General features: G+C 43.1%; 6 protein-coding genes, 8 non-coding genes and 1 pseudogene across 16 annotated transcripts; 2 read left to right on the forward strand and 13 right to left on the reverse strand.

The window, feature by feature from the left end:
• Positions 1 to 19,051: 19,051 nt before the first annotated feature.
• Positions 19,052 to 21,347, reverse strand: polr2h (RNA polymerase II, I and III subunit H). Its single transcript, XM_039000459.1, has 6 exons — positions 21,171 to 21,347; positions 20,254 to 20,346; positions 20,050 to 20,133; positions 19,833 to 19,926; positions 19,645 to 19,728; positions 19,052 to 19,421 (listed from the first exon to the last, which is right to left on the reverse strand). Exons 2-6 carry the CDS (start codon positions 20,324 to 20,326, stop codon positions 19,304 to 19,306), a joined length of 453 nt encoding a protein of 150 aa, XP_038856387.1. The 5' UTR covers positions 20,327 to 20,346; positions 21,171 to 21,347; the 3' UTR covers positions 19,052 to 19,303.
• A 1,635-nt stretch (positions 21,348 to 22,982) lies between these two features.
• Positions 22,983 to 131,824, forward strand: LOC120053598 (lisH domain-containing protein ARMC9). 3 transcript variants are annotated; one of them, XM_039000738.1, is made up of 25 exons: positions 22,983 to 23,138; positions 23,547 to 23,640; positions 27,984 to 28,109; positions 28,549 to 28,719; positions 36,668 to 36,823; positions 37,008 to 37,100; positions 43,362 to 43,386; positions 44,192 to 44,349; positions 45,668 to 45,766; positions 51,747 to 51,781; positions 55,997 to 56,108; positions 57,194 to 57,283; positions 65,073 to 65,163; positions 69,784 to 69,907; positions 73,248 to 73,387; positions 76,527 to 76,603; positions 80,448 to 80,522; positions 80,867 to 80,957; positions 83,030 to 83,088; positions 84,649 to 84,747; positions 84,984 to 85,102; positions 99,789 to 99,949; positions 114,197 to 114,290; positions 121,435 to 121,637; positions 131,643 to 131,824. In XM_039000738.1, the coding sequence occupies exons 2-25, from the start codon at positions 23,566 to 23,568 to the stop codon at positions 131,702 to 131,704; spliced, it is 2,535 nt and encodes an 844-aa protein (XP_038856666.1). In that variant the 5' UTR covers positions 22,983 to 23,138; positions 23,547 to 23,565; the 3' UTR covers positions 131,705 to 131,824. The 3 variants fall into 3 exon arrangements, with proteins under 3 accessions (XP_038856666.1, XP_038856665.1, XP_038856664.1); XM_039000737.1 differs by lacking the exon at positions 22,983 to 23,138 and having other exon boundaries at positions 23,533 to 23,640; positions 121,435 to 121,641; XM_039000736.1 differs by lacking the exon at positions 22,983 to 23,138 and having other exon boundaries at positions 23,534 to 23,640.
• Positions 131,825 to 156,437: 24,613 nt separating this feature from the next.
• b3gnt7 (UDP-GlcNAc:betaGal beta-1,3-N-acetylglucosaminyltransferase 7) lies at positions 156,438 to 165,404 on the forward strand. The gene is made up of 2 exons (XM_039000461.1): positions 156,438 to 156,647; positions 163,216 to 165,404. Coding segments are annotated over exons 1-2 (1,254 nt in total). The 5' UTR covers positions 156,438 to 156,645; the 3' UTR covers positions 164,468 to 165,404.
• A 24,268-nt stretch (positions 165,405 to 189,672) lies between these two features.
• On the reverse strand, positions 189,673 to 190,156 carry LOC120053628 (annotated as a pseudogene).
• Positions 190,157 to 210,723: 20,567 nt separating this feature from the next.
• LOC120054227 lies at positions 210,724 to 210,860 on the reverse strand. Its single transcript, XR_005477597.1, has one exon. It is a non-coding gene; the product is annotated as a small nucleolar RNA SNORA57 (small nucleolar RNA).
• A 1,156-nt stretch (positions 210,861 to 212,016) lies between these two features.
• LOC120054223 lies at positions 212,017 to 212,089 on the reverse strand. The gene has a single exon (XR_005477593.1). It is a non-coding gene; the product is annotated as a small nucleolar RNA SNORD82 (small nucleolar RNA).
• Positions 212,090 to 212,746: 657 nt separating this feature from the next.
• On the reverse strand, positions 212,747 to 212,883 carry LOC120054226. The gene has a single exon (XR_005477596.1). It is a non-coding gene; the product is annotated as a small nucleolar RNA SNORA57 (small nucleolar RNA).
• A 964-nt stretch (positions 212,884 to 213,847) lies between these two features.
• On the reverse strand, positions 213,848 to 221,355 carry ncl (nucleolin). Its single transcript, XM_039000740.1, has 16 exons — positions 221,217 to 221,355; positions 220,053 to 220,148; positions 219,848 to 219,962; positions 219,535 to 219,642; positions 219,054 to 219,152; positions 218,612 to 218,755; positions 218,054 to 218,137; positions 217,741 to 217,867; positions 217,285 to 217,421; positions 216,665 to 216,791; positions 216,424 to 216,560; positions 216,105 to 216,237; positions 215,715 to 215,860; positions 215,403 to 215,532; positions 214,784 to 215,073; positions 213,848 to 214,579 (listed from the first exon to the last, which is right to left on the reverse strand). Exons 1-16 carry the CDS (start codon positions 221,232 to 221,234, stop codon positions 214,518 to 214,520), a joined length of 1,953 nt encoding a protein of 650 aa, XP_038856668.1. The 5' UTR covers positions 221,235 to 221,355; the 3' UTR covers positions 213,848 to 214,517.
• Positions 215,228 to 215,361, reverse strand: LOC120054222. The gene has a single exon (XR_005477592.1). It is a non-coding gene; the product is annotated as a small nucleolar RNA SNORA75 (small nucleolar RNA).
• Positions 215,923 to 216,053, reverse strand: LOC120054220. The gene has a single exon (XR_005477591.1). It is a non-coding gene; the product is annotated as a small nucleolar RNA SNORA75 (small nucleolar RNA).
• Positions 217,494 to 217,630, reverse strand: LOC120054228. The gene has a single exon (XR_005477598.1). It is a non-coding gene; the product is annotated as a small nucleolar RNA SNORA57 (small nucleolar RNA).
• LOC120054225 lies at positions 218,834 to 218,906 on the reverse strand. The gene has a single exon (XR_005477595.1). It is a non-coding gene; the product is annotated as a small nucleolar RNA SNORD82 (small nucleolar RNA).
• On the reverse strand, positions 219,251 to 219,387 carry LOC120054229. Its single transcript, XR_005477599.1, has one exon. It is a non-coding gene; the product is annotated as a small nucleolar RNA SNORA57 (small nucleolar RNA).
• Positions 221,356 to 252,411: 31,056 nt separating the features above from the next.
• LOC120053338 (C-type natriuretic peptide 4-like) lies at positions 252,412 to 254,369 on the reverse strand. The gene is made up of 2 exons (XM_039000462.1): positions 254,191 to 254,369; positions 252,412 to 252,698 (listed from the first exon to the last, which is right to left on the reverse strand). Exons 1-2 carry the CDS (start codon positions 254,281 to 254,283, stop codon positions 252,429 to 252,431), a joined length of 363 nt encoding a protein of 120 aa, XP_038856390.1. The 5' UTR covers positions 254,284 to 254,369; the 3' UTR covers positions 252,412 to 252,428.
• Positions 254,370 to 274,845: 20,476 nt separating this feature from the next.
• On the reverse strand, positions 274,846 to 276,803 carry LOC120053339 (C-type natriuretic peptide 4-like). The gene is made up of 2 exons (XM_039000463.1): positions 276,625 to 276,803; positions 274,846 to 275,132 (listed from the first exon to the last, which is right to left on the reverse strand). The coding sequence occupies exons 1-2, from the start codon at positions 276,715 to 276,717 to the stop codon at positions 274,863 to 274,865; spliced, it is 363 nt and encodes a 120-aa protein (XP_038856391.1). The 5' UTR covers positions 276,718 to 276,803; the 3' UTR covers positions 274,846 to 274,862.
• Between the last annotated feature and the right edge of the window lie 11,555 nt (positions 276,804 to 288,358).

Consider the following 288,358-nt stretch of genomic DNA (forward strand, 5'->3'; position numbering starts at 1 on the left):
TTTGTAAAAGTGATAATAGCACGTCTGATAATATAGACCATGCATAGGCTACAGTATGTTGAAATAATTTTTACCAATAAAATTGCTTTAGTAGGCTTTTGTATTTTTAACAAAAAGGCCAATAACGCTTACTAATGCAGTTCCCATGATTGCATTAAGAATTGTTTTGCATTGACTGCTTGTCAGAATATAAGTTTCCCCTTATATGCCTCTCGCAAATTGAATGCACCTGGCGAGGAATATTATTGGATTGAACACAGCAGCCGACTAGGTAACATTATTTTACTACGGTTTGTCTGGTTTAGTTTAATAACACTACATGAGAAATAGTAGCACTGGAAAGTGCAATTCTGAGTGATAAAGTAGAGGCTTTTGAGTGAGACGTCACCAGCAGATACAGTAGACTTCATACAGCCGTCTGAGTTAAGTGCTGCGCATTTGGCTATTTACGCTGAACAAAAGTAAAAAATAAAAAATAAAAAGAAGAGTACTGAATTACAGTTTATAAGGAAATATCAATTGAAATCAAATGAATCCCCAATCTATGGATTTCACATGACTGGAATACCGATATGCATCTGTTGGTCAGAGACACCTTAAAGTAGATGCATGTGAAGCTCCTGGGGTGGCATGGATACAAATGGTCTGTGGTTGTGAGGCCATACGGGCGTACTGCCAAATTGTCGATGGCTTATGGTAGAGAAATTAACATTTATTTATCTGGCGGACATTCCTGCAGTCAGCATGCCAATTGCACGAGCCCTCAACTTGAGATCCATGGGCAGTGGTGTGATAAACTGCACATTTTAAAAGTGGCCTTTTGTCCACAGCACACCTGTTTAATCAGCTTGTGGCTTTAAAAGAAAACATGAATCAACGTACAATGACACCTTAGTTTGTAAACCCTGGATTTATTTTTGTATTTTACACCTTTTTCCTCACCAATGTCGATCTTGTCTCATTGCTGCAACTCCCAACAGGATCGGGAGGCAAAGATGTTCCCACATCTATTGAAAAGCCTTCCCAGAAGAGTGGAGGCTGTTAATGCAGCAAAAGGTTGGGGGGGCAACTATATTAATGCCAAAGACTTCGGAATGAGATGTTCAACAAGCAGAGTGGCCAGACGGCAGAGTGGCCAGACGGCAGAGTGGCCAGACGGCAGAGTGGCCAGACGGCAGAGTGGCCAGACGGCAGAGTGGCCAGACGGCAGAGTGGCCAGACGGCAGAGTGGCCAGACGGCAGAGTGGCCAGACGGCAGAGTGGCCAGACGGCAGAGTGGCCAGACGGCAGAGTGGCCAGACGGAAGCCACTCTTCCATAAAACGTCCATGACAGCCCGCTTGCAGTTTGCAAAAAGGCACCTAAAGTAGTCTGACCATGAGACACAAGGATTCTCTGGTCTGGTGAAACCAAGATTGAACTCATTGGCCTAAACGCCAAGCATCATGTCTGGAGGAAACCTGGCACCATCCTCACAGTGAAGCATGGTGGTGACATCATCCTGTAGGGATGTTGTTCAGCAGCAGGGACTGGAAGACTAGTCAGGATTGAGGGAAAGGTGTACGGAGCAAAGTACACAGAGATCCTTGACTGCTCCGGGAGCAGTCAAAACTGCTCCGGGAGCGCGCAAGACCTCAGACTGGGGTGAAGGTTCACCTTCCAACAGGACAACAACCCTCAGCACACAAAGACAACGCAGGAGTGGCTTTGGGACAACTCTGAATGTCCTTGAGTGGCCCAGCCAGAGTACGGACTTGAACCTCGAACGAACATCTCTGAAGAGACATGAAAAATAGATGTGCAGCAACGCTGCCCATTCAACCCGACAGAGCTGGAGTGGATCTGCAGAGAATGGGAGAAACTCCCAAAATATAGGTGTGCCAAGTCTTTAAATCACTGCCAAATGTGCTTTAAGAAAAGTACTGAGTGAAGAGTCTGAATACTTATGTAAATGTAATTTTTACGTACATTTTTTTTTATAAAGTCACAAATTTCTAAAAGCCTGTTTTTGCTTTGTAATGGGGTAGTGTGTAGATTGAGAAGAGAAAAAACTATTTAATCCATTTTAGAATAAGTCTAACGTAACCTGTGGAGAAAGTCGAAGGGTCTGAACACATTTCGAATGCACTAGTAGAACATACTAGAGGTCGACCAATTATGATTTTTCAACGCCGATCCAGATTGGAGGACTAAAAAAAAAGCCGATACCGATTTCAAAAATGTAAAATATAAAAAAATTAAACGGCAGATTTTGATTTATATATAATCATGACAATTACAATACTGAATAAACACTTAACTTAATAAAATACATCAATAAAATCTATTTAGTCTCAAAGAAATAATGAAACATGTTCAATTTGGTTTAAATAATGCAAAAACAAAGTTTGAGAAGTAAAGTAAAAGTGCAATATGTGCCATGTATAAAAGCTCAAGTTTAAGTTCCTTGCTCAGAACATATGAAAGCTGGTGGTTCCTTTTAACATGAGTCTTCAATGTTACCAGGTAAGTTTTAGGTTGTAGTTATGGGACTATCTCTCTATACCATTTGCAGTTCATATACCTTTGACTATTGGATGTTCTAATAGGTACTTTAGTATTGTCAGCCTAATCTCGGGAGTTGACAGGCTTGAAGTCAAACAGCGCAATGCACGAAAGTGCTGTTTGAATGAATGCTTACGAGCCTGCTGCTGCCTACCACCACTCAGTCAACCTGCTCTATCAAATCATAGACTTAATTAGAATATAATAACACAAGGCTTAGGTCATTAATATGGTCAAAGCCTGAAACTATCATTTCGAAAACAAGACCTTTATTTTTTCAGTGAAATACAGAACCGTTCCGTATCTAACCTAACGGGTGGCATCCATAAGTCTAAATATTGCTGTTACATTGCACAACCTTCAATGTTAAGTCATAATTATGTAAAATTCTGGCAAATTAAGTTCACAACACAATTCACAACAAGCCAGGCGGCTCAAAATGCTGCATTTACCCTGACTCTGCTTGCACAGAACGCAAGAGAAGTGAAAATTTCCCTAGTTAAGAAATTCATGTTAGCAGGCAATATTAACTAAAAATATATACTTGTGTATTGATTTTAATAAAGGCATTCATGTTTATGGTTAGGTACATTGGTGCAACGACAGTGCTTTTTTCACGAATGCGCTTGTTAAAATCACCCGTATGGCGAAGTAGGCTGTGATTCAATGAGAAATTAACAGGCACCGCATCGATTATATGCAACGCAGGACAAGCTAGATAAACTAGTTAACTACACACGGTTGATATTACTAGTGATTATGATAAGATTGATTTTTTTTTTTTTAAAGATAAGTTTAATGCTAGCTCGCACCTTGGCGCCTTTATGCACTCGCATAACAGGTAGTCAGCCTGCCACGCAGTCTCCTCGTGGAGTGCAATGTAAATCGGCCATAGTCGGTGTCCAAAAACTCCGATTACCGATTGTTATGAAAACTTGAAATCGGCCCTAAAATAATATTATATATATATATATATATATATATATATATATATATATATATATATATATATATAATTATTAATTTTATTTCAAAATCGGCCATTCCGATGAAATCGGTCGACCTCTCGAACATACATCTATGTCTCTAAACCAAGTTATAGTTACTCATTGTATATTTATTCCTCGTTAGGTTTCTATTTCTCTACATTGTTGGGAAGGACCTGTAAGCATTTCACTGTTAGTCTACACCTGTTTATCATATATATATATATATACATATATATACACACACACACATACACACACACACACAGCTCAAAAAAATTAAGGGAACACTTAAACACCACAATGTAACTCCAAGTCAAATCACACTTCTGTGAAATCAAACTGTCCACTTAGGAAGCAACACTGATTGACAATACATTTCACATGCTGTTGTGCAAATGGAATAGACAAAAGGTGGAAATTATAGGCAATTAGCAAGACACCCCCAATAAAGGACTGGTTCTGCAGGTGGTGACCACAGACCACTTCTCAGTTCCTATGCTTCCTGGCTGATGTTTTGGTCACTTTTGAATGCTGGCGGTGCTTTCACTCTAGTGGTAGCATGAGACGGAGTCTACAACCCACACAAGTGGCTCAGGTAGTGCAGCTCATCCAGGATGGCACATCAATGCAAGCTGTGGCAAGAAGGTTTGCTGTGTCTGTCAGCGTTGTGTCCAGAGCATGGAGGCGCTACCAGGAGACAGGCCAGTACATCAGGAGACGTGGAGGAGGCCGTAGGAGGGCAACAACCCAGCAGCAGGACCGCTACCTCCGCCTTTGTGCAAGGAGGAGCACTGCCAGAGCCCTGCAAAATGACCTCCAGCAGGCCACAAATGTGCATGTGTCTGACCAAACGGTCAGAAACAGACTCCATGAGGGTGGTATGAGGGCCCGACGTCCACAGGTGGGGGTTGTGCTTACAGCCCAACACCGTGCAGGACGTTTGGCATTTGCCAGAGAACACCAAGATTGGCAAATTCGCCACTGGCGCCCTGTGCTCTTCACAGATGAAAGCAGGTTCACACTGAGCACGTGACAGACGTGACAGAGTCTGGAGACGCCGTGGAGAACGTTCTGCTGCCTGCAACATCCTCCAGCATGACCGGTTTGGCGGTGGGTCAGTCATGGTGTGGGGTGGCATTTCTTTGTGGGGCTGCACAGCCCTCCATGTGCTCGCCAGAGGTAGCCTGACTGCCATTAGGTACTGAGATGAGATCCTCAGACCCCTTGTGAGACCATATGCTGGTGCGGTTGGCCCTGTGTTCCTCCTAATGCAAGACAATGCTAGACCTCATGTGGCTGGAGTGTGTCAGCAGTTCCTGCAAGAGGAAGGCATTGATGCTATGGACTGGCCCGCCCGTTCCCCAGACCTGAATCCAATTGAGCACATCATGTCTCGCTCCATCCACCAAAGCCACGTTGCACCACAGACTGTCCAGGAGTTGGCGGATGCTTTAGTCCAGGTCTGGGAGGAGATCCCTCAGGAGACCATCCGCCACCTCATCAGGAGCATGCCCAGGCGTTGTAGGGAGGTCATACAGGCACGTGGAGGCCACACACACTACTGATCCTCATTTTGACTTGTTTTAAGGACATTACATCAAAGTTGGATCAGCCTGTAGTGTGGTTTTCCACTTTAATTTTGAGTGTGACTCCAAATCCAGACCTCCATGGGTTGATAAATTTGATTTCCATTGATAATTTGTGTGATTTTGTTGTCAGCACATTCAACTACGTAAAGAAAAAAGTATTCAATAATAATATTTCATTCATTCAGTTCTAGGATTTGTTATTTTAGTGTTCCCTTTACTTTGAGCAGTATATATATATATGGGTTATTCTCAATGAAATCAAACCTATTTTACAAGAGACAGTGAACTCACAGCGAACAGGACCAGTAGAGCCATCATCAACCCCAGCATGATGTACATGTGCCCCGTCAAACCACCCCCCCATAGGGGGCCCAAGATAGTGGCCAGACCCCCCACAGAGCGACGTACCCCCTGGCTCAACCCTGGAGAGAGAGGGAGGGACAGGCAGACAGTTACCAAAAAGAGACATACCTGGGGTCATGTTCAGAAATAAATAAATACATACACAGTTGAAGTCAGAATTTAACATACACCTTAGCCAAATACATTTAAACTCAGTTTCACAATTCCTGACATTTAATCCTAGTAAAAATGCCATCTTAGGTCAGTTAGGATCACCACTTTATTTTAAGAATGTGAAATGTCAGAATAATAGTAGAGATAATTATTTCAGCTTTAATTTCTTTCATCACATTCCCAGTGGGTCAGAAGTTTACATACTCAATTAGTATTTGGTAGCATTGCCTTTAAATTGTTTAACTTGGATCAAACATTTCAGGTAGCCTTCCACAAGCTTCACACAATAAGTTGGGTGAATTTTGGCCAATTCCTCCTGACAGAGCTGGTGTAACTGAGTCAGGTTTGTAGGCCTCCTTGCTCGCACACGCTTTTTCTGCCCACAAATTTTCTATAGGATTGAGGTCAGGGCTTTGTGATGGCCACTCCAATACCTTGACTTCGTTGTCCTTACGCCATTTTGCCACAACTTTGGAAGTATGCTTGGGGTCATTGTCCATTTGGAAGACCCATTTGCAACCAAGCTTTAACTTCCTGACTGATGTCTTGAGATGTTGCTTTTAAACAGCTTAGAACATCATTCTTCATAATGCCATCTATTTTGTGAAGCGCACCAGTCCCTCCTGCAGCAAAGCACCTCCACAACATGATGCTGCCACCCCCTTTTGTCATTATGGCTAAACAGTTCAATTTTTGTTCCATCAGACCAGAGGATATTTCCCCAAAAAGTACAATCTTTGTCCCCATGTGCAGTTGCAAACCGTAGTCTGGCTTTTTTGTGGCGGTTTTGGAGCAGCGGCTTCTTCCTTACTGAGCGGCCTTTCAGGTTATGTCGATATAGGACTCGTTTTAATGTGGATATAGATACTTTTGTACCTGTTTCCTCCAGCATCTTCACAAGGTCCTTTGCTGTTGTTCTGGGATTGATTTGCACTTTTCGCACCAAAGTACGTTCATCTCTAGGAGACAGAACGCGTCTCCTTCCTGAGCGGTATGACGGCTGCGTGGTGCCATGGTGTTTATACTTGCGTACTATTGTTTGTACAGATGAACGTGGTACCTTCAGGCATTTGGAAATTGCTCCCAAGGATGAACCAGACTTGTGGAGGTCTACAATTATTTTTCTGAAGTCTTGACTGATTTCTTTTGATTTTCCCATGATGTCAAGCAAAGAGGCACTGAGTTTGAAGGTAGGCCTTCAAATACAGGTACACCTCCAATTGACTCAAATGATGTCAATTAGCCTATCAGAAGCTTCTAAAGCCATGACATCAATTTCTGGAATTGTCCAAGCTGTTCAAAGGCACAGTCAACTTAGTGCATGTAAACTCCTGACCCACTGGAATTGTGATAGTGAATTATAAGTGAAATAATCTGTCTGTAAACAATTGTTGGAAAAATTACTTGTCATACAGAGTAGATGTCCTAAACGACTTGCCAAAACTATAGTTGGTTAACAAGAAATTTGTGGAGTGGTTGAAAAACAAGTTCTAATGACTCCAACCTAAGTGTATGTAAACTTCTGACTTCAACTGTGTATATATATATATATATTTTTTTTTTTTAATTGTCACAATGGATAGGTGCAGTGAAATTAGTTATTTCACAAGGTCAACCATTGTAGTACAGTGGCCCCAAAAGTAAATTAAGGTTTCCTCGAGGGCAGACATATTTCACCTTGGTCAGCACAGCTTTTCAAAAACAGGGACCTTTTGGTCCATAGCAAAAGATTTTAAAAAATGCTTTGAAACAGAAAAAAAATAAAATAATGAGCATCCACGTGACTAATGAACAAAAGACTGGTTTAGAGCACTTAGTTAAACTACAGACGTCTATGTCCGACATGTGTCCTCTAGAGGGCGCCATTGCTCACCTTGAGACTCTACTGAAGTGATTTTGGAGAAGAGACACACCTGGGCCACAGCTACAAAGGGGAGCCCTGAAATCTGCAGGAACACCCCAATGATGAACTCTGCTAACTGCCAGGAGAAATTACCTGAGGAGAGGAGAGAGAGGAGACAAAGGACTAATCCATTGGATTTTTTTAAGCAATGGAAGTATGTCACAACAGTTCTAAAGTTATACTCAATGTTACATCGCATTAGTCACAGTCAGTATCCTGAATCTGAATTCCTGCAATTAAAATTTATTTGGCCATTTTTAAACCTTTCTTGGGGGAAAATAACCTTGTTCAAGGTTTCTCATTTGCTGTATGGTACATGGCGTGTCTGAGTAGGCAACATTGTTCGACCTAGCTAAAAAATAAATAAAAAAATGGCCAGCTGAGTAGAGTGTGTTGGGCAACCTCACCCTGTGGGTTGGCCAGGAAGATGAGGCACCATACGCAGGAGATGTGGCAGAGGATAAGGCCCACGGCCAGCAACACCCTCTCGGTCGTGTGGCGGCACAGCCAGTGGACAAACAGGAAGCCTGTGATCACCTCCACACTACAGATGCAGTAAATGATGCTGTTCTCCAACTCCCCGAAGTTAAAGTACTGCTGGGTCAACGGGGTCACGACGGTCTAAGGTGGTAGGAAATTAAAAAGGAGGTCACGTTACTGACACATTTTTCATAAACACTTTATGAATAAATAACAAGTGTTTTTAGCACTCACACTAACATAGCATTTACAATGGCATATTCAAGAACATTACTATAAAGTTTAACAAGTACTTCGTAGTCATCCAGCATGTACTTTAACCAACGCCTCCACAACATAACGATGGCATGAGGACACTGAAAGTTGGTTTAAGGACAGTGATTTGGTTAGCTGCTACCCCCCCCCCCCAGTCACTTTTATGCAATGTAGTAGGTGAAAGGCTCTTCAGTGAGAGAGGAAGAGAGCACATGCACAGTTGGGCGAGCTCACCTCCAGTGCTGTCTGGTTAAAGAGTATGACGAAGTGAGCTGTGAACAGCACAACCACCTCTTCCCTTAGGAACTCTAAACAGGTGAGGCACAGATAGAGGGAGACACAGAAACAGGGTCAGAGAGAGATGGTGTGGAGGAAAGATAGACAGGAAGGGGAACACAGCGAGAGAGAAGGAACAGAGATTTTCAAGTTGGACAGGTACCCCACAAGATCAATACACATTTTAAAGTATGTATTTTACCAACTTGAGAAACGCATCCGTCACCACCCACCTCGGCTCATGCTGAAACTCGAAGATCTAGAGTGACCCACCTCTTCGAGTGGGGGCAAGGGGGTGGGAGAGACGCGAGGCAGGTTGGAGATGGCCGGGTTAGCAGTTGACCTAGGAGGATCAGGGGTCACCACCGAGCCGTAGGACCCCAGGATGTCTGGGCGTGGCCCGAGCAAGGGCTTCCCCTCCGCCACCTCCCCGGCTCCATCCCAGGCGGCTCCCCCCTCGGCTCCATCCCAGGCGGCTCCCCCCTCGGCACCCTCCCCCACCCCCTCGGCTCCCCCCAAGGCACCCTCCCCCACCCCCTCGGCTCCCTCCCCCACGGCTCCCTCCCCCACCGGCTCCTCCTGGGGAGGGATTTCCCAGAACATGAAGACCACGACCAGCTGGAGGAGGGTCCACATCAAGCACATAAAAAGCTGTGAAAAGGGATAGTCTTGCGATTAGAGCAGCCAACTGGTATTTACAGGTTTCAAATCACCGTATGGGGCATTCTGTTTTAACAAAAACACCCACATGAACAAACCAGACATTTTAGCCAGTTTGTTCATATAGTTCTACCTCGTTTGTGACCTAAGTCCCAATTCAAACTAAGTTTATTTACAAATTATATACACATTTATAACGTCTCATGTAATCATTCAATTTCTCTCAATAAAATATGACAGAACAAAGCCTATAGATAAGATACTGTATGTTGTCTTACTACACGTGATGTTACCATATAACTATTTTACTGTGAAGAGAGGAGAAATTATTCAGTTGTTAATGTCTTACACCAGGTGCAGTGTACTTGTTCACCACGAACGGCCCCAACTTGAAGTCACAAAGCCTCAGGAAGAGATTCAATACGGGACCTGTGTGTGATGAGGGACATCATGAGACAGACCCTTACACTAACAGAGACATAGGTGGGTGCGTTCCAGGTAGTCTTTTTCACAGTCCTGCTGCACATGTCAGAATACTGCAAAATCTTATTCCTGAGACATTAAAAACAATTCAAGGCATTGTGAGAGCAGAGGCCAAAATACATGGTAGGAGTGTTGATCTAGGATCAGTTGAGCATTTTAGATCATAATAAATATGATTATTATGGACAAGGTGGATCTGATCCTAGATACTACTCTGAGGAGCTTTATGAATACAGGCCCTGGTTAGCAGCAGGACTGCAAAAAAACAAGACAACCTTGAACATCTCCATAAACCGAGTAAATGCCAACATGCTATGAAGCAGAATCGCATTACTGGAAACAACGCTGTTCTGGAGGGCTGCCCTGGTTGTGGCTAGATATATTTTGAGTTGTCAGGAACAAGTTTAGCATTTCCGCAAAGCCTAAATTCTCCTAACCTGCTATATTAATTATCCTAACCTGCTACAAAAAGTAATTATGTACTCCATCTGGTCAAAACCAGGCCTGCACGCAGAACAGCGTGCGTTTCCAAAAACACGATACACCCTACTATGAATGGCACAAAGGAAGCAGACGGACAACAGCACTGACCAATCATTAGGCCAATCTGTCGGCACGCCATGACCGATGCGAACACGGCGGAGCGGTCCTTGTGGGCTGTGCATCGGCCCATGAAGCCAAAGATGGACGAACCCGCACCTGTACCAACACCTTTGGGAGCAGACCACGTACACGTTAGCAACATGGAGGTTAGCATTAAAACAGATGCAATAATTCTGAATGTCATAACTTTTTTTTCTAAAAGTCCATTTTAGAGTGGCCACAAGCATGTCATTTTTACTCTAAGGCAGACAAAAAGATGAATCACCCTGCAAAAATGTTGATTAGGCTATAATCTAAATAATCTGGTAAATAAAAAGTCCTTTACCGCTCAAAACTGCATTGCTCTAGTAGTATATGGGTAGTCTCACCTGCCACTAGTCTGCTAAAGATCAAAAGCCACTTGGAGTAGCCCATGAAATACATGAAGTTACCTAGAGGACAACATGAAAAACATGACGTTACCTAGAGGACAACATGAAATACATGACGTTACCTAGAGGACAACATGCCATTACCTAAAGGACAACATGACGTTACCTAGAGGACAACATGCCATTACCTAAAGGACAACATGACGTTACCTAGAGGACAACATGCCATTACCTAAAGGACAACATGACGTTACCTAGAGGACATGAAATACATGACGTTACCTAGAGGACAACATGCCATTACCTAAAGGACAACATGACGTTACCTAGAGGACATGAAATACATGACGTTACCTAGAGGACATGAAATACATGACGTTACCTAGAGGACAACATGCCATTACCTAAAGGACAACATGACGTTACCTAGAGGACATGAAATACATGACGTTACCTAGAGGACATGAAATACATGACAACGTGAAAACACATGAAGTTGCCTGGAGGACAAAGACAAATGTCAGGGTAGAACGACCGGGGACCATGAGTATCAAGCATCAGAGGAGTGCTGAGGCCCTCAGTTTCCGGTAGTCCACAATCAGCTCCTTTGTCTTGCAGTCTTTGAGGGAGAAGTTGAATGCAATAGAGATACAGATCCACAGATGACGCTATGCAAATTGGAGTGGGTCTGGGATGATGGCGTTGATGTGAGCCATGACCAGCCTTTCAAAGCATTTCATGGCTACAGATGTGAGTGCTATGGGGCGGTAGTCATCTGGACAGGTTACTTCGGCGTTCTAGGGCACAAGGACTCCAGTGGTTTACTTGAAACATTTAGGTATTACAGACTGGGTCAGGTAGAAGTTGAAAATGTCAGTGAAGACACTTACCAGTTGGTCAGCGCATACTCAAAGTACACGTCCTGGTAATCCTTCTGGCCCTGCGGCCTTGTGAATGTTGACCTGTTTAAAGGTCTTACTCACATCGGCTGCGGAGAGCATGGTCACAGTCGTCCAGAACAGCAGGTACACTCATGTATAGTTTAGTGTTGCTAGCATCGAAGTGAGAATAGAAGGTATTTAGCTCTCGGGTATGCTCAAGTCGCTGGACAGCTCACAGCTGGGTTTCCCCCTTCCCCTCGATCTTAGTCCTGTATTGATGCTTTGCCTGTTTGAAGGTTCGGATGGCATAGCGGGATTTCTTATACGTGTCCGGATTAGTGTCCCGCTCCTCGAAAGCAGCAGCTCTAGCATTACGCGCGGTGCCGATGTTGCCTGTTACCCATGGCTTCTAGTTGGAATAAGTACGTACGGGCATTGTAGGGACGATGTCGTCGATGCACTTATTAATGAATCCGGTGGACTGATGTGGTGAACTCAATGCCATCAGATGAATCCCAGAACATATACCAGTCTGTGCTAGCCAAACAGCCCTGTAGTTTAGCATCCGCTTCATCGGACCACTTTCATATTGAGTGAGTCACTGGTACTTCGATTGACTTTTTGCTTGTAAACAGGAATCTGGAGGAAATAATTATGGTCAGATTTGCCAAATGTAAGGCGCGGGAGAGCTTTGTCTCTGTGTTGAGTAAATGTACCGGATGTGAAATGGCCAGCTAGTTAGCGGTGGTGCGCGCTAATAGCGTTTCAATCGGTTACGTCACTCGCTTTGAGACCTTGAAGTAGTGGTTCCCCTTGCTCTGCAAGGGCCGCGGCTTTTGTGGAGTGATGGGTAACGATGCTTCGTGGGCGACCGTTGTTGATGTGTGCAGAGGGTCCCTGGTTCGCACCCGGGTCGGGGCGAGGGGACGCCGTAAAGTTATACTGTTACATAAAGGTGATCTAGAGTAACATGCTGGTAGAAATTAGGTAAAACAGATTTCAGTTTCCCTGCATTAAAGTCCCCGGCCACTAGGAGTGCCACCTCAGTGAGCATTTTCTTGTTGGCATATGGCACTATACAGCTCGTTGACAGCAGTCTTAGTGCCAGCATCGGTTTGTGGTGGCATATAGACCGCAACAATAAAATTTATGAAAACCACTTAGTAAATAGTATTGTCTACAGCTTATAATGAGGTATTCTAACTCACGAGCTGAACCTAGAGACTTCCTTCATATTACAGATAGCACACCCGCTGCTAACAAAGACACATACCCACCTCCCCTGAGCTTCCCCGACGCTGCAGTTCTGTCGATGTAAAGAATAAAGACAGATTGATTTACATTTACCATGTCCTTGTTCAGCCATGACTGAGAAACATTGGATATTAGAGTTCAGAGCACATTAATAGGACAATCTCGAACAGAGCTCATCCAATTTATTCTCCAGCGATTGCACGTTCACCAATAGAACAGTGAGTAGAGGTGATTTATCCTTTCTCCGATGTAGTCTCGTCCCGCATGTCGGCCTCAAAAGCGCCGTCTCCTTCGAGTGTCGAGATTTGGTCCGGATCCGGGATCATAATCGTATGTCTTTCACCTCCGACTTATTGAAAGAGAAGTCCTCATCCAAATCAAGGTTAGTGAAACTATTTCTGATGTCCAGACACTATTTTCGGTCATAAGAAACGATTGTGGAAACATTATGTACAAAAAACAAAAAGATTAGCACAAAAATGTTAATTGCACAATTGGTCAGGAGCCTGTAAAACAGACACCATTCCCTCCAGCACCATTCTTAGCTATATTACCCTCTGGAAGGACAGGTTGAATTGTCTCCATATTGCTTACACCTGCTGAATCCTAAGATCTACAAAAGTGCCTAAGGGGTAGGAGTTAAGGGTTGATTTTGGATTCTGGGTAAGCTTTCAGAGAATAACTTACCGACAATTTCAAAGAGGTTTGCAAACAGGATTATCTTCTTGGTGGCGTGTGTCTTGTCAGACCAGTGGCCAAACCAGGGGCCCGAGAGGAGACCAGACAGACTGAATGCCGATAGGCCCAGACCCAGGAAGTAAGGCGCTGCCCCCAGAGTCTGCAGGTACCTCCATATCGTGGGCAAGATAACAGCTGGAGAGAGGGGGGCATGGAATAAAATATTTGCTCCTTTAGTTCCTCCATTTACACTGAACAGAGTTTAATCCAACACATTTTAAACAGATAATTGAAATGGACAGAAACAAAGCACTTTTTCTGAAACTCGTCATTCTATACTTGTTCTGAGAAATTAAGGCTATTCCATGCGAGAAATTGCCAAGAAACTGAAGATCTCGTACAACGCTGTGTACTACTCCCTTCACAGAACAACGCAAACTGTCACTAACCAGAATAGAAAGAGGAGTGGGAGGCCCCGGTGCATAACTGAGCAAGAGGACAAGTACATTAGTGTCTAGTTTGAGAAACAGACGCCTCAAGTCCTCAACTGGCAGCTTCATTAAATAGACTGGTGTTTTGCCGGTACTATTTAATGAAGCTGCCAGTTGAGGACTTGTGAGGCATCTGTTTCTCAAACTAGACACTAATGTACTTGTCCTCTTGCTCAGTTGTGCACTCCCAATCCTATTCTGGTTAGCGCCAGTTTACGCTGTTATGTGAAGGAAGTAGTACACAGCGTTGTACGAGATCTTCAGTTTCTTAATTTCTCGCATGGAATAGCCTTCATTTCTCAGAAGAATAGACTGACGAGTTTCAGAAGAAAGTGCTATGTTTCTGGCCATTTTGAGCCTGTAATCGAACCCACAAATGCTGATGCTTAAGATACTCAACTAGTCTAAAAGAGGCCAGTTTTTTTGCTTCTTTAACCAGAACAGTTGTCAGCTGTGCTAACATGATTGCAAAAGGTTTTTCTAATGATCAATACGCCTTTTAAAATTATAAACTTGGATTAGCTAACACAACGTGCCATCGGAACACAGGAGTGATGGTTGCTGATAATGGGCCTCTGTACGGCTATGTAGATATTGCATAAAAAAATATGCCGTTTCCAGCTACAATAGTCATTTAAAACTTTAAATGTCTACACTGTATTTCGAATGAATTTGATGTTATTTTAAATGGACAAAAAAAAAAAAAAACTCAAAAACAAGGACATTTCTAAGTGACCCCAAAATCTTTAACCGTAGTGCATGTCTGGGAGTAAGGCTAACTACAGTCACTTTCACAAAATGGAAGTCAATGACAGAAACGCTTGCATGTGGCCTGACTGACTTGCACGTGTGTGTGTGTGTGTGTGTGTGTGTGTGTGTGTGTGTGTGTGTGTGTGTGTGTGTGTGGGGGGGGGGGGGGGGGACTTCCGAAATCATGCACAATGAAGCTAAAGCTTGGCTGAATCTGGAGTGCAAACCACAAGTGACCAGGGGAAACAACATCAACGGTTTCCATAGCTGTTATATTATCTGACGTCGAGACCGATCCTCTCCTCTGGATTCCAAGGTTTAAATTGTTTGCTTGCGGAAACCTGTCACCCTCTTTACATGACTTACATGGCTCCCAATGGAACTAAGGATTGTGTCGCGACATCGATTTCCTCATCCAGTCACAAACAGTAGTTTATTAAATCTGCCCAAAGAGCATCCTACTCGCGAACTCATGTTTACATTTTACCTGGCTAATAATAACAATCCTCCAACATAAATAGGCCTATCAATGAGGTACCAAAAAAATGTATGATAAGAATAGAAACGCTTAATGAAACTCTGTAGGGAGGTTATTTGCCGATCAGTGCAGCAACACTTGAAAGACAATTGTTCAGGTCTAAAAAAAACACTTAATTCCCATTTGAACATTAGGCAATACAATGCATGTGGAATGTGCTGTAAAAATCTGATGAACTGACATGAAGCCAAGAGCAGAAATGAGTTAATGAGCAGGCTTAAAGTAGTGGACGCAAGGGAGTCATTAGGAAATCAATTGGCCTTTACAAACCCCATGTTTCCGGGCATAAAAAAAAGAATTACTCATAACCGCGACACCTGGTCAACAAAAAGTAACAGCAGTAAACTGCAACATAAGAAAATAAGTGACATTCTCTGACCGGGTACACAGTCTTATCAGTGTAGCACTCAAATGTTAGCTTCAGTTGAATGTGCATTTTTAATCTACATTGTAAAATGTTCACATAGGCTACAGTAACCACAACACACAAGTCCCCCCCCCCCCCCGCCCCCCCCCCCCCCCAAAATATAAAAATCATACTTACCATATTCCATTCCACTTAGAAGAAAGATCAGTCCAATTGTGAAGTAAGTCATCTTTTTTTTCCGTTTATTCTCCATCGTGCCTGTTATTTCATGTGTCAATTAATATTTTATTTTGTTGTAGTGCTATCGTTATTCATCAATGTTATTGTTGTTCGCAATTGGAAGCAGTTTGCTGAGTAAATTAATCCAGAGGACAGTGCGTCCAATTAAATTCCATCGCAAGGTTCTTGAGGTTGTTCTTACATTTAGCAAATTCTTTAAATTATACGTATTTTTTTTTACCATTAAATATTATTCAGCATCTCATCAGGTTACCACCGACTGGAACCCAGTGTAAACCATGTGATTTCGAGATGCACTGTCCAATGCATTATACAATCTGCGAGACTGCAATGGACTTCATCGTCAGAATACGTAGTTCTTGAACTCACCCTTCAACTAATTACTTAAATTTGCCGCTCCCAAATTGTTGGTTTTATGTGCAGTGTAAACTATGCAGCGACCACAGCTGAAGGGTATTTTAAGTAAACCAGAAACTACTTTCAGTAGAACGTCTGCCAAAGCATGGGAACGCAAATTAGTGACAGCACGACACAATCCCAACGTTTATATCTTCGAGCTCACTTCCGGTTGTCAGGATGAGTGTAGAATAAAAATATATATTTTTCAACATATATGTTAGATTTCTGTGGGGAAATAATATTAATAATATGCCTGAATACACTTTAACTGAATGGCTACAATAACTATTAATAATATCCTAATACAGTGTTTCCCAAACTCGATCGTTTTGGTTTTTGCCGTAGCATTACACAGCTGATTCAAATAATTAAGTAATCATCAAGCTTAATTTGAATCAGCGGTTCAGTGCTACGGCTAAAAACCAAAACGTGCACCCCTTGGGGTCCCCAGGACCGAGTTTGGGAAACCCTGGCGAAATAATAATAAAATCAATGGCTTTATATAATATTATCCTAAAATAGGATTCAGACTTTTCCCAATTTGGGAAACAGTGATTTTATCACGTTTTCTTAGGAACTTATTGGGACCAAAATACACTATGAATGGAAGTCACACCTGGATGACAAAATAACTGAAAAACATGTTTATAGACTGTTTTCTTTTTTTTAATCTTAAGTGCTTGCCAAATCTCCATTCACATTTCCTCATTGCTATTGCAAGCATTTCAGCCAACAAACCTCTATCAAAACATAAGTTACATTTGAGCATGTGATGTGTCTAAACTCTAATAAAAAAGCATGAGCTGGCAAATTATTTAGTGTAGAGGTGCTGACTAACAGTAAATAAACTGGAAGCTATAGAAACAAAGAGAATTGAACACTCCATATGTATAACCTCCCAGGAATTTATTGTGTAATAAAACACCAACGTTTCGGCATCACTTTGTATTCTTCTGGGTGAAATTAACATGAGTAGGCCTAGTTAGTCTTTGACAAGAGACAACACTTTTTCCCCCAATCTGTGGAGCTGGGAGAGAAAAGGCTAGACATTATCCAGTAATGGAATAAAAACACTGATTCTGTCCGTCCTCCCAAACCAGGTGGTCACATCGTTGACGTTGACCCAGTCCTGTGACTTCCATTACGACTGAAACTGAGAGGGCTGTGTTTGCACACATTGCCGCTTTCAGGCGCACATTTAATTCAATTTCAATCTGCAGAGTCTCCACATTTATTTGCTGCCATGCAAGCGAATATCAAACCATGCCCCCCAGGCATGTTGCCGACATGACAGATATTGAGAAAAATCCATTTATGACAATTCCAAGGGTGGCAATGTGTACTGGTTTCCATCTTTCATTTTATCAGTGACAGTTAAACTGACAAAATTCATTACTTTACAAGAATGTGCATGCATAATACACACTGAGTGACCAGGGGAATCCAGGTGAAAGCTATGATCCCTTATTGAAGTCGCTTGTTAAATCAACTTCAAACAGTATAGATGAAGGGGAGAAGACATGTTAAAGAAGGAGTTTTCAGCCTTGAGACAATTGAGACATGGATTGTGTATCAAATCCAATTTGGATTTGTCACATGCACCGAATACAACAGCTTACATTGAAATGCTTACTTACAAGCCCTTAACCAACAATGCAGTTTTAAGAAAATACCCCAAAAAAGCAGCAGTACCCTGCTGGGTACCCCCAGCAGTAAATAACAATAGCGGGGCTATATACAGGGGGTACCGGTACAGAGTCAATGTGCGGGGGCACCGGTGTCGAGGTAATTGAGGTAGTTATGTACATGCAGGTAGGGTTATTAAAGTGGCTATGCATAGATAACAGCAGTGTAAAAGGGGGGGGGGGGGGGGGACAAATAGTCTGGGTAGACTTTTCATTAGCTGTTCAGGAGTCTTGTGTGCCATTCAGAAGGTGAATGGGCAAGACAAAAGATAAGTGCCTTTGAACGGTGTATGGTAGTAGGTGCCAGGCGCAGCAGTTTGAGTGTGTCAAGAACAGCAATGCTGCTGGGTTTTTCACACTAAGTTTCTCGTGTATGAAGAATGGTTCACCACAGAAAAACCATCCAGCCAACTTGACAGTGAAAAGCATTGTAGTAAACAATGGGCCATGCATCCCTGTGGAATGCTCGACACCTTGTAGAGTCCATGCCCAGAATAATTGAGGCTGTTCTGAGGGCAGAAGTGTGTGCTACTCAATATTAGGAAGGTGTTCCTAATATTTTGTACACTGTGTATATGACCTTACACAAATGTAAGAAACATTTGAAATTAAGTTTTAGTCAAATATATAAGTTCAGGCTTCTTGCGGTCAATTTGCAGCCGACAAATTATTTGCAATTATGTTCCAGCCCCCTGACCATGCGCTCCAAAAATAATATATTTGTTATTTATGACTGAAAAAAAATGTTTTTTTATTTTTTGGTAATAATTTATATATTATTCTTTTTAAAATCGGCCCAAAGCTAAATCTAGTTGATGATCCCTGCGTCACAGCTTTCTCAATCATCTTTCCTTGTGCCTCATCCACTAAATGCATTGGAGGACATGGTCAAAAGGAAGAGACCTTGGAACTTCTCCAATGCGTTGAGAAAGAGGTAATGAAAGAACCACGAGGAAGAACAATTGAGAAAGCGATTGTTACATATCAGAGGCATGTTCTACACAACATTATTTTATCTGAACATTCCCCAACATTGTATAATAGAATATAAAGTAACATTGAAACTAGCTCTCTATATAGAGTAAGTGCACACCACATACAGATTATCAAAAAACATTTTTATTTACACGACTTTGCTTTACGGTCTCTCTAGCCTCTCTCTTTTGAAGAATCTAACATCACGAAAAAAAATAAAAAAATAAAATAAAATAAAACATTCTACTGCTTCAAAGTGTCTTTAAAGATGGACATCCTCTCCACATTTTCCATACAGAATCAGAATGTACAGTAGCAGCCTCCAGTTCAGGGGGTACTGTAGACAGAGGAGCCGCTGTGGCCACACTGGGGGCAGTCTAGAAGGCCAGTTTCTTCATAAGCAGGTAGACTCGGGAGTCCACTTCAAAGCCGTGCAGATTGTTGGCATCACCTTGTAGCCTCATCAGTAGGCCTCCGTAAGACACATAGGCAGAGCTGGATGGAGGAAGGACAGCGTGCAAACACACACCATTAATAATTGTGCTGTGGTCTAAATGAAGGAGCATACATTGGACAAAAACAGACAAGAGCTGAATGCGCAAGAAAACTTTTTTGAAAGAAAATAATAATTTCCTGAATTAATGAGTTGATTATTTTCCTTTCCCATTCCTACTAAAACTTGTGTTTGATTGAACATCACTGCTGGATTGTCACTCACAGACGTGTAGCTGCTTCCGTAGAGGTCTCGTCACCCTCAATCTTGTATACCTTGCCATACATCACATAGTCAAACTGATCCGCCCTGACAGAGAGAAACACGGTTCAGACAAACCAATTCCCAGGAAATCAACGTAGCCCAATATCAATGTATTCTACATCCAACACAGCAGTTTCACAATAATATACCTGGATGGCCGATCATCCTGTGGATTATATTCCCCATCGTCAGGAGTTCCATCTTCATATAGCGTGCTGGCTATTACCAATCTGAACTTGTCACCTAGAGGGATAGTTGGAAATGCATAAAATATCCAAAACAGGCTGCTACAACAGCAATCAAGTTCACATTTTACTTAAACGATTTTATTAGAAATTAGACAAGACACATTCACACGTCACTTACCAAGGTCAACAGGATAGATCTGAATGTTTACATCCAAGATGAGATCCATCTTGAAGGACTCACTTTCACAGTGCAGACGAGAAACTGAAGCAAAGACAAACCACAATAAATGATCGTAGCTACTACATAATGCAGCCAATTGTATTTATACATTTGAGACATGAAGTGCTGTAAAGCTAGCCTAAGCTTATTCCAAACTCTCACCTCTGTCAAATTTCATCCCATCTGGATCGATGTCTTTCACATCAAAGATGTCCTCAAACAATATCCCAGCCATGTCTGTTCTGGTCTAGTGCCCTGGTCAATGAAACACAGAAAACCCTTCCAGTTTACACTTTACTTTGTGCTGGTAGCTAGCCAAATCATAGAAGCTAACGCGTCTATTGATGAACGCATCTTCTTCTATTGATAAACAGCAATATGTCCATGTTACAGCGCTTGTTTAAAGAAGACAAGCGGTAAACCGCCAGTGATAACTATGCCGCGTTCAAAACAGGGAACAAGGAAAAATACGAGGTCAATTAATGACGTCAGTGATGTTCAGGTCGGAGGTCTAGAAAAAGGACCGAGTTGGGTGACGGTTCAAATTAATTTTTCCAGAGTTTGAACGCGGCATTAACTATCTAGCGTGTCCTGAACACCTGTGATTCGTCAACTGGAGGCACACAGCGTATGGATCGGTGCAAATGTGCTTATGTTAAAGTATAACTTACGTGTATATATATATTTTTTTTATTATAAAGATTTTCTTTCTGATGTTTCAAAATCAGTTTCGCTAGCGATGTTTGACGGTTAACAGTGTCTGAATTGTAGTTCACATAGCCAGCCATGGCAAAGTAAACCTAGAGGCTAACACTTACTGTTAGCTAAATTTAGTCGCAATGGTTCTGTGCACATGACCACCATTTCTATTACCTTTTACTTTTTACTAGCTAGTTACATTAGCTAAGTATAGGGAGCATTGTCCACCCATGACGCCAATTTCATATTTTTTTTATTATACCTAGTTAAGTTTACAAAATACCTACATGGCTCATGCGACTCAAAGCATCACTGGTTAGCGAGCTAAATCGGCATATTTAGCAAGTTAGCTTGGCGACAGCAACAACTTAATCACTTACCTCGATTAAGTGAATATTCCTTTTTTAACGTTTTTTTCGCTAGCTATAGTTGTTCCAATAAGGACAATTGTGATTAATATGTGCTGAATAACCTAAATCAAACATTAATTACTGTGCCGCGCTGAGAAAACGTGTTCGACATTCGAACTCTAGCTATTTACTTCCGACAATATTCGGAAGTGAGTCTGTGCTATGTGGCATCCTTGGGACGCCCCACTTCTTCTTCTTTAAAGTTTTATGGCAGACTACACCCATTGGTGTATTGCCGCCACCTACTGTTCGGGGCATTGAAACAAAACAAAGATAATATAGAAATTCGGGTGCATGTTCACCACCACAATTGCAGCATTTCGGCACAACTGGCATATAAGAATTCTCCCGTCTACATACACTTGACACCACGGGAGGTTGGTGGCACCTTAATTGGGGAGGATGGACTCACAGTAATGGCTGGCGCGGAATGGGTGGAATGGTATCAAATACATATGGTTTCCGTGTGTTTGATGCCATTCCATTTGCTCTGTTTATTTAGCCCAACACATAGCAACCTCGTCAAGGGGTTCGGACCTCTTGTCGTAATGGTTAAGGTGTTGGCTTGATAGTCACTATATCCGGGTTTTAGTCCCAGTCGGAGCTACAATATCTTTGAACTAATAGTCATTGTTGGGGAATTATTACACCAAATCAACTTCACCCTGAAAGTGAACTTTGACTCAAAAGCTATTAGAACTAAAACAAAAAGATAATTTTTTGTGCTAAAACTATTTACTGAGCCAAGTAATTTAAACTTCTTCTCAACCTAAAGATGCAACCTCAAAATGTAAAAACAAATAATGTCATAGTTCACTGATCAACTGGCCAAGACCCACACCAGTGTCTGTGCAGAGACGACAGCTGCAGCTGTCCCAGCCTCCTAAACAGTTGTCCAGTGGATTAAACATTAAATAAAGGATTGTGATTTCCAGTGGAGGCTGCTGAGGGGTGGATGGCTCATAATAATGGCCCGAACAGAGCATATGGAATGGCATCAAACACATGGAAACCATGTATTTGTTACCGTTCCACTGATTCCACTCCAGCTTTTCCCACAAGCCCGTTCCTCCCAAATTAAGGTGCCACCAACCTCCTGTGGTGATTTCACATACTACTATCTGAATTGAGTGTTCATGGCCCACCACAGATCACATACGTCAAAACATATAACTTCCTTTGGTTATCATTGTTATTATTTATATAGGGAGCAAAAGCAATCGCGTATTTTTGAAGGCACAAACTCTGCCATTGCTTGTTGGTCAAAGCCTTTGGGGAAATTAATGTTTTTTGTAGTTTTTTGGGGGGATAATTGCAAAAAAATAAGGTCTGTGGTAAACACAGCTTTAGGAGATTTTATACGTTTTGTTCTAGATAATCTTCATCAGCTAACTTCACTTTTTGTTAACTTTTAAGCACTTAAAGGATTCATAATTCATAAAGGTCATATTAACTGACTGATATTATCTTATCGAACAAAACATATACAATCTCCTAAACCTGTAACTTCAGACATTATTTTCTGTGTTTATCCCAAAACCATATTCTTTCCCTATTAATTTTCTGGTCAGTGCTATCCGGGATCCTTGGGACATCCCTACCCCTAACGTCTACCCTTACCCTAACCCTAACCATAACCCTTACCATTTTAAATCTTCAAAATTGGGTAGGGACGTCCCAAGGATTCAAAATAGCATATACCCTGCTGCTTAGGACATTTACGTCATCTGTCTCCACTTTCCAGCCATAGTTTCACAACAGTTCGGTTGCTAGGGATTCTAGGCGTCTTCCTAGTCTGGTTGCTAGCTAATGTGCTAGCTAGCTGTCTGTCTTGTTTTTATGCATAACCTTGCACTTAGTCAACATATAAATAAAGATACATCTATTTAAAGGTTTAATATTAATTCATATTTCGAAGTAGACTGCGATGTGAAAAAGGTAAGGTTGTGCGTGCTATATAACTTTACCACATGTTTGGATGATTAGCTATCGTTAGCTAGCTAGGTCAGGTAAATGCCGATAAACAACTAACGTTCCAACTAGCTATGGATGGGAAGGGCAAGTTATGTTTTGTGTAGCTAGCTAGTAGCTAGCTTTTACTTGTGTAGTTAGTACCAGTAACTAGCTAACTATATAGTCACCAGTTCTGAGCTGCTTTATGTAACTTAGCTACCTAGCTCCTTGGCTAATAAGCTAAGTGTGCCTGCCTGCTGTGTCAATTATGTCAGTGTTGAAAACCATCCATACATAGCCTCGATTCCAGACATGGCAGTATTGTTGGGATTTCACACTTACATTGTGAAGTCATGAGCAGAGAATCCAGTGCATGCTTTCCGTGTCTTTTAGCCAGTGTTTACAACTTCACATGAGTTCCAGGGAGATAAAGGAGATGGGAGACATCTTGGCCAATGAAGCTGATCTTCTCGGGATGATCAAGGAGGTATGTGAAAGGAACGGTATATTAACTTTTACACTCGCGGGAATTGGCCTATATGGATAGGGCTATGAACTTTATTTATTATAATGGAGAAAATTGAGAAAATCGGACATCTCTGAAATGAAAATAGATGGCCCTCCCTTAACCAAAATATATTTTACCTTGAAAATAAACAAGTGACCCCCCCCCCCCCCACCCACCTTCTATCGTTTAACCTCACTTCTTGGACAGACCAGAGCCTTAGATGTACAGTTTTAGAAACTGTTCTTCGTCCTGTAAGCATTACATGGCAACGCAGGAATTTTGATAGCATAGAGGGCTATGGGCCAGAAGGTTGTGGGTTCACAGACCACCTCACACAAGAGTAGGTAGGGGTGGACAGATCTCCTTCATAGTAAAAGCATTGCATGAATCTATCATTGTATTTGCAGGTAAGAGGAAAACATTTAATTTGATTAAAATGTCAAGCAATTCTACATATTAGCATAATCCTTTTTAATACCACACAAATTACCAAATTTCCAGGAAAAGAATAGACAGAAAGAAAGGCCTGTGTTTTCTTATCATAATTCTCCAATGGCAAATCAGTGTGTCTTGTTTGCAACAAAAGTGTTTGCAAATAATTACATCTGAGATGTCATTAGGAATCTGAACATGGTACGTTGAAAAGTTAGGCCTACCTTTCTACCCCAGACAGAGTAGGTCTACCTTTCTACCCCAGACAGAGTAGGCCTACCTTTCTACCCCAGACAGAGTAGGCCTACCTTTCTACCCCAGACAGAGTAGGCCTACCTTTCTACCCCAGACAGAGTAGGCCTACCGACGCTGAACAAAGCTTTAACTGCTGGCTACTCGTCTTCCGTGGCTTAACCCAATGAGAAAAGGTGACAAGTGTTTCCCTGAAAGCTGTCTGGAATTAAACATCTTCTATTTTGCAGAAAGTGAATACCTTAATCAATCAATTGATAATGACAGAAATAGATTACTTCCCAGGCAAAGCACTTTTTTTTGTCTCCTCAGCTATAGAAGGTTGAAGCTCAGCCTCTGAATGTCAAAGAAACTAAACAATGATATCGTCATATGCGTCAGATTAACGTCTTTCCCAGGTATTTTACAATTTGTTTGTAGCATAAAGCATTGCCAAGCGCTGTTATAAGTCACTTTTTATATAAATCAGATCTGTTTTATTTTCTTCAAAATCTTAAGCTAACAAAGGGTAGACATGTGCTTTTTGCCATTTTCTTTAAGAAAAGGTAGGCCTATGGCATACCCTCTCATACCCCTTCAATTCGAGTATTGGTTTTATTTGAACAGTCCTTCACTGACACGGAGGTAGACTACTTAAAGAGTGCATGGTGGTTGGAGGAACTGGCTGACAAATCTATGGATATAGCAGCCTATAGCTTAATATCTGTCAAACAGGTAGGCCTACCTCTTATTTATTAAATAAGAAGAAATAGGCTCCAACATAAATCCCTCTTGTTGTTAGTAAACTGTAATTAAAATGAAGTCCGTTGCAATGAATTATGCTTTCTAGAGTTCACCTACTTTCAGCACCGTGAGGTGTCAATTTTTCCGATTGATTGTGCCGCGACTGTTGCTTCCAAGTTTCAGCACCAGAGTGTAAGTTACTTGAATCTTGCTTATTGTAGGGTCAATAACATGGGCAAGAAACATTGTTTTTATGAAAATCAATCAATTATATAGTAGTAGCAAGCTATCAAAGTTGACCTCCGGTCCTCCTTCTCATCTTCGCACTCTTCAAATCAAACTGAACAGAACATAGGTTATAGGCTAGTCGGCACGCAAGATATAAATAAGAAATTCGTTAGAAGCCTTTGACTCTCCTCCTGAACTTCCACTGTAGGCCTACACAGCACAGCTTTGGTTAGGTAGCACACTGAAAAGGTGTTTGATCAGCAAAAGCAGAGCAGGCCAGGGCTCATATCCATTGCAGTGTGTAATGCAGCCTAGTTTTATTTACAAACGTTCCAGCTGTTATCTTAGAAATATAACTTTGCTCTGAGCTTCTCAGAGCATTGACTATAGGTGCATTTGATATTGCGCGCCCAGCAGAGAATCAGAGATGAGGGGCGGCATCGGGTACACATCAATATATAGCCTAGTAAGCAACTCATTCTAAAAATTCAAAAACACTGAGAAATACTGAAATTTCATCAATTATAAATTACATGATCCTCCCCTGGATTAGATTTGTAAATAAAAAATATTAAACCCTCCTCTTGACAGACATTGAAAAAGCACGACCTTCCCCCATTTTCCTCCAGGTACCCATTCTGTAAATTTTGATTCTAAATTGAAATGTTTCTTACAGAAAAAATATGAAAAGAGTATGCATAACCATGGTAGCAATTGAAAGGGAACAGTTAGGAGATCCTGTGAAAATGATTAGACCAAAGGTGAGGATAAAACAGTTCACCTGACACAGGACTTAATCCAAACATTACACTGTTGATTTTATATGCGTTTTACATTTACTGTACTTTTTTCTGGATTTGTTGATAATGAAATAGGAAAATATCCTGGACACATTCAGTAACATGATAAGAATATTCCTGGAAAATGTGGGGTAGGCGCAACATAAGAGAAAATAATTCCAAGAGTTCTAGTGAGAGGCCTAATTGGTGTCTCCAAGTGGACACACATCTCTCCAAAGTGTGCACAGTTCCTAAGTAATTTCAATGCACTTTTATCACTCAAAGAAGAGTCTTCTAGTGATGTCGTTGAGGAGCTAGAGAAAGCACACTTGTAGTTGTTTTGTATGGAACACAACGCTGCATCCCCGCCATCACACAATTACTGTTGTTGTTTAGTCAATCCAAAAATGGCCTTTATAAATCACAATCTGGGTCAGGTGGGAATCATTTGACAGCTTGTGCAATTGCCAACATGACTAGCTAAGTTATAAAATACGATATTACAGCGTTCGGCTTTCAAAATTCATTTCAGGGAAACAGTCATTTTGGTGTGCATAGAATGGAGTCCTGAGTACATTCAGGTGCGTTGTGCCGCGGCAAAAAGAAATCACAATAGACAAACACAGGCTCATTCTGTTCAGAACAACCCAGGGTATGTCAATCAAATTCAATCATCAATCAATTGTATTTATAAAGCCCTTTTTACATCAAAATGCTGTACAGAAACCCAGCCTAAAACTCCAAACAGCAAGCAATGCAGATGTAGAAGCACGGTGGCTCGGAAAAACTCTCTAGAAAGGCCAAAACCTAGGAAGAAACCTAGGAAGAAACCTAGAGATGAACCAGGCTCTGAGGGGTGGCCAGTCCTCTTCTGGCTGTGCCGGGTGGAGATTATAACAGTACATGGCCAAGATGTTCAAACGCTCATAGATGACCAGCAGGGTCAAATAACAATAATCACAGTGGTTGTAGAGGGTGCATCAGGTCAGCACCTCAGGAGTAAATGTCAGTTGGCTTTTCATAGCTGATCATTCAGAGTTCGACAGCAGGTGCGGTAGAGAGAGAGAGTCATAAACAGCAGGTCCGGGACAAGGTAGCACATCCGGTGAACAGGTCAGGGTTCCATAGCTGTCGTCTTATAACTGTACATCAAACATAGAGATCATAAACGTTGACTCTGTATATGACATATGACAGGTTTACGATTTGGAAATGTGAAGTGCACATTTGGACTCACATGTATTTGGCTGGCGTGTATGACATCAAAGCAGTATTTATTATAATCTTCAACGTCTCTTCTTTCAAAATACAAAGAGTCCTCTTAATTTACAGCATTTCCCCCTCACTCAGACAACACAAAAATGTTTCAATAGTTGCCCAATCAGCAGGAGGGATGGGAGCAACTTCTCGTTGTGCGGTGCTCAAGTTCAGAACGGCTGTCAGTCAAAACACTGAAGCACAGTGCCAGAGCTCTGATGTCATGTATAGCATGTTACTGTAAAGCAACTGGGTTGCAATTTTAGGCGTTTATCAGTGCCCAAATCTACCATTTTACAACCCGTATACGGGTACGATTGTAAAGGGCCCATGGCATCTCATTGGAAAGAGTATATTATGAAGGGTATGGGAAATCAAGGGTTTATTAACACATCTCATTGGTATGTGAAATCAAGGGTTTAAGACATCTCATTGGGAACACAGATGTGTCGAGTCAAATGTGCTTAATGTTGCTAACCATGCAACGATGATGCACCAGTGTCTTTCTATGTAGCCCGTCTGGGATCAGGCTAATTCTAATCGTCTCAGTCACTACATGCAATTGTGTAGTATTTGGATAAAAGTAGGTAGTGTTTGTTGTTTTAATCTGAATTGAAAGCTATAACTTCTCTCTTTTTTTTTCTTGACCAGTATTTGAAGTATGGTGAATTTGAAGAGACAGTTCATCACTTTGAGAAGGAGTGTAAAAACAAAGGGAAAGTTGTTCCAAAGCCCAGAGGCAACAGTCTTCGGGACTCGAAAACGCTGATTATCCAGGTAAATGGTTTATTTTTTATTATTTTTCTTTAAGCTGCATTCAATGGTCATTGCTGGAAATGACAGACATTCATCATAGATACCCCAAATAGTATACTAACCACAGACGCTGAAGTTCTAATGGAGTCATTCCAAAATTCCGTGATGGAAGATGGTTCTATTTGAATGGTACTGTTGTAACCGATGTGAAATGGCTAGCTAGTTAGCGGTGGTGCGCGCTAATAGCCTTTTAGTTGGTGACGTCACTTGCTCTGAGACCTTGAAGTAATGGTTCCCCTTGCTCTGCAAGGGCCGTGGCCTTTGTGGAGCGATGGGTAACGATGCTTCGTGGGTGACTGTTGTTGATGTGTGCAGAAGGTCCCTGGTTCGCGCCCGGGTCGGGGCGAGGGGACGGACTAAAGTTATACTGTTACACTAGCCCACTCCTGTATCCCCACAGAAGGACCTGTTGAGCTCATTTGAGGACGGCGACTTCAAGGTGTTCTTCGAGCTGTGGACAGAGTTTGTCCCTCTGGAGGTCAGGGATTGTGATCCTCACGCCCAGAAACTGGAGTTTTACCTTCATGTCCACTTCACCATCTTCCCCCTGAAAATACACTTGGGCAGACATGTACGTATAATATGCCTCTCCTTATTCTGAAGTAGTACCGCTAACTGGGATGTGCAATTTTGTAAAAAACACATGTTAGAAGTTACCCAAGCTCTAATTGTGTTTTAGTATGAGTTCCAGACCCAGGTTTCAAATAGTGTTTGTTATCTTTCAAATACTTTGAGTTTGAAATTAAACCTGATTATGGAATGCAAGATGAGCTGTTTTGACGATGAGCTGTTTTGAGCACACCTTGAAATAACTATTTGAACCCAGGTCTGGTGTATTCCGTTTTCTGTCTCAACGTTGTATCTCTTATATCAGACTTATAGGCTAAGTGTTGCTCTTTTTTTTTTTTAGCACAAGCCTGGCTTTGTGTACTTTTGCATATCAGCTCCCTCGACTCTGGTGAGAAAAATAGCATGTAAAAAAAAAAAAATCAAATCACCATCAGCCAACAGATGGCCTCGTTGCACCATGCAGCCTGTCCTTAGCAACAAGCCATTCACACTGGTTAGTTAGGTGAAGTTCTCTTCACCGCTCCTTGGTTCCCAGCAAATCAAAATGGTGGTCCTATCCAGTGCAGTTGTATAACCTATAACCGATAGCGTTTGTGAAAGTTGTGCACCATAGATAATCTAATCTTATTTTTGTGTTATCCCTTCAGAGTAAATTCAATTGGTCACGTGTTTAAAAACGTAACTTGTTAATACAATACAGTACATAAACATATCAATGAGCCTATACAGTGCATTTGGAAAGTATTCAGACCCCTTCCCCTTTTCCACATTTTGTTACGTTACAGTCTTATTCTCAAATGGATTAAATATTTTTTTCCCTCATCAATCTACACACAATACCCCATAATGATAAAGCGAAAGCAGGTTTTTAGACATTTATGCAAATGTATTAAAAATAAAAAAACATATCTTATTTACGTAAGTATTCAGACCCTTTGCTATGAGACTCAAAATTGAGCTCAAGTGCATCCTGTTTCCATTGATCATCCTTGAGATGATTCTACAACTTGATTGGAATTCACTTATGGTAAATTCAATAGATTGGACATGATTTGGAAAGGCACACATCTGTCTATATAAGGTCTCAAAGTTGACAGTGCATGTCAGAGCAAAAACCAAGCCATGAGGTAAATTAATTGTCCATAGAGCCCCGAGACAGGATTGTGTCGAGGCACATATCTGAGGAAGGGTACCAAAACATTTCTGCAGCATTGAAGGTCCCCAAGAACACAGTTGTGTTATGCAGATGAATGAGGACCCAAAAGCGACTTAACAAAAACAGAGTCTTTATTCCAAACTTAAACAAAACGGTACTCCTGGATATATCTTAGATGACACCTGCTCACACGCAGCATCTGATGAAGGCAAAAACACGACAGGGCGGAACCAGGACGCCTGCTCACACGCAGCATCTGATGAAGGCAAAAACACGACAGGGCGGAACCAGGACACGGAACAGCAAACATCAAACAAAGATCCGACAAGGACAGAAGCGGAAAACAGAGGGAGAAATAGGAACTCTAATCAGAGGGCAAAATAGGGGACAGGTGTGAAAGATTAAATGAGGTAGTTAGGAGAATGAGGAACAGCTGGGAGCAGGAACGGAACGATAGAGAGAGAGCGAGAGAGGAAGAGAGGGAGGGGAAGAGAGAGAGAAAGAACCTACTAAGACCAGCAGAGGGAGACAAATGGAAGGGAAGCACAGGGACAAGACATGATAATCAAAAGACAAAACATGACAGTACCCCCCCACTCACCGAGCGCCTCCTGGCGCACTCGAGGAGGAACCCTGGCGGCAACGGAGGAAATCATTAATCAACGAACGGTCCAGCACGTCCCGAGATGGAACCCAACTCCTCTCCTCAGGACCGTAACCCTCCCAATCCACTAAGTACTGGTGACCACGTCCCCGAGAACGCATGTCCATGATCTTCCGTACCTTGTAAATAGGTGCGCCCTCGACAAGGACGGGAGGGGGGGAGGGAAGACGAACGGGAACGCGAAGAAAAGGCTTGACACAAGAGACATGGAAGACAGGGTGGACGCGACGAAGATGTCGCGGAAGAAGCAGTCGCACAGCGACAGGATTGACGACCTGAGAGACACGGAACGGACCAATGAACCGCGGAGTCAACTTGCGAGAAGCTGTCGTAAGGGGAAGGTTACGAGTGGAAAGCCACACTCTCTGACCGCGACAATACCTAGGACTCTTAATCCTACGTTTATTGGCGGCTCTCACAGTCTGCGCCCTGTAACGGCAAAGTGCAGACCTGACCCTCCTCCAAGTGCGCTCACAACGTTGGACAAAAGCCTGAGCGGAGGGAACGCTGGACTCGGCGAGCTGGGACGAGAACAGAGGAGGCTGGTAACCAAGACTACTCTGAAACGGAGATAGCCCTGTAGCAGACGAAGGAAGCGAGTTGTGAGCGTACTCAGCCCAGGGGAGCTGTTCTGCCCAAGACGCAGGGTTTCGAAACGAAAGGCTGCGTAAAATGCGACCAATCGACTGATTGGCCCTTTCTGCTTGACCGTTAGACTGGGGATGAAACCCGGAAGAGAGACTGACGGAAGCACCGATCAAACGACAGAACTCCCTCCAAAACTGTGACGTGAATTGCGGACCTCTGTCTGAAACGGCGTCTAACGGGAGGCCATGAATTCTGAACACATTCTCAATGATGATTTGTGCCGTCTCCTTAGCGGAAGGAAGCTTAGCGAGGGGAATGAAATGTGCCGCCTTAGAGAACCTATCGATAACCGTAAGAATCACAGTCTTCCCCGCAGACGAAGGCAGACCGGTAATAAAGTCTAAGGCGATGTGAGACCATGGTCGAGAAGGAATGGGAAGCGGTCTGAGACGACCGGCAGGAGGAGAGTTACCTGACTTAGTCTGCGCGCAGTCCGAACAAGCAGCCACGAAACGGCGCGTGTCCCGCTCCTGAGTAGGCCACCAAAACCGCTGGCGAATAGAAGCAAGCGTACCCCGAACACCGGGGTGGCCAGCTAACTTGGCAGAATGAGCCCACTGAAGAACAGCCAGACGAGTAGGGACAGGAACAAACAGAAGGTTACTAGGACAAGCGCGCGGCGACGCAGTGTGAGTGAGCGCTTGCTTTACCTGTCTCTCAATTCCCCAGACAGTCAACCCGACAACACGCCCTTCAGGGAGAATCCCCTCGGGGTCGGTAGAAACCACAGAAGAACTAAAGAGACGGGATAAGGCATCAGGCTTGGTGTTCTTATTCCCCGGGCGATAGGAAATCACGAACTCGAAACGAGCGAAAAACAACGCCCAACGAGCTTGACGTGCATTAAGTCGTTTGGCAGAACGGATGTACTCAAGGTTCTTATGGTCAGTCCAAACGACAAAAGGAACGGTCGCCCCCTCCAACCACTGTCGCCATTCGCCTATGGCTAAGCGGATAGCGAGCAGTTCGCGGTTACCCACATCATAGTTGCGTTCCGATGGCGACAGGCGATGAGAAAAGTAAGCGCAAGGATGAACCTTATCGTCAGACTGGAAGCGCTGGGACAGAATGGCTCCCACGCCCACCTCTGAAGCGTCAACCTCGACAATAAATTGTTTAGTGACGTCAGGAGTAACAAGGATAGGAGCGGATGTAAAACGCTTCTTGAGGAGATCAAAAGCTCCCTGGGCGGAACCGGACCACTTAAAGCAAGTCTTGACAGAAGTCAGAGCTGTGAGAGGGGCAGCCACTTGACCGAAATTACGAATGAAACGCCGATAGAAATTAGCGAAACCGAGAAAGCGCTGCAACTCGACACGTGACTTAGGGACGGGCCAATCGCTGACAGCCTGGACCTTAGCGGGATCCATCTGAATGCCTTCAGCGGAAATAACAGAACCAAGAAAAGTGACAGAGGAGACATGAAAGGCGCACTTCTCAGCCTTCACGTAGAGACAATTCTCTAAAAGGCGCTGGAGTACACGTCGAACGTGCTGAACATGAATCTCGAGTGACGGTGAAAAAATCAGGATATCGTCAAGGTAAACGAAAACAAAGATGTTCAGCATGTCTCTCAGTACATCATTGACTAATGCCTGAAAGACCGCTGGAGCATTAGAGAGACCGAACGGCAGAACCCGGTATTCAAAATGCCCTAACGGAGTGTTAAACGCCGTTTTCCACTCGTCCCCCTCTCTGATGCGTACGAGATGGTAAGCGTTACGAAGGTCCAACTTAGTAAAGAACCTGGCTCCCTGCAGCATCTCGAAGGCTGACGACATAAGGGGAAGCGGATAACGATTCTTAACCGTTATGTCATTCAGCCCTCGATAATCCACACAGGGGCGCAGAGTACCGTCCTTCTTCTTAACAAAGAAAAACCCCGCTCCGGCGGGAGAGGAAGAAGGCACCACGGTACCGGCGTTGAGAGAAACAGACAGATAATCCTCGAGAGCCTTACGTTCGGGAGCCGACAGAGAGTAAAGTCTACCCCGAGGGGGAGTGGTCCCCGGAAGGAGATCAATACAACAATCATACGACCGGTGAGGAGGAAGGGAGCTGGCTCTGGACCGACTGAAGACCGTGCGCAGATCATGATATTCCTCCGGCACTCCTGTCAAGTCACCAGGTTCCTCCTGAGTAGAGGGGACAGAAGACACAGGAGGGATAGCAGACATTAAACACTTCACATGACAAGAAACGTTCCAGGATAGGATAGAATTACTAGACCAATTAATAGAAGGATTATGACATACTAGCCAGGGATGACCCAAAACAACAGGTGTAAAAGGTGAACGAAAAATCAAAAAGGAAATGGTCTCACTGTGGTTACCAGATACTGTGAGGGTTAAAGGTAGTGTCTCACATCTGATACTGGGGAGAAGACTACCATCTAAGGCGAACATGGGCGTGGGCTTCCCTAACTGTCTGAGAGGAATGTCATGTTTCCGAGCCCATGCTTCGTCCATAAAACAACCCTCAGCCCCAGAGTCTATCAAGGCACTGCAGGAAGCAGCCGAACCGGTCCAGCGTAGATGGACCGACAAGGTAGTACAGGATCTTGATGGAGAGACCTGAGTAGTAGCGCTCACCAGTAGCCCTCCGCTTACTGATGAGCTCTGGCCTTTTACTGGACATGACATGACAAAATGTCCAGCAGAACCGCAATAGAGACAAAGGCGGTTGGTGATTCTCCGTTCCCTCTCCTTAGTCGAGATGCGAATACCTCCCAGCTGCATGGGCTCAGTCTCTGAGCTGATGGGAGAAGATGGTTGAGATGCGGAGAGGGGAAACACCGTTAACGCGAGCTCTCTTCCACGAGCTCGGTGACGAAGATCTACCCGTCGTTCTATGCGGATGGCGAGTGCAATCAAAGAGTCCACGCTGGAAGGAACCTCCCGGGAGAGAATCTCATCCTTAACCTCAGCGTGAAGTCCCTCCAGAAAACGAGCGAGCAACGCCGGCTCGTTCCAGTCACTGGATGCAGCAAGAGTGCGAAACTCTATAGAGTAATCCGTTATGGATCGATCACCTTGACATAGGGAAGCCAGGACCCTGGAAGCCTCCTTCCCAAAAACTGAACGATCAAAAACCCGTATCATCTCCTCTTTAAAGCTCTGATAATCGTTAGTACACTCAGCCCTTGCCTCCCAGATAGCTGTGCCCCACTCCCGAGCCCGACCAGTAAGGAGTGATATGACGTAGGCGATCCGAGCTCTCTCTCGTGAGTATGTGTTGGGCTGGAGAGAAAACACAATATCACACTGGGTCAGAAAGGAGCGGCACTCAGTGGGTTGCCCAGAGTAACATGGTGGGTTATTAACCCTAGGTTCCGAAGACTCGGAAGACCAGGAAGTAACAGGTGGCACGAGACGAAGACTCTGAAACTGTCCTGAGAGGTTGGAAACCTGAGCGGCCAGGGTCTCAACGGCATGACGAGCAGCAGACAATTCCTGCTCGTGTCTGCCGAGCATTGCTCCCTGGATCTCGATGGCAGTGTTGCGAGAATCCGTAGTCGCTGGGTCCATACTGGTCGGATCTTTCTGTTATGCAGATGAATGAGGACCCAAAAGCGACTTAACAAAAACAGAGTCTTTATTCCAAACTTAAACAAAACGGTACTCCTGGATATATCTTAGATGACACCTGCTCACACGCAGCATCTGATGAAGGCAAAAACACGACAGGGCGGAACCAGGACGCCTGCTCACACGCAGCATCTGATGAAGGCAAAAACACGACAGGGCGGAACCAGGACACGGAACAGCAAACATCAAACAAAGATCCGACAAGGACAGAAGCGGAAAACAGAGGGAGAAATAGGAACTCTAATCAGAGGGCAAAATAGGGGACAGGTGTGAAAGATTAAATGAGGTAGTTAGGAGAATGAGGAACAGCTGGGAGCAGGAACGGAACGATAGAGAGAGAGCGAGAGAGGAAGAGAGGGAGGGGAAGAGAGAGAGAAAGAACCTACTAAGACCAGCAGAGGGAGACAAATGGAAGGGAAGCACAGGGACAAGACATGATAATCAAAAGACAAAACATGACAAGTTGCCTCCATCATTCTTAAATGGTAGAACTTTGGAACCACCAAGACTCTTCCTAGAGCTGGCCGCCCGGCCAAACTGAGCAATCAGGGAAGAAAAGCCTTGGTCAGGGAGGTGACCAAGAACCGGATGGTCACTATGACAGAGCTCCAGAGTTCCTCAGTGGAGATGGGAAAAACTTCCAGAAGAAAAACCATCTCTGCAGAACTCCACCAATCAAGCCTTTATGGTAGAGTGGCCAGACGGAAGCCACTCCTCAGTAAAAGGCACATGACAGCCCGCTTGGAGTTTGAGAGGTCTGAGAGGCACCTAAATGACTCTCAGACCATGAGAAACAAGATTTGCTGGTCTGACGAAACCAAGATTGAACTCTTTGGCCTGAATGCCAAGCGTCACGTCTGGAGGAAACGTGGCACCATCCCTATGGTGAAGCATGGTGGTGGCAGCATCCCTACGGTGAAGCATGGTGGTGGCAGCATCATGCTGTGGGGATGTTTTTCAGCGGCAAGGACTGGGAGACTAGTCAGAATCGAGGGAAAGATGAACGGAGCAAAGTACAGAGAGCTCCTTGATGAAAACCTGCTCCAGGGCACTCAGGACCTCAGACTGTGGCGAAGGTTCACCTTCCAACAGGACAACGACCCTAAGCACACAGCCAAGATAACGCAGGAGTGGCTTCGGGGACAAGTCTCTGAATGTCGTTGAGTGGCCCAGCCATAGCTCGGACTTGAACCCGAGCTAACATCTCTGGAGAGACCTGAAAATAACCTGACAGAGCTTGAGAGGATCTGCAGAGAAGAATGGGAGAAACTCCCCAAATACAGGTGTGCCAAGCTTGCAGTATCATACCCAAGAAGACTCGAGGCTGTAATCACTGCCAAAGGCGCTTCAACAAAGTACTGAGTAAAGGTTCTGAATAATTATGTAAATGTGATATTTCAGTTTTTTATTTTTAATACATTTGCAAACATTTTGAAAAAAAACGTTTTTTGCTTTGTCATTATGAGGTGTTGTGTGTAGATTTGATGAGGGAACGGGTCTGAATACTTTCCGAATGCACTGTATACAACAAGAGTACTGCCCTCCCATATCAATACATACAGAGCCTGTATACAACAAGAGTTCTGCCCTCCCATATCAATACATACAGAGCCTGTATACAACAAGAGTTCTGCCCTCCCATATCAATACATACAGAGCCTGTATACAACAAGAGTTCTGCCCTCCCATATCAATACATACAGAGCCTGTATACAACAAGAGTTCTGCCCTCCCATATCAATACATACAGAGCCTGTATACAACAAGAGTTCTGCCCTCCCATATCAATAGTCCAATACTCTTAGCAATGTTGTCTCCAGCTGGAGCAGCCCACTACTTTTAATTACCAAATAAATGCAATCAATAATTTAGTTTGAATGTGTTTCTCCCACAGGACCGAGCAGACTTTGAGGTGAGGATCACCCACTTCAAGAACTACCTGGAGACGCGAGGGGCAGCACTCAGTCAGACCACTGAGTTCCTACCCTACTACGCCCTCCCCTTCGTGCCCAACCCTATGGTGCACCCCTCCTTCAGAGATCTCTTCCAGGTGACACCATTGTCCCTGAACGTACTCACTATACATGTCATATCAACATTAGCAGTATGTAACAACCAAAAAAGCAATGCAGGGCGGGACACTGATTGGGCACATGAATGAATGAAGGAATGAATGAATGAATGTGCTGTACTTCACTAACTGCCCATGTTATGCTATGGTATGTTGTTATCAGGATTCCTGGATTCCAGAGATGAAGCAAGAGCTGGAGAAGTTCCTGACTGTGACACTGAAAGTGTCCAACACTCCAAGGCTTCTGTCGTTATATGTATCCTTTTTGACAAGAATCATTAAATGTGACCCATATTCAGTTAAGCTGAGGTCACACCAGGAAGGGCAATTGACGTTCACAGCATAAAATCATATAATAAAACCTATATACACTAGTGGGGCAGCAGGTACCCTAGTGAACAGAGTGTTGGGCCAGTAGGTGGATCGAATCCCCCGAGCTGACAAGGTAAAAATCTGTCGTTCTGCCCCTGAACAAGACAGTTAACCCACTGTTCTCCGGTAGGCCATCATTGTAAATAAGAATTTGTTCTTAACTGACTTGCCTAGTTAAATAGGTTATTTAAAAATACATAAATAAAATAGTGGCACCTTGCGGGCGGGAAATCATTGGAAATGAATAATTTGATTGAATGCAATTCATTTCCCCCCCTCTATTCACAACGGTATTCAGTTGGTAAGAGACAGACATTCAGTAAATACTAGGAATAGATTGTCCACCATCTATGCGTTGTCCAGACAGAAAAGAGAAATAGGCAAAATAACATTTCGATTTAGAGCAATAAAGAAATGGAATAAATTAACTGAGCGAACCAGAAACCTTTCAATATATAAATTTAAACATTATTTTAAAACGATTTAAATATAACACATAGAAATATTGTGGGACTATAGTAGATGAAGAATCAATATTTTTTTAGATTGAGTATTTATTGGGTCATTATGTTAGTATATTATGTATGTTTGTAATAGTGTGTTATATGTGAAAATGTGTTCGTATTATAAATTGTATTTTAATGTTTAAGGACTCTTGGGAGATTAGTCCAAATGGGGACTAAAAGAGACCCAAATAAAATCAAAAATGACTGGGACATTGCAACTCAATAGATTCTAGTCAGCATACAAAGTAAACACTTCCAAGGTAGCTAAGATAAATATGACTAATCTAGAAAAGGTACATTTCATGAAGATGTGTGGGCTTGCTTCAGCTGAATACAAATATTTGTAGCCTGCCATTGCCACTTGATCTTTGAAATATTGAATGAGCAAATTATGTAAAAAGGCATAAAACTTATTTTTTTGAAATGTTTTACATCAAGGGTGGTCAACCATCCGCCCAGGAGAGCTAATGGGTACAGGCATTTATTCCAGCCCCCCTCTAACAAACCACATTTAAGCTCTGTCAAGTTGATTGTTGATCATTGCTACACAGCCATTTTCACGTCTTGCCATAGATTTTCAAGCCTATTTAAGTCAAAACTGTAACAAGTCTGCTCAGGAACATTCAATGTCATCTTGGTAAGCAACTCCAGTGTATATTTGTCCTTGTGTTTTAGGTTATTATCCTGCTGAAAGGTGAATTTGTCACCCAGTGTCTGTTGGAAAGCAGACTGAACCAGGTTTTCCTCTACGATTTTGCCTGTGCTTCTAGCTGTATTCAATTTGGCCTCATTGTGAAATCTCTGAGGTTTCCTTCCTCTCCGGCAACTGAGTTAGGAAGGATGCCTGTATCTTTGTAGTACTGTCTACCAGTCAGTTCCCTTCTTTGCGAGGCATTGAAAAACATTTCAGCTTTTAATGTTTTATTAATTTCAACAAACAAAATTCCAGTTTGACATTATGGGCTATTGTGTATAGATCAGTCACACAAAATCTCAATTTAATGATATTTAGAGGGTTAGACATGAGTTGACAAGCCACTGACAACAAATACTTAGCCTCAGAACTAAAAAGGTCAATAGAAACATTTGTAACAGATAACAAAAACATAACCATTTCATCAGATCAATCCCCAACAAAAACATAACCATTTCATCACATCTTTCAGCACTCTGATGGAGTTAGACAAAAATCTGACCGAGTGGATGTTTTACGGAGTTGACAAAAATACATTTGACATTTGTCATTCAAGTGGTCTATAAAGTAGCAATTTTGTTTTGCCAGTTGCTTTTTGGCTTTAAAACCTAATTAAAATAAACATATTGGAACCAAAATGTATATCCTATTTTAATCTATAAGGGAGATGGAGTTGACAGTTTATGGTTGTGACCATGGAATCCCATTTCTTTCCAGACTATGAGGGGTTTTGCTGCACTACATGTAATGAGGACATGAATAAGGGGTCCTTGTGGTGTAGCTGGCCCTGATCATTCCTGATTCATTTAGGATTTTTTGACAAATCTGACGGAGTTCACCAAATTTCCATACACATTTTTTTTTTTTTTAGGAATCTTCAGTTTTCAGTGAAATATTCTTTAAAGTCAGAGAGGGCTATTGCAAGATACTACATAAGATCATTTTTCAGTTAATATTCATTAGTTTTTTAAATTTTAAACAATTTTGAAAACACTTTTGAGTTTGAAGTAGGAATTCTTTGCTCCGGACAAGGGCTTTTCCGGGCATAGAGCCGACATGGAAATGAATAATATTTAAAATCTTAAAGCATATCTTTCCCCTTATAAAATTCCCCTAAATGTACATTTTAAGCTCAAATAATGCAACAAAACACATTTTTATCAACTATTTTTTTTTAAATGTTGCCCTACCGGACAAGGATTGTCCCGACATTCAAGAATCCCGGACATATGTTGAGCATGTTTGCAATCCACATTGTTCTAAGTAGGCTAATTGCATGGCTTCAGTATTAAAAAATATATTTTTTTGAACGTAGGATTAACACTGATATAGGCCTACTGTAAAATGATTTATGTCTGAGCTAAGCCAAACATGGTCAATAAGCATTCAACAATAAGCATGGTTGTCAATTCACTATTGATTAGACCTAAATCGAATTAAAATAAAACGAAACAACAACAACAATAGGCTGTGTCTAAATACAGTTACAGGCAACATAATTGCTCCCCTGTGGCCGTGGGCATATAACATTAGACCTAAGACAACGTAGAGTATGGAGAATTTTACGCACAGCCACAGCTTTCACAAGAGCTGGAAAAATATCCAATAAAAAGTGAAAGGGGGTATGTGAAAGGTAAACAGGCAAATGTACAGTACTTTTGGAAAGTATTCAGACCCCTTGACTTTTTTCACATTTTGTTACTTTACAGCCTTATTCTAAAATGTATTAAATCTACATACAATACCCCATAATGACAAAGCAAAAAACGTTTTTTAGAATGTATTAAATACAATACTTTGTTGAGGTACCTTTGGCAGCGATTACAGATTATAGTCTTCTTGGGTATGACGCTACAAGCTTGGCACACCTGTATTTGGTGAGTTTCTCCCATTCTTCTCTGCAGATCCTCTCAAGATCTGTCAGGTTGGATGGGGAGCGTCGCTGCACAGCTATTTTCATGTCTCCCCAGAGATGTTCAATTGGGTTCAAGTCCGAGCTCTGGCTGGGCCACTCAATAACATTCAGAGACTTGTACAGAAGCCACTCCTGCGTTGTCTTGGCTGTGTGCTTCGGGTCGTTGTCCTGTTGGAAGGTTGAACCTTCACCTCAGTCGGAAGTTCTGAGCGCTCTGGAGCAGGTTTTCATCAAGGATCTCTCTGTCCTTTGCTCCGTTCATCTTTCCCTCGATCCTGATCCTGATCCTAGTCTCCCAGTCCTTGCCGCTGGGGCGGAAGCATAGCCTAGTGGTTAGAGCGTCGAACTAGTAACCGAAAGGTCCCGAGCTGACAAGGTACAAATCTGTCGTTCTGCCCCTGAACAAGGCAGTTAACCCACTGTTCCTAGACTGTCATTGAAAATAAGAATTTGTTCTTAACTGACTGGCCTAGTGAAATAAAGGTAAAATAAAAACATCTCCACAATATGATACTGCCACCACCATGCTTCACCGTAGGGATGCTGCCACCACCATGCTTCACCGTAGGGATGGTGCCAGGTTTCCTCCAGACGTGACGCTTGGCATTCAGGCCAAAGAGTTCAATCTTGGTTTCATCAGACCAGAGAATCTTGTTTCTCATAGTCTGAGAGTCCTTTAGGTGCCTTTTGGCAAACTCCAAGTGGGCTGTCGTGTCTTTTACTGAGGAGTGCCTTCCATCGGGTTCTTGGTCACCTCCCTGACCAACTTCTCCCTCGATTGCTCAGTTTGGCCGGGCGGCCAGCTCTAGGAAGAGTCTTGGTGGTTACGATCTTCTTCCATTTAAGAATGATGGAGACAACTGTGTCCTTGAGGACCTTCAATGCTGCAGAAATGTTTGGGTGCCGTTCCCCAGATCTGTGCCTCGACACAATCCTGTCTCGGAGCTCTACAGACAATTCCTTCGAACTCATGGCTTGGTTTTTGCTCTAACATGCACTGTCAACTATGGGACCTTATATAGACAGATGTGTGCCTTTCCAAATCATGTCCAATCAATTGAATTTACCACAGGTGGACTCCAATCAAGTTGTAGAAACATCTCAAGGATGATCAATGGAAACAGGATGCACCTGAGCTCAATTTTTAGTCTCCTAGCAAAGGGTCTGAATAAGGTATTTCTGTTTTGGTGTTTTTTGATGAGGAAAACATTTATTTAATCCAGTTTAGAATCAGGCTGTAATGTAACAATGTGGAAAAAGTCAGGCGTCTGAATATTTCCTGAATGCACTGTAGCTACAAGTGGATTCAGCACCACAGACAGAGATGGGAATTCCTGAGACTTGACAGTTGTGTCCAACAGAGGAAAGTGGAAGATGCATTTTTGACAAAATTATACATTTTGAAAAACAATATGCAGTTTTTTTTAAATAACTTGATGTTCCTGAACAGGCTTCCTACTGTCAATGACACCTTTCATGCAATGGGCATTACACAGAATGAGTCCAAACATTTCACAGAAGCTGGACAAAAATAATGTCCAATATAAATAAAAAAAGGGAATGTCTGACTGTTTTGCTGCTCGTGATATTTTAGTAAAACATTGGTGATGTACCGATAAGGCTACTACTGTATACACCTCCCCTGGCAAAACCAATGACAAACACCAATGACAAACTCCCATGACAAAACCATTCCCCGTTACCGCTAAGACCAGCTGTCTTAAATATCTCTAGTTGCGCTTGTTGAAATTGGCATATTGGTGCACGTTTTTAAGGACATACCTACAATATTTCCAACCCTCCCACCTCAGCTCAAGCGAGCTGATGTTAGACAGCCAAATTACCAACCTTGGCGTAAGAGGTGGGAAAATGCCTGTGTGTTAGTTTTTTAAATGACAAAATTGACAACTAACTTTCGTTCGATACTTTCGACTCCTCATAGTCTGAGAATAGAGTCTTTACAGTCAGTGCACAACAACAATTTATTTCAGTCTCAAACGACCATTATCGGGGGCATTGTACTTAGTTTCCTATACAGAGGGACTGAGGTGTTTAACCAACAGTTGTTCAAGTAGTAACGCTCTATTCTCACCCTGCCAAAGTTTCCTAAGGTTCTCTGTATTCAAAGAACGCTTTTACCATCCTTAGTTACAGAGATGGCTTAGAAACTTTTGAGGCATCAGTGAATGCTAAGTGAAAGTCCTGTAGCATATTCTAGAGAGAGAAAAGGACTCCAAAAAAAAACAGAAATCAGTGAGTGGGGAACAAAATCTGAGAATGACTCTCTGATTCAAGCCACTCCAAATACAGCTAGCTCTTGCTCTCATCTGTGACGCGTATTCAAGACTCCAATAAAAAGCATTTCTGTCAGCCACTAAAGTGATGGTTAAGGTTCAGGCAATCACTCAACCTTCCCAAGCATTAGGCAGGGGAATAAAAGCGATTTTTGATATTGTGAAAGCCGGGCTATGTTCGGGTGCAACAACAGCCATCTGATCCCGCCTCTGGCGTAAAGGCAACTCGTGGGAGAATTGGATAAGGCCGATGACATCAGAACAATTGTAGCTTTCATATGAAAACACAATGGGTAGATTTTTCCTTTCTCGTCCGTTCACGTCATTTAACCTTATCCGCCCCGCCGTGAAAATCCTTCAGGATTATAATATTATCAAAATATTTATGGAGCTCAGCCTTTACCCAACAGTCAAGACGACATGGCTTGTTTACTGTCTGCGTGGGAGTTCCTCCACTCCACTGTTCCGGCCTGATGTACACCAGTAATGGTAGTGTTTACCAACCAATGTTGACTTAAAACAACTTTCTACCCTTTTTCTGCTTGTCTTGCATACCTTAAACAAACATTGAAAGGCGGGCCGTCATTTCAATTGGAAAGACAAACACCTGTCAGATATAATGATGCAGGATATCCTTTGCAAATGTTGAAAATGTCTCAGTAATCTGTTATTTCTGCTGCCGCACGGCAAGCGATACCGAATATGATTGTGTTTCTTTAACGTGGGCGCCACGCAGAAGGACGGCGGAAGGAATACCAAAGGTGATTGTCCCCATATAAATATAATATATGTTTTCCATTCTCTTGTCATTCTATTTACATCATTGTCCTTCTCCAGTCTTTTTCTAAAGAGCATATTTTTATTTTTTTTTATTATTTTTTTTACATCAGATGGACTTTCATACCTGTCACTGTCTAAACAAGTCTGTGGAATTCTTTCACTTGACAAAATACCCTACTGTAGACTGTGCTGAATGAGCATCATGACTCATCATACATACTATGATTCCTTGTGTTGTGAGTTATCCTTCAGTAAACGTGGTATACACACACACACATGGTTAGAGCCAATGACGGACACATACTGATACTGCAAATGTATTAGTTAATACTGTAACCTAAATGCATGTCAGGCAGTACAGTTGGATTGTTATCAGCTGATGCTGAATTGCCATGGTAATATGGAATCTGCATTCACATTCTTGTAATGTCAGCTAAATTGACTGTTGATAAAACCGCAAAATTGAACACTGGGCCGATTTGCACTAGCTATGTGAAAGTTCAAACTAAACCTAGTTATAACTTAAGTGTGTGCTTACTAAATTTAGATGTACACTTTACTATATTCAACCCAAGTTGAATATATTGACTTGGCCTCATTGACTTGAATGGTGATTCCCATTCTAGTCATTCTACTGCTATGGGACTTACATAATTTACTAGATGTTTGTGTGCTTATGTGTGTGTGTGTGTGTCTGTTTGATTCGATTTATGTGTGTGTGTGTGTGTGTGTGTGTGTGTGTGTGTACTGTATGTGTGCGTGTGTGTGTACTGTATGTGTTTACAGACACCATACAGCAGCTGCAGCTGCAGCTGGCCGAAGCAGAGAAGAGGACCAGCAGCTACATGAGGAGGTTCAATAAGATGCAGGCCGATCACCACAACCTGATAGGAGTCACTGCCGAGCTGGTGGACTCTCTGGAGGCTACAGTCAGTGGGAAAATGGTAGGGCCTAACATGACCAGTTACATTAGCCTGGTCCCAGATCTGTCAACAATGTTTACATACTGTTTTAACCACTTTATACTGTATTCTAATCATGGCTCATCCTATATAACTATTGCTGTACACACCTTTTCTATTCATATACTGTCCATACACACCATGTATACACTGTACAAAACGTTAAGAACACCTTCCTAATATTGAGTTGCTTTAAAATCCTTCTTTAACCTGTCTCCTCCCCTTCGTCTACACTGATTTGAAGTGGATTTAACAAGTGACGTCAATTAAGGGATCATAGCTTTCACCCGGATTCACCTGGTCAGTCTGTGTCATGGAAAGAGCAGGTGTTCTTAATGTTTTGTATACTCAGTGTATATATATTTATATTACGGACGCTGACTTTGCTCGTTCTGATATTTCTTAATTTCTTGTCTCGTACTTTTTGGGATTATGTGTGTATTATTGTATTGCTAGATATTACTGCACTCACTGTTGGAGCTAGAAACACAAGCATTTAGCTACACCTGTGATAACATCTGAAAATCTGTGTATGCAAAAAAATGCGAATCCCAGTTTGTTTGCCTATTTAGCATGACAAGGAGTGGCATGATTGCACCAACAGACTGTTACCCAGACTACAGATACAACAAACCCTTTGAAACAGTGAACACGCACACATATAATTCCTTAGTGATTTAGTCCACATTGAGGGAGGAGTTGTTGTCCTGGCACCACACTGCCACGTCTCACTGACCTCCTTCCTGAAGGTGGTCTCATCGTCGTTAGTAGTCCGGACAACCATCGTTATGTCATCAGCAAACTTAATGATGGTGTTGGAGTCGTGGGTGAACAGGGAGTACAGGAGGGGGACTAAGCACGCACCCCTGATGGGACACGTGTTGAGGGACTGGCGAAATGTCCCCACTTGTTCGAATTTTCCTTGTTTTACAATCCTTGTTGGGACCAAACAATTGATTCCCATTCAAAATTATATTTTCCATAACCCCTAACCACAAACCCTAACTCCTAAACCTAACCCTAAAATAGCCTTTTTCCTTGTGGGGACCGGCGAAATCTCCCCATTTTGTCTGAATTCTCCTTGTTTTACTATCCTTGTTAGGTCTTTGGTCCCCACAAGGATAGTAAAACCAACCAAACACACACACACAAACAAACAGTAAAGTAGCACCATCTTACATCGTGATGACTGATTTAGGCTACACTCACAACATACACAAAAATAGCAAGCCCTTCCTCCCTCCCCACACACTCCTCCCAGAGCTCAGTTGGGATGTTCTGATGCTGTTGTGTTTTGCAGATCTCTCCGGAATACCTCCAGAGTGTGTGCGTGCGTCTCTTCAGTAGCCAGCTGAGGCAGAGTGCGGCGCAGAGCATCGACTTCACCAGGCCTGGCACTGTGAGTGACACACCACCCTTCACTGATGAGGAAACACTCCATTTTCCCATGAGCACTGTAGAGCCGTTTTAGTAGAAGAAAGAAACGATTATGGGAAAGGTAGTGTACTTTCTACAGTATAGCCTCTCCACGTTCTCCCGAGTGAATGACTTCCAATGCATTTCTCTACACCTGCAATAACATCTGCTAAACACGTGTATGTGACCAATAAAATTAGATTCGTTTTTTTTAATTCTTTTTTTTACACGTGACACAGCATTATGTAGCAATACATTATATTTCTTTAGCCTCACGTTGATAGGACTAAAGGTTAACCAAGTAGGAAAGTTAGAACCCAATTATATAATACTGTATTTCCAGTGCATAAACCTGACTTTGTTGTTACATTTCCTAACAGCTCTAAGCTGTCCAGTTTGCTGTTAATATAGCGGCACTCCTCAGTCTGAGACCTATTCCAAAGTTTCTCAAGGACGTCACCCCCAAAAACAACACACACAAGCACACCCCACAGCTTGAGTCTAAAATCTGAGCGAGATGGTAACATCCTTTACGCAATATACTATAACTTTATGTAGTATGCCGTACTGATACAGAAGGTTGACACGATATACTATAACTGTATGTAGTATGCTGTACTGATACAGAAGGTTGACACGATATACTATAACTGTATGTAGTATGCTGTACTGATACAGAAGGTTGACACGATATACTATAACTGTATGTAGTATGCTGTACTGATACAGAAGGTTGACACGATATACTATAACTGTATGTAGTATGCCGTACTGATACAGAAGGTTGACACGATATACTATAACTGTATGTAGTATGCCGTACTGATACAGAAGGTTGACACGATATACTATAACTGTATGTAGTATGCCGTACTGATACAGAAGGTTGACACGATATACTATAACTTTATGTAGTATGCCGTACTGATACAGAAGGTTGACACGATATACTATAACTGTATGTAGTATGCCGTACTGATACAGAAGGTTGACACGATATACTATAACTGTATGTAGTATGCCGTACTGATACAGAAGGTTGACACGATATACTATAACTGTATGTAGTATGCCGTACTGATACAGAAGGTTGACACGATATACTATAACTTTATGTAGTATGCCGTACTGATACAGAAGGTTGACACGATATACTATAACTGTATGTAGTATGCCGTACTGATACAGAAGGTTGACACGATATACTATAACTTTATGTAGTATGCCGTACTGATACAGAAGGTTGACACGATATACTATAACTGTATGTAGTATGCCGTACTGATACAGAAGGTTGACACGATATACTATAACTGTATGTAGTATGCCGTACTGATACAGAAGGTTGACACGATATACTATAACTGTATGTAGTATGCCGTACTGATACAGAAGGTTGATGATACCATGTCATTGAGAGGTTTTAATAGAAAAGGGAAAAGTAGTGGGAAAGGTAGTGTACTTTCTACAGTATATTCTCTCCACGTTCTCCTGAGTGAATGACTTCCAATGCATTTCTCTACACCCGCACATCCGTTGACTCAACCCCCAACATGCACTGTACCCACTCTGTCACTCCACTTGTCAACGTGGGGCCTGCGTGGTAGTGTACTGGATGTATCTGCACCACATACACAGGGTACATCACATGTGTATGTGTTCGCTAAGGTCCACTAGACAATTGTTGTGTTTCCGATGGAAGAAAAAAAAAAAACAGTTTGTCCTATGTTTGGTGGTCTGGCTGATGTGCTCTGATGATACCCTCTGTTCTCATATCATTGACATGGACCTATACAGTACATCCAGACCAATAGATCAGTTTCCTCATGTTCAATGTTGTCCTGACCACATTACCTGATGTGCTTCTTCACTTTGGTTTGAACTTGCTTAGTGTATCTGTCAGCTTGTGTGTTTTTGACTTCTTCAATTCAACTGCTTATTTTTGTGTGTGTGTGTTTCTGTGTGATTGTCTGTCCACGAAGGGATATTACTCTATGAGTCCTTATGATGACGGATATGTAAGTTTTACTGAAGTTTTCATCCATTTTTTTCTGTCGTCCCCCCCCCCCCCCCCCCCTTTCCCCTGTCTTGCTCGCGCCTTGCCTTGTCGGTCTATCCCTCCCTCTCTCCACCTCTCCCCTGTACCTTTACATGGCTCCTTGTATTGACCCCCGTACTCCAGTGTTTTCTCTACTTCTCATTAGATTCGTTTAATGGGATGTTTGTCCTTGTTTCGCGTAAGAATGGTTCCCTTTTTGTCTGGTGAGGATGCAGCTTGTTTGGTGATATCCTTCAGGGGTTATAGCCAGCGACTTCATTAAACATCCACTTGTCCCCCGTCCATAGATTGCCATCATCTCATCCCGCTGTTGGCTATACCGTTAGGAAGGTAAATTGCCACTTGCACGTATGACAACATCGATCTCAGCCCTCTCTGTTTTTTTTTTATACAAGCCCCAACCAATGTTCCCTCAAAAAAAAAATTGGCACTGAGCAAATGTCAGGTCTGCTGTAAATTCCAGTGCGTGTTTACTGTGAACACTGAGGCTGTACCCGCTTTAAGTTACAGTTTTACTGTGAACACTGAGGCTGTACCCACTTTAAGTTACAGTTTTACTGTGAACACTGAGGCTGTACCCACTTTAAGTTACAGTTTTACTGTGAACACTGAGGCTGTACCCGCTTTAAGTTACAGTTTTACTGTGAACACTGAGGCTGTACCCACTTTAAGTTACAGTTTTACTGTGAACACTGAGGCTGTACCCACTTAAGTTACAGTTTTACTGTGAACACTGAGGCTGTACCCGCTTTAAGTTACAGTTTTACTGTGAACACTGAGGCTGTACCCACTTTAAGTTACAGTTTTACTGTGAACACTGAGGCTGTACCCGCTTTAAGTTCCAGTTTTACTGTGAACACTGAGGCTGTACCCACTTTAAGTTCCAGTTTTACTGTGAACACTGAGGCTGTACCCACTTTAAGTTACAGTTTTACTGTGAACACTGAGGCTGTACCCACTTTAAGTTACAGTTTTACTGTGAACACTGAGGCTGTACCCACTTTAAGTTACAGTTTTACTGTGAACACTGAGGCTGTACCCGCTTTAAGTTACAGTTTTACTGTGAACACTGAGGCTGTACCCACTTTAAGTTCCAGTTTTACTGTGAACACTGAGGCTGTACCCACTTAAGTTACAGTTTTAACTGTGGCCAGGTAGGCTACTGTGGCTATTTGATCATAATGTAGGTCTACCAGAGTGGTCTCCCATAGGATTTTAACATGGAAATAACTGTTCTATCATTCTGCCTACAGTAGCAGCCAATGTGTGGTGTTCAATGTAGGCCTACATTCCATGAGACTTTAAAAACAAACGCGTGTAGGGCTTGACATTAACCTTTTTATCCACTTGTCTTTCATACAAGGGGGTGACTGAATGTTGTTGTGTCGTTTGATGCAAGAAACCACTTTACAAAATAAAATGCATTATTATCCCCATACCATTATTACAGAGAAAGACACATTATGCTACCCTCTGCCTATTGGCTACTTAGTTTATTCAAGCCTGTTTCAAAATACAATACTGCCCATTTAAGACAACAACAAAAAAATCTTTACCTGACTCGCTTTTCAAAGATGTCTAGAAACGTGTACGTTATGTGCTCTTGTAGGAAGCAATCACTCCCCTATTGCTGACTACAAATTATCTATAACTGGGCTAATAACTCACTAACTAGCAAAGGATATCAACAAATGATCTATATAACTGGGCTAATAACTCACTAACTAGCAAAGGACATTAACAAAATGTGCACATACATGCAGCTCTCGCTTCGATCTCAAAACAAGCGCATCTACTCACGACCACTCATGCTGTAAACACAGTCCAGTTCAAAGTGAATGGTACAGATCCATATATGGCAATGGCCTATTTGCATATAGGCCTACTGCAGCTCTGATTTGGTTATGCCACACCGGTCTGTGTAGAGTATAGAGTACGGGCTGAGTCGTGTGTGTCAATACCGTAGAATCCTACTCTGAAGCGTTCTGCCTTCTACAAAATCTTTTGCATAGTTCGTTTTGTCTTGGTGTGTTGCATTGAAAGTGGCTAATATTGTATTGGTTCGATCACAATTGCCACTGTAAAGAGAAACATTGATAGTGTTAACTAATGGGGAAAACTCCAGAAAGTTGAGTGAAGTTTAATTTCGTGCTTCTCTCCATGGGCTGATATGTCTACTGCGCGCAGCTTAGAGAGAACATTGGTCCCAACTGACCTATGAGAATTAAAGAAGAATGATGATACCAGTGCACTTCTTATTTTAAGCACTTGTCCCATGCCAGAGTGCAAAACAAGATAGGGGAAAGTAGCTGAAAAACATCTAAACTATTTAAAAAGAAAAGGAAATTTTAAAAAAGCAGAGAATTGCATAATAGCCTACAGCCGGATCTTACGTTTTTAAGCTATTGTTGATTTCCAGTTAGGGTCAACCTCTTCCACAGCCACACAGAGAATTACTTTGTTCTCCATTGGAATACAACACCATAATTGCGGTATAATTATCGTAGTCTTCTCCCATTTATTACAGATGGCTCTCAAAGATTTCACTGTGTCTACCTGCCTATGGGGAGAAACTAAAACTCAGACAGTCCACCCAAATACCTGAATTATATTAGGATACAAATATTAAACCTACTTATCAAATAGTAAGTGCAACAATGGCCTATTATGGGTCTTCCCCATTAGGCATAACAAAGGTGGTACGACATTAAAGATGATACATTTACTGTTTCTGCAATCTGTGTGTGGGAATTTAATTCCACTCTCTGCAATATTATTTTAGATATACCATTAAAAGTTAATTTTATTTTTTTATGCTAAAAACAATAACTTTTCGTTAGTCAATGACCTTCATTTTATAAGACTGTACGAGGCCAAAAATAACTCAAATTGGAAATATCGACGAAAATGGATAGTCTTCTTGCCTTTTTGAAAATACTCCTTTCCCATTCTAACTAACCATATTACATGTTCTGGCCTAAAGTCCCTGTCGTCCATTTTCAGTTCGGTTTGGGGCAATTAAACTAACAGAGGCGAATTCATGGGAAAAAGCTAATCTCCTTAACATTCCTATATCTCAATGTCCTCTCTGGTGGAAGTTGCTGCAGGAGACTGGTCACAGTAAATCCTCTGTCAAATGTCACAGGCTGAACATGACATGAACACCTGCCACCACCCCCCTTCGTGCTTTATGGGAACAGACAATTTTTAGAAAGTAGGATCCAAGACAAGTCTTTCTCCCAATCACGTTCTAGCTACACCGATCACCTTCTCTGACCTTTTCCTCAAGTTAATCATCCAGTTTTGAGGTTGGATTTCAGTTGGAAACACGCTAATTACTACTTTGAGACGTCATCTGAAACCTTAGTTTGTAGGTCTGTTCCGTCCACAGCTCTCTTATAGTACCAGGCCTATAGGAGAGGTGCAGCAATTCTTGAAACACGAAAAGGAATTGGTTGCTGCTCACTTAACACCTCGCCCCCTTTTGTTGTCCTCCTTGCTCATTGGATTGGGCAGTGTCCCCGTCACTCATTGCATGGGCACTGTTGCCATAGGTTACGCCCAGGGATTGTGCATGTGACCAAACCGTAACCTGCACGCATGAACCCCTGCCCGTCCGTTAGCACATTAGTTAACCTAACTTAACCACTGTTGATTTAGGGTGACGGGGGGAAACTTGGGTAAGTATGAGACAGCTGAGCAAGAACATATCTCTTCTGTTGGATACGAACAACACGATGTTTTGGCATCTTTTCTATGTCAAAAGATGATCGATAAAAACACAAAAAGTGACTCTAAATATGTCAGTAATCTCAGTGTGTGCGGTCACTGGGATGGTGTTGTGGTTGAAATTTAAAATACTACAATTTGCTCTAATACTACAATTTGTCTTTCTCTCTCCCAGGCTTCCTCATTGCTACGAGCGTCTATTGCACCTCAGTAAGTCCCCTCATTGAGTTGTTCTGTGGAACCTGCCGGGGAAAATGGCATATTGAAAAAAGCACTTAATAAATGTTAAAAATGGCACACAGTGTGCAGGAGTCCCAATACATTACCTTAGATTACATTACTTTACATTACCTTAGATTACATTACCTTAGATTACATTACTTTACATTACCTTAGATTACATTACCTTAGATTACATTACTTTACATTACCTTAGATTACCTTACCTTAGATTACATTACCTTAGATTACATTACTTTACATTACCTTAGATTACATTACCTTAGATTACATTACTTTACATTACCTTAGATTACATTACCTTACCTTAGATTACATTACCTTAGATTACATTACCTTACCTTAGATTACATTACCTTAGATTACATTACCTTACCTTAGATTACATTACCTTACCTTAGATTACATTACCTTACCTTAGATTACATTGGGGCGGCAGGGTAGCCTAGTGGTTAGAGCGTTGGACTAGTAACCGGAAGGTTGCAAGATAGAATCCCCGAGCTGACAAGGTAAAAATCTGTCGTTCTGCCCCTGAACAAGGCAGTTAACCCACTGTTCCTAGACTGTCATTGAAAATAAGAATTTGTTCTTAACTGACTTGCCAAGTTAAATAAAGGTAAAATAAAAATATATAACATTACCTTACATTACCTTACCTTACATTACATTACCTTACCTTAGATTACATTACCTTAGGTATACTTCTTAGTTTAATATGGGCTCACTAGTATATTTCATTCCATAAGACATGAACTGATTTACCATCACAGTGAACTGTCCTTAGTTTACTATGACCTGAGATTTACCATCACAGTGAACTGGCAGGTCCTACAGGCCCTAGATTTGTCTCACCTGGACTACTGTGGACTAGGTTCCACAAAGAGGGGCTAAGGAAAATTACTATTGTTCCTGAACGAGGCAGCACGGCTGGCCCTTAGATGTACACGGAGAGCTAACATCAATAACATGCATGTAAATCTCTCATGGCTCAAAGTAAAGGAGAGATTGACTTCATCACTACTTGTCTTTATGAGAGGTGTTGACATGTTGAAAGCACCGAGGTGTCTGTTTAAACTACTAGCACACAGCTCAGACACCCATGCATACCCCACAAGACATGCCACCAGAGGTCTCTTCATAGTCCCCAAGTCCAGAACCGACTATGGGAGGCACACATTACTACATAGAGCCATGACTACGTGGATCTGTTCCACATCAAGTAACTGATGCAAGAAGTAGAGTCAGATTTAAAAACATATTAAAAATACGCCTTATGGAACGGCGGGGATTGTGAAGAGACACACACACAGGCACAGACACACGCGTACACACACAGGCACAGACACACGTGTACACACACAGGCACACGTGTACACACACAGACACACGTGTACACACAGACACACACAGGTACAGACACACGCGTACAGACACAGGTACAGACACACGCGTACACACACATGCACAGACACACGCGTACACACACAGGCACACGTGTACACACACAGGCACAGACACACAGGCACAGACACACGCGTACACACACATGCACAGACACACGCGTACACACACAGGCACACGTGTACACACACATGCACAGACACACGCGTACACACACAGGCACACGTGTACACACACATGCACAGACACACGCGTACACACACAGGCACACGTGTACACACACAGACACACGTGTACACACACAGGCACAGACACACAGGTACAGACACACGCGTACAGACACAGGCACAGACACACGCGTACACACACAGACACACGCGTACACACACAGACACACGTGTACACACACAGACACACGTGTACACACAGACACACGCGTACACACACAGGCACAGACACACGTGTACACACACATGCACAGACACACGCGTACACACACAGGTACAGACACACGCGTACACACACAGGCACAGACACACACGTACACACACACACAGACACACACACGATAACATACTGTATACACTGTACACACGTGGATGTTGTGTTGTAGATACACTATATATACAAAAGTATGTGGACACCCCTTCGAATTAGTGGATTCGGGCTATTTCAGCCACACCCGTTGCTGACAGGTGTATAAAATTGAGCACACCGCCATGCAATCTCCATAGACAAACATTAGCAGGAGGATGGCCTTACTGAAGAGCTCAATGATTTTCAACGTGGCGCCGTCATAGGATGACACCTTTCCAACAAGTCAGTTCGTCAAATTTCTGCCCTGCTAGAGCTTCCCCGGTCAACTGTAAGTGCTATTATTGTGAAGTGGAAAAGTCTAGGAGCAACAACGGCTCAGCCGCGAAGTGGTAAGCCACACACGCTCACAGAACGGACCGCCAAGTGCTGAAGCGGGTAAAAAATAGTCTGTCCTCGGTTGCAACACTCACTAGCGAATTCCAAACTGCCTCTGGAAGTAACATCAGCACAATAATTGTTCATCGGGAGCTTAATGAAATAAGTTTCCATGGCCAAGCAGCCACACACAAGCCTAAGATCACCATGCGCAATGCCAAGCGTCGGCTGGAATGGTGTAAAGCTCGCCGCCATTGGACTCAAGAACAGTGGAAATTAGTTCTCTGGAGTGATGAATGACGCTTTACCATCTTGCAGTCCGACAGACAAATCTGGGTTTGGTGAATGTGAGGAGAATGCTACCTGCCCGCATAAATAGTGACAACTGTAAAGTTTGGTGGAGGAGGAATAATGGTCTGGGGCTGTTTTTCATGGCCCCTTTGTTCCAGTGAAGGGAAATCTTAACACTACAGCATACAATGCCATTCTAGATTATTCTGTGCTTCCAACTTTGTGACAAAAGTTTGGGAAGGCCCTTTCCTGTTTCAGCATGACAATGCCCGCATGCACAAATCGAGGCTCACACAGAAATGGTTTGTCGAGGTCGGTGTCGAAGAACTTGACTGGCCTGCACAAAGCCCTGATCTCAACCCCATCGAACACCTTTGTGATGAATTGGAACGCAGACTGCTAGCCAGGCCTAATCGCCCAACATCAGTGTCCGACCTCACTAATGCTCTTGTGGCTGAATGGAAGCAAGTCCCCCACAGCAATGTTCCAACATCTAGTGGAAAGCCTTCCCAGAAGAGTGGAGGCTGTTATAGCACCAAAGTGGGGACCAACTCCATATTAATGCCCATGACTTTGTAGTGAGATGTTTGATGAGCAGGTGTCCACATACTTTTGGTCATGTAGTGGCCTGAGGGAATGTACTGAATGGGTTGTGAATCTGTTGGGTAATGTAATGCAATGTTTTTAATTGTATACAACTGCCTTAATGTTGCTTAACCCCAGGAAGAGTAGCTGCTGCCTTGGCAGGAACTAATGGGGATCCATAATAAACCCCCAGGAAGAGTAGCTGCTGCTTTGGCAGAAACTAATGGGGATCCATAATAAACCCCCAGGAAGAGTAGCTGCTGCCTTGGCAGAACTAATGGGGATCCATAATAAACCCCAGGAAGAGTAGCTGCTGCCTTGGCAGGAACTAATGGGGATCCATAATAAACCCCAGGAAGAGTAGCTGCTGCCTTGGCAGGAACTAATGGAGATCCATAATAAACCCCAGGAAGAGTAGCTGCTGCCTTGGCAGGGACTAATGGGGATCCTTAATAAACCCCAGAAAGAGTAGCTGCTGCCTTGGCAGGAACTAATGGGGATCCATAATAAACACCAGGAAGAGTAGCTGCTGCCTTGGCAGGAACTAACGGGGATCCATAATAAACCCCAGGAAGAGTAGCTGCTGCCTTGACAGGAACTAATGGGGATCCATAATAAACCCCAGGAAGAGTAGCTGCTGCCTTGGCAGGAACTAACGGGGATCCATAATAAACCCCATGAAGAGTAGCTGCTGCCTTGACAGGAACTAATGGGGATCCATAATAAACCCCAGGAAGAGTAGCTGCTGCCTTGGCAGGAACTAATGGAGATCCATAATAAACCCCAGGAAGAGTAGCTGCTGCCTTGGCAGGAACTAATGGGGATCCATAATAAACCCCAGGAAGAGTAGCTGCTGCCTTGGCAGGAACTAATGGGGATCCATAATAAACCCCAGGAAGAGTAGCTGCTGCCTTGGCAAGAACTAATGGGGATCCATAATAAATACAAACTAGAGCAGATAGTTTGTGAAAAACACCCACCATCTCCCCTATACAGGAGGCCTAAGGAGGTGCCGCTGCTGCCCTCTCTGGACTATGACAAGCTGAAGAGAGACTTGCTTTTGGGATCAGACAGACTCAAGGCCCTGCTGCTCCAGGCCCTGTGCTGGGTCAGTCAGACAGCCTAGACATGCCCAGGCCTACTGCTACTGCTCTGTCTCTATGTCTCTATGTCTCTGTCTCTTTGTCTCTGTCTCTATGTGTCTCTTTGTCTCTGTCTCTTTGTCTCTATGTCTCTGTCTCTATGTGTCTCTGTCACTTTGTGTCTCTGTTTCTATGTCTCTGTCTCTTTGTCTCTGTCTCTATGTGTCTCTGTCTCTATGTCTCTGTCACTTTGTGTCTCTGTCACTTTGTGTCTCTGTCTGTCTCTGTCTCTCTGTCTCTGTCTCTATGTGTCTCTGTCTCTATGTCTCTGTCTCTATGTGTCTCTGTTTCTATGTCTCTGTCTCTTTGTGTCTCTCTGTCTCTGTCTCTCTGTTTCTGTCTCTATGTGTTTCTGTCTCTATGTCTCTGTCACTTTGTGTCTCTGTTTCTATGTCTCTGTCTCTTTGTCTCTGTCTCTGTGTCTCTGTCTCTGTGTCTCTGTCTCTTTGTCTCTGTCTCTGTGTGTCTCTATGTCTCTGTCTCTTTGTCTCTGTCTCTGTGTGTCTCTATGTCTCTGTCTCTATGTCTCTGTCACTTTGTGTCTATGTTTCTATGTCTCTGTTTCTATGTCTCTGTCACTTTGTGTCTCTGTCTCTCTGTTTCTGTCTCTATGTGTCTCTGTTTCTATGTCTCTGTCTCTATGTGTCTCTGTCTCTATGTGTCTCTGTCTCTATGACTCTGTCTCTGTGTCTCTATGTGTCTCTGTCTCTATGTGTCTCTGTCTCTATGTCTCTGTCTCTATGTATATCTGTCTCTTTGTCTCTGTCTCTATGTGTCTCTGTCTCTATGTGTCTGTGTCTCTGTCTCTCGGTCTTTGTGTCTCTCCGCCTCTCTTTCTCTGTGTCTCCCTTTCACTCTGTGTCTCTCTCTCTCTCTGTGCCTGTCTGTCTCTGTGCCTTGATGTCTCTCTGTCTCTGTGTCTCTCTGCCTCTGTGTCTCTAGGTCTCTGTGCCTGTCTGCCAGTCTGTCTGCCTACCTGCCTGTCTTTCTGTCTGTTTGCCAGTCTGTCTGCCTGTCTATGTCATCACCTTGTGTGTTCTCCTATCCTCAGAGACTGACCCGTTCTCTCCAAGGTGAGCAGAGGGACACGGTACTGCAGGCCTACGTCAGCAACGACCTCCTGGATCACAGCACCAGACAGGTGGGTTAACATTAGAAGCCTTCTCCCTAAGTTTGTGTTATTCACTGCTTTAGCACACTCCGCCAACCCGGATGTCCTAGCCGTGTCTGAATCCTGGCTTAGGAAGGCCACCAAAAATCCTGAAATTTCCATCCCTAACTATAACATTTTCCAACAAGATAGAACTGCCAAAGGGGGCGGAGTTAGCCTGCAGTGTTATGTCATACTATCCAGGTCTGTGCCCAAACAATTCGAGCTTCTACTTTTAAAAATCCACCTTTCCAGAAACAAGTCTCTCGCTATTGCCGCTTGTTATAGACCCCCCTCGGCCCCCAGTTATGCCCTGGACACCATATGTGAATTGATCGCACCCCACCTATCTTCAGAGTTCGTACTGTTAGGTGACCTAAACTGGGACATGCTTAACATCCCGGCCGTTCTACAATCTAAGCTAGATGCCCTCAATCTCACACAAATCATCAAGGAACCTACCAGGTACAACCCAAAATCCGTAACCATGGGCACCCTCTTAGATATCATCCTGACCAACCTGCCCTCTAAATACTCCTCTGCTGTCTTCAACCAGGATCTCAGCGATCACTGCCTTATTGCCTGCGTGCGTACTGGGTCCGCGGTCAAACGACCACCCCTCATCACTGTCAAACGCTCCCTAAAACACCTCAGCAAGCAGGCCTTTCTAATCGACCTGGCTCGGGTATCCTGGAAGGATATTGACCTCATCCCGTCAGTAGAGGATGCCTGGTTGCTCTTCAAAAGCTCTTTCCTCTCCATCTTAAATAAGCATGCCCCATTCAAAAACTTTAGCACTAAGAATAGATATAGCCCTTGGTTCACCCCAAACTTGACTGGTCTTGACCAGCACAAAAACATCCTGTGGCGTTCTGCATTAGCATCGAATAGCCCCTGCGATATGCAACTTTTTAGGGAAGTCAGGAACCAATATACTCAATTAGGAAAGCTAAGGCTAGCTTTTTCACACAGAAATTTGCTTCCTGTAGCACTAATTCCAAAAAGTTTTGGGACACTGGAAAGTCCATGGAGAATAAGAGCACCTCCTCTCAGCTACCCACTGCACTGAGGATAGGAAACACTGTCACCACCGATAAATCTACGATATTCGATCATTTAAATAAGCATTTTTCCACGGCTGGCCATGCTTTCCACCTGGCTACCCCTACCCTGGCCAACATCTCAGCACCCCCCACAGCAACTTGCACAACCCCCCCCCCCCCCCCCCCACACACACACTTCTCCTTCATCCAAATCCAGATAGCTGATGTTCTGAAAGAACTGCAAAATCTGGATCCCTACAAATCAGCCGGGCTAGACAATCTAGACCCTCTCTTTCCAAAATGATCTGCCGAAATTGTTGCAACTCCTATTACTAGCCTGTTCAACCTCTCTTTCATATCGTCTGAGATCCCCAAAGATTTGAAAGCTGCCGCGGTCATCCCCTTCTTCAAAGGGGGAGACATTCTAGACCCAAACTGTTATAGACCTATATCCATCCTGCCCTGCCTTTCTAAAATCTTCGAAAGCCAAGTTAATAAACAGATCACCAACCATTTCAAATCCCACCGTACCTTCTCCGCTGTGCAATCCGGTTTCCGAGCTGGTCATGGGTGCACCTCAGCTACGCTCAAGGTCCTAAACGATATGATAACCGCCATCAATTAAAGTACTGTGCAGCCGTCTTCATCGACCTGGCCAAGGCTTTCGACTCTTGTCAATCACCCCATTCTTATCGGCAGACTCAGATAGAGTTCAGTGTGTCAAATCAGAGAGCCTGTTGTTCGGACCTCTGGCAGTCTCTATGGGGGTGCCACAGGGTTCAATTCTTGGGCCGACTCTCTTCTCTGTATACATCAATGATGTCGCTCTTGCTGCTGGTGATTCTCTGATCCACCTCTACGCAGACGACACCATTCTGTTTACATCTGGCCCTTCTTTGGACACTGTGTTAACAAACCTCCAAACGAGCTTCAACACCATACAACACTCCTTCTGTGGCCTCCAACTGCTTTTAAATGCTAGTAAAACTAAGTGCATGCTCTTCAACCGATTGCTGCCCACACCCGCCCGCCCGACTAGCATCACTACTCTGGACGGTTCTGACCTAGAATATGTGGACAACTACAAATACCTAGGTGTCTGGTTAGACTGTAAACTCTCCTTCCAGATTCACATTAAGCATCTCCAATCCAAAATTAAATCTAGAATCAGCTTCCTATTTCGCAACAAAGCCTCCTTCACTCATGCCGCCAAACATACCCTCGTAAAACTGACTATCCTACCGATCCTTGACTTGGCAATGTCATTTACAAAATAGCCCCCAACACTCTACTCAGCAAACTGGATGTAGTCTATCACATTGCCATCCGTTTTATCACCAAAGCCCCATATACTACCCACCACTGCAACCTGTATGCTCTCGTTGGCTGGCCCTCGCTTCATATTCGTTGTCAAACCCACTGGCTCCAGGTCATCTATAAGTCTTTGGCTAGGTAAAGCCCCGCCTTATCTCAGCTCACTGGTCACCATAGCAACACCCACCCGTAGCACACGCTCCAGCAGGTATATTGCACTGGTCATCCTCAAAGCCAACACTTACTTTGGCCTCCTTTCCTTCCAGTTCTCTGCTGCCAATGACTGGAACGAATTGTAAAAATCTCTGGAGCTGGAGTCTTATATCTCCCTCTCTAACTTTAAGCATCAGCTGTCAGAGCAGCTTACCGATCACTGTACTGTACCTGTACCAATGACTGGAACGAATTGTAAAAATCTCTGGAGCTGGAGTCTTATATCTCCCTCTCTAACTTTAAGCATCAGCTGTCAGAGCAGCTTACCGATCACTGTACCTGTACATAGCCCATCTGTAAATAGCACACCCGACTACCTCATCCCCATATTATTACTTACCCTCTTGCTCTTTTACACCCCAGTATCTTTACTTGCACATCATCATCTGCACATCTATCACTCCAGTATTAATGCTAAATTGTAATTATTTTCACCTCTAGGGCCTATTTATTGCCTACCTCCCTACTCTTCTACATTTGCACACACTGTACATAGATTTTTCTATTTTTCTTTTCTATTGTGTTATTGACTGTACGTTTGTTTATGTGTAACTCTGTGTTGTTGTTTTTGGTCGCACTGCTTTGCTTCATCTTGGCCAGGTCGCAGTTGTAAATGAGAACTTGTTCTCAACTGGCCTACCTGGATAAATAAAGATGAAATAAATAATACAATTAAAACAGGCAGGGTGGTGTAGGGTGAAGTTGTCCCTTGACACTGATCTTGGGGCAGTTTAGCATTTTTCCCAATAATGGTTCATGTTAGGATTGGCAGATGGAGAAGCTGATCCTAGATCTGTACCTATGGGAAACTTCAGCTCAGGCACTTACAGGGTGGCATTATGTTCTGGTACAACCATGAGGTAACCATTAGACATATTATCTGATGAAACCATAGGGGCTTTGTCACGATTCTCTCCTCCCCAAAGTGGGCACTCGTTCACTTCCCCTTAAGGATGTGAAGCGTTGCTAAGGGCACTCTTCAGAGAGAAGAGAGAAGAATCTGAATTAGGCCTTTTTGTTTCATTTAATGGGGATCTCTTGAATGGCTAAAGAGTCAACTCACAGGCTTTCACAGGTTCTAAATGTTGGGATGGTTTCATATTGGAAATGGTGGTAGGTCATGACCTCTTTTGGTAAGGCCAAAGTTCATCAGGCTCTCTCAAGTAGGCTAGATACCACATTTAATTTGACAGTAGTAATGTGCCGGTTTAAAATGCCTCTAACACACACACACGCAGGCGCTCTCTCTCTCTCTCTCTCTCTCTCTCTCTCTACCTCTCTCTATCTCTCTCTCTCTCTCTCTGTCTCTCTCTCTACCTCTCTCTCTCTACCTCTCTCTCTCTACCTCTCTCTCTCTACCTCTCTCTCTCTACCTCTCTCTCTCTCTCTACCTCTCTCTCTCTCTCTCTCTCTCTACCTCTCTCTCTCTACCTCTCTCTCTCTACCTCTCTCTCTCTCTCTCTCTCTCTACCTCTCTCTCTCTACCTCTCTCTCTCTCTCCTGGTAAGAAAGACAATCAATTGAACATGTGAACATCTCACTGTCTTCAGTAAACATGCTATCTTAATCTCATTATTTTAACCTTTTACGAAACATCCTCTACCTCCAATTCAGTGCTAGTAGTACAGTTTTTCTCCTGGCTTCTTAGGGAAGGAGGGCCCCTGTATCATTGGTCCTACGATTCACTGGTTCACTAGAAGATTGTTTGCCCCGAGAGTAAGGAGAAGCGTCTTTGTAACGATGTTTGTTTTTGTTTTTTGCAACAACAAAAAAAGAGAACTCCCCTTTTTTCCACTGTAACTGCCAACTACAGGAGGATTCATGAGCCCACTCTCAATGAGTGTAGACAGCCTGCTGCTGTCGCTCTGCTAATCGTCAGATGGGGGGAGGAGAGGAGGTAGGGTGCCCACGTGGGTAACTGGGGGGCCCTGCCTTGATTGAGTTATTAAAACAATAATATTTTTTAAACGGCGTAATAAATACATTTGACTGGTCAATTGTGTGAGTCAGGGCCTGGGCACAAGAGGCAAAAACACTACAAAAAATACAATTACGTTCATTTTTTATTATTTTTTATTATCCAACCACAGGAGCCCGCTCTCAATGTTCATAATACACCGGAGAGAATAATTTTTGCCACAGACGGACAATAGTTATTTTTTTAAATAACTGTGGATTAAATTTGATCACAAGTTCATACAGGTAACTGCCCAAATAAAGGAAACACCAACATAAAGTGTCTTAATAGGGTGTTGGGCCGCCACCAGCAGCCATAACAACTTCAATACACCTTAGATTCTACAAGTGGACCTAAACCATACCAGGAAAATGAACCCCACACACCATAACATAAACTTTGTATCCCTCATTTACTCAAATGTTTTCTTTGTTTTGGCAGTTACCGGTATGCCTACAGTCGACAAGGCCGCAATTTGGGCAGCATGCATGCCTAATATAGAACAGCTTGTTGTGTTGTGGCCATAGACATATAATACATAGAAGGTATTTGGAACCTCTTACCCTGGCAATTTGACTGTAAACTCATGGGTACACTAGCAATGGCTGCCAGTCCGGACTTGAACAGGATCTGCCATCTATGGATTATATGTCTATGGTTGGTAGCGGCTGTCTGTTTGCCTTTTGCAGATTTCTAAATACATTTGCAGGAAAAAAGTACCGTTTGGAAAAGAGAAGACTAATCTGTCTGTAGAAACAATAGAAACAACTCCCAATGTTGAGCGAACAGCAGCACTGCTTTTCAACTTGAGATATTAGATAGTATGTTGTATATACTGTATACTGTATGTATATATATATATGTAGCTCGTCTTGAGACAGGCTATTGCCAAGAGGAGCGCATCGGCCAACAGCATGAGTAGTAGCCTATGGCTTCATCTTCATCATTGAGTGAGTCAGTGTGCCACTGGAAATGTTACTTAGTAGCCTACTGTAGCATATAATACATATATACAATACCAGTCAAAAGTTTGGACACACCTACTCATTCAAGGTTTTTTTTTTTTTTTTTTTACTATTTTCTACATTTGTAGAATAATAGTGAAGACATGAAAACTATGAAATAACACATATGGAATCATGTACTTAACCAAAAAAATATATATTTTAGATTCTTCAAAGTAGCTACATTTTGCATTGATGACAGCTTTGCACACTCTTGGCATTCTCTCAACCAGCTTCACCTGGAATGCTTTTCCAACAGTCTTGAAGGAGTTCCCACATATTCTGAACACTTGTTGGCTTCTTTTCCTTCACTCTGAGGTCCAACTCATCCCAAACCATCTCAATTGGGTTGAGGTCGGGTGATTGTGGGGGGCCAGGTCATCTGATGCAGTGCTCCATCACTCTCCTTCTTGGTCAAATAGCCCTTACACAGCCTGGAGGTGTGTTTTCAGTCATTGTCCTGTTGAAAAACAAATGTTTGTCCCACTAAGCGCAAACCAGATGGGGTGGCGGATAGCTGCAGAATGCTGTGGTAGCCATGCCGGTTAAGTGTGCCTTGAATTCTAAATAAATCACTGACAGTGTCACCAGCAAAGCACCCCCAGACCATCACACCTCCTTCTCCATTCTTCATGTTGGGAACCACACATGCAGAGATCATCCGTTCACCTACTCTGCGCCTCACAAAGACACGGCGGTTGGCCTGATTCACGTAGTCTCTTCTGAACAGTTGATGTTGAGATGTGTCTGTTACTTGAACTCTGTGAAGCATTTATTTGGGTTGCAATCTGAGGTGCAGTTAACTGTAATGAATTTAGGTAACTCCGGGTCTTCCTTTCCTGTGGCGTTCCTCATGAGAGCCAGTTTCATCATAGCGCTTGATGGTTTTTGCGACTGCACTTGAAGAAACTTTCAAAGTTCTTGAAATTTTCCCTATTGACTGACCTTCAATGTCTTAAAAGTAATGATGGACTGTCGTTTTCTTTGCTTATTTGAGCTGTTCTTGCCATAATATGGACTTGTTTTTTTACCAAATAGGGCTATCTTCTGTATACCACCCATACCTTGTCGCAACACAACTGATTGGTTCAAATTCATTAAGAAGGAAAGAAATTCCAGAAATAAACTTTTAACAAGGCACACCTGTTAATTGAAATGCATTCCAGGTGACTTCCTCATGAAGCTGGTTGAGAGAATGCCAAGAATGTGCAAAGCTGTCATCAATGCAAAGGGTGACTACTTTGAAGAATCTCAAATATATTTTGATTTGTTTAACACATTTACCATTACTAAATTATTCCATATGTGTTATTTCCTAGTTTTGATGTCTTCTATTATTCTACAATGTAGAAAATAGTGAAAATAAAGAAACACCCTTGAATGAGTAGGTGTGTCCAAACTTTTGACTGGTACTGTATGTACCATATGTTTATATGAACAATATTAGGAGGCAATATACAATCTGTCACTTCATTAGCCTGAGCTATTGTTTGTTTTGAATTCAGATTGATCTCAGTTTGTCAGTGTCAGTTGTAGCCTCTCGTTTATTGGTACCGTTATTGCCTTAGAATTATTATTATAATCTTTTTTTTTTTTATTTACCACAAAGATTGCAATTTTTCCAATCGCTATAATGGGTGATCCTGTTTTCTGTCAACAATGCCTGCAGTACTGCGGTTGACCTTTAACTTCCATTGCTTCAATGAGAAGGGGGAGGTGGTTCTCCCCTGACCTGCTCCAATGTCATGTGATGAGGGGTGTTTTGTGCGGTGGCTGGCTTGAAACTTTGGCTCGTATCTTTTGAGAGATTATTTGACTTTGATAGTTTTAAATTGTCTTCATTGATTACAATGAGCATGGCCAAATGTTGGCCTACCAAGCACTTTCATTGTTCATATAGATCAAATGAATTCATTTTTCCATTGTGACTAGTGAAGATTGAATTTTGTATATAAAAATATATACAACTGAAATCCTGGATAGTTACCAGACCAAAAATCTATGTTTTCACACCACATACAACTGAATTTGCGGGTTTTATGCACCAGCCAAGCTTCTGGGAGAGCGCGATGGTTCTCTTTTGCCAACCAGATACAACCCCACAGTGTTTTCTTGAATTGACTAAGGGAAATTGATTCAACAATAGATGTTAGACTATGTACAGTAACGTGCATTTGAAACAGTTCATTGTCCGTTATACTGGACAGTGGCTTTCCCATAAAACATCTGCGTTGGAATATGTTTTGCAGAAATCTGTGCTCCTCTTGATGAGGTCGAAGAACGAGATGGTCAGGCAGTACATGGCTCGTCTCATCAATGCTTTCGCTTCCCTCGCAGAGGGTAAGTCATATGTTATTTAATGTGTTGTAGTATACGGTGCCCTCAGAAAGTATTCACACCCCTTGACCTTTTCAAAATTGTGTTGTTACAGCCTGAATTTAAAATTGATTTAATTCAGATTGTGTGTCACTGATCTAAAGACAATGCCCCATAATGTCAAAGTGGAATTTTGTTTGTACATTTTTTTTTGTAATTAACTCCAAATGAAAAGCTGAAATGTCTTGTGTCAATAAGTATTCAACCTCTTTATTATGGCAAGATTATGGCAAGGTTTTTCAACATCTCGTAAAGAAGGGCACCAATTAGATGGATGGTGTTAAGGGCAAGATGGGAGGGGTTGAATGGAGCTGAAGGGTGGGACTAATAACCACAATATAACCAATGTAAAACATATAGGTGTCTGTAAAATGTATATAGGTTCAGAAATGTTGTGAAATAGCACAGTTACAAATAGAAATCAAACTGGATGGACATCAGAAATAGAAGGCCAGCACTAAAAACAAAGAAAATATAACTATTGTAAAATAGATTGTGTCTGTAAAATGTGTATAGTATGTATAAACTGAAGGTAGAAGCCTAAGTGTTATTGTTTATTAGTTTACTCCAATTAGGGGAGGGGTGGTAGGGTTTGCAGGGAATAATAAAGGTATATTCTTAAAAGAAAGTGTGTATATGTGTGTGTATGTATATGTATGTATATATATATATATATATATATGTGTATATGTATGTATATATATATATATATATATATATATATATATGTGTATATATATATATATGTATATATATATATGTATATATACACTGCTCAAAAAAATAAAGGGAACACTAAAATAACACATCCTAGATCTGAATGAATGAAATATTCTTATTAAATACTTTTTTCTTTACATAGTTGAATGTGCTGACAACAAAATCACACAAAAATTATCAATGGAAATCAAATTTATCAACCCATGGAGGTCTGGATTTGGAGTCACACTCAAAATTAAAGTGGAAAACCACACTACAGGCTGATCCAACTTTGATGTAATGTCCTTAAAACAAGTCAAAATGAGGCTCAGTAGTGTGTGTGGCCTCCACGTGCCTGTATGACCTCCCTACAACGCCTGGGCATGCTCCTGATGAGGTGGCGGATGGTCTCCTGAGGAATCTCCTCCCAGACCTGGACTAAAGCATCCGCCAACTCCTGGACAGTCTGTGGTGCAACGTGGCGTTGGTGGATGGAGCGAGACATGATGTCCCAGATGTGCTCAATTGGATTCAGATCTGGGGAACGGGCGGGCCAGTCCATAGCATCAATGCCTTCCTCTTGCAGGAACTGCTGACACACTCCAGCCACATGAGGTCTAGCATTGTCTTGCATTAGGAGGAACCCAGGGCCAACCGCACCAGCATATGGTCTCACAAGGGGTCTGAGGATCTCATCTCGGTACCTAATGGCAGTCAGGCTACCTCTGGCGAGCACATGGAGGGCTGTGCGGCCCCACAAAGAAATGCCACCCCACACCATGACTGACCCACCGCCAAACCAGTCATGCTGGAGGATGTTGCAGGCAGCAGAACGTTCTCCACGGCGTCTCCAGACTCTGTCACGTCTGTCACATGTGCTCAGTGTGAACCTGCTTTCATCTGTGAAGAGCACAGGGCGCCAGTGGCAAATTTGCCAATCTTGGTGTTCTCTGGCAAATGCCAAACGTCCTGCACGGTGTTGGGCTGTAAGCACAACCCCCACTTGTGGACGTCGGGCCCTCATACCACCCTCATGGAGTCTGTTTCTGACCGTTTGGTCAGACACATGCACATTTGTGGCCTGCTGGAGGTCATTTTGCAGGGCTCTGGCAGTGCTCCTCCTTGCACAAAGGCGGAGGTAGCGGTCCTGCTGCTGGGTTGTTGATCTCCTACGGCCTCCTCCACGTCTCCTGATGTACTGGCCTGTCTCCTGGTAGCGCCTCCATGCTCTGGACCCTACGCTGACAGACACAGCAAACCTTCTTGCCACAGCTCGCATTGATGTGCCATCCTGGATGAGCTGCACTACCTGAGCCACTTGTGTGGGTTGTAGACTCCGTCTCATGCTACCACTAGAGTGAAAGCACCGCCAGCATTCAAAAGTGACCAAAACATTAACCAGGAAGCATAGGAACTGAGAAGTGGTCTGTGGTCACCACCTGCAGAACCACTCCTTTATTGGGGGTGTCTTGCTATTTGCCTATAATTTCCACCTGTTGTCTATTCCATTTGCACAACAGCATGTGAAATTTATTGTCAATCAGTGTTGCTTCGTAAGTGGACAGTTTGATTTCACAGAAGTGTGATTGACTTGGAGTTACATTGTGTTGTTTAAGTGTTCCCTTTATTTTTTTGAGCAGTGTATATATTATATATGTGTATATATATTATATATGTATGTATGCATATATGTATATGTGTATATATGTATGTGTATATATGTTTGTGTGTGTATCTGATATATATATATATATATATATATATATATATATATATATATATATATATATATATATATATATATATATATATATATATATATATATATATACAGTGGGGAGAACAAGTATTTGATACACTGCCGATTTTGTAGGTTTTCCTACTTACAAAGCATGTAGAGTTCTGTAATTTTTATCATAGGTACACTTCAACTGTGAGAGACGGAATCTAAAACAAAAATCCAGAAAATCACATTGTATGATTTTTAAGTAATTAATTTGCATTTTATTGCATGACACGTATTTGATCACCTACCAACCAGTAAGAATTCTGGCTCTCACAGACCTGTTCGTTTTTCTTTAAGAAGCCCTCCTGTTCTCCACTCATTACCTGTATTAACTGCACTTGTTTGAACTCGTTACCTGTATAAAAGACACCTGTCCACACACTCAATCAAACAGACTCCAACCTCTCCACAATGGCCAAGACCAGAGAGCTGTGTAAGGACATCAGGGTTAAATTGTAGACCTGCACAAGGCTGGGGTGGGCTACAGGACAATAGGCAAGCAGCTTGGTGAGAAGGCAACAACTGTTGGCTCAATTATTAGAAAATGGAAGAAGTTCAAGATGACGGTCAATCACCCTTGGTCTGGGGCTCCATGCAAGATCTCACCTCGTGGGGCATCAATGATCATGAGGAAGGTGAGGGATCAGCTCAGAACTACATGGCAGGACCTGGTCAATGACCTGAAGAGAGCTGGGACCACAGTTTCAAAGAAAACCATTAGTAACACACTACGCCGTCATGGATTAAAATCCTGCAGCGCACACAAGGTCCCCCTGCTCAAGCCAGCGCATGTCCAGGCCGTCTGAAGTTTGCCAATGACCATCTGGATGATCTAGAGGAGGAATGGGAGAAGGTCATGTGGTCTGATGAGACAAAAATAGAGCTTTTTGGTCTAAACTCCACTCGCCGTGTTTGGAGGAAGAAAAAGGATGAGTACAACCCCAAGAACACCATCCCAACCGTGAAGCATGGAGGTGGAAACATCATTCTTTGGGGATGCTTTTCTGCAAAGGGGACAGGACGACTGCACCGTATTGAGGGGAGGATGGATGGGGCCATGTATCGCGAGATCTTGGCCAACAACCTCCTTCCCTCAGTAAGAGCATTGAAGATGGGTTGTGGCTGGGTCTTCCAGCATGACAACGACCCGAAACACACAGCCAGGGCAACTAAGGAGTGGCTCCGTAAGAAGCATCTCAGGGTCCTGGACCTATTGGGTTCAGTCTCCAGACCTGAACCCAATAGAAAATCTTTGGAGGGAGCTGAAAGTCCGTATTGCCCAGCGACAGCCCCGAAACCTGAAGGATCTGGAGAAGGTCTGTATGGAGGAGTGGGCCAAAATCCCTGCTGCAGTGTGTGCAAACCTGGTCAAGAACTACAGGGAACGTATGATCTCTGTATTTGCAAACAAAGGTTTCTGTACCAAATATTAAGTTCTGCTTTTCTGATGTATCAAATACTTATGTCATGCAATAAAATGCAAATTAATTACTTAAAAATCATACAATGTGATTTTCTGAATTTTTGTTTTAGATTCCGTCTGTCACAGTTGAAGTGTACCTATGATAAAAATTACAGACCTTTACATGCTTTGTAAGTAGGAAAATCGGCAGTTTATCAAATACTTCTTCTCCCCACTGTATGTATGTGTGTGTGTATATAGATATATATATTTACCCCAAAAATATATGGGGGATTGGAAATGATGCAGACAATTACATTGATGGAAGCAACAATCTATCCGCAATATTAAAGCTGATCCACCCCCTGGAATTGTTTGTTTTTTTAAATAAAAAAATTAAGGGCACTGATTGATAGATGTGTACACCCAGTCACTACAAACATCAAATTAAGTAAAATGTTATTTGTCACACACGCCGAATACAACAGTTGGGAGACATACAGGTGTCCTTCCTAACTCAGTTGCCGGAGAGGAAGGAAACTGCTCAGGGATTTCAACATGAAGCAAATGGTGATTTTGAAGCATGGATTCCAGGCTATAATCCTCGGTCGATGGTGGTGACCCCTGGTTGTGTTGTGTGTGTGTGTGTGTGTGTGTGTGTGTGTGTGTGTGTGTGTGTGTGTGTGTTGTGTTCCAGGTCGTGTGTACCTGTCCCAGGTCCCGTCTTTGTTGAGGCTGCTCATTGAGTCTCTAAGGACAGAGGAGAAAGACTCTGTGAGCAGAGAGAATGTCCTGGGAGCCCTGCAGAAACTCAGCCTCAGGTACACTCACTTCCTGAAACACACTCCCACTCACTTCCTGAAACACACTCCCACTCACTTCCTGAAAAACACTCCCACTCACTTCCTGAAAAACACTCCCACTCACTTCCTCAAACACACTCAAATCAAAGTTTATTTGTCACGTGCGCCGAATACAACAGATGTAGGTAGACCTTACAGTGAAATGTTTACTTGCAGGCTCTAACCAATAGTGCAAAAAAGGTATTAGGTGAACAATAGGTAAGTAAAGAAATAAAACAACAGTAAAAAGACAGGCTATATACAGTAGTGAGGCTATAAAGGTAGCGAGGCTATATACAGATACCGGTTAGTCGGGCTGATTGAGGTAGTATGTACATGTAGATATGGTTAAAGTGACTATGCATATATGATGAACAGAGAGTAGCAGTAGTGTAAAAGAGGGGGTGGTGGGTGGCGGGACAAAATGCAGATAGCCCGGTTAGCCAATGTGCGGGAGCACTGGTTGGTCGGCCCAATTGAGGTAGTATGTACATGAATGTATAGTTAAAGTGACTATGCATATATGATAAACAGAGAGTAGCAGCAGCGTAAAAGAGGGGTTGGGGGGGGGGGGGGGGGGGGCACACAATGCAAATTGTCCAGGTATCCATTTGATTACCTGTTTAGGAGTCTTATGGCTTGGGGGTAAAAACTGTTGAGAAGCCATTTTGTCCTAGACTCCCACTCACTCACTTCCTCAAACACACTCTCATTCACTCACTTTCTCAAACACACTCTCATTCACCCACTTCCTCAAACACACTCCCACTCACTTCCTCACACGTGTGCATGCACACACACACACACACACACACACCATTTGGACCACTAACCTGTATGTTATTGTGCTGTATTATTTAGCATCCTGGTGTGGTGTTGAATTATGCTAACCTATATTATGATATGACAATCTTTTACCAGTCATACTACCTACCGCTCTGCATCCACAGTCACACTTCCGCTCTGTATCCACAGTCACACTTCCGCTCTGTATCCACAGTCACACTACCACTCTGCATCCACAGTCACACTACCGCTCTGTATCCACAGTCACACTTCCGCTCTGTATCCACAGTCACACTACCACTCTGCATCCACAGTCACACTACCGCTCTGTATCCACAGTCACCCTACCGCTCTGTATCCACAGTCACACTTCCGCTCTGTATCCACAGTCACACTTCCGCTCTGTATCCACAGTCACACTACCGCTCTGTATCCACAGTCACACTTCCGCTCTGTATCCACAGTCACACTACCGCTCTGCATCCAAAGTCACACTACCTCTCTGCATCCACAGTCACACTACCGCTCTGCATCCACAGTCACACTTCCGCTCTGTATCCACAGTCACACTACCGCTCTGTATCCACAGTCACACTACCGCTCTGTATCCACAGTCACACTACCGCTCTGTATCCACAGTCCAACTACCGCTCTGCATCCACAGTCACACTTCCGCTCTGTATCCACAGTCACACTACCGCTCTGTATCCACAGTCACACTACCTCTCTGCATCCACAGTCACACTACCGCTCTGCATCCACAGTCACACTTCCGCTCTGTATCCACAGTCACACTACCGCTCTGTATCCACAGTCACACTACCGCTCTGTATCCACAGTCACACTACCGCTCTGCATCCACAGTCACACTACCGCTCTGCATCCACAGTCACACTACCGCTCTGCATCCACAGTCACACTACCGCTTTGCATCCACAGTCACACTACCGCTCTGCATCCACAGTCACACTACCGCTCTGCATCCACAGTCACACTACCGCTCTGCATCCACAGTCACTCTACCGCTCTGTATCCACAGTCACACTACCTCTCTGTATCCACAGTCACACTACCGCTCTGTATCCACAGTCACACTACCGCTCTGCATCCACAGTCACACTACCGCTCTGCATCCACAGTCACACTACCGCTCTGTTTCCACAGTCACACTACCCCTCTGTATCCACAGTCACACTACCTCTCTGCATCCACAGTCACACTACCGCTCTGCATCCACAGTCACACTACCGCTCTGCATCCACAGTCACACTACCGCTCTGTATCCACAGTCACACTACCGCTCTGCATCCACAGTCACACTACCGCTCTGCATCCACAGTCACACTACCGCTCTGCATCCACAGTCACACTACCTCTCTGCATCCACAGTCCAACTACCGCTCTGCATCCACAGTCACACTACCGCTCTGTATCCACAGTCACACTACCGCTCTGTATCCACAGTCACACTACCGCTCTGCATCCACAGTCACACTACCGCTCTGCATCCACAGTCACACTACCGCTCTGTATCCACAGTCACACTACCGCTCTGCATCCACAGTCACACTACCGCTCTGCATCCACAGTCACACTACCGCTCTGCATCCACAGTCACACTACCGCTCTGTATCCACAGTCACACTACCGCTCTGTATCCACAGTCACACTACCGCTCTGCATCCACAGTCACACTACCGCTCTGCATCCACAGTCACACTACCGCTCTGTATCCACAGTCACACTACCGCTCTGTATCCACAGTCACACTACCGCTCTGTATCCACAGTCACACTACCGCTCTGTATCCACAGTCACACTACCGCTCTGTATCCACAGTCACACTACCGCTCTGTATCCACAGTCACACTACCGCTCTGCATCCACAGTCACACTACCGCTCTGCATCCACAGTCACTCTACCGCTCTGCATCCACAGTCACACTACCGCTCTGTATCCACAGTCACACTACCGCTCTGTATCCACAGTCACACTACCACTCTGGTTAACTATCCACAATCAGCCCTAGTAGACTAGAGAATGTGGTATGCCAGTGTCTCCACTTTTTGTGTTTGTTAATCAGAAAACTATTTGTTTGAAACACAAGCTTATAAAGGCACATTTTTGCAACAGCTAGTTGTTTCCCTGTAGGCTGTGTTTCTTTCTGTTTGCTCGTTGTGCAACAGCTAGTTGTTTCCCGGCTTACCTTGTAGGCTGTGTTTCTTTCTGTTTGCTCGTTGTGCAACACCTGGTGGTGTCCGGGCCTAACCCTGTAGTCTTTGTTCCTCTCTGTTTGCTTGTTCCTGTGCGTTTGTATATGTGCGTCTGTGTGTGTGTTAACATGTGAGTTTTGTGTACACATCCATGTGTGTGTGTGCAAGCGCGGTGTGTTTTTATATGCATTCGCGTGAGGGTGTCTTGTCTTGTTTGTGTTTCAGTGTGTATGCGTTAACGTGTGTGTGTGTGTGTGTGTGTGTGTGTGTGTGTGTGTGTGTGTGTGTGTGTGTGTGTGTGTGTGTGTGTGTGCTCTAGGAGGAGCCAGCAGTCAGCCATGATAGAGGACGGTCTCATTGACTGGCTGGTGGATGAGCTGCAGGACTCTGACTGTCTGTCTGACTACACTCTGGAGTACGCTGTGGCCCTGCTCATGAACCTATGTCTACGCACCAGAGGTAGCCTATCATCACCTGGTACACTCCTCACCTGGTACCACCCATACCTGGTCACTCATCACCTGGTACCACCCATACCTGGTACACTCATCACCTGGTACCACCCATACCTGGTCACTCATCACCTGGTACCACCCATACCTGGTACACTCATCACCTGGTACACTCCTCACCTGGTACGACCCATACCTGGTACACTCATCACCTGGTACCATCCATACCTGGTACACTCATCACCTGGTACCGCCCATACCTGGTACACTCATCACCTGGTACCACCGATACCTGGTACACCCATCACCTGGTACCACACATACCTGGTACACCCATCACCTGGTACCACCCATGCCTGGTACATTCCCTACCCAGTATGACATCCACCTGATGGCACAGTCCATTAGCCTGGTCCCAGATCTATTTGTGCCAAAACAGATCTGGGATCAGGCTACATTTCCCTCAGTCCAGTGTTTCCCTCAGATTATTTTCCATCCGAGGCGCAAAAGCACCCAAAACAATAAACAGTCCCTTAGTTGAAACCAATAGAAGCAAAAGTATTTTGGACGTGGGCTCCCACACCACCTATACAGGGAACACTAACACAGTCCACATCAGTTGTCTGAAGTCAACTGGAAAATCAGCATCTTTTATAGGAGTTTTATCAACTTCCACTGTCCTCCAAGAGTTGCTGATTTTCCTCTTCACTTCAGTTTGCTCCTTAAAGACATTCTCCAGAACTTTGGCGACTACTAAGTATTTTTTCAAAGTTCCCGCTTTGTGCTGGATATGTACATATGTAGTCCAAACATGTATAATCTATTAGCAGAATTACTGTTTTACTTCAACTAAGCCACGAAATCCCTAGTTTGAAAGAGACGTTTTTTCTGGAAGCTGTGACATCTTCCTTACATTTTCCCCCATTTGGGCCAGCCAATGAGTTCCTAGCTATTCGAAGACTAGCCAATGAGCTTCAGTCTCTCACCATTTCGGTGACATCTAGCAAGCTGCACCTCATAGTGGTACGCAATTTTCGGGGACCACTTTTGGCTCAGAACTACTGGGTAAAATGTAAACAAAAATACTGGTGCATCTCTTTCATTCATGCACCTTGGCTAAAGAGTTAGGTAGGGACAGTGATTCCTTTCCCTCTATCTCCCACAGAATTAGAATGAGTTAGCTAGTTAGATCTCAAATTACCTATTACAATATACATCATATTATCTACCATTCAGCAGATGCTTTTATCCAAAGCCATTTACAGTTATGCATCCATTTATTTTTCCGTATGGGACCCATACTATGTTTGGCCCCAGCAGAAATCAAACCCACTGCACCTTTGCGTTGCAAGAGCCCGTGCTCTACCAATTGAGCCACACAGGACTATTTGCTTCTACTCACGACTCATCAAAGGAGTGTCTTTGCATACCAACCTGCATCTCACTGCTGGCTTGCTTTTGAAGCTAAGCAGGGTTGGTTCTGGTTGGTCCCTGGATGGGGGACCAGATGCTGTTGGAAGTGGTGTTGGAGGGCCAGTAGGAGGCACTCTTTCCTCTGGTCAAAAAAAATATCCCAATGCCCCCAGGGCAGTAATTGGGGACACTGCCCTGTGTAGGGTGCTGTCTTTCAGATGGGATGTTAAACGGGTTTCCTGACTCTGTGGTCACTAAAGATCCCATGACACTTATTGTAAGAGTAGGGGTGTTAATCCTGGTGTCCTGGCTAAATTCTCAATCTGGCCCTCATACCATCACGGCCACCTAATCATCTACAGTTTACAATTGGCTTGTTCATCCCCCATCCTCTCCCCTGTAACTATTCCCCAGGTTGTTGTTGTAAATGAGAATGTGTTCTCAGTCAACTTACCTGGTAAAATAAGGGTTACATAAAATAAATAGTCTCTAGCCCTTGTATAGACTTCTGGCCCTGGGTCTAATGTTAAATGCCCATTGAAGGGATTGATTCAAATCAAATTGAGTTAGATGGAGAGAGCAGAATGAAAGCTTATTGTTCTTTCAGACCCGTATCCAACCCTCTGTCATGATTACTTATCTTCTTGTTCTGTCAGACCCGTATCTAACCCTAACCCGTATCTCTGTCATGATTACTTATCTTCTTGTTCTGTCAGACCCGTATCCAACCCTAACCCGTATCTCTGTCATGATTACTTATCTTCTTGTTCTGTCAGACCCGTATCCAACCCTAACCCGTATCTCTGTCATGATTACTTATCTTCTTGTTCTGTCAGACCCGTATCCAACCCTAACCCGTATCTCTGTCATGATTACTTATCTTCTTGTTCTGTCAGACCCGTATCCAACCCTAACCCGTATCTCTGTCATGATTACTTATCTTCTTGTTATTTCAGACCCGTATCTAACCCTAACCCATATCTCTGTCATGATTACTTATCTTATTGTTCTGTCAGACCCGTATCCAACCCTAACCCGTATCTCTGTCATGATTACTTATCTTCTTGTTCTGTCAGACCCGTATCCAACCCTAACCCGTATCTCTGTCATGATTACTTATCTTCTTGTTCTGTCAGACCCGTATCCAACCCTAACCCGTATCTCTGTCATGATTACTTATCTTCTTGTTCTGTCAGACCCGTATCTAACCCTAACCCGTATCTCTGTCATGATTACTTATCTTATTGTTCTGTCAGACCCGTATCTAACCCTAACCCGTATCTCTGTCATGATTACTTATCTTCTTGTTCTGTCAGACCCGTATCCAACCCTAACCCGTATCTCTGTCATGATTACTGATCTTCTTGTTCTTTCAGACCCGTATCCAACCCTAACCCGTATCTCTGTCATGATTACTTATCTTCTTGTTCTGTCAGACCCATATCCAACCCTAACCCGTATCTCTGTCGTGATTACTTATCTTCTTGTTCTGTCAGACCCGTATCTAACCCTAACCCGTATCTCTTTCATGATAACTTATCTTCTTGTTCTGTCAGACCCGTATCCAACCCTAACCCGTATCGCTGTCATGATTACTTATCTTCTTGTTCTTTCAGACCCGTATCTAACCCTAACCCGTGTCTCTGTCGTGATTACTTATCTTCGTGTTCTTTCAGACCCGTATCTAACCCTAACCCGTATCTCTGTCGTGATGACTTGTCTTTTTGTTCCAGGAAAGAAGAAGTGTGCTGAGAACCCTAAACATGTGCTGAAGGTTCTGACTGACCTCCTGGGACACGAGAACCACGAGGTAACACACACACACACTTTCATGGACACATCTCACACACCCACACACACAGACAGACACCCGCAGTTGTGAATGTACACAAACTACTCAAATATAAAACACACACACAGAGAGAGGTTAATCTGTAAATCTGTTAATCTGCAACAGTCCCAGTTAATCACTAATCTGCTTGATTGGCGCGATGGTGGCGTACTATATGGTAGGGTTGAGCTGTATCCAGATGTTCATATCGTCATACATTCCTTCTCTCATCCCGGGATTTACTGTATTACTGGTTTAGTACACAAGGGGGTGCCAAAAACAACTTATTAATTCAGTAATTTACTTAGATAACTAGCAAGTTAAATTTAGGGGCCGTGTTAATGCAGAATTCATAATTTTTCACGTCTGTTACCAGTATGCTAACTAAATTAGCACAAGTAAAAAGGAATTTCCATGGAGGCTGCTAGCGAAATATGCTAACAAATTGCAAAGACAGGCAGTCCAGCTCATAACGTTATACGTGTATAGGTAGGAGCTACCGAATGTCATTTTTGGTGAGTTTGGACATTTACAAGTGAATGTGAACGAGAGACATTGTGCAAATTAACAATGTTTTAACGCATGCTTGTCTAAAGTAAGATCAGTACTGTCTCTGAAGCAGCATGGTTACACACACTGTGTCTTTGTGGAATCTGGAGTCACTAGGGAAACGCGCCTGCCTGCTCTGCTTGGAGAAGAGGGGGGAGGAGCAGACGGCTGAGAACAGAGTGGCAAAGAAAAACTCAAGAAAATCAAAAGATACTAGTGGCAGCTGTACAGATAACTCATCCAATGGGCTTTGGCTTCTCAAACACGGCAGAAAACGTACACAATATGATGCCCTGTCACCTTATTAATTCAGTAATTTACTTAGATAACTAGCAAGTTAAACTTAGGGGTTGCGTTAACGCAGAATTATTCATTTTTCACGCACAGAAAAAAATTATTTAAAAAAGCTTTAGAAATCTTTTAATGCGTTTTGTAAACACCGATGTAAAATTCTTGTTATTGTAATTTCTTCTCGACATCAGACTAATATTGTGTTTCAGTTGCACTTTTCCACTCGGATGATAATTCACAAAAGAGAATTCTATCAGTAGACAGCGCTCTGACTGATGTGTAGCTACTTTTCTCTGGTACTTTTGTAGGTGTAGCCAGCCTGCTTTTCTCTGGTAAATTGCAAGATTAACTTTATGCCAAACATTAGGAAATGTAGCTGGCTACATTATTTCTATGATAAACATTAGAAATATGATGGCCATGCATCGTTTTTGCAAAAAATACCTTGCTTTTTCATTGTAAGCTCATTTACTTGTGTGGCTGCCAGCCAAATATGTTAAGCGGAGCGACACAGGGGAACCAAAGAGCAGACTCAGATGAGGAAACAGGGATGAATGAATCAAAATATTTGTTACACAGAGAGATATGGAGTGCAGATCCGGGAAAGCTCAGATGAGTTGCAGAAAAACCTAGATGTGGTAACTGAGGTTGGAGTTAGCTGAGTAGAACAGGGTAAACAGGTCCTGATGGGAATCCAAGGTAGTGGTGGTGAGTAAAATCCAGAGCAAGGTAGTTGGGTGGTGAGATGTGGAACAGGAGACAGGAGCCAGAGACAGACCGGTAACTGCAATGAGAGGATAAACGGTGTCAGGCAGGGAAACAGGCACAGCAGAGTAACAGGATCTTGAATAATCATAAATAGCTAGAATCATGAACTGACTGAGCAGAGATTACGATCCGGCAGAGTGGAAATGGCAGGACTGAGTATTTGTAGAGGTCTTGATTATGGAACGAGTTGCAGCTGGTAGGGATCTGCTCTGACTCCAGCACACTTGTCTCCAACCACACAGAGAGTGAGAGGGAGAGAGAGAGTGTACAGGGGAGTAACTGCAGGTCAAGAAGACACCGGATGAACAACAGAGGGCGTAGCAGGAGCAGATGTGACAAAATAACATTGCACTTCTGTTGTCATCTGATGAAAATTAAGCTATTTCCTGTCTGAATGTGTTGCACTAATGTTTTTTCTGTGAAGGAAAACTATAGTTGCACGTCCCTAATCACTCTCTATTGAAGCAAAAAAAAATACTGTTGACTTTCAATATAAAACACAACCCCTTACAATACACACCTTTCTCCCATTGTGCTATTTACAAATAAAACACATGACTGGCTCAAATGTTCTGGGGAACTGCGGTAAGCTTCATAACGTAAAATAATGTGACAGATGAAATTAGAAGGCGATCTGCTTTATCTTCTAACACATTGCACAAGTTAACTGCAGGTATTTACTTAAAAAAATTGTTACAAATATAAAAATATATTGGGAAAAACTTCAAATAAATTGAATGGTATTGGAAAAACCATCCCGTGGCTATTTCCAAATACCTTGTTATACGGTATAGCGCCCAAGCCTACTCTATTGCTGCCGTCTTGTGAGCTCTGCTCCAACTTTGCTATTTTGTGATTCTTTTGGCGTTTATGTATCCGCTATGATTACTATGATCGATAAGAACTTTTGAACATCAGATCGGCAGTTTACTAACCTCAATTGTGGCTTAAACTTCGACTCATCTGCCCTGGGCTCTTTGTGTAATTCTGATCAAATTCTCGGGCTATCCAAGAGGAAACGCCGCCGATAAAGAGGCAGGAAGTCCTGGCGAGATTAAGGCGAAGGGAAAACCAACCACCTCTTCCCTCCATTCTATTTGCCAATGTACAGTCTCTTGGTAATAACATGAATGACCTCCGATCGCAGATTTGTTATCAAAGGGATTCTCGTAACTGCAATATTCTCTGCTTTTCTGAAACATGGCTATCCCCCCCCCCCCCCCCCCCCATGGCTACATGTTTGCTATCCAACTTGATGGAGTCTTCATTCACCGAGCAGACAGGACTTTGGATTGAGGGAAATCGAGAGGGGGAGGCGTATGCCTCTCATCATCAACAGCAAATGGTGTGCTGACTGTTGCGCAGTGGAAGTCTCGACCTATTGTTCACCCGTCTTGGAATACCTGAGGGTCAAATGCCCGACCTGTTATCGTGACTGCTGTATATGTTCCACCTCAGGACAATAAAAACAACAAGCTGGTACTTAATGTACGAGACTATAAACAAGCCGGAAACCTGCTTTCCTGGTTGCCTGTGATTTTAATTCCCGTCATTAAGACATGTGATGCCCATCAACACTTCTCCTTCACCACTAGGGGGCAATCGAGTCCTAGACCACTTATACTCTACCCACAAGCAAGCATACAAGGCCCTCCCTCGTCCCCCCCCTTCAGAAAATCAGATCATGACTCTATAGTCCTGCTTCCTGTTTACAAGCAGAAGCGCAATCAGGAAGTACCCGTGCTGTGCTCAGTTGAGAAATGGTCCTCCGTCTCGGAGGCTATGCTACAAGACTGCTTTGCTAGCGTTGATAGCATTGATGAGCTAACCACCGCCGTCACCGACTTCATAAGAAAATGCATCGCTGACGTTGTCCCCACAGTCAAGGTTCATTGCTTTCCCAATCAAAAGCCCTGGATTAACACAGAGGTTGGTGCTAAGCTAAAAGGACAGGGCTACCTGTCAGCTACGGCTGAAGACAGGAACAAGTACAACAAGTCCTGCTACGACCTCCACAGAGCCATCAAACAAGCAAAAGTTGTAAAGATGGGGAAAGGTCTGTCTGTAATAAAGAGATGCTCTGCTTTTTTTGACACCACACTCCAGAAAGCAAGTCCTGCCGTACGTGAACGTGTACTTTACAGGCTTGTGTGTGTTTTTACAGATTCGTCCGTACGTGAACGTGTACTTTATAGGCTTGTGTGTGTTTTTACAGATTCGTCCGTACGTGAACGGAACCCTGTATAGCATCCTGTGTATTCATGCAATGCGAGAGGAAGCCAAGGAGATGGTTAGTGTGTGTGTGTGTGTGTGTGTGTGTGTGTGTGTGTGTGTGTGTGTGTGTGTGTGTGTGTGTGTGTGTGTGTGTGTGTGTGTGTGTGTGTCAAGGGCTTAAGAGAATAACATTGTTGGTGATTGATTTCCGTGTGTGTGTGGCTCAGTTGCTAAAGCATAGCGCTTGCAACGCAAGGGTTGTGGGTTCGATTCCCATGTGTCCAGAATGAAAAAGTATGAAAAATGCATGCACTCACTACTGTAAGCCACTCTGGATAAAAGCGTCTGCTAAATGGCAAAAATTGTGTGTCTGTCTGTCTGTGTGTCTGTCTGTCTGTGTGTGTGTGTGTGTGTGTCTAGAGTATGGAGGAGATCCTTCGCTGCTACAGTAAAGAGGAGAACCCGGAGCTCAACAGGCAGATTGAGTTCATTATCAAACAGCTCAACTCAGGTCAGTCACAAACAGAGGTATAAACACATAGAAGAAGTCCATTTCATCCTGTGTGCACACAGCCCTGCTCAACTCAGGTCAGTCACAAACAGAGGTATAAACACATAGAAGTAGTCCATTTCATCCTGTGTGCACACAGCCCTGCTCAACTCAGGTCAGTCACAAACAGAGGTATAAACACATAGAAGAAGTCCATTTCATCCTGTGTGCACACAGCCCTGCTCAACTCAGGTCAGTCACAAACAGAGGTATAAACACATAGAAGAAGTCCATTTCATCCTGTGTGCACACAGCCCTGCTCAACTCAGGTCAGTCACAAACAGAGGTATAAACACATAGAAGTAGTCCATTTCATCCTGTGTGCACACAGCCCTGCTCAACTCAGGTCAGTCACAAACAGAGGTATAAACACATAGAAGAAGTCCATTTCATCCTGTGTGCACACAGCCCTGCTCAACTCAGGTCAGTCACAAACAGAGGTATAAACACATAGAAGAAGTCCATTTCATCCTGTGCGCACACAGCCCTGCTCAACTCAGGTCAGTCACAAACAGAGGTATAAACACATAGAAGAAGTCCATTTCATCCTGTGCGCACACAGCCCTGCTCAACTCAGGTCAGTCACAAACAGAGGTATAAACACATAGAAGAAGTCCATTTCATCCTGTGCGCACACAGCCCTGCTCAACTCAGGTCAGTCACAAACAGAGGTATAAACACATAGAAGAAGTCCATTTCATCCTGTGTGCACACAGCCCTGCTCAACTCAGGTCAGTCACAAACAGAGGTATAAACACATAGAAGAAGTCCATTTCATCCTGTGCGCACACAGCCCTGCTCAACTCAGGTCAGTCACAAACAGAGGTATAAACACATAGAAGAAGTCCATTTCATCCTGTGCGCACACAGCCCTGCTCAACTCAGGTCAGTCACAAACAGAGGTATAAACACATAGAAGAAGTCCATTTCATCCTGTGTGCACACAGCCCTGCTCAACTCAGGTCAGTCACAAACAGAGGTATAAACACATAGAAGAAGTCCATTTCATCCTGTGTGCACACAGCCCTGCTCAACTCAGGTCAGTCACAAACAGAGGTATAAACACATAGAAGAAGTCCATTTCATCCTGTGTGCACACAGCCCTGCTCAACTCAGGTCAGTCACAAACAGAGGTATAAACACATAGAAGAAGTCCATTTCATCCTGTGCGCACACAGCCCTGCTCAACTCAGGTCAGTCACAAACAGAGGTATAAACACATAGAAGAAGTCCATTTCATCCTGTGTGCACACAGCCCTGCTCAACTCAGGTCAGTCACAAACAGAGGTATAAACACATAGAAGTAGTCCATTTCATCCTGTGTGCACACAGCCCTGCTCAACTCAGGTCAGTCACAAACAGAGGTATAAACACATAGAAGAAGTCCATTTCATCCTGTGTGCACACAGCCCTGCTCAACTCAGGTCAGTCACAAACAGAGGTATAAACACATAGAAGTAGTCCATTTCATCCTGTGTGCACACAGCCCTGCTCAACTCAGGTCAGTCACAAACAGAGGTATAAACACATAGAAGTAGTCCATTTCATCCTGTGTGCACACAGCCCTGCTCAACTCAGGTCAGTCACAAACAGAGGTATAAACACATAGAAGTAGTCCATTTCATCCTGTGCGCACACAGCCCTGCAGTGGCACATATTGACACGCACCAGCACAATATACTGTGCATTTAGATTTTTTTTGGACCCATTCATATTTCCCACATTTTTGTTGCATTACAGCCTTATTCTAAAATGGAGATTATTAATATTTTTTTCCCCCTCATCAATACCCCATAATGACATATCAAAAACAGGTTTTTAGAAGTTTTTGCAAATGTATAAAAAATATTATTGTGGAAATTCAGTACTGAGAGAGACACCCCTTCGTGCCTTATTGCTTAAGTATAGTACACAAACCCACCAACATACACTGTTCTGTTGGAGGCCACTGTATGTACAAGCTGTGGTTTCTTCATGTTCTGTTTGACCTCTCACCTTTGTGAGCTGACCTGACGTGTCTCTTTTCTAACCAGGGGAGGTGACTGAAGAGGGACCAGAGTCTGATGACGAAGAGGAGGATGACGATGATGAGGTAAGCTCGTCATCTCACCCTCGTTGCCATGTCGATCATGATCTGGAGACACACGCAAATGTCCAAAGACGCATCGCCTCTGTCCCCTAGACACTCCTCCACAGATGGGACATACATACTTCTACCTACCGACCCTGCCGGCTGCCACACACACACCCTCCTACTAACCCTGACACACTCACACACTCGCCATTTGTCAAACCATCCCAGAGTCCTTTGAACCACACACACACACACACACACACACACACACATTCCTACCTCAAGAACACCTCCCCCAAAAAATTTGTTATGAAAAGAGAGGGAGGGGATCAATTATAAAACATACTTTATTTGACATCTTCCCCAGCGTAACACAGATATTGGGTGTCTCTCACCTGTGTGCTGTCTGATGGGGCTGCCAGGTTGGATTCTCTGGGATATAAGGGCCACAGCAGTGCCTTGGGACCCGAGGTCACCCAGGTGTATGCTGGGTTTGAGAATATGTGTGTGTGTGTTGGTGGGTATGTGCCCCCATTCGCTGACCCTCTACGAGCAAATGTGTGAAACGCTGTACTTCCATTGACAAGTGAGATCAGTACAAAGTGAAACCACCCCTATCGTGCCAAATGTGATGCCGTTCTCGAAAATCTCCCTAATAACCTAGAATAATAGTGTTACCATTTTGCTTATAATATAATGGTGTCGTTGTTGGTGTTATCGACATGATCACATCTTTCCCCCGTAAAGGGAGAAACATCGCCACTGTTCACCCACCCAGCGCCTTGGTTATTGTTTTTGAAAGGAGTGTCCGGCAGCGTAGTAAAATAAATTATAATATCGCTGTTCTATCGCATGTGCATTGATGTCCAATGGGGGGGGTGGGGAATCAGTGTTCGTTGTTGGAATCTCCCAAACGGACGTGGCCGTTTCACCAAGAACGGACTTCAGTTTAAAAGTCTTTACAAACAGCAATACTGCTTCTCTCTCCATGGTCTCACAGCTATCTCACGGACTTCACTTCTCTCTCCATGGGGTCTCACAGCTATCTCACGGACTTCACTTCTCTCTCCATGGTCTCACAGCTATCTCACGGACTTCACTTCTCTCTCTCCATGGTCTCACCGCTATCTCACGGACTTCACTTCTCTCTCCACGGTCTCACAGCTATCTCATGGACTTCACTTCTCTCTCCACGGTCTCACAGCTATCTCATGGACTTCACTTCTCTCTCCACGGTCTCACAGCTATCTCACGGACTTCACTTCTCTCTCCATGGGGTCTCACAGCTATCTCACGGACTTCACTTCTCTCCTAGTACAATCTTATGTTATGCTATTCTCAGATGGGTCGTGTTCATTAAGGCATGCAACAGAAAACGTTTTGCAACGGAAAATGACTGTTTCTTATTGGACTAGTCCATGTAGTCCGCCCCTGTTTCAGTCTGTTTTCTTACGTTTGGTGCCAAATGAACACACCCTGGTGTGGATCTATCAGGGTTGGGATCAATTCCTGTTCTCTTCAGTAAAATGAGGAAAAGGATGTGGTTCTATGATGACCGTGTCCTGTGTTTGTTAACAGGAAGACGCGATAGAGACGGACCTGGACAAAGAGGAAGTGCTTCAGCTGCAGCCCAGAGAGTTGTCCGGAGAGACACTACTGACCACAGAGTACCTGGGGGTGAGAGACACACATACACACACACACACACACACACACACACACACACACACACACACACACACATACACATACACATACACATACACATACACACACACACACACACACACACACAATGCTACACTGACCAGATCTGGGACCAGTTATTATGGCACCTTGTCCTGTGGGAACATGATGTGTGTTTGGCACATTGCCGTTGGCGTGTGATTTTAATTGTGTGTGTGTGTGTCCAGATCATGACCAACATGGCGACGAGGGTGAAGAGGAGATCGGCAGCTCCTCTTGGACGGAGTGTCGATGAACCCCTGCAGCGACCCGTAACCCCAAGCTCCCACCGAAACACACACATCATGCAAGTAGTACACACATGCACACATATACTGTATACGCACAACATGAAGCAATGCATTCTGGACTAGAGGCTCTTAGTATCGGATGCTGCCGACCCCGTGGTCAATACAGTATTTGCCAGTACCCAGTGAATAGGGAGGGCTAATGTTACAGCATGATGTATTGGTGTCCCTCAGAACGTCAGAGTGGTGTCAGACGATACCACAGTGGAGAACTAATGTATTGGTGTCCCTCAGAACGTCAGAGTGGTGTCAGACAATACCGCAGTGGATAACTAATGTATTGGTGTCCCTCAGAACGTCAGAGTGGTGTCAGACAATACCGCAGTGGATAACTAATGTATTGGTGTCCCTCAGAACGTCAGAGTGGTGTCAGACAATACCGCAGTGGATAACTAATGTATTGGTGTCCCTCAGAACGTCAGAGTGGTGTCAGACAATACCGCAGTGGATAACTAATGTATTGGTGTCCCTCAGAACGTCAGAGTGGTGTCAGACAATACCGCAGTGGATAACTAATGTATTGGTGTCCCTCAGAACGTCAGAGTGGTGTCAGACAATACCGCAGTGGATAACTAATGTATTGGTGTCCCTCAGAACGTCAGAGTGGTGTCAGACAATACCCGGAGGTGATAACTCATATTTGGGTCTTTTGTTAAGTATTCCATGAGGCCATCCTAAGAACAAATGAATGACCCAATAGCAGTGACAGACAGTCAACAAATATAGCAACAAAGTGCCAATACACTGCTCCAGCCAAGTGAATTCTCTGCTTTAGGAACAGTGAATTAGCCTAGTGTTTAAAATGGAACTGACATTTATCTGTCAGTAAAAGTTCTAAGAAAGCACCAACTTAGAAAGTACTTTGAAGGGGCCATGAAAATACAAAGAGGACCAATAGAATACTGGGCAACAACCAGGGAGGGAGGGACATGCTAAAAGTCATTCAAAGTGTTTATGACACATTCATAAGTGCTATAAAAAAAAACAATTGGCCCCCCTTTTCAGATTTTTTTTCTTTCTACTTTTGCATATTTTTTGATACTGAATAATTATCAGATCTTAAACCAAAATCTAATATTAGATAAAGCAACCTACTTATTTCAAAGTTGTACAGCACCCAGTGCCCCTGTGTGAAAAAGTAATTGCCCCTTTTTACACCCAATAACTGGTTGTGTCACCTCCAGCCGTTTGTTTTGCTGTATTTAAAAGTGTGTATTGTAGCCGTATCGCAAGGTTAACCAGGATCGGATCCAATCATATCTCCGTCTCAGATGTGTGATTTATACCGTGTAGGTTTATGTGTTCAGTTGTAGGTGATGACTCCTGAGATTTCTGATAACATTTATTGTGTGTGGAATGGGAGTTTATTGCAATATGATTGTATTTATTTATTTAACCTTTATTTAACTAGGCAAGTCAGTTAAGAACCAGTTCTTATTTACAATGACACCCTTGTATGAATAATACCGGTTTTTAAGCATCACTTTATGAATGAACAAACATTGTGTAACTGAGTTCACTTGAACTCATTTAACAAACTGGACTCTTTTTAGGCCCGAGGTACGTGACTTCAAGTCAAAAAGTGCTCGGTCTGAAACACAGGAGGTGTAACCAGTGACTCTCTTATTGGCATGGACCCGTGTTGAAGTTCTGTTCTAGCCCTCCCTCTGACACCCAACCTTCCTCCTTCTTCTGGTTTCTCTCCAGAGGTTGTAGTCTTACAACTTCAAGGTGACATACTTGATATTCGTCGGACTCAACAACATCTCCAAACTCTAATCCACTCTAAGTTCAGACGTCTGAGTGAAGAGCAACAACAGAGCGCCATGGAATTCGGAGACTCGCTGAGCACTCTCACCCACAAGCTAACAGAGCTCAGTGAGCACTCTCACCCACAAGCTAACAGAGCTCAGTGAGCACTCTCACCCACAAGCTAACAGAGCTCAGTGAGCACTCTCACCCACAAGCTAACAGAGCTCAGTGAGCACTCTCACCCACAAGCTAACAGAGCTCAGTGAGCACTCTCACCCACAAGCTAACAGAGCTCAGTGAGCACTCTCACCCACAAGCTAACAGAGCTCAGTGAGCAGTCTCACCCACAAGCTAACAGAGCTCAGTGAGCACTCTCACCCACAAGCTAACAGAGCTCAGTGAGCACTCTCACCCACAAGCTAACAGAGCTCAGTGAGCACTCTCACCCACAAGCTAACAGAGCTCAGTGAGCACTCTCACCCACAAGCTAACAGAACTCAGTGAGCACTCTCACCCACAAGCTACCAGAGCTCAGTGAGCACTCTCACCCACAAGCTAACAGAGCTCAGTGAGTACTCTCACCCACAAGCTAACAGAGCTCAGTGAGCACTCTCACCCACAAGCTAACAGAGCTCAGTGAGCACTCTCACCCACAAGCTAACAGAGCTCAGTGAGCACTCTCACCCACAAGCTAACAGAGCTCAGTGAGCACTCTCACCCACAAGCTAACAGAGCTCAGTGAGCACTCTCACCCACAAGCTAACAGAGCTCAGTGAGCACTCTCACCCACACGCTGACAGAGCTCAGTGAGCACTCTCACCCACACGCTGACAGAGCTCAGTAAGCACTCACCCACAAGCTAACAGAGCTCAGTGAGCACTCTCACCCACAAGCTAACAGAGCTCAGTGAGCACTCTCACCCACAAGCTAACAGAGCTCAGTGAGTACTCTCACCCACAAGCTAAAAGAGCTCAGTGAGCACTCTCACCCACAAGCTAACAGAGCTCAGTGAGCATAGAAGGCGAAGTTACTGCTGCCATGGACAGGCAGTTTGAATACCAAAGAACCCAACTCTCCACCACCCTCTAGTGGCGCCTGAAACATCACCACACTGAGGTCCTCAAGGACGTAAATTCAGTATTTTCTCCTCTGGTTAACACTGTAGACCACTTGCAGACAGAGCTCTCCACTAGGCACCTTTGTTTGTACAGAGCTTCTCTGGTGTCCACTTCTGGGGTCAGCCCACTGAGAGCCAGGCTGGCACCTCAGAACAGCCAAGACAAAGCCATGCTGCAGCCACCCCCTACAGTTACCCAAGCCAGACCATCAACCACAGCCAGAGTCTCCAGCCAAGACCCCTTCGGTGTTCTGTTGGAGATGTAGCAAAGAAGGACATTCTCCGACTACATGTCCAAATCAGTATCAAGTAAACCCCTCCGGAAACCACAAACCGTACACTGTCACAACAGGCCAACACTCCCATCACAAGAACGACTATACTACTCTGGCTGCTCTGTCTAGAGCTGAAACCCCAAGAGTCACGGCCTGCACCCACCCATAGACATCCTCTTCCTTTCAGCCAATACCGCACCAGCTGGTGTTACCCCCGTCTATAGACCCTTGGACAGGAAGAGCCATCCTGGACACCGGGTCATCCTACACATTGCTCAATGAGAAGCTATGTAGGGTCATCCTACACATCGCTCAATGAGAAGCTATGTAGGGTCATCCTACACATCGCTCAATGAGAAGCTATGTAGGGTCATCCTACACATCGCTCAATGAGAAGCTATGTAGGATCATCCTACACATTGCTCAATGAGAAGCTATGTAGGGTCATCCTACACATCGCTCAATGAGAAGCTATGTAGGGTCATCCTACACATCGCTCAATGAGAAGCTATGTAGGGCCATCCTACACATTGCTCAATGAGAAGCTATGTAGGGCCATCCTACACATCGCTCAATGAGAAGCTATGTAGGGTCATCCTACACACTGCTCAATGAGAAGCTATGTAGGGTCATCCTACACATTGCTCAATGAGAAGCTATGTAGGGCCATCCTACACATTGCTTAATGAGAAGCTATGTAGGGCCATCCTACACATCGCTCAATGAGAAGCTATGTAGGGCCATCCTACACATCGCTCAATGAGAAGCTATGTAGGGTCATCCTACACACTGCTCAATGAGAAGCTATGTAGGGTCATCCTACACATTGCTCAATGAGAAGCTATGTAGGGCCATCCTACACATTGCTCAATGAGAAGCTATGTAGGGCCATCCTACACATCGCTCAATGAGAAGCTATGTAGGATCATCCTACACATTGCTCAATGAGAAGCTATGTAGGATCATCCTACACATCGCTCAATGAGAAGCTATGTAGGGTCATCCTACACATCGCTCAATGAGAAGCTATGGAAGGAGGTGAAAGGTCCACAATACAACATGAAGCCGTGGACAGAAGGTCCAATATATCTGGCTAACGGTGAGGCTAAATGACCACTTGGATAGAGTGAAGTAGAGTTCCGCCTGTGTAACCGCTCCCATATGATTCCTTCTGTTATTCTGCCTTCCAAGACCCTTGCTTTTTCTTTCATGTTGGTCATTGATTTCATGTACTTCTGTGGAGTCCAGATTGACATTGCAGAGAGAGAAGCATTTCTTCCAAGTCAAAACCACGAAGTTGCATGATTGGGCTCCAAGTGTGGCGGTCTTCTCTGCCGTTGCTCCGGTACAGTTAACCCCTGGTAATCCAGTTGATGATCTTTTTTTACAGGCTGCTAGAAGCGCTCCGCTGGAACAGCCAGAGGAGTTACGACTTGCAAAATATCTCAGATGTATGTACCTCGAAGCTGGGATGCATTGGGATCCTGAAGCACAAAATATTCCTCACACAGGAAATTCCTATAAAGCAGAAGCCATGTTGTCTGTCCCCAGCAAAGCTCGTCATCCAAAAGGCACTCATTAATGATATGTTGACACGAGATATAATTGAACGTTCCTCCTTTCCTTGGGCTCCTCCTGTTGTCCTCATCCCAAAAAAAAGACGGGTGGTCTTAGATTTTGTGTGGATTATAAGAAGACGAACAACGTCTCCCAGTCTGATGCCTATCCTCTTCCCACCATCCAAGAGATCCTGGAGTCATTGTCTGGCAATGTTACATTTACATTTAAGTCATTTAGCAGACGCTCTTATCCAGAGCGACTTACAAATTGGTGCATTCACCTTATGATATCCAGTGGAACAGCCACTTTACAATAGTGCATCTAAATCTTTTAAGGGGGGGGGGGGTGGGGGGGGGGTTAGAAGGATTACTTTATCCTATCCTAGGTATTCCTTAAAGAGGTGGGGTTTCAGGTGTCTCCGGAAGGTGGTGATTGACTCCGCTGTCCTGGCGTCGTGAGGAAGTTTGTTCCACCATTGGGGTGCCAGAGCAGCGAACAGTTTTGACTGGGCTGAGCGGGAACTGTACTTCCTCAGAGGTAGGGAGGCGAGCAGGCCAGAGGTGGATGAACGCAGTGCCCTTGTTTGGGTGTAGGGCCTGATCAGAGCCTGAAGGTACGGAGGTGCCGTTCCCCTCACAGCTCCGTAGGCAAGCACCATGGTCTTGTAGCGGATGCGAGCTTCAACTGGAAGCCAGTGGAGAGAGCGGAGGAGCGGGGTGACGTGAGAGAACTTGGGAAGGTTGAACACCAGACGGGCTGCGGCGTTCTGGATGAGTTGTAGGGGTTTAATGGCACAGGCAGGGAGCCCAGCCAACAGCGAGTTGCAGTAATCCAGACGGGAGATGACAAGTGCCTGGATTAGGACCTGCGCCGCTTCCTGTGTGAGGCAGGGTCGTACTCTGCGGATGTTGTAGAGCATGAACCTACAGGAACGGGCCACCGCCTTGATGTTAGTTGAGAACGACAGGGTGTTGTCCAGGATCACGCCAAGGTTCTTAGCGCTCTGGGAGGAGGACACAATGGAGTTGTCAACCGTGATGGCGAGATCATGGAACGGGCAGTCCTTCCCCGGGAGGAAGAGCAGCTCCGTCTTGCCGAGGTTCAGCTTGAGGTGGTGATCCGTCATCCACACTGATATGTCTGCCAGACATGCAGAGATGCGATTCGCCACCTGGTTATCAGAAGGGGGAAAGGAGAAGATTAATTGTGTGTCGTCTGCATAGCAATGATAGGAGAGACCATGTGAGGTTATGACAGAGCCAAGTGACTTGGTGTATAGCGAGAATAGGAGAGGGCCTAGAACAGAGCCCTGGGGGACACCAGTGGTGAGAGCACGTGGTGAGGAGACAGATTCTCGCCACGCCACCTGGTAGGAGCGACCTGTCAGGTAGGACGCAATCCAAGCGTGGGCCGCGCCGGAGATGCCCAACTCGGAGAGGGTGGAGAGGAGGATCTGATGGTTCACAGTATCAAAGGCAGCCGATAGGTCTAGAAGGATGAGAGCAGAGGAGAGAGAGTTAGCTTTAGCAGTGCGGAGCGCCTCCGTGACACAGAGAAGAGCAGTCTCAGTTGAATGACTAGTCTTGAAACCTGACTGATTTGGATCAAGAAGGTCATTCTGAGAGAGATAGCAGGAGAGCTGGCCAAGGACGGCACGTTCAAGAGTTTTGGAGAGAAAAGAAAGAAGGGATACTGGTCTGTAGTTGTTGACATCGGAGGGATCGAGTGTAGGTTTTTTCAGAATGGGTGCAACTCTCGCTCTCTTGAAGACGGAAGGGACGTAGCCAGCGGTCAAGGATGAGTTGATGAGCGAGGTGAGGTAAGGGAGAAGGTCTCCGGAAATGGTCTGGAGAAGAGAGGAGGGGATAGGGTCAAGCGGGCAGGTTGTTGGGCGGCCGGCCGTCACAAGACGCGAGATTTCATCTGGGGAGAGAGGGGAGAAAGAGGTCAAAGCACAGGGTAGGGCAGTGTGAGCAGAACCAGCGGTGTCGTTTGACTTAGCAAACGAGGATCGGATGTCGTCAACCTTCTTTTCAAAATGGTTGACGAAGTCATCCGCAGAGAGGGAGGAGGGGGGGGGGGGGGGGGGAGGAGGATTCAGGAGGGAGGAGAAGGTGGCAAAGAGCTTCCTAGGGTTAGAGGCAGATGCTTGGAATTTAGAGTGGTAGAAAGTGGCTTTAGCAGCAGAGACAGAAGAGGAAAATGTAGAGAGGAGGGAGTGAAAGGATGCCAGGTCCGCAGGGAGGCGAGTTCTCCTCCATTTCCGCTCGGCTGCCCGGAGCCCTGTTCTGTGAGCTCGCAATGAGTCGTCGAGCCACGGAGCAGGAGGGGAGGACCGAGCCGGCCTGGAGGATAGGGGACATAGAGAGTCAAAGGATGCAGAAAGGGAGGAGAGGAGGGTTGAGGAGGCAGAATCAGGAGATAGGTTGGAGAAGGTTTGAGCGAGGGAAGAGATGATAGGATGGAAGAGGAGAGAGTAGCGGGGGAGAGAGAGCGAAGGTTTGGACGGCGCGATACCATCCGAGTAGGGGCAGAGTGGGAAGTGTTGGATGAGAGCGAGAGGGAAAAGGATACAAGGTAGTGGTCGGAGACTTGGAGGGGAGTTGCAATGAGATTAGTGGAAGAACAGCATCTAGTAAAGATGAGGTCAAGCGTATTGCCTGCCTTGTGAGTAGGGGGGGAAGGTGAGAGGGTGAGGTCAAAAGAGGAGAGGAGTGGAAAGAGGGAGGCAGAGAGGAATGAGTCAAAGGTAGACGTGGGGAGGTTAAAGTCACCCAGAACTGTGAGAGGTGAGCCATCCTCAGGGAAGGAACTTATCAAGGCGTCAAGCTCATTGATGAACTCTCCAAGGGAACCTGGAGGGCGATAAATGATAAGGATGTTAAGCTTGAAAGGGCTGGTAACTGTGACAGCATGGAATTCAAAGGAGGCGATAGACAGATGGGTCAGGGGAGAAAGAGAGAATGTCCACTTGGGAGAGATGAGGATCCCAGTGCCACCACCCCGCTGACCAGAAGCTCTCGGGGTGTGCGAGAACACGTGGGCAGACGAGGAGAGAGCAGTAGGAGTAGCAGTGTTATCTGTGGTAATCCATGTTTCCGTCAGTGCCAAGAAGTCGAGGGACTGGAGGGAAGCATAGGCTGAGATGAACTCTGCCTTGTTGGCCGCAGATCGGCAGTTCCAGAGGCTGCCGGAGACCTGGAACTCCACGTGGGTCGTGCGCGCTGGGACCACCAGGTTAGGGTGGCAGCGGCCACGCGGTGTGAAGCGTTTGTATGGTCTGTGCAGAGAGGAGAGAACAGGGATAGACAGACACATAGTTGACAGGCTACAGAAGAGGCTACGCTAATGCAAAGGAGATTGGAATGACAAGTGGACTACACGTCTCGAATGTTCAGAAAGTTAAGCTTACGTAGCAAAAATCTTATTGACTAAAATGATTAAAATGATGCAGTACTGCTGACTGGTGAAGTAGGCTAGCTAGCAGTGGCTGCGTTGTTGACTTTGTTTGAAAGTGTTGCTGGCTAGGTAACCTCGATAACTGGCTGGGTAACCTCGATAACTGGCTAGATAATTACTCTAAACTACACAATTATCTTAGATACAAGGACAGCAAAGACAACTATGTAGCTAGCTAACACTACACTAATCAAATCGTTCCGTTGTACTGTTTCGGTAGAAGTTGGCTAGCTGGCTAGCTAGCAGTGTTGACAACGTTAGGACGGCGAGAATAGCTGGCTAGCTGACTTTGTTTGAAAGTGGAGCTGGCTAGGTAACCTCGATAACTGGCTAGATAATTACTCTAAACTACACAATTATGTGTGTTGTGTTCACCATGTTGTGTTCACCAACCTCCTTTCTCTGCCAGAGATCTGTTGAGGATTGGATTGACTGACTGCTAGGCTGACTACACTTTTTCCAACTGGTTTTTATTTTAGTGTGATTTACACCGTGTTGGTTTAAGTGTTCAGTTGTAGGTTGAAGACTTCTGAGATTTCTGAACATCTTTATTGTGTGTGGAACTGGAGTTTATTGCAATCTGTTTGTATGAATGAGACTGGTTTTATGAATGGACAAACATTGCGTGACTGAGGTGACTTGAGTTAACTTGAAATAATTTACCGGGCTGGACTCTTTTTAGGCCAGAGGTATGTGACTTTTCTTGACGAACCAAGTGAAAGTTTTTTAAGGGTTTATGAAAAAAGTGTATTTGTATACTGACTTTTACATGAGTCCTTTGTATTGGTGTAGACTTGACGGACCAGACTGACTTTTACATGAGTCCTTTGTATTGGTGTAGACTTGACGGACCAGACTGACGTTTACATGAGTCCTTTGTATTGGTGTAGACTTGATTGACCAGACGGGACTCATTCCCTCACAAACAAAAAGGAAAAATCTATATTTTCTCTGGTAGCCACGACCTACCTGGCACCCCTAACAAACAGTAACCTTAAGTCAAAACCGTTACAAAACGCTTCCTGTAGTTGTTGATCAGTCTCTCACGTCGCTGTGGAGGAATTTTGGCCCACTCTTCCATGCAGAAGTGCTTTAACTCAACGGCGAGATGGGTCCCATTATGTTTGGCAAAAACCAAACACTCCATTCCACAGTAAGAACCTCATACCAATGGTCCAGCATGGTGGTGGTAGTGTGATGGTTTGGGGTCAGCATGGTGGTGTGATGGTTTGGGATCAGCATGGTGGTGGTAGTGTGATGGTTTGGGGTCAGCATGGTGGTGGTAGTGTGATGGTTTGGGGTCAGCATGGTGGTGGTAGTGTGATGGTTTGGGGTCAGCATGGTGGTGGTAGTGTGATGGTTTGGGGATGTTTCGCTGCTTCAGGACCTGGACGACTTGCCTTAATAGAAGGAACCATGAATTCTGCTCTGTATCAGATAATTCTACAGGAGAATGTCAAGCCATCCGTCTGTGAGCTGAAGCTGAAGCGCAGCTGGGTCATGTAGAAAGACAATGATTCAAAACACACAATCAAGTCTACATGAAACTGGTTAAAAAGCAACAAATTTGAAGTTTTGGAATGGCCTAGTCAAAGTCCAAATATAATCTCAATTGAGATGTTGTGGCAGGAATTGAAACGTACAGTTCATGCTTGAAAATCCACAAATGTCGCTGAGTTAAAGCAGTTCTGCTTGCAAAAGAGGGCCCAAATTCTTCCACAGCGACATGAGAGACTGAGGGCTGTTGCTGGGCAACACGGACTTTCAACTCCCTCCAAAGATTTTCTATGGGGTTGAGATCTGGAGACTGGCTAGGCCACTCCAGGACCTTGAAATGCTTCTTACGAAGCCACTCCTTCGTTGCCCGGGCGGTGTGTTTGGGATCATTGTCATGCTGAAAGACCCAGCCATGTTTCATCTTCAATGCCCTTGCTGATGGAAGGAGGTTTTCACTCAAAATCTCACGATACATGGCCCCATTCATTCTGTCCTTTACACGGATCAGTCGTCCTGGTCCCTTTGCAGAAAAACAGCCCCAAAGCATGATGTTTCCACCCCCATGCTTCACAGTAGGTATGGTGTTCTTTGGATGCAACTCAGCATTCTTTGTCCTCCAAACACGACGAGTTGAGTTTTTACCAAAAAGTTATATTTTGGTTTCATCTGACCATATGACATTCTCCCAATCTTCTTCCGGATCATCCAAATGGTCTCTAGCAAACTTCAGACGGGCCTGGACATGTACTGGCTTAAGCAGGGGGACACGTCTGGCACTGCAGGATTTTAGTCCCTGGCGGCGTAGTGTGTTACTGATGGTAGGCTTTGTTACTTTGGTCCCAGCTGTCTGCAGGTCATTCACTAGGTTCTGGGATTTTTGCTCACCGTTCTTGTGATCATTTTGACCCCATGGGGTGAGATCTTGCGTGGAGCCCCAGATCGAGGGAGATTATCAGTGGTCTTGTATGTCTTCCATTTCCTAATAATTGCTCCCACAGTTGATTTCTTCAAACCAAGCTGCTTACCTATTGCAGATTCAGTCTTCCCAGCCTGGTGCAGGTCTACAATTTTGTTTCTGGTGTCCTTTGACAGCTCTTTGGTCTTGGCCATAGTGGAGTTTGGAGTGTGACTGTTTGAGGTTGTGGACAGGTGTCTTTTATACTGATAACAAGTTCAAACAGGTGCCATTAATACAGGTAACGAGTGGAGGACAAAGGAGCCTCTTAAAGAAGAAGTTACAGGTCTGTGAGAGACAGAAATCTTGCTTGTTTGTAGGTGACCAAATACTTATTTTCCACCATAATTTGCAAATAAATTCATTAAAAATCCTACAATGCAATGTCATTTTGTCTGTCATAGTTGAAGTGTACCTATGATGAAAATTACAGGCCTCTCTCATCTTTTTAAGTGGGAGAACTTGCACAATTGGTGACTAAATACTTTTTTGCACCACTGTATGTTTACTTATATGTTACTGAATGTGTTACTGTATGTGTTACTGAATGTTTACTTATATGTTACTGAATGTGTTACTGTATGTGTTACTGAATGTTTACTTATGTGTTACTGAATGTTTACTTATATGTTACTGAATGTGTTACTGTATGTGTTACTGAATGGGTTACTGTATGTGTTACTGAATGTGTTACTGTATGTGTTACTGAATGGGTTACTGAATGTGTTACTGTATCTGTTACTGAATGGATTACTGTATCTGTTACTGAATGGGTTACTGTATGTGTTACTGAATGGGTTACTGTATGTGTTACTGAATGGGTTACTGAATGTGTTACTGAATGGGTTACTGTATGTATTACTGAATGGGTTACTGAATGTGTTACTGAATGGATTACTGTATCTGTTACTGAATGGGTTACTGTATGTGTTACTGAATGGGTTACTGAATGTGTTACTGTATCTGTTACTGAATGGGTTACTGAATGTATTACTGAATGTTTACTAATGTGTTACTGAATGGGTTACTGTATGTGTTACTGAATGTTTACTAATGTGTTACTGAATGGGTTACTGTATCTGTTACTGAATGTTTACTAATGTGTTACTGTATGTGTTACTGAATGTTTACTTATATGTTACTGTATGTGTTACTGTATGTGTTACTGAATGGGTTAATGTCTGTGTTACTGAATGGGTTACTCCACTCCAGTGTTTACTTGGTATATTGTAATTACTTCGCCACCATGGCCTATTTATTGCCTTACCTCCCTTATCTTACCTCATTTGCACATGCTGTAAATATATTTGTTCTACTGTGTTATTGACTGTATGTTTGTTTATTCCATGTGTAACTCTGTGTTGTTGTATGTGTCGCACTGCTTTGCTTTATCATGGCCAGGTCGCAGTTGTAAATGAGAACTCGTTCTCAACTAGCCTACCTGGTTAAATAAAGGTGAAATAAAAAAATAAAAATAGGTTACTGAATGGGTTAGTGAATGTGTTACTGAATGTTTACTTATGTGTTACTGAATGTGTTACTGAATGTGTTACTGAATGTTTACTTATGTGTTACGGTGTGTGTTACTGAATGGGTTACTATATATGCTACTGAATGTTTACTTATATGTTACTGAATGTGTTACTGAATGTGTTACTGAATGTTTACTTATGTGTTACTGAATGTGTTACTGAATGTTTACTTATGTGTTACGGTGTGTGTTACTGTATATGTTACTGAATGGGTTACTGTATGTGTTACGAAATGTTTACATGTGTTACTGAATGTGTTACTGAATGTGTTACTGAATGTTTACATGTGTTACTGAATGGGTTACTGAATGGGTTACTGAATGGGTTACTGAATGTGTTACTGAATGTTTACATGTGTTACTGAATGGGTTACTGAATGTTTACATGTGTTACTGAATGGGTTACTGAAGGTGATACTGAATGTTTACTTATTTGTTACTGTTTGTGTTACTGAATGGATTACTGTATCTGTTACTGAATGGGTTACTGAATGTGTTACTGAATGGGTTACTGAATGTGTTACTGAATGGGTTACTGAATGGGTTACTGAATGGGTTACTGAATGGGTTACTGAATGGGTTACTGAATGGGTTACTGAATGTGTTACGTAGCCTGAAATCCCGAACCTGTTTTGCTAAAATTCCACTTGTGTTATTGTTTTGCATGACAACGACTGGTAAGGAGTGGAATGATAGCAAAAACAGACTGGTACCCAGGCTATGTGTTACTGTATGAGTGTGTCACGGATCAAATCAAATCAAATTTATTTATATAGCCCTTCATACATCAGCTGATATCTCAAAGTGCTGTACAGAAACCCAGCCTAAAACCCCAAACAGCAATGCAGGTGTAGAAGCACGGTGGCTAGGAAAAACTCCCTAGAAAGGCCAAAACCTAGGAAGAAACCTAGAGAGGAACCAGGCTATGAGGGGTGGCCAGTCCTCTTCTGGCTGTGCCGGGTGGAGATTATAACAGAACATGGCCAAGATGTGCCACGGATCCCTCCGGAACTGTGTCATTGCGCACACCTGTTCCCCATTCCCACTGATTGTATTTGTATAAATGTGCCCTTTGTTCACCATTGTCCTGTTGATTATTGTTCCAATATCTGTTGGTCGTGTGAGTACCTGTGCTGTGTTGTTTTAGCTTTCGTGCCACGTATATTGTGTAGATGATTATGGGTCTCGTGCCGTGTGATAATCATTGTGCTCTAGTGTTATGTATTCGAGGTACTCCTCGGTCTTTTGTTTGGGTTTCAACACTGTGTTTTGTATACGTGTTTGTTTGGTCTTTACACGGCACGCTGTATTTTGGGAAAAAATTTAAAAACTATTACGCATTCCTGCGCCTGTCTCCCGATCCCGTCATACCAGCGTGACAGAATAATCTACCATTAAGGGAGACAGCGGGAATGGCCCGTCCGACGACGATGCGACTGGTCCGTCCGGCACCGCCGCAATTTCAGCAGCTGCAACTGGGCCGTCCGACGTCGCCACAACTGGTCCGTCCGACGACGCAACTTCAGCAGCTGCAACTGGCCCGTCCGACACTGCCACAACCGGTCCGTCCGACGCCGGTGCAACTGGTCCGTCCAACGCCGGCGTGACTACGGCAGTGGCAACTGGCCCGTCCGACAACGACGCAACTTCGGCAGCTGCATCGGGTCCTGTAATTCGGGAAATAAAAACCCCTATTACGCATTCCTGCGCCTGTCCCAATCCTTCATACCGACGTGACAGTGTGGCTGTTGTTATGATAGTTGGGGTAATCCAGTCAGTCAACAGTGCCAAAAGGAGGTCAGCCAGCCTGAATCAAACGGCTAGCAGGATGTCTACCTCCCTCCCTGGATGTCTAGGTCCTCAGGGCTCAGGTTCTGCGCCGCCATTGTTCCCCCGTTGGACTCGCCGAATAACCCGCTCAATAACGCACTGGATAACCAGCTGAATCACTGGCTGAATCAGCCGAGCGACAACAACTGCCTCTGCTAGAGTTTAGGAGGTTTAGGATTCTGTCAGTCCATTGTTTCCAGGCCTAAGTGCCAGTGCTTCCCAGGACTAGCGATGACAAATCAGAGGAGAAAGTATGGTCAAGTGGTGCACTGTTATTGTCAGGGCATTATCAGGGCAGAGGCCAGAAGTTGTAAGCTAAAGCACTTGAGAGACCCACTGTATGTTACTCTTGGGATTCTCTAAATTGAGTGTTGTAACAATAGCCTGGTCCCAGAACTGTTTGTGCTATCCAACTCCTAGTAGGCAAGACGGCACCAGCGGATCTGGGATCAGGCTATTACAATGAATGACACCTTACCTGCGGTCTGGAGGGACAGAGACCTGGGGATAAGAATAGTGTTAAATCAGCTGCAACATATTCTGTCTAAAAGATCTGCAGATAATAACAACATGAGGTATTTCAACCAATGAAGAAGTCTAAATGTGACTAAGACAGTATCCTGTTCTGTGAAATGGTCTAATACTAAGACAATCATTTGAGTCCAGTGTCCTTACCCCGATGTTGTTATTGATTGTGTGTGGTTTGTAGGGACTTCCGAGGAGGCAGCGAGGGCGACAGGGGTGAGGTAGGGTACCCTTTGAGCAGACAGAGGAGCGTGGACAGCCTGCCCCCGTCCCGCTACAGCTCCCGCCCCCCCACCCGCTCCGGCAGCCGGCCCAGCACCAGCGAATCCCTGCACCACTCCATGGGTACGTGAAACTGTATCTTTTTCTTTGTCAGCATGGACGTGTGTGTGTGTGCGTGCAGACAGCGGATATAACATCTTTTTATTTATTTAGGGGGTGGATCAGCTTTAATATTGCGGATAGATTGTTGCTTCCATCAATGTAATTGTCTGCATCCTGTCCAATCACCCATATATTTTTTTGCAAATATACAGTACAAGTCAAACGTTTGGAAACACATACTTGTTCAGGGGTTTTTCTTTATTTGTACTATTTTCTACATACATGTAGAATAATAGTGAAGACATCAAAACTATGAAATGAGACATATGGAATCATGTACAGTTGAAGTCGGAAGTTTACATACACTTAGGTTGGAGTCATTAAAACTCGTTTTTCAACCACTCCACAAATTTCTTATTAACAAACTACAGTTTTGGCAAGTCGGTTAGGACATCTACTATGTGCATGACACAAGCAATTTTTCCAACAATTGTTTACAGGCAGATTATTTCACTTATAATTCACTGTATCACAATTCCAGTGGGTCAGAAGTTTACATACACTAAGTTGATTGTGCCTTTTATACAGCTTGGAAAATTCCAGAAAATTATGTCATAGCTTTAGAAGCTTCTGATAGGCTAATTGACATCATTTGAGTCAATTGGAGGTGTACCTGTGGATGTATTTCAAGGCCTAACTTCAAACTCAGTGCTTCTTTGCTAGACAGCATGGGAAAATCAAAATAAATCAGCCAAGACCTCAGAAAACAAAAGTAGACTTCCACAAGTCTGGTTCATCCTTCGGAGCAATTTCAAAATGCCTGAAGGTACCATGTTCATCTGTACAGATAATAGTACGCAAGTATAAACACCATTGGACCACGCAGCCATCATACCGCTCAGGAAGGAGACGCGTTCTGTCTCCTTGAGATGAACGTACTTTGGTGCGAAAAGTGCAAATCAATCCCAGAACAACAGCAAAGGACCTTGTGAAGATGCTGGAGGAAACAGATACAAAAGTATCTATATCCACAGTAAAACGAGTCCTATGTCAACATAACCTGAAAAGCCGCTCAGCAAGGAAGAAGCCACTGCTCCAAAACAGCCATAAAAAAAGACTGTTGAGATTGGAGATTGCAGTTTGCAACTGCACATGGGGATGAAGATCGTACTTTTTGGAGAAATGTCCTCTGGTCTGATGAAACAAAAATAGAACTGTTTTGCTATAATGACCATCGTTATGTTTGGAGGAAAAAGGGGGAGGCTTGCAAGCCGAAGAACACCATCCCAACCGTGAAGCACGGGGGTGGCAGCATCATGTTGTGAGGGTGCTTTGCTGCAAGAGGGGCTGGTGAACTTCACAATATAGATGGCATCATGAGGAGGAAAATTATGTGGATATATTGAAGCAACATCTCAAGACATCAGTCAGGAAGTTAAAGCTTGGTCACAAATGGGTCTTCTAAATGGACAATGACCCCAAGCATACTTCCAAAGTTGTGGCAAAATGGCTTAAGGACAACAAATTCAAGGTATTGGAGTGGCCATCACAAAGCCCTGTCCTCAATCCTATAGAAAATTTGTGGGCTGAACTTAAAACGCATGTGCGAGCAAGGAGGCCTACAATCCTGACTCAGTTACACCAGCTCTGCCAGGAGGAATGGGTCAAAATTCACCCAACTTATTGTGGAAGGCTACCCGAAGCATTTGACCCAAGTTAAACAATTTAAAGGCAATGCTACCAAATACTAATTGAGTGTATGTAAAGTTCTGACCCTCTGGGAATGTGATGAAAGAAATAAAAGCTGAAAGAAATAATTATCTCTACTATTATTCTGACATTTCACATTCTTAAAATAAAGTGGTGATCCTAACTGACCTAAGACAGGGAATTTTTACTAGGATTAAATGTCAGGAATTGTGAAAAAACTGAGTTTAAATGTATTTGGCTAAAGTGTATGTAAACTTCTGACTTAAAGTGTACGTACCAAAAATGTATTCAACAAATCAAAATATTTTTTAGATTTTAGATTCTTCAAAGTAGTCACCTTTTGCCTTGATGGTAGCTTTGCACACTATTGGCATTATCTTAACCAGCTTCATGAGTTAATCACCTGGAATGCATTTCAATTAACAGGTGTGCTCTTTCCTTAATGCGTTTGAGCCAATCAGTTGTGTTGTGACAAGGTAGGGTTGGTATACAGAAGATAGCCCTATTTAGTGAAAGACCAAGTCCATATTATGGCAAGAACAGCTCAAATATGCAAAGAGAAACAACTGTCCATCATTACTTCAGGACATGAATGTCAGTCAATGCAGAAAATTTCAAAAACGTTGAAAGTTTCTTCAAGTGCAGTCTCAAAAACCATCAAGCGCTGTGATGAAACTGGCTCTCATGCGGACCACCACAGGACAGAAAGACCCAGAGTTACCTCTGCTGCAGAGGATAAGTTCATTCGAGTTACCAGCCTCAGAAATTGCAGCCCAAATAAATGCTTCACAGAGTTCAAGTAACAGACACATCTCAACATCAACTGTTCAGAGGAGACTGCTTGAATCAGGCCTTCATGGTCGAATTGCTTTAAAGAAACCACTACTAAAGGACACCAATCAGAAGAAGAGACTTGCTTGGGCCAAGAAACACGAGGTAATGAACATTAGACTGGTGGAAATATGTCCGTTGGTCTGATGAGTCCAAATTTGAGATTTTTGGTTCCAACCGCCATGTCTTTGTAAAACGCGGAGTAGTTGAACAGATGATCTCCGCATGTGTGGTTCCCACCATGAAGCATGGAGGAGGAGGAGTGATGCTGTGGGTGTGCTTTGTTGGTGACACTGTCAGTGATTTATTTAGAATTCAAGGCACACTTAACCAACATGGCTACCACAGCATTCTGCAGCAATACACCATCCCATCTGGTTTGCGCATAGTGGGACTTTTTCAACAGGACGAAGACCCAACACACCTCCAGGCTGTGTGAGGGCTATTTGACCAAGCAGGAGAGTGTTTGAGTTTGCATCAAATGACCTGGCCTCCACAATCACCCGACCTCAACCCAATTCAGATGGTTTGGGATGAGTTGGACCGCAGAGTGAAGGAAAAGCAGCCAACAAGTGCTCAGCATATGTTGGAGCTCCTTCAAGACTGTTGGAAAAGCATTCCAGGTGAAGATGGTTGAGAGAATGCCAGAGTGTGCAAAGCTGTCATCAAGGCAAAGGGTGCCTACTTTGAAGAATCTAAAATCTAAAATATATTTGTTTAACACTTTTTTGGTAACTACATGATTTCATTGTTTTTGTGTCTTCAGTATTATTCTACAATGTAGAAAATATATTTAAAAAATAGAAAAACCCTTGAACGAGTTGGTGTGTTTAAACGTTTGACTGGTACCAATACTACCGTTCAAAAGTTTTAGAACACCTACTCATTCAAGGGTTTTTCTTTATTTTTACCAGTTTCTACATTGTAGAATAATAGTGAAGACATCAAAACTACGAAATAAAACATATGGAATCATGTATTTTTTTGTGATCCAGTACGTAATATCATAATAATACGTAATATCATAATTTGGTTGTAATCCAGAGAGGTACGAAAAAGTTTCTAGATCCTCTATGAGGCTGCAGAGGGATCCAAATTGTGGATATAAAAGAAAACATGAATCATCAGCGTACAATGACACCTTTGTTTTTAAACCCTGGATTTTTAACCCCTTGATATTATTGTTGGATCTGATTTTTAATAGCTAACATTTCGATGACATTAATAAAGAGACATACTGATAGTGGGCAACCTTGTTTTACTCCTCTTGACAGTTTAAAACTTTCTGAGAAGTAGCCATTGTTTACTATATTACAGTTAGGGTTACTATACATGACTTTAACCCATATTATAAGAGATTCTCCAAAATTGAAATGTTCCAGGAATTTAAATATAAACTCCAGTCGTACTTTATCAAAAGCCTTTTTAAAGTCAGCTATGAATAGCCTATTCCATAGGCAAGGAGCGTAACAGGAAAAGGCAGCCATACCCAACTCTGTGGAAATCACATGGGCCTCAAGTGTAATCCGTGCTTGAGACCTGGTTTTAGGAATTATAACTCTAATATTGATGAGTGATGATAAATAAGAAGGTAGTTTATTCAGAAGTGCTTTATAGACAAACACGAGAGCATGTTGTTCTCGTCTCACGGACAGCGAAGTCCAACAATAAGGGGATCTGCTGTACCTATGTTACGTCTGAAAAAGTCAGTTATAAATGTTTCTGTCCTGGTTAAAGACAAGTTGTCATCCAATAGGCTTTGATTAAATTTCCAATATCCTCGCCCACGTGGAAATTCAGTAACAGTAATGTATATGCCAATTATCTGATGGTCTGACCGCATTCTGTCCCTTATCAACATTTTTTTTAAACTTTTGGTGCCAACAAGAATGACATAAGAAAGTTGTCAAGACGACTAGCTTGGTTGAGCCTCCCCCATGTATATCTCACTAGGTCGGGATATTTAATCCTCCATGTATCCACTAATTCTAATATATCCATGATATTTCTGATTTCCTTTAGAGAATGAGGGTGATAGTTTGCAGTGTGATTTCCTTTACGGTCCATTGAGGTATTTAAAACAGTATTATAATCTCCCACCATAATAATAGTAGTCTATTGCTTGTAGGTTTGATTATTTATTATATATATTTTCAAACGTGGATCGTCATTATTTGGTCCGTAAAGGTTAATGAGCTATATCTGTTAATGGTCTAATAACATATTTAAAAATGATCCATCTACAGCGGATATAACTTTACAATAGCTTTATTGTCCATAGTCACAGCAAACAACTTTGGAAAGTAGTAGACTTCACAAACATTAAAAAGCAAACATTCATGTAGACAGTTTTTGTTACAGCATTACGTTTGTTAGCAAAGAGATTAATGGTGGCTAGATATCCAGGTAAAGTTGTTTACTTTATTTAGCAATCGCTCCTACACTCTTTTGTCCAAGAATGACAAACATGTCTCCAGTTTTGTTTACATTTAGCAATTGTGAAACACCTTTAATGTGTATTCCCTTTTCAGTGTGTATTAGAAATCACCTCGATCAATAAAGGTTTCCTATTGAACTTCAAAACAGAAGTGTTCTTTTGATCAGAGATGAATGAAACAGGCTTTGTTTTGAAGCGAGTGAGAGTTAGCCATTGACTTTACTGATAAATGATATTCTAGAAATAACAAGATGCTTCTCTTTCACGTAAATGTTGCATTGCAGTAGCCTAGATTACCAATGGGCTACATTAGCTTTACAGTCTTTGCACCTTAACTGTAATCTTGTCTTGCTATAAAAAGATGACCTGGTACCTTGCAGTACACTCTTAGGGGAAAAAATGGTGCTTTCTAGTACCTAAAGTGCTTCTTTGGCAGTCCCTATAGGAGAACCTTTTGAAAAACAATTTTTAGTTCCATGTAGAACCCTTTCCACAGTGGGTTCTACATGGAACCAAAAAGGGGTCTGCTATGGGGACAGGCGAAGAACCACTTTTGGAACCCTTTTTTCTAAGAGTGTATATTTCCAAAAAGTGTTCCTTGTCGTTGTAGGGTGATGTCATTTCCTGCTGCTGCTACTTCACCATCTCGTGTTTTATTTTTTTTATTTTCTTTTGATGTGATGTCTACAGGCCGCCAGGGCAATTCCTTAGAAGTCGGCAGTTCAAAATGACTAGTCGGGGTTGGTGCCACCCACAGACACATTTACATTGTAATCATTTAGTAGACGCTCTTATCCAGAGCGACTTACAGGAACAATCAGGGTTCAGTGCTGGGAAATAATGTTGGCTTTCTATCCGGCCCCCACCCACTGACTTTCTATCCGGCCCCCACCCACTGGCTTTCTATCCGGCCCCCACCCACTGGCTTTCTGTCCGGCCCCCACCCACTGGCTTTCTGTCCGGCCCCCACCCACTGGCTTTCTGTCCGGCCCCCACCCACTGGCTTTCTGTCCGGCCCCCACCCACTGGCTTTCTGTCCGGCCCCCACCCACTGGCTTTCTATCCGGCCCCCACCCACTGGCTTTCTATCCGGCCCCCACCCACTGGCTTTCTGTCCGGCCCCCACCCACTGGCTTTCTGTCCGGCCCCCACCCACTGGCTTTCTGTCCGGCCCCCACCCACTGGCTTTCTGTCCGGCCCCCACCCACTGGCTTTCTGTCCGGCCCCCACCCAATGGCTTTCTGTCCAGGCCCCCACCCACTGGCTTTCTGTCCGGCCCCCACCCACTGGCTTTCTATCCGGCCCCCACCCACTGGCTTTCTGTCCGGCCCCCACCCACTGGCTTTCTGTCCGGCCCCCACCCACTGGCTTTCTGTCCGGCCCCCACCCACATGTCTTTCTATCCGGCCCCCACCCACTGACTTTCTGTCCGGCCCCCACCCACTGGCTTTCTGTCCGGCCCCCACCCACTGGCTTTCTGTCCGGCCCCCACCCACTGGCTTTCTATCCGGCCCCCACCCACTGGCTTTCTGTCCGGCCCCCACCCACTGGCTTTCTATCCGGCCCCCACCCACTGGCTTTCTGTCCGGCCCCCACCCACTGGCTTTCTATCCGGCCCCCACCCACTGGCTTTCTGTCCGGCCCCCACCCACTGGCTTTCTGTCCGGCCCCCACCCACTGGCTTTCTGTCCGGCCCCCACCCACTGGCTTTCTGTCCGGCCCCCACCCACTGGCTTTCTGTCCGGCCCCCACCCACTGGCTTTCTATCCGGCCCCCACCCACTGGCTTTCTGTCTGGCCCACACCCACTGGCTTCTGTCCGCACATACTGGTTTTAGGCGTATGTGACGCAACTCACTTGCTAGCCATGGTCCCAGTAATTTTCCACCCTATAGGCAATATCAAAACGCATTAAAAAAAATGAAGAAATACTGTAGGTAAAATTACCAGAGTTTTTCACATGGCCCATTAAGCTATCAGTATTGCTGTACGTTATTACAGACGTAGTTTGAAATAGAGCAATGTTGTTGAGACTTGCAATTATTCTTGCGGAACGGTTTAAAGCCTACATTTTAGGACCGGGACGATTTTCAGACCGAGACAAATATGGGTGATCAATATTTATTGATAGATAATATAGTGAACTATAGCCTAATCATATTTAGGAAGTACATTTCCTTGGAAAGATAACTGCCCCTGATCTCACACGTATGGCTACTGAACTGGAAGCAGCAAGAATGATGACAGCGGACTCTTACACTTTCTCTTGAGCTAGGTTTCGCGACTAGGATACAGCCTACCTTTTAGCAGCGGGACGATTTGCAGGCAGAGACAAATAAATGGGGTAAATCAATATTCAAAGAAAATGAAAAAGCGCATCGCTCCCTCACCATGGTAGCCTTTTCCTTTTTGAATTATGTCTCTTTTTTTTGATTCCACCTCGACTCAAGTTGGTTGGGCTCCCTTCACTTCTTTCCATGATCAATACTTATGTACAAACACTGTAGTGAACTGTAGTCTAATCATATTTCAGTTAATTTCCTTGGAAAGATAACTGCCACGTGATTCTCTGCCCATGCATAGACACTAGGCAGCCTACTGTGTTTCATGAGACCACACAAACAGAGCATTCGGAAAGTATTCAGACCCCTTGACTTTTTCCACATTTTCTTACATTAAAGCCTTTTTCTAAAATTGATTATATTGTTTTTTTCCATTCATCAATCTACACACAATACCCCATAATGACAAAGCAAAAACACGTTTTTAGAAATGTTTGCTAATTTATAAAAATAAATATGGAAATATCACATTTACGTAAGTATTCAGACCCTTTACTCAGTACTTTGTTGAAGCACATTTGGTAGCGATTACAGTCTCGAGTCTTCTTGGGTATTACACTACAAGCTTGGCACACCTGCATTTAGGGAGTTTCTCCCATTCTTTTCTGCAGATTCGCTTAAGCTCTGTCGGGTTGGATGGGGAGCGTCGCTGCACAGTTATTTTCAGGTCTCTCCAGAGATGTTTGATCGGGTTCAAGTTCGGGCTCTGGCTGGGCCACTCAAGGACATTCAGAGACTTGTCCCGAAGCCACTCCTGCGTTGTTTTCACTGTGTGCTTAGTCGTTGTCCTGTTGAAAGGTGAACCTTCGCCCCAGTCCGAGGTCCTGAGTGCTCTGGAGCAGGTTTTCATCAAGGATCTCTCTGTACTCCGTTCATTTTTCCCTCGATCCGGCTAGTCTCCCAGTCCCTGCCGCTGAAAAACATCCCCACAGCATGATGCTATCCCCACCATGCTTCACCGTAGGGATGGTGACCGGTTTCCTCCAGACGTGACGATTGGCATTCAGGCCAAAGAGTTCAATCTTGGTTTCATCAGACCAGAGGATATTGTTTTTCATGGTCTGAGAATCCTTTAGGTGCCTTTGGTAAACTCCAAGCGGGCTGTTATGTGCCTTTTACTGAGGAGTGGCTTCTGTCTAACCACTCTATCATAAAGGCCTGATTGGTGGAGTGCTGCAGAGATGGTTGTCATTCTAGAAGGTTCTCTCATCTCCTCAGAGGAACTCTGGAGCTCTGTCAGTGACCATCGAGTTCTCGGTCACCTCCCTGACCAAGTCCCGTCTTCCCTGATTGCGCTATTTGGCCGGGCGGCCAAATCTAGGAAGAGTCTTGGTGTTTCCAAACTTCTTCCATTTAAGAATGAGTCCACTGTGTTCTTGGGGATCTTCAATGCTGCAGAAATGTTTTGATTCCCTTCCCCAGATCTGTGCCTCGACACAATCCTGTCTCTGAGCTCTACGGACAATTCCTTTGACCTCATGGCTTGATTTTTGCTCTGACAACTGTGGGACCTTATATGGACAGGTGTGTGCCTTTCCAAATCATGTCTAATTAATTTAATTTACCAGAGGTGGACTCCAATCAAATTGTAGAAACATCTCAAGGATGATCAACGGAAACAGGATGCAGCTGAGCTCAATTTCAAGTCTCATAGCAAAGTGTCTTAATACTTATGTAAATAAGATATTTCCGTATTAAAAAATGTATAAATATTCTACAATCCAGTTTTTTCTTTTGTCATTATGGGGTATTGTGTGTAGGTTGATGAGGGGAAAAACTATTAAATCAATTTTATAATAAGGCTGTAACGTAACAAAATGTGGAAAAAGTCAAGGGGTCTGAATACTTTCCGAATGCACTGAAGGTGCAAGGGGGGGCCCCAGGACTGGCTTTGGGAAACCCCTGTTCTAGAGTAACATAAGAGAAGCTGCACGTATCTAATTATAGACAAGTTGACCGTATATACTACCAAAATGTCGGAAATTACAAGCAGAAACATATCAAAATCAGGCAGAAGACATGGTGCAAAAAAACTAATTCAGCCTTGGGACAGAGGAGCTATAGGAGGATGGGCTCATTGTAATGGCTGGAATGGAATCAGTGGAATGGAGTCAAACACGTTGTTGTTTCCATGTGTCTGATGTGTTTGGTACCATTCCATCGATTCTATTCCAGCCGTTACCTTGACCCCGTCATCCTATAGCTCCTCCCACCAACCTCCTCTACCTGCAGCTCATTGTTTTTATATTAGGGTGTTAGGGTCATAGAAGTTCCAAAATAATAAAGACATTACAAATGTCATATTATGTATATATATATAGTGTTGTAACGATGTGCAAATGGTTAAAGTACAAAAGGGAAAATAAATAAACATAAATATGGGTTGTATTTACAATAATGTTTGTTCTTCACTGGTTTCCCTTTTCTTGTGGCAACAGGTTACAATTCTTGCTGCTGTAATGGCACACTGTGGTATTTCACCCAGTAGATATGGGAGTTTATCAAAATCGGGTGTGTTTTCAAATTCTTTGTGGATCTGTGTAATCTGAGGGAAATATGTGTCTCTGATATGGTCATACATTTGGCAGGAGGTTAGGAAGTGCAGCTCAGTTTCCACCTCATTTTGTGGGCATTGTGCACATAGCCTGTCTTCTCTTGAGAGCCAGGTCTCCAGGTTCATCTCTCTGTAGGTGATGGCTTTGTTGTGGATGGCTCTTTTCTGGATTTTGATCATTAGCGTGTCGTGTCTTTGGCATCATTAAAGTGAAGACTGTTATTTTATCAAATCAATTCTCTGTAATTATTATTACGTGATTAAACTAATAATGTAAATGTAATTAACTAGGAAGTCGGGCCACCAAGGAAAATCTTCAGATTACAACGTTATAATTTTCCTAATATAACTCTTCAGATATTTTAATATCTGATCAATTTGTCTTCTAATTAATGAATTATTCTTTACCTCACGTTAGTCTCATTCCAAACATCGTAAATTGTTGGTTATCTGCACGAACCCAGCCATTATTATGAATCACCCATACACCAAGTGTCTTAATCATTCATTTACTAACTAACTAAATAATCACAGAAATGCATAAACAAACAAACAGTAGATATGGTTACAAGGAAATGATAGGGGAGGTTCAACTTGTAAGTCGCTCTGGATAAGAGCGTCTGCTAAATGACTTAAATGTAATGTAAATGTTCCCTAGTGGGCTAAGCCGATATGGCGGCTTGGTGGACAAAGGGAAGTGGGTGTGGACTGAGAAGGCCAGGAAAGACAAAAGAGTCACTACACAGTTGATAATTATATTAATTGAAATGCTAATCCTTTGCACATGAACGCTCACTCATTCGGGAATAATTGCAATGAATACATATTTACGCTCAGTGTATCTCTGTGTGATCTCTGTTCGTCCGTCTGAATCGTCCGTCTTTCTGTTCAAAAGTTCATTTGCGCATCTCTCTGCTTCCCTGAAGTCTTTTGTGGTTAGAATGGATACTTCAGAGTACCATTCAGAAATGTTCTTATGGAATAGATGTTTCGGCGGTTGTCGGTCCTCGCATCTCAGGTTGACATAATTTCTAGCTGCAGACTAGTAATTAGTATCTAAGATTTGCTCTTATTCTGTTGGGATCGATAGTCTCAGAGTTTAACCATTTCCCGCCGTGTAGCCAATGGTCCACGTGGTATGGTTAGGAATTCAACAACCATTGCAACCTTGGCTTAGACTGAGGTTTTTGCGGTTTCTACTCAAACCTTTTCCCCCTCAGCTATCTGAGGTAAGCATGGTCTGAAGAGGATTTCTTCAGGTGGGGGTTTTATTTGTAACAGTAGAAAATGGCTATCCCATAAGCCAGATCATGTCTGTGCTCATGGAGGCGGGCCAATGACTTAGTTAAACTTTAAAGGGAACACAATTCTCTAACATTAATATCATTACATCATTTCACAAATAGTTTCATCTTTACTCATTCATTTTATACAATAATTAGACGCAAATCTCATAATGGAGGCACCTGTATAAGCAGAGTTATGGTAATGTGGCCATATTGTCTTTCATGAGGTCACAAACATGAAACAAAACGGACCAGGTCGTAGCTGGCTTCTCCACCGACCGTTTACACATTCTCCAAAACATGGATATTGTTCAGTTCTCAAGTTCTGTGATGTAGAAGAAGTTCCTTTGTTCTACTGTGAAACTCTCTCTATATATATACTGCATGGCCAGGAGGAGAGAGTCTCCTCCAGGGATTTACGACCTGAGATAACAGGACCTGGGTGTAGGAGGGAGAGAGAGGGATGCCACGCTCTATACCCAGAAAGGGCCACGTCATGACAAGCGGCTATCGTCCTATTTCTGCTCTGCATGCATTATTTGGTGTTTTACGTTGTACACAGAGGATATTTTTGCAGAATTCAGCATGCAGAGTCTCAATTTGGTGTTTGTCCCGTTTTGTGAATTCATGGTTGGTGAGCGGACCCCAGACCTCACAACCATAAAGGGTGATGGCTTCTATAACTGATTCAAGTATTTTTAGCCAGATCCTAATTGGTATGTCGAATTTTATGTTCCTTTTGATGGCATAGAATGCCCTTCTTGCCTTGTCTCTCAGATCATTCACAGCTTTGTGGAAGTTACCTGTGGTGCTGATGTTTAGGCATAGATATGTATCGTTTTTTGTGTGCTCTAGGGCAACAGTGTCTAGATGGAATTTGTATTTGTGGTCCTGGCGACTGGACATTTTTTGGAACACCATTATTTTGGTCTTACTGAGATTTACTGTCAGGGCCCAGTCCTGGCAGAATCTGTGCAGAAGATCTAGGTGCTGCTGTAGGCCCTCCTTAGTTGGTGACAGAAGCACCAGTTCATCAGCAAACAGTAGACATTTGACTTCAGATTCTAGTAGGGTGAGGCCGGGTGCTGCAGACTGTTCCCATGCCCTCGCCAATTCGTTGATATTTATTTTGAAGAGGGTGGTGCTTAAGCTGCATCCCTGTCTCACCCCACAGCCCTGTGGGAAGAAATATGTGTGTTTTTTGCCAATTTTAACCCCACACTTATTGTTTGTGTTCATGGATTTTATAATGTCGTATGTTTTTCCCCTAACACCACTTTCCATCCATTGGTATAGCAGACCCTCATGCCAAATTGAGTCAAAGGCTTTTTTGAAATCAACAAAGTGTGAGAAGACTTTGCCTTTGTTTTGGTTTGTTTGTTTGGCAGTTAGGTTTTGCAGGGTGAATACGTGGTCTGTTGTACGATAATTTGGTTAAAAGCCAATTTGACATTTGCTCAGTACATTGCTTTCACTGAGGAAATGTATGAGTCTGCTGTTAATGATAATGCAGAGGATTTTCCCAATTTCATTGAGGATACCATCAACACCACAGGCTTTTTGGGTTGGAGGGGTTGTATTTTCTCCTGTAGTTCATTCAAGGTAATTGGAGAATACAGTTGGTTCTGGTAGTCTTTAATAGTTGATTCTAGGATTTGTATTTGATCATGTATATGTTTTTGCTGTTTGTTCTTTGTTATAGAGCCAAACAGATTGGAGAAGTGGTTTACCAATACATCTTCATTTTGGATAGATAATTATTTGTGTTGTTGTTTAAGTGTTTTCCAATTTTTCCAGAAGTGGGTTAGTCTATGGATTCTTGAGCTGATTTCTGACATGCTGTTCTTTCTTTTTCCGTAGTGTATTTCTGTATTGTTTTAGTGATTCACCATAGTGAAGGCATAGACTTCTCAATTTCATTCTTAGGTTTTTGCATTCTTCATCAAACCATTTGTCATTGTTGTTCATTTTCTTCAGTTTTCTGTTTGACATTTTTTAATTTTATAGGAAAGCTGAGAGGTCAAATATACTGTCAATATTTTCTACAGTGGAATGTTTTGTCCAGGAAGTTGTCCAAACGGGATTGAATTTATTGTTGCCTAAATGTTTTTGGGTCGGTTTTCACACTACATTCCTTCCATCTGTAGCATTTTGTTATATTACTCAGTTCCTTTGGCTTTGATGCCTCATGATTGAGTATTGCTTTGTTCAAGTAGACTGTAATTTTGCTGTGATCTGATATGGGTGTCAGTGGGCTGACTGTGAACGCTCTGAGTCCACAGTCTAAAGTAGTCTACAGTACTACTGCCGAGAGATGAGCTATATGTTTACCTACCATAGGAGTCCCCTCGAAGCCTACCATTAACTATGTACATACCCAGCATGCGACAGAGCTGCAGGAGTTGTGACCTGTTTTTGTTGGTTATGTTGTCATAGTTGTGCCTAGGGGTGGGGGTGAGGGAATGCTGTCACCTCCAGGTAGGTGTTTGTCCTCCTGTGTGCTGAGGGTGTCAGGTTCTTGTCCGGTTCTGGCATTTAGGTTGCCACGGACTAGTACATGTCCCTGGGCCTGGAAATGATTGATTTCCCCCTCCAGGATGCAGAAGCTGTCTTCATTAAAGTATGGGGATTCTAGTGGGGGATATAGGTAGCACACAGGAGGACATTTTTCTCTGTGAAGATAATTTCCTTTTGAATTTCTAGCCAAATGTTTCTGTTTTGATTAATTTAATCGAGTGAGTTAGGTCTTCTCTATACCAAATTAGCATACCCCCTGAGTCTCTTCCCTGTTTCACGCCTGGTAGTTTGGTGGATAGGACTACCAGCTCTCTGTAACCTGGAGGGCAACCAGTGGTGGGTCTTGCTCTCTGTCTCCTCTATACCATGTTTCTTACAGGATGACAATCTCTCTCTCTCTCTCTCTCTCTCTCTCTCTCTCTTTCTCGCTCTCTCTGTTTCTGTCTCTTTCTTTCTCTCTCTCTTTATCTCTTTCTCGCTCTCTCTCTGTCTCAATCTCTTTCTCTCTCTCTCTCTCTCTCTCTTTCTCTCTCTTGCTCTCTATCTCTCGCTCTCTCTTTCTCTCTGTCTCTATCTCTCTGCTTACACACAGACTCAGAGTGTGGCCGTTCATCCCAGGAGTCTGGTGGGTCGTATGAAGGACGAAGAGCCCAGGAGGGGGAGGAGCGCAACGGACACTCTGCCAGGTGAACACACACACACACACACACACACACTAATGTATCGACTTACAATAACATTACTTACATGCACTCATTTACACATAAACAACACTTATATTTACATACGGTACATCCCACACACTCATGTGTATACACTTTCTCTCTCTCTCTCTCACACACTAGTGGTGCCCTGGTCCCCTTTAGCTGTGTCAGACTGTAGGAGAGGGAGGGTCACATGACAGAGTGGGACATTCTTCGCTGAGAGTGACATGTCAGTACTGGAATGTCTGGAGAGACTTTCCCTCTGTCACTCCTTCTTTCTCCCACTCAGTCTCTCTCCCTCTCTTTCTTTTACAGTCTCTCCTTCTCTTTCTCGCTCCCTCTCTTTCTTCTATAGAGAGAGAGAGAGAGGGACAGTAGAAGAGAGAAGGATAGAGGGCTTGAGTCAGAGAAGGCAGGGAGGAAAAGGTGGAGGGGGAAGGACTACACTAATGTTACAGGCTTTGGTTTTTCCATTTATATTTCGAGGTTAGACCTTAGCACATTAGCAGTTGGAGCGCACCGGTTGATGTCACCTTGTTAGTCCGTATGTGTTACACCTGTGCTGGCCCAGGTGATATTTAAGAGTGGCTGGCCCAGTGCTCCAGTTGTCTTGAGAGATGTGGAGGGTTAACTCCTTTAGTTGTTTCTCCCTATTTGATTTCTAGACAAATAATCCTTTATCTGACCGTCCCTGTTTTCATTTTGCTCCACTGTTTGGTTTGCTTCCTGTCTTTAAGTTTGGTGTGGGGGGTTTTCTTTTGTTTGCTTCTTCTTGGGCAAATTTAGTGGGTCTCATAGTGGGTGTCTTTTAGGTCCTAGTTGTTGTTGCTAGTCAACTTTCAGTGGACAGTCCCATGAATGTCTTTCAGAACCCCTCCTAAAACCCAACCTGTTTCGTTTTGGTTGTTGTCAGTGATTCTTTGTTAGTTCCCCTTTTTGTTTTTGTTGCCGGGGAACATAATACTAATCTGTGACTTAGCACTAGCCAGGCGGTGTGTGACATGCGTTTAAACGAGCAGTCAACAAAGGGGCTTATTCAGTCGGCCCTTTTTTTAGTCCAAATCCCACAGGAGCTTGACTTCTGCATCTCCCCCACGTGTAATGAGCCTAGGAAACACCACTTAAATTAAGCACTCTGCTCCCCAGGAATGCCAAAGGCTAATGTAAAAATGTCTTCACTTCAACCCTCTGCCTGCATAGAGGGCAGTTTCCTCTCTTAGAGAGGAAGTGGTATCGATTGTAACTGTGACTTTATTGCGGCTCAAATGGGGGGGGGGGGGGGGCATTGCTGCTCTATAGGACTTTATTTTGGCTCCATTGTGGTGCAGAGGTTGCTATTTTTGTGGACTCCATTTTGGTTCGACTGGGGTATCAAAGCCACAGTTTCTTGCTGAGACATGGGGTCCATTAGGCTCTACTAGCCACTCATAGGGGCCACATGATGACCTACCAGTTTATAATTCCTATGATAGATTATGTTGTGAGGATGATTTATAACAATGATGAATCAGGAATTATCTTCGGCCACTCCTCTCAGGATGTTTGTCTCACATTCTCTGTGGAATAACAAGTAACAACTATCTATCTAGATGTAGATACAACATAACTATCTATCTAGATGTAGATACAACAGAACTATCTATCTCGATGTAGATACAACAGAACTATCTATCTAGATGTAGATACAACAGAACTATCTATCTAGATGTAGATACAACAGAACTATCCATCTAGATGTAGATACAACAGAACTATCTATCTAGATGTAGATACAACAGAACTATCCATCTAGATGTAGATACAACAGAACTATCCATCTAGATGTAGATACAACAGAACTATCCATCTAGATGTAGATACAACAGAACTATCCATCTAGATGTAGATACAACATAACTATCCATCTAGATGTAGATACAACAGAACTATCTATCTAGATGTAGATACAACAGATATATATGTTCAGCAAAATGATACACTCTCATTATCCTCCTATTTCAAAATCAACTTATTCTTTCCCACCATTAACAAATAATCCCCATAAAGGGATACAGTGTTACAGTAATACAGTGTTACAGTTTTATAGTAATACATTGTTACAGTAATACAGTGTTACAGTAATACAGTGTTACAGTAATACAGTGTTACAGTAATACAGGGTTACAGTAATACAGTGTTAGTGTTACAGTAATACAGTGTTACAGTGTTACAGTAATACAGTGTTACAGTGTTACAGTAATACAGTGTTACATTAGTACAGTGTTACAGTTCTATAGTAATAGTGTTACAGTGTTACAGTAATACAGTGTTACATTAGTACAGTGTTACAGTTCTATAGTAATACAGTGTTACAGTGTTACAGTTATATAGTAATACAGTGTTACAGTAATACAGTGTTACAGTTCTATAGTAATACAGTGTTACAGTAATACAGTGTTACAGTTCTATAGTAATACAGTGTTACAGTAATACAGTGTTACAGTAATACAGTGTTACAGTAATACAGTGTTACAGTTCTATAGTAATACAGTGTTACAGTAATACAGTGTTACAGTTCTATAGTAATACAGTGTTACAGTAATACAGTGTTACAGTAATACAGTGTTACAGTAATACAGTGTTACAGTTCTATAGTAATACAGTGTTACAGTAATACAGTGTTACAGTTCTATAGTACATTACATTTACATTTAAGTCATTTAGCAGACGCTCTTATCCAGAGCGACTTACAAATTGGTGCATTCACCTTATGATATCCAGTGGAACAACCACTTTACAATAGTGCATCTAAATCTTTTAAGGGGGGGGGGGGTTAGAAGGATTACTTTATCCTATCCTAGGTATTCCTTAAAGATAATATAGTAATACAGTGTTACAGTAATACAGTGTTACAGATATTTAGTAATACAGTGTTACATTAGTACAGTGTTACCGTGTTACAGTAATACAGTGTTACAGTAATACAGTGTTACAGATATTTAGTAATACAGTGTTACAGTTCTATAGTAATACAGTGTTACATTAATACAGTGTTACAGTGTTACAGTAATACAGTGTTCCAGTAATACAGTGTTACAGAAATTTAGTAATACAGTGTTACATTAATACAGTGTTACAGTGTTACAGTAATACAGTGTTAAGTTATACAGTGTTACAGTTCTATAGTATTACAGTGTTAGAGTGGTATAGTAATACAGTGTTACACATATATATAGTAATACAGTGTTACAGTAATACAGTGTTACAATATCAATCAATCAATCAATCAAATGTTTTTATTAAGCCCTCTTACATCAGCTGATATCACAAAGTGCTGTACAGAAACTCAGCCTAAAACCCCAAATAGCAAGCAATGTAGATGTAGAAGCGCAGTGGCTAGGAAATACTCCCTCTTGAAAGGCCAGAACCTAGGAAGAAACCTAGAGAGGAACCAGGCTATGAGGGGTGGCCAGTCCTCTTCAGGCTGTGTCGGGTAGAGATTATTATGGCCAAGATGTTCAAATATTCATAGATGACCAGCAGGGTCAAATAATAATAATCACAGTGGTTGTAGAGGGTGCAACAGGTCAGCAACTCAGGAGTAAATATCAGTTGGCTTTTCATATCCGATCAATCAGAGTATCTCTACCGCTCCTGCTGTCTCTAGAGAGTTGAAAACAGCAGGTCTGGGACAGGTAGCACGTCCGGTGAACAGGTCAGGGTTCCATAGCCACAGGCAGAACAGTTGAAACTGGAGCAGCAGCACGACCAGGTGGACTGGGGACAGCAAGGAGTCATCAGGCCAGGTAGTCCTGAGGCATGGTCCTAGGGCTCAGGTCCTCAGAGAGAGAGCGAGTGAGAGATAATTAGAGAGAGCATACTTAAATTCACACAGGACTCCAGATAAGACAGGAGAAATACTCCAGATATAACAGACTGACCCTAGCCCCCCGACACAAACTATTGCAGCATAAATACTGAAGGCTGAGATAGGAGGGGTCGGGAGATACTGTGGCCCTGTCCGACAATACCCCCGGGCAGGGCCAAACAGGCAGGATATAACCCCATCCACTTTGCCAAAGCACAGCCCCCACACCACTAGAATGATATCTTCAACCACCAACTTACCATCCTTAGACAAGGCAGAGTATAGCCCACGAAGATCTCCCCCACGGCACAACCCAAGGGGGGGCTCCAACCCGGACAGGAAGATCACGTCAGTGACTCAACCCACTCAAGTGACGCACCCCTCCTAGGGACGGCATGGAAGAGTACCAGTAAGCCCCTGTAATAGGGTTTGAGGAAGAGAATCCCAGTGGAGAGAGGGGAACCAGCCAGGCAGAGACAGCAAGGGTGGTTCGTTGCTCCAGAGCCTTTCCTTTCACCTTCACACTCCTGGGCCAGACTACACTCAATCATAGGACCTACTGAAGAGATGAGTCTTCAATAAAGACTTAAAGGTTGAGACTGAGTCTATGTCTCTCACATGGATAGGCAGATCATTCCATAAAAATGGAGCTCTATAGGAGAAAGCCCTGCCTCCAGCTGTTTGCTTAGAAATTCTAGGGAGAGTAAGGAGGCCTGCGTCTTGTGTCTGTGGCATACGTGTAGGTATGTACGGCTGGACCAAATCGGAAAGATAGGTAGGAGCAAGCCCATGTAATGCTTTGTAGGTTAGCGGTAAAACCTTGAAATCAGCCATTGCCTTAACAGGAAGCCAGTGTAGAGAGGCTAGCACTAGAGTAATATGATAAAAATTGTTGGTTCTAGTCAAGATTCTAGCAGCCGTGTTTAGCACTAACTGAAGTTTATTTTGTGCTTTATCCAGGTCGCCGGAAAGTAGAGCATTGCAGTAGTCTAACCTAGACGTGACAAAAGCATGAATCAATTTTTCTGCATAATTTTTGAACAGAAAGTTTCTGATTTTTGCAATGTTACGTAGATGAAAAAAAGCTGTCCTTGAAACAGTCTTTATATGTTCGTCAAAAGGGAGATCAGGGTCCAGAGTAACGCCGAGGTCCTTCACAGTTTTATTTGAGACGACTGTACAACCATCAAGATGAATAGTCAGATTCAACAGAAGATCTCTTTGCTTCTTGGGACCTAGAACAAGCATCTCTGTTTTGTCCGAGTTTAAAAGAAGAAGATTTGCCGCCATCCACTTCCTTATGTCTGAAACACAGGCTTCCAGGGAGGGCAATTTTGGGGCTTCACCATGTTTCATCAAAATGTACAGCTGTGTGTCTTCGCATAGCAGTGAAAGTTAACATTATGTTTTCGAATGACATTACCAAGAGGTAAAATATATAGTGAAAACAATAGTGGTCCTACAACGGAGCCTTGAGGAACACCGAAATGTACAGTTGATTTGTCAGAGGACAAACCATTCACAGAGACAATGTTAGGGGTGCGTAACTGGTGGCAGGGAAGTCAGACGCAGGAGAGCAGAACTTGGTAATAGCCGGAGCAGTTTAATAGCAAAACCAACGGCATAAAAATAACAAGATATTGGGTACCAAAACCCGTCGCGCACCAATAAACACGTGCACAAGCACTTACAATAAACAATCCCACACAAAGACATGGGGGGAACAGAGGGTTAAATACACAACAAGTGATTGAGGGAATTTGAACCAGGTGTGAGGAAAAACAAGACAAAACACATGGAAAATGAAAAGTGGATCGATGATGGCTAGAAGACCGGCGACGCCGAGCGCCGCCCGAACAAGGAGAGGACCCGACTTCGGCGGAAGTCGTGACAGACAAACTGATATCTTTCCGACAGATAAGATCTAAACCAGGCCAGAACTTGTCCGTGGAGACCAATTTGGGTTTCCAATCTCTCCAAAAGAATGTGGTGATCGATGGTATCAAAGGCAGCACTAAGGTCTAGTAGCACGAGGACAGATGCAGAACCCTAGTCTGACGCCATTAAAAGGTCATTTACCACCTTCACAAGTGCAGTCTCAGTGCTAAGATGGGGTCTAGAACCAGACTGAAGCGTTTCATATACATTGTTTCATATACATTGTTTGTCTTCAGGGAGGCAGTGAGTTGCTGCGCAACAGCTTTTTCAGAAATATTGAGAGGAATGGGAGATTCGATTTAGGCCAATAGTTTTTTATATTTTCTGGGTCAAGGTTTGGCTTTTTCAAGAGAGGCTTTATTACTGCCACTTTTAGTGAGTTTGGTACACATCCGGTGGATAGAGAGCCGTTTAATATGTTCAACATAGGAGGGCCGAGCACAGGAAGCAGCTCTTTCAGTAGTTCAGTTACTGTAATACTCTATTACAGTAATAGTGTTACAGTAATACAGTGTTACAATACAGTAATACAGTGTTACAATACAGTGTTACAGTGTTACAATACAGTAATACAGTGTTACAATACAGTAATACAGTGTTACAATACAGTGTTACAGTGTTACAATACAGTAATACAGTGTTACAGTGTTACAATAATACAGTGTTACAATACAGTGTTACAGTAATACAGTGTTACAGTAATACAGTGTTAGTGTTACAGTAATACAGTGTTACAGTGTTACAATACAGTGTTACAGTAATACAGTGTTATAGTTATATAGTAATACAGTGTTACAGTGTTACAGTAATACAGTGTTAGTGTTAGTGTTACAATACAGTGTTACAGTAATACAGTGTTACAGTAATACAGTGTTACAGATATATAGTAATACAGTGTTACAGTAATACAGTGTTACAGTTCTATAGTAATACAGTGTTACAGTTCTATAGTAATACAGTGTTACAGTAATACAGTGTTACAGTAATACAGTGTTACAGTAATACAGTGTTACAGATATATAGTAATACAGTGTTACAGTAATACAGTGTTACAGTAATACAGTGTTACAGATATATAGTAATACAGTGTTACAGTAATACAGTGTTACTAATACAGTGTTACAGATATATAGTAATACAGTGTTACAGATATACAGTAATACAGATATACAGTAATACAGTGTTACAGTAATACAGTGTTACAGTAATACAGTGTTACAGTGTTAAAGAAATACAGTGTTACAGTAATACAGTGTTACCCCCTGTCCTCAACAGTGATAATGACTTGACTGCATAGCTCACCTTCTAACCTTAACCTTTCCCCCCTGGCCCTGTCCTCAGCATTGAGAATGTCCCCGGGTTTACCAGCCGGCCCAAGATTCCCCGCACGCCGGAGAGTGACGCACCAGGCGTGGATCCTCGGAGGGGTCGCGTTGTCCCGCCACTGGCCCCCCAGTTCTCCCAGTCTGAGCCCCAGCAGAGCAGCAGCCGACCTGGATCAGGGGCCTCCGTCACCGTGGGAGGGCCAGGGGGCGGCAGACAGAGTGAGTGAGTGTGAACTGTGAAGTCTTAAACATCACAGCTCTCTTTCTAACACACACACACACACACACACACACACACACACACACACACACACACACTCTCTCTCTCTCTCTCTCTCTGTCACATTCCCCCTCTCTATCTCCCTCCCTCTCTCTCTCTCTCTCTCTCTCTCTCTCTCTCTCTCTCTCTCTCTCTCTCTCTCTCTCTCTCTCTCTCTCTCTCTCTCTCTCTCTCTCTCTCTCTCTCTCTCTCTCTCTCTCTCTCTCTCTCTCTCTCTCTCTCTCTCTCTCTCTCTCTCTCTCTCTCTCTCTCTCTCTCTCTCTCTTTCTCTCTCTCTCTCTGAGCCGTGGGCAAGCCAAACATTGTCAATAAAAAATACTAAATTCACAATTAATAAGGCCTAAAAAAGACATAGAATAATTAGAATCAAATATGAAAATTAAACAACTTGTTTTGAATAAACTGTGATTAATGCCACAAACACAACAAAATAGTTAAGGACTTCAGTTTAACAGCATTTTACCCTCTCATAAAATGTAGGCTATCTTTTCACAGACAGGTTGCAGATGTGTACATGAAATGATCATACCTAGGCAGATTTGGATGCAGTGTGGCCAACCATGTCTAAATACGTGGGCGTATAATATTAAGGAAATGTAGACTATGAAGGGTTTTACGCACATCCAAACTTTTTACAGGAGCTGGACAAAGATCCAATGTAAAGAAAAAGGGGGATATAGTGCTCCCAGATGTAATGGTTTATAAAAATCATGGGAACCGTCTTACAGATCGCATTTGCACTTCTACAGAAATAGCAGACGGCTCATGAATTGCATTGCATGCGAGCCATGGACGTTTTCACCATAAATCCGTGGATGGTGAATCCTTCTAATAAGTTTGGTTTGTAATCAAATGAAACAAAAAGCAAGATGTTTTTTAAACAAAAATATTTCTAAATAGGATGGAGTCAGAATCATGATATCATAAATGAATAAATAACGCTCTGAGTTTCTGAACACCCAGAACACACTCTGGCACTCCAGAGAACATTTCCGTACACACCCAAAATCGATAGTAGAAGTTGATCAGAAACCCAGCCTAAAACCCCAAACAGCAAGCAATGCAGGTGTAGAAGCATGGTGGCTAGGAAAAACTCCCTAGAAAGGCCAGAACCTAGTGTTGTGGACAGAATGGCTCAAAGGGAAGGCAGACAGGCAGGCCTATGTGTGCTTGTGGTGTGTATCGTATTATTACACAAGCCATTGTGGCATGCCTCATCTGTCAAAAGCAAAGCCATTTCAAAACTAACAAAACATGACAGCAATATTGGCTCACGCCTTCAAACCACACACTGCTCTTATTGCTAGCACAATGGCTAATGTTGGGAGACAGACTTTAAAAATAAGCCGTATTGACATAATGGCTACCAAGTAGATGGTCTTTGAGCATCAGCTCACGCTCAACAGCTCACGCTGTCTTCTCAAAGATCGACGATTGGGCAACGTTTTAGACACTGTGTTAGCTTTATTGCGTGCTTCCTGATAAAGCTATGGCACGTCTTAATTAAACATAGAGATAAGATGGATGGATGGACAGTCTGTTGTTTGCAGTGTGATTTCTTAGTCCATCGATAACCGTGCTTCTACACCTGCATTGCTTGCTGTTGGGGTTTTAGGCTGGGTTTCTGTACAGCACTTTGAGATATCAGCTGATGTACGAAGGGCTATATAAATAAATTTGATTTTTGATTTGATTTGATAACATATTGGGTCTTTAATCTCTCTCTGGGTCTTATTTTATTTTATTTTTATTTCACCTTTATTTAACCAGGTAGGCAAGTTGAGAACAAGTTCTCATTTACAACTGCGACCTGGCCAAGATAAAGCAAAGCAGTTCGACACATACAACAACACAGAGTTACACATGGAATAAACAAACATACAATCAATAATACAGTAGAAAAATAAGTCTATATACAATGTGAGCAAATGAGGTAAGATAAGGGAGGTAAAGGCAAAAAAAAGGCCATGGTGGCGAAGTAAATACAATATAGCAAGTAAAAACACTGGAATGGTAGATTTGCAGTGGAAGAATGTGAAAATTAGAGATAGAAATAATGGGGTGCAAAGGAGAAAAATAAATAAATAAAGTAGGGGGAGAGGTAGTTGTTTGTGCTTAAAGCTAGTGGGGGAGATTAGTGTTTCCAGTTTCAGAGATATTTGTAGTTCGTTCCAGTCATTGGCAGCAGAGAACTAGAAGGATCCCTGCTCATTATACCTTATCCAACCTTTCATTTCCACCACTCACACATGCAATGACATCACCTGGTTTCAATGATGTTTCTAGAGACAAGATCTATCTCATCATTACTCAATACCTAGGTTTAACTCCACTGTATTCACATCCTACCATACCTTTGTCTGTACATTATACCTTGAAGCTATTTTATCGCCCCCAGAAACCTCCTTTTACTCTCTGTTCTAGACGACCAATTCTCATAGCTTTTAGCCGTACCCTTATCCTACTCCTCCTCTGTTCCTCTGGTGATATAGAGGTGAATCCAGGCCCTGCAGTGCCTAGCTCCACTCCTATTCCCCAGGCGCTCTCTTTTGATGACTTCTGTAACTGTAATAGCCTTGGTTTCATGCATTAGAAGCCTCCTCCCTAAGTTTGTTTTATTCACTGCTTTAGCCAACCCGGATGTTCTAGCCGTGTCTGAATCCTGGCTTAGGAAGACCACACATTTTTTTTAAATCTCCATCCCTAACTACAACATTTTCAGACAAGATAGAACGGCCAAAGGGGGCGGTGTTGCAATCTACTGCAGAGATAGCCTGCATAGTTCTGTCCTAATATCCAGGTCTGTACCAAAACAATTTGAACTTCTACTTTTAAAAATCCACCTCTCTAAAAACCAGTCTCTCACCGTTGCCGCCTGCTATAGACCACCCTCTGCCCCCAGCTGTGCTCTGGACACCATATGTGAACTAATTGCCCCCCATCTATCTTCAGAGCTCGTGCTGCTAGGTGACCTAAACTGGAACATGCTTAACACCCCAGCCATCCTACAATCTAAGCTTGATGCCCTCAATCTCACACAAATTATCAATGAACCTACCAGGTACCACCCCAAAGCCGTAAACACGGGCACCCTCATAGATATCATCCTAACCAACTTGCCCTCTAAATACACCTTTGCTGTTTTCAACCAAGATCTCAGCGATCACTGCCTCATTGCCTGCATCCGTAATGGGTCAGCGGTCAAACGACCTCCACTCATCACTGTCAAACACTCCCTGAAACACTTCAGCGAGCAGGCCTTTCTAATCGACCTGGCCGGGGTATCCTGGAAGGATATTGACCTCATCCCGTCAGTAGAGGATGCCTGGTTATTTTTTTTAAATGCCTTCCTCACCATCTTAAATAAGCATGCCCCATTCAAGAAATTTAGAACCAGGAACAGATATAGCCCTTGGTTCTCTCCAGACCTGACTGCCCTTAAAACTTCTTATGGCTGCAGTCCCGTTAACGGGATTGATATGACAACAGCCAGTCGAAGTGCAGGGCGCCAAATTCAAAAAACAGAAATCTCATAATTAAAATTCCTCAGACATTCATGTGTCTTATATCATTTTAAAGGTAATCTTGTTGTTAATCCCACCAAAGTGTCCGATTTCAAATAGGCTTTTCAGCGAAAGCACTACAAACGATTATGTTAGGTCAACACAAAACCACAATAATCACAGCCATTTTTTCCAGCTACAGATAGCTTTCACAAAAACCAGTATAGAGATAAAATTAATCACTAACCTTCGATTATTTTCATCAGATGACACTCATAGGACTTCATGTTACACAATACATGCATGTTTTGTTTGATTAAATTCATATTTATATAAAAAAATCTGAGTTTACATTGAGGCGACTAGATTCACTAGTTGCAAAAACATCAAGACTTTGCATAGCCACATCGTTTCAACAGAAATACTCATCATAAATATAGATGATAATACAAGTTATACACATGTAATTATAGATATACCTCTCCTTAATGCAACCGCTGTGTCAGATTTCAAAAAAACTTTACGGAAAAAGAAACCCACGCTATAATCTGAGACGGCGCTCAAAAGTAAAACACCACAGCCGCAAAGAGGGCGTCAACATAAACAAGAAAATATATGATAAATATTCCCTTACCTTTGATGATCTACATCAGAGAGCACACCAGGAATCCCAGGTCCACAATAAATGTTTGTTTTGTTCGAAAAAATCCGTTATTTATGTCCAAATACCTTCTTTTGTTAGCGCGTCTGGTTTACATATCCAAACGCTAATTCTGGTCAACGTTATATCGGACAAAAACTTCAAAACGTGATATTACCGGTCGAAGAAACATTTCAAACTAAGTACACAATCAATCATTAGGATGTTTTTAACATATAGCTTCAATAAAGTTCCAACTGGAGTATTCCTTCTTGTCTTCGTGAGCAATGGAACGTAAGTGACTTCCACGAGGAAAAAGCATGATCAGAAAATGGCTGCTTGATGGACACCTGACTGATTCTGCTATCATTTTCTCCCACAACATCATAGAAGTCTCAATATAATTTCTATTGATGGTTGACATCTAGTGGAACCCCTAGGCAGTGCAACATCATTAGTAGCTCAAGGGGATTTCTTTAGGGACTCTGGTGAATACATACAAGCTCAGATTTCTGACTTCCTGTTTTGATTTCAACTCAGGATTTTGCCTGCCAATGTGAGTTCTGTTAATCTCACAGACATAATTCAAACAGTTTTAGAAACTTTAGAGTGTTTTCTATCCAATACTAATAATAATATGCAAATATTAGCAACTATGACTGAGGAGCAGGCCGTTTGATATGGGCACCTTTCATCCAAGCTACTCAATACTGCCCCTTCAGCCATAAGAAGTTGACATGACTCTATAGAGTGATGGACCTTCTACACTGTAGTTTAACATGACTCTATAGGGTGATGGACCTTCTACACTGTAGTTTAACATGACTCTATAGGATGGTGGACCGTCTACACTGTAGCTTAACATGACTCTATAGGGTGATGGACCTTCTACACTAGTTTAACATGACTCTATAGGGTGATGGACCTTCTACACTGTAGTTTAACATGACTCTATAGGATGGTGGACCTTCTACACTAGTTTAACATGACTCTATAGGGTGATGGACCTTCTACACTGTAGTTTAACATGACTCTATAGGGTGATGGACCTTCTACACTAGTTTAACATGACTCTATAGGGTGATGGACCTTCTACACTGTAGTTTAACATGACTCTATAGGATGGTGGACCTTCTACACTGTAGTTTAACATGACTCTATAGGGTGATGGACCTTCTACACTGTAGTTTAACATGACTCTATAGGGTGATGGACCTTCTACACTAGTTTAACATGACTCTATAGGGTGATGGACCTTCTACACTGTAGTTTAACATGACTCTATAGGATGGTGGACCTTCTACACTGTAGTTTAACATGACTCTATAGGGTGATGGACCTTCTACACTGTAGTTTAACATGACTCTATAGGGTGATGGACCTTCTACACTGTAGTTTAACATGACTCTATAGAGTGATGGAACATGACTCTATAGGATGGTGGACCTTCTACACTGTAGTTTAACATGACTCTATAGGGTGATGGACCTTCTACACTAGTTTAACATGACTCTATAGGATGGTGGACCTTCTACACTGTAGTTTAACATGACTCTATAGAGTGATGGACCTTCTACACTGTAGTTTAACATGACTCTATAGAGTGATGGACCTTCTACACTGTAGTTTAACATGACTCTATAGAGTGATGGACCTTCTACACTAGTTTAACATGACTCTATAGGGTGATGGACCTTCTACACTAGTTTAACATGACTCTATAGGGTGATGGACCTTCTACACTGTAGTTTAATATGACTCTATAGGATGGTGGACCTTCTACACTGTAGTTTAACATGACTCTATAGGGGGATGGACCTTCTACACTGTAGTTTAACATGACTCTATAGGGTGATGGACCTTCTACACTGTAGTTTAACATGACTCTATAGGATGGTGGACCTTCTACACTGTAGTTTAACATGACTCTATAGGGTGATGGACCTTCTACACTAGTTTAACATGACTCTATAGGGTGATGGACCTTCTACACTGTAGTTTAACATGACTCTATAGGATGGTGGACCTTCTACACTGTAGTTTAACATGACTCTATAGGGTGATGGACCTTCTACACTGTAGTTTAACATGACTCTATAGAGTGATGGACCTTCTACACTGTAGTTTAACATGACTCTATAGAGTGATGGACCTTCTACACTAGTTTAACATGACTCTATAGGGTGATGGACCTTCTACACTGTAGTTTAACATGACTCTATAGAGTGATGGACCTTCTACACTGTAGTTTAACATGACTCTATAGGGTGATGGACCTTCTACACTGTAGTTTAACATGACTCTATAGGATGGTGGACCTTCTACACTGTAGTTTAACATGACTCTATAGGGTGATGGACCTTCTACACTAGTTTAACATGACTCTATAGAGTGATGGACCTTCTACACTGTAGTTTAACATGACTCTATAGGGTGATGGACCTTCTACACTGTAGTTTAACATGACTCTATAGGATGGTGGACCTTCTACACTGTAGTTTAACATGACTCTATAGGGTGATGGACCTTCTACACTAGTTTAACATGACTCTATAGGGTGATGGACCTTCTACACTGTAGTTTAACATGACTCTATAGGATGGTGGACCTTCTACACTGTAGTTTAACATGACTCTATAGAGTGATGGACATTCTACACTAGTTTAACATGCCTCTATAGGGTGATGGATTGTATGAACTATAGTTTAACTTGGAGCCATCAGTGGAAGCTAATAATGACCCTATACATTAACATGATGGTTCATTATAAAGCCTGTCTCAGTCAGCCCAGAGATGGGGATCTCACTCATTGTTTTAACCAGAACAGGTATGAGTATGCTCATTTGAAGTAAGCTTCAAAGTGTCATGGACGTGATTGTTCCTTATTAGTCAGGAAATCAGGAATTCCAGCATTTCGGACATACTCCTTTTATAATTCATTGAATTGACCTTCCCTAAACCAAACTAGGACTAAGTTCTAAGTTCTATATTAGTTAGAGCCAACCCGGTAATGAAGTAACGGCTCAAATGTTTTTGTTGTAGACAGGTTCGAGAGAGTGGTCGTCAAGGACCAGGTTTATAAGGAAACACTGCGGTGACTGACAGAGCTGCTTCAGAAGGTCACTAAGAGGTGTTAGCTAGCCACCCTTGACTGGTCCACCCAGTGAGCTGAGCTACAACAGTAAGGGCTGCCACGTTAGTGAGCGGACAGATACCTGGGTCGTATTCATTAGTGCAAACCCGCAGCAAAACATTTTGCAACAGAACTAAAACCAGCATTTCTTATTGAAGGTAATTCAAATAGTCCCTCCGTTTCAGTACCATTTTCTTCCGTTTGGTGCCTAATCAACACGACCTAGGACTGAAAAACGTGTTATATTGTCGACCTGCAGAGCACCCCCTGAAGGCAATGACAGATCCCCTGTTGTGTTGCTATGTCGACCAGAGCAGGTGGAAGAATGTGACGATGTGCTTGCATCACACACACACACACACACACACACACACACACACACACACACACACACACACACACACACACACTGACCCACTTGCTCATTGATAATTGATGTGATGATGAAATATTACTTCATTTTGCAGAGGGCCTCCATTCTTTTGATAGTCACTAGTGGCATAGAACGGACAGCCAAGCTGATATTCATACTAAAGTTAAAAGCGATAAAGACCTAAACCTGTGAGAGGGATGTTTTTGAGAAGAAAAATAAGTTATGTGTTCTTTGCGTCTTACATAATGATTTTTACTTCCTGATACCGATATTGCATTAAAAAAAATAACATCTTGCGTATATATCACTCAGTGTTGCATTCGCATCAGCTGTTGCCTTGTAATGCTTTTTGTAAATACTGTTAAGGAGTCGTTCCACCAATTCAGTGCCTTTTCTGAGAAGTGTAACTTGGTCAAAACAAAATGTTTGATTTCACCCCATTTTAGAATTATGTCCAGAAGTGCACATAAAACGCATTTAATAAAAAATAATATTTCCAATCTCAAGAGGTAAAAAAATTACTATAGTAAATGCCATTTAAGTGCCAAATAAAGTAACAGAGTTGGCGATTTCATCTTTAATCAGACATAAATCCCCCCTTGTTACAGGTGGAATGGAAGCTCTTTGTGTGCAACAGGGAGTGACAATTCAATGAAAACTTCACAAATGGTCTTTTTTGTTGGGGATTAAAAAAAATCTAGCCTGTGTATCTATGGGTAACCTAACATAGCAGGCGTAAAAGATTAAGCCTGAGCGGAGTTCCAACCTGGTCTCATAGATGTAACGTATTAAATGTAAATGCGGGACTCTCAAATTAGTATGATATGTCACGTTTGGTATGGTTACATAAGATAGAAGTTTACTTAAGGCAATAGTGAAAATAGGATGGATGGGTCGGCCGAACGTGTGTAAATCAAATCACATTTTATTTGTCACATGCGCCAAATACTTGAAATACTTACTTTACAAGCCCTTAACCAACAATGCAGTTTTAAGAAAAATAAGTGTTAAGTAAAACATAGATTAAGTGAAATTGTTTAATAAAAATAACAAATAGTTAAAGAGCAGCAGTAAAGTAACAGTAGCAAGGCTATATACAGGGGATAACGGTACGGGGTAACGGTACAGGGTACCGGTTCAAAGGTTGCGTGTTCAAATCTCATCACGGACAATTTTAGCTACTTAGCAACTTTGCAATTACTTAACATGTTAGCGAACTCTTCCCCTAACCTTAATCCTTAAATCTAACTCCTAACCTTAACACTAACCGCTAACACCTAGCCAAGCTAATGTTAGTGTTAGCCACCTGGCTAACATATCATACATTTAGCCATTTTTTTATATACTGTACGAATTGCAATTCGTAATATACTGTACAAATTGCAATTCGTAACATATCATACGAATTGCAATTTGTAATACAGTATATCATACAAAATGGATGATGGACATCCACAAATTAATACATAATTGGAGTGTCCCGGTTTTACATTTATTATGTTACCTAAACCCCGAGTCAAGGTTGGGAGTTGCCAAATCCGGTTTCAGAGGAAAAAGGAAGTTAGGTTGAATTAGTTATATCCTGAAAACCGGATACGTCCCGGTTGTTGGCAACTCCGCTCAGGGTGATGTATGGGTAACAGGGTTGACGTGTTATGCTCAACCATAAAGAGTACAACCAGCTCACCTACTTTTACACTATGATTTGACTATTAGTTGTTCAATTTTTGTTTGAAAAAATATATATATATTTTTTAAAAAGGAACATTTTCACCATATTAAAACAACAGTTCATGTCACAGTGTTGACCAATGAGGGATAGATGTAAATGAATCACTAATCACGTTAAATAAATAATATTAATAAAAGACTGTCAAAGCAACACAATAACTAGGGCTTTACAATGATGGTGAAATGCTGGGTTTAAGTGGGTTAAAATCTTCTTAGATGCCACAGAGGGATATATAAAAATGCTGAATTTTGGCCATTTAGCAAGTCTTTATTCATATAACAAAAATCAGATTTATTGAATTCTCCATCTGGTCTTTATTAAAAAGTACTTCATTTAATATAACAGGCTTTTAAAATTCAATATTGATTCACAATATCTACTTAAAATTTGTAAGGACGTAAAATGCACTCTTTTTGAGAAATGGCCTTCGTGTGCTGATGAATATGGGAAGTCTTAACCCAATCACACATAACGTTGGCTATGATAATGCTCCCAGTATAACCACCTAACCCCTCACTCCTTCCCTCTTGCCACGCCCCCCCCCTCCCCTCTCTGCTTTCCAGGCAGCCAGTCGTACACAGGAAGTGAAAAGGACCTTTCACCACGGGGCCGCCATATCTCCTGAGGAGCATCCAGCTTCCTGTAACTCCATCCGCAGGTTGTAATCATCCAGCTTCCTGTAACTCCATCCGCAGGTTGTGATCAGGGTCAGGGCATTAGAGAGGCTAGAGGTCGGTGGAGAGGTGGAGGGAGAGAGGGGGCAGAAGGAGGGAGAGGTGGAGGAAGGGGGTAGAGAAGGAGGAGGGGTGAGAAGGAGGGAGAGGGGTGGAGAAGGAGGGAGAGAGAAGGAGGTGGAGGAAGAGGGGGAGGGAGAGAGAAGGAGATGGAGGGAGAGAGGGGGCACAGGAAACAATGTGCAGGATTGTATAGAACACTTTAGTAACACAACACGGCTCTCGAATAAGCACAACAACAAATAAGCTTGCAAGCCGCCTGATACGCCCTACCTACCTAACCAGCTGGCCAAGGCTTTCTTCTCTTTACCTATCTCTCTCTTTTAACTCTCTCTCCTGGAGATTAAATACCAAAGTACTTGCTCTCCAACATCATCTGAAACACATTGGATGTTACATAACCAGCTACTGGACAAAATTAATGAATTCCAATTCTATGGTACCGTGTACATTACCAGCTATAATGTAGTAGCACTATTGCTAACCAAAGGCTGTGTCTCATCAAAGATGGGTGAAAGGGTTGGTAGAGGGTTCCTTCCACCATGTCACTTTTACAGTTGACTGTTAGGAATGTTAAATGAGTGACCTATTGAGGAAGGAGGAAATTAAAGTATTTATGACTAACACTATGGTGATGGAGTAGGGCTCCTTAACAAAAATCTATTTATGACTAACACTGTGGTGATTACAGTAGGCTGTATCAATAAAGAAATATGTAATCAGTGTCTTATAGACCCCTCCATTTCCGGTGATGAGGTGGTCGTAGTATAGGGTATATAACATGCTCAGGTGAAATTAAGCTGGACTTTGCCACCTTTCTTATTCCGTTAAAAGGGTTTTGATTTTGCTTTGTTTTGACTCGGTCTTCCTAGTCCATTTGCAATTTGCGCACACACACACACCACTGGATAGTGGTGTGTGTGTGTGTGTGCAAATTGCAGCAATTTGACTGATTCTGCCCTCCTGCTTTCCATCTGAACTTTAATGCTCTCAAGTTAACACCTACCTGTTAAGCCTGTAAATGCTCTCAAGTTAACGCTTACCTTTAAGCCTGAACTTAAATGCTTAACTAATACTTTCATAAGAACTACATAAACAGCTGTAGAGGGTATTTTACAACCAACCATACACGTCACATTATGGACAAATCTCTCTTTTGTCCAGGAATTAATTTTTCCTTCGTTCTATACGGATGCTTATAAAGAAACCGGGATTGAATTACTTATTTACTAAGGTTTTTTGTGTGTGTGTGTGTTAATCGAAATCAAGTTGTTACGCTGGTCTGGATCGTCTCTTGACTTGTAAAATAGTTTGTTGGTTGCTCAGCTCTTTGAAGGGAAATGTCAACTAAGTGAATATCAGCTTTACTTTGATTTGTTATCGTAATTCACTTTGAATAGCTGCTCTCATTGAACTTTTCATTATGTTAAATTATAGTGTTTACAGGAAAGACACAAAGATGAAGTACTTCTGTCTGGCTATTGTACATTAGACTGTAGATAATCATCTGTCAGACTAGTGTACATTAGACTGTAGATAATCAGACTAGTGTACATTAGACTGTAGATAATCAGACTAGTGTACATTAGACTGTAGATAATCATCTGTCAGACTAGTGTACATTAGACTTATGAGGTTTTATTCACATATAAAATCAATCACATAACGTAGGCTACTTGAATCCGGATGACATTTGAACTAGACTTAATCTAGTCTTGAATTTGCCTTTTAACATTTCCACAGTCTCACCGATGCTTTACTGTACAATATTTCTGTCATATGTAGCTGAATTTGTGTGATAATGTATTTTGACACAGTAGCAATGAATTTGTCATATCTTTGTATACATGAATTAAATAAACGTTTAAGTGTTATTTATGCTATTTTACACTTGTAACACTAAAGGGCTGGTTTCCCAGACACAGATTAAACCAAGTCCTCCTAAACTAAAGCGTATGTTCAATGGAGATTCTCTATTGAACATGCTTTTTAGTCCAGGACTAAACTTAATCTGTGTCTGGGAAATTGGTCTAAACCATAACAAATGATTGCAAACTTATTTTCTTAAGTGTACCTTTTCAAGAAATGTTGAAAGGGACACATTGTCTTGCCCCTCATGACAAACAATGCATTACCATTAGAGTTATAGACTCCGTGGCCAGTTTATTAGGTATACCACCCCGTTTACGAAAATGGTTCGCACCTACAGACAGTCACATGGCCGTGGCTTCCTATATAAAGCAGGCAGACAGGCATCAAGACATTCAGTTACTGTTCTATTTAAACGTTAGAATGGGCAAAGCGAGTGACCTAAGTAACTTTGAGCGTGGTATGATTGTCGGTGCCAGGCGCGCCGGTTTCCAGTATCTCAGAAACAACCTGCTTCCTTTTTACGCACCACAGTGTCTAGTGCAGCGGTTCCCAAACTAGGGGTCGCGACCAATATGGGGTTCCTTGATATGAAAATGGGGTCGTGGGAGAATTTCCAAACTCAAAAACTCCCCAGCTGATGCTCTCCAAATGGACGTTAGCTGTGAGGACTGAGATGCCCATGCATTGACTTTTGTTCGCTATACATGTCAGGGGATGCTATTCACGATGACATATTGTTCTCTCTCGTGATTCCTCAGCATGACACAGCACAGGGGATGTTTAGTGTGCTGTGTGGCTATATTAACAAAAAACTGATTCCATGGGATCGAATGGTGAGCTTATGCACAGATGAGACTCCATCTATGGTGGGCAGGCCTCTGCACTCTAGTTATGAATGAGTCTCCTTCTGCCAGATGGATGCATTGTATGATACACCGAGAGCACCTGGCTGCAAAAGAGCTGAGCACAGAACTCGTGAGATATACTGCAGCAGGTAACTTCCATTGTATACGACATCAATGCGCATCCACTGCACGCCTGTTAGCAAAACTACGTGAAGATATGGGATCAGAGCATGACATTAGTCTATTTCACACCGAGGCTTGGTGGTTGTCAAGGAGGAGTGGTGGAAAGATGTTTTGCATTGAGAGAGGAACTGTTGTCATTCACAATGGATAGAAAGTCAACCAAGTCTTTTTGTGTGTTTTTGTTTTACATCCATTGTGAATGACAACAGTTCGATAACCACCAAGCCTCGGTGAGAAATAGACTAATGTCATGTTCGGTTTCCCAAATATGTGTGTTACATAGGCAAGGAGGCACATTTTCTTTTCGTTACACAGAAAGACAAAGAAGTCCGTTTTTTTTAACGTGTAATGAAAGGAAAATGTGTCTCCTTGCCTATGTAACAGACATATTTGGGCAACTGAATGCAAGCATACAGGGAAAATACAAAAACATTCTACAGATGAGTGACAGAATCAGTGGATTCAGAGGAAATCGTTCTTATTGGAGAGTCTTTCAAAAGCGAACCACGCCCCCTTCCTTCTGCTGTGCATGTATCTAACAGAAAACACTTGTGATAACTGCACATCTCCAACGCTTGGAAGAGCACTTTGGGACATACTTCCCAATCCGTTTGGCTGTGATCCTGGCTCAGCGGACATGCTGGTAAGTGAAATCGAACAGCTGTGTCATGTGACCGAATGCAGATAACGTATTCATGGGTCACTGCGGAGGAGTTTTGGTTCCTGACTCAAAAGTAATACCCTGCCGTCTCCCACTGAGCATTACAACTCATGGTACCCTTCGCCAGATCATATCTGTGTGAAGCTGTATTTAGGGCTCTTGTCTACATTAAAACCAAATATAGATCCAGGTTGGATGTGATCGCAGGGAAATAATGTTAGGATGTTTATCAATTGACTGACATAGCCCCAAATAAAAAAGTAAACATTGGCTGGTCTAGGGTTTACCGGCTATGGTGCGACAAACAAAAAACATCTAACAGCGGCAGTCCTGTGGGCAAAAACAGCTTGTTTATAAGAGAGGTCGAAGGAGAATGGCAAGAACGGTTCAAGCTTACAGGCAAGGCCACAAACAGGCAAATAACAGTGCAGTACAACAGTGTTGAGCAGAACATCCTCTTGGAATATACAACTCGTCAACCTTTGTCTCGGATTGGCTATTGCAGCAGATAACCTCCCTGGGTTCCACTCCTAACAGTTAAAAACAAGAAGAAGCTGCTTCGGTGGATACGCCATCACCAACACTGGGACAATTGAGGAGTGGAAGAACATCCCCTGGTCTGATGAATCCCGGGTTCCTGTTGCGTCATGCTGATGGCAGAGTCAGGATTTGGCGTAAGCAGCATGAGCACATGGCCCCATCCCGCCAGGTTTCAACGATACAGGCTGTGGTGTAATGGTGTGGGGAATATTTTCCTTGGCACACGTTAGGTCCCTTGATACCAATTGAGCAACGTTTGAATGCCACACCTTATAGAATTGATGCCCCGAAGAATTCAGACTGCTCTGGAGGCAAAGGTGGGTCCAACCTGGTACGAAATGGGTGTACCTAATAAACTGAGTAAATAATACCACATTTTTATATATCAAAATGTATTGGTCGCGTACACATTGTGCAGATATATTGCGGGTGTAGCTAAATGCTTATGTTCCTACCTCCAACAGTGCAGTAATACCTAACAATACACGCAAATCAAATGAAGAAATATTAGAACGAGCAATGTCAGAGTCCGCAATATAAATATACAGTGAGGTCCAACAGTATTGGGACAGTGACACATTCCAATATTCAACTACTTGTATTTTTATTTAAACGTCTAAATTCTGCATTCCTCCTCAGTTTTGGTGGATGAGAGAGTGTGGCGCTATGCCACACAGCCCTCATAGACGGGCCTCTCAGTGGCACACGCACATGTCAAGAAAGCCAGCTATGTTGTGTCGGTGTGACACCCTATGGATGGAGTCCCTAATAAACATGCAGCATTGTTTTGCCAATTGGGGGGAAGGTCTCCAGAAGAAAGTCTGTAGGCCAGGAGTTGCTTTGTAAATAGTACCGGTTGACGCAGGTCTAGTTTTTGGCATTCTAAGCGGGTCTAGTATTTGGCATTCTAAGCGGGTCTTGGCATTCTAAGCGGGTCTAGTTTTTGGCATTCTAAGCGGGTCTTGGCATTCTAAGCGGGTCTAATATTTGGCATTTTAAGCAGGTCTAGTTTTTGGCATTCTAAGCGGGTCTAGTATTTGGCATTCTAAGCGGGTCTAGTTTTTGTCATTCTAAGCGGGTCTAGTTTTTTGTCATTCTAAGCGGGTCTAGTTTTTGTCATTCTAAGCGGGTCTAGTTTTTGGCATTCTAAGCGGGTCTAGTTTTTGTCATTCTAAGCGGGTCTAGTTCTTGGCATTCTAAGCGGGTCTTATTCCAGCTCTGAATTTGGCTTTCCTGGAAATGTTATTTTCAGTGCCCCGTTTTAATGTTGCGCACACGGCCAGTGAGCAACGGCACAATGTGAGGAAACGTACCGCTCGTGGCGGTGTGACCCACTCTCCAAGTGGCCGCTTGAACCCAGAGCACGAGCCACGGCGGCATCGCTTAGCAGTCACTGCGACAGAGTAAGTCGGACGCTCCTTATCAAAACAAAAGTGTAGATACAGAGAGAGAGGTAATATGGAGAAAACATGGAACAGTCTTTATCATCAAAACAGGCTAACCATGTCAAACTATCAACAGTGTATCACCGATTTTACGTTACCACTCATTTTCTTCAGCATGAGGAACCTGACTGAACAGGCCTATAATAATTCCTTCAGCATGAGGAACCTGACTGGACAGGCCTATATTAATTCCTTCAGCATGAGGAACCTGACTGGACAGGCCTATATTAATTCCTTCAGCATGAGGAACCTGACTGAACAGGCCTATAATAATTCCTTCAGCATGAGGAACCTGACTGGACAGGCCTATATTAATTCCTTCAGCATGAGCAACCTGACTGGAGAGGCCTATATTAATTCCTGATAACTTGGAACACATTTCAACTCGAATAATTAAACCATTAAATCAATCAGTTTATCCAGCCTTGACACTTCCTTGTAAAAAATGTTTATATTACAAATTCATTAGCCTGGCTACATATATGTTTGTGCTGTTTTACCAACCTGGAGTGACAATGAGCATAAGAGTTAGAATGACACAGCAAACAGATCTGGGACCAGGCTACACATTCATAGGGCTACAGAGGACATCTCTTGACATACAGGCCTACAAGAGTTTGTTATCCTTGTAAGTTTTAACATGAGGGGTCTTTCTGAGTTCTCCCTGCTGTTGCAACAGTTGTTTGTGAGCTTCAGGTGTTCGCTGAAGAAAGACCCACAGAGATCTCCTGCAGGGTCGCCATCTGAGGGCCCTCCATGAGTACGAGGCTCACTAACACTCACTGACACTCGCTGACTCCGTCAGCTGTGTTTATCTCTAGACAGCCAAAGTGTTGCACTGATACAAGAGGACGCCAGGCGAGAGCCAGCTTTTCTGTCTCTCCAACTGTTTTACTATCCTAGCCCCCCCCCCCCCTTTCCTGGACCCACAGCAGAGTAGTTCGGTTCCAAGACTCCATCCACCCATCCCCAACGTTGCTCAACTGACTTCACCAACATTTGAAATTGAGTGGCTGGTTTCTTTAAAGACGCATTTTCAGTGATTTGATTGTCACGTTTACCAACTTAAGATGTGAATAGCGATGCCATGGAATGAATGCACGGTTTTTGTTTTTGTCATTATGTGTTATGTAACTTATTTTACGTGTCATAGGATTTGAAGTGTCTATCAGTCAAATTCACCACCAAAACTGTAAATCCACACTAACACCTTCGACACTTTCAACATTTCCCTTATCTAATGTACCATTTAAGGTTGTCGCCAATTCAGGACAAAGATGTGAGTTCACAGATTATATGATGTTTAATTTTACGTGTGTGACCTTTACAGAAATGTCCTCAGAAAGTCCCTCTAAACCTCAGAAAACCTGAACAAAACTATCCTTATATTGTTGAAGGCCATTTTATACTGTGGTTTTAGCCTGGTCTCATATTTGATTTATTTCATCTTTATTTAACGAGGCAAGTCAGTTAAGAACAAATTCTTATTTACAATGAGGGCCTAGGAACAGTGGGTTAACTGCTTTGTTCAGAGGCAGAACGACAGATTTTTACCTTGTCAGCTCGGGGATTCGATCTAGCAACCTTTCGGTTACTGGCCACTAGTCTACCTGCTGCCCCTCAAAGACTATACGTAACATAGTAAATGTTAATCTGGGACAATCACATTAGTATGATATGTTATGTATGGTATGGTTACATAAAATAGAAGTTTACTTACGGACTCATCACGGACAACTTTAGTATTTAAGCTAATTAGCGACGCATGTTAGCTAACCCTTTCCATAACCTTAAACCTTTAAATTAACTTGTAACCCTAACCCCTAGCTTAGCTAACGTTAACTACCTAGCTAACGTTAGTCACAAGAAATTAGAATTCACAACTTATCATACATATTTGGTTTTTCTTCACAAAGATAATTGCACAATCATTGTGGAGATACCGCACAGTTTTGTCAACATTTTTGTGACAAAACAACATCTCTGTTGTCATACAAAAATCTGAGTTATATCACTGTGTTGGTCATATCATAGTGTTGATCTGAGACTGATGGTTTTCAAACGGTACAGGACCATAGTGTTGGTCTGAGACTGATGGTCTGAGACTGTTGGTTCTCAAACAGTACGGGACCATAGTGTTGGTCTGAGACTGATGGTCTGAGACTGTTGGTTCTCAAACAGTACGGGACCATAGTGTTGGTCTGAGACTGATGGTCTGAGACTGTTGGTTCTCAAACAGTACGGGACCATAGTGTTGGTCTGAGACTGATGGTCTGAGACTGTTGGTTCTCAAACAGTACGGGACCATAGTGTTGGTCTGAGACTGATGGTCTGAGACTGTTGGTTCTCAAACAGTACGGGACCATAATGTTGGTCTGAGACTGATGGTCTGAGACTGTTGGTTCTCAAACAGTACGGGACCATAGTGTTGGTCTGAGACTGATGGTCTGAGACTGTTGGTTCTCAAACAGTACGGGACCATAGTGTTGGTCTGAGACTGATGGTCTGAGACTGTTGGTTCTCAAACAGTACGGGACCATAGTGTTGGTCTGAGACTGATGGTCTGAGACTGTTGGTTCTCAAACAGTACGGGACCATAGTGTTGGTCTGAGGTGGATGGTTCTCAAACGGTACAGGAGCATAGTGTTGGTCTGAGACTGATGGTTCTCAACCAGGAAGCAGCAGGAGATAAAAAAGGTTAAGTCTTTGCCATTTCTCATATAGCAAGGCTTCGGTAAATCTTGATGAAGATCACCAACATACATGGAGGCCATGGACTGCTGTCGGGAGACACCGACTCGACCCCAAACAATTCAGAACTCAAGAACTCGGAAACCTGTGTCCACACCTGCTACCAACTAGCCAGCTAACTAGCTAGGTTGCAATGGAGCCCACTTCGCCTGGAGCTAACGAATGTTTCCAGCGTCTCTTGTCCGGGACAATATTGACAATCCGGAGTTCCAATGCAGCAATTGTTTGCTAGCGGAGGACTACAGGATTGAGGTAGCTATGCTTAGATTAACAAATCTAAATTCTGCACAAACTTATGGGGAAAGCGGAAATTGGAACTTTCTCTTTCTCAACTCCTATGGCAGGATGCCGCTCGGGCCTAAAGGATGTTTTCCGCCTTGTCATCCGAATGTCCTGTGCTGTATTGACAATGTTGATACTTTCTGGAAACAAAGCTCATATTATAAGGAGGATGGGATCCACCCAAATCATTTGGGTTCCTGGATCCTTTCACAGCATTATAAGGCTGCGTTGAGATAGTGACTTATAAATGACCCAAGTCCAGCTCATTTAATCCCTACCATTGTGTTACTGAGATGTCATAATACTTCAGCAAATGTACATTATCCCAGGGGGCGCTGGAAGACAAATTGTATAACTGCCTTAATTCTGCCGGTCCCCAGGAAGAGTAGCTGCTGCCAATGGGGATCCATAATAAATACAAATAAGTAGCCTAATTTAAGTCCCTCTTACTGCCCTGAATGCCTCAACTGATCCTTCAGCTATTGTATGCAGTAATCATATGCCTATGAACCAGAGTTATACTGTTAGCACTGAGGCGGTGTGCTGTAGCAGAAAGTCCACTGTGTGCAGCTCACCCTGCACTAACATAAATAACCTGAGCATGTCTACTTCTGCTAAGCTTCCCAGTAAAGCAATGAAAACAATCAAGCATCCCAGAAAAGTGCTAAAAATAGCCCACGTTAACATATGTAGCTTAAGAAACAAGGTTAATGAAATCAATAATTTGCTAGTAGCAGATGACATTAATATTCGGACAATCTCTGAAACGCACTTAGACAATGCTTCTGATGATACAGAAGAAATACATGGTTACAAGATGTACAGAAAAGACTGAAATGCCAAAGGTTGAGGTCTGGCCGTTTATATTCAGAACCACATTCCTGTAAAGATTAGAGAGGATCTCATGTTAAATACTGTTGAAGTAATATGGCTGCAGGTTCATCTGCCTCACCTAAAGCCCATTCTGGTGGGAAGCTGCTATAGACCACCAAGTGCTAACAGTCTGTATATGGATAACATGTGAAAGGCTTGATCATGTATGTGATGTCTACAGAGAGGTCTATTTTCTGGGTGTTTTTAAATATTGACTAGTTGTCATCAGGCTGCCCCACTCAAGAGAAAGCTTCAAACTGTAACTAGTGCCTGCAACCTGGTTCAGGTTATCAATCAACCTACAAGGGTAGTTACAAACAGCACAGGAATTAAATCCCCAACGTGTATCGATCACATCTTTACTAACGCTGCAGAACGTTGCTTGAAAGCAGATGCAGTAGTTGACACATTTATGAAATTGCTTATCCCAGATACTTATTAGCATGCACCCATTAAGAAAATTACGTTAAAAACAGTTAAATCCCCGTCGATTGATGAGTAATTGATCAATTCTGTGTTTGAGAGGGAGGCAAAATAAATGGCAAATAAGTCTGGCTGCACAACCGATTGGCAAACATACTGCAAATTGAGAAATCATGTGACTAAACTTAATAAAAAGAAGAAGAAACTACACAATGAAACAAAGATAAATGATATAAAGAATAATAGTAAAAAGCTTTGGAGCACCTTAAATGAAATTTTTGGGGAAAAAGCCAACTCGGCTCCTTCATTCATTGGCTCATTCATCACAAAGCCCACTGATATTGCAAACTAATTTAATTACTTTTTTATTGGCAAGATTAACAGACTTAGGCATGACATGCCATCTAACGCTGACACTACACATCCAAATATATCTGACCAAATTATGAAAGACAAGCATTGTCATTTTGAATTCCGTAAAGTGAGTGTGGAAGAGGTGATTATTGTTGTCTATCAACAATGACAAGCCACCAGGGTCTGACAACTTGGATGGAAAATAACTCAGGATAATAGCAGACGATATTGCCACTCCTATTTGCCATATCTTCAATTTAAGCCTACTACAAAATGTGTGCCCTCAGGCCTGGAGGGAAGCTAAAGTCATTCTGTTACCTAAGAATAGTGAAGCCCCCTTTACCGGCTCAAATAGCCGACCAATCAGCCATCCAATCAACACTTAGTTGGTAAGAGTAACAATGCTATTTTACAGTAAACAAATTGACAACAGACTTTCAGCACGCTTATAGGGAAGGACATCCAACAAGCACAGCACTTACACAAATGACATGATGGCTGAGAGAAATTGATAATAAAAATATTGTGGGGCCTGTTTTGTTAGACTTCAGTGCGGCTTTTGACATTATTGATCATAGTCTACTGCTGGGAAAACGTATGTGTTATGGCTTTACACCCCCTGCTATATTGTGGATAAAGAGTCCAACAGAACACAGAGGGTGTTCTTTAATGGAAGCCTCTCCAACATAATCCAGGTAGAAGCAGGAATTCCCCAGGGTAGCTGTCTAGGCCCATTACTTTTTTCAATCTTTACTAATGACATGCCACTGGCACTGAGTAAAGCCAGTGTATATATATATATATATATATATATATATATATATATATATATATATATATATATATATATATATACGTATATACGGATGACTCAACATTATACATGTCAGCTACTACAGCGACTGAAATGACTGCAACACTTAACAAAGAGTTGCAGTTAGTTTCAGAATAATTGTCAAGGAATAAGTTAGTCCTAAATATTTCAAGAAATAAAAGCATTCTATTTGGGACAAATCATTCACTAAACCCTAAACCTCAACTAAATATTGTAATGAATAATGTGGACATTGAGCAAGTTGAGGTGACTAAACTTGTCACGGATGATTAGGAGTGGAAGGTAGGAGTCAGGTGCAGAGAGCAGAGGGTTCAAGAAAAATAGGCACTTTTATTCCGGCACAAACGGTCATGCCCAAACACAGGGCGAAAAACACTGACCAGCCCAAAACACAGGGCGAAAAACGCTGACCAACCCAAAACACAGGGCGGAAAACACTGACCAACCCAAAACACAGGGCGGAAAACACTGACCAACCCAAAACACAGGGCAGGAAAACACTGACCAACCCAAAACACAGGGCAGGAAAACACTGACCAACCCAAAACACAGGGCGAAAAACACTGACCAACCCAAAACACAGGGCAGAAAAACGCTGACCAACCCAAAACACAGGGCAGAAAAACGCTGACCAACCCAAAACACAGGGCAGAAAACACTGACCAACCCAAAACACAGGGCAGAAAAACACCGACCAACCCAAAACACAGGGCGGAAAACGCTGACCAACCCAAAACACAGGGCAGGAAAACACTGACCAACCCAAAACACAGGGCAGAAAAACGCTGACCAACCCAAAACACAGGGCGGAAAACACTGACCAACCAAAACACAGGGCAGGAAAACACTGACCAACCCAAAACACAGGGCAGGAAAACACTGACCAACCCAAAACACAGGGCAGAAAAACACCGACCAACCCAAAACACAGGGCGGAAAACGCTGACCAACCCAAAACACAGGGCGGAAAACACTGACCAACCCAAAACACAGGGCGGAAAACACTGACCAACCCAAAACACAGGGCAGAAAAACACCGACCAACCCAAAACACAGGGCGGAAAACGCTGACCAACCCAAAACACAGGGCAGGAAACCGCTGACCAACCCAAAACACAGGGCAGGAAAACACTGACCAACCCAAAACACAGGGCGGAAAACACCGACCAACCCAAAACACAGGGCGGAAAACGCTGACCAACCCAAAACACAGGGCAGGAAAACACTGACCAACCCAAAACACAGGGCAGGAAAACACTGACCAACCCAAAACACAGGGCAGAAAAACGCTGACCAACCCAAAACACAGGGCGGAAAACACTGACCAACCCAAAACACAGGGCGGAAAACACTGACCAACCCAAAACACAGGGCAGAAAAACACCGACCAACCCAAAACACAGGGCGGAAAACGCTGACCAACCCAAAACACAGGGCAGGAAAACACTGACCAACCCAAAACACAGGGCAGAAAAACGCTGACCAACCCAAAACACAGGGCGGAAAACACTGACCAACCCAAAACACAGGGTAAAACGGTCCGGAGCACAAAACCACAGCCAACACTAAACGTGAACACCGAATAATCCCGCACAAACTAGAGCGGGCCTAACAAGCTTAAATAGGCTAGAAAATCAAGAAAACACAAATAGGAACAGGTGCAACTAATAAGACTAAACTAACAGAAAAGGAAAAAGGGATCGGTGGCGGCTAGTAGGCCGGTGACGACGACCGCCGAGCACCGCCCGAACAGGCAGGGGAGCCACCTTCGGTGGGAGTCGTGACAAAACTGCTTGGAGTAACCAAGGATTGTAAACTGTCATGGTCAAAACATATTGATACAACAGTAGCTGATGGGGAGAAGTATGTCCATAATAAAGCACTGCTCTGCCTTCTTAACAGCACTATCAACAAGGCAGGTCCTACAGGCCCTAGTTTTGTTGCACCTTGACTACTGTTCAGTTGTGTGGTCAGGTGCCACAAAAAAGTACTTAGGAAAATTGTCTCAGAACAATTGTCTCAGAACAGGGCAACACGGCTGGACCTTAGATGTAAACGGAGATCTAACATTAATGATATGCATGTCAATCTCTCCTGGCTCAAAGTAGAGGAGAGATTGACTTCATCACTACTTGTCTTTGTGAGAGTTATTGACATGTTGAATGCACCAAGCTGTCTGTTTGAACTCCTGGAACACAGCTCAGACACCCATTCATACCCCACAAGACATGCCACCAGAGGTCTTGTCACAGTCCCCAAGTCCAGAACAGACTATGGGAGGCGCACAGTACTACATAGAGCCATGACTACATGGAACTCTATTCCACATCAAGTAACTGATGCAAACAGTAAAATAAAAAACAGATAAAAATACACCTTATGGAACAGCAGAGACTGTGAAGCAACACGAACATAGTCACATGCATACCAACACACGATAACGTACTCACTATACACACACGTACACATGGATTTTGTGTTGTAGATATGTGGTAGTGGAGTAGGGGCCTGAGGGCACACACTTAATGTGTTGTGAATTCTGTTGTGAATGTATTGTAATGTTTTTTTTTAATTGTGTAACTGCCTTAATTTTGCTGGACCCCAGGCAGCAGCTAATTGGGATCCATAATATATACAAATAGAAATCGGTCTGCATCGTTTGAAAAGTGAGCAACGCTGTGTGACTGCCTCCGGTCCTTCCTGTTCAGCCTCTGGGTGAAGTCAGCACGCACGAACGCACACACACACACACACACATGTAAAGACACACACAGTTACAGGGAGATATCTGTGATCTCTGTGGCAATATCGTCTGCTATTATCTCTGTCAACAATGCATATCGCATGGTTCTTCTGGCACCTGAGGAACATATCTGTAAATAATTGACACCTTAATCTATTATAAAGCTGATGAGGAAGTGACACGCTGAGTTAGAGTAACAGCCAAACACAAAACTACTTACCCGAAACGACATCTGCAGCTCCCAGTATATTCCAGTCTCAGATTGCTTTTTAAAAACCCTGAGGTCTACGCTTGTGTGTTGATTTACGGTAACCTTAGAGTGATGTTTACTAAACGATGGGCTTTTGAATGGGTATGGGAGGGAGCTGTTTACCTTGAGCCACAGCTGACAGAGGTTTCATAGCACACTTTTGTTCCATCTGTATTTCATAGAGGAACATCCTCAGTTGACATGTGGAAAAGAGAGAGAGAGAGAGAGGCAAAGTTGACCTCGGCCCACCTCCTTTCCCAGCAGTGAATTATTTCATGGTGAGAGTGATGTGTGTTTGACTAACAGGGCCACTCACTTCTCCTGGGAGAGACAAAGGCCTTGTTCCATTCTAACAAGAGAGAGAGAGAGAGAGAGAGAGAGAGAGAGAGAGAGAGAGAGAGAGAGAGAGCAGAATGATAGACTGACAGAATGGGACAGACAGACCCCTACTCTTCCCTTTCGGTAAATCGTGTGCAGCAAATCCAACATAGGATTGTGGCTTCATACCATTTTACGTGTGGAACAAGCTCTCACGTTTCCTGGTCTGTAGAGTTGAAATCAGAATGAGCCCTTTTCAACGTGGGGGACAAGCTCTCACGTTTCCTGGTCTGTAGAGTTGAAATCAGAATGAGCCCTTTTCAACGTGGGGGACAAGCTCTCACGTTTCCTGGTCTGTAGAGTTGACATCAGAATGAGCCCTTTTCAACGTGGGGGACAAGCTCTCACGTTTCCTGGTCTGTAGAGTTGAAATCAGAATGAGCCCTTTTCAACGTGGGGGACAAGTCCTCCCGTTATTTGGAACTGAGTTTACTTTTCGTCACGGAGGCTTTTATTAACATATAATATAATTTCATGAAATCACAAGTCCAATACAGCAAATGAAAGATAAACATCTTGTGAATCCAGCCATCATTTCCGATTTTTTAAATGTTTTACAGCGAAAACACAATATGTATTTATATTAGCTAACCACAATAGCCAAACACACAACGGCATATTTTCACCATGTTTCCACCGCATAGGTAGCTATCACAAAACCCACAAATAGAGATAAAATTAATCACTAACCTAGAACAACTTCATCAGATGACAGTCTTATAACATCATGTTATACAATACATTTATGTTTTGTTCGAAAATGTGCATATTTATAGCTACAAATCCTGGTTTTACATTGTAGCCACCATCACAAATAGCACCAAAGCAGCCAGAATAATTACAGAGAGCAACGTGAAATACATAAATACTCATCATAAAACATTTATGAAAAATACATGGTGTACAGCAAATGAAAGATAAACATCTTGTGAATCCAGCCAATATTTCCGATTTTTTAAAGTGTTTTACAGCGAAAACACAATATATATTTCTATTTGCTCACTACAGTAGCCAAACACACAACGCAATTTACTCCCCGCCATAATAGCTTGCACAAAACCGACAGAATAGAGATAAAATTAATCACTAACCTTGAACAACTTCATCAGATGACAGTCTTATAACATCATGTTATTCAATACATTTATGTTTTGTTCGAAAATGTGCATATTTAGAGCTGCAAATCGTGGTTATACATTGTGAATACGTAGCAACAATTCGCCAGAATGTCCGGAGATATTTTGGACACTCACCTAATCTGACCAAATAACTCATCATAAACTTTACATAAAAATACTTGTTGTATGGCAAATGAAAGATACACTGGTTCTTAATGCAACCGCTGTGTTAGATTTTTAAAAATAACTTTACCACAACATACAGCTTGGGTTATTGTGAGACAGCGCTCACCAACACGGCGGAGAATAGGAGTCAAAATATTACACAGAAATACGAAATAACATCATAAATGTTGTCTTACTTTTGCTGAGCTTCCATCAGAATGTTGTGCAAGGAGTCCTATTTCCAGAATAAATCGTTGTTTGGTTTTAGAATGTCCATTTCTTCTGTCGAATTAGCAACCTTGGCTAGCATTGTGGCGCGAACATTCCCATCCTCTCTTGGCGCAAAGAACGGAAAATTCCAAAAGTCCCAATAAACGTTGAATAAACTGATAAAACTTGGTTGAAAAATCCTACTTTATGATGTTTTTCTCATATGTATCAAATAAAATCAGAGCCGGAGATATTCGCCGTGTATACCGAACGCTTTTCAGAAGACAATGTCGAGGTCCCCCGCGCGTCGTCGAAAACAAACAAAATACCGGACCTGTCACTCCAAAAGCTCTTATTCGGCCTCAGATCAAGCTAGACACCCCATTCAACCTTCCACTGCCTGTTGACATCTAGTGGAAGGCGTATGAAGTGCATACATATCGATAAATAAAAGCCAGTTGAATAGGCAGGCCCTGAAACAGAGCCTCGTTTTCAGATTTTTCACTTCCTGTATGGAAGTTTGCTGCCAAATGAGTTCTGTTTTACTCACAGATATAATTCAAACAGTTTTAGAAACTTCACAGTGTTTTCTATCCAATAGTAATAATAATATGCATATTGTATGATCTAGAACAGAGTACGAGGCCGTTTAATTTGGGCACGATTTTTTCCAAAGTGAAAACAGCGCCCCCCTATTGACAAGAATTAAAGAGTGGAAAAGGAGTTGGTTCATCATTTCCAACCAATGTCTATTCGCTTGGGCGTGGCTACTGACTTAGTTAAACTTTACATGGGAGGTCAATTCTCTCATTTTAAAGGTTAACATTACATAATTTCGCAAATAGTTTCATCTTTACTCATTCATTTTATACAATAATTAGATGCAAGCCTCGTAACTGAGGAACCTGTATAAACAGAGTTGGGGTAATGTGGCTGTATTGTCTTTCGTGAGGTCACAAACATGAAATAAAACATGAAGCAAATCCAAAACAGGATTATGGTTTCCATAGCAAAACAGATGTAGACAATGGCTGCTAGGTTTCCATTTCTTATTAACAGCCTGTTTCATAGCCCCCCCGAGCACTCCTTTACTTCCTCATTCCTGAGAGATGACAGATTTAATGTGAAGGGAAGGGGGGGGGGGGGGTAGAGGTACAAAGGTACAAGTAGTCTCGGAGCAGCAGATTTATGGTAATCAATAAACATAGACAGTGAAATATGGGGGAGGGGCAATATAATTTGACCTTAGCACTTAACTTCACACACTGTCTCTCTCATATCCACCGAGTGTACAAAACATTAAGAACGCCTGCTCTTGAGACATGGATTGTGTTTGTGTGCCATTCAGAGGTAGTAGGTACCAGGCGCACCAGTTTGTGTCAAGAACTGCAACGCAGATGGATTTTTCACGCTCAAACAGTTTCCCGTGTGTATCAAGAAGGGTCCCACAAACCACAAAGGACATCCAGCCAACTTGACACAACTGTGGGAAGCATTGGAGTCAACGCGTTCGACAACTTGTAGAGTCCACAAGCCCCGACGAATTGATGCTGTTCTAAGGACACAAGGGGGAGGGGGGGGGGTACAACTCCATAATAGGTTCATAATTATTGGCACCCTTGATAACGATGAACAAAAAAGACTATAAAATAAATAATACAAATACTGAGATATATTGCATGCTCAAATGTTTATTTAATATATTTTATACTAATACAATTGTTCAGAGAAATATATATTTTTTCTTCTTTTTTTTTATCGCAAAAAGATAGGGGTTGTAATTATTGGGACCCGTTTTCAATACTCCAGCACGTTACTTGTGAGGATAACGACTGTGAGTCTTTTCTAAAAGGCTTTATGTGATCGGAGAAAACATTGAGGAGGGATCTTAGACCATTCCTCCATACAGAATCTACCCAGGCCTTTGATATCTTTCATCTACGCTTATAGACTGACCTCTTCAATTCCAATCACAGGTTTTCAATGACTATTTGCAACATTTGGATTTTGTGGTAAATTATTTTCTTTGTGGATTTTGATGTATGCTTGAAGGTTATTGTCCTAACTCTGGGATAAAGTTTTACAAATGTTAATGCCAAAGACACACCCGAATGGCTTTCCAAGAGGTGTTGAGTGTTCCTGAATGGTCTAGTCTCAGTCCTGACTTAAATTTGTTTTTAAAAATCAGAGACAAGGTTTGAATATTTGCTCTCCATCAATGATTCCTGACCAAAATTAATGAGCTTGAGCAATTTTGACTAAAACAATTGATATATGCTGTCTCGAAAGTTTTGGAAAGTCGTAAAAATCTTATTCAACATGATTCAAAGATGTAATGGCAGCCAAAAGATGCTTCCACCAAGTATTAACTCTGGGGTGTGAAGATACTGTATATGAAAACAAGATATCTTCGGTTATTTTTTTTATTTATTATTCCTTTGGAAAGTTTTCTATAATTTCCTTTCACTTTTAAAATGTGAAGTAGGTTGTCGTGGGGAGGAAAAAATGTATCCTACAAGGTGTGTAAGACTTTGACTAGACACTGTATATATCATGCATGCACACACACACACATTGTCATCATAATCGGTTTGTTTGAAAGGTGGGCCAATTTCTGGTAAGGAAATAAATATCCTAATCAACGCATATCAGGTTTCCTCATTTTGTTGTCGTTAATGTTTTCTACAGTACACCAAACCTGTTGAGAGTCGACAAGCCTTTTAAACAGCCATCAAGAAGAAAGGCAATCCAGTTTGGGGGAGAGAGAAAACGGAAAAAATAAAACCAGGCAAAACGACAGGATGCACATGGCCCATGGAGAAGGACGGTTGGTTGAATCCAGGAAATGGAACCGAGAAGGAGAGGAAGAGGGGATTTTGGAAAACAGCTGGCTTCAGATTAAAAAATTCCTGTTTTGTAGCAGGTCTTTTTTCTGTTCTTTCTCTATAGGCCGTTCAGGGACGGTGAAGCCTCGGCTTACTGTGGGTTAGGCGCGGTTGCAGTGTCATCTGTACTGTTCTGTCAGCATATAAACAATCGTAATAGAGAGCGACAGGACATCAAAAAACAATCATCAATTATCAATGTACTGCTCTACACGGACGCATTTTGATTGCAGCCTTCTTCAGTGTACAGTATACATTGATGCAGCCTTCTTCAGTGTACAGTATACATTGATGCAGCCTTCTTCAGTGTACAGTATACATTGATGCAGCCTTCTTCAGTGTACAGTATACATTGATGCAGCCTTCTTCAGTGTACATTACACATTGATGCCGCCTTCTTCAGTGTACAGTATACATTGATGCAGCCTTCTTCAGTGTACATTACACATTGATGCAGCCTTCTTCAGTGTACAGTATACATTGATGCAGCCTTCTTCAGTGTACAGTATACATTGATGCAGCCTTCTTCAGTGTACAGTATACATTGATGCAGCCTTCTTCAGTGTACAGTATACATTGATGCAGCCTTCTTCAGTGTACATTACACATTGATGCAGCCTTCTTCAGTGTACAGTATACATTGATGCAGCCTTCTTCAGTGTACAGTATACATTGATGCAGCCTTCTTCAGTGTACAGTATACATTGATGCAGCCTTCTTCAGTGTACAGTATACATTGATGCAGCCTTCTTTAGTGTACATTATACATTGATGCAGCCTTCTTCAGTGTACATTGACTGCAGCCTTCTTCAGTGTACAGTATACATTGATGCAGCCTTCTTCAGTGTACAGTATACATTGATGCAGCCTTCTTTAGTGTACATTATACATTGATGCAGCCTTCTTCAGTGTACAGTATACATTGATGCAGCCTTCTTCAGTGTACAGTATACATTGATGCAGCCTTCTTCAGTGTACATTACACATTGATGCAGCCTTCTTCAGTGTACAGTATACATTGATGCAGCCTTCTTCAGTGTACATTACACATTGATGCAGCCTTCTTCAGTGTACAGTATACATTGATGCAGCCTTCTTCAGTGTACATTGACTGCAGCCTTCTTCAGTGTACATTACACATTGATGCAGCCTTCTTCAGTGTACAGTATACATTGATGCAGCCTTCTTCAGTGTACAGTATACATTGATGCAGCCTTCTTCAGTGTACAGTATACATTGATGCAGCCTTCTTTAGTGTACAGTATACATTGATGCAGCCTTCTTCAGTGTACATTACACATTGATGCAGCCTTCTTCAGTGTACAGTATACATTGATGCAGCCTTCTTTAGTGTACATTATACATTGATGCAGCCTTCTTCAGTGTACATTGACTGCAGCCTTCTTCAGTGTACTGTATACATTGATGCAGCCTTCTTCAGTGTACATTATACATTGATGCAGCCTTCTTCAGTGTACAGTATACATTGATGCAGCCTTCTTCAGTGTACAGTATACATTGATGCAGCCTTCTTCAGTGTACATTACACATTGATGCAGCCTTCTTCAGTGTACAGTATACATTGATGCAGCCTTCTTCAGTGTACAGTATACATTGATGCAGCCTTCTTCAGTGTACAGTATACATTGATGCAGCCTTCTTCAGTGTACAGTATACATTGATGCAGCCTTCTTTAGTGTACATTATACATTGATGCAGCCTTCTTCAGTGTACATTGACTGCAGCCTTCTTCAGTGTACAGTATACATTGATGCAGCCTTCTTCAGTGTACAGTATACATTGATGCAGCCTTCTTTAGTGTACATTATACATTGATGCAGCCTTCTTCAGTGTACATTGACTGCAGCCTTCTTCAGTGTACTGTATACATTGATGCAGCCTTCTTCAGTGTACATTACACATTGATGCAGCCTTCTTCAGTGTACAGTATACATTGATGCAGCCTTCTTCAGTGTACATTACACATTGATGCAGCCTTCTTCAGTGTACAGTATACATTGATGCAGCCTTCTTCAGTGTACAGTATACATTGATGCAGCCTTCTTCAGTGTACAGTATACATTGATGCAGCCTTCTTCAGTGTACAGTATACATTGATGCAGCCTTCTTCAGTGTACATTGACTGCAGCCTTCTTCAGTGTACAGTATACATTGATGCAGCCTTATTCAGTGTACATTACACATTGATGCAGTCTTCTTCAGTGTACAGTATACATTGATGCAGCCTTCTTCAGTATACATTGATGCAGCCTTCTTCAGTGTACAGTATACATTGATGCAGCCTTCTTCAGTGTACATTACACATTGATGCAGCCTTCTTCAGTGTACAGTATACATTGATGCAGCCTTCTTCAGTGTACATTACACATTGATGCAGCCTTCTTCAGTGCACAGTATACATTGATGCAGCCTTCTTCAGTGTACATTACACATTGATGCAGCCTTCTTCAGTGTACATTACACATTGATGCAGCCTTCTTCAGTGTACATTACACATTGATGCAGCCTTCTTCAGTGTACATTACACATTGATGCAGCCTTCTTCAGTGTACATTATACATTGATGCAGCCTTCTTCAGTGTACAGTATACATTGATGCAGCCTTCTTCAGTGTACGTCTTAATTTGCTATTCTTATGCTATTACACATAACATCAATGTGCAAAGGATACTAGAACAGTGACTTCTTCCCTAACACCTTAGTCCCCTATTCAACTAGAGGGGTTTCTTCCCTAACACCTTAGTCCCCTATTCAACAAGAGTGGTTTCTTCCCTAACACCTTAGTCCCCTATTCAACAAGAGTGGTTTCTTCCCTAACACCTTAGTCCCCTATTCAACTAGAGTGTTTTTTTCCCTAACACCTTAGTCCCCTATTCAACTAGAGGGGTTTCTTCCCTAACACCTTAGTCCCCTATTCAACAAGAGTGGTTTCTTCCCTAACACCTTAGTCCCCTATTCAACTAGAGTGTTTTTTTCCCTAACACCTTAGTCCCCTATTCAACTAGAGTGGTTTCTTCCCTAACACCTTAGTCCCCTATTCAACTAGAGTGGTTTCTTCCCTAACACCTTGGTCCCCTATTCAACTAGAGTGGTTTCTTCCCTAACACCTTAGTCCCCTATTCAACTAGAGTGGTTTCTTCCCTAACACCTTAGTCCCCTATTCAACAAGAGTGGTTTCTTCCCTAACACCTTAGTCCCCTATTCAACTAGAGTGGTTTCTTCCCTAACACCTTAGTCCCCTATTCAACTAGAGTGGTTTCTTCCCTAACACCTTAGTCCCCTATTCAACTAGAGTGGTTTCTTCCCTAACACCTTAGTCCCCTATTCAACTAGAGTGGTTTCTTCCCTAACACCTTAGTCCCCTATTCAACTAGAGTGGTTTCTTCCCTAACACCTTAGTCCCCTATTCAACTAGAGTGGTTTCTTCCCTAACACCTTAGTCCCCTATTCAACTAGTGGTTTCTTCCCTAACACCTTAGTCCCCTATTCAACTAGAGTGGTTTCTTCCCTAACACCTTAGTCCCCTATTCAACTAGAGTGTTTTTTTCCCTAACACCTTAGTCCCCTATTCAACTAGAGTGGTTTCTTCCCTAACACCTTAGTCCCCTATTCAACTAGAGTGGTTTCTTCCCTAACACCTTAGTCCCCTATTCAACTAGAGTGGTTTCTTCCCTAACACCTTAGTCCCCTATTCAACTAGAGTGGTTTCTTCCCTAACACCTTAGTCCCCTATTCAACTAGAGTGGTTTCTTCCCTAACACCTTAGTCCCCTATTCAACTAGTGGTTTCTTCCCTAACACCTTAGTCCCCTATTCAACTAGAGTGGTTTCTTCCCTAACACCTTAGTCCCCTATTCAACTAGAGTGGTTTCTTCCCTAACACCTTAGTCCCCTTTTTAACTAGAGTGGTTTCTTCCCTAACACCTTAGTCCCCTATTCAACTAGAGTGGTTTCCTCCCTAACACCTTAGTCCCCTATTCAACTAGAGTGGTTTCTTCCCTAACACCTTAGTCCCCTATTCAACTAGAGTGGTTTCTTCCCTAACACCTTAGTCCCCAATTCAACTAGAGTGGTTTCTTCCCTAACACCCTTTAAACAATAAGGGATGACGGGGTGTGTTATATGGCCAATATACCATTGCTAAGGGCTGTTCTATTGCACGACACAACACGGAGTCGTGGTTTATTGGCCATATACCACAAACCACACGACGTGACTTATTGCAATTATAAAATGGTTTGCCAATGTAATTAGAACAGTAAAAATAAATGTTTTGTCAGCCAATCAGCATTCAGGGCTCAAACCACCCAGTATATAATAGACAATCAGTGCTGAACACAAGACAACAAATGTCAAGGGAAGGGGGGTTATGAAGTGTCAACTCCCTCCACCTGAGGACTCACTTCGGTTAAAATCAAACAGTTTTTTGAAAGTGCTATCAGGAAAATCACTACCAACTGATTGAGTCCGCTGTCAGCTATTAAAAAAAAAAAAAAATGATCGTGGAGAGAAATCGGTTTCCAAGTATTCTGAAAGAGACAAAGGGAGTGCTTTTGATCCAACACCAAGCCCTAGACGGCATGTGTCGAAATACCCGGCTATATAAACACAACGCTGTTGACCATTCTTTTAAAATCACTTAACATGCCGTTGCTAAGCGATAGAAATGTATATCTCACAGACCAGCATTGACTGACCACAATACGCCTGGATGATGCATCTTTGAACAAATAAGAGACATCTCTGAGCACACTACGCCTGTGTGCACCATAGACCTATCGGCGTGCACACGTTAGGAACAGATTAATATAATTTGCTTGAGGACAGCTCATTACCTCCAGAAACACATTGTTGACGTCAGATACCCTTTCTCAATCCAGGTAGCGTACCTGTTTGTATCCTGTTAGAGCAGTGACTTTCACGTTATTGCTTTTGACAAGGTTAAGTGTGCTATTATCCAAAGGTCGATGTGACGCCCTCGACTCACAATTCAAATGAGGCACAGACACACCTGTCTACAACAAAACTTCCACCTACACATTCATTGTTCCACGAGGCAAAGTAACTACCAATGTTTTACAATAGAAAACAATGAATAATAGTAATATTAATAATAATATACATACTAATTAAAATATAATAAATAACAAAAGTAATATTAATCATATCAACAAGATTATTCATATCATTATGAACATCATCATAATAAGTAATCATTAAAAACAAGGACAAGAATATTAGTATTATACTATATGGATATAATACTATACAATAACATAATTACTGTTATCATGTAGCAACAATCGTAACAACATTTATTATCATAATTATACAGCTATGCTTAAATTATTATTTATTATGAATATTAGTATTGATAATATTATTGTTAGTATTCCATTGTTATTATATTGATTATTTTTAAAAATATATATATATAATATAATAAATGCAACATGGTAATAATATTTTTGCTACAGCCGCAGATCACATCTGTGTCAATTAAGTTACATCTGGAGACAGTTTTGCCAAATCTGAGGAAGAAAAAAAAAACAAATTTGCCTTGTAGGTCTTATTTGTTGATGGAGATGTGATGAAATAAAAACATGAAATCAAGACAACTCTTGTGAACACAACTGATGAATCCATTGCTATAATATGAGTAGAGAGATTGTTGGCATATTTTAGGGATGGGCGGAAGGACTACTCTATCATGCATGCATCCTCTCACTATTTGCATAAAGCCTCGGTCATGCTTTTAAAGATGCAGAGCTGTCGAGGGTGACCACTTGATGGCATTGATCCCAACGTACGCTTGAGAGAAATACGCGACCAGAGGCAAAGTAACGTTCTGGTTTCTTTGTTCACTTCGAAAAGAGAATGGACTATTTCTTGGCATCCATTTGAAAGGACCGTACGCAAGCAAGCCATCCCTTTTAAGGCACAGTAAGGTGATATTCAGTGACTTTACTTGCACTTGGAATCACCATTCGAAAAAAAAAATGTAAGTATAATATTTTTTAAATAATAGCCTACCGACTGTGTAATACTGTGCGTTGTCCTTGAGTAGAAGAAGCAGGCTATTTAATAGTATTATTATTGTTCTTCTTGTTTATTATGAGGTTATGGAAATAATTATGAAGAATATATGCGTGTGTTCTTCACCTTTGCAATTTTGTAATAAGGCCAACGGTAATGCCTTATTGAGACAAATAAATACTATACATCGCCGCCCTATAACTATAATAGCACGTTTCACCATTCTTTTCTTCTATGGTTACGTCTATTTATTAACGCGTAATAGCCATATTTTATATTGAAGTGTATTAGCCCTCATATAGGGAGAATCGACTCTCATTAGGTTTTTGATGACAGCCTTGACAGTTGTCATCACACATCATAGTAGACCACTAAAGTGACTAAAAACGATCTAACAACTGAAATAAAACTATTTTAGGGATTAGTCTACTTTCTAACTGTGTTTTGGAAAAGTTTTCACAGGCTACTCCGTGCAAAGATTTCAGTGCGCCTGACTGGGAATGTCTCGAACTAGTTCCAATTGCAGTGTATGATGACGTTACATTTAGTAGACGCTCTTAGCCAGAGCGAGTTACAATTAGGGTAAAGTGCCTTGCTCAAGGGCACATCGACAGATTTTTTACCTAGTCGGCTCGGGGACTCGAACCATGCCCTTTTGGCCCAACGCTTTTAATCGCTAGGCTACCTGCCACCCTAGAGAGGAAAGACCTTGACTTTATCACCGTGTACAATTGGCATAGTTTGTTCTTACTCAATCTTTCAACATAAGGACTAGGCATTCACAAATGAATGACAATTAGTTACCAGAAGTTACAGAAATCAAATGGGTTACCGGAAGTTACAGAGATTAAATGATAATGGGTTAGCAGAAGTTACAGAGATACAATTAAATGATAGCCTATCTACAAACACAATGACACACAGTAGACCTATCAGAGTATGAAAAAAACTATCCAACAAACACAATTGTATACTTTTTATCCATCGTATCATTATTTAAACAAAGCATTATAAGAAGTCAAACTGAAGTTACATGCTGTCTTTGAAGAGAACATCTTGCTCAGAACAGAAAGAGACAACATTAGTGTTACCGTATCAAAATATCAGTGACAACAGTAACAGTGGTGTTACTGTTATGCCCAAATCCCAGGCAAAACAGTCCCCCCCCCCCCCCCCCTTGATGTTGGAGATGCAAATTTGCAACTTTAAAGTTAAATGGAAAGGTCACCCAAATGACAAAATTATATGTTGGAAACAGTGCGGGGGGGGGGGTAAAATAAATTGAACACCCTCCCCCTCATAGAAGTAACTCAAGATAATGTTTACGACCACAAATAACACCACCCTGTGTTTATAAATGTGGATATCGACTTTGCCACTTCAGCGCGCTTTTGTGGCACAGTCGATTCCACGCATGGCTACAGGCCAGTAGGTTGAGGGTTCGCCAACCACCACGGAAGAGCTCACTCTCCCTGCCTGTCTTAATACACTACGATCAGAGCCAGCTGCAGACAGTGATCAGCTTGGGAAAAATCGGATTTTCAACATTTTGATGCCATATTTATAATTACAGTGCATTCGGAAAGTATTCAGACCCCTTTTTCCACATTTTGTTACATTACAGCATTATTCTAAAATTTATTAAATAAAAACATTTCCTCATCAATCTACACACAATACCCCATAATGACAAAGCAAAAACAGTTTTTTCTGTAGGGATGTTTTTCAGCGGCAGGGACTGGGAGTCTAGTCAGGTTCGAGGGAAAGATGAACTGAGCAAAGTACAGAGAGATCCTTGATGAAAACCTGCTCCAGAGCGCTCAGGACCTCAGACTGGGGTGAAGGTTCACCTTCCAACAGGACAACGACCCTAAGCACACAGCCAAGGCAAAGCAGGAATGGCTTTGAGAAGTCTCTGAAAGTCCTTGAGTGGCCCAGCCAGAGCCTGGACTTGAACCCGATCGAACATCTCTGCAGACACATGAAAATAGCTGTGCAACGACGCTCCCCATCCAAGCGTCGCTTGGGAGGATCTGCAGAGAAGAATGGGAGGAACTCCCCAAATACAGGTGTGCCAAGCTGTATGTGACGCCACATAAAATGTTGCGCTATACGTGCAACACAGCATTCCTAAACTAGCCCACAATGTCTGCTGTGTGGATCGAGCAGTCAACAAATCGAGCAGTCATTTGAAAGAGTGTGGATCGAGCAGTCAACAAGTCGAGCAGTCAACAAGTCGAACAGTCAACAAGTCGAGCAGTCAACAAGTCGAGCAGTCATTTGAAAGAGTAACAAAATTTCAGCGAGACAACTCAAAGGCGAAATCGATTAAAGCCAAGATAATGGAATTCATTGCCCTTGACAATCAACCGTTCTCTGTCGTGGGTGATGTTGGCTTTCGCCTACTGGTCGAGCACTGTATTGGAAATCTGCCCTATGTTTATACAAGAGACCACAGGAAACTTCTTTGATCAGAGGTTAGTTTGTTTAATAAGCATTGCAAGCCAGATTGCAACCCGGAGTATACACTTTATTACACGATTACACAGTAATTTGCAAGTAACACACTCAGTACAAAAGAAGGTGTTTTCCCTTTTTATCCCCTACTGAGGATGTGCCTTAACTTTAATACCATATAAACTCATAATTAATAGTTGCTAATACAAAGTTGTCTCTGCTAGGCGGTGTTCAGCGTATTGTTATTTGCAGTTAGTTTCCCAATCCTTCTTCCTCCTGTTGCTACAGTGGTTCCTCCTTTTAAAAGTTGCACCGCGGGATTTAGAGGTACCCAGCGTGACGCTGGCTTCATTGCTCCGGACCACCACAAGGGGAGTTAGAGCACTCATTATGCATTTGGGTCCCAAGGTTTTTACATGACCAATCATATCGAGTGGTTCCAATGAGGAATTTTGACGCGGGGCCACCGTTGCCTTGTGGCGTTCTTCAACAAAGATGGCTGACAAACCATTACGGAGTATCCAAATGTAAACTGTTATAACGTCAAAACGAGTCAAGCAAAAAGAAATACAATTGAGAGGAATATGTTAGTTAATGTAGAGACAAACGTTTGTGTATATATTTTTTGTCATAAAGTTAATTTACGAAAATCGCTATTTAGCAAGTTTATCTGACTAGCTAACATTAGCCAGCTAGAGTGTTAGGGTAATTCATTTGTAATTCGTGTTGTTTCATGTTTTAGCGACTCCTGAGAAAACCAGCAAACCAGGCTGTCGTCTTGTGAAACAGTGGATGTAACGAATCTAGCTAGCTAAAGCATTTACTGCAAATTGAATGTACAATTGTGTACGCTTGAATTGCAATGCAGCTGAAGTAACATAGCTAGCTAACTATTTACTTGCTTATTGTGTAGTGGAGGATAAAAATAACTGTATGCCTATGGATGTGTAGCTAGCTACAGTATGTAGCCGATCTGTGTATGGACCCTAAAACGTTAGGTTCTGAACTAATATTCATACCAATCTATGAACCTCAGCTATCATATTTGTTGTATCAACTTCAAGTCTGAATGGCATTAATGAAGCTTATGGACAGAGTAGAATATAATAACTTTATTGTGCCAAGGATGCAAGTCGTATACACATGTACTGTAGTTATTACCACGCATGAGATTCCCACATTGTAGCCTGTACATTGAATATATTCACTGATCATGTACTCTTCCTTGGCCAATAAAGGTGTGGTTCAGGTATGAATCTCTGGGACTTTCTTTTTTCAGTCATATCAAACTCCATTATTTGAATGATGCTGTGTCTGCATGTATGTATTACAATTATACACTTCAACAGTGTTTACTGCTCCTGGGACATCAATGATTACACATTGTAACTATGCAATAGACTAGAAACATGATTGATTTGTAATTCATATATACAGAAAAAAACTATGCATATCTAACTCCCTTCATCTGCATTAATCTGAGGACACAGGATATTATTTCAATGAGATACTTAGTTTCAACCAGTGGAGAATGTGAAACACTTTATTGAAAGAAGTTCCAGGTGTTATAAATGCATTATAATTATGATAATTGTAATATTATAAATACAAGTTCAATCTGTAATTCAATGCACATATGGTGTGCATTTTAAAACGAGGAAGAAAGACGAGGCCTGGGAGAGAGGTAAGAACAGCGGCAGACAGCATATGATTCATGAATTACAGTGCTACCCTAATATTCTCTCAGATTATCACATTTGTGGTGTCTCTCTCACATCAAAACATACCTGCAGACGAGAGACAGGTGGATAGAGAGAGCATGATTAAGCCTTGTTTTCTTTATACTAACACGGTCAGTCATCTTAATCAGGAGGTGAAATGCAAAACTGACCATGGATCATTAACTCTGGGTCTACTACATCTCTGTCTGTATTTCAATGTAAAGCATCTCCTTAATAATACTTCCTGTTTACCCGACCAAGTGACATCTCACCTATGATCATGCTGTGCCCTTTGTGTCAGCCAGTTCAGATGCGGGAGGGGTTCACCAAAACAGCTGATATAACCTAGGGGGAGAGGGATGAAGTGAAGAGACACTGTTATTGTGTGTGTGTGGTCTCACCTGGTGTCCACACTATGTGGCTACAGAGTACTTTATGCTGAAAAACAGACACATGAGGACAAACAATATAAGATAATGTCAATAGAAGATACTGTATGTGACTCAGACACCTATCGGAGTGTACCTGAAACTTTTAAATATAGAGGGCTATGTGTCTCACCACATGGTTATTGCAAGGCTAACCCCCAGGGAAATCAGGACTTGGCAGCAACAGATAGTCCAGTGAAAATGGTTGTGTTTATGTGGTGTAAATCTGAAAATTAGAAGCTGACATCTGAAGGGTTTTTTAAATAATGCATGTGATACAGGTTCCATGTACAACAAGACAGGCAGAGATGGAGAAAAAGAACACAGAACAGTTTATTTACCTCTGGTATGGACACTTTTGCCAGCAATAAAGCTTCCACGGCCTGTTCCTCGGACAATGAACATCTGGCAATATCTACATTATCGACCCCTTGGTCAGCTCGTTCTCTGAAAGTAAAGAAAGCAGATAATTTTTTATAGATATGTGCTGCTTACCTGAGATGCCATCTTCGTAGGTGTCCGCTTTGACTTCCTTTGTGTCGGAGAGCAAGGGGAACAACTACTTCAAGGTCTCAGAGCGAGTGACGTCACCGATTGAAATGCTATTAGCGCGCACCCCACTAACTAGCTAGCCATTTCATACCGGTTACACCCGACTTGAAAAAAATCTAAATATACACATTGCGAGATATTTGGCGAAATAGACAGACATGCCTATATTTCCCCCATAAGAAACAATGGGAAGACCGCAGTTCCAATATTATTTTTGTTGTTTACATTTTAACTATAAAAACAGGTTAGCGAAGCAGGCATTGTGACGTTGAACAATAAACTGGGAATAGAACGTTCGGAAGGCGAGTTGGTGCCACGGTGCTCAATAGAACTAATAGGAGCTGGCAGGGTGAAAAATGCCCTAAAATAAGGCCTGTTATTTCGCGATTACTTCAAAACGACGGCAAGCAGCTGGGAAATATGGTCATATTATGAAACTGGGCTCCACGGCGGATGCAATGAACTATTTTTTATCAGAAAAGAACGTTGTTAAAAATGTCATGTGTCCAGCCTACTATCTACACGGATTTCAGAGCACTCTAGTCTGAGTGTACCAGAGCGCAGAATAATTACTTTACAAGCGCTCAACACCCGTTGAGTATGGCCGGTGTCAGTAAACTTCGGGGAAAAAGGCGTAATTAAATTGTTTCCAGCTGCACATTTACAGTCACCAACGCTCTGGTTAACACAAAAACTGCCTTACCAGCTCTGTTAGGGCGAGTAAAATGGTCAAAGTGGTCTCATTTGTGTCTGGAAGTAGCTAGCCAACGTTAGCTTGGGTGCTTGACTGCCGTTGTAAGGCCAGAGCGCTCAAATCAACTTCCTCGGCCCGAACGTCCAGTGTGCGCTCCGAGAGCGAAACGGTCTGAATTTACAAACTGACCATTTTTCTCTGAATGGAAACACCATAATATTAATCAAATTAATTAAGCCAAATTTCTTAAAATCAATCCCATATACTATGTTATTACAAAAAAGGTTTTCAATTCTCTGGTAATGCCAATACGGAATACTATCAAATGCTTCTCAAAGATCACCTCTGGTGGTCAAACTAGCAATAACTTTCAGTAACAGAAGAAATGGCTGAGAATTAAATGACGTGCCACAGAATTCTGCAGCAGCACGCAGGGTGTGCCATAGAATGACACAACTTTTAACGGAGGAACCACTGTATCATGTGCTAGCAGAAGTAAGTCTGGAACATAGTATCAACAGGAACTGAAAGTATAGTTTCAACACACAGACATCTGATTTTTGTACAGAATGCAGAATGACAGGCTTTCATGATCAAAGTTAGTCGATAATTTGAAATGGTAGATGACTTTCATGCCCTCTTCATCTGACTAACAGTCCCTTTCCCTCTGTCTCTCTCCAGGATGACCACTAGGGATAAATGGAGGGTTTACAAGCGGGTATGTGTCGTGTTCTTTCTGGCTGCGGTGACATTGACGGTGGTCCAGAGAGGGGCTCCCTTCCAAATTGAGAGGCAGGGTCGCATGGAGGCCCCCTCCGAGGGAGGGGAGAACAGGGCCCAGCAGCAGAATACGGGCCTCTACCCAGGGACCAACACCTTCTGGAAGGCTAGCAAGGCCAAACAAGCCGAGTCTACAGCCACCGCCACTGGCACCACGGAGGAACCCAGCATCACCCAGGAGCGAGCTGGCTCCCGGACCTGGGACGTGTCCAGTGCCAACTGCAGTGCCAACCTCAACTTCACCAACCAGGACTGGTTCAGGGGCTTGGAGGAGAACTTTAAGCAGTTCCTCCTGTACCGCCACTGCCGCTTCTTCCCCATACTCATCAACCATCCGGAGAAGTGCTCCGGGGAGACCTACCTGCTCATGGTCATCAAGTCCATCGCTACGCAGCATGACCGCCGCGAGGTGATCCGCAAGACGTGGGGCAAGGAGCAGGTTGTTGACGGCAAGAAGGTGAAGACGGTGTTCTTGCTGGGGACGCCGTCCAATGAGGCTGAGAAGGCCAACCATCAGAAGCTCCTGGAGTACGAAGACTACATCTACAGAGATATCCTCCAATGGGACTTCCAGGACAGCTTCTTCAACCTGACCCTCAAGGAGACCCACTTCCTTAAGTGGTTCTCCACCTACTGTGCCGACGTGCGCTACGTCTTCAAGGGCGACGACGACGTCTTCGTCAGTGTGGAGAACATCTTTGAGTACCTGGAGGCCAGCGCCCAGGTCAAGAACCTCTTCGTTGGTGACGTGCTCTTCAAGGCCAAGCCCATTCGCCGGAAGGAGAACAAGTACTACATCCCACAACCACTTTACAACAAGACCCACTACCCTCCATACGCCGGAGGCGGTGGGTTCCTCATGGACGCACCCCTGGCCAGGAGGCTCTACTGGGCCTCAGACTCTCTGGAGCTGTACCCCATCGATGACGTGTTCCTGGGCATGTGTTTGGAGGTGCTGCAGGTCACGCCCATCAAGCACAATGCTTTTAAGACATTTGGTCTGGTCAAGAACAAGGACAGCAAGCTCAACCAAGAACCTTGTTTCTTTAAGAGCATGATCGTGGTCCACAAGCTGCTACCATCAGAGCTCATACACATGTGGAACCTGGTGAACAGTAATCTCATCTGCTCGCAGAAAGTGGAGATCTTATAGCCTGGTGAGAACACTTAACTAGGCGAGGGGAGAAGAGTTAGGATGTGTGAGCAGGCCGGGAGGCAGATGTTGACATCCAATTCAAGTTCTCCTTTGTTCATAGTAGGACCCAGACAATATTTGATTTATTACATTTTAGCAGACATTCTTATCCAGAGCAATTAGGGTTAAATGCCTTGCTCACATCGGCAGATTTTTCACCTAGTCGGCTCGGAGAGTCAAACCAGCAACCTTTTGGTTACTGGCCCAACGCTCTTAACTGCTAGGCTACTTGCCTCTACTGCATCACAGTGGAAGTAAATTATCTGGTGATGTTTTTTTTATATTCTGGTGGCATTTTGAATGACTCTCAATGTCAGCAGGCACATTCAGAGATGCCAAACCAAGGAGCTTGAGGTACCAGCACTATCTTGCTGCAAAGGGGGACAGCGAGCTGCCCCCACGTTGTCATGCATCCCTTTGACTGTGTACTGAACGTTAAACACCTTGTTCATTTGGACCAGGCTTCACCTATACTGTAGTAACATGGACCTTATAAAATAGGAAGAAACAAAGTGTCTCTACCTCACCAATATAGTTTAAATTTCTCTTCTCATATAGGTAGTCTTTTGAATAATATTCGTCAAGACAAAATGTCTTGTAAGCATGTTTTACCATGTTAACAGTCAATTAAATAATAATGTCATTTGTTTTTTTTCTCTTTACATCTGACCCTGCAGTCCAACGTAGAGAGAGACCCTTTGTTATGGGTCACTGCACTTCAATAAGAGTGTTCAGTTTTCAGAAAGAATTTGGACTGTATGTGTCAATGGATTTGAATGTGCTGATATACTTGATATGAATTGGGTTGAGGGTTTTACGAGAGGCTCCCGAGTGGCGCGGCGGTCTAAGGCACTGCGTCTCAGTGCTAGAGTTGTCACTACAGACCCTGGTTCGATCACGGGCTGTATTGCAACCGGCTGTGATTGGGAGTCCCATAGGGTGTCGCGCAATTGGCCCGGTGTCGTCCGGGTTAAGGGAGGTTTTGGCCGGGGTAGGCTGTCATTGTAAAATAAGAATTTGTTCTTAATTAACTGACTTGCCTAGTTAAATAAAGTTAAAATTACATTGAAACTGTGAAACAAATTAACTACTGCTGATACATATATCACAATATGTTCATTTAATAGGTTGTTTGATATTTAATTAATTGCAGGGAAGGTATTGGAATTAATGAACATTTGCAAAGATTATAGTTCATGTTTAGAGGGCAGTGAATATGTGTGGATGATGTATATAAATGTAAAAAAAAAAATCTAAAGATATATATAGTGTTAAAAATCACGTTTGTAAATAAATTTAAAAAAAATCATATGTGGGTCTTATCATTTTATTTATTTAAATTGTACCAGATTAATTACATTTATTTTAGTTTTGGCTAATTGACAACAAGCTGTGACCAACCATCCAAACAAGTTCAGATGACAAAGACATGATATTTGATCTTAACGTTGATAATATGACCAAAATGTTCATTGTTCATTTTATTTCAATGTTCACTTGTTATAGGTCAACGGGATAATTTTTTTTTACCTCAAATGTTATCCTTTTATCCTCGACATTGTTGATGTTTTAATATCAAAACATATCTTTATACATTCAAGGCTGATTTATCACTTAAACCACTGTAAATACATTACTTAATTTATGCCTTACGGTAACTTGTATTATAGTATAATTTGTATTAGTGTTTCACATCAAATGTTACATTTTTGTCACAAATGATATGAATATGACAGAATCAGAAATCAATTTAACAGAACATTAACATGATATTGATCCATCTCCTGAGAGTTTTTTTTATCAGTGGTTTTTTACTAGTTTCAGAGGCAGTTTATACAGTCCTGATTGGTGTTCCCATGGTTTATGTTCTCCCGCAGGATATCATATAACAGCAATACTATCAACTATTATATTTATCATAGTGATTCATGAGTAACATTAAAACAGAGTATTGTGTCCCACCTACAGTAAACAACTATACTGAAAACCCAAACTCAAATGGCTGAAATAAGTCAATGAGAGAATAGTCAGATTAACTGATGACTAAAATAGCAGTGCAGATGGCACTAATTCATTAAGTGGGGAGGTGTGGCGTAGGTGATGAATGTGCAGGGCACATCTGATTTTCTATAGATGTTGTGGCACAGCAGAAAGATCAGCACATCCCAAATCTAGAGGTTGAAAGTTCAAATCATCAGGTGGGGTCATATTGAAAAGTCAGTAGTAAGTGATCATGTCAAATGTAATCATGTTGGTCATTGATTCAAGATTTTATCTGAACAGCGTACCACTTACCTTAAAACCCCTATACCATTTTATTACTTATAATTATTTGGGACACCTGGGACTATCACGTCCCAAGAACCTTCAGGGGACCTTCATGGGACCATGACAACAACATCCCAAGAACGTCATAAAAACATCCCCGGGAACTATAAAAAGGTCCCTCAGAGAACGCTCCCTTGAGACGATCATGCGACATCCTAAGGACTAGTAAAATAAAGGTCCTGAGAACGTCCTAAAAAGTTCCTGACATGGTCCTAGGCAACGTCCTGTAAAACTAGACAAAGGGCCACCAGAGAACGTTTCCTTGGGACTTGTGTGGTTGAGCCAGCGGTTGGATTCAAGTATGGGCTTTGGCTGGGCCACTCAATGACTTTCACATTCTTGTTCTGAAGCCATTCAATTGTTGCTTTGGCTTTGAGTTTTGCTTTGAGTTTTGCTTTGCTTTGAGTTTTTCACGTTCCTTTTTGCAAACTCCAAGCATGCTGTCATGTGCCTTTTTCTCAGGTGTGATTTCCGTCTGGCCACTCTCCCATGAAGCCCAGATTGGTGAAGTGTTGTAGAGACTGTTGTTCTTCTGGCAGGTTCTCCCATCTCAGTGAAGGAACTCTGTAGTTCTGTCAGAGTGGTCATAGGGTTCTTTGTCACTTCCCTGACCAAGGTCCTTCTTTGCCCGGATTGCTCAGTTTAGTCGGACGGCCAGTTCCGTATTTTTTGGTTAGTTCCATATTTTTTCAACTTCCCAATGATGGAGACCACTGTGCTCTTGGAAACGTTCAATAATCTATAACTTATTTTATACCCTTCCCCAGATATACAGTTGAAGTCGGAAGTTTACATAGACTTAGGTTGGAGTCATTAAAACTCGTTTTTCAACCACTCCACAAATGTCTTGTTAACAAACTATAGTTTTGGCAAGTCGGTTAGGACATCTACTTTGTGCATGACACAAGTAATTTTTCCAACAATCGTTTACAGACAGATTATTTCACTTATAACTCAATGTATCACAATTCCAATGGGTCAGAAGTTTACATACACTGAGTTGACTGTGCCTTTAAACAGCTTGGAAAATTCCAGAAAATGATGTCATAGCTTTAGAAGCTTCTGATAGGCTACTTGACATCATTTGAGTCAGTTGGAGGTGTACCTGTGGATGTATTTCAAGGCCTACCTTCAAACTCAGTGCTTCTTTGCTTGACATCATGGGAAAATCAAAAGAAAACAGCCAAGACCTCAGACAAAATATTGTAGACCTCCACAAGTCTGGTTCATCCTTGGGAGCAATTTCCAAATGCCTGAAAGTACCACGTTCATCTGTACAAACAATAGTACGCAAGTATAAACACCATGGGACCACGCAGCCATCATACTGCTCAGGAAGGAGACACGTTCTGTTTCCTAGAGATGAACATGCTTTGGTGCGAAAAGTGCAAATCAATCCCAGAACAACAGCAAAGGACCTTGTGAAGATGCTGGAGGAAACAGGTACAAAAGTATCTATATCCACAGTAAAACGAGTCCTATATCGACATAACCTAAAAGGCCACTCAGCAAGGAAGAAGCCACTGCTCCAAAACCGCCATAAAAAAGCCAGACTACGGTTTGCAACTGCACATGGGGACAAAGATCATACTTTTTGGAGAAATGTCCTCTGGTCTGATGAAACAAAAATAGAACTGTTTGGCCATAACGACCATCATTATGCTTGGAGGAAAAAGGGGGAGGCTTGCAAGCCAAAGAACACCATCCCAACCGTGAAGCACGGGGGTGGCAGCATCATGTTGTGCGGGTGCTTTGCTGCAGGAGGGCCTGGTGCACTTCACAAATTAGATGGCATCATGAGGGAAGAAAATTATGTGGATATATTGAAGCAACATCTCAAGACATCAGTCAGGAAGTTAAAGCTTGGTCGCAAATGGGTCTTCCAAATGGACAATGACCCCAAGCATACTTCCAAAGTTGTGGCAAAATTGCATAAGGGCAACAAAGTCAAGGTATTGGAGTGGCCACCACAAAGCCCTGACCTCAATCCAATATAAGATTTGTGGGCAGAACTGAAAAAGCGTGTGCGAGCAAGGAAGCCTACAAACCTGACTCAGTAAAACCAGCTCTGCCAGGAGGAATGGGCCAAAATTCACCCAACTTATTGTGGGAAGGTTGTGGAAGGCTACCCAAAATGTTTGACCCAAGTTAAAGAATTTAAAGGCAATGCTACCAAATACTAATTGAGTGTATGTAAACGTCTGACCCACTGGGAATGTTATGAAAGAAATAAAAGCTGAAATAAATCATTCTCTCTACTATTATTCTGACATTTCACATTCTTAAAATAAAGTGGTGATCCCAATTGACCTAAGACAGGGAATTTTTACTAGGATTAAATGTCAGGAATTGTGAAGAACTGAGTTTAAATGTATTTGGCTAAGGTGTATGTAAACTTCCGACTTCAACTGTATGCCTCATCACAATTGTATTTTGGAGATCTACAGACAGTTCCTTGGACTTCATGGTATAGTTTCTGTTCTGACAAGCACTTCTTCTTCTGTAGTTCTGTACTTCTTCTTCTGTAGTTCTTCTTCTGTAGTTCTGTACTTATTCTGTAGTTCTGTACTTCTTCTGTAGTTCTGTACTTCTTCTTCTGTAGTTCTGTAGTTTAATGGCAGTGGGCATCTAATATCTTGAATAGACCAACTGGACTATAATATAAATTCATTATACTTTGTGATACAACATGCGAAAAGGAAAAACAAAAACAAAAAAAACGAGAACTAATAAAAAATAAATACAAATAAAAACACACTTACAACAAACCCTACAATCATTAAAAACCCACTACTATTTTGACCCCATCTGCTCCTGCACCATGCCACCGGCCTGGGTTGACGTGACACCACCACTCAACACACCCTTTAACTCTTCTGAAGTCAAATCTCGTACCCCCAAGTACTTATCTGCAGCTACCGCCACAACATCTATTTTCTGTGATTTATGTTCCGTTTCTGCGCTACAGTTGATAACCGTTGCTATGAACACTAAGAAGCCAACCTTACTGAAGGCCTATCCCGTTGGCCTATCCCTCTGTGCTGCACAGATCTACTGCTCACTCACCCTTGACCCCATCCTCCTCTACTTTCTTCACTGCCTCAGCATACGACACCTTCTGCACTACTCTGACTCTGGCCACCAGCATCTCTCACCGGACACTTCCAATCCCCAAAAACATAGGCACCCCTATAGTTGACACACACAACTTTATCCACCGAAACTACACAATCCTCTATTCCTTGACCTCCTGCACACTTCCCACATCTTGGAATCTCCCTCCTACAAACTGCTGCAACACAACCATAAACGTTGCACCTGAAACAGCTCAGTGGATTCAACACAAAGACTCTAACAGGATAACTGATATATCCTAACATGACTTTGTTGTGTAAAGACCGACTCAAAACTCAAAAGGAAGGACAGTGACTCCTCTGTTTCGCCACGCTCACCACCGGGTCTGCGTTGCACCAAACGGCGGGCATTACAAACACCAGGAATCTTCCATTTCAATTGCTCCACCTCCACACGTAACGCTACCCCAGAAATCACTACATTACATTGTGCCCTGTTCCTAAGAGCAAAGCAAGATACAGATCTTGATCCAAGCTGGTCTGAAGACACACGCAAATATCACAAGTCTACTACAGGTTACCTTCACTGATTTAACTGCACCAAACTCCTTTCTCACCCACCTTGAAACCACAAATGGATCAGCCAAAAGGCCAGGTTCCACTTTCTTCAACAATGTCCCTCCTACTGGACCAGATTATTTTTTATCATGTCCATTGATGCCAGGCTTGGTTTCCGAGCTATTCACCACACCTTCCACCTCACTTAACTTGCCCTCATTCACTTCCATTTCACGTCCAGAACTCGGTCTGGTGTATGGCTCACTCTGTTTGCACTTGACACCGATCATCTTCAACACCCCATCTCCATTTTTTTGTCATCATCTTCGTCCAATTCAAATCCAACCTCTGCTCTCCTCATTCTCTTCCACCTTTTCCTCCTCAGAAATCTACCTTTCTGTGTCCCTGTCCCAATATTCCTCTTCTACCGGTGCGGCCCGGGGGCATCCCGATGTAACTCCATCTCGTAATCGTCCTGCTCACCTGGGAAACGTGTCTTCGCCGGGTAGCGACATTTTGAGAGCATGAGCAGTGCATTCCTCAGTACCTTCTTGGCTGCTTTTTTTTCGTTGCCACATGATTCTTCCTCACGAATTTCCCAACAACCACTCTGTCTCTGACGTGCACTGTCAACTGTAGGACCTTACATAGATGTGTATGTGTCCTTCAAAATCATGTCCAAACAAGTGAATTGGCCACAGGTGGACTGCAATCAAGTTGTAGTGACATTTCAAGGGTGATCAAAGGAATTTGGATGCACCTGAGCTGAATTTGGAGCATCGTAGCAAAGGTGTGTGAATACTTACAGTATGTCAATGAGATATTTCTGTATTTCATTTTCAATATGTTTGCTAAAATTTCTAAAAACATGTTTTCACTTTGTCATTATGGGGTATTGCGTGTAGATGGGTGAGAGAGAAAAAACCTATTTAATCCATTTTAAATTCAGGCTGTGACACAACAAAATGTGGGATAAGTCAAGGGGTATGAATACTTTCTGAAGGCTCTGTACATGTCTATTAGCCTGTTACCTGTTACCTGTTACCTGGCGACGCACAAAAATAGGTTTTGAGCGCAGAAAACCTATTGGCGGCGTGCAAACACAAACTGTCACATGCCTCCTCTCGTTTGCAGGTGATCAACAATCAAGACATCGAAATACATTGTTAATCCCACATTATATTACATAAATACACGCCAAGGGCATAACTTTGTGTTGCATATTGGGGGGGGGGGGTGTCAAGGTCAATGGGTTCTGGTGAGAGAGAGAGAGAGAGAGTGTGAAAAAGTGAAATACCAGTGTGCCATCACAGCAGCAAGATTTGTGACCTTTTGCCACAAGATATGCTGTCTCACGTTGAGAGAGAGAGAGAGACAGAGAAAGAGAGAGAGAGTACATCACACTCAAGTCATCCACGCCCAAATTCATGACAGCTGCAAGTAGAGGAACTTCATGCTAGGAGTGACAGTTCACTCAAGTGTGTCCCAAGTGTGATGCAATGTGGCAAAGGCAACAGAGATATTTAGTGGACATTGAAGTATACAGGCATAGGGATGACCATCTTGGTATACACAGGCCACCCTACAATCCTGTAGTAAGTTAGGAGCCGGTTGTTCGTTGTCAGACCTATTGATGTCAGCCCGGTCAGTAGGAAGGTTGTGACGGCTGAGGGCTTCACACCAGCCCTCTACTGACTTCAAAGGGAAGGTCGGGAGCCATCTTGGGTAATGTAGCGCTTTGTGAAAGAAAAGAAGAAAACACTCATTCCCGACTCCCTGGTCCCTTCTTCGGTCTACAGACTGTCTGTACATTCACTCCTGGTACTGTGTATTATATTTCCGGACTGTAATCACACCAGAAAAAGATAGAAAAGCTCATTTGCACAATTGATTTTATTGGTTTTAATTCGGATCCCCATTAGCTATTGACGAAGCAACAGCTATTCTTCCTGGTGTCCACAAAACAAAAACATAAAACACGATAATTAACAAAACACTGATAGACATGAACAGTAACACACATTTAAAATATACCGATATACAAACACAACTTTGTGTGTGTCATTTTCCAGTCCATATTGTGCCATGAGTAATTAAGTAATTTTGCTATTTGCTTGAGTAATTGAAGATGGAAGTGAGTTCCGTGCGATCATGGCTGTGTATAATACTGTGCATTGCCGTGAATTCATTTTGGACTTGAGAACTGTGAAGAGACCCCTGGTGACATGTCTTGTGGGGTATGTATGAATGTCTGAAGAGACCCCTGGTGACATGTCTTGTGGGGTATGTATGAATGTCTGAAGAGACCCCTGGTGACATGTCTTGTGGGGTATGTATGAATGTCTGAAGAGACCCCTGGTGACATGTCTTGTGGAGTATGTATGAATGTCTGAAGAGACCCCTGGTGACATGTCTTGTGGGGTATGTATGAATGTCTGAAGAGACCCCTGGTGACATGTCTTGTGGAGTATGTATGAATGTCTGAGCTGAATGTTATTTGATTATGAAGACAATCTGGAATGTTCATCACAGTAATATTTATCATAAAAACTAGAAGAGAAGCAGTTCACTTCTTGCCGCACAGATCCCTTTAGCGGGATCATTTTCGTAAACAACCTCTGAATTGCAGAGCGCCAAATTAAAAAGAAAATACAAAAAATATTTATAATCATGAAATCACAAGTGAAATATACCAAAACACAGCTTAGCTTGTTGTTAATCCACCTATCGTGTCAGATTTTGAAAATATGCTTTACAGCGAAAGCAATCCAAGCGTTTGTGAGTTTATCAATCACTAGACAAAACAGTAAGAACAGCTAGCCTCAAATGAGCTTGGTCACGAAAGTCAGAAAAGCAATCAAATTAATCGCTTACCTTTGATAATCTTCGGATGTTTGCACTCACAAGACTCCCAGTTACACAATAAATGTTATTTTTGTTCGATAATGATTAGTTTTATAACCAAAAACCGCCATTTGGTTTGCGCGTTATGTTCAGAAAACCACTTGGCTCGTTCCGGTCCTGAAAGGCAGACGAAAATTCCAAAAAGTATCCGTAATGTTCGTAGAAACATGTCAAACGTTTTTATAATCAATCCTCAGGTTGTTTTTAACATACATAATCGATAATATTTCAACCGGACGGTAACTTATTCAATACTACATAGAAAGAAAATGTCGAGCTACATCTCTCGCGCGCAGGAACTAATCAAAGGACACCTGACGCGTTTTGAAAAATCTCGCTAATTTTTCAAAATAAAAGCTTGAAACTATGTCTAAAGCCTGGTCACAGCCTATAGAATAACTATCTTCAAAGTAATGACTCGGGACGTCGGGTTTGATATGAAAGCTTCTTTTAGTAATAATTCTTGATCACGTTACATTTAACAACTTTAGATTCTACAGAGCAATGCAAATAAGATGCTAGCGCAAAGGAGCCAAATAATCACCTGTTAATTGCACTTAACTAGCGCGTTCACTATCTACTTCCTGTCGCAAGGCATTCTGGAACTTGCAGTCAAAAGCGTAATTCAATTACATATGTAAATAACTGTAAATAAATATCTTTAGATACAGCTCAATGAATTAACTTAAACATTAACTCTGTAACACATTAAAGTTACAACATCCTCCCCCCCCGATGAACAACTGTGTTCATCTAGATCTCTAGGCAGTATATCAACTGAATAGGTCTCCTCAACAAAGTCCCTGAAGCAGTACGAACTGAACATGATCTAACTAGGCCATCTCGGCCTGGAAACAGTTCCTCAATCTTTCCTAGTTTCCAGGTTTGTCTGGGTGTGTTATCTTCTCCAATGAGTACAACGTCACCCGCTTTCAGTGGGGTGGGCTGTGGTGTATCACAGCGGTGTGCTGACTTTAGATCCAGCAAGTAGTCTCTTCGCCAACTGTTCCAGAAGCTGGTCACAAGTCTCTGCCTGTACTTCCATCTGCGTGTCATGTCCTCCTTGTTTAGCGTTGGGTGCTGAGTGTCAGCTGGAAATGGCTTTGGAGGCAAAGAGGTTAGTCGTTTACCCACCAGGAAGTGTGCTGGGGTCAGGGGTTGTGGTTCATCCACTTCATTGTGCACGAAGGTCAGAGGCCTAGAATTTAGAATTGCTTCAACCTCTGTCAGGACTGTGCACATCTCTTCAAAGTTGAGTGAAGCTCTCCCAAGAACCTTTCGCAGGCATGTTTTCACTGACCTGACAAGTCTTTCCCAGAGTCCGCCCCACCAGGCTGCTCGCTCGGCGATGAACCTCCAGGTGATGCCCCTTTCTGAGAAGAAAGCCAAAAGTTGGGGCTCTTTGATTGCCTTCCACAGCTCTTTCAAGTCCTGATCAGCTCTCTTGAACGTTTTTGCATTGTCTGAGTAGATTACCTTGCATAATCCTCTCCTTGAGATGAATCTTTTTAGAGCTAACAGGAATTTCTCTGTTGACTGATCTGAGACCAGTTCCAAATGCACTGCTCTGGTTACAGCACAAGTGAACAGTGCAATGTATGACTTCTTCACAGACCCATTTTCTTTCACATAGAGCGGTCCTGCAAAATCCACACCTGTGACTTCAAATGGTGGCGATTCAGTTATTCTGTCTTTTGGTAAAGGCGCAGTGACCTGCTGTCCGGCCCTTGCCTTGAATCTTTTGCAGACTATACATCTTGCCACTGTGCTCTTGACTAGCTGCCTAGCACGCAAGATCCAGTATCGCTCTCTGATTTGTACTAGAGTGTCTCTTGCTCCAGAATGCATCACCTTCTCATGGTGGTACTGTATCAGCATTTCTGAGTATCTGTACTTGTTGGGCAGAACCCATGGGTGCTGCTCTCTGAATGTGAAGCTGGTCTGTTGCAGTCTTCCTCCTACACTGAGTAGTTCGTGTTCGTCCAGGAACGGTTTCAGTTCTCTGATTTTACAGTCATTGTTTAGGCTTTTTCCTGCCTTCAGTAGTTTGATCTCCTGTCCAAAACTCTGTTGTTGTGTTACCTTAATCCAGTACTTTTCTGCATCGAACAGTTCGTCAGCAGTCAGTTCACCTTGTATCTTTATGGTTGTACGAGCATTGGCTATGAATCTCTTTATCCAGGCGGTGACTCTGAACACTCTTTTCAGTTTGCTGTACCTTTCAAGCTCCAACACAGGTTCAGTGATTGCTGTGCTGTTTGCTGCGAGTTGTACAGTAACCTGGCAGCTGGACTTGAGTTCTATATTCACCTCTTCCGGAACCTTGTTATCATCAGTCTCTTCGGACTGATTGGGTGATATCAGAATTCTGGGTCCATTCCACCATAGCTCGCTCTGTGTCAAGTTTCGAAACAGTTTGTCCTCTTGTAGGGAGGTCAGCTGGATTAGTTTTCCCTTCAATATGTGACCATGACTCTGGATTGGTCAAGGACTGGATCTCCGTCACTCTGTTCGCAACAAACTGTTTCCATTTCTGAGCTGAGCTGCAAATCCAATGCAGCACGATCATCGAGTCTGTCCACATTTGGATCTGTTTTTCTTCCAATTTCAGTGTGGTCATCAAGTTGTTTGCGAGTCTCGCTCCAATCACAGCTCCCATGAGCTCCAGGCGTGGTAGCGTCATTTTCTTGAGTGGGGCTACCCTGGACTTGGATGCGACTAGACTTGTTGTTTCCCTGCCTTGTGATTCACCTTGCAAGTAAGCTACTGCACTGTAAGCCCTTTCACTTGCATCACAGAACACGTGTAGTTTCAGAGTGTGGCTATTCTGTGGCCGCATGTCTGTTCTGTACCACCTTGGTATGGTGAGCTGGTGTAACTGGGGTAGTTCTGAACACCACTGTTGCCATTCTCGTGTCAGATCAGGTGGTAATTCTTCGTCCCAGCTGAGTCCCCTCTCCCACATTTCCTGGAACATGCACTTGATCCTGATGGTGAAGGGAGTTAAGAAACCAAGAGGGTCGAAGATACGTGCAGACGACTGTAGAACACTTCTCTTTGTGTTTTCCTTTTGCTTTAGAATGCTCAGTAGCGGCCTGAGATCAAACACAAAGTCATCCGTTTCCGGTCTCCATACTAAACCTAAAACCTTCAGCACTACTCCTTGTGTTTCTAGCGTCAACGGGTGGTCAGTTGTCGTACTCTCCTCCCATTTTGTTTTTAATTCAGGAGAGTTGGTCATCCACTTGCAGAGGTCCATGCCTGCAATCGACAGCATTCGCTTTGCAGTTGTTGTCACAAGGTAAGCCTCTTCAACATTGCGTGAACTTGCAATGAAATCATCTACATAGAGTGACTCTCTCAGTATCTCTACAACTTCTGGTTGTTCTGTTTCATATTGTTTCAGGTGCTTCCTGATTGTAGCTGCCAGCAAAAATGGACTTGGGGAAGCTCCAAATACCACTCTTTTCATCCTCAGCACACGCAGCTCCTCTTCATTTTCTCCCCTTGGTGGGCCTGTGAGCCATAGAAATCTCACGGCGTCTCTGTCTCTCTCTGCTAGGGATATCTGCAGGAAAGCTTTCTTGATGTCTGCCATGAATGCGATCTCATGTAGTCTGAACTTTATCAGAACGCTGAGCAGATCCGGATTCAAGTTCGGTCCTGTGAGTAGACAGTCATTGAGGGATGGACAGCCATCTTCATGGGACGAGGCATCAAACACCACTCTCAGTTTTGTTGTCACCTTATCTTCTCGGAGTACTGCATGGTGAGGTAAGTAGTATTTTACGTTGTCTGCACTTGATGCGTTGTCCTTGGGCACGTCCTCTGCCATATCCTGTTGTAAGTAGTCCTCTACCACTTCATTGTATCTGCTGTACAACGTCACATCCTTCTTCAGTCTTTTCTTCAGACCTTCAAACCGTTTCTTGGCGATTCTATAGTTGTCTTTGAGTTCTGGCATTTCTCGTTTCCATGGCAACTCCACGTGGTATCGACCATCTTTGAAGGTGGTTGTTTCCTCGAACCTCTGTAGAGCCTCAGTTTCCTCTGGGTTCTGTGTTTTCTCACTTATAATACCCAGAGACTCAAGCTCCAAGACTGCATGCAGTTGTTTGGAGACTAGTGTTTCTTCATCAAGTGGGATGAACATGCAAGTTGCCTCGGCGACACTTGACATGAACACGGGTCCCTGCACCGACCATCCAAAGGTGCTCTCTAAAGCAACTAGCGTCTCCGTCAGTCGCTCCACTCTGCCTGATACTATCTGCCAGTAGTAGTCTGCTCCTATCAGGACAGAGAGTTCAGGATCATTGTCATCTCCTGGAAAGTCTGCGAGCTGCAGTCCCTTTCTATTGAGCTCATGTCGAATCTGTTCACCAGGAACCTTCATCACAGCTGTGCACACTTGTGGGGTTTCAATTGCCTCTATCTCTATTCTCTGCTGTTTGTCCCAGACATTCTCCAAGATGACTTTCACTGTGTTGCGTTGGGATGTTGCTGGGGCAGAGGAGCCAAACGTGTGAAGAGTGAGTGCCTCTTGTCTGATTACTGGTAGCTTCAAGCCCTTCACAAGGTTTTCATGTATGAAGCTTCTCTGACTGCCTCCATCTAGTAAGCAACGAGCTATCTTCCTGCCCGATGGGCCTTCTACCCATGCCTTTGCCGTTTGTAGCAACACAGTGTTCTGTCCATCTGGTTTCATCTTCACTGAATGGGGAATAACTGAGGAAACAACAGCATCTGCAGAAACAGTAGGGGGTTGCACCTCACTCCTCTTACTGGTACACACAGCAATGTGATGTCTGCTTCCACATGTTGCACATGACACATCTTTGACTTTACAGAATTTTGCTATGTGTCTCTGTCCTAAACATACAAAGCATCTTCCCATTTTCTTTAGTTTCTCTTTGCGTGCAGCAATATTGTGGTCAGGGCAGTTTTCTGATTTGTGGTCTGCACTGTCACAGAATAGACAGTTTTGTTCCTTCTGGCTGGCTGTATGCAGTGCTGCAGCAGAGGGCATGTTGGGTCTTTTTGTTTTCATTTCATTGGAGAAGCATGACTTGTTCCATGGTTTGCTCTCTTTCTGTTGGTTGCATGATCTTGTCATTTGTAGCGCTCTCTCCCTGCTCTGAACCTCCTTCTGTAGGAAACTGACAATCTCAGACACTTTCCATTCATCATCTACTCCCCTCTGACGACTATAGTCAAGAGCTATGTCCTCTGGAATCATCTGCAGTAAGATTGGGCATAGTAGGCTTCCATAGGTTTCTGACACTACACCCAGTGATTCCAGGCTCCTAATCTGAATTTCACATTCATCATATAGCTGCCTCAATGCATTTAGATCAGAGGATTTCTTCACAGGGGTGAGATTCAACAGCTTTGACATATGAGCACTAATCACAAGATCTTTCCTTCCAAATCTGCTCTTGAGTAGAGCAATTGCATCATCATAGTTACTGTCTGTTAACATCAGTCCTGCTACTGCCTTTGCAGCTGGTCCAGTGAGATATGTTTTCAGATAGGTAAACTTCTCTTTATTACACAGTGAATCATTGTTGTGAATAGCAGTCTCATACTGACTCCAAAACTCCTGCCACATACTGACATCTCCATAGAATTTCTCAATAATCAACTTTGGTAGCCTTACTGATTGCCTCTGTGATCTGTTGGAGTTAGCGTCACTCACCCGTGCTGGTAGTGGATTGAGATCCTGTTTTTTCTTTATCACTCGTTGTGCACGGCTCTTCAGCATGATCACGCGCTCTTTGTAATCCTCCGTGCATGCAATCTCTGCCTCCAATCCGTCCAATGGGGTTAACTGTTCAATTCCACGATCAAGTTCAAACAAACTGTTCTCCTTAGCTAACAGCAATTCCAACAATGTACTCAAGTGATCGGTATCCGGATTTGACTGGGTTATTTCCACGTCAATCTGATTCAAAATCCGTGTTGTGGCACCTCGAATGGTACCCCGCTTTCGTCTCATTCTTTCGGTTTCATGCCGACATTCCTCCTCAGCCATTTCAGCCGCTTCTTCGTCGCAGCTCATTTCCCGGGTTTCGGCACCAAAATATAGAATAACTATCTTCAAAGTAATGACTCGGGACGTCGGGTTTGATATGAAAGCTTCTTTTAGTAATAATTCTTGATCACGTTACATTTAATAACTTTAGATTCTACAGAGCAATGCAAATAAGATGCTAGCGCAAAGGAGCCAAATAATCACCTGTTAATTGCACTTAACTAGCGCGTTCACTATCTACTTCCTGTCGCAAGGCATTCTGGAACTTGCAGTCAAAAGCGTAATTCAATACTAACCAATACAATTACATATGTAAATAACTGTAAAGAAATATCTTTAGATACAGCTCAATGAATTAACTTAAACATTAACTCTGTAACACATTAAAGTTACAACACAGCCTGAGGAAGCCTGAGGAAAATGAATCTGGTTGATACCCCTTTAAATGGAGGAGGGGCAGGCAACGGAACAGGGCTTTTTCCAAATAAAAGGCACTTCCGGGTTGGATTTCCTCAGGTTTTCACCTGCAAAATCAGTTCTGTTTTACTCACAGACAATATTTTGACAGTTTTGGAAACTTTAGAGTGTTTTCTATCCTAATCCGTCAATTATATGCATATTCTAGCATCTGGACCTGAGAGATAGTCCGTTTACCTTGGGAACGTTATTTTTCCAAACATAAAAATTCTGCCCCCTAGCTGAAAGAGGTTAATCTCTTGTCAACCCTCAACCAGGAAAGACTGGTATGCATGTTGTTGATGTCAGTTCTGTAATTGCAGTTAAAGGCAAAGCATGTTGCTCTGTTTTGAGCCAGCTGCAGCTTTGCTAGGTCTTTCTATACTGAGGAAGCCAAGCCAAGACGGTAAAAAAATCCACATTACAACCTATGTTGTGATAATTGCTCTATAACCTATTCTTTCATACGCCACCGTGATATACAATAAGGCCATGACAACAAAAAGACAACAGTCGAATAGTGGCAGAATAAATTCAACTACACATGCCAAGAGTGTGCAAAGCTGTCATCATGGCAAAGGGTGGCTACTTTGAAGAATCTCAAATAGAAAAGAAAAGAAAAGAAATAAAGACCGGTACTGTGCATGTTTCACCGGTAATGTACATGTTTCACCGGTACTGTACATGTTTCACCGGTACTGTGCATGTTTCACCGGTACTGTACATGTTTCACCGGTACTGTACATGTTTCACCGGTACTGTACATGTTTCACCGGTACTGTACATGTTTCACCGGTACTGTACATGTTTCACTGGTACTGTACATGTTTTACATCTTCAACAAAATTGTCATTTTATATGATCTCTTATCAATTACTTTAGGCCCAACCTTTTGCCATTTTGGCTTCCTCTATTATTGCCACAATGTTATGGTCACTACAGCCAATGGGAAGTGATATTGCTTTGGAGCAAAGCACTGCAGCATTAGTGAAGATACGATCTATACAAGTGTATGTCACAGATCCAAACACTACTGGTATACACTCTAGTTGGTTGAGTGATAACCTGGGTCATATTACAGGCATTAGTCACAGTTAAAAGCTTCCTCTTGAGAGGACAACTAGTTGATAACCAGGAAATGTTTAGTATACTGCCATGAACACTACTCACACTAGAGTCTGTGACATAACATTTGCATGTACAGAAATTCTGACCCAAACAAATAGATATTCAAATTAAAATATGTCTGGCAACGACATACCACAATATTTCTTCCTGTAGACAATGTGGAATCAGATAAGACAACAGAGAGCTAGCAACTCCAGCTACCGACCTGTCTAGGGGCATCTCTCCACGTCCAGAGTAGACATCACACTAATAACAGGAAGTGACAGCTAGATGTTTGTGGAGCGACAAACTAAAATAGCAGGCATCCGAATGACTGTAAGTTGTGTTTGTCTTTAATAAGTAACGCAGAAAGAGGGAAACAGAAGGTAAGGTCAGGGGTAGTTGAGCCAATCAGAGAGGAATCTACAGTGCATTCGGAAAGTATTCAGACCCCTTCCCTTTTTCTACATTTTGTTACGTTACAGCCTTATTCTACACACACAACAACCCATTGTGACAAATAACATTTGTTTTATAGATTTTTCAGGTAATTTATTTACATAAGTTTTCAGAACCTTTGCTATGAGACTCGAAAATGAGCTCAAGTGCATCCTGTTTCCATTGGTCATCCTCCAATCATGTTTCTACAACTTGATTGGAGTCTATCTGTGGTAAAATTAATTGATTGGACATGATTTGTAAAGACACACACCTGTCTATATAAAGGTCCCACAGTTGACACTACATATCATAGTAAAAAGCAAGCCATGAGATCGACAGAATTGTCCGTAGAGTAGAGCTCAGAGACAGGATTGTGTCGAGGCACAGATCTGGGGCAGGGTGCCAAAACATTTCTGCAGCATTGAAGGTCCCCAAGAACACAATGGCCTCCATCATTCTTAAATGGAAGAAGTTTTGAGCCCCCAAAACTCTTTCTAGAGCTGGCCGCCCGGCCAAACTGAGCAATCGGGAAGAAGTGCCTTGGTCAGGGAGGTGACCAAGAACCTGATGGTCACTCTGACAGAGCTCCAGAGTTCCTCTGTGGAGATGGGAGAACCTTCCAGAAGGACAACCATCTCTGCAGCACTCCACCAATCAGGCCTTTATGGTGGAGTGGCCAGACAGAAGCCACTCCTCAGTAAAAGGCACATGACAGCCCACTTGGAGTTTTCCAAAAGGCACCTAAAGGACTCTCAGACCATGAGAAACATGATTCTCTGGTCTGATGAAACTAAGATTAAACTCTTTGACCTGAATGCCAAACGTCACGTCTGGAGGAAACCTGGCACCATCCTTACGGTGAAGGATGGTGGTGGCAGCATCATGCTGTGGGGATGTTTTTCAGCGACAGGGACTGGGAGACTAGTCAGGATCGACGGAAAGATGAATGGAGCAAAGTACAGAGAGATCCTTGATGAAAACCTGCTCCAGAGCTTTCAGGACCTCAGACTGAGATGAAGGTTCACCTTCCAACAGGACAACGACCCTAAGCACACAGCCAAGACAACGCAGGAGTGGCTTCGGGACAAGTCTCTGAATGTCCTTGAGTGGCCCAGCCACAGCCTGGACTTGAACCCGATCGAAGAGAGACCTGAAAATAGCTGTTCAGCGACGCTCCCCATCCAACCCGAAAGAGCTTGAGAGGATCTGCAGAGAAGAATGGGAGAAAATCCTCAAAACAGGTGTGCCAATCTTGTAGCGTCATACCCCAAAAGACTTGAGGCTGTAATCGCTGCCAAAGGTTCTTCAACAAAGTACTGAGTAAAGGGTCTGAATACTTATGTAAATGAACAAACATTTCTAAAAACCTGGTTTTGATGTATCATTATGAGGTATTGTGTGGAGATTGTTGAGGAAAAATGTAAGGATGCCTGTTAACGTAATACATTTATTACATTATCTGGTGGTTATTACGTTAGCATGTGAGTCACAACTTTTTTTGATTAATAAAGTAAAAAACTTCAACCAATCATGTAATAACAATACCAAAATAAAATAACTATGTATCACATCGCTCTCAGTGTTCAGTGTCTGCAGTCTCTCTGCTCTAACATTCATCTATGACTTTTACATATACCGTTGAAGTCGGAAGTTCACATACACCTTAGCCAAATACATTTAAACTCAGTTTTTCACAATTCCTGACATTTAATCCTAGTAAAAATGCCCTGTCTTTGGTCAGTTAGGATCACCACTTTATTTTAAGAATGTGAAATGTCAGAATATTAGTAGAGAGAATGATTTATTTCAGCTTTTATTTCTTTCATCACATTCCCAGTGGGTCAGAAGTTTACATACACTCAATTAGTATTTGGTAGCAATGCCTTAAAATTGTTCAACTTGGGTCAAACGTTTTGGGTAGCCTTCCACAAGCTTCCCACAATAAGTTGGGTGAATTTTGGCCCATTCCTCCTGGCAGAGCTGATGTAACTGAGTAAGGTTTGTAGGCCTCCTTGCTCGCACACGCTTTTTCAGTTCTGCCCACACATTTTCTATAGGATTGAGGTCAGGGCTTTGTGATGGCCACTCCAATACCTTGACTTCGTTGTCCTTAAGCCATTTTGCCACAACTTTGGAAGTATGCTTGGGGTCATTGTCCATTTGGAAGACCCATTTGCGACCAAGCTTTAACTTCCTGACTGATGTATTGAGATGTTGCTTCAATATATCCACATAATTTTCTTCCCTCGTGATGCCATCAATTTTGTGAAGCGCACCAGTCCCTCCTGCAGCAAAGCACCCCCACAACATGATGCTGCCACTCCCGTGCTTCACGGTTGGGATGGTGTTATTTGGCTTGCAAGCCTCCCCCTTTTTCCTCCAAACATAACAATGGTCATTATGGCCAAACAGTTCTATTTTTGTTTCATCAGACCAGAGGACATTTCTCCAAAAAGTATGATCTTTGTTCCCATGTGCAGTTGCAAACCGTAGTCTGGCTTTCAGGTTATGTCGATATAGGACTCATTTTACTGTGGACATAGATTGTTTTTGTACCTGTTTCCTCCAGCATCTTCACAAGGTCCTTTGCTGTTGTTCTGGGATTGATTTGCACTTTTCGCACCAAAGTATGTTCATCTCTGGGAATCACTGGGATTCTCTGCCTCTAACCCGATTACAGGGGCTGAGTCACTGGCTTACTGGTGCTCTTTCATGCCGTCCCTAGGAGGGGTGCGTCACTTGAGTGGGTTTAGTCACTGACGTGATCTTCCTGTCTGGGTTGGCGCCCCCCCTTGGGTTGTGCCGTGGCGGAGATCTTTGTGGGCTATACTCGGCCTTGTCTCAGGATGGTAAGTTGGTGGTTGAAGATATCCCTCTAGTGGTGTGGGGGATGTGCTTTGGCAAAGTGGATGGGGTTATATCCTTCCTGTTTGGCCCTGTCCGGGGGTATCTTTGGATGGGGCCACAGTGTCTCCTGACCCCTCCTGTCTCAGCCTCCAGTATTTATGCTGCAGTAGTTTATGTGTCGGGGGGCTTGGGTCAGTTTGTTATATCTGGAGTACTTCTCCTGTCTTATTCGGTGTCCTGTGTGAATTTAAGTATGCTCTCTCTAATTCTCTCTTTCTCTCTTTTCCTTTCTTTCTCTCTCGGAGGACCTGAGCCCTAGGACCATGCCTCAGGACTACCTGGCATGATGACTCCTTGCTGTCCCCAGTCCACCTGGCCGTGCTGCTGCTCCAGTTTCAACTGTTCTGCCTGTGGCTATGGAACCCTGACCTGTTCACTGGATGTGCTACCTGTCCTAGACCTGCTGTTTTCAACTCTCTAGAGACAGCAGAAGCGGTAGAGATACTCTTAATGATCGGCTATGAAAAGCAAACTGACATTTACTCCTGAGGTGCTGACTTGCTGCACCCTCGACAACTACTGTGATTATTATTATTTGACCATGCTGGTCATTTATGAACATTTGAACATCTTGGTTATGTTCTGTTATAATCTCCACCCGGCACAGCCAGAAGAGGACTGGCCACCCCTCATAGCCTGGTTCCTCTCTAGGTTTCTTCCTAGGTTTTGGCCTTTCTAGGGAGTTTTTCCTAGCCACCGTGCTTCTACACCTGCATTGCTTGCTGTTTGGGGTTTTAGGCTGGGTTTCTGTACAGCACTTTGAGATATCAGCTGATGTAAGAAGGGCTATATAAATAAATTTGATCTCGAAGAGACAGAGCGCGTCTCCTTCCTGAGCGGTATGACGGCTGTGTGGTCCCATGGTGTATATACTTGTGTACTATTGTTTGTACAGACGAACGTGGTACCTTCAGGCGTTTGGAAATTGCTCCCAAGGATGAACCAGACTTGTGGAGGTCTCCAATTTGTTTTGAGGTCTTGGCTGTTTTCTTTTGATTTTCCCATGATGTCAAGCAAAGAGGCACTGAGTTTGAAGGTAGGCCTTGAAATACGCAACTACAGAGGACAAACAGGTACAAGGAAAGAGTTGCATATTTACATTTCTTTATAGTATTGACCTTAGGAGAATTGATGTAGTTGGAGCTGAATTCCACAAAGCCGGGTCTCTGCTAAAATCATTTAGTGGAGTTCATATGAAATTTCCTTCACCATGGAGTGGAGTTTAGTCAGCTATTCGACTCTAAACTTGGAGCCGGTTCAATGGGGCATTGTTCACGGAGAAGATACTGACACTCACTTTGACTTGTTTGTTTGAAGGCTGGTCTGAATGGGTCCTTTTAAATGGGGTCACACTGCTCTGTTTCTGATTACAATGCGTGTTTGTCCGGGACATGGTGTTTCATAAGTGCATCCAAGGTACCCATTCCTACATGATGCAGACAGACACTGTTCTCAGATTCTTCTGACAGAGCAAAATGCAATATTCAGCCCAAAACTGATTGACACACACACACACACACATCCAATAGCCAATGGAGTGCACTGAATCCAACATGATTGACTGTCATCTTGTCACTCTACGAACAATATAGTGCCTTCATTCCAATATACCCACTACGATCAATATAGTGCCTTCATTCCAATATACCCACTACGATCAATATAGTGCCTTCATTCCAATGTACCCATGATGATCAATATAGTGCCTTCATTCCAATATACCCACTACGATCAATATAGTGCCTTCATTCCAATATACCCACTACGATCAATATAGTGCCTTCATTCCAATATACCCACTACGATCAATATAGTGCCTTCATTCCAATATACCCACTACGATCAATATAGTGTCTTCCTTCCAATATACCCACTACGATCAATATAGTGCCTTCATTCCAATATACACACAACGATCAATATAGTGCCTTCATTCCAATATACCCACTACGATCAATAAAGTGCCTTCATTCCAATATACCCACAACGATCAATATAGTGCCTTCATTCCAATATACCCACTACAATCAATATAGTGCCTTCATTCCAATATACCCACTACGATCAATATAGTGCCTTCATTCCAATATACCCACTACGATCAATATAGTGCCTTCATTCCAATATACCCACTACGATCAATATAGTGCCTTCATTCCAATATACCCACTACGATCAATATAGTGCCTTCATTCCAATATACCCACTACGATCAATATAGTGTCTTCCTTCCAATATACCCACTACGATCAATATAGTGCCTTCATTCCAATATACACACAACGATCAATATAGTGCCTTCATTCCAATATACCCACTACGATCAATAAAGTGCCTTCATTCCAATATACCCACAACGATCAATATAGTGCCTTCATTCCAATATACCCACTACAATCAATATAGTGCCTTCATTCCAATATACCCACTACGATCAATATAGTGCCTTCATTCCAATATACCCACTACGATCAATATAGTGCCTTCATTCCAATATACCCACTACGATCAATATAGTGCCTTCATTCCAATATACCCACAACGATCAATATAGTGCCTTCATTCCAATATACCCACTACGATCAATATAATGCCTTCATTCCAATATACCCACTACAATAAATATAGTGCCTTCAATCCAATATACCCACTACGATCAATATAGTGCCTTCATTCCAATATACCCACTACAATCAATATAGTGCCTTCATTCCAATATACCCACAACGATCAATATAGTGCCTTCATTCCAATATACCCACTACGATCAATATAGTGCCTTCATTCCAATATACCCACTACGATCAATATAGTGCCTTCATTCCAATATACCCACTACGATCAATATAGTGCCTTCATTCCAATACACCCACTACGATCAATATAGTGCCTTCATTCCAATATACCCACTACGATCAATATAGTGTCTTCCTTCCAATATACCCACTACGATCAATATAGTGCCTTCATTCCAATATACCCACTACGATCAATATAGTGCCTTCATTCCAATATACCCACTACGATCAATATAGTGTCTTCCTTCCAATATACCCACTACGATCAATATAGTGCCTTCAATCCAATATACCCACTACGATCAATATAGTGCCTTCATTCCAATATACCCACTACGATCAATATAGTGCCTTCATTCCAATATACCCACTACGATCAATATAGTGTCTTCCTTCCAATATACCCACTACGATCAATATAGTGCCTTCATTCCAATATACCCACTACGATCAATATAGTGCCTTCATTCCAATATACCCACTACGATCAATACATGCAAGTTCAAGAAATAAAATAAAGCCATCTAATTATTTCTGTGAATAAACAAATACGGGCGGGGGGGGGGGGATAAAAAAAAACGATATATAAAAAACTATGAAGCTAGACAGTAGCCGGTGTTATGAACTGAGTTCTAACCTGGCCTACCTTGCTGAACTATGCTGGTTTCAATACTGGGTCTGATGGGAAGAATCCGGTGGATTTAAATCTGCAGATACAGAAGATGTTTTTCAGATTGCTCAACACGCCCCTGCAAGATTGAACCTGTAAGAAGTGTCTCGCCATCATGTTTATTCATATTCACCATCATGTTTATTCATACAGTTAAAGTCGGACATTTACATACACTTAGGTTGGAGTCATTAAAACTCGTTTTTCAACCACTCTACAAATTTCTTGTTAACAAACTATAGTTTTGGCAAGTCGGTTAGGACATCTACTTTGTGCATGACAAAAGTAATTTTTCCAACAATTGTTTACAGACAGATTACTTCACTTATAATTCACTGGATCACAATTCCAGTGGGTCAGAAGTTTACATACACTAAGTTGACTGTGCCTTTGAACAGCTTGGAAAATTCCAGAAAATGATGTCAAGGAAAAAATTGTAGACCTCGACAAGTCTGGTTCATCCTTGGGAGCAATTTCCATACGCCTGAAGGTACCACGTTCATCTGTACAAACAATAGTACGCAAGTATAAACACCATGGGACCACGCAGCCGTCATAACGCTCAGGAAGGAGACGCCTTCTGTGTCCTAGAGATGAACGTTCTTTGGTGCGAAAAGTTCAAATCAATCCCGGAACAACATCAAAGGACCTTGTGCAGATGTGCTTGTGCTATATCCACAGTAAAACGAGTCCTATATCGACATAACCTGAAAGCCAGACTACTCGATCAGTAAGGAAGAAGCCACTGCTCCAAAACTACCATAAAAAAGCCAGTCTACTGTTTGGCAATAATGACCATCGTTATGTTTGGAGGAAAAGGGAGGAGGCTTGTAAGCTGAAGAACACCATCCCAACCGTGAAGGACGGGGGTCGCAGCATCATGTTGTGCGGGTGCTTTGCTGCAGGACGGACTGGTGCGCTTCACAAAATTGATGGCATCATGAGGAGGAAACTTATGTGGATATATCGAAGCAGCATCTCAAGACATCAGTCAGGAAGTTAAAGCTTGGTCGCAAATGGGTCTTCCAAATGGACAATGACCCCAAGCATACTTCCAAAGTTGTGGCAAAATGGCTTCAGGACAACAAAGTCAAGGTATTGGAGTGGGCATCACAAAGCCCTGACCTCAATCCTATAGAAAATGTGTGGGCAGGACTGAAAAAGCGTGTTTGAGCATGGAGGCCTACAAACCTGACTCAGTTACACCAGCTCTGTCAGGAGGAATTGGCCAAAATTCACCCAACTTATTGTGGGAAGCTTGTGGAAGGCTACCCGAAACGTTTGACCCAAGTTAAACAATTTAAAGGCAATGCTACCAAATACTAATTGAGTGTATGTACACTTCTGACCCACTGGGAATGTGATGTAAGAAATAAAAGCTGAAATAAATCATTCTCTCTACTATTATTCTGACATTTCACATTCTTAAAATAAAGTGGTGATCCTAACTGACCTAAGAGAGGGGATTTTTACTAGGATTAAATGTCAGGAAATGGTGAAAAACTGAGTTTAAATGTATTTGGCTAAAGTGTATGTGAACTTCCGACTTCAACTGTAGTCGCGCACCACTTTTCCGTTTTACATTTTTTATAATTCACTTCACCAATTTGGACTATTTAGTTTATGTCCATTACATGAAATCCAAATAAAAATCTATTTAAATTACAGGTGGTAATGCAACAAAATAGGAAAAACACCAAGGGGGTGAATAGTTTTGCAAGGCACTGTACATGAGAAATTAGAGTTGAGTGCCTTGCTCAAGGGCACATCAACAGATTCTTCACCTATTCAGCTCAGGATTCAAACCAGCAACCGTACGGTTACTGGCCCAGCAAGCTTAACCGCTAGGCTACCTGGAACCCCAATACATAGTTAGGATGGGGGGGCTCTCATTTCTTCTTCACCGACGCTGCCTCTGCTGCTTGCCTCTGCTCTCAACCTCTCCTCCAGGAAAGTCTTGTACTCCTCTGCCTATAAATTGTTGACGATCTCAATGCCCAACGAGCGAGCCGAGCTGATGATGCTCTTGGCGACCATCTTTAGGGAAGCATTCTGCATCTTGAAGGCTTGTGCTGGGCCTTGACCTGAGCGATCTCATACACAGCCTTCACAGACACCATCCCAGCTGTCTCATGGCCTGTTTTACTGGCCCCTTTCTGGATGCCAGCCGCCTGCTTGAGGAAGTAAGACACTTCCTGTCAGGCTTAAGGTGGATCTTGATGGGCAGAGGGATTCCTTCGTTGAGCTCCATTGGCCAATGGGGATGGCCTTCTCTCCCAGGACAGGGCCGAGAGGGGGTCCAGGGGCCGCCTGCCCGGATCTCACTATGGCCCGTATCACCCCCCCCTCCCATTGTCCACCAATCTTGGACATCCTGGTCTGTCTTTAACGCTCTCTGTCTGTCCGTTATTCAAGTTAAGCGTTTCATAATTTACATTTCGAATCGATGTAGTCGGAGCTGAATTCCACAAAGCTTGGTCTCTGTGTAACGGATGTGAAATGGCTAGCTAGTTAGCGGTGGTGCGCGCTAATAGCCTTTCAATCGGTGACGTCACTTGCTCTGAGACCTTGAAGTGGTGGTTCCCCTTGCTCTGCAAGGACCGCGGCTTTTGTGGAGCGATGGGCAACGATGCTTCGTGGGTGACTGTTGTTGATGTGTGCAGAGGGTCCCTGGTTCGCGCCCGGGTCGGGGCGAGGGGACGGACTAAAGTTATACTGTTACATCTGCTCCACTCCTTTGGTGGAGTTCATCAGAAACTTCCTTCACCGTGGAGTTTAGTCAGCTAAGAGTCGAGCTGATTGCAGAAAAATAACATGGAGGTAAAAATCTCTGAGCGAGAGACAACGGCAAAAAAAAGAGGTGTCATCCTAGAAGGCTGACATAATGCCAGGGACAGAGGCTAGCACGACCCCTGTCAACATCTGACAAGGCAAAGGAGCAACAAATCCCTGGATCCCTAAATGGGGGCATTCAGTGGGATGTCTGTGGCCCGTCATCGGTGCCTCCTGCCCGAGAACCTCTGGGAACAAAGCACCCTGTTCAGGTGCTGGGTCACTGGGATGACAGCACGGTGATGTCCGCTGTCCTAATGTCATCAGTCAGCCAGTACCTACCTGACCAACCTCAGACCTTGAAACTGTTACCGAACAGAACTGAAGCGAGCACAAAGTATGACCGTATGAGACTGCCATGTTGATAACAAAATATGTTTCCTTAAGGGGCCTCTTTGAAACGTGTCAGCAATGCATTGACTCCAGGGCCCATATTCATAAAACAAGAAGAAGTGCTGATCTAGGATCAGTTTGGCCTTTTAGATTATAATGAATGGATAGAGGGACCTGATCTTAGATCAGCGCTCATAACAGGCCCAGAATATGATATGCTTTAAGGAATAGGAAAGTCATTATATCAAATCAGTATTAGAATACAAATGTTTTATTGTTAAAAAAACGTATCGGTCATGCAAGTCTATGCCGAGGCTGCTGTCTGCTATTTTGTTATCCTTCATTTGATTAGCAGACCTTTCATTTTGATGAACGGAGACTCTGGTTTGAAATCCAGCCCCCCCCCCCCCCCCCCCCATTAATTATCCTATAAGGGCCATATAGTGACAAAGACAACGGTTTGATAGAACCTACTGTTTCATACACTCGGGAAGTGTGTTATTCTGTATGTTGTCATGTGATCACAGCTCGCTCACGTCACTCTCTGGCCCGTCTATACTGGAGTGAACAGGACACCCACTTCCTTGAGTAGCGGAGTATAGCCTTTCCCAGTGAAAGGGCTCAAAATCGCTTCTCCAGGGCGACGTGGTTCTCATTCACCCAGTTCTTCAACCAAAAGGTGTGTCAGCCCAGGAAGTGACCTTAATTGAAGTCAATACACAAAACGTCAAAATCCTAGTTGGTGTCATTTATTAAATGTGACCTGATTGCTATTGTTGAGACCTATTCTCTGTAACAGGTGTACCAAGTTTCATCCACTTATTCAACCATAACATATTTGCAAAACAAATGTAATTTAATGTTCCGATATGTCCCAGGCACAATGGTTGCGATGTAAATCCTAGTTGCCGTCATTCAATAGTGTCAACTAACCAATATTGTATTGTTGAGTGTGTGTGTGTGCCATACATCTTCTATGGAACAAGTTCACCAAGCTCATCAGTATTCCTCTAAGGTCATCAGTAGAGGTGCGTGGGTAAAATCATTGGGGAAGTGGCAGAATAAATTCACTGTTTGTTTCATCACAAAACCGGAGAGCAACCTCTGTCCGGTGAAGTCCACAAAGCATGTTGTGTTACATGACCAGTTTCCGACATTTATGACATTTTCGTACTATTGATTTAGAACCACAGAGATTTACCGCAAGTCGCAAAGAAAACAGGAGCTGCCTCCACTATTCCAGCACCATTTCAACTATTTTACCTTCATTTAACTAGGCAAGTCAGTTAAGAACAAATTCTTAATTTACAATGACAACCAACCTAACTGCCTCGTTCAGGGGCAGAAAGACAGATTTTTACCTTGTCCGCTCGGGGATTCCATCCAGCAACCTTTCGGTTACTGGCCCCACGCTTTAACCACTATGGTACCTGCCACCCCTATGCTTAGTCTAATACAGTGACAACTAAAAGACAAACAACTGTTGTCTGCTATTGACTGTCTAGGTGAGAGTCCACACCCATGGTTTCTCAGGCCTAGTTTTTAAAAGGGAAGAAGGAAAACCTTTAGGAAAATACTTTAGCCCTGTTTATACCTGGTTCTAACATGCTTCCTTTGTTCTGATCTTGTCCACATTCTGAAAATGCCCACATTTTTTGACAGGTGTAGATGATTAAAAACCGCATTGTGGTCTGATTGTGATCAGATCTTTCCTGCCCACCTCCAGAGATAGACAAACACACATTGTGTCTGTATATCTGACAAGTGTAGACGGATCTGGACAGTGAAACCATTGAAATCATCATTATTAAAATGTGTAGTAAAATGTGTAGTAAAACTCTCTACAATCATTGGCAGGTGACGCTATTGACTTATGGCATCAACATGCGTCTTAAAATGAATAAATATTATTTTGAAGTAATATTTACCAAATAACTTGTATACAGGGATGGACCAGGATATCTAGTCACAATGCAGACACAGTGGAACGATAAGAGACACATTTTACTACCATGTGTAAATGTAACAGCAGATCAGAGACACATTTTACTACCACGTGTAGATTCAACAGCCGATAAGAGACACATTTTACTACCACGTGTAGATTCAACAGCCGATAAGAGACACATTTTACTACCACGTGTAGATTCAACAGCCGATAAGAGACACATTTTACTACCATGTGTAGATTCAACAGCCGATAAGAGACACATTTTACTACCATGTGTAGATTCAACAGCAGATCAGAGACACATTTTACTACCATGTGTAGATTCAACAGCCGATAAGAGACACATTTTACTACCATGTGTAGATTCAACAGCCGATAAGAGACACATTTTACTACCATGTGTAGATTCAACAGCAGATAAGAGACACATTTTACTACCATGTGTAGATTCAACAGCCGATAAGAGACACATTTTACTACCATGTGTAGATTCAACAGCCGATAAGAGACACATTTTACTACCATGTGTAGATTCAACAGCAGATCAGAGACACATTTTACTACCATGTGTAGATTCAACAGCAGATCAGAGACACATTTTACTACCAAGTGTAGATGCAACAGCTACAATACGGGTACAGTGAGAATATGGATAAGATCAGGACAAATGACGCATGTTAGCATCAGGTATAAACAAGGCTTTAGACACCTGTGGTATGAGGCTGTACCAGGATCCTGCAGTACAGCCTATTCTACGTTAGCAATGGACAACATTTCCTACTGAGCATTGTTTACTCAGGATGATGTATGCTTTCTCTAACAGTGTCATACGATGATGATACCCCTCTATATATACACTGAACAAAAATATAAACGCAACATGTAAAGTGTTGGTCCCATGTTTCATGAGCTGAAATAAAAATATGGAGTATGTTGAATGTTGAATACACACAAAAAGCTTATTTCTCTCAAATGTTGTGCACAAATTTGTTTATATTCCTGTTAGTGAGAATTTCTCCTTTGACAAGATAATCCATCCACCTGACAGGTGTGGCATATCAAGAAGCTGATTAAACAGCATGATCATTACACACCTTGTGCTGGGGGGCAATAAAAGGCCACTCTAAACTGTGCAGTTTTGTCACACAATACAATGCCACAGATGTCTCAAGTTTTGAGGGAGCGTGCAATTGGCATGCTGACTGCAGGAAAGTCCACCAGAGGTCCTGTCAGAGAATTAAATGTTCAATTCTCTACCATAAGCTGCCTCCAACATTGTTTTGAGAATTTGATAGTACGTCCAACCGGCCTCACAACCGCAGATCACATGTAACCATATCAACCCAGGTCCTCCACATCCGGCTTCTTCGAATGTGGGATCGTCTGAGACCAGCCACCCGGACAACTGATGAAACTGAGAATTTCTGTCTGTAATAAATCCCTTTTGTGGGGAAAAACTCATTCTGATTGACCGGGCCTGGCTCCCCAATGGGTGGGCCTGAATCACAAGTGGATGGGTCTATACCCTCCCTGGCCCACCCATGGCTGAGCCCCTGCCAAATCAAGTGAAATCCATAGACTAGGGCCTAATTTATTTAAATTGACTGATTTCCTTATATAAACTGTAACTCGGTAAATTTGTTGAAATTGTTGCATGCTGCATTTATATTGTTGTTCGATATAGTTACATACTCGAAGGACTAAGTAAACAACTCTTTTGAGCAACAACTTCTTTCCTGGTTGAAATTCCAGCAATCTCACTCATTTCTGTGTATCTAACTGGAAGATGTAAATATGTCCCGCAGTTTTCCATAGTTCATAGGCCATTGGATGGAGGCTGCATTGAAGAAGACAAACTTTGGTTTTGCCTGAGTTGCCCAACTTCAGTTATTACAACACCAAAACAAAGATGTTAGTGCCCCCTGCTGGAAATAATGGGCACTGTTGTCTTCCGCAAAAAAAAACGCTTTTATTTTTTTCCCACCTTTATTTAATCAGGTAGGCCAGTTGAGAACAAGTTCTCATTTACAACTGCGACCTGGCCAAGATAAAGCAAAGCAGTGCGACAAAAACAACACAGAATTACAAACAAACGTACAGTCAATAACACAATAGAAAAATCTGTGTACAGTGTGTGCAAATGTAGAACAGTAGGGAGGGTAAGGTGTAAATAGGCCATGGAGGCGATATAATTATAATTTAGCATTAACACTGGAGTGATAGATGTGCAGAAGATGATGATGTGCAAGTAGAGATACTAGGGTGCAAAAAAAAGGGCAATAAAATATGATGCATAGCAATGTTACTTACATTCGCTACTTTTCCTGTTTGGAATCATTATCACAAGATGTATCCCTTTAATGTAATTCAGTTGCTCTAAATTAGATTAGTGCTGCTTTTGACCAGTAGTAATGGTGTCCGTATATCGTTGCTTGGTACTGTAGGTATGTGTCTGTACTATGTATGAATGCATTGTATTATTGAATATGTTGGACATGCATTGGCAATGCAATTGCTATAATACAATGCTGTATATTCTGACTTTTTTTGCTTTAAAAAAGAAAATCTATAATTAAAAACTGTTGATAAAGAAAGAAATTATAGAATGTTATGTGCAGTCGATTGGGCCTATGGATTGGACAGTGTTTCCAACAGTCTAGGGATAAACTAGTCTCGAATGGGCATCCTTCTAAATCTCTTCTCGTTAACTCTGATTATTGGTTCGCTAATCCCGTCAATATTATCCTCTGTCTTAAATGTTTAGGACGACGTCGTGGATTGTAAATTGTGTGCCTTGTGCTGCGCTTTCCTGTTACAGAAAATACAGAAACCATTTTTTTTAAAGGTTCTACCCGATGACATCATCAAAAGTAGTAACATTTTAAAAACAGTGATATTCAAAACATTAAGACATTCACGGTGATGTGGGGAGCAAGACAATACCCTTCCTCTGGCTAGAAACTCAGAGGTTTTTAAAATCACTGTTTTTCCTTTGAAAATCCTATCCCCTTATCTTTTTTTTCTTATTTTTTTTACCCCCTTTTCTCCTCAATTTCGTGGTATCCAATCGCTAGTAATTACTATCTTGTCTCATCGCTACAACTCCCGTACGGGCTCGGGAGAGACGAAGGTCGAAAGCCATGCTTTCCGAAGCACAACCCAACCAAGCCGCACTGCTTCTTAACACAGCGCGCCTCCAACCCGGAAGCCAGCCGCACCAATGTGTCGGAGGAAACACCGTGCACCTGGCCCCCTTGGTTAGCGCGCACTGCGCCCGGCCCGCAACAGGAGTCGCTGGTGCGCGATGAGACAAGGATATCCCTACCGGCCAAACCCTCCCTAACCCGGACGACGCTAGGCCAATTGTGCGTCGCCCCACGGACCTCCCGGTCGCGGCCGGCTGCGACAGAGCCTAATGAAGTAATATTTGTGCGACATCTTTTTGAGTGCCAACCCATTAAATCGGTTTGTCTGAAATTGGGTTTTTTATGCACCAGCCAAGCTTCTGGGAGAGCGCGATAGTTCTCTTTTGATTGGTTAAAACTTGTAAATAACGTGGGCAAGACCAAATACACTACATGACCAAAAGTATATGGACACCTGCTCGTTGAACATCTCATCCCAAAATTATGGGCATTAATATGGAGTTTGTTCCCCCTTTGCTGCTATAACAGCATCCACTCTTCTGGGAAGGCTTTCCACTAGATGTTGGAACATTGCTGCGGGAACTTGCTTCTATTCAGCTACAAGAGCATTAGTGAGGTCAGGCACTGATTTTGGGCGATTAGGCCTGGCTCGCAGTCAGCGTTCCAATTCATCCCAAAGGTGTTCAATGGGGTTGAGGTCAGGGCTCAACCCCATTGACTGGTCAGGGACAGTCTAGTTCTTACACACCAATCTTGACAAACCATTTCTGTATGGACCTCGCTTTTGGACGAGGGCATTGTCATGTTGAAACAGGAAATTGCCTTTCACCAAACTGTTTCCACTAAATTGGAAGTACAGACCCGTTTAGAATGTAATTGTTTGCTGTAGTGTTAAGATTTCCCTTCACTGGAACCAAGGGGCCCAAACCATGAAAAACAGCCCCAAACCATTATTCCTCCTCCACCAAACTTTACAGTTGGATGGTGAAGTGTGATTCATCACTCCAGAGAAGGCGTTTCCACTGCTCCTGAGTCCAATTGCGGTGAGCTTTACACCAACCACTCCAGCTGACGCTTGGCATTGCACATGTTGACCTGAGGCTTGTGTGCGGCTGCTCGGCCATGGAAACCCATTTCATGAAGCTCCTGGCGAACAGTTATTGTGCTGACGTTGCTTCCAGAGGCAGTTTGGAACTTTGTAGTGAGTGTTGCAACGGAGGACAAACTATTTTTATGTACTACGAGCTTCAAGACTTGGCGGTCCCGTTCTGTGAGCTTGTGTGGCCTACCACTTTGCGGCTGAGCCGTTGTTTCTCCTAGACGTTCCCGCTTCACAATAACAGCACTTACAGTTGACCGGGGCAGCTCTAGCAGGGCAGAAATTTGACAAACTGACTTGTTGGAAATGCGGCATCCTATGACGGTGCCACGTTGAAAGTCACTGAGCTCTTCAGTAAGGCCATTCTACTGCCAATGTTTGTCTGTGGAGATTGTATGGCTGTGTGCTCGATTTTATACACCTGTCAGCAACGGGAGTGGCTGAAATAGCCAAATTGACTTATTTGAAGGGGTGTCCACATACTTTTGTATATATAGTGCATATGTTGTTCTCTAATTCTCAGATGGACTAAATATTGGTTCTCCTAAAACATACTGATGAGCTAGTTAATATATTAATATATAATATATTTGTATTTCTTCTTTTTAAGAAATAGATTTTAGAAATAACCCTAACCCTATCCTTAAATAGCAGGATTGTACAGTCAACTTTCCAGACAATTATTGGCTATGGTGACACCATTTACCAGATTGCAGCAGCCACTACTCTTAAACCATTGGATGCCAATTACCATAGCGCCCTTCGCGTTATCACCGGTGAGTTTTAATACTCACCACTGCATCCTGTATCAAAATGTTGTCTGATCCTCATTAAAGCCCCGTAGGTCACTTTATTATTCCCTTTTTGTTTACAAAGCTCTACTAAACAAGCTTCCGGCTTACCTAACTTTACTGTTAAAATCTAAAAACATGAGATACCAAACCCGATCACAGGGTTGGTTAACTCTTGAGGTTCCTCGGGTCTCCACCAAAGTAGGTACAGTGCCTTCAGAAAGTATTCAATTCATGTCCTTTGCAGATGCCACATTACTGACAAAAGTTTGTACTTAGAAAAAAGATCTGTAAGGGGAGATGTAAAGTAAGAATTTTGTGTAAATGTTCATTCATAGTCATAACATAGCATGTACGTTTACAGATCTAATTGAACGTTTACGTTTCATGTTTTCTTACAATCCTAACAATTTACATATGGATTTTCTTACGATCCTAAGGATAGGTACGTTCAACCTTTTGGCAGCTATCTTGCTCCATAGAAATCCCACATCACGCTTGTAGGCGACTTCATAAGGTTGACTTCATCGGGTCTAACGGCCGTCTCGCACCGAACTGCGCATGTGCACGCCGTCAAAAAAAAAGGTACTCCTTCGATAAATCGTTGTTTTTGACGAAAATGAAAACGTGTCAGTTTGTCACTCTCACGAGGTTGAGGTAATAACAAGATTATATACTTAAGACATTTGCTCGAATCTAGGTTTGTGTCTTTAGATTTCGATCAAATTAACAGCTAAAGGAATCCTTTTTTCACTTCTCTCTTCTCAAACCCCGGGCCTGTCTGTTTGGTCTGTTTATGCAAGCATTCCCGGAAGTCTCGCGATGTTGCGCCTCTGAGTTTAGAAACTCTGTGGTTACATATGGAGGTAAATTAATGACGGAATTATACAAGCATGTAAAGTATGGTTTGCACACGTAAAATATGAGTTGCACCTGTATAATGAGTTTTGTAGTTGCTTTTTTTTTGTTGCAAACATTTAACTTCTTTTGCAAATAAATGAAACACTTAATAACCCGATGTGTGAATAAATATAACACTTGCAAACATGTAAATTGAGATGTAAATACTTTCAATAAGATTTGCAAGCATGCAACTAACTATATTTGAGAATGAATGCAACTCATTTACTAAACTTGTGACTGTTGACTCTTCTGTGAAACAAAACTATACTGGGCAAAAATTTAAACAACAAATATCAAATCAAAACATGCAACAATTTCAATGATTTTACTGAGTTACAGTTTATATAAGGATCTTCAGTTAATTTAAATCAATTCATTAGACCCTAATCTATGGATTTCACATGACTGGGCATTGTGCAGCCATGGGTGGGCCTTGCTGGGCATAACCCCGTCCCCTCGGGAGCAAGGTCAATCAGAATGAGTTTTCCCCCACAAAACTGCTTTATTAGAGACAGAAATACTCCTGAAATACTACACTGTTTAACACCTTCTTGATATGCCACACCTGTCAGGTGGATGGATTATCTTGGCAAAGGAGAAATGCTCATTAACAGGGATGTAAACACATTTGTGCACATTTGAGAGAAACAAGCTTTTTGTGTATATGGGAAACTTCTGGGATATTTTATTTCAGCTTATGAAACCAACACCTTACAATTTGCGTTTATATTTTTGTTCAGTAGAAATTTGTGATGTCGAATCTGTGGGCTCAGAATTTTGGCACTAATTTTGCGACTTAACTGCCAAAAGTTTAGCAGTTGTGTATATAAAAAAATAATACAAATAAAAAATAATAATCTGCAAGCAAGCTGCACGAGCTCTGGTGGACATGGCTTTTTATTCTGACCAATCAGGTGAGCTGTTGTCATTCTGGAATGTGCAGGACATGTTTCACCTCAGGTGAGTTTTTGACATAATCCTTTTAGTTAGGAATATGACTAATGCAAGTGTAAAGCAACACAGGAAGATTGTGAATAGAAGCAACATTAACATTAGTGTAAAGTATTCATAGGTTAAACCTCCGCGCAAATAGCAATCAAAGCTATCGTTGGCTAGCTAAAATCTGGTGTTTTCCCCTCAATTTAAGCTAGCTAACGTTATACTGCATCTAAAGTCAATCTGCATGGTGACACAAAATGATGACAAAAGATTTTCCTACTAATCATTTGCATCCTGTGGAAATATCATTGTATTTCCAATCCACTCTAATGCAATTTTGATGTTCATCAGCTCCATTTGACAATGCATTATTGTGACGAAACGTGCTACCATGACTAGCTTGTATAGCTGTAGGCTAACGTTTCCAGTTCTATCTTATGTCTGAAAACACTGATAGAACTCAGATGCGCTAATGCTCCTGCAAGCAGTGCTTGGAAGGAGAGTCATATCAATGGCAGAAGATGCATATTAGAGCGAGGTTAGTATCGTTTCTAATATAATGATCTAGATGAGATGTACACTACCATTCAAAAGTTTGGGGTCACCTAGAAATGTATTTTCACAGAACAGCGCAAACTGTCTCTTACCAGAATAGAAAGAGTGGGAGGCCCCGGTGCACAACTGAGCAAGACGGACAAGTACAGTAGTGTCTAGTTTGAGAAACGAACACTTCACAAGTTCTCAACTGCAGCTTCATTAAATAGTACCCGCAAAACACCAGTCTCAACGTCAACAGTGAAGAGGCACTTCGGGATGCTGAACTTCTAGGCAGAGTTGCAAAGAAAAAGCCATATCTCAGACTGGCCAATAAAAAGATAAGATTAAGATGAGCAAAAGAACAAAGACACTGAACAGAGGAACTCTGTAATGTACACTAATGTACTTGTCCTCTTCCTCTTGAAGATCTGAGGACCCATGCCAAATCTTTTTAATCTCCTATGGGGGAAAGGTGTTGTTGTGCCCTCTTCATGACTGTCTTGGTGTGTTTGGACCATGATAGTTCGTTGGTGATGTGGACACCAAGGAACTTGAAACTCTCGACCCGCTCCACTTCAGCCCCGTCGATGTTAAATGGGGCCTGTTTGGCCCTCCTTTTCCTGTAGTCCACAATCATCTCCTTTGTTTTGCTCATGTCGAGGGAGAGGTTGTTGTCCTGGCACCACACTGCCAGGTCTCTGACCTCCTCCCTACAGGCTGTCTCATCGTTGTCGGTGATCAGGCCTACCACTGTTGTGTCGTCAGCAAACTTAATGATGGTGTTGGAGTCATGCTTGGCCACGCAGTCGTGGGTGAACAGGGAGTACAGGAAGGGACTAAGCACGCACCCCCACGGGGCCACAGTGTTAAGGATCAGCATGGCAGATGTGTTGATGCCTACCCTTACCTCCTGGGGGCGGCCGATCAGGAAGTCCAGGATCCAGTTGCAGAGGGAGGTGTTTAGTCCCATGGTCCTTAGCTTAGTGATGAGCTTTGTGGGCACTATAGTGTTTTGAATGCTGAGATGTAGTCAATTAACAGCATTCTCACATAGGTGTTCCTTTTGTCCAGGTGGGAAAGGGTAGTGTAGAGCGCGATTGAGATTGCGTCATCTGTGGACTCAGTACTTTGTTGAAGCGCCTTTGGCAGTGATTACAGCCTCGAGTCTACCTGACGCTACAAGCTTGGCACACCTGTATTTGGGGAGTTTCCCATTCTTCTCTGCAGATCCTCTCAAGCTCTGTCAGGTTGGATGGGGAGTGTTGTTGCACGGCTATTTTCAGGTCTCTCTAGAGATGTTCGATCGGGTTCAAGTCCAGACTCTGGCTGTGCCACTCAAGGATATTCAGAGACTTGTCCCGAATCCACTCCTGCGTTGTCTTGGCTGTGTGCTTAGGGTCGTTGTCCTGTTGGAAGGTGAACCTTCGCCCCAGTCTGTGGCCATGAGCGCTCTGCAGCAGGTTTTCATCAAGGATCTCTCTGTACTTTGCTCCGTTCATCTTTTCCTCAACCCTGACTAGTCTTCCAGTCCCGGCTGCTAAAAAAACACACACACACAGATGGTGCATGTTTCCTCCAGACGCGACGCTTGTCATTCAGGTCAAAGAGTTCAATCTTGGTTTCATCAGACCAGATAATTGTGTTTCTCATGGTCTGAGAGTCTAAGTGCCTTTTGACAAACTCCAAGCTGGCTGTCGTGTGCCTTTTACTGAGGAGTGGCTTCTGTCTGGCCACTACCAAAAAGGCCTGATTGGTAGAGTGCTGCAGAGAGGATTGTCCTTCTGGAAGGTTCTCCCATCTCCACAGAGGAACACTGGAGCTCTGTCAGAGTGACCATCAGGTTCTTAGTCACCTCCCTGACCAAGGCCCTTCTCTAGGAAGTCTTGGTGCTTCCAAACTTCTTCTATTTAAAAGTGATGGAGGCCACTGTGTTCTTGGGGACCTTCAATGCTGCAGACATTTTTTGGTACCCTTCCCCAAATCTGTGCCTCCACACAAACCTTTCTCTGAGAATTCCTTCAAACTCATGGCATGGTTTTTTGCACTGACATGCACTGTCAACTGTGGGACCTTATATAGACAGGTGTGTGCCTTTCCAAATAATTTCCAATCAATTGAGTTTACCACAGGTGGACTCCAATCAACTTGTAGAAACATCTCAAGGATAATAAATGGAAACAGGATGCACCTGAGCTCAATTTCAAGTCTCATAGCAAAGGGTCTGAATACTTATGTAAATAAGCTATGTGTTTTTATTTTATTAGCAAAAATTTGTAAAAAACTGTTTTCGCTTTGTCATTCTAGGGTGCTGTGTGTAGATTGATGATGAAATGTTTTTAGTTAATCCATTTTAGAATAAGGCTGTAATGTAACAAAATGTGGAAAAAGTCAAGGGGTCTGAATACTTTCTGAATGCACTGTATATAGTAAGTGTATTTCTTTTAAATTACCTGTGTTAACATTCCTTCAGCGTTCTGTCAGTGAATTTGAGTGTTAACATTTCTCCAACCCAACCCCGCCAAGACTTCATAGTATCCAAGTGCTGGGGGTGATGTTTTTTTGTACAAAGATTGTGAATTACATACCAGAGGAATCAAAAGCAGCAAGACCATGGCTATGGACTAGTGATGCGCGGGGTTGCCTCATAACCCACAGTTCCCGCAGTTATATCCGCTTGGGAGGCGGGTCTCGGATCATGAAATAAATATATTTTTGGGGGTTATTGCATTTTCTCCCTGGTCTCTAAACATCTTTGCTGCATGAGAGAAGCAGAGATGAAAGATTGAAGAAATAGTTATATGGATATAGGACATTCTGGTGAGCAAAGGTTTATTCAGTATTCTAGGGCAACAAAGTAATGACAGAAGAAAATCTGCATGTAGGCCTCTCTCATTATAGACGTTGACTAACAAATATCCTACCAAAATGCCGGAACGGACTCAATTCGTCAGGGGATGGACTCTACAAGGTGTCGAAAGCGTTCCATAGGGATGCTCGCCCATGTTGACTCCAACGCTTCCCACAGTTGTGTCAAGTTGGCTGGATGTCCTTTTGTTGGTGGACCATTGTTGACTGTGAAAAAACCCAGCAGCATTGCAGTTCTTGACACAAACCAGTGCGCCTGGCACCTACTACCATACCCTGTTCAAAAGGAACTTACATATTTTGTCTTGCTCAATTACCCTCTGGAATAGCACACACAATCCTTGTCTCAAGGTTTAAAAATCTTTCTTAAACCGGTCTCCTCTCCTTCATCTACACTGATCGAAGTAGATATAGAAAGTGACATTGTGGCGGGCCGGGTGCCTGCAGGCTGACCTCGGTCGTCAGTTGAACAGTGTTTCCTCTGACACATTGGTGCAGCTGGCTTCTGGGTTAAGCGGGCGGGTGTTAAGAAACGCGGTTTGGCGGGTCATATTTCGGAGGACGCATGACTCGACCTTAGTCTCCCAAGCCCGTTGGGGGAGTTGCAGCGATGAGACAAGATCGTCATTGGGGAGGAAAAAGGGGATAAAATACACACAAAAAAAAGTGACATCAATAAGGGATCGTAGCTTTCAGTGTGTGTCATGGAAAGAGCCGTTCATGTTTTCTACACTCAGTGTGTATTAACATATTAGGGTCGGGTGCAGGCCTCAGATTTTCACTTGATCACATATTGTCAGGTGTTTGCGAATGGGTTATTAGCAATTGCAGGCAGCTATGGGTGAACAAACAGCTGACCCACGCATTACTACTGTGCACCCGGCCTTAAAACTGACCACAACTCAACCCAATATGAAAGGAAGACATGCATACAAACAGTTGATTAACAATGTGGAAAACCGTGTAGAGTTGCATGAAATTCACTTACAGATGACCAAATTTCAAACATCCTGTGTGCAAGGTTACAGAAAGTATGACTGCCATTGGTGACAGGCATCATTTGCCAGGCCGTCATAGGTGACGAGGCAGCCAATGGAGAAGCCAGGATGGCAGGATTTTTATTTACATTCCACCCCTGGCCTATCTCCCACAGCCCCATCTCCTGACAGCACTCTACACTAGCCCCATCCCTTGCGCATACTTCAGTGCCACAACATAAATGTCACTGCCAAAAGTCTGCGATGGTCCTATTGAGTCAACCGCTGCCATCAGTCCCGCAACAACTTCTGCACTTAGTGGGCACTCAGTTTCAGGCACCTGGACGCTAGTGTTTGTGTCATCGGGCCGTAGACCACTGCTGTCCCAATTTATGTGTGGGATGTTCCAAGTCCTGTAACATGAACAACACTAAAAACAAAAGGTTATATACTGTACTATTCTGCTTGTCTTTACTTGTCAGGGTGCCTGCCAATGACGTGACTAGTTCTAAAGAATTTCACACGGTAGGTCTGAAAATAATAAGTATATTGGAATTAAGCAAGCACACCAATAATATACAATAAGAAAGTAGAAAATGTTTACTGGTTCCTTAACATTTCATAGAAAACTATAACAATTCTGTCAACTCAATAGTATCCCTCTGCCCATGGACTATTGCCATTTCCTGATGACAAAGATTTCAAGGTGAGCGGTCTCCCACCAGAAATATGCTGTAGCTTGCCAATCTCCAAGACAAATATGGTTTAAAAAACAAAGTTGTTGAGTAAAACTTCCAACACATTGTAATTTACCTTTGTGGAAAACCAAAATCTGCAACTACTTGGCTGAAGACCAAGTTGGTTGAGGCAAGACTGTTTGTAGCAGCACCAAGGTACATGTCTTGACCCTTGACACCAATGTATCCAGCTCTCCCTCTGACAATGAGCTATACAATGCCATTAGTGAAAGTCCCCAATCTGTCATGCACCTGTTTATTGTTCTTATGGATACCCTACTAAATACTAAATAAGACAAGCAGTGGCAACAGCCCTTGTAGATGCATCAACAGCTCTTGGACCCCCCAGTGCAGCCGTTTAGGTGAATCACTAACATACTTAGCAGCATGAGTCCAAATGAGCCCCACTGGGCAACTGAAAGATGTCCTGGCAGTGACAGGAATTCATTGAGAATAATTTCTTCTGCAATTCAAACCAATATTAAGGCCCAAACTAAAGGCCAAACTAGTCCCATGTAAAAGATGAATCACGCAGTCTGAATGTCCATTGGTCATGTTTAGCACAGTCACACAAAGACGAAACGTTAGCCTACAGCTATACTAGCTAGCCCAAAAAGGTAGTCATGGATGCACATTTCATCACAATAATGCATTGTCAAACGGAACTGATGAACATCAAAATGGCATTATAGTGGATTGGATATACAATATTTCCACAGGATGCAAATGATTAGTAGGAAAACCTTTTGTCATCATTTTGTGTCACCATGCAGATTGACTTTAGATGCAGTATAACGTTAGCTAGCTTAAAATGAGGGGAGAACACCGTATTTTAGCTAGCCAACGATAGCTTTGATTGCTATTTGCGCGGAGGTTTAACCTATGAATACTTTACACTAATGTTAATGTTGCTTCTATTCACAATCTTCCTGTGCTGCTTTACACTTGCATTAGTCATATTCCCAACTAAAAGGATTATGTCAAAAACTCACCTGAGGTGGATTTCGCCGAGCCATTTCACCTGTCTCCGAGGTGAAACCACTGAGGTACAGGGTGAAACATGTCCTGCACATTCCAGAATGACAACACCTCTCTGATTGGTCAGAATAAAAAGTCCTGTCCACCAGAGCTGTGCTGCTTGCTTGTAGATGTTCTATCTGCTAAACTTTTGGCAGTTAAGTCACAAAATGAGTGCCAAAACTCTTGAGCCCACAGAGTCGACATCGCAAATTTGGTTTTGATTCGCAGAAGAATATTCACCAGTCACAAGTTTAGTAAATTAGTTGCATTAATTCTCAAATGTAGTTGCATGCTTGCAAATCTTATTGAATTTATTCACATCTCAACTTACATGTTTGCAAGTGTTGTATTTAATCACACATCAGGTTATGCGCTTGTGTTTTATTTAAAAGAACTTACATGTTTGCAAAAAAATAAATGCAACTACAAAACTCATACAGGTGCAACTCATATTTTACGTGCAAATTATACTTTACACGCTTGTATAATTTTGTCATTAATTTACATCCATAGTTACAGCTTGAATTTTAAGTTGATTAAATTGAGATTTTTTAAAACTGGCCTACTCACAATACCCCATAATGTCAAAGTGGAATTGGGTCATAACACCAAACTGGTACGATTAGGACTTTGACATTTGGTGATTTTATACCCCCCAAAAAATGAAAAACTATTCTGAACACCCCACGACAAATATTTAACCTCAAAGAAAACATGTTTTCCCATCTTGGGCATCAAAGGCCTATTATTATAGGCCAATTTTTTCTGATATGGACACCATTAGTCTTCAACCCCGTTGTGGACACTATGGAAGTTGTCTGAATAGGATATGTAATTAAATCGAAATTTCCATATTAATCCTTTGTTGCTCAAACAAATTAAATAACTGCAAATATAAAATCTCACTTTTTCTATACTAAAGCTTGAAATGGACACTGTCAGCAGCCTCAATTTATTTAATCAAAAGTATGGTTTCACTTCAGAAATTGAACTAAAATAAATATTCTCATAATGGCTCATTTTAGACTGAGTTCAACAAAACATAAAATTAATATTTCATAAACTTTCCAAAATGTTATCACAAAATTGTCACGTAACAGCGTTAGGACTAGGGTAACGGGGATAAAGAGATGCATACGGCTTCCATATAAATTGGTTGTTTACTCTCAAATTCACTCCAAAAATTGGATTTCATAGATATAACCATGTAATGAGGACAACATATATCAATTTTAATTAAACAGAGCTTTATTAACCCAACTGCAGTAAGACACTAAACAAAAACATAGCAGACATTACAGGGGCTGAGTCACTGGCTTACTGGTGCTCTTTCATGCTGTCCCTAGGAGGGGTGCGTCACTTGAGTGGGTTGAGTCACTGACGTGGTCTTCCTGTCTGGGTTGGCGCCCCCCCTTGGGTTGTGCCGTGGCGGAGATCTTTGTGGCCTATACTCGGCCTTGTCTCAGGATGGTAAGTTGGTGGTTGAAGATATCCCTCTAGTGGTGTGGGGGCTGTGCTTTGGGAAAGTGGGTGGGATTATATCCTTCCCGTTTGGCCCTGTCCGGGGGTTAGCATCGGATGGGGCCACAGTGTCTCCTGACCCCTCCTGTCTCAGCCTCCAGTATTTATGCTGCAGTAGTTTATGTGTCGGGGGGCTTGGGTCAGTTTGTTATATCTGGAGTACTTCTCCTGTCTTATCTGGTGTCATGTGTGAATTTAAGTATGCTCTCTCTAATTCTCTCTTTCTCGGAGGACCTGAGCCCTAGGACCATGCCTCAGGACTACCTGGCATGATGACTCCTTGCTGTCCCCAGTCCACCTGGCCGCGCTGCTGCTCCAGTTTCAACTGTTCTGCCTGCGGCTATGGAACCCTGACCTGTTCACCGGACGTGCTACCTGTCCCAGACCTGCTGTTTTCAACTCTCTAGAGACAGCAGGAGCGGTAGAGATACCCTTAATGATCAGCTATGAAAAGCCAACTGACATTTACTCCTGAGATGCTGACTTGCTGCACCATAGACAACTACTGTGATTATTATTTTTACCATGCTGGTCATTTATGAACATTTGAACATCTTGGCCATGTTCTGTTATAATCTCCACCCGGCACAGCCAGAAGAGGACTGGCCACCCCTCATAGCCTGGTTCCTCTCTAGGTTTCTTCCTAGGTTTTTGCCTTTCTAGGGAGTTTTTCCTAGCCACCGTGCTTCTACACCTGCATTGCTTGCTGTTTGGGTTTTTAGGCTGGGTTTCTGTACAGCACTTTGAGATATCAGCTGATGTAAGAAGGGCTATATAAATACAGTTGATTTGATTAACATTGAACAGGTCACGAGAACCGGTCATCAGAGCAGGTCACGAGAACCGGTCATCAGAGCGGGTCACGGGGAACCGGTCATCAGAACAGGACAGCTTACCGAACAGGTCATCAGAATCATAAAAGCGTGTCAACATTATTACCTTTTCAGAGGTATGTAGGCTCCCAGAACTGCTGTTACGACACCTACATACATCATCACAACCATCTTCTACACTACTCAACAGCTACTGGAGGAATGAAAAGACCTGAAGAAACACTACAGGCTGGGTTCCCACTGGGTACACTTCCTGTTGTCAGGCTGTGGCGTTGAGGTATGTTCTGTGTGTGCAGCATGGAGCTGGTCTCACAGGTAGGTAGATATTTTCAGGGTGTGTGTGTCTGCCTCTTGTTTCATGGTGTACATCCTGAAAGTCTGGCCCACACCTCTTGTTTAAGATCTTTACGTGGCAGGATGTCACAGGCTGTGGTGGTGGAAACATTTCAAGGGCATCAAACAGATACCAGTGGATGTCAACACGAGCAGACCAGAAGAAGCTGTTTGATGCAACGCAATGTATACACTTTACCTGGACATAGGTTTTCATCTGTGTTAAAGATGATGACCCGTCATTGTATCTGAGACTACACCACTGCCCAAGCAGCCTTGGACTTCCCCACTATTTCCTTCCATGGCTGTGGGTTTCCTTCCCTGACTGGGGCGCAAAAGTGGACACCTTGTTGAGATGGAAATACCACATGTTGAAGAACTTAGTCGAGTTGCTTCTGTGTTGAGCTGACACCGTGATATCTCAGATTCACAGGGAGGTTGGTGGCAACTTCATTTGAGAGGACGTGCTCATGGTAATGGCAGGTGCGGAATGGTATTAAATAGATCAAACTCATGGTTTGACTCCATTCCATCCTGCCATTTTTATGAGCCATGCTCCCCTCAGCTGCCTATACAAAGATTATCAGGGCAATTTACTGTGAAAAACCAAAGCAAAAATGTTGATTGACAAGAATAGAATGCTCTCCAGTGGCATCACGCTAATGGACTACTTACCGTATGTAATCTTAACATGGACAGTCAACATATGCATGTGGTTATAAGAATGAAGATAAACCATTAATTTGAATAATTGGATAACTGACTGTCAGACTGAACTTTGTTATGATCAAACAAGTATCATGGTTGAGCGTGACTGGGTTTAGTTTTTGGGCACAAAATGGCCACTGCTCCAAGTGAAGAACTAGAGACCACATGTCATGCAAGAAATTGCATATGTGTTTTTAATTAAAAATACGTTTTGGGAAGTAATAGCTTATTTAATATAACAGAGTTGCCTCCAATCTAACAAAAATCTATGAAATATAGATAAAATAATGTGATAACTTTCCCGTCTTTACACTATGTGGTTCAGTAGACTTGTATGTCGCATAAGGTTATATACACTATTTTTATGTGGGGAGATTCGTTGGCACAACGGGGTTGAGGGTAGACTAAGGTTCGCAACTAAATGGTGTGATTTAAGTCAATAATCATGCATTTATTTGGGGGAAATATATTCTCAGCAAACGAGCACAAATGGATTTTTACATCAATGGCAGAATTTATGGCTTATTTGCACATTTTATACAATGTACAAATTCAGTGAAGGCCACAACAAACCGCTCGGTGTCAGTTGAAAACATTCTGATATAAAGAGGAACGTAATGCAACTTTTCTTATACTTTATTACAGGGGACTTAGATTTGTGACCCCGTATTTAAAATATACTTAAAGGTTAGAGGGACTCAAATTGTACTGGATTCATGGAATGAGGCGTCACTACAGACCCAGGTTCGATTCCAGGCTGTATCACAACTGGCCATGAAGGCACTGTAAATCCTGTTGTATTTAACACACCTCAGTGCTGGAGCAAGTCACATAAATTGGCTGATCAATTTCAAGTGTTTTGCTCAAATTGTGCTGTATTTTTTAACAATGGATTAGTGTAATCAGGGCACCCTTGAGAATGAGACCCCGGTTTTCCCTAAATACCTAAAATAAATTAGCTAGCTTTAGTTAATGGCTTGTCGTCATTAGTCAACTTACTCACGTCACACTAAGTTACACCACTTCAAAAAGTTCCATCACAGGAAAAAATAATGTACAAATTAATCTTTGGAAAAGCCAGAGTTTTATGAAAGGAAAGGTCAAGACTTTAAAATTACCACTTCAGTTTATTCAATTATCACATTTCCATTTTCAAACAGCAAGATTTAGTCAATGCAATACAAATAGCAGAAGTAATAAAAATTTACCTTTCTTGGCCTCCTGGGAGTTCTTTGCTGCGGGCCTTGTCCATCTTCAACTCCTGTCCCATGCACTTCTTTCCGTTCAGCTCCAAGGCCGTCTGCATGTCCTCCGCTGAGGAAAATTCTACGTAGCCAAACTTCCTGGTGGGCAAGATAAGTGTGCATTAGAAGACTCCATATAAAACCCATCAATCAGGCTTCATTGTCTTTTTCAAGTGTGCCAGCGATTGAGGATAGGACCAGCAGACGATAACACACACTGGTACCGAAGACATAGCACTGGCTTTGTTCTACCTCCGAACAATCACACGTGAGTACTGTGAAACTACAGGTGTGCCAAGAAATGGAGGGAATCCTGGTTAATAAAGTCAAATCAACTACCTTATCCCATCAAGTACACCACACCATGATCAGACATCCTGAGCGGGTCATCATAACATGGGAATCCACCGTCACTTACTTTGATGCGCCAAGTCTGACGTCCTGAACTTCAAGGTTCTTCTTTGAGAAGAAAGCTGCCAAGGCTTCTTTGATTTCATCAAAGTCCTTGTTTGAGTTCAGGTTGCCGATAAATAGACAGAAGGATTCTGGGGGGGAAACATTATCAATTAGGTTCCGCATTAAATGATCGTCATCAACGGCAACCTATGAACACAGTCAGAATAACATGAAGGTGACATCAAATGAATCAGTATTAAGTCCCTTGTTGTTCATCATGCGAACTGTGGTTCAGTGTGGGAGAAGGTGTTGGAGGGCTGAATCTAAAGCCTTACCATCGCTTTCGGACTTGGCCTTCTTGGCAGGCGGGGTCTCCTTTTTGCTGTCAGCCTTCCTCTTTGCAGGAGTCGCTGGTGCCTCTGAAACAAAACAGCCTGCCTAGGACCCAAAAACCTTCAAATAACAGAGGTGAGAGGGGATCTTGTGTATAGACCAGCTCTGTACTTGACCATCTTTGAAATCCCCGCAGTGTCAGGAAGAAAAGTTTTAATTTTAATAACCTGTCCTAAATTAAAATCTACAGCCCCGATGCATTTCAGTCCAAGCCCTTTCTCCCTTAGATGTGCCAACACCAACAGGTGAAGGCAGGGGTTAATGTCATGTTCACCTGCTAGTCACAACTAGGAAACTGAAATGTCTAACTTGATCACTGTTTTAATGCGGCACGTGTTTACCTAGAACATATTAGCAAGTCGGACATTTCAGAGTACCGACTAACATGTGAACGTGGCGTACGGGCAATAATACCCGGCTGTGATGACTGCCAGAGACGAAGCCACCCCTTTCACTAAATGAATGGAGTATAAAATATTAGACTTTTGACACAATATTAGTTGCCATCTTCCTCATCGTCAGATTCCTTAGCCTTGACCATGCCTGCTTTCTTTGCTGCGGGTGCCGGGGTGGTGTCCATCTCCTCTTCCTCAGAGTCTGGAAGGCACAACAGTTGGCTTTAGTCTCATTAGACCCAAATCATCAACTACAGAACATTTACTGACCAGGGATTGGGCACATCAGATCAAATAAGTAGTGACATCAAATACATTCAGTATTAAGTCCCTTGTTGTTCATCAAGTGTTCTTGTGCTCAGCTGACCCCTATATCGATCTGCCAGTGTGGCCTGTACCACATTGAATGAACTACCATAATGTTGCGTGTCACCCGTTCTGTTGACCAATAAGCCCTACGAGCAACGCCCAAGACATGCAGCGGCCCCCCCATCCTTACCATCATCATCGTCGGACTCCTCCTTGGCTGCAGTGACCTCCACTGAGGGCTTGGCAGCAGCCAGTGCCTCCTCGGATTCTTCATCTACAGACAATAGAGTAACATTAAACATCAGCGTTTGCAGTCTAGTTGGTAAAAGCACTTAAACATGAGGCCCTAGCAGAATAAAACATTCTACAGGTTTACCACCTTAAAAAAAAAGGTACACTTGTCCAGTACTTAAGATGTGAAAATTGTTCACGTTTGAGTTGTGTAATATAAAAATAGTGTTTCCAATGACATCGGTGTGCATTGAGTGATTGACCAATAGTGAGTAGGCACGGCCTACAAACACGTTCCTCTGCTACAAAACGTAGAAACACGCCATTCTTACATGTTGATGTGGTGCTGGAGATCAATATGTAGACTTTATTTTAAACGTTCCCTTTAAAGAATAACGTTCCCTTAACTACAGGAATCTTTTAAGAGTGTTGCATAGAGCCCATTTAATGAGGCCCCGTTCCATATTTGTAAGTGTGCCAGCGATTGAGGATAGGACCAGCAGACGATAACACACACTGGTACCGAAGACATAGCACTGGCTTTGTTCTACCTCCGAACAATCACACATGAGTACTGAGCAACTACAGGTGTGCCAAGAAATGGAGGGAATCCTGGTTACTAGTAGTCAAGTAAATGTCTCATCTTTCAAACCATAAACCACTGAGACTAGTGTCCCCTACCATCATTGATTGATTGTCCGGTCACTTTCATTGTGTATCCAATTGAAATATAAAAATTAAATATGGAGACTCATACCGTCATCATCATCTGACTTCTGCCTTGGCTGGAGCTTTCTTTGCAGGTGTGGCTTTGGCCTTTTGGGTGGGGCTTCCTCAGACTGTTCCTCTGAAAGGGCAACAAGCGTCAAGGGCAGTGTAATTTAATTAGCACAAACTACAAACATTTGAGGGTCCGTACAAGTAGTCTTAGCAAACAATCAAATTTCAATAAAAACAGAGCCATGAAAGGATGCATTTAAACAGTTCCTTTGAAATGAATGCTGCCGATTGAGAGCTTAACTCAATATCTACCATCACTTATCTTTAATGACAATGCACAGAAAATGACAAGGTTCTTACCAGAGTCATCCTCCTCTTCTCTTTCTGCTTTCCCATTTTTGCTGCTTTCGGTGCTGGCTTGGCTGGTGTGACAGCCTTCTTTGCTGGGGCCTGGAACATATGAACATAGTTAACACACAAACAAGTTATGTTCTGGAGAGAATGTGTCCACTTTAGTGGTTAGTCTTACCTCTTCAGGTGGTGGGGCCTTCCCTTGTGGTTAGCCTTTTTCTTTGGGTGCCTAATTTCCAAGTGGTGAGTTGCAGCTTTGCTTGAATGGTGCATTTTCCCTCTTTATATTTACTGTTATCAGCGCACCTTTGAGAATGTTCCTGGGCTCAATCGGTTTTCCCTAACTACCTAGTAGTTCGCTTCACCTAATGCGTGTCATTAGTCAACTTACTCATGTCTCACCAAGTTCGTATAACTTCAACAAAAAAAAACAGCCAAAACAGGAAAAGCAGAAATTATTCTTTGGAAGCGCCAGAGTATTATGAAAGGAAAGGTCAAAAGACTTTAAAAAATCATCACCTTGGTTTATTCAATTATCTCATTTGTGAAAACCTTACATTTTCAAACAGCAAGATTTAGTCAATGCACTACAAATATCATATGATACATTTTTTAATAACGTTATTCGAGGCCTCTAGTACCCCTGACTTCTAAAGACATCGACTGTACCCCACCCAAAACATGACAAAACACAGATTTACGAGATTCTAAACGCCCAACAGACATGGGCTGATTTAATCTTCCATCCATTACAATATGCCTTGCACATTTTACCGTTATACAGTCTCACCTAGAGCAAACTAGAACAAAAACAAGGATATTAAAGGATACGGGACTTTCTTACAAAAAAGGTAAAATGAAATACAAATTGTTGAATGTACAATATGTACCTGAACAAACAGGGCTTTTTTCACAGCAAACAGAGTTGCCAGACATTCCACTAACTCTTTTGGGAAAAACACAAACTCATATGGATGATGCAGGAAGGACAATTCAAAACTGACAGGCAACTCTCAAGCTGAGAGGGTGAAAAGGTTGGTGCAGGGCGGTAGAGAGCCCATTACAGTTATATATCAATGAAGCTTTCTGGAATGTCCAAAAGGCTCTGCCAGCGTATGGGTACGGTGATGAAAACAGAGTCTTTTCAAAACAGTAAAATAGACAGGGATTTTAATCATCAAATTTGATCTTCTTGCCCTGGGGCTTGTCTCCAAATCCACCGCCTCTTCCACCTGGGGGGGTAGAGAGAAACAAAGTCACGGTCTGTCCTTTGAAAGCAGCACATTTAACACAAGTGTCTAAGTTAAGGAGAAAACAGTTCACAATGGACCAGATCAGTACCTACTATCTATGAGATTCATCACAAGATATCAGAGTGAAAAGTATCCATCATCTCTGGTCTACGCAACCCCAAGATCCAAACTATGAACCTTTACCTCTGAATCCACCACGTCCACCGCCGCGGTCACCTCCTCTACCCCCCCTGAAGCCACCGCCACGTCCTCCCCTGCCACCGCCGAAACCACCTCCGCCGCCACGGCTAAATCCACCACCGCGACCTCCCCTGCCACCGCCGAAGCCTCCGCGACCCCCGCGGAATCCACCGCCGTCGCCCTTGGGCTTGGCGTAGTCCAGGTTCACGCTGCTGCCGTCAATTTCGCCACCCTCCATGGCCTCTTTGGCAGCCTTGCAGTCGTTCTCGCTGTCAAAGTCGACAAAGCCAAAGCTGGAGGGGAAGGAAGGTGACAAAATTAAGGGATGAAAGAGAAATGCACATCTGCAGAAAGGAACAGGTGATATCTCACAAGCACAATTGAATTGCAATGCAACTGCAGTAGATCTTTAGTAACAACTAGAGGCATATTGCTACCATCTAGTCGTTTTGTTTCACATCAGACATGGGCAAACTGCCACTGAGTTCAAGGTAGGTGCCTGTTTGACTGTGACTTGGCTCTACTTCTCGTGCGAATCCATTCACTGTCACTGTGTGGACAGGTGGAGCTCATGAGAAGAAGTCCAAGGCTATAGCAGTGTGACAGTTACAACATCATTTACCATTTAGAATTGCCTGTGTCACGGTCGGTCACCACTCTAGCTCCAGTGGCACTGTCAAAGGCGTCTCTGAGTGACTGGTCTGTGGTGTCTCCAGATAGCCCTCTGACAAACAGGGTTTTTGTGGGACCTCCTGGCAACGAGAGGGAAAAAATGTTAGCAAATGTTATCGATTCTTATCCAGAGCGACTTACTATTAGTGCATGCATCTTAAGATAGCTGGATGAACCAACCTCTCATACAGGAGCCAACTTACTTTCTAATTGACAACAGTCTACAACTACAGACGGACAAAAATGGAGACGTAAAACCTACCGGATCCTCCTCTGCCTCCGGCGTCTCTGCCTCCACTGTTCTGGCTGAACTCTAGCCGGATTTGCCTGCCTTCAATCTCTGTTCCATTAAGGTTATCCAGCGCCTCCTTGGCTGCCTCTGCACTCTCAAACTCCACAAAAGCAAACCTGCACAGGAGAGACAAATAAGTTCAGGAACTTAACACTTTGGGGGAGGGTTGATGAGATTAAATTGTTTCACAGCAGACATAGGCAACACCTGTTGAGATTAGGGGTGCCTGTTCAATTTGTGATTAGTCTCTACTTCTCGTGCGAATCCATACAACGCCACTGATTGGCAGAGAGGAGCTCATGAGAAGCCCTGGGGGTTCGGTGTGACTTATTTCCTGTGGGGAAACCCCCCTTCACTCACCCTTTGGGCCTGCCGTTGTTCTGTGGTACTCTGATGGAAACAGCACCTTCGAATGCACTCTGAAGGGAGTCTTCTGTAGCACTGTAGGACAGGTTGTTAACGATGAGGGTCTTGCTTTCAGCAGCTGCCTGAGCTGAGAGAAGGAACAAGATGAACAAGGTGAATGTTGGTGTGCATTAGCACCATGGAAGTATTTATGGCAGACCAGTATTTCAGTACTTGACAACCTTTGAAGTCGTCACAGAGTTTCAGGAAGAAAAATGTTGCATCACTGGTCCTGATTAAAGAACTAAAATGTCCTGTAGTCGGTGGTGCATACCTGGTGGTCTGCCTCCCTTCTGGCTCTTGATGCCTGTGTAGTCGACCATGATGGCGCGTCCCTGGACATCGGCGCCCTGGGCCTCTGTTAGCATCTTGTCCGCAATGGCCTCAGACTTGAACGCAATGTAGGCAATGCTGTGGGGGAAATGCAGCTTGGTTATATTTACTAATATCAGGCATTAAGAAAAAAAGATACAATTTGCAAAGACATTATCCAGGATAGAAAGGCTGGTCCTCACCCTCTGTTGGAACCGTCCTGGCCTGTGGGTATTCTGATTTCAACAGCATCGGCAAACACTTCCTTCAAGTCGTCTTCTGTGGCCGAGAAGGGCAGGTTTTTCACAAACAAGGTCCGTGCGTCCCTATCTGTAAAAATAAGGTGAGCATGTATATTCCCATTGTGATGGTACAGTACAGACCACTTCCTGTGTTTACCAACAACGAGAGAAGAGGGCGATGTGCACGAGTTGTGACCCCAACACAAGCGAGTACTTAAGACCAGCAAAAAGGCCTCCATTTCCATGTTGCTTATATGTATTTCATACTAATTTTGAATCATAGTATTCAAAAAGGTTTGTATGAATGTCCTGCTTAATTGTTTGTCATGGCAAATGGCTCTGTGGCCAGCTTTCGCTACAGCCTGGCAATGAGCAGCAGCATTCTAGCTAACAGCTGCTTCCAAAATAGTTACTTCGCAAAAGTTCAACCCAATATAATCTTAGCATCTGTTCAAGCAAGATTCAAAACATAATTCTAAGTTAACGTGTTCAGAGGTAACACAAATGTAAATCTAGGCTGTTGAACAGGCACAGATGTCTTTGGCTTTCTCACTTCAGCCAAGCAGGCAAAAGCCCCATACCTTTCTTCTCATCCTGGGAGTTCCCTTTGCTGCGGGCCTTGTCCATCTTCAACTCCTGTCCCATGCACTTCTTTCCGTTCAGCTCCAAGGCCGTCTGCATGTCCTCCGCTGAGGAAAATTCTACGTAGCCAAACTTCCTGGTGGGCAAGATAAGTGTGCATTAGAAGACTGCATATAAAACCCATCAATCAGGCTTCATTGTCTTTTTCAAGTGTGCCAGCGATTGAGGATAGGACCAGCAGACGATAACACACACTGGTACCGAAGACATAGCACTGGCTTTGTTCTACCTCCGAACAATCACACGTGAGTACTGTGAAACTACAGGTGTGCCAAGAAATGGAGGGAATCCTGGTTAATAAAGTCAAATCAACTACCTTATCCCATCAAGTACACCACACCATGATCAGACATCCTGAGCGGGTCATCATAACATGGGAATCCACCGTCACTTACTTTGATGCGCCAAGTCTGACGTCCTGAACTTCAAGGTTCTTCTTTGAGAAGAAAGCTGCCAAGGCTTCTTTGATTTCATCAAAGTCCTTGTTTGAGTTCAGGTTGCCGATAAATAGACAGAAGGATTCTGGGGGGGAAACATTATCAATTAGGTTCCGCATTAAATGATCGTCATCAACGGCAACCTATGAACACAGTCAGAATAACATGAAGGTGACATCAAATGAATCAGTATTAAGTCCCTTGTTGTTCATCATGCGAACTGTGGTTCAGTGTGGGAGAAGGTGTTGGAGGGCTGAATCTAAAGCCTTACCATCGCTTTCGGACTTGGCCTTCTTGGCAGGCGGGGTCTCCTTTTTGCTGTCAGCCTTCCTCTTTGCAGGAGTCGCTGGGGCCTCTGTGGAACAAAACAGCCTGCTTAGGACCCAAAAACCTTCAAATAACAGAGGTGAGAGGGGATCTTTTGTATAGACCAGCTCTGTACTTGACCATCTTTGAAATCCTCGCAGTGTCAGGAAGAAAGGTTTTAATTTTAATAACCTGTCCTAAATTAAAATCTACAGCCCCGATGCATTTCAGTCCAAGCTTTTTCTCCTTTAGATGTGCCAACACCAACAGGTGAAGGCAGGGGTCAATGTTGCCTTCACCTGCTAGTCACAACTAGGAAACGGAAATGTCTAACTTGATAACTGGTTGAATGCGGCACGCTTTTACCTACAACATATTAGCAAGTCGGACATTTCAGAGTACCGACTAACATGTGAACGTGCCGTACGGGCAATAATACCCGGCTGTGATGACTGCCAGAGACGAAGCCACCCCTTTCACCAAATTAGTAATAAAACTCAGCCTTGGTCAAAATATTACTTACCATCTTCCTCATCATCGTCATCTTCCTCCTCGTCATCATCTTCTTCCTCGTCATCCTCATCATCGTCAGATTCCTTAGCCTTGACCATGCCTGCTTTCTTTGCTGCGGGTGCCGGGGTGGTGTCCATCTCCTCTTCCTCAGAGTCTGGAAGGCACAACAGATGGCTTTAGTCTCATTAGACCCAAATCATCAACTACAGAACATTTACTGACCAGGGATTGGGCACATCAGATCAAATAAGTAGTGACATCAAATACATTCAGTATTAAGTCCCTTGTTGTTCATCAAGTGTTCTTGTGCTCAGCTGACCCCTATAATCGATGTGCCAGTGTGGCCTGTACCACATTGAATGAACTACCATAATGTTGCGTGTCACCCGTTCTGTTGACCAATAAGCCCTACGAGCAACGCCCAAGATATGCAGCGGCCCCCCCATCCTTACCATCATCATCGTCGGACTCCTCCTTGGCTGCAGTGACCTTCACTGAGGGCTTGGCAGCAGCCTTCTTTGGGGGTGGGGCCTCCTCCTCAGATTCTTCCTCTACAGACAGGAGAGCAACATTTAAAAAATCCTATTTTTTTTTAGCTTAGTTGGTAAAACCACTTAAATGTGCATATAGAACTCATCAATTAGGCTTCAAGTGTGCCAGCGATTGAGGATAGGACCAGCAGACGATAACACACACTGGTACCGAAGACATAGCACTGGCTTTGTTCTACCTCCGAACAATCACACGTGAGTACTGAGCAACTACAGGTGTGCAAAGAAATGGAGGGGATTCTGGTTACTAGTAGTCAAGTGAATGTATCAACTTTCAAATGATAAACCACTGAGACTAGTGTCCAACCCCAGAACCCTTAATGGTTCTGTCAATGTGTATCCAGTAGAAATATAAAAAATTAATATGGGGAGAGACTCATACCGTCATCATCATCCTCGTCTGACTCTGCCTTGGCTGGAGCTTTCTTTGCAGGTGTGGCTTTGGCTGGGGTCTTCTTGGGTGGGGGGGCTTCCTCCTCAGACTCTTCCTCTGAAAGGGCAACAAGTGTCAGTGCAGTGCAATTTAATTCACCAAAACACCAACCATTGATGGTTCGTAACTTCACTAAACAGAACCGTGAAAGGAAGCGTTTAAACAGTTCCTGTGAGGTGAATGCTGCCTATTGAGAGCTTAATTCACCATCTACCATCAATTACCTTTAATGACAAAGTACACAAAATGACAAGGTTCTTACCAGAGTCATCATCCTCTTCACTTTCTGCTTTCTTAGCTGCTTTTCCATTTTTAGCTGCTTTAGGTGCTGGCTTGGCTGGTGTGACAGCCTTCTTTGCTACTGCTTTTGGTGGGGCCTGGAACATATGAACATTGTCAACACATTAAAAACCAAGTTATTTTTTCTGAAAATAGAATGTGTCCACTTGAGTGGTTATTAGTCTTACCTCTTCCTCCTCGCTTTCTTCTTCACTGGATTCCTCTTCCACCTCTTTAGGAGGTGGTGGGGCCTTTTTCTTGGGGTTAGCCTGCTTCTTTGCTGCCTGTGAAAAATAGTAAACGTATGTTCAGCATTATTAAAAGTTATGGACAACAAATCAAGTCTAGAAATTGTCCAGTGATTTTACTTGCTAGCCATTTACCTGAAAGCAAAAGTGACTTGCTATGAACATATGAAAGAAACTTATTAAACCAATTTTATTGTCAGTCAGTAACTAAACTGTTCATTTAATTTCAGGAAATTTCGAGCGAATGTCCATTTATACGGGTCATCGTCACCTTAACGTTTGTCTAGACTTGCTTGTAACTTGCCGACTTTTTGGGCTTGTACCTCGTGTGGCATTTGGGGGCTGGCGCACAACCCACGTGGAGAGCATAAGTACGGCGCTAGCTAGCTAACTGCTAACGTTAATTATTTAGTTCGTTTTGTTGTACACCAAACTGTCGTGCCTCAATGTATTGTCGCCACGTTTAACTAGCAATATGCCCAGTTGAAGAAACATTCAGCTCATGAATAACGAACATACACGACAGGCCTCAAAACGTTTCGGCTAGCCAGCTAGTTAGCATTAGCTAGCCAAACGTATGGCAGCACATTGCCTTACGGAAGTCAAATAACAACTTCTCTTAGATTACACTAATAAAATATTTGTCATAACTCCATAAAATACACAATTATTAAATTACAGAAATGAGTTAAGTAGTTAACGAACGAGCGAGCCAGCAGGCAGGGTACGAAAGAGCACGCTTGATTCGCGAACGCGCATGTATGGCCATTTTAGACAGAACTGTAAGAACAGAATGCAATGAGAAAACATGGCTGATCAAATCTGGGTCGAGAAAACGTTTAACTGCTTAACCTCCAATAATTATTATAAGGGCAGAAAACGATTGTATCAGACTTAGCAAAATATATATATATATTTTGTGTTCAGTAGTAGAATGAATGGGCAAGCCAACATAATGCGTGTTTCTCAGCCATTTTCTAATGTCGGGCTGTCGTCTATTGCAATACAGGATACTTCATTTTGGGTGAAAAATAAATAAAACACCCGCATTGACAAATCACACGATTTGAGTCACGAACATAAGAGTATACGAAGTTGTCTTACCTTAGCCAATTTCACCATGGTTGTGTTGTGGTTGGACGATTTTGGACGTGTAGAATATTAAAGCTCAAAAAAAGCTTACTGTTCGCTGCACGTGTCCCGACCTACTCTTTCGAACACCGAGGAAGAAAGACAGATACGTAGAGAGACGCGCGGGTTACTTTCCTGCTCTGCGCGTACACTGTACTCCGCCCACATTACAAATATCCTCCACTCACAGATCAAATATTTGCATAGTGTCTGCGTATGGGGCTTTCACGTGCACGCGGATTTGCACTTGATTTGAAAACAAGGCCAAAAAGCAGTTACTCGAATGTGAATTTAAACGAATCGGTTATCGTTGAATCACACGCTTGATTATTTCAAATTATATTTCTTTGTTCACATCTGACTAATTATATAACTGCAAAAATAATATTATTGAGGCTTGGGCTATGCTATGCATGTCCAATGTAAGCCTACAATGGTGAAGCGTCCTTGGTCCACCATGCCTACACATATGTTGAAGCCATTGTGTATATGTTTGTACATGCCACCTAGCTATTAGACAGCTAAAATGTCATTATATGTCGATTTGTCCAATAATACACTATAATGCTCAATAAATTGCTCGAATTGGTTACAATTTTTCGATTGAAATGACACTTTGTATTGATACACAGCTGTTTCGATTTGAGCCACGTGGTCTCCTCCAGCTGCCTATCAACCACGTGCTTCTTCTTGACTATCGTGTGCAGATGTTCAGCCCTGCGCTAATGATCTGATCTATATCAACTCTACGTTATACAACAGAACTGTGACTGGTATAATGATAAAGACAGTATACGCTTCATATCTATTACAGATCAGGGAATACGCTTCATATCTATTACAGATCAGGGAATACGCTTCATATCTATTACAGATCAGGGAATCTGCGCAGGCTTTGAGCCACAAGAGTTTCTAAACCCAAAGGCGCAACATCAGGACTTTCAGAACCGCATGTGAAGCAGACTAGGGTTTGGGGTTTGAGAAGTCAATGCTAGAAGTGAACAATTCCTCCATGGCTGGTTATTTTCTTGAAATCTGAAGGCACAACCTAGATTCGAGCCAAAGTCTTAATCAGTTGAACATGTTATTACTCCAACCTATTGGAAGTGACAAACTGACACGTTTTCATTTTCTTCTAAAACGACTTTAATATCGGAGCGTGACGACCGTTTAGACCAGATGACGTATTCTGCTCATGAGTTTAGATAGCAGACGTCGCCTTACAAGCGTGATCGGGGGATTTCTATTGTAGAAGCAGTTTCTGCCTATCTTCACACTGTTACTGACTTTGCTTGAGCCTTGTGAACAAACTTTTTTTAGGCCACACAAATTTACCTTCCTGCTCTGTGCGTGCACTGTACTCCGCCCACATTACAATCTCCTCCACTCACAGATCAAACATTTGCATATTGTCTGCGTATGTTCTTCACGTGCACGAGGTTTGCGATTGACAAAAAAAACCCAAAAGCAGTTACTCGAATTAATCGACATAGTGAATCACACGTTTGATATTTAAATGTCATTTATTTGTTCATCATACAGGTTCACCATCTATTTAAAAACATTGAATAATTACATAACTGCAAAAATAATACCCTTGGGACTTGGGCTAGAGCATGTCCAATGTAGGCCTACAATGGCGTCCTTAGTCCACCATGCCTATACATATATTAATGTAATTATGTATATATTTGTACATTCCACCCAAATAGACAGCTATAATTGCAATATGTGTTGATATGTCTAAATAATATACCAGAATGTTCAATAAATTGCTCGAAGGTGGTTAAAAATTCTAGATTGAAATTACCCTTTGTATTCATGCATAGCTGTTTGGATTTGAACCTCATGTCCTCCAGCTGCATATCAACCAGTGGAGGCTGGTGGGAGGAGCTATAGGAGGACGGGCTCAATGTAAAGGCTGAAATGGAATTGTATCAAACAAAACATATGGAAACCATTATTTGACACCCAGTACAATGAGCCTATCAATCAATCAATCAAATGTATTAATAAAGCCCTTTTTACATCAGCCGATGTCACAAAGTGCTATACAGAAACCCAGCCTAAACCCCCAAACAGCAATCAATGCAGATGTAGAAGTTTGCCGATGACACAACAGTGGTAGGCCTGATCACCGACAACGAAGAGACAGCATATAGGGAGGTCAGAGACCTGGCCGTGTGGTGAGAGAATTAGAGGGAGCATACTTAAATTCAGACAGGACACCGGATAAGACAGGAGAAATACTCCAGATATAACAGACTGACCCTAGCCCCCCGATACAAACTATTGCATCATAAATACTGGAGGCTGAGACAGGAGGGGTCGGGAGATACTGTGGCCCTGTCCGGACGATACTCCCGGACAGGGCCAACCAGGCAGGATATAACCCCACCCACTTTGCCAAAGCACAGCCCCCCCCCCCCCCCCCCCCCCCCACCACTAGAGGGATATCTTCAACCACCAACTTACTACCCCGAGACAAGGCCGAGTATAGCCCACGAAGATCTCCCCCACGGCACAAATCCCGGCATCCTCCCATCACGGCATGAGTCCTCCTATAGCTCCTCCCACCAGCCTCCACTGATATCAACCACGTGCTTCTTCTTGACTAATCTGGACAGCTTTGTGCTAATTATCTGATCCATATCAACTCGATGTCATACAGCAAAACAGTGACAGGTCTATAATTTGATAAAGAGGTTATATACTCTTCCTCAAACCAAATCTTATTGGTCACATACACATGGTTAGCAGATGTTAATGCGAGTGTAGCGAAATGCTTGTGCTTCTAGTTCCAACAGTGCAGTAATATCTAACAAGTAATCTAACAATTCCCCAACAACTACCTTATACACACAAATCTAAAGGGGTGAATGAGAATATGTACATATAAGTATATGGATGAGCGACGGCCGAGCGGCATAGGCAAGGTGCAGTAGATGGTATAAAATACAGTATATACATGTGATATGAGTAATGTAAGATATATAAACATTATTAAAGTGGCATTATTTAGAGTGGCATTGTTTAAAGTGACCAGCGATCCATTTATTAAAGTGTCCAGTGATTGGGTCTCAATACAGTATACACACATGTGATATGAGTAATGTAAGATATGTAGACATTATTAAAGTGGCATTATTTAGAGTGGCATTGTTTAAAGTGACCAGCGATCCATTTATTAATGTGTCCAGTGATTGGGTCTCAATGTAGGCTGCAGCCTCTCTGAGTTAGTGATGGCTGTTCAGCAGTCTGATGACCTTAAGATAGAAGCTGTTTCTCAATCTCTCGGTCCCAGCTTTGATGCACCTGTACTGACCTCGCCTTCTGGATGATAGCGGTGTGAACAGGCAGTAGGTCGGGTGATTTATGTCCTTGATGATCTTTTTGTCCTTCCTGTGACATCAGGTGTTGTAGGTGTCCTGGATGGCAGGTAGTTTGCCCCCGGTGATGCATTGTGCAGACAGCACCACCCTCTGATTGGTCAGACCAGTGTTGAATAGACCTTGGCATGGGTACTTTCTGTTTGAGTTTCTGCCTATAGGAAGGGAGGAGCAAAATGGAGTCGTGATCTGATTTGCCGAAGGGAGGGCGGGGGAGGGCCTTGTAGGCATCTCGAAAATGCTAATAGCAGTGGTCAAGGGTTTTTCATAAGCGAGTACTATAGTCTGTGTTAATTTTTTTTATTTTACTAGGCAAGTCAGTTAAGAACAAATTCTTATTTTCAATGATGGCCTAGGACCAGTGGGTTAACTGCCTTGTTCAGGGGCAGAGCGGCAGATTTTTACCTTGTCGGCTCGGGGATTCGATCTTGCAACCTTTCGGTTACTAGTCCAACGCACTAACCACTAGGCGCTTGTCGCTACCTGCTGCCCCTTGATAGAACTTTGGTAGCGTTTTCCTCAAATGTGCTTTGTTAAAATCCCCAGCTACAATAAATACGGCCTCAGGATATGTTGTTTCCAGTTTGCATAAAGTCCATTGTAGTTCCTTGAGGGCTGTCGTGGTATCGGGTTCAGGGGGAATATACACGGCTGTGACTATAACCACAGAAAATTCTCTTGGGAGGTAATACGGTCGGTCGGCATTGGATTGTGAGGTATTCTAGGTCGGGTGAACAAAAGGACTTGAGTTTCTGTATGTTATCACAATCCAATAACACAAAAACATTCTGGGCTAATAATGTAAGAAATAACACACAGAAAAACAAAATACTGCAAAGTTGCTTAGGAAATAGAAGCAGATCTGCCATGTCTGTCGGCGCCATCTCTTGAGGCCGGTTGGTTGTACTGCCAAATTCTCTTAAATTACGTTGGAGGTGGCTTATGGTAGAGAAATTAACATTAAATCTTGCAACAGCTTTGGTGGACATGCCTGCAGTCAGCATGCCAATTGCAGGTTCCTTCAAAACTTGACACATCTGTGGCATTGTGTTGTGTGTCCCCGGCACAAGGTGCACCTGTGTAATGATCATGCTGAAAACTGAGGATGGATCAACAACTGCAAAGAATGTGGCAAAGAAATTAATTTTATGTCCTGAATTCAAAGCGTCATGTTTGGGGCAAATCCAACACAACACATCACTGAGTACGACTCTTCATATTTTCAAGCATGTTGGTGGCTGCATCATGTTATGGGTATGCTTGACATGGCTGCATCATTTTATGGGTATACTTGTCATCGGCAAGGACTAGGGAGTTTTTTTTAGGATAAAAAGAAACTGAAAAGAGCTAATCACATGCAAAATCCTAGAGGAAAATCTGGTTCAATCTGATTTCCAACAGACACAAGACAAATTAACCTTTCAGCAGGACAATAACCTAAAATACAAGGCCAAATTTACACTGGAGTTGCTTACTAAGATGACATTGAATGTTCCTGCGTGGCCTAGTTACAGTTTTGACTTAAATCAGCTTGAAAATCTACAGCAAGACTTGAAAATGGCTGCCTAGCAATGATCAACAACCAACTTGACAGAGCTTGAAGAATTTCTAAAATAATAATGTGAAAATATTGTACAATCCAGGTGTGCAAAGCTCTCAGAGACTTACCCAGAAAAACTCACAGCTTTAATCACTGCCAAAGGTGATTCTAACATGTATTGACTCAGGGGTGTGAATTCTTATGTAAATTATATATTTATGTCTTAACATTTTTTTATACATTTTACAGTGCCTTCAGAAAGTATTCGTACCCCTTGACTTATTCCACATGTTGTTACATTACAGCCTAAATTCAAAATTGATTAAATATACGTTTTATTTTCACACATCTACACACAATACCTTATAATGACAAAGTGAGAACATGTTAAAACAGGTTTTTAGACATTTTGGCCAAAAATAAATACAAAAATATCAGGAACACCTTATTTACATAAGTATTCAGACCCTTTGCTATGAGACTAGAAATTTAGCTCAGTTGCATCCTGTTTCTATTGATCATCCTTGAGATGTTTCTTCAACTTGATTGGAGTTCACCTGTGGTAAATTCAATAGATTGGACATGATTTGGAAAGGCACACACTTGGCTATATAAGGTCCCACAGTTGACAGTGCATGTGAGAGCAAAAACAAAGCCATGAGGTAGAAGGTATTGTCCGTAGAGCTCTGAGACAGGATTGTGTCGAGGCACAGATCTGAGGAAGGATACCAAAAAATGTCTGTAACATTGAAGGTCGCTAAGAACACAGTGGCCTCCATCATTCTTAAATGGAAGAAGTTTGGACCCACCAAGACTCTTCCTAGAGCTGGCCGCCCGGGCAAACTGAGCAGTCGGAGAAGTTGGTCAGGGAGGTGACCAAGAACCCGATGGTCACTCTGACAGAGCTCTAGCGTTCCTCTGTGGAGATTGGAGAACCTTCCAGAAGGACAACCATCTCTGCAGCACTCCACCAATCAGGCCTTTATGGTAGAGTGGACAGACGAAAGCCACTCCTCAAAAAAAGGCACATGACAGCCTACTTGGAGTTTGCTAAAAGGCACCTAAAGGACTCAGACCATGAGAAACAAGATTCTCTAGTCTGATGAAACCAAGATTGAACTCGTTGGCCTGAATGCCAAGCATTACATCTGGAGGAAACCTGGCACCATCCCTAAGTTGAAGCATGGTGGTGGCAGCAAGGCTGCTTATGAAATTTCTCTCCACTGCTGTGCTGTGCCCTGAAAATCAAAGTTCCTGTTTAATTTCCACTTGCCCATGGCCCGCTTGATTCCTGGAACCAAGCCTCGTTTGATATCTGGTACTGACCTAGAACCAAGCAGGCTACGGTGGGTGGAGTTAACTGGAACCAAGCCTCGTTTGATATCTGGTTCTGACTTAGAACCAAGCAGGCTATGGTGGAGTTACCAATGGCCGAACTAAATGATTGGTCTCACGCAATGATGTCACAGTGTTGTTAATACTCATGCCCCGAGTGGAGCCAAGATGGTGTCGCTGTGAGAGGGAGTGTTTCCTGGCTTGTCCTAGCAACTTTGAGGGTTAGGTGGTTAACAGTCTAATATTGGCTATCAATCTAACTACAACTTGTTTTAGCTACATATGGCAAGTTTGGGGTTCGTTTTTGTCAAGTTGAATGGGAAAGAACACGAAAGAAAGACAACAGAAGATGGAATATCCAAGCCTCACAGAAGACAGCAGGCATGCTAGCTAGCAACGACGAGAGCCAGAGCAGCATGGATACACAAGATGCCGTGAGCTCAAGCAAGAGAAAGAACAAGACGAACTAGAACAAGATCCTTGCAACCTCTTTACCTCAGACCCCAATTAAAAATCCACCGGAGAAAAAAGTGAAAGAGGACATTTCCATGTCTGAAATTTTCTCTGCAATCCAGACCCTGACTACTAAACAAGACGCCACGTTCTCCAAAGAGTCCATCATAGAGCAGGCTACCGAAAGAAACATCAAAGAAGATGGATCATTTGCCAGAGAATGTCTGTCAGCTTCATACAGTTCTGAACAAGAACAAGAAAAAGATAACGTTCCTAGAGAATGAGTTGAAGAAACTGCAATCCCAAAATAATGAGCTGTGTGAGAATGTAGCTGAACTTCACCGGTACTCTGGCAGGTGGAATCTGAAAATCCAAGGTGTAAAAGAGGTAGAGGGAGAGGACATTAGGGAAGCAGTCATCAATATCCCGGGAAAGGTGGCTCTGTGCATCAAAGACAAGCTAAGAGACGTCATCGACGTGTCAGATCAAATTGGGAAATGAAGATCTGATGGACCCCCTTACAATGTCATCCTGCGCTTCAATATGCACCACTACAGGGACATCATCTGGAAAATGGCCAAGGGGAACACGTTTCTGGACGAGACAAAGCCCAGCATCAAAAAGGCTCACATCTTCACAGGATGGAAGACAGGCCATAGTAACTGTTAAACTTGACAATGCTATTTTGCCCAATTAACCAGAAAATTACAGGATTTATGCAACAAATGCTCAGAGGCTTTTCTAATTCTCTCAGGGGATTTTTATCGAAACACCTGATGACTTCGCTGATCGTTTTCCTCCTAGAATGATTCAAACCTCTCAAAATGTTATGCAAGGATCTCTCTGTTGATGATGCCTGGTGTTATTTCAATCCGGATGCAAAGGGTTATACCCGGACCAACAAAACTATGTCACGTAAATCTAGAATAGATTTATTCCTAATTTCCCCCTTTTTGTTACAGTTTGTTATAGACGTAGATCATCAGTTGGCTCCTTTTTCTGACACTCATTTGATTTCCCTGAATTTACAAGCTACTAAAAAAATCAAAAGGTATTCGATGATATTGGAAATTAAACAACACACTTCTTAAAGATCCTATTTTCAGTGGAAACATCAAATCGTTAGCCAAAGATATTTTTGCAAGAAAAGACTTGGGTCATGGAAGTAGATGGGAATTTTTCAAATATAAAGTCCCAGTTGTAGCCATTAAATGTGCCAAAGAGCTGAAGCACCTGAAGAACCTTAAGAGAAAAATATTTGATGAGCAAGCTTGACATTTTTCAAAAGAAAGAAGAGTCTATATTTAAATGTTTACAGCTACGATTAGAACATCTTTATAAGGATCTGTTAAAGCCTTTGTCATATCAAAAGCAAAATGGATTGAAATTATTTTTTTTGCACTTGAAAAGAAAGAAATAAATAAATCTATAACTGCACTCAAAATGAATGATGTATTATGCAAAGATCCCATTACAATATCAACATTTGTCAATTCCTTTTATGAAAACCTTTTCAACTCACAATATCAGGAAGATGGTTATGGAAGCTACATTTGCCACATTCAGAAATATGTCCAGGTAATTGAGGATGATTTCCACTCAGTTTGCGATTCACCTCTGTCAATCGAAGAAATTAGAGACTCTGAATTCAATGAAAAAAGGGAAATCAGTTGGCCCCGACGGCCTGTAAAGTTTAATTCTATAGGCAGTTTTGAGAGTGACTGGTGTTTTCTGTAATGAACTTAGTGATCACTGTTTTACAGCCTGTGTTCGTAATGGCTGCTCAGTGAAACGACCTGTCCTGATTTGTCATAGACGCTTGCTAGAAAACTTTAATGAGCAAGCCTTCCTTCATGACCTGGCCTCTGGTATAGAATCAGCTTGATCCCCTCTGTCGAAGACGCTTGGACCTTCTTTTTTAATATTTTCAGTGGTTTTGTTAACAAACACGCCCCCATGAAGAACATTTGAATTAAAAACAGGTTCAGCCTCTGGTTCAAGGGTGATCTGGCAGAGTTACTCCACCTCAAGAATTCCATTTGGCGAAAGGCTCGGCACACGCATACTCAGGCTGACTGGCTCTCGTTCAAGCAAATGAGAAATAAGTGCACTCAGGCTATCCGGAAGGCCAAAGTTAGTTATTTTAAGGAGCATTTCTCTCTCTCTGGGTCTAACCCCAAGAGGTTCTGGAAAATGGTTTAAGACCTGGAGAATAAACCCTCCTCACAGCTGCCCGTGTCCCTTAATGTAGATGATGTGGTTGTTACTGACAAGGAGTACATGGCTGAGCTCTTTAATCACCACTTCATTAAGTCAGGATTACTATTTGACTCAGCCATGCCTCCTTGCCCGTCCAACATCACCTCATCTCCCACCCCTTCTAATGCGACTAGCCCCAATGCTCCACCGTCTTTCTCCTATGCCCCCGCTACAAAGGTTCTCCCTGCAAGCAGTCACTGAGTCTGATGTGCTAAAGGAGCTCCTGAAACTTAACCCCAAAAAGCGGTCAGATGGTTTAGATCCTTTCTTCTTCAAAGTTGCATCCCGTGTCATCACCAAGCCTATCTCTAACCTTTTTAACCTCTCTCCCTCTGGGGAGGTTCCCATTGCTTGGAAGGCAGCCACGGTGCGTCCTTAATTTAAAGGGGGAGATCAAGTTGATCCTAACTGTTATAGGCCTATTTCTATTTTGGCCTGTTTATCAAAAGTGTTGGAAAAAACTTGCCAATAATCAACTGACTGGCTTTCTTGATGTCTATAGTATTCTCTCTGGTCTGCAATCTAGTTTCCGCTCAGGTTATGGATGTGTCACTGCAACTTTAAAGGTCCTAAATTATGTCACCATTGGCATTGATTCTAAGCAATGCTGTGCTGCTGTTTTAATTGACTTGGTCAAAGCTTTTGATACGGTAGACCAATCCATTCTTGAAGGCCGGCTAAGGAGTATTGGTGTCTCTGAGGGGTCTTTGGCCTGGTTTGCTAACTACCTCTCTCAAAGAGTGCAGTGTATAAAGTCAGAAAATCTGCTCTCTCAGCCACTGCCTGTCACCAAGGGAGTACCCCAAGGCTCGATCCTAGGCCCCACACTCTTCTCAATTTACATCAACAACATAGCTCAGGCAGTAAGTAGGAAGCTCTCTCATCCATTTATATGTAGATGATACAGTCTTATACTCAGCTGGCCCCTCCCTGGATTTTGTGTTAAACGCTCTACAACAAAGCTTTCTTAGCGTCCAACAAGCTTTCTCTGCCCGTAACCTTGTTCTGAACACCTCCAAAACTAAGGTAATGTGGTTTGGTAAGAAGAATGCCCTTCTCCCCACTGGTGTGATTACTACCTCTGAGGGTTTAGAGCTTGATATAGTCACCTCATACAAGTACTTGGGAGTATGGCTAGATGGTACAATGTCCTTCTCTCAGCACATATCCAAGCTGCAGGCTAAAGTTAAATCTAGACTTGGTTTCCTCTTATGGTAATCGCTCCTCTTTCACCCCAGCTGCCAAACTAACACTGATTCAGATGACCATCCTACCCATGCTAGATTAGGGAGATGTAAATTCTAGATAGACAGGTAAGGGTGCTCTCGAGCGGCTAGATGTTCTTCACCATTCGGCCATCAGATTTGCACCAATGCTTCTTATAGGACACATCACTAAACTCTATACTCCTCTGTAAACTGGTCATCTCTGTATACCCGTCGCAAGACCCACTGGTTGATGCTTTTTTATAAAACCCTCTTAGGCTTCACTCCCTCCTATCTGAGATATCTACTGCAGCCCTCATCCTCCACATACAACACCCATTCTGCCAGTCACATTCTGATAACGGTCACCAAAGCACACACAAAAAACACTCAAACTGGACAGTTTTATCTCCATCTCTTCATTCAACGACTCAATAATGGACACTTTACTGACAGTTGTGTCTGCTTGTCGTGATGTATTGTTGTCTCTACCTTGCCGTTGTACTGCTACCAGGTTGTTGTCATGTGGTGTTGCTACCATGCTGTGTTGTCATGTGTTGCTGCCATGCTATGTTGTTGTCTTAGGTCTCTTTTTATGTAGTGTTGTGGTGTCTCCCTTGTCGTGGTGTGCGCTTTGTCCTATATCTATATATATATATTTTTTAAATCCCAGCCCCGTCCCCGCAGGAGGCCTTTTGGTAGGCCGTCATTGTAAATAAGAATTTGTTCTTAACTGACTTGCCTAGTTAAATAAAATAAATACATGTGATAGGGGCAGTATATAGCAGTACTGTATTAATCTTCAAGGATACAGTAATGTGATAGGGGCATTATATAGTAGTACTGTATTAATCCACATGGATACAGTCATGTGATAGGGGCATTATATAGTAGTACTGTATTAATCCACATGGATACAGTCATGTGATAGGGGCATTATATAGTAGTACTGTATTAATCTCCAAGGGTACAGTGTATAGCAGTACTGTATTAATTCCCATGGCTCACCACTGAGCTCAAGGACCAGGCTTGGTTTGTAATGGCCCCGTGTGGCTCAGTTGGTAGAGCATGGCGCTTGCAACGCCAGGGTTGTGGGTTCGATTCCCATGGGGGGACCAGTACAAAAAAGTATGAATGTATGTACTTGTAAGTCGCTCTGGATAAGAGCGTCTGCTAAATGACTTAAATGTAAATGTAATGCCAGTCGTTCTGTTGTTGGTCCAGGTGTTTTGTTGTCCAAAGGGTGATGGTGGAGCTGGGTGTCTGTGAGAGGAGGGAGAAAATCACAGAGAAAGTGATAAGAGGAAATATGTTAATAAATATTGTGTTCATTTGCCTTGTGGTCATTTTCTCTTTATGTTGCCTAACTACACACCAGAGAGCACAAACCTTTCGTTTTAGCAATAAATAGCAATCCTGTGTAATCCACTCTGATGTACCTAGTTGTTGAAGTGTTGCAGGAGTCCATCACACACTGTGTTTACATTAGCTCCCATCCTCTCTGGAAGTGGCACTGCAGGCTGCTGAAATGCTGCATTCGCTTTCGGAGAGGGCCCGAAAGGCGGAACAATACATCATGTCTCTCCCATAATAGTACTCAGCCCTTTTGCAGAGGAACTGGAAAGTCTCTGCCGACATGCAGAAGTTATCGATCCATTGTGGGTCTGAAAATTGTGGAACAGGGGTCCAGACAGTGGGTGGTCGCCTGCGGTTAGGCAACGTGATAGATCTGAAACACATATATTACAGATAGTTTCTATCATGATATTGTAATAGTATTTTGTCTGCTGTTAGTACTTTACCCTACCCCCCACCCCCACAGAGTTCCTGAGAGCAATCACAGTGACCATCCAGATGGCCTCTCCTGATCAGACATTCTGGACCCAGGGAATCAATAGAATGTAAACTGGCCACTCCAGTCAATGAAGGGACACACATCAACTCACCATGGTGGAGAAAACATAGTTGATTAATTATCACCTGACTAGGTCAGGAAGTGTTTCTGATAACAATGGTCAGCTAAAGTACTCTTGTAGTATTGAATGAGGATGGCTAGCTATTACAGACTGCAAAAGGTGCAGTCTGTAATATTACTCATGCAGTATGTCATGTATGATGTAACGTTAGGCCTAGGTATGTACTGGATCGAACCAAAACACAGGTAAACATGATGTAGTTAGCTTGCTAAACATAGACATTGTACTATCACACCAGCATACTGCAAGGGTAATACCGTATTGCAGGACTGACCCTTATTGCAAAGCAACGGTTACAGCTGTTCTCTTTCAAAATACGTTTTGAACAATTCATGAAGACAGATGGAGTTTCTCTTTCCATGCATCTTTCAACCGGCTGAAGCGACCCCTTTTCTCGCATGATTATATGTTGTGTATTTCTCGTCTATAGTCTTTTCAGTCTCCATTGCTGCCCACCAATGAAAAAAAGGATGGCACAAATTGCCCGGCGGACTCTTACCAGCACATCTCCCTTCTCCATACTTAATGCCAGTCACCGAAGATCACAACAATATCGCTGTCGAATGTTGCCGTCTTAAAATAGTCACAGTTTTTCCCCAAGCAAATTAACCCTAATCCTGTTTCCAGTTCCACGGCAAATGGAAAAACAACCAAGAACTAACAAGGCTAGTTCGTGTTGGTTCCGGTATCTTTCAAACACACGGTTTGGTTCCTCTTGTGAAATTGTGCCATTATAGACTGCTTAAGTGTATTTTATCCTGAACCCATCCTACTGGGGGTATAAGAATAGGGACTCCATGCACCACAGCTGGAGGCGTGCATGTAGCCTAGTTGTTAGAGCTTTGGATTTGTAACCGAAAGTTTGCAAGATTGAATCCCTGAGCTGATAAGGTAAAAATCTGTCAGTGGGTTAACATGGTAGTTAACGCACTGTTATTAGGCCGTCATTGAAAATAAGAATTTGTTCTTAACTGACTTGCATAGTTTAAAAAAAAGGTTAAAAAGGTTGAAATGTGCTTTGCAAACATGTCTGGGTTTTAGACTGGCATACTGTATTTGGGGCAAAAATGTTTAGGATGCCTGGGTTTTTAGATCTTGGTGAAACAAGAGGTTTTATGTGAAAGGGGCTCTGTATGACAAGGTATGTGTCTGTGGATGTCATGGTGCCATGCTACTGTAACAAAAAATAAGAAAAGGAAAAAAAAATGTTCAGGCTTGTGGAAAGGTGGGTTGCATGCATATTGAGCTGGTGGGTTGCATGCACAGAGCTGGTGTAACTGAGTCAGGTTTGTAGGCCTTCTTGCTCACACACGCTTTTTCAGTTCTGCCCACAAATTTTCTATGGGATTGAGGTCAGGGCATTGTGATGGCCACTCCAATACCTTGACTTTGTTGTCCTGAAGCCATTTTGCCACAACTTTGGAAGTATGCTTGAGGTCATTGTCCATTTGGAAGACCCATTTGCGACCAAGCTTTAACTTCCTGACTGATGTCTTGAGATGTTGCTTCAATATATCCACATCATTTTCTTCCCTCATGATGCCATCTATTTTGTGAAGTGCACCAGTCCCTCCTGCAGCAAAGCACCCCCACAACATGATGCTGCCAACCCGTGCATCACAGTTGGGATGGTGTTCTTCGGCTTGCAAGCGTCCCCCTTTTTCCTCCAAACATAACGATGGTCATTATGGCCAAATAGTTCTATGTTTGTTTCATCAGACCAGAGGACATTTCTCCAAAAAGTTCGATCTTCATCCCCATGTGCAGTTGCAAACCGTAGTCTGTCTTTTTATGGCTGTTTTGGAGCAGTGGCTTCTTCTTTGCTGAGCGGCCTTTCAGGTTATGTCGATATAGGACTTGTTTAACTGTGGATATAGATACTTTTGTACCTGTTTCCTCCAGCATCTTCACAAGGTCCTTTGCTGTTGTTCTTGGATTGATTTGCACTTTTCACACCAAAGTACGTTCATCTCTAGGAGAAAGAACGCGTCTCCTTCCTGAGCAGTATGACGGCTGTGTGGTCCCATGGTGTATATACTTGCGTACTATTGTTTGTACAGATGAACGTGGTACTTTCAGGCGTTTGGAAATTGCTCCCAAGGATGAACCAGACTTGTGGAGGTCTACAATAATTTTTCTGAGGTCTTGGCTGATTTCTTTTCATTTTCCCATGATGTCAAGCAAAGAGGCACTGGGTTTGAAGCTAAGCCTTGAAATACATCCACATGTACACCTCCAATTGACTCAAATGATGTAAATTAGCCTATGAGAAGCTTCTAAAGCCATGACATCATTTTCTGGAATTTTCCAAGCTGTTTAGAGGCATAGTCAACTTAGTGTATGTAAACTTCTGACCCACTGGAATTGTGATACAGTGAATTATAAGTTAAATAATCTGTCTGTAAACAATTGTTGGAAAAATTACTTGTGTCATGCACAAAGTAGATGTCCTAACCGACTTGCCAAAACTATAGTTTGTTAACAAAAATGTGTGGAGTGGTTGAAAAACAAGTTTTAATGACTCCAACCTAAGTGTATGTAAACTTCCGACTTCAACTGTAGTAGTGTAGTAATGTTATATGATGTACTGTTTTATCTTTTGATTTATATGTGATGTAAGTGCTTTAACATGTTTGAACCCCAGGAAGAGTAGCTGCATTACAAAAATACCTTGTTTGATTGTGTATTGATGGGAACAAAGTCGTAAAATGTTGGCAAATCACTGATTAGTGTATGTCCTACAGACTAATCCTGCTGCTGCTGCTGCTCGCTGGGTCGAGAGTTTCAAGTTCCTTGGTGTCCACATCACTAACAAACTATCATGGTCCAAACACACCAAGACAATCGTGAAGAGGGCACGACAACACCTTTTCCCCCTCAGGAGACTGAAAATATTTGGCATGGGTCCCCAGATCCTCAAAAAGTTATACAGCTGCACCATTGAGAGCATCTTGACCAGTTGCATCACCGCCTGGTATGGTAACTGCTCGGCTTCTGACCATAAGGCGCTACAGAGGGTAGTGCCTACGGCCCAGTACATCACTGGGGCCAAGCTTCCTGCCATCCAGGACCTATACACTAGGCAGTGTCAGAGGAAGGCCCAAATAATTGTCAAAGACTCCAGTCACCCAAGTCATAGACTGTTTTCTCTGCTACCGCATGGCAAGCGGTACCGGAGCACCAAGTCTAGGACCAAAAGGCCCCTTAACAGCTTCTACCCCAAGCCATAATACTGCTGAACAGCTAATCAAATGGTCAACCGGACTATTTACATTGACCCCCCCCCCCTCCATTTGTTTTTTACACTGCTGCTACTCGCTGTTTATTATCTATTCATAAGAAACTTCACCCCTTCCTACATGTACAAATTACCTCGACTAACCTGTACCCCCGCACATTGACTCGGTACCGGTACCCCCTGTATATATCCTTGTTATTGTTATTTTATTGTGTTACTTTTTATTATTTTTTACTTTAGTTTATTTGGAAATTATTTCTTAAATCTTATTTTGAACTTCCCCGTTGGTCCAGGGCTTGTAAGTAAGCATTTCACGGTAAGGTCTACTACACATGTTGTATTCGACACATGTGACTAATAAAGTATGATTTGATGATGATCTTGACACCCGCTTTAGTAATACAGAGCCTGTAGACCCATTGGATGGAAGCTTTCAGCCTGGAATAAGCTGAAGCTCAACATCATCTGACTCAGAAACAAGCCAGGACAGCCAAAGCTAATTGTAAAAGTACAATACCCTCTTGAGAAAAAAAAAACGAAATCACCAATACACTTAACTGTCTACAAGCTCAGTGCTCCTCAAACTTATCACACCCTTGCAGTCAGTTCTTTGGCATGATGGAGAGGTGCTGTTAGTGCACTATTCATTCTATTGTTGACAGTACTTGTCTACTGAAGACAATAATAAACTAGACTGTCTACAGGTCAAAGCCCACTCAACCTTTTCACACCTTTGCCAACAGCTCATCTTAAGGCCCCATCAATGACTCTGAGTGTAACAAAACACATACCAGTCTATTGTACTTTTTTTTGTTTACAGGTGAACATCAAATCCAATTGTATTGGTCGTATACACATATTTAGCAGATGTTATTGCAGGTGTAGCAAAACGCTTGTGTTCCTAGCTCCAACAGTGCAGTAATATCTAACAATACACACTAATCTAAAAGTAAAAGAAGGGAAACTGCCTAAGTCAGGTCTATGGGCCATGGCCCTGTGATGGGACCCTCTGCTATTGTCAGGGGGCTCCAATGGGCTGAGTTGTATCCCACAAGGTGATCACGACAGATACATCCCTCCGAGGGTAGGGGTGCGCTCTACGAAGGCAACTCCATTCGGAGGGTATGGACATAGGTACAAAGAGCACTGCATATCAATTACCCGGAACTCCTAATGGTGTATCGGGCGCTCAGCCGCTTCCCTATGCTTTTGTCAGGCTGGCTTGTCTTGGTCAGAACCGTCAAAACTCTTGTCTCTCTCCCTCCTAATCTTGGCTCGCTCCCTTCGGGCGGCGCATGTCCCCGCTTGCCTCAACTCAGGTGTAGATCTTTTATTCAGGTGGTGCCCTCTCTTTCAGGAGTGGAGGCTAAACCCTTGAGTGGACTCCCAGGTATGGTGCATTTTCGGCAGGGCCGACGTGCATCGCAAGAAAAAAGCCTAGCGTCATCTATTTTTCTCAATGAGGGACCCGAGTGTCCCGTTGGGAACGGACGCTGTGGCACACCAGTGGTCTTGGACCCTCCTTTCCGCATTCCCGTCAGTGGTTCTGGTTCAGCCCACGTTGGAGAAGGTGGCTCCTCGTTGGCCCCTGCAGCCTTGGTTCGCAAAGATCATTCGAATTTTAGGCGGGGACCAGCGGCAACTCCCGTTGCGCAGGGTCCTGTTGTTCAAGGCGCACAGGCAGGTTTGTTAAGTGAGGCCAGAGATTTGGTTCCTATGGGCCTGGCCCCTAAGAGGGCCAATCTGATGGCTTGAGGTTTACCTCTGAATGTTATTGCTACCATTCAGTCTGCAAGGGTGCCCTCCACGAGAGGGCTGTATGCGTATAAGTGGCAAGCGTTTGAGCTCTGGTGCCAAGAAATGTACCTTGCTTCTCCACAGTAGGAAAGTATCTGATGTGTACGTGGAGGTCAACCAGTGGAGGCTTCTGAGGGGAGGACGGCTCATAATAATGGCTGGAACGGAGTCAATGGAATGCTATCAAACACATTAAACATGTGGTTGATACCATTCCATCTACTCCATTCCAGCCATTATTATGAGCCTTTCTCCTCTCAGCAGCCTCCACTGAGGTCATCGGTTTGTAGGTTCTGTTTTCTGTCTCAGCTGAAGGACATCTCCTTGTCAAGGTCCCCAACAACATGTGAAAACATGTTTGAACGGTTCTCTTGAGTGAACCTCTCCAGTTATGTCTAGATGGTAGCGCGGCTATCTCCAAAGGCATTGCATCTCAGAAAAGATCTTCAAAGATCAGACACAACTCTTGATTCAATCAAAATGTTTACATATCAAAGCAGTTCTGCATCACTGAGAGCTAATCTCGGCCATCTTGAGGTCAACCAGAGCAGTGTTACATCTGGTGGAAAAGATGCCATCTCCAAGGTCAATAGGTCAATAAAAGCAAAAAGGCCAGGTTTTCCTGATCTGCTTTGGATTATTATTATATTTTTTTTTAAATGCTGTACTTTTTCCCCCTTTTTCTCCCCAATTTTGTGATATCCAATTGGTAGTCAGTCTTGTCCCATCGCTGTAACTCCAGTACAGACACGAGAGAGGCGAAGGTCGAGAGCCATGCGTCCTCCAAAAGCACGACACTGCCAAGGCGCACTGCTTCTTGACACACTGCTCGCTGCTGGGTTTTTCACGCTCAACATTTTCCCATGTGTATCAAGAATGGTCCACCACCCAAAGGACATCCAGCCAACATGGGCCAGCATCTCTGTTGCAGCTGTTGACCACCTTGCAGCAGTAGACGGCCAGCGTCACAGAGATAACCATGCACTGTAACGCTTGTCGTCTGGAGGAGAAGAAGAGGACCAAGGTGCAGCGTGGTAAGTGTTCATATTCTTTAATTAAATACGCAACACTAAACAAAAACAACAAACACGACAAACGAACAGTCCTGAAAGGTGAAACAAACACTAAACCGGAAACAACCACCCACAAACACAGGTGGGAACAGGCTACCTAAATATGATTCTCAATCAGAGACAATGCTAGACAGCTGCCTCTGATTGAGAACCATATCAGGCCAAACACACAGAAATACAACACAAGGACAACATAGAACACCAGACATAGAATGCCCACCCAAACTCACGCCCTGACCAACCAAAACAGAGACATAAAAAGAATCTCTAAGGTCAGGACGTGACAGATGAGAGCAGTTTATATCAGGACCCATTTAGCAAATATAATGTGCTGTACAATCCTGTTAACAAGAATTGTGACATGTGCTTTTGCCCTATTTATGACACATTTGTATCTTTACTCATTTGATAAAACATTTTTTTTTGTATGAAACATTTGATTTGAACATTCTCAACACACTTTAACATTTAGTTTGAACATCCCTGCCTCACACATGTATTTACATTGAATTATATCTAACACATTGACATACGGTCTGTACATACTCACCATTGACTGACTGGCAAGTTTTTAAGAGTGATCTGTGTCGTTGTCATCGCCGAATGACCAGCAGAGATGGGCGACGTAGGGTTCTGCTACATTTGACGCAGAGACAAACAAGTTGAACACTGATGAACACTGATGCTACACGCTACCAGCATCCACACCCTTACAACAAAACAAAAAACACGTGAAAAATGTCAAATGTAAAAAATAAAACCATAGTTTCACATGATTTCACATTTACATAACATTTTTACATGAGTCAGACACGTGACACGTGGTTTCCCAACATTTCACATGTGATATAAGCAGTGGTGGAAAAAGTACCCAGTTGTCATACTTAAGTTATAGGAAAGATACCTTAATAGAAAATTAGTCAAGTAAAAGTGAACGTCACCCAGTAAAATACTACTTGAGAAAAAGTCTAAAAGTATTTGGTTTTAAATGAACTAAAGTATCAAAAGTAAATGTAATCGCTAAAATATACTTACGTATCTAAAGTAAAAGTTCCTTATATTAAGCAAACCTGACGGCATCATTTTCTATTTTTTATTTACGGATAGCCAGGGGCACACTCCAACACTCAGTACTTTTGGGTGTCAGGAAAAATGTAGTCTGTAAAAGGTACCACATTTTCGTTACGAATGTAGTGAAGTAAAAGTAAGTTGTCAAAAATATAAATAGTAAAGTACAGATTAATTTTTTTGGAAAAATAAATTTTATTTTCATTTCACATTCAAATACAATTACAAAATCAGTGCATTACGTTGTACATAACATGGATTCATAAAAACAGTATCAAAAAGTAGTGTAACAATATAACAATAGCAAAACTCCTCAACAAAGTGCTGTTCTGCAGAACCTGACCAGTATTATTACATTCAAGTTTAACATGCCTCTAACAATCTCCCAAAAAACAATACAAATAATTCTATAAATACAAACATATACATATACCAAAGTGAACTCTGAATAAACCTCAGTGTATATCCAATATGTACAAAGGCTTAGCCTACATTTCAATTGGTTCTAAAAACGTTTACAATGAAGGGTAAATCCCTTTCCATTTCTGTTTTACTGATACAATGCCCCACTTATCTATTTCAAATTGTATTCTTTTCCAAATGTCCTGTTTTATAAATTGAACTAATCCCGTTGGTGACCACTTGAGGGTGTCATTGACCGCACCACATCTGGCCTCCCAAAGTTTAGTCTTGATAAGGGACACCAGAGTCACTAATGCTAATAATTGCACCCTTTCCACATTTTTTAGTTCAAGTTTGGCTACCCCTTCATAATCAATGTTTTTTTTTAAATCTCAAAAAATAGTTTAACTTTTCTCCAAACTAATTTGGCAAAAGAACATTCCCATAAAACATGGGGAATTGTTTCAATTGCGATTTATTCAGGGTCAAATTATGATCATATAATGTTGATCGGACCGGAAGACGTCTGTGTAAAACAAGCCAATTAAAATATTTCAGTCTGTTGTCTAAACCTTTTAATTGTGTCCGTAGTCAGGTGGAAGGCGATATTGGTAATCGGTCTCTAGGACGACAATTTTCTATTAATTTCGCGTATAGCAATCTGTGGTTGATTACAGTTTCTTTTACTTTGCAGACAGGGGTTTTCTTTGCCCATTCCACTATTTTCTTAAAATGTAATAAAGTACAGATACCCCAAAAAACTACTTATGAAATACTTTCTTAAGTACTTTACACCACTGGATATAAGTTTTACATATGTGCTTTTGTAACTGGCGGAATTCCAATACACCCAGAGGGACAACACTAACTTTGTCGTCACAGGAGGGGCTACCGCATCACCTGACCATGAGCAACCATGACCGAAAAAAGACCGCTATAAATTCACATGTGCATTTTCACATTTTAATGTCAACTAGGGCTGTTAATTAATTATTCAAAACAATACATCGAGTTTATTGCAAGATTTGCTATGAGCAATCATGATTAATGGCAATTTCATAATTTGCTGAAATTGAGCTGTAATGTACGATTTTTTTTTACACAAAAATAATTACAAGAATATTGCCGTTTTGATTTTGTCCAAAGTAACGCTTTGCCATATCAGCTAAATTGATAAATAAATGACGCCTCTCGCACTGAGATGCAGTGTCTTAGACCCGAGTGGCGCAGCGGTCTAAGGCACTGCATCTCAGTGCGATAGACGTTACTACAGTCCCTGGTTTGAATCCAGGCTGCATCACATCCGGCCGTGATTGGGAGTCCAATAGGGCGGCGCACAATTGGCCCAGCGTCGTCTGGGTTTGGCCGGTGTAGGCCGTCGTTGTAAATAAGAATTTGTTCTTAACTGACCTGCCGAGTTAAATAATACCTCAAAGTCAACTTGTTTTAGGTTGTTGTTTTGTGGCTTTTAGAGAGTAAGAAAAAGACACATAAATCATACCAGAAAACAAAATCAATAGAAACAAATAAATAACATAACTTAAACATACAAAAATAGACAAACAGACAGACAGACAACAATAAAAAATAAATGAAAAATACCTTTACTCATTATACAGATCAGACACAATCAGCATCAGACTGCACAGTCACAAAGATCAAAGGTCAAGAATGTGAAAAGACTACATTTACCTCCATTGACATTGCATTGCTTTTAGCTGTCTAAATGATGTATGTTGGATGTTTTCAGTCTATTTTGAACACTTTCTATACAATGCCATTATATTAAAAAAATTACAAAATGTTAACTTAAGTTAACATGATGACCTCTGACATCGTTAATTTGAACATGTTAAACAGGATAAATAAGGAGACATGAAGCTCTCTAGCTTCTCTGTTCTTTTCACTGGGCTTCTTCCAACTGTCACTGACCAACGGATGAACAGAGGCGAGTACCTGCAGCAGTAACACTCTGAATGGCTCAGAAATTAGTGATTGATTTAGCCTGAGTATAATAAGTTACCTTTTTACAGAATGGAATTACAGAATTTGCATTTCCATGTGTAATCATGTTAACACCACCCCTTTTCACATGTGAGGAGAATAACACTATTTCACCACCACATGTGAACTTGCAATTCCATATGTGAAAGTGAAATTTTCACTTGACGTTTTCTTACGTGAGTTTTTAACATGTGAAACCGTACAATTCACATGAGGTGAAAACATGTTTTTCTTCTTACATGTGAAAAGGTGGTGTTAACTCTACATTTAATACATATGAAAATATGGTTTCACATGTGAAATGTAAGCTCAAAATTGTGAAAATCGTCACACTAGAAATTTGACGTGTTTATTTTGTAAGGGCAGACAGGCCTTCAGCTAAAACAGAGGAAGGAGAGGGTAGGGTAGGGGTGGGGAGAGAGAGAGAAAGCCATCGTTATTTCCCCTGTTGTACACCAGAACTTACAGTGGGGAGTCAGAGATTCTGTGCAGCTATGATCACATGTAGAGAGTACCACAGAAAGAGTCAGCTCATCCTCACAGTCCCAACACTCAACTCTTCCATTTTCTTGTTGTTTAATAACATCAAGTAAGTACAGAGATCCAATGACTTGTGGTAAATGTTGACCCTACATGCTCCAGGTACTTCTGTATTTGCTGAGGATGATGTAGGCTAACCTCAATGCTTTGGGTTCACACTCCAGGTACTTCTGTATTTACTGAGGATGATGTAGGCTAACCTCAATGCTTTGGGTTCACACTCCAGGTACTTCTGTATTTACTGAGGATGATGTAGGCTAACCTCAATGCTTTGGGTTCACACTCCAGGTACTTCTGTATTTGCTGAAATGTCACTGCTACAAAGGGGATCCTCCGAGCGCAGCACACGCAGTACCGAGTCAGTGTGCGGGGGTACAGGTTAGTCCAGGTAATTTGTACATGTAGGTAGGGGTAAAGTGACTATGCATAGATAATAAACAGCGAGTAGCAGCAGTGTAAAAACAAATGGGGGAGGGTGGGGTAAATGCAAATAGTCCGTGTAGCCATTTGATTATTTGTTCAGCAGTCTTATGGCTTGGGGGTAGAAGCTGTTAAGGAGCCTTTTGGTCCTGGCCTTGGCGCTCCGGTACCACTTGCCGTGCGGTAGCAGAGAGAACAGTCTATGACTTGGGTGACTGGAGTCTTTGACAATTTTTTGGGTCGCCTAGTATATACAGTGCCTAGCAGAAGTATTCATCCACCTTGGTGTTTTTCCTATTTTGTTGCATTACAACCTGTAATTTAAATAGATTTTTATTTGGATTTCATGTAATGGACATAGACAAAATAGTCCAAATTGGTGAAGTGAAATTAAAAAAAGAACTTGTTTCAAAAAAATTAAAAACGGAAAAGTGGTGCGTGCATATGTATTCACCCCTTTGCGATGAAGCCCATAAATAAGATCTGGTGCAACCAATTACCTTCAGAAGTCACATAATTAGTTAAATAAAGTCCACCTATGTGCAATGTAAGTGTCGCATGATCTCAGTATATATACACACATCTGTTCTGAAAGGCCCCAGAGTCTGCAACACCACTAAGCAAGAGGCATCACCAAGCAAGCGGCACCATGAAGACCAAAGAGCTCTCCAAACAAGTCAGGGAAAAAGTTTTGGAGAAGTATAGATCAGGATTGAGCTATAAAAAATATCAGAAACTTTGAATATCCCACGGATCACCTTTAAATCCATTATTAAAAAATGGTAAGAATATGGCACCACAACAAACCTGCCAAGAGAGGGACCGCCCACCAAAACTCACAGACCAGGCAAGCAGGGCATTAATCAGAGAGGCAACAAAGAGACCAACGATAACCCTGAAGGAGCTGCAAAGCTCCACAGCGGAGATTGGAGTATCTGTCCATAGGACCACTTTAAGCCGTACACTCCACAGAGCTCGGCTTTACGAAAGAGTGGCCAGAAAAAAGCCATTGGTTAAAGAAAAAAATAAGCAAACACATTTGGTGTTTGCCAAAAGACATATGGGAGACTCCCCAAACATATGGAAGAAGGTACTCTGGTCAGATGAGACTAAAATGTAGCTTTTTGGCCATCAAGGAAAACGCTATGTCTGGCGCAAACCCCACACCTCACATCACCCCGAGAACACCATCCCCACAGTGAAGCATGGTGGTGGCAGCATCATGCTGTGGGGATGTTTTTCCATCGGCAGGGACTGGGAAACTGGTCAGAATTGAAGGAATGATGAATGGCGCTAAATGCAGGGAAATTCTTGAGGGAAACCTGTTTCAGTATTCCAGAGATTTGAGACTGGGATGGAGGTTCACCTTCTAGCAGGACAATGACCCTAAATGTCTTGGAATGGCCTAGTCAAAGCCCAGACCTCAATCCAATTGAGAATCTGTGGTATGACTTAAAGATTGCTGTACACCAGCGGAACCCATCCAACTTGAAGGAGCTGGAGCAGTTTTGCCTTGAAGAATGGGCTCATCGGATCTACACGAATCACATAGGTCCACCTATTTTGGATTCAAAACGGTCTAATTTGCATCCCTGAGCAGTGCAGCTTGGCTGGGTTGCTCTTGAACTTCGCCTCTCCCGAGTCCGTACAAGAGTTGCCAGTGCCTGCCACTAAAAAACATCCCCACAGCATGATGCTGCCACCATGCTTCACCGAAGGAATGGTGCCAGGTTTCCTCCAGACGTGATGCTTGGCATTCAGGCCAAAGAGTTCAATCTTGGTTTCATCAGACCAGAGAATCTTGTTTCTCATGGTCTGAGAGTCCTTTAGGTGCCTTTTGGCAAACTCAAAACATGTGCATTTAACTGAGGAGTGGCTTCCATCTACCATAAAGGCCTGATTGGTGGAGTGCTGCAGAAATGGTTGCCCTTCTGGAAGTTTCTCCCATCTCCACAGAGAAGCTCTAGAGCGTTGTCAGAGTGACCATCGCGTTCTTGGTCACCTCCCTAACCAAGGCCCTCCCCTGATTGCTCAGTTTGGCCGGGTGGCCAGCTCTAGGAAGAGCCTTGGTAGTTCCAAACTTTTTCCATTTAAGAACGATGGAGGCCACTGTGTTCTTGGGGACTTTCAATGCTGCAGAAATGTTTTAGTAGCCTTTCCCAGATCTGTTCCTCGACACAATCCTGTCTATTTATTCTACCCTCGCAAAAGAGTCCCCTTCTTAAACTTAGCAGATAGATAAAACCGGTACAGCTACTGTTGTGTTGAAGGATAATTTATTGCCCCGCTTCGTAGGTACAGTAATAGTGACTGAAATTAGTAAAACTGAAATATAGAATGAAAATAACAATGAGTATGACTTATTGTATGCTAGCTGAATATTAGGCTTCATTGTATTTGTATACATGTTCATAAACACAGAAATATGCAGCATTATGCATTAAATCGGAAGTAAATAATTCTCCAAAACATGACAAGATCAAATGCACTGAACAGATATCCATGTGGCTATCAAGATTCATAAATCTCATTAAAACAATAATCTGTACAAAATATCATCATGAATTGAATGCCAAATATGTTATGATTAATTTTACTTACAGACAATGCTTCTACAAAATGATAGCAAGAAGGATGGAGTTTGATAACGTCTGCAGCTCCACAGAGTGACTTTCACCATTTCGGAATGTAAACAATTCTTCTTTTACAAGGTTCAGCACATTAAACGAACAACACACTTCAACACAGGACAGTGGCCCCCAAGTGGTCAACAATGGAATTACATGATCGCCTAAAGGACCTCAAACCCAACTACAGGGGCCAGAACAGTATTTGTTTATTATGTCTAATACATTTGCTCAAATTTCTTTAAAAAATGTTTTCGCTTTATCATTATGAGGTATTGTGTGGAGAGGATTTTTATTTATTTAATCAAATTTAGAATAAGGCTGTAACGTAACAAAATGTGGAAAGAGGCAAGGGGTCTGAATACTTTCCGAAGGCACTGTACGTACTTTCTTGTGTTCTTCTTATTTCTATTTCTTGTGTGTTTTTGTTCTACTTTGTAGTGTAATATTTTTTATTACTGGTATTGATTACTGCATTGTTGGGTTTAGAGCTTGCAAAAGAGGCATTTCAATGTACTTGTGCACGTGACAATAAAACTGGAAACTTGAATAAGGTGTCATTACAGACAAGTCTTATGAGGCAGGTTGAGTCCCAATTAGGCTGAGCCCCATTACACAAACCCATGACCATCCACTAACACATTATTATTCCTCTGAGTGGAGAAATTAAATTAATTTAGGTCTTACAATTTCCAATACCGTCCTAGAAACAAGACCATGGCAAAGACTGAGGCGCAGCTCATTAAACAAGAATATGATGTCCTTTTCCCATGTATTCCCTTTCCTCTTAGATAGGAACAAATCAAATTAGGGCAGAGTGTCACTCTTACACAGAACCTCCACGTTCCTGTCTTTTCATAGTGACTTCTCTGCAACATGTAACAGATGTGAAATGGCTAGCTAGTTAGCGGTGGTGCGCGCTAATAGCGTTTCAATCGGTTACGTCACTCGCTTTGAGACCTTGAAGTAGTGGTTCCCGTTGCTCTGTGGAGCGATGGGTAACGATGCTTCGTGGGTGTCAGTTTTTGATATGTGCAGAGGGTCCCTGGTTCGCGCCCGTGTCGGGGCGAGGGGACGGTCTAAAGTTATACTGATACAAACACATGGATTCCTATGTAGTCTCTTACTAAAATATTGGACCGCGAGATGAGACCGTGAGATGGGCGGATGGTGTTTATTACATCAAGCATTATGGTAAATACAGTAAATTGATCACATGTATTGTGACCTCTTTGAAGGGCTGTCCATTTTTACATGTTCTATATCATACCCCTTAAATGTTTCTGTCAATAGACTACCCTGTCTCCCAGCTACCACATGGGCTTCATATTCTGAAATCACTTCAGTGCTAAAGATGCTGCAGGGAGCTAGATGTTATCATTTTTCAGTGGTCTCTGCCTTAGCTCAGCTTTGCTTCACTGGCATACAGCTCATGCACCTGTACAGTTGGGGGAAATTCCACATTTGCTCACTGCTGCCCTCCTGTGTTTAAATATCACACTGCTGAACACTTGCCTTTGTTCAAAGAAATGGTTGTTTATCTGGAGCTGGTTGCAGGGTTGTTTTTCAATAAGTACCAAATGGAAGAGATCGGATTCAAATAGGGAGGGACTTCCTGGACTTTTCCCAATAAGAAATGCTCATTTTCGTTTTTCCATTGTAAAAACATTTCAAAACGTTTTCGTGTCGTGTGATCAACATCCAGGTGATTTAAGGATACCTCTGCTGTAGTTGTTCCAATGAATACACACATTCACATGATTGTAAAAAAGGGGCTCCCCTGCATCCATACGTGACCTTCATGAGGATCTCCAAGCACTCCAGCCTGCCATGTTAAAAGCTGTTGCAGCTTAAGAAACAACAGTTGACTCTGATGAAACTGTTCAGAGGAAACATGTATACAGTATCTATATTTGCATTTGGTCTTGCCTAACAGTGTATGTTCTTGTATTTCTCTGTCCATTCACTTGCCCCTCTTAAAAAGTTTGAATTTACAACAGCACTCAATGAAGAGATTTGTTGGCCTATGTAAGCGGTCCACTATCACGGAACTAAGCCTCAGACTCCCACTGAATAGAGCCCTAGACATGTTTTCCCCATATACAGAAACTGGAAGGAGACTCGTAAGTGCATGGAATGTTTTTTTTAATCATTTTGAAAAAATTTACAACTGTTTAGGACAAAAAAAAAGTTACAAACAGAATTGACCTGCAGTTTGCATCCATTTCAAAATGTTGCATAAATAAAACTCATATTTATAAATATCTCTTTTATAAACATATAAATAGTTTTTAAAACATAAATACATTTATGCGGAATGAAAGTACACGAATGTACAGCAGCAGCGACAATATACAGCTTTGCGGTTTCTAGTTTTTCCACCCTTATCCGCCATTTTGTATTGTGTGTTGGTCTTTATGTTATACATATGGGTTGGTTTTATCATTGTTGTCTCAGTCCTTGAATATGTTGGTCATGGTGGCTTTTCGTACCAAAAATCGGTCACTTTTAGGTAATTTTCCTCAGGCGAGGACCAACTTAATCCAAGTTGTCTGAACCCATCGTCTGAATGCTCTGGGAAGAAAGAAGAAAAGACCTGGTTAGATGGATTTGTTCACAGAAACCTCTAAATAGATGGATCTGTTCACAGAAACCTCTAAATAGATGGACCTGTTCACAGAAACCTCTAAATAGATGGACCTGTTCACAGAAACCTCTAAATAGATGGACCTGTTCACAGAAACCTCTAAATAGATGGACCTGTTCACAGCAACCTCTAAATAGATGGACCTGTTCACAGAAACCTCTAAATAGATGGATCTGTTCACAGAAACCTCCAAATAGATGGACCTGTTCACAGAAACCTCTAAATAGATGGACCTGTTCACAGAAACCTCTAAATAGATGGACCTGTTCACAGAAACCTCTAAATAGATGGACCTGTTCACAGCAACCTCTAAATAGATGGACCTGTTCACAGCAACCTCTAAATAGATGGACCTGTTCACAGAAACCTCTAAATAGATGGACCTGTTCACAGAAACCTCTAAATAGATGGATCTGTTCACAGAAACCTCCAAATAGATGGATCTGTTCACAGAAAACTGGATATAGATATGGACACAAAATAAAGCGAATCATCTGTCAGCCTCACTAAAACAAGCCCTCTAACCTGTCAGCCTCACTAAAACAAACCCTCTAACCTGTCAGCCTCACTAAAACAAGCCCTCTAACCTGTCAGCCTCACTAAAACAAACCCTCTAACCTGTCAGCCTCACTAAAACAAGCCCTCTAACCTGTCAGCCTCACTAAAACAAGCCCTCTAACCTGTCAGCCTCACTTAAACAAGCCCTCTAACCTGTCAGCCTCACTTAAACAAACCCTCTAACTAAACAGTCTCAATGCACACCTCTGCTCCGACCAACCACAGTCAAGCCCTTGCCTCTCACACAACCCTTAATTGACCGCCCAATACTCCTCTCATCTCTCACTTCTCACATTAAAGTTAGTAAAGGGAGGAAGTGAGGTGTCTGCCCAAGAAACATACACACGTAGTCACATACTGTATAGACACGCTGTGAGCCACAGCGTACGCAAGGCGCCACACTAGCCCCCCGCGGCAGGATTTCACTGTTAGCCACACACAACCACATGAAGGCCAAGCAACCCGCGCTAACGCGTTTCACCTGGTTTCCCAATTGCCTCATTCTGCATACCGCCCTTTTAATGTTCTGCTTTTTTCTATCTGAGCAAAAAGGAAGGGTTTCCTGGAACATTCCTCCTAGGGTGCTGTGTGTGGGTATGTGTGTTAGATGTTTTCTGTGAGTGTGTCCATCTACAAAGAGAGGAACCTGCTCTCTCTCCCTCTCTGTGTAGTTGTTCCTCTCCCTACCTACTAGAGACTGGTCGATGACTTCATAATTGTCCCATAATCCATTCTGCATTATCAACGGCCTTTGGCCTGACACTGAGATCTACTATAGATCTTATTGTCAGGCCAAAGGTCATTGATAAAGCAGACTGGATTGTGGGACAATTATGAAGTCATTGACATGTCCTCATCGTGTTCACATCTGACCCATTAGGCCTTCAGCCAACAGCTATGATTACTTATGACGATGTCCTGCAATGTGTATGGACTTCAAGTCGCTTCCTACAGACTTGAAACATTTCAAGAGGGGATTCGTGATCTCATTCTACGGGGCTTTTGTCATTCTAATTCTATCTCCCACTGTCCCACACAGGAAATGCATATAGCACATAGATGGACTGCTTGTAAAAGTCAATTTGGAGTTGATTGTTCATGATTTCAATCAAGAAGCAGATGCATTTGTAGGTCCATCCCTATCCTTCTTCCTAATGCAGTCTTAATAAGATGTGTTTGTGTTAGTCAGTAGGCCTAAACCAAAAGGATTAGCCTGTAGGATTTATCCCTACTCTGAAGTTTGAGGTCAGGTATGTGTCGTGCACAGATAAGAGTCTACCTGAGCCGAGCACCTGTCCCTTTGCCCTCCCACGCGCCAAGTGATAGGAGTCTACCTGAGCCGAGCACCTGCCCCTTTGCCCTCCCACGCGCCAAGTGATAGGAGTCTACCTGTGCCGAGCACCTGTCCCTTTGCCCTCCCGCGCCAAGTGATAGGAGTCTACCTGTGCCGAGCACCTGTCCCTTTGCCCTCCCACGCGCCAAGTGCCCTTATTGGTGGTGGAATATTATTATCTTTTGTCTACAGTTTTGTCTTTGTTGTTCTGCCCGCAATTAGTCGTGACGTCGTCAAGATCGCCAACCCCTACCCGTCGGTGGCCTGCCCTGTACCGAGCGCGCATGCCCAGAATCTGCATGGCTTGAGATGCGGTGACCGGTTGATCGTGTGTAGCTAGCTACTTAGTTTAAATATCAACAATACTGCCACAGCAGCATAACATTTGATTGACACTGAATAACACTTGATTTACATAATCATCAATATTGGATCTGGTTGGCTGCTACGCGAAACAGAGAGAGGCAGAAAGACAAAGAGAGGAGGAGCCGCTGCATCTACGACCTTCCCGATCCAACTCCATCCCTTCTTCGGTCAGGATTTGCACATGTGTGTCTGGTAGTCTAGACTCTAGCTAACGAGCCACTATGAGTTAAAATAGTATGAATACTAGGCTATATTATGAAGTCGTTATTTAAGAATTGGAGAGCATTGAAGATAAGTCACAACATTTTTGAGCCATAGGCCTATTTATTTCCGCAACAACACACTCATCACAAATGCAAGGTAGTTACAGTGCCTCCTAAACGCATGGTTTACATCGGCAAGAGGGTGGGCTATCAGCGGATCATTGATGTTGATGAATGTAACTCTGCTAGTGAGCTAGCTTGATTTTTTATGAATATCGAGAAATGAATGATGAACGTATTTTTATTTATTTTGAGGACCTGCCCCCTGAAAGGTCTGTGCACGGTCCAGGTTGAGAAATTGCAACATGTTGCAAGTCTGACATGCTCACAAGGGGCCACCTCATCACCTCCACGAGCATACATTTATCCTTAAATAAAGGTTAAATAAATGTTTTAAACAAAACAAAATTAAAAACAACGCTTTTACAGTCTGTAGTCTATGTGTGACTCATCTGAAATTCTCACAGGAGTTACATTGGGGATTTTGTAGTAGGTCCATAGAACTGTCCTCAAATTAGGTTGTTTTCCAATAGTCTTTAATATATATATCATTCGCCTTTATGTCTTCCATCCTAAAGTGGTGGTGATGTACGTTCCTCCTGATTTAATCACAGGATGTGCAATTGCGCATGGAGAAAGGGAGATCGCGTGAGAGCTTAGGTTACTTACCAACAAGTCTTGATATGCCTTCTCTAACAGCCCATGCCGCTAATGGTGCCTATCCTGTCCATTTTGTGTCCGAAGCAGCCGCTCCGGGCCGCGGACCCTTTCTTGGTGTTTGATTTGTGTCTCCGTGCGCTGGGCTGGTCGTTCAGCAGTCGCGCCCACATGGCCTTGGCGCGAGTGTCCATGCGCAGGTCTCGCAGCAAGCGTACCCGGGAGCGTACTTTTTCCAGCCTCTGCTCTCTCTCGCCCGACGCCATGAACTCCGACAGTTCCTCCCCCAGCAAACTTCTGAGAGACTGGGATACAGAAACAAGAGAGACACCCGCTTTAGATAATACATTCTCTATGGAAACGACTTGTGTAAGCACCTGTCAGCAGTTTGCGCATCTGGGAATGATTCTGATTAACGACAAATCTGCGTATTCGGGACATCATTTGCCTACTTCGGCAAGCAGTAAACTCACTATCCTGCACTTTTCCCAACACTTTTGTTTTCAACTGGCCTTATAAATGTATTTATGTTCCATATCAAACCTTTCCTCAATTATAGGCTAAATCTAGTCATGTCAGTGTTGTCTACACTTGACTCGCGTCGGGAAGAACCAAAAGACAGGTCAGAACTCGTCGTGTAGCAACTAAGTTAGCTACTGAATAGAAATCACATAACATGCTGCAAGTAATTGGCCCGTTCTTTGAAACCAAATCCTGAATTTGTGTGTGGTCATGGGCTACAGTTGCGCTTTAACACATGGGAAACGGTGTGTAGCCTTTCCTATTGCACATTCGTTGAATAAAGCGATAAACACGGGTCAGAAATGAGTCTCCCAGTCCCGGGGATTATCGGATGCAGCTGGAGAGACAGGTGCGCATGCAGTAGAATACCCACTCCTCACAGACGTCAGTTCAATGTCTTGTTTTGATTTACATTTGGTTTAGTTGTCAACTAACTTGAATTAAACGTGATTTTTTTTAACCATGTCATTGTATTTAGGTTTAAAGTTGGGTAAAACAATTACTAAATTCCCTTACATTGATGACTTTTTGCAAATCCAATCAGTTTTCCACGTTGATTGAATGGTTTTTGTCGTTGAAATATTTGCGCTATGAGTCTCTCGATGGCAGATGCGCCTTTTCAACTGGTGGGAAAGGGATGTTTTCTGGTTTAAAAAACACGTTTTCAAAGAAATGTAAGATTGGTTGCCTTCAATAGCCTACTAAGTCAACATGTATGTTACATGTAGGACGCGCAAAAGCTAATTTGGGTAGTCTACATGTAAAGGTCACTGTGTCCTCGTATCCTATGTCCACTCGAGCGCTTCTCAAGACGCGCGCTTGGGTACCGGCATGAATATAGTCAACCTTATGCAATTAAGTAGCCTAAGTGGCTGTAGGTTCGCCGTGGAACACAGTATCTATCCATATATCGCTCTGATCGTTTTTTTAAACTAAAAAAGCAAGCCTTTCCTTCCAGTAATAGCCTGTGTACGATAAGATACAGACCTCCATCTTCAATATGAGCGGTGTAATGTAAATGCAATGGTCTTAGTATAGTATATAGTATAGCCTAGGTTATATATATATATATGATATATGGCCATTGATAGTCTGCCTACCAAGATATACATTCCCAGTAGTCTATACACTTGCATCTGTTGTTGATGCTATTTGCGGCACCGTAATGTGATTAATATTAGTTAGGCTATAGCTGCGCACCATGCAAATATAGTTCTCCAAAGAATCGCATTCCACTCACAAATTACAGCGCTCACATCAATGAAGTGACCTCACCTTCTGTTGCGCCGGTGTCAGAGGCTTCGCCCCTGTCCGCAGTGAAAGCAGGGTGATCATAAGTCCACATGCCACCAAATGTGAGATGTTCATTCTGACAAGTTTTTGTTGTTGTAAAGGATTCCTCTTTGGCGAAGTTCAGTATACGATAAATGATATTGGTTGTTTAACAAATTGGTTCTCTGTCTCTGCGTCGGTCTTTACTCCAAGCTTCCCAAGTGCTACTCTAACTCTACGAATTACTATTCACGGCTTTATAGCCAGCCGCTGGTGATGTCATGACAACCTGCGTAATGGTCTTCCTTCCCCCTCCCTCTTGTACCTTGCCAATTTCGTTTTTTTTCTTCTGCATAGGCCTACCTGCGTAATTTATTGAGGAGCGCGTCATGCTAAATTATGAATTAAAATGATACCTACACTGGTCATTATGGCTTAAATTAATGAAATAAAACAAAAAAAACAATTACATTACTGTTTCACCATGCACCACTACGACTGGTTTGCCACCAAAACAGTACTTAATTGCTTTGCTTGAAAAGGAGAAATGATATGTAATTCACAAGTGTAGCAGTGTGGCATTGGCAGACACATGATACTATATTAAAATGCCAACCACCCACCGCGAGGAAATGAGGTTGGACAATGAGTTCCAAAGAAATCAAGACCTGACTTGTTAAATGCAACAGATTTTGTGGGGAATGATAAAACCCACTCATTAACGCAGAATTACCAAATTGATGGGGGGAAATGTATCAAACACCATTCCAAAAGATGTACTGTCTTGGTAAATAAATGTGTATTTTTGTTTGGAATTATGTATTTGTTAGTCAGCTGTATTTTCTATTGATATACTCATAATAACAAATTGGCCTATTCATCCTGTGCACCAACATGTGAAAAAAAATAATGAATAATGCGCAACTTTAAAACACGAGTCTCTAAAACTAGAATTCAAAAGATCTAGGCAATTACAACGGCTCCAACCTCCTTGTAAATGAGACTGAAACTGAACGCTGGGGGGTTGTGCGTTGTGTGGACCTGCTGTAGAATTGTAGCCTAAAATGCGCTCTTTGATAGGCTGTTTCCTTGGTTATCGTCAGTAATTGGTAGATATTAGACGATACTGATGCTCATTTACTTTTTTATCAATGCATCCATTTGGGCATCGACCTGGGGAATATGTATGGGTTTAATCTGCCGTGCGATTCCCATGCAACTACAAGCATTACGTTTGTGTGTGTCTGCTGTCCCTATAACGTCTAACCCGTCAGTCACGATCAAAAGCCTATGGTTCATTCGATTTGTCGAGCGTGTCAGACCCCACAAACATCACTGATGCGACAGAGATAACATAGCGGAGCCCAGGTGAAGATGCTCCGTTTGCCTATGTGTCCTCCCGGTTAGGCACAGGCACATTAAATGAACCATGGTCAAATCTGATACCCATGTCAGGGATGTAATTCAGAAACAGACATTTTAAATGATTCTCTAACACTTTGTCATGAAGGAAACATGTTATCTTTCGACATCTGCAGTGCGCGTTTCTCTTAAGAGCATGTTGCCGCGCGCTTGACTTCAGCAATGCATGTTTGTCGATTGCAAATGCAGCGAAGAAATGATGCTATGTAGATGTGAAACACTTATACCACTTTGCTCGACCTACATTGCAAGGGTGGACAAGGCAAAAGTTCCATCGACGAGCAATATGATCAACTTTGGAGAGGTGGCCTCGCGCTGCGGCGCATTCTGTTGAAGCACTTTCTGTTTTAGACCACAGAGTGGCACTATTTGCTCTCTCGAAATACCAAAGGACTAAGCATTCATTCCCCAAAATAAGTCCTATCCTTACTGTATTTACTATTGCTTTGTGAATTTATTATTTCTTACAGTATTTACTATTGCTTACTGTATTTACTATTGCTTACTGTATTAATTGTTGCTTACGGTATTTACTATTGCTTACTGTATTTATTATTTACCTAACATCATCTGATATTGTCTCTGGTCTTAAAGATCGGTAACAGTCATAATTTTCATTCAGGTTGAGGGTAAATTGACAGTTCTCTTTCTGTTGGGATTATTCTCCTGACCCATGTGGTCCATGTTGCTTACAATGGTCTTAGTCATGAGAGTGGTAGAGTCTTAGTCCTGAGAGTGGTAGGGTCCTAGTTCTGAGAGTGGTAGAGTCTTAGTCATGAGAGTGGTAGAGTCTTAGTCATGAGAGTGGTAGGGTCTTAGTCCTGAGAGTGGTAGAGTCTTAGTCATGAGAGTGGTAGAGTCTTAGTCCTGAGAGTGGTAGAGTCTTAGTCCTGAGAGTGGTAGGGTCTTAGTCCTGAGAGTGGTAGGGTCCTAGTCCTGAGAGTGGTAGAGTCTTAGTCCTGAGAGTGGTAGAGTCTTAGTCATGAGAGTGGTAGAGTCTTAGTCCTGAGAGTGGTAGGGTCTTAGTCCTGAGAGTGGTAGGGTCCTAGTCCTGAGAGTGGTAGAGTCTTCGTCCTGAGAGTGGTAGAGTCTTAGTCCTGAGAGTGGTAGAGTCTTAGTCCTGAGAGTGGTAGGGTCCTTGTCCTGAGAGTGGTAGAGTCCTGAGAGTGGTAGGGTCCTTGTCCTGAGAGTGGTAGAGTCTTAGTCCTGAGAGTGGTAGAGTCTTAGTCCTGAGAGTGGTAGTCTTAGTCCTGAGAGTGGTAGAGTCTTAGTCCTGAGAGTGGTAGAGTCTTAGTCCTGAGAGTGGTAGAGTCCTAGTCCTGAGAGTGGTAGAGTCTTAGTCCTGAGAGTGGTAGAGTCTTAGTCCTGAGAGTGGTAGAGTCTTAGTCCTGAGAGTGGTAGAGTCTTAGTCCTGAGAGTGGTAGAGTCTTAGTCCTGAGAGTGGTAGAGTCCTAGTCCTGAGAGTGGTAGAGTCTTAGTCCTGAGAGTGGTAGAGTCTTAGTCCTGAGAGTGGTAGAGTCTTAGTCCTGAGACTGGTAGAGTATTAGTCCTGAGACTGGTAGAGTCTTAGTCCTGAGAGTGGTAGGGTCATTGTCCTGAGAGTGGTAGAGTCTTAGTCCTGAGAGTGGTAGAGTCTTAGTCCTGAGAGTGGTAGAGTCTTAGTCCTGAGACTGGTAGAGTATTAGTCCTGAGACTGGTAGAGTCTTAGTCCTGAGAGTGGTAGGGTCATTGTCCTGAGAGTGGTAGAGTCTTAGTCCTGAGACTGGTAGAGTCTTAGTCCTGAGAGTGGTAGAGCCTTATTCCTGAGAGTGGTAGAGTCTTAGTCCTGAGAGTGGTAGAGTCATTGTCCTGAGAGTGGTAGAGTCTTAGTCCTGAGAGTGGTAGGGTCTTAGTCCTGAGAGTGGTAGAGTCTTAGTCCTGAGAGTGGTAGAGTCTTAGTCCTGAGAGTGGTAGGGTCATTGTCCTGAGAGTGGTAGGGTCATTGTCCTGAGAGTGGTAGAGTCTTAGTCCTGAGAGTGGTAGAGTCCTAGTCAGTGCATGGGTAAACTCACCGGGGAAGCAATGCACTTAACACAACACATTTCACTCTACCTCTCCAGTGTATGTGACAGTAAGACCTCTTTATTTTTTACAATGAAATACAACCCAATACAACCCCAATACAACCCAGTACAACCCCAATACAACCCCAATACAACCCAATACAACCCCAATACAACCCCAATACAACCCCAATACAACCCCAATACAACCCAATACAACCCAATACAACCCCAATACAACCCCACTACAACCCCAATACAACCCAATACAACCCCAATACAACCCAATACAACCCCTATATAAACCCAATACAACCCAATACAACCCCAATACAACCCCCATACAACCCCAATACAACCCAATACAACCCCAATACAACCCAATACAACCCCAATACAACCCCAATACAACCCAATACAACCCATTACAACCCCAATACAACCCCAATACAACCCAATACAACCCCCATACAACCCAATACAACCCCAATACAACCCAATACAACCCCAATACAACCCAATACAACCCAATTCAACCCCAATAAAACCCAATACAACCCCCATACAACCCCAATACAACCCAATACAACCCATTACAACCCCAATACAACCCAATACAACCCCAATACAACCCAATACAACCCCAATACAACCCAATACAACCCCAACACAACCCCAATACAACCCAGTACAACCCCCATACAACCCCCATACAACCCCCATACAACCCCAATACAACCCAATACAACCCAACACAACCCAATACAACCCCAATACAACCCCAATACAACCCCAATACAACCCAATACAACCCCAATACAACCCCAATACAACACCAATACAACACCAATACAACCCCAATACAACCCCCATACAACCCCCATACAACCCCAATACAACCCCAATACAACCCAATACAACCCCAATACAACCCCAATACAACCCCAATACAACCCAATACAACCCAACACAACCCAATACAACCCCAATACAACCCCAATACAACCTAAATGTCCAATGTCTTCTTTCTCTCGTGCATTATCCCTAACCCCCTGGACTTCATACATGCACACAGACGAGGCTGGAAGCACAGTCTCGGCCGCAAAGCAGTGCCCTCGGAGCAGGTTATGGGTTACGTGCCTCGCTGAAGGGCACAACGCAGTAGGTGGCACCTGAAGATTCTGATGCCAGCAACCCTCCAGCTGCCAGCTTCCTCCAACCAGATTTCCCTGTCAGCCCTGGGACACAAACAGACAAACATCCAGTTACTGGCCCATCTCTCTAACCTTGAAGCTACCACTGCCACCTAAGTATATTTAGTATTCAGCTATACATTATTCAGCTATACAGTATTCAGCTATACATTATTCAGCTATACAGTATTCAGCTAAACAGTATTCAGCTATACTGAAAATAACCTGGCCCTGTCACCATCTTACTCACTACTAGAGAGGAAAATCTACTTCACTCTGGCATGCCCCCCTTCTCTCTCCCACTCTTTCTCCCTCATTGAAACCCAGGCTGGAGCTAGACAGAGCCCCCATCCATACCACCCTGAATGAGAAAAGCTGTCACCAATTACACCCAACCAGGCAGCCTGGTCTCATAGATTTACATCTACTATGTTACGTCTACCCCTGAGTCCAGGTTGAACCAGGTCCAGTTTGAACCAGTCCAGGTTGAACCAGGTCCAGTTTGAACCAGTCCAGTTTGAACCAGCCCAGGTTGAACCAGGTCCAGTTTGAACCAGCCCAGGTCGAACCAGGTCCAGGTTGAACCAGGTCCAGTTTGAACCAGGTCCAGTTTGAACCAGTCCAGGTTGAACCAGGTCCAAGTTGAACCAGGTCCAGTTTGAACCAGGTCCAGTTTGAACCAGTCCAGGTTGAACCAGGTCCAGTTTGAACCAGTCCAGGTTGAACCAGGTCCAGTTTGAACCAGCCCAGGTTGAATCAGTCCAGGTTGAACCAGGTCCAGTTTGAACCAGCCCAGGTTGAACCAGGTCCAGGTTGAACCAGGTCCAGTTTGAACCAGCCCAGGTTGAACCAGGTCCAGGTTGAACCAGGTCCAGTTTGAACCAGGTCCAGGTTGAACCAGTCCAGGTTGAACCAGTCCAGTTTGAACCAGGTCCAGTTTGAACCAGTCCAGGTTGAACCAGGTCCAGTTTGAACCAGTCCAGGTTGAACCAGGTCCAGTTTGAACCAGCCCAGGTTGAATCAGTCCAGGTTGAACCAGGTCCAGTTTGAACCAGCCCAGGTTGAACCAGGTCCAGGTTGAACCAGGTCCAGTTTGAACCAGCCCAGGTTGAACCAGGTCCAGTTTGAACCAGCCCAGGTTGAACCAGGTCCAGGTTGAACCAGGTCCAGTTTGAACCAGGTCCAGGTTGAACCAGTCCAGGTTGAACCAGTCCAGGTTGAACCAGGTCCAGGTTGAACCAGTCCAGGTTGAACCAGGTCCAGTTTGAACCAGGTCCAGGTTGAACCAGGTCCAGGTTGAACCAGTCCAGGTTGAACCAGTCCAGGTTGAACCAGGTCCAAACACTCGGTCTCTTGACAAAAATCCACATATAGTATGCAGTGTAAACTGGCTCCGAAGGTGAATCCGCATATACAGTGTAAACTGGCTCCGAAGGTGAATCCGCATATACAGTGTAAATCGGCTCTGAAGGTGGACTCTGATGGATTCAGACAGTGCTCCTGGCCACGGCTTGGGTAACACACCGTGGTCGGTGATGCTTCAGGGGCGTACCCCCTGAATACCTGCCAAACGTTTTCTATGACAAAGGCCCATTGTGGAAAAAGAGAAGGTTGGTCTGGAACCAGGCCGATCAGAGGTGAATATTCCCTGTCAACAGGTGGCGTGGAAACGCTCATAGTCGCCTATCGTCATGCGCCAACTGGAGGGGTTATAATACTCTCTGCCGGCATGTGAGAAATAAGAGCGGACATGTGGTGTTCATCTACATGAACGAGGGCTACATTTCTGAGCGGTCAGCTCCATCACGAGAAGACAGTGGGAGGCAGGGAATCAATCGAAGGGGTTCTGGACCATGGTTCAACATGGACTGGTTCAACTACATATTCCATGCTCCTTTGCAGTTTCAGTGGCCATGATGGCCCTAGAGCAAGCCACAGAAGCCATGTTTTTGTTTCCCGCGCTTTGGACGGACAGACGCAGGCCACACTCAGTCTTCCTATGAACTAATGGAGGGTTTCAGCGGTTGCTCCTTCTGGAAAATCCCACTCACTCTCCGGCTTCCCGGTGTGAGAACTGGGGGAGCTCACACTGATTCTCACGGAAGGAGAAACACTCCGTTAATCTCATACACAGTATATGCCTCCTACACACGGTGCTGATCCAACAACACGACCCATGTTCTCTCCAAACCTACTCTTACCTCACGTTGACCTGTTTTTTTTTCTCTCAACATTTTTATCCCGAGTGGCGCAGCGGTCTAGTGTCGTCCGGGTTAGGGTTTGACCGGGGTAGGCCGTCATTGTAAATAAGAATGTATTCTTAACTGACCTGCCTAGTTAAATAAAGGTAAAATAAATAAATATATATCTATAAAATAAATAAATAATAATTCACCAGCTATTTTATTTTGACGTTTTAACAAGCGAGGGACACATGTTTTCGCCATGCTGCAAATGTGATGTCATACGTTTTTCTTGTCCTCTTCTTCCTCTTTGCGTATATATTTTAATGATGTTACAGATTTTTTCCAATGACATTATGACGAAGACTTGGGTTGAGTTTGATTATTAACATTTTTTTCTTCACCACAATTTTTTTTTTTTATACGCTCAAGTTTTCAGCTTTCATGTGGCCGAAATAAAATGATGAACCCAAAACTGGTTTGCTGCAGGAAGCTATGCACATGCTGCCAGGGGAGGGCAATGTAGGGGTGCGTTCTGCTTTCCAGCAGTCTTTCTCTGCCGCTGCATCAATAAGTGTCTCAGTGAGGTTTGAGTGTCTCGGTTCCTCCTCTGGGGTTTGTGAAAGACAAACTACAAGGCTGTTACGGTCCTATAAATAACAGTTTATTACATTTGGGGGATTTTGCACTGTGCTGTAGCTCTAAAGGTTAGGGGGAAGGAGGGGGAGGGGGGGGCTGCAGCTCTAAAGGTTATGGGGAAGGAGGGGGGGGGGGGGGGCTGCAGCTCTAAAGGTTAGGGGGAAGAAGGGGAGGGGCTGCTGCTCTAAAGGTTAGGGGGAAGAATGGGAGGGGCTGCTGCTCTAAAGGTTATGGGGAAGGAGGGGAGGGGGCTGCAGCTCTAAAGGTTAGGGGGAAGGAGGGGAGGAGGCTGCAGCTCTAAAGGTTAGGGGGAAGGAGGGGAGGGGGCTGCAGCTCTAAAGGTTAGGGGGAAGGAGGGGAGGGGGATGCAGCTCTAAAGGTTAGGGGGAAGGGGGGGAGGATGCAGCTCTAAAGGTTAGGGGGAAGGAGGGGAAGGGGCTACAGCTATAAAGGTTAGGGGGAAGGAGGGGAAGGGCTGCAGCTCTAAAGGTTAGGGGGAAGGAGGGGAAGGGCTGCAGCTCTAAAGGTTATGGGGAAGGGGGGGGAGGATGCAGCTCTAAAGGTTATGGGGAAGGAGGGGAGGGGGGGCTGCAGCTCTAAAGGTTAGGGGGAAGGAGGGGAGGGGGGGCTGCAGCTCTAAAGGTTAGGGGGAAGGGGGGGGAGGATGCAGCTCTAAAGGTTATGGGGAAGGAGGGGAGGGGGGGCTGCAGCTCTAAAGGTTAGGGGGAAGGGGGGGGGAGGATGCAACTCTAAAGGTTAGGGGGAAGGGGGGGGGATGCAGCTCTAAAGGTTAGGGGGAAGGGGGGGAGGGGGATGCAGCTCTAAAGGTTAGGGGGAAGGGGGGGGTGCAGCTCTAAAGGTTAGGGGGAAGGAGGGAAGGGGATGCAGCTCTAAAGGTTAGGGGGAAGGGGAGGGGGGATGCAGCTCTAAAGGTTAGAGGGAAGGGGGGGAGGAAGCAGCTCTAAAGGTTAGGGGGAAGGAGGGGAAGGGGCTACAGCTATAAAGGTTAGGGGGAAGGAGGGGAAGGGCTGCAGCTCTAAAGGTTATGGGGAAGGAGGGGAGGGGGGGCTGCAGCTCTAAAGGTTAGGGGGAAGAGGGGGGGAGGATGCAGCTCTAAAGGTTATGGGGAAGGAGGGGAGGGGGGGCTGCAGCTCTAAAGGTTAGGGGGAAGGGGGGGAGGATGCAGCTCTAAAGGTTATGGGGAAGGAGGGGAGGGGGGGCTGCAGCTCTAAAGGTTAGGGGGAAGGGGGGGAGAGTATGCAGCTCTAAAGGTTATGGGGAAGGAGGGGAGGGGGGGCTGCAGCTCTAAAGGTTAGGGGGAAGGGGGGGGGGGTGCAGCTCTAAAGGTTAGGGGGAAGGGGGGGAGAGTATGCAGCTCTAAAGGTTAGGGGGAAGGAGGGAAAGGGCTACAGCTATAAAGGTTAGGGGGAAGGAGGGGAAGGGGCTGCAGCTCTAAAGGTTAGGGGGAAGGAGGGGAGGGGGATGCAGCTCTAAAGGTTAGGGGGAAGGGGGGAGGGGCTGCTGCTCTAAAGGTTAGGGGGAAGGAGGGGAGGGGCTGCAGCTCTAAAGGTTAGGGGGAAGGGGGGGAGGGGCTGCTGCTCTAAAGGTTAGGGGGAAGGAGGGGAGGGGCTGCAGCTCTAAAGGTTAGGGGGAAGGGGGGGAGGGGGATGCAGCTCCAAAGGTTAGGGGGAAGGAGGGGAGGGGGATGCAGCTCTAAAGGTTAGGGGGAAGGGGGGGGGGGATGCAGCTCTAAAGGTTAGGGGGAAGGAGGGGAAGGGGCTGCAGCTCTAAAGGTTAGGGGGAAGGAGGGGAGGGGGATGCAGCTCTAAAGGTTAGGGGGAAGGTGAAGGGGGCTGATGCCACTGAGAGGTTAGGGGGAAGGGGGCTGATGCCACTGAGAGGTTAGGGGGAAGGAGGGAAGGGGACTGATGACACTGAGAGGTTAGGGGGAAGGAGGGAAGGGGACTGATGACACTGAGAGGTTAGGGGGAAGGGGACTGATGACACTGAGAGGTTAGGGGGAAGGGGGCTGATGCAACTGAGAGGCAGCCTGCCATGGTTAGGTAGAAGGAGAAGAGGGGGCTGATTGGTTCATTGGGGTAGTTCCACATGAAAGCCAGTGGGGATACGGATGGAAGAGCCAGAAGTGGATCTGTTTAATTCCATAACCAAACGTCACAGTTACATTTGAACATATTTTATAAGCAAACATGAGGGAAACGGGAGGGTTTTTAGACAAACAACAGTTTATCCATCTGAAAGTGGCCTTTATGACACAGGATTCAGCATCTGTAATGTTATTTGCAACACATTTACTAGGTGTGAAGTATCGCATGAATAGAATTGATTTGAGATTAGTTGATCCTGATTAGTTGAACCAAATTAGTTAATCCTTATTAGTTGATTCTGATTAGTTGAACCTGATGCAATCGTGATGCCTGGCTAGTGGCTAGTCATGACATTTTAACATCTTTGGTTCATTTTGCTTCTCGTGGCAACGTTATATCGCTCAGTTTAAATGACTTTTGAAACATTAAAATCACATACCATGAATGTGCGTACAATGAAAAGATGAGCCACCCAAAAAAAAAAAGAGTTAAACAATAAAGCAAATGGATTTCATGACATTTTGATGAATGCAAATATATTCAATGAGAGCAATAAAAAAAAAAAAAAAAATGAATTACTGGAAATCTTGTAGCTTTGATTGGATTTTATACAAAGTACAGGTCAGAAACAGACTGGCCATTAAGGAAGCTTGAGCAGATGCCATATGGACTGGATCATTGTTTTGCAGAAATGTAAGATTCTGTGCATTATCTGTCTAATAATGGTCGCAGCTAAATCAGTGCTTCGACATGATAACCTTTGTAGGAGCTGCGTTATGCTGTGTAGTCTGTGAGAACGCTTACATTTGTACTCTGTTTAGACTACATGCTGTTTGATACTGTATAGAAACATCCACGACATCTATTTGATTGCATGTACAGTAATGTAAACACTATGAACTTCTTAGTGATTGCTACAGTACACCCATTTTGGCTGGCATATTTACTAGCTACTGTATTAAATTAAAATCTTTGTCATGGATAATCTATTGGTCGTCAATGTGACAGTTATAATCTTATAACATATGGCTAAGGTTGGAAAAGCATTTCTGAATTGTAACCATTCTTTGCACATAAGTAAAGTACGTGAACCTTTTAGATAAAAGCAGTTCAAATATTAATTTGCTTTCTGGATTGCAAGAGATGTGGCATGGTCTTACTGGGGTTTGTGTTTAGTGGCCTGGTCTTACTGGGGTTTGTGTTTAGTGGCCTGGTCTTACTGGGGTTTGTGTTTAGTGGCCTGGTCTTACTGGGGTTTGGGTTTAGTGGCCTGGTCTTACTGGGGTTTGTGTTTAGTGGCCTGGTCTTACTGGGGTTTGTGTTTAGTGGCCTGGTCTTACTGGGGTTTGGGTTTAGTGGCCTGGTCTTACTGGGGTTTGTGTTTAGTGGCCTGGTCTTACTGGGGTTTGTGTTTAGTGGCCTGGTCTTACTGGGGTTTGTGTTTAGTGGCCTGGTCTTACTGGGGTTTGGGTTTAGTGGCTTGGTCTTACTGGGGTTTGTGTTTAGTGGCCTGGTCTTACTGGGGTTTGTGTTTAGTGGCCTGGTCTTACTGGGGTTTGTGTTTAGTGGCCTGGTCTTTACTGGGGTTTGTGTTTAGTGGCTTGGTCTTACTGGGGTTTGTGTTTAGTGGCCTGGTCTTACTGGGGTTTGTGTTTAGTGGCCTGGTCTTACTGGGGTTTGTGTTTAGTGGCCTGGTCTTACTGGGGTTTGGGTTTAGTGGCCTGGTCTTACTGGGGTTTGTGTTTAGTGGCCTGGTCTTTACTGGGGTTTGTGTTTAGTAGTTTTGTAATAACTGTAACAAATTACTAACATGCCAACGATGTCACTGTGCCAGGGGGGTACTACTACTACTACTACTTCTAGTAATAATAATAATAAAAGCAACAAATAGTAAAGCTCAAAATTGTGAAAATCGTCACACTAGAAATTTGACGTGTTTATTTTGTAAGGGCAGACAGGCCTTCAGCTAAAACAGAGGAAGGAGAGGGTAGGGTAGGGGTGGGGAGAGAGAGAGAAAGCCATCGTTATTTCCCCTGTTGTACACCAGAACTTACAGTGGGGAGTCAGAGATTCTGTGCAGCTATGATCACATGTAGAGAGTACCACAGAAAGAGTCAGCTCATCCTCACAGTCCCAACACTCAACTCTTCCATTTTCTTGTTGTTTAATAACATCAAGTAAGTACAGAGATCCAATGACTTGTGGTAAATGTTGACCCTACATGCTCCAGGTACTTCTGTATTTGCTGAGGATGATGTAGGCTAACCTCAATGCTTTGGGTTCACACTCCAGGTACTTCTGTATTTACTGAGGATGATGTAGGCTAACCTCAATGCTTTGGGTTCACACTCCAGGTACTTCTGTATTTACTGAGGATGATGTAGGCTAACCTCAATGCTTTGGGTTCACACTCCAGGTACTTCTGTATTTGCTGAAATGTCACTGCTACAAAGGGGATCCTCCGAGCGCAGCACACGCAGTACCGAGTCAGTGTGCGGGGGTACAGGTTAGTCCAGGTAATTTGTACATGTAGGTAGGGGTAAAGTGACTATGCATAGATAATAAACAGCGAGTAGCAGCAGTGTAAAAACAAATGGGGGAGGGTGGGGTAAATGCAAATAGTCCGTGTAGCCATTTGATTATTTGTTCAGCAGTCTTATGGCTTGGGGGTAGAAGCTGTTAAGGAGCCTTTTGGTCCTGGCCTTGGCGCTCCGGTACCACTTGCCGTGCGGTAGCAGAGAGAACAGTCTATGACTTGGGTGACTGGAGTCTTTGACAATTTTTTGGGTCGCCTAGTATATACAGTGCCTAGCAGAAGTATTCATCCACCTTGGTGTTTTTCCTATTTTGTTGCATTACAACCTGTAATTTAAATAGATTTTTATTTGGATTTCATGTAATGGACATAGACAAAATAGTCCAAATTGGTGAAGTGAAATTAAAAAAAGAACTTGTTTCAAAAAAATTAAAAACGGAAAAGTGGTGCGTGCATATGTATTCACCCCTTTGCGATGAAGCCCATAAATAAGATCTGGTGCAACCAATTACCTTCAGAAGTCACATAATTAGTTAAATAAAGTCCACCTATGTGCAATGTAAGTGTCGCATGATCTCAGTATATATACACACATCTGTTCTGAAAGGCCCCAGAGTCTGCAACACCACTAAGCAAGAGGCATCACCAAGCAAGCGGCACCATGAAGACCAAAGAGCTCTCCAAACAAGTCAGGGAAAAAGTTTTGGAGAAGTATAGATCAGGATTGAGCTATAAAAAATATCAGAAACTTTGAATATCCCACGGATCACCTTTAAATCCATTATTAAAAAATGGTAAGAATATGGCACCACAACAAACCTGCCAAGAGAGGGACCGCCCACCAAAACTCACAGACCAGGCAAGCAGGGCATTAATCAGAGAGGCAACAAAGAGACCAACGATAACCCTGAAGGAGCTGCAAAGCTCCACAGCGGAGATTGGAGTATCTGTCCATAGGACCACTTTAAGCCGTACACTCCACAGAGCTCGGCTTTACGAAAGAGTGGCCAGAAAAAAGCCATTGGTTAAAGAAAAAAATAAGCAAACACATTTGGTGTTTGCCAAAAGACATATGGGAGACTCCCCAAACATATGGAAGAAGGTACTCTGGTCAGATGAGACTAAAATGTAGCTTTTTGGCCATCAAGGAAAACGCTATGTCTGGCGCAAACCCCACACCTCACATCACCCCGAGAACACCATCCCCACAGTGAAGCATGGTGGTGGCAGCATCATGCTGTGGGGATGTTTTTCCATCGGCAGGGACTGGGAAACTGTTCAGAATTGAAGGAATGATGAATGGCGCTAAATGCAGGGAAATTCTTGAGGGAAACCTGTTTCAGTATTCCAGAGATTTGAGACTGGGATGGAGGTTCACCTTCTAGCAGGACAATGACCCTAAATGTCTTGGAATGGCCTAGTCAAAGCCCAGACCTCAATCCAATTGAGAATCTGTGGTATGACTTAAAGATTGCTGTACACCAGCGGAACCCATCCAACTTGAAGGAGCTGGAGCAGTTTTGCCTTGAAGAATGGGCTCATCGGATCTACACGAATCACATAGGTCCACCTATTTTGGATTCAAAACGGTCTAATTTGCATCCCTGAGCAGTGCAGCTTGGCTGGGTTGCTCTTGAACTTCGCCTCTCCCGAGTCCGTACAAGAGTTGCCAGTGCCTGCCACTAAAAAACATCCCCACAGCATGATGCTGCCACCATGCTTCACCGAAGGAATGGTGCCAGGTTTCCTCCAGACGTGATGCTTGGCATTCAGGCCAAAGAGTTCAATCTTGGTTTCATCAGACCAGAGAATCTTGTTTCTCATGGTCTGAGAGTCCTTTAGGTGCCTTTTGGCAAACTCAAAACATGTGCATTTAACTGAGGAGTGGCTTCCATCTACCATAAAGGCCTGATTGGTGGAGTGCTGCAGAAATGGTTGCCCTTCTGGAAGTTTCTCCCATCTCCACAGAGAAGCTCTAGAGCGTTGTCAGAGTGACCATCGCGTTCTTGGTCACCTCCCTAACCAAGGCCCTCCCCTGATTGCTCAGTTTGGCCGGGTGGCCAGCTCTAGGAAGAGCCTTGGTAGTTCCAAACTTTTTCCATTTAAGAACGATGGAGGCCACTGTGTTCTTGGGGACTTTCAATGCTGCAGAAATGTTTTAGTAGCCTTTCCCAGATCTGTTCCTCGACACAATCCTGTCTATTTATTCTACCCTCGCAAAAGAGTCCCCTTCTTAAACTTAGCAGATAGATAAAACCGGTACAGCTACTGTTGTGTTGAAGGATAATTTATTGCCCCGCTTCGTAGGTACAGTAATAGTGACTGAAATTAGTAAAACTGAAATATAGAATGAAAATAACAATGAGTATGACTTATTGTATGCTAGCTGAATATTAGGCTTCATTGTATTTGTATACATGTTCATAAACACAGAAATATGCAGCATTATGCATTAAATCGGAAGTAAATAATTCTCCAAAACATGACAAGATCAAATGCACTGAACAGATATCCATGTGGCTATCAAGATTCATAAATCTCATTAAAACAATAATCTGTACAAAATATCATCATGAATTGAATGCCAAATATGTTATGATTAATTTTACTTACAGACAATGCTTCTACAAAATGATAGCAAGAAGGATGGAGTTTGATAACGTCTGCAGCTCCACAGAGTGACTTTCACCATTTCGGAATGTAAACAATTCTTCTTTTACAAGGTTCAGCACATTAAACGAACAACACACTTCAACACAGGACAGTGGCCCCCAAGTGGTCAACAATGGAATTACATGATCGCCTAAAGGACCTCAAACCCAACTACAGGGGCCAGAACAGTATTTGTTTATTATGTCTAATACATTTGCTCAAATTTCTTTAAAAAATGTTTTCGCTTTATCATTATGAGGTATTGTGTGGAGAGGATTTTTATTTATTTAATCAAATTTAGAATAAGGCTGTAACGTAACAAAATGTGGAAAGAGGCAAGGGGTCTGAATACTTTCCGAAGGCACTGTACGTACTTTCTTGTGTTCTTCTTATTTCTATTTCTTGTGTGTTTTTGTTCTACTTTGTAGTGTAATATTTTTTATTACTGGTATTGATTACTGCATTGTTGGGTTTAGAGCTTGCAAAAGAGGCATTTCAATGTACTTGTGCACGTGACAATAAAACTGGAAACTTGAATAAGGTGTCATTACAGACAAGTCTTATGAGGCAGGTTGAGTCCCAATTAGGCTGAGCCCCATTACACAAACCCATGACCATCCACTAACACATTATTATTCCTCTGAGTGGAGAAATTAAATTAATTTAGGTCTTACAATTTCCAATACCGTCCTAGAAACAAGACCATGGCAAAGACTGAGGCGCAGCTCATTAAACAAGAATATGATGTCCTTTTCCCATGTATTCCCTTTCCTCTTAGATAGGAACAAATCAAATTAGGGCAGAGTGTCACTCTTACACAGAACCTCCACGTTCCTGTCTTTTCATAGTGACTTCTCTGCAACATGTAACAGATGTGAAATGGCTAGCTAGTTAGCGGTGGTGCGCGCTAATAGCGTTTCAATCGGTTACGTCACTCGCTTTGAGACCTTGAAGTAGTGGTTCCCGTTGCTCTGTGGAGCGATGGGTAACGATGCTTCGTGGGTGTCAGTTTTTGATATGTGCAGAGGGTCCCTGGTTCGCGCCCGTGTCGGGGCGAGGGGACGGTCTAAAGTTATACTGTTACAAACACATGGATTCCTATGTAGTCTCTTACTAAAATATTGGACCGCGAGATGAGACCGTGAGATGGGCGGATGGTGTTTATTACATCAAGCATTATGGTAAATACAGTAAATTGATCACATGTATTGTGACCTCTTTGAAGGGCTGTCCATTTTTACATGTTCTATATCATACCCCTTAAATGTTTCTGTCAATAGACTACCCTGTCTCCCAGCTACCACATGGGCTTCATATTCTGAAATCACTTCAGTGCTAAAGGTGCTGCAGGGAGCTAGATGTTATCATTTTTCAGTGGTCTCTGCCTTAGCTCAGCTTTGCTTCACTGGCATACAGCTCATGCACCTGTACAGTTGGGGGAAATTCCACATTTGCTCACTGCTGCCCTCCTGTGTTTAAATATCACACTGCTGAACACTTGCCTTTGTTCAAAGAAATGGTTGTTTATCTGGAGCTGGTTGCAGGGTTGTGTTCAATAAGTACCAAATGGAAGAGATCGGATTCAAATAGGGAGGGACTTCCTGGACTTTTCCCAATAAGAAATGCTCATTTTCGTTTTTCCATTGTAAAAACATTTCAAAACGTTTTCGTGTCGTGTGATCAACATCCAGGTGATTTAAGGATACCTCTGCTGTAGTTGTTCCAATGAATACACACATTCACATGATTGTAAAAAAGGGGCTCCCCTGCATCCATACGTGACCTTCATGAGGATCTCCAAGCACTCCAGCCTGCCATGTTAAAAGCTGTTGCAGCTTAAGAAACAACAGTTGACTCTGATGAAACTGTTCAGAGGAAACATGTATACAGTATCTATATTTGCATTTGGTCTTGCCTAACAGTGTATGTTCTTGTATTTCTCTGTCCATTCACTTGCCCCTCTTAAAAAGTTTGAATTTACAACAGCACTCAATGAAGAGATTTGTTGGCCTATGTAAGCGGTCCACTATCACGGAACTAAGCCTCAGACTCCCACTGAATAGAGCCCTAGACATGTTTTCCCCATATACAGAAACTGGAAGGAGACTCGTAAGTGCATGGAATGTTTTTTTTAATCATTTTGAAAACATTTACAACTGTTTAGGACAAAAAAAAAGTTACAAACAGAATTGACCTGCAGTTTGCATCCATTTCAAAATGTTGCATAAATAAAACTCATATTTATAAATATCTCTTTTATAAACATATAAATAGTTTTTAAAACATAAATACATTTATGCGGAATGAAAGTACACGAATGTACAGCAGCAGCGACAATATACAGCTTTGCGGTTTCTAGTTTTTCCACCCTTATCCGCCATTTTGTATTGTGTGTTGGTCTTTATGTTATACATATGGGTTGGTTTTATCATTGTTGTCTCAGTCCTTGAATATGTTGGTCATGGTGGCTTTTCGTACCAAAAATCGGTCACTTTTAGGTAATTTTCCTCAGGCGAGGACCAACTTAATCCAAGTTGTCTGAACCCATCGTCTGAATGCTCTGGGAAGAAAGAAGAAAAGACCTGGTTAGATGGATTTGTTCACAGAAACCTCTAAATAGATGGATCTGTTCACAGAAACCTCTAAATAGATGGACCTGTTCACAGAAACCTCTAAATAGATGGACCTGTTCACAGAAACCTCTAAATAGATGGACCTGTTCACAGAAACCTCTAAATAGATGGACCTGTTCACAGCAACCTCTAAATAGATGGACCTGTTCACAGAAACCTCTAAATAGATGGATCTGTTCACAGAAACCTCCAAATAGATGGACCTGTTCACAGAAACCTCTAAATAGATGGACCTGTTCACAGAAACCTCTAAATAGATGGACCTGTTCACAGAAACCTCTAAATAGATGGACCTGTTCACAGCAACCTCTAAATAGATGGACCTGTTCACAGCAACCTCTAAATAGATGGACCTGTTCACAGAAACCTCTAAATAGATGGACCTGTTCACAGAAACCTCTAAATAGATGGATCTGTTCACAGAAACCTCCAAATAGATGGATCTGTTCACAGAAAACTGGATATAGATATGGACACAAAATAAAGCGAATCATCTGTCAGCCTCACTAAAACAAGCCCTCTAACCTGTCAGCCTCACTAAAACAAACCCTCTAACCTGTCAGCCTCACTAAAACAAGCCCTCTAACCTGTCAGCCTCACTTAAACAAACCCTCTAACCTGTCAGCCTCACTAAAACAAGCCCTCTAACCTGTCAGCCTCACTAAAACAAGCCCTCTAACCTGTCAGCCTCACTTAAACAAGCCCTCTAACCTGTCAGCCTCACTTAAACAAACCCTCTAACTAAACAGTCTCAATGCACACCTCTGCTCCGACCAACCACAGTCAAGCCCTTGCCTCTCACACAACCCTTAATTGACCGCCCAATACTCCTCTCATCTCTCACTTCTCACATTAAAGTTAGTAAAGGGAGGAAGTGAGGTGTCTGCCCAAGAAACATACACACGTAGTCACATACTGTATAGACACGCTGTGAGCCACAGCGTACGCAAGGCGCCACACTAGCCCCCCGCGGCAGGATTTCACTGTTAGCCACACACAACCACATGAAGGCCAAGCAACCCGCGCTAACGCGTTTCACCTGGTTTCCCAATTGCCTCATTCTGCATACCGCCCTTTTAATGTTCTGCTTTTTTCTATCTGAGCAAAAAGGAAGGGTTTCCTGGAACATTCCTCCTAGGGTGCTGTGTGTGGGTATGTGTGTTAGATGTTTTCTGTGAGTGTGTCCATCTACAAAGAGAGGAACCTGCTCTCGCTCCCTCTCTGTGTAGTTGTTCCTCTCCCTACCTACTAGAGACTGGTCGATGACTTCATAATTGTCCCATAATCCATTCTGCATTATCAACGGCCTTTGGCCTGACACTGAGATCTACTATAGATCTTATTGTCAGGCCAAAGGTCATTGATAAAGCAGACTGGATTGTGGGACAATTATGAAGTCATTGACATGTCCTCATCGTGTTCACATCTGACCCATTAGGCCTTCAGCCAACAGCTATGATTACTTATGACGATGTCCTGCAATGTGTATGGACTTCAAGTCGCTTCCTACAGACTTGAAACATTTCAAGAGGGGATTCGTGATCTCATTCTACGGGGCTTTTGTCATTCTAATTCTATCTCCCACTGTCCCACACAGGAAATGCATATAGCACATAGATGGACTGCTTGTAAAAGTCAATTTGGAGTTGATTGTTCATGATTTCAATCAAGAAGCAGATGCATTTGTAGGTCCATCCCTATCCTTCTTCCTAATGCAGTCTTAATAAGATGTGTTTGTGTTAGTCAGTAGGCCTAAACCAAAAGGATTAGCCTGTAGGATTTATCCCTACTCTGAAGTTTGAGGTCAGGTATGTGTCGTGCACAGATAAGAGTCTACCTGAGCCGAGCACCTGTCCCTTTGCCCTCCCACGCGCCAAGTGATAGGAGTCTACCTGAGCCGAGCACCTGCCCCTTTGCCCTCCCACGCGCCAAGTGATAGGAGTCTACCTGAGCCGAGCACCTGTCCCTTTGCCCTTCCACGCGCCAAGTGTTAGGAGTCTACCTGTGCCGAGCACCTGTCCCTTTGCCCTCCCGCGCCAAGTGATAGGAGTCTACCTGTGCCGAGCACCTGTCCCTTTGCCCTCCCACGCGCCAAGTGCCCTTATTGGTGGTGGAATATTATTATCTTTTGTCTACAGTTTTGTCTTTGTTGTTCTGCCCGCAATTAGTCGTGACGTCGTCAAGATCGCCACCCCCTACCCGTCGGTGGCCTGCCCTGTACCGAGCGCGCATGCCCAGAATCTGCATGGCTTGAGATGCGGTGACCGGTTGATCGTGTGTAGCTAGCTACTTAGTTTAAATATCAACAATACTGCCACAGCAGCATAACATTTGATTGACACTGAATAACACTTGATTTACATAATCATCAATATTGGATCTGGTTGGCTGCTACGCGAAACAGAGAGAGGCAGAAAGACAAAGAGAGGAGGAGCCGCTGCATCTACGACCTTCCCGATCCAACTCCATCCCTTCTTCGGTCAGGATTTGCACATGTGTGTCTGGTAGTCTAGACTCTAGCTAACGAGCCACTATGAGTTAAAATAGTATGAATACTAGGCTATATTATGAAGTCGTTATTTAAGAATTGGAGAGCATTGAAGATAAGTCACAACATTTTTGAGCCATAGGCCTATTTATTTCCGCAACAACACACTCATCACAAATGCAAGGTAGTTACAGTGCCTCCTAAACGCATGGTTTACATCGGCAAGAGGGTGGGCTATCAGCGGATCATTGATGTTGATGAATGTAACTCTGCTAGTGAGCTAGCTTGATTTTTTATGAATATCGAGAAATGAATGATGAACGTATTTTTTTTTATTTTGAGGACCTGCCCCCTGAAAGGTCTGTGCACGGTCCAGGTTGAGAAATTGCAACATGTTGCAAGTCTGACATGCTCACAAGGGGCCACCTCATCACCTCCACGAGCATACATTTATCCTTAAATAAAGGTTAAATAAATGTTTTAAACAAAACAAAATTAAAAACAACGCTTTTACAGTCTGTAGTCTATGTGTGACTCATCTGAAATTCTCACAGGAGTTACATTGGGGATTTTGTAGTAGGTCCATAGAACTGTCCTCAAATTAGGTTGTTTTCCAATAGTCTTTAATATATATATCATTCGCCTTTATGTCTTCCATCCTAAAGTGGTGGTGATGTACGTTCCTCCTGATTTAATCACAGGATGTGCAATTGCGCATGGAGAAAGGGAGATCGCGTGAGAGCTTAGGTTACTTACCAACAAGTCTTGATATGCCTTCTCTAACAGCCCATGCCGCTAATGGTGCCTATCCTGTCCATTTTGTGTCCGAAGCAGCCGCTCCGGGCCGCGGACCCTTTCTTGGTGTTTGATTTGTGTCTCCGTGCGCTGGGCTGGTCGTTCAGCAGTCGCGCCCACATGGCCTTGGCGCGAGTGTCCATGCGCAGGTCTCGCAGCAAGCGTACCCGGGAGCGTACTTTTTCCAGCCTCTGCTCTCTCTCGCCCGACGCCATGAACTCCGACAGTTCCTCCCCCAGCAAACTTCTGAGAGACTGGGATACAGAAACAAGAGAGACACCCGCTTTAGATAATACATTCTCTATGGAAACGACTTGTGTAAGCACCTGTCAGCAGTTTGCGCATCTGGGAATGATTCTGATTAACGACAAATCTGCGTATTCGGGACATCATTTGCCTACTTCGGCAAGCAGTAAACTCACTATCCTGCACTTTTCCCAACACTTTTGTTTTCAACTGGCCTTATAAATGTATTTATGTTCCATATCAAACCTTTCCTCAATTATAGGCTAAATCTAGTCATGTCAGTGTTGTCTACACTTGACTCGCGTCGGGAAGAACCAAAAGACAGGTCAGAACTCGTCGTGTAGCAACTAAGTTAGCTACTGAATAGAAATCACATAACATGCTGCAAGTAATTGGCCCGTTCTTTGAAACCAAATCCTGAATTTGTGTGTGGTCATGGGCTACAGTTGCGCTTTAACACATGGGAAACGGTGTGTAGCCTTTCCTATTGCACATTCGTTGAATAAAGCGATAAACACGGGTCAGAAATGAGTCTCCCAGTCCCGGGGATTATCGGATGCAGCTGGAGAGACAGGTGCGCATGCAGTAGAATACCCACTCCTCACAGACGTCAGTTCAATGTCTTGTTTTGATTTACATTTGGTTTAGTTGTCAACTAACTTGAATTAAACGTGATTTTTTTTAACCATGTCATTGTATTTAGGTTTAAAGTTGGGTAAAACAATTACTAAATTCCCTTACATTGATGACTTTTTGCAAATCCAATCAGTTTTCCACGTTGATTGAATGGTTTTTGTCGTTGAAATATTTGCGCTATGAGTCTCTCGATGGCAGATGCGCCTTTTCAACTGGTGGGAAAGGGATGTTTTCTGGTTTAAAAAACACGTTTTCAAAGAAATGTAAGATTGGTTGCCTTCAATAGCCTACTAAGTCAACATGTATGTTACATGTAGGACGCGCAAAAGCTAATTTGGGTAGTCTACATGTAAAGGTCACTGTGTCCTCGTATCCTATGTCCACTCGAGCGCTTCTCAAGACGCGCGCTTGGGTACCGGCATGAATATAGTCAACCTTATGCAATTAAGTAGCCTAAGTGGCTGTAGGTTCGCCGTGGAACACAGTATCTATCCATATATCGCTCTGATCGTTTTTTTAAACTAAAAAAGCAAGCCTTTCCTTCCAGTAATAGCCTGTGTACGATAAGATACAGACCTCCATCTTCAATATGAGCGGTGTAATGTAAATGCAATGGTCTTAGTATAGTATATAGTATAGCCTAGGTTATATATATATATATGATATATGGCCATTGATAGTCTGCCTACCAAGATATACATTCCCAGTAGTCTATACACTTGCATCTGTTGTTAATGCTATTTGCGGCACCGTAATGTGATTAATATTAGTTAGGCTATAGCTGCGCACCATGCAAATATAGTTCTCCAAAGAATCGCATTCCACTCACAAATTACAGCGCTCACATCAATGAAGTGACCTCACCTTCTGTTGCGCCGGTGTCAGAGGCTTCGCCCCTGTCCGCAGTGAAAGCAGGGTGATCATAAGTCCACATGCCACCAAATGTGAGATGTTCATTCTGACAAGTTTTTGTTGTTGTAAAGGATTCCTCTTTGGCGAAGTTCAGTATACGATAAATGATATTGGTTGTTTAACAAATTGGTTCTCTGTCTCTGCGTCGGTCTTTACTCCAAGCTTCCCAAGTGCTACTCTAACTCTACGAATTACTATTCACGGCTTTATAGCCAGCCGCTGGTGATGTCATGACAACCTGCGTAATGGTCTTCCTTCCCCCTCCCTCTTGTACCTTGCCAATTTCGGTTTTTTTCTTCTGCATAGGCCTACCTGCGTAATCTATTGAGGAGCGCGTCATGCTAAATTATGAATTAAAATGATACCTACACTGGTCATTATGGCTTAAATTAATGAAATAAAACAAAAAAAACAATTACATTACTGTTTCACCATGCACCACTACGACTGGTTTGCCACCAAAACAGTACTTAATTGCTTTGCTTGAAAAGGAGAAATTATATGTAATTCACAAGTGTAGCAGTGTGGCATTGGCAGACACATGATACTATATTAAAATGCCAACCACCCACCGCGAGGAAATGAGGTTGGACAATGAGTTCCAAAGAAATCAAGACCTGACTTGTTAAATGCAACAGATTTTGTGGGGAATGATAAAACCCACTCATTAACGCAGAATTACCAAATTGATGGGGGGAAATGTATCAAACACCATTCCAAAAGATGTACTGTCTTGGTAAATAAATGTGTATTTTTGTTTGGAATTATGTATTTGTTAGTCAGCTGTATTTTCTATTGATATACTCATAATAACAAATTGGCCTATTCATCCTGTGCACCAACATGTGAAAAAAAATAATGAATAATGCGCAACTTTAAAACACGAGTCTCTAAAACTAGAATTCAAAAGATCTAGGCAATTACAACGGCTCCAACCTCCTTGTAAATGAGACTGAAACTGAACGCTGGGGGGTTGTGCGTTGTGTGGACCTGCTGTAGAATTGTAGCCTAAAATGCGCTCTTTGATAGGCTGTTTCCTTGGTTATCGTCAGTAATTGGTAGATATTAGACGATACTGATGCTCATTTACTTTTTTATCAATGCATCCATTTGGGCATCGACCTGGGGAATATGTATGGGTTTAATCTGCCGTGCGATTCCCATGCAACTACAAGCATTACGTTTGTGTGTGTCTGCTGTCCCTATAACGTCTAACCCGTCAGTCACGATCAAAAGCCTATGGTTCATTCGATTTGTCGAGCGTGTCAGACCCCACAAACATCACTGATGCGACAGAGATAACATAGCGGAGCCCAGGTGAAGATGCTCCGTTTGCCTATGTGTCCTCCCGGTTAGGCACAGGCACATTAAATGAACCATGGTCAAATCTGATACCCATGTCAGGGATGTAATTCAGAAACAGACATTTTAAATGATTCTCTAACACTTTGTCATGAAGGAAACATGTTATCTTTCGACATCTGCAGTGCGCGTTTCTCTTAAGAGCATGTTGCCGCGCGCTTGACTTCAGCAATGCATGTTTGTCGATTGCAAATGCAGCGAAGAAATGATGCTATGTAGATGTGAAACACTTATACCACTTTGCTCGACCTACATTGCAAGGGTGGACAAGGCAAAAGTTCCATCGACGAGCAATATGATCAACTTTGGAGAGGTGGCCTCGCGCTGCGGCGCATTCTGTTGAAGCACTTTCTGTTTTAGACCACAGAGTGGCACTATTTGCTCTCTCGAAATACCAAAGGACTAAGCATTCATTCCCCAAAATAAGTCCTATCCTTACTGTATTTACTATTGCTTTGTGAATTTATTATTTCTTACAGTATTTACTATTGCTTACTGTATTTACTATTGCTTACTGTATTAATTGTTGCTTACGGTATTTACTATTGCTTACTGTATTTATTATTTACCTAACATCATCTGATATTGTCTCTGGTCTTAAAGATCGGTAACAGTCATAATTTTCATTCAGGTTGAGGGTAAATTGACAGTTCTCTTTCTGTTGGGATTATTCTCCTGACCCATGTGGTCCATGTTGCTTACAATGGTCTTAGTCATGAGAGTGGTAGAGTCTTAGTCCTGAGAGTGGTAGGGTCCTAGTTCTGAGAGTGGTAGAGTCTTAGTCATGAGAGTGGTAGAGTCTTAGTCATGAGAGTGGTAGGGTCTTAGTCCTGAGAGTGGTAGAGTCTTAGTCATGAGAGTGGTAGAGTCTTAGTCCTGAGAGTGGTAGAGTCTTAGTCCTGAGAGTGGTAGGGTCTTAGTCCTGAGAGTGGTAGGGTCCTAGTCCTGAGAGTGGTAGAGTCTTAGTCCTGAGAGTGGTAGAGTCTTAGTCATGAGAGTGGTAGAGTCTTAGTCCTGAGAGTGGTAGGGTCTTAGTCCTGAGAGTGGTAGGGTCCTAGTCCTGAGAGTGGTAGAGTCTTCGTCCTGAGAGTGGTAGAGTCTTAGTCCTGAGAGTGGTAGAGTCTTAGTCCTGAGAGTGGTAGGGTCCTTGTCCTGAGAGTGGTAGAGTCCTGAGAGTGGTAGGGTCCTTGTCCTGAGAGTGGTAGAGTCTTAGTCCTGAGAGTGGTAGAGTCTTAGTCCTGAGAGTGGTAGTCTTAGTCCTGAGAGTGGTAGAGTCTTAGTCCTGAGAGTGGTAGAGTCTTAGTCCTGAGAGTGGTAGAGTCCTAGTCCTGAGAGTGGTAGAGTCTTAGTCCTGAGAGTGGTAGAGTCTTAGTCCTGAGAGTGGTAGAGTCTTAGTCCTGAGAGTGGTAGAGTCTTAGTCCTGAGAGTGGTAGAGTCTTAGTCCTGAGAGTGGTAGAGTCCTAGTCCTGAGAGTGGTAGAGTCTTAGTCCTGAGAGTGGTAGAGTCTTAGTCCTGAGAGTGGTAGAGTCTTAGTCCTGAGACTGGTAGAGTATTAGTCCTGAGACTGGTAGAGTCTTAGTCCTGAGAGTGGTAGGGTCATTGTCCTGAGAGTGGTAGAGTCTTAGTCCTGAGAGTGGTAGAGTCTTAGTCCTGAGAGTGGTAGAGTCTTAGTCCTGAGACTGGTAGAGTATTAGTCCTGAGACTGGTAGAGTCTTAGTCCTGAGAGTGGTAGGGTCATTGTCCTGAGAGTGGTAGAGTCTTAGTCCTGAGAGTGGTAGAGTCTTAGTCCTGAGACTGGTAGAGTCTTAGTCCTGAGAGTGGTAGAGCCTTATTCCTGAGAGTGGTAGAGTCTTAGTCCTGAGAGTGGTAGAGTCATTGTCCTGAGAGTGGTAGAGTCTTAGTCCTGAGAGTGGTAGGGTCTTAGTCCTGAGAGTGGTAGAGTCTTAGTCCTGAGAGTGGTAGAGTCTTGTCCTGAGAGTGGTAGAGTCTTAGTCCTGAGAGTGGTAGGGTCATTGTCCTGAGAGTGGTAGGGTCATTGTCCTGAGAGTGGTAGAGTCTTAGTCCTGAGAGTGGTAGAGTCCTAGTCAGTGCATGGGTAAACTCACCGGGGAAGCAATGCACTTAACACAACACATTTCACTCTACCTCTCCAGTGTATGTGACAGTAAGACCTCTTTATTTTTTACAATGAAATACAACCCAATACAACCCCAATACAACCCAGTACAACCCCAATACAACCCCAATACAACCCAATACAACCCAATACAACCCCAATACAACCCCAATACAACCCCAATACAACCCAATACAACCCCAATACAACCCCACTACAACCCCAATACAACCCAATACAACCCCAATACAACCCAATACAACCCCTATATAAACCCAATACAACCCAATACAACCCCAATACAACCCCCATACAACCCCAATACAACCCAATACAACCCCAATACAACCCAATACAACCCAATACAACCCCAATACAACCCCAATACAACCCAATACAACCCATTACAACCCCAATACAACCCCAATACAACCCAATACAACCCCCATACAACCCAATACAACCCCAATACAACCCAATACAACCCCAATACAACCCAATACAACCCAATTCAACCCCAATAAAACCCAATACAACCCCCATACAACCCCAATACAACCCAATACAACCCATTACAACCCCAATACAACCCAATACAACCCCAATACAACCCAATACAACCCCAATACAACCCAATACAACCCCAACACAACCCCAATACAACCCAGTACAACCCCCATACAACCCCCATACAACCCCCATACAACCCCAATACAACCCAATACAACCCAACACAACCCAATACAACCCCAATACAACCCCAATACAACCCCAATACAACCCCAATACAACCCAATACAACCCCAATACAACCCAATACAACCCCAATACAACACCAATACAACACCAATACAACCCCAATACAACCCCCATACAACCCCAATACAACCCCAATACAACCCAACACAACCCAATACAACCCCAATACAACCCCAATACAACCCAATACAACCCAACACAACCCAATACAACCCCAATACAACCCCAATACAACCTAAATGTCCAATGTCTTCTTTCTCTCGTGCATTATCCCTAACCCCCTGGACTTCATACATGCACACAGACGAGGCTGGAAGCACAGTCTCGGCCGCAAAGCAGTGCCCTCGGAGCAGGTTATGGGTTACGTGCCTCGCTGAAGGGCACAACGCAGTAGGTGGCACCTGAAGATTCTGATGCCAGCAACCCTCCAGCTGCCAGCTTCCTCCAACCAGATTTCCCTGTCAGCCCTGGGACACAAACAGACAAACATCCAGTTACTGGCCCATCTCTCTAACCTTGAAGCTACCACTGCCACCTAAGTATATTTAGTATTCAGCTATACATTATTCAGCTATACAGTATTCAGCTATACATTATTCAGCTATACAGTATTCAGCTAAACAGTATTCAGCTATACTGAAAATAACCTGGCCCTGTCACCATCTTACTCACTACTAGAGAGGAAAATCTACTTCACTCTGGCATGCCCCCCTTCTCTCTCCCACTCTTTCTCCCTCATTGAAACCCAGGCTGGAGCTAGACAGAGCCCCCATCCATACCACCCTGAATGAGAAAAGCTGTCACCAATTACACCCAACCAGGCAGCCTGGTCTCATAGATTTACATCTACTATGTTACGTCTACCCCTGAGTCCAGGTTGAACCAGGTCCAGTTTGAACCAGTCCAGGTTGAACCAGGTCCAGTTTGAACCAGTCCAGTTTGAACCAGCCCAGGTTGAACCAGGTCCAGTTTGAACCAGCCCAGGTCGAACCAGGTCCAGGTTGAACCAGGTCCAGTTTGAACCAGGTCCAGTTTGAACCAGTCCAGGTTGAACCAGGTCCAAGTTGAACCAGGTCCAGTTTGAACCAGGTCCAGTTTGAACCAGTCCAGGTTGAACCAGGTCCAGTTTGAACCAGTCCAGGTTGAACCAGGTCCAGTTTGAACCAGCCCAGGTTGAATCAGTCCAGGTTGAACCAGGTCCAGTTTGAACCAGCCCAGGTTGAACCAGGTCCAGGTTGAACCAGGTCCAGTTTGAACCAGCCCAGGTTGAACCAGGTCCAGGTTGAACCAGGTCCAGTTTGAACCAGGTCCAGGTTGAACCAGTCCAGGTTGAACCAGTCCAGTTTGAACCAGGTCCAGTTTGAACCAGTCCAGGTTGAACCAGGTCCAGTTTGAACCAGTCCAGGTTGAACCAGGTCCAGTTTGAACCAGCCCAGGTTGAATCAGTCCAGGTTGAACCAGGTCCAGTTTGAACCAGCCCAGGTTGAACCAGGTCCAGGTTGAACCAGGTCCAGTTTGAACCAGCCCAGGTTGAACCAGGTCCAGGTTGAACCAGGTCCAGTTTGAACCAGCCCAGGTTGAACCAGGTCCAGGTTGAACCAGGTCCAGTTTGAACCAGGTCCAGGTTGAACCAGTCCAGGTTGAACCAGTCCAGGTTGAACCAGGTCCAGGTTGAACCAGTCCAGGTTGAACCAGGTCCAGTTTGAACCAGGTCCAGGTTGAACCAGGTCCAGGTTGAACCAGTCCAGGTTGAACCAGTCCAGGTTGAACCAGGTCCAAACACTCGGTCTCTTGACAAAAATCCACATATAGTATGCAGTGTAAACTGGCTCCGAAGGTGAATCCGCATATACAGTGTAAACTGGCTCCGAAGGTGAATCCGCATATACAGTGTAAATCGGCTCTGAAGGTGGACTCTGATGGATTCAGACAGTGCTCCTGGCCACGGCTTGGGTAACACACCGTGGTCGGTGATGCTTCAGGGGCGTACCCCCTGAATACCTGCCAAACGTTTTCTATGACAAAGGCCCATTGTGGAAAAAGAGAAGGTTGGTCTGGAACCAGGCCGATCAGAGGTGAATATTCCCTGTCAACAGGTGGCGTGGAAACGCTCATAGTCGCCTATCGTCATGCGCCAACTGGAGGGGTTATAATACTCTCTGCCGGCATGTGAGAAATAAGAGCGGACATGTGGTGTTCATCTACATGAACGAGGGCTACATTTCTGAGCGGTCAGCTCCATCACGAGAAGACAGTGGGAGGCAGGGAATCAATCGAAGGGGTTCTGGACCATGGTTCAACATGGACTGGTTCAACTACATATTCCATGCTCCTTTGCAGTTTCAGTGGCCATGATGGCCCTAGAGCAAGCCACAGAAGCCATGTTTTTGTTTCCCGCGCTTTGGACGGACAGACGCAGGCCACACTCAGTCTTCCTATGAACTAATGGAGGGTTTCAGCGGTTGCTCCTTCTGGAAAATCCCACTCACTCTCCGGCTTCCCGGTGTGAGAACTGGGGGAGCTCACACTGATTCTCACGGAAGGAGAAACACTCCGTTAATCTCATACACAGTATATGCCTCCTACACACGGTGCTGATCCAACAACACGACCCATGTTCTCTCCAAACCTACTCTTACCTCACGTTGACCTGTTTTTTTTTCTCTCAACATTTTTATCCCGAGTGGCGCAGCGGTCTAGTGTCGTCCGGGTTAGGGTTTGACCGGGGTAGGCCGTCATTGTAAATAAGAATGTATTCTTAACTGACCTGCCTAGTTAAATAAAGGTAAAATAAATAAATATATATCTATAAAATAAATAAATAATAATTCACCAGCTATTTTATTTTGACGTTTTAACAAGCGAGGGACACATGTTTTCGCCATGCTGCAAATGTGATGTCATACGTTTTTCTTGTCCTCTTCTTCCTCTTTGCGTATATATTTTAATGATGTTACAGATTTTTTCCAATGACATTATGACGAAGACTTGGGTTGAGTTTGATTATTAACATTTTTTTCTTCACCACAATTTTTTTTTTTTATACGCTCAAGTTTTCAGCTTTCATGTGGCCGAAATAAAATGATGAACCCAAAACTGGTTTGCTGCAGGAAGCTATGCACATGCTGCCAGGGGAGGGCAATGTAGGGGTGCGTTCTGCTTTCCAGCAGTCTTTCTCTGCCGCTGCATCAATAAGTGTCTCAGTGAGGTTTGAGTGTCTCGGTTCCTCCTCTGGGGTTTGTGAAAGACAAACTACAAGGCTGTTACGGTCCTATAAATAACAGTTTATTACATTTGGGGGATTTTGCACTGTGCTGTAGCTCTAAAGGTTAGGGGGAAGGAGGGGGGGGGGGGCTGCAGCTCTAAAGGTTATGGGGAAGGAGGGGGGGGGGGGGCTGCAGCTCTAAAGGTTAGGGGGAAGAAGGGGAGGGGCTGCTGCTCTAAAGGTTAGGGGGAAGAATGGGAGGGGCTGCTGCTCTAAAGGTTATGGGGAAGGAGGGGAGGGGGCTGCAGCTCTAAAGGTTAGGGGGAAGGAGGGGAGGAGGCTGCAGCTCTAAAGGTTAGGGGGAAGGAGGGGAGGGGGCTGCAGCTCTAAAGGTTAGGGGGAAGGAGGGGAGGGGGATGCAGCTCTAAAGGTTAGGGGGAAGGGGGGGAGGATGCAGCTCTAAAGGTTAGGGGGAAGGAGGGGAAGGGGCTACAGCTATAAAGGTTAGGGGGAAGGAGGGGAAGGGCTGCAGCTCTAAAGGTTAGGGGGAAGGAGGGGAAGGGCTGCAGCTCTAAAGGTTATGGGGAGGGGGGGAGGATGCAGCTCTAAAGGTTATGGGGAAGGAGGGGAGGGGGGGCTGCAGCTCTAAAGGTTAGGGGGAAGGAGGGGAGGGGGGGCTGCAGCTCTAAAGGTTAGGGGGAAGGGGGGGGAGGATGCAGCTCTAAAGGTTATGGGGAAGGAGGGGAGGGGGGGCTGCAGCTCTAAAGGTTAGGGGGAAGGGGGGGGAGGATGCAACTCTAAAGGTTAGGGGGAAGGGGGGGGATGCAGCTCTAAAGGTTAGGGGGAAGGGGGGGAGGGGGATGCAGCTCTAAAGGTTAGGGGGAAGGGGGGGGTGCAGCTCTAAAGGTTAGGGGGAAGGAGGGGAGGGGGATGCAGCTCTAAAGGTTAGGGGGAAGGGGAGGGGGATGCAGCTCTAAAGGTTAGAGGGAAGGGGGGGAGGAAGCAGCTCTAAAGGTTAGGGGGAAGGAGGGGAAGGGGGGCTGCAGCTCTAAAGGTTAGGGGGAAGAGGGGGGGAGGATGCAGCTCTAAAGGTTATGGGGAAGGAGGGGAGGGGGGGCTGCAGCTCTAAAGGTTAGGGGGAAGGGGGGGAGGATGCAGCTCTAAAGGTTATGGGGAAGGAGGGGAGGGGGGGCTGCAGCTCTAAAGGTTAGGGGGAAGGGGGGGAGAGTATGCAGCTCTAAAGGTTATGGGGAAGGAGGGGAGGGGGGGCTGCAGCGCTAAAGGTTAGGGGGAAGGGGGGGGGGTGCAGCTCTAAAGGTTAGGGGGAAGGGGGGGAGAGTATGCAGCTCTAAAGGTTAGGGGGAAGGAGGGAAAGGGCTACAGCTATAAAGGTTAGGGGGAAGGAGGGGAAGGGGCTGCAGCTCTAAAGGTTAGGGGGAAGGAGGGGAGGGGGATGCAGCTCTAAAGGTTAGGGGGAAGGGGGGAGGGGCTGCTGCTCTAAAGGTTAGGGGGAAGGAGGGGAGGGGCTGCAGCTCTAAAGGTTAGGGGGAAGGGGGGGAGGGGCTGCTGCTCTAAAGGTTAGGGGGAAGGAGGGGAGGGGCTGCAGCTCTAAAGGTTAGGGGGAAGGGGGGGAGGGGGATGCAGCTCCAAAGGTTAGGGGGAAGGAGGGGAGGGGGATGCAGCTCTAAAGGTTAGGGGGAAGGGGGGGGGGGGGGTGCAGCTCTAAAGGTTAGGGGGAAGGAGGGGAAGGGGCTGCAGCTCTAAAGGTTAGGGGGAAGGAGGGGAGGGGGATGCAGCTCTAAAGGTTAGGGGGAAGGTGAAGGGGGCTGATGCCACTGAGAGGTTAGGGGGAAGGGGGCTGATGCCACTGAGAGGTTAGGGGGAAGGAGGGAAGGGGACTGATGACACTGAGAGGTTAGGGGGAAGGAGGGAAGGGGACTGATGACACTGAGAGGTTAGGGGGAAGGGGACTGATGACACTGAGAGGTTAGGGGGAAGGGGGCTGATGCAACTGAGAGGCAGCCTGCCATGGTTAGGTAGAAGGAGAAGAGGGGGCTGATTGGTTCATTGGGGTAGTTCCACATGAAAGCCAGTGGGGATACGGATGGAAGAGCCAGAAGTGGATCTGTTTAATTCCATAACCAAACGTCACAGTTACATTTGAACATATTTTATAAGCAAACATGAGGGAAACGGGAGGGTTTTTAGACAAACAACAGTTTATCCATCTGAAAGTGGCCTTTATGACACAGGATTCAGCATCTGTAATGTTATTTGCAACACATTTACTAGGTGTGAAGTATCGCATGAATAGAATTGATTTGAGATTAGTTGATCCTGATTAGTTGAACCAAATTAGTTAATCCTTATTAGTTGATTCTGATTAGTTGAACCTGATGCAATCGTGATGCCTGGCTAGTGGCTAGTCATGACATTTTAACATCTTTGGTTCATTTTGCTTCTCGTGGCAACGTTATATCGCTCAGTTTAAATGACTTTTGAAACATTAAAATCACATACCATGAATGTGCGTACAATGAAAAGATGAGCCACCCCAAAAAAAAAAGAGTTAAACAATAAAGCAAATGGATTTCATGACATTTTGATGAATGCAAATATATTCAATGAGAGCAATAAAAAAAAAAAAAAAATGAATTACTGGAAATCTTGTAGCTTTGATTGGATTTTATACAAAGTACAGGTCAGAAACAGACTGGCCATTAAGGAAGCTTGAGCAGATGCCATATGGACTGGATCATTGTTTTGCAGAAATGTAAGATTCTGTGCATTATCTGTCTAATAATGGTCGCAGCTAAATCAGTGCTTCGACATGATAACTTTTGTAGGAGCTGCGTTATGCTGTGTAGTCTGTGAGAACGCTTACATTTGTACTCTGTTTAGACTACATGCTGTTTGATACTGTATAGAAACATCCACGACATCTATTTGATTGCATGTACAGTAATGTAAACACTATGAACTTCTTAGTGATTGCTACAGTACACCCATTTTGGCTGGCATATTTACTAGCTACTGTATTAAATTAAAATCTTTGTCATGGATAATCTATTGGTCGTCAATGTGACAGTTATAATCTTATAACATATGGCTAAGGTTGGAAAAGCATTTCTGAATTGTAACCATTCTTTGCACATAAGTAAAGTACATGAACCTTTTAGATAAAAGCAGTTCAAATATTAATTTGCTTTCTGGATTGCAAGAGATGTGGCATGGTCTTACTGGGGTTTGTGTTTAGTGGCCTGGTCTTACTGGGGTTTGTGTTTAGTGGCCTGGTCTTACTGGGGTTTGTGTTAGTGGCCTGGTCTTACTGGGGTTTGGGTTTAGTGGCCTGGTCTTACTGGGGTTTGTGTTTAGTGGCCTGGTCTTACTGGGGTTTGTGTTTAGTGGCCTGGTCTTACTGGGGTTTGTGTTTAGTGGCCTGGTCTTACTGGGGTTTGGGTTTAGTGGCCTGGTCTTACTGGGGTTTGTGTTTAGTGGCCTGGTCTTACTGGGGTTTGTGTTTAGTGGCCTGGTCTTACTGGGGTTTGGGTTTAGTGGCCTGGTCTTACTGGGGTTTGTGTTTAGTGGCCTGGTCTTACTGGGGTTTGTGTTTAGTGGCCTGGTCTTACTGGGGTTTGTGTTTAGTGGCCTGGTCTTACTGGGGTTTGGGTTTAGTGGCTTGGTCTTACTGGGGTTTGTGTTTAGTGGCCTGGTCTTACTGGGGTTTGTGTTTAGTGGCCTGGTCTTACTGGGGTTTGTGTTTAGTGGCCTGGTCTTTACTGGGGTTTGTGTTTAGTGGCTTGGTCTTACTGGGGTTTGTGTTTAGTGGCCTGGTCTTACTGGGGTTTGTGTTTAGTGGCCTGGTCTTACTGGGGTTTGTGTTTAGTGGCCTGGTCTTACTGGGGTTTGGGTTTAGTGGCCTGGTCTTACTGGGGTTTGTGTTTAGTGGCCTGGTCTTTACTGGGGTTTGTGTTTAGTAGTTTTGTAATAACTGTAACAAATTACTAACATGCCAACGATGTCACTGTGCCAGGGGGGTACTACTACTACTACTACTTCTAGTAATAATAATAATAAAAGCAACAAATAGTAAAGATTCATTAATTAGTATCATCATCATCATCCTTGTTGACTTGCTTTTAAAATAATACAAGTCAACATTTCCCCAACATTTTAAGAGCATGCATTGCAATGTTCACTGCAAAGCCACAAATAGTTGGTCGAAGCAATGTTTTTCTAAGCCT

This window comes from Salvelinus namaycush, chromosome 9, assembly GCF_016432855.1.
Source record: "Salvelinus namaycush isolate Seneca chromosome 9, SaNama_1.0, whole genome shotgun sequence".
Taxonomy (NCBI): Eukaryota; Metazoa; Chordata; class Actinopteri; order Salmoniformes; family Salmonidae; genus Salvelinus; species Salvelinus namaycush.

Coding starts and splice junctions, on each gene's coding strand:
- LOC120053598 (XM_039000738.1), top strand. CDS start 23,566: ATGAGTTCCAGGGAGATAAAGGAGATGGGAGACATCTTGGCCAATGAA. Junction 23,641..27,983: donor TTCTCGGGATGATCAAGGAG/GTATGTGAAAGG, acceptor TTTCTTGACCAG/TATTTGAAGTATGGTGAATT. Junction 121,638..131,642: donor GCCAGGGGGCGGCAGACAGA/GTGAGTGAGTGT, acceptor TCTGCTTTCCAG/GCAGCCAGTCGTACACAGGA.
- ncl (XM_039000740.1), bottom strand. Junction 219,643..219,847: donor TGAAGAGGATGATGACTCTG/GTAAGAACCTTG, acceptor TTGCCCTTTCAG/AGGAAGAGTCTGAGGAGGAA. Junction 219,153..219,534: donor AGACGAGGATGATGATGACG/GTATGAGTCTCT, acceptor TCCTGTCTGTAG/AGGAAGAATCTGAGGAGGAG.
- LOC120053338 (XM_039000462.1), bottom strand. CDS start 254,283: ATGAACATCTCACATTTGGTGGCATGTGGACTTATGATCACCCTGCTT. Junction 252,699..254,190: donor TGACACCGGCGCAACAGAAG/GTGAGGTCACTT, acceptor TCTGTATCCCAG/TCTCTCAGAAGTTTGCTGGG.
- LOC120053339 (XM_039000463.1), bottom strand. CDS start 276,717: ATGAACATCTCACATTTGGTGGCATGTGGACTTATGATCACCCTGCTT. Junction 275,133..276,624: donor TGACACCGGCGCAACAGAAG/GTGAGGTCACTT, acceptor TCTGTATCCCAG/TCTCTCAGAAGTTTGCTGGG.
- polr2h (XM_039000459.1), bottom strand. CDS start 20,326: ATGGCTGGGATATTGTTTGAGGACATCTTTGATGTGAAAGACATCGAT. Junction 19,927..20,049: donor GATCTATCCTGTTGACCTTG/GTAAGTGACGTG, acceptor CTATCCCTCTAG/GTGACAAGTTCAGATTGGTA. Junction 19,422..19,644: donor ACGGAAGCAGCTACACGTCT/GTGAGTGACAAT, acceptor TCCTCCATCCAG/CTCTGCCTATGTGTCTTACG.